This window comes from Brachyhypopomus gauderio, chromosome 18, assembly GCF_052324685.1.
Source record: "Brachyhypopomus gauderio isolate BG-103 chromosome 18, BGAUD_0.2, whole genome shotgun sequence".
NCBI classification, from domain to species: domain Eukaryota; kingdom Metazoa; phylum Chordata; class Actinopteri; order Gymnotiformes; family Hypopomidae; genus Brachyhypopomus; species Brachyhypopomus gauderio.
Genome location: NC_135228.1, coordinates 18,202,760 through 18,487,580, shown reverse-complemented (window position 1 = coordinate 18,487,580; position 284,821 = coordinate 18,202,760). Strand labels below are relative to the sequence as shown.

General features: G+C 41.4%; 24 protein-coding genes, 2 long non-coding RNA genes and 2 pseudogenes across 48 annotated transcripts in view; 17 read left to right on the top strand and 11 right to left on the bottom strand.

Annotated features, from left to right (window-relative positions):
* Positions 1–50,672, bottom strand: part of ank1b (ankyrin 1, erythrocytic b) — a 101,579-nt gene extending 50,907 nt beyond the window's left edge. The window contains exon 1 of the mRNA XM_076979572.1: positions 50,330–50,672. Within this exon, the coding sequence (XP_076835687.1) occupies positions 50,330–50,455 (126 nt within the window). The 5' untranslated portion in view covers positions 50,456–50,672. The remainder of the gene's footprint in view (positions 1–50,329) is intronic.
* LOC143481541 (uncharacterized) lies at positions 25,931–29,552 on the bottom strand. The gene is made up of 3 exons (XR_013122035.1): positions 28,391–29,552; positions 27,599–27,622; positions 25,931–27,435 (listed from the first exon to the last, which is right to left on the bottom strand). It is a non-coding gene; the product is annotated as an uncharacterized LOC143481541 (long non-coding RNA).
* Positions 50,673–57,074: 6,402 nt separating the features above from the next.
* On the bottom strand, positions 57,075–60,319 carry LOC143482016 (uncharacterized). Its single transcript, XM_076980262.1, has 8 exons — positions 60,192–60,319; positions 60,084–60,113; positions 59,450–59,761; positions 59,247–59,354; positions 59,086–59,113; positions 58,968–58,993; positions 58,712–58,752; positions 57,075–58,627 (listed from the first exon to the last, which is right to left on the bottom strand). The coding sequence occupies exons 1-8, from the start codon at positions 60,220–60,222 to the stop codon at positions 58,445–58,447; spliced, it is 759 nt and encodes a 252-aa protein (XP_076836377.1). The 5' UTR covers positions 60,223–60,319; the 3' UTR covers positions 57,075–58,444.
* Positions 60,320–61,145: 826 nt separating this feature from the next.
* On the bottom strand, positions 61,146–67,124 carry ftsj1 (FtsJ RNA 2'-O-methyltransferase 1). 5 transcript variants are annotated; one of them, XM_076980420.1, is made up of 12 exons: positions 67,107–67,124; positions 66,073–66,172; positions 63,932–64,059; positions 63,697–63,766; positions 63,394–63,493; positions 63,118–63,196; positions 62,736–62,788; positions 62,519–62,572; positions 62,268–62,370; positions 61,979–62,062; positions 61,677–61,780; positions 61,146–61,556 (listed from the first exon to the last, which is right to left on the bottom strand). In XM_076980420.1, exons 3-12 carry the CDS (start codon positions 64,050–64,052, stop codon positions 61,356–61,358), a joined length of 969 nt encoding a protein of 322 aa, XP_076836535.1. In that variant the 5' UTR covers positions 64,053–64,059; positions 66,073–66,172; positions 67,107–67,124; the 3' UTR covers positions 61,146–61,355. The 5 variants fall into 5 exon arrangements, with proteins under 5 accessions (XP_076836535.1, XP_076836534.1, XP_076836537.1 ...); XM_076980419.1 differs by lacking the exon at positions 67,107–67,124 and adding an exon at positions 66,308–66,496; XM_076980422.1 differs by lacking the exon at positions 67,107–67,124 and adding an exon at positions 66,308–66,496 and having other exon boundaries at positions 63,932–64,056.
* Positions 67,125–67,272: 148 nt separating this feature from the next.
* On the top strand, positions 67,273–91,523 carry rictorb (RPTOR independent companion of MTOR, complex 2b). 2 transcript variants are annotated; one of them, XM_076980675.1, is made up of 38 exons: positions 67,273–67,334; positions 67,465–67,512; positions 71,131–71,228; positions 72,120–72,184; positions 72,299–72,430; positions 73,265–73,328; positions 73,690–73,816; positions 73,954–74,123; positions 75,148–75,215; positions 75,384–75,451; positions 75,703–75,785; positions 77,740–77,827; positions 77,936–78,026; positions 78,146–78,212; positions 78,404–78,484; positions 78,606–78,706; positions 78,808–78,973; positions 79,115–79,216; positions 79,332–79,378; positions 79,496–79,631; positions 79,777–79,976; positions 80,253–80,379; positions 80,671–80,835; positions 81,049–81,125; positions 81,366–81,444; positions 81,882–81,991; positions 82,080–82,167; positions 82,298–82,390; positions 82,505–82,611; positions 82,831–83,105; positions 83,452–84,487; positions 86,052–86,229; positions 86,399–86,483; positions 86,577–86,780; positions 86,946–87,098; positions 87,293–87,416; positions 87,548–87,686; positions 87,792–91,523. In XM_076980675.1, the coding sequence occupies exons 1-38, from the start codon at positions 67,286–67,288 to the stop codon at positions 87,864–87,866; spliced, it is 5,166 nt and encodes a 1,721-aa protein (XP_076836790.1). In that variant the 5' UTR covers positions 67,273–67,285; the 3' UTR covers positions 87,867–91,523. The 2 variants fall into 2 exon arrangements, with proteins under 2 accessions (XP_076836790.1, XP_076836791.1); XM_076980676.1 differs by lacking the exons at positions 67,273–67,334; positions 67,465–67,512 and adding an exon at positions 69,489–69,630.
* A 146-nt stretch (positions 91,524–91,669) lies between these two features.
* lifrb (LIF receptor subunit alpha b) lies at positions 91,670–98,691 on the top strand. 3 transcript variants are annotated; one of them, XM_076980677.1, is made up of 18 exons: positions 91,670–92,140; positions 92,586–92,706; positions 92,870–93,051; positions 93,215–93,362; positions 93,690–93,938; positions 94,200–94,329; positions 94,458–94,606; positions 94,741–94,880; positions 95,063–95,216; positions 95,617–95,678; positions 95,754–95,964; positions 96,057–96,245; positions 96,455–96,553; positions 96,924–97,064; positions 97,238–97,375; positions 97,538–97,631; positions 97,832–97,895; positions 98,041–98,691. In XM_076980677.1, exons 2-18 carry the CDS (start codon positions 92,613–92,615, stop codon positions 98,497–98,499), a joined length of 2,703 nt encoding a protein of 900 aa, XP_076836792.1. In that variant the 5' UTR covers positions 91,670–92,140; positions 92,586–92,612; the 3' UTR covers positions 98,500–98,691. The 3 variants fall into 3 exon arrangements, with proteins under 3 accessions (XP_076836792.1, XP_076836793.1, XP_076836794.1); XM_076980678.1 differs by having other exon boundaries at positions 92,583–92,706; XM_076980679.1 differs by lacking the exon at positions 97,238–97,375.
* On the bottom strand, positions 96,054–101,344 carry LOC143482332 (uncharacterized). Its single transcript, XR_013122202.1, has 3 exons — positions 101,216–101,344; positions 97,300–97,360; positions 96,054–96,984 (listed from the first exon to the last, which is right to left on the bottom strand). It is a non-coding gene; the product is annotated as an uncharacterized LOC143482332 (long non-coding RNA).
* On the top strand, positions 98,869–106,257 carry ccdc61 (coiled-coil domain containing 61). Its single transcript, XM_076980680.1, has 13 exons — positions 98,869–99,311; positions 99,684–99,852; positions 99,940–100,022; positions 100,110–100,270; positions 100,364–100,516; positions 100,689–100,890; positions 101,042–101,124; positions 101,229–101,449; positions 104,281–104,359; positions 104,531–104,740; positions 104,983–105,016; positions 105,187–105,241; positions 105,330–106,257. Exons 2-13 carry the CDS (start codon positions 99,705–99,707, stop codon positions 105,422–105,424), a joined length of 1,524 nt encoding a protein of 507 aa, XP_076836795.1. The 5' UTR covers positions 98,869–99,311; positions 99,684–99,704; the 3' UTR covers positions 105,425–106,257.
* Positions 106,258–107,435: 1,178 nt separating this feature from the next.
* On the top strand, positions 107,436–112,666 carry itpkca (inositol-trisphosphate 3-kinase Ca). The gene is made up of 7 exons (XM_076980306.1): positions 107,436–108,138; positions 109,918–110,017; positions 110,247–110,460; positions 110,836–111,040; positions 111,235–111,336; positions 111,425–111,496; positions 111,602–112,666. The coding sequence occupies exons 1-7, from the start codon at positions 107,770–107,772 to the stop codon at positions 111,806–111,808; spliced, it is 1,269 nt and encodes a 422-aa protein (XP_076836421.1). The 5' UTR covers positions 107,436–107,769; the 3' UTR covers positions 111,809–112,666.
* Positions 112,667–116,795: 4,129 nt separating this feature from the next.
* Positions 116,796–121,022, top strand: LOC143482241 (signal-induced proliferation-associated 1-like protein 3). Of its 4 annotated transcripts, none has more exons than XM_076980551.1 (11): positions 116,796–116,911; positions 117,232–117,275; positions 117,419–117,501; positions 117,680–118,002; positions 118,411–118,566; positions 119,153–119,315; positions 119,473–119,629; positions 119,792–119,923; positions 120,010–120,112; positions 120,248–120,329; positions 120,453–121,022. In XM_076980551.1, the coding sequence occupies exons 2-11, from the start codon at positions 117,236–117,238 to the stop codon at positions 120,597–120,599; spliced, it is 1,386 nt and encodes a 461-aa protein (XP_076836666.1). In that variant the 5' UTR covers positions 116,796–116,911; positions 117,232–117,235; the 3' UTR covers positions 120,600–121,022. The 4 variants fall into 4 exon arrangements, with proteins under 4 accessions (XP_076836666.1, XP_076836667.1, XP_076836664.1 ...); XM_076980552.1 differs by having other exon boundaries at positions 118,408–118,566; positions 119,792–119,913; positions 120,015–120,112; XM_076980549.1 differs by having other exon boundaries at positions 118,408–118,566.
* meiosin (meiosis initiator) lies at positions 121,018–125,399 on the bottom strand. Of its 7 annotated transcripts, none has more exons than XM_076980547.1 (13): positions 125,224–125,399; positions 125,044–125,098; positions 124,826–124,925; positions 124,610–124,718; positions 124,350–124,469; positions 124,027–124,224; positions 123,409–123,529; positions 122,852–123,066; positions 122,660–122,742; positions 122,126–122,215; positions 121,845–121,971; positions 121,577–121,743; positions 121,018–121,486 (listed from the first exon to the last, which is right to left on the bottom strand). In XM_076980547.1, exons 2-13 carry the CDS (start codon positions 125,088–125,090, stop codon positions 121,436–121,438), a joined length of 1,428 nt encoding a protein of 475 aa, XP_076836662.1. In that variant the 5' UTR covers positions 125,091–125,098; positions 125,224–125,399; the 3' UTR covers positions 121,018–121,435. The 7 variants fall into 7 exon arrangements, with proteins under 7 accessions (XP_076836662.1, XP_076836657.1, XP_076836659.1 ...); XM_076980542.1 differs by having other exon boundaries at positions 121,577–121,666; positions 121,778–121,971; positions 125,224–125,396; XM_076980544.1 differs by having other exon boundaries at positions 121,577–121,666; positions 121,778–121,971; positions 125,229–125,396.
* A 658-nt stretch (positions 125,400–126,057) lies between these two features.
* On the top strand, positions 126,058–131,240 carry qpctlb (glutaminyl-peptide cyclotransferase-like b). 3 transcript variants are annotated; one of them, XM_076980375.1, is made up of 8 exons: positions 126,058–126,415; positions 126,811–127,048; positions 127,222–127,368; positions 127,551–127,838; positions 128,529–128,690; positions 128,844–128,943; positions 129,249–129,365; positions 129,509–131,240. In XM_076980375.1, exons 2-8 carry the CDS (start codon positions 126,845–126,847, stop codon positions 129,652–129,654), a joined length of 1,164 nt encoding a protein of 387 aa, XP_076836490.1. In that variant the 5' UTR covers positions 126,058–126,415; positions 126,811–126,844; the 3' UTR covers positions 129,655–131,240. The 3 variants fall into 3 exon arrangements, with proteins under 3 accessions (XP_076836490.1, XP_076836492.1, XP_076836491.1); XM_076980377.1 differs by lacking the exon at positions 126,811–127,048; XM_076980376.1 differs by lacking the exon at positions 126,058–126,415 and having other exon boundaries at positions 126,425–127,048.
* A 346-nt stretch (positions 131,241–131,586) lies between these two features.
* sdhaf1 (succinate dehydrogenase complex assembly factor 1) lies at positions 131,587–135,339 on the top strand. The gene is made up of 6 exons (XM_076980471.1): positions 131,587–131,750; positions 132,052–132,828; positions 134,067–134,191; positions 134,328–134,395; positions 134,641–134,772; positions 134,964–135,339. Exon 2 carries the CDS (start codon positions 132,068–132,070, stop codon positions 132,326–132,328), a length of 261 nt encoding a protein of 86 aa, XP_076836586.1. The 5' UTR covers positions 131,587–131,750; positions 132,052–132,067; the 3' UTR covers positions 132,329–132,828; positions 134,067–134,191; positions 134,328–134,395; positions 134,641–134,772; positions 134,964–135,339.
* A 1,335-nt stretch (positions 135,340–136,674) lies between these two features.
* kcnk12l (potassium channel, subfamily K, member 12 like) lies at positions 136,675–141,041 on the top strand. Its single transcript, XM_076980006.1, has 3 exons — positions 136,675–136,835; positions 137,244–138,099; positions 139,256–141,041. The coding sequence occupies exons 2-3, from the start codon at positions 137,754–137,756 to the stop codon at positions 140,263–140,265; spliced, it is 1,356 nt and encodes a 451-aa protein (XP_076836121.1). The 5' UTR covers positions 136,675–136,835; positions 137,244–137,753; the 3' UTR covers positions 140,266–141,041.
* Positions 141,042–142,526: 1,485 nt separating this feature from the next.
* On the bottom strand, positions 142,527–147,238 carry ppm1nb (protein phosphatase, Mg2+/Mn2+ dependent, 1Nb (putative)). Its single transcript, XM_076980007.1, has 6 exons — positions 146,827–147,238; positions 145,707–146,278; positions 144,383–144,500; positions 144,020–144,134; positions 143,496–143,559; positions 142,527–143,393 (listed from the first exon to the last, which is right to left on the bottom strand). The coding sequence occupies exons 1-6, from the start codon at positions 147,236–147,238 to the stop codon at positions 143,367–143,369; spliced, it is 1,308 nt and encodes a 435-aa protein (XP_076836122.1). The 3' UTR covers positions 142,527–143,366.
* Positions 147,239–147,566: 328 nt separating this feature from the next.
* On the top strand, positions 147,567–151,499 carry rtn2b (reticulon 2b). Of its 2 annotated transcripts, none has more exons than XM_076980008.1 (7): positions 147,567–148,758; positions 149,720–149,927; positions 150,109–150,247; positions 150,541–150,610; positions 150,738–150,784; positions 150,872–150,930; positions 151,088–151,499. In XM_076980008.1, exons 1-7 carry the CDS (start codon positions 148,746–148,748, stop codon positions 151,164–151,166), a joined length of 615 nt encoding a protein of 204 aa, XP_076836123.1. In that variant the 5' UTR covers positions 147,567–148,745; the 3' UTR covers positions 151,167–151,499. The 2 variants fall into 2 exon arrangements, with proteins under 2 accessions (XP_076836123.1, XP_076836124.1); XM_076980009.1 differs by lacking the exon at positions 147,567–148,758 and adding an exon at positions 148,762–148,853.
* An 8,127-nt stretch (positions 151,500–159,626) lies between these two features.
* nectin3b (nectin cell adhesion molecule 3b) lies at positions 159,627–200,090 on the bottom strand. 2 transcript variants are annotated; one of them, XM_076979742.1, is made up of 8 exons: positions 199,977–200,090; positions 184,149–184,496; positions 181,813–182,112; positions 180,811–180,928; positions 180,284–180,435; positions 167,639–167,783; positions 161,394–161,493; positions 159,627–160,771 (listed from the first exon to the last, which is right to left on the bottom strand). In XM_076979742.1, exons 1-8 carry the CDS (start codon positions 200,068–200,070, stop codon positions 160,601–160,603), a joined length of 1,428 nt encoding a protein of 475 aa, XP_076835857.1. In that variant the 5' UTR covers positions 200,071–200,090; the 3' UTR covers positions 159,627–160,600. The 2 variants fall into 2 exon arrangements, with proteins under 2 accessions (XP_076835857.1, XP_076835856.1); XM_076979741.1 differs by lacking the exons at positions 159,627–160,771; positions 161,394–161,493; positions 167,639–167,783 and adding an exon at positions 174,018–176,732.
* Positions 200,091–200,315: 225 nt separating this feature from the next.
* On the top strand, positions 200,316–211,598 carry LOC143482300 (odorant receptor 131-2-like; annotated as a pseudogene).
* Positions 206,254–208,183, bottom strand: diablob (diablo, IAP-binding mitochondrial protein b). The gene is made up of 6 exons (XM_076980368.1): positions 208,078–208,183; positions 207,632–207,758; positions 207,395–207,514; positions 207,094–207,204; positions 206,877–206,973; positions 206,254–206,663 (listed from the first exon to the last, which is right to left on the bottom strand). The coding sequence occupies exons 1-6, from the start codon at positions 208,113–208,115 to the stop codon at positions 206,461–206,463; spliced, it is 696 nt and encodes a 231-aa protein (XP_076836483.1). The 5' UTR covers positions 208,116–208,183; the 3' UTR covers positions 206,254–206,460.
* Positions 211,599–215,741: 4,143 nt separating the features above from the next.
* b9d2 (B9 domain containing 2) lies at positions 215,742–217,469 on the top strand. Its single transcript, XM_076979503.1, has 4 exons — positions 215,742–215,985; positions 216,344–216,446; positions 216,576–216,701; positions 216,788–217,469. Exons 2-4 carry the CDS (start codon positions 216,359–216,361, stop codon positions 217,099–217,101), a joined length of 528 nt encoding a protein of 175 aa, XP_076835618.1. The 5' UTR covers positions 215,742–215,985; positions 216,344–216,358; the 3' UTR covers positions 217,102–217,469.
* A 623-nt stretch (positions 217,470–218,092) lies between these two features.
* Positions 218,093–224,958, top strand: tgfb1b (transforming growth factor, beta 1b). 3 transcript variants are annotated; one of them, XR_013122031.1, is made up of 8 exons: positions 218,093–219,555; positions 222,164–222,424; positions 222,551–222,628; positions 222,736–222,883; positions 223,070–223,220; positions 223,343–223,453; positions 223,558–223,677; positions 224,553–224,958. XR_013122031.1 is itself a non-coding variant. In XM_076979501.1 (7 exons), the coding sequence occupies exons 1-7, from the start codon at positions 219,204–219,206 to the stop codon at positions 223,603–223,605; spliced, it is 1,149 nt and encodes a 382-aa protein (XP_076835616.1). In that variant the 5' UTR covers positions 218,095–219,203; the 3' UTR covers positions 223,606–224,493. The 3 variants fall into 3 exon arrangements, 1 of the variants encoding a protein (XP_076835616.1); XR_013122030.1 differs by having other exon boundaries at positions 218,095–219,555; positions 223,558–223,765; XM_076979501.1 differs by lacking the exon at positions 224,553–224,958 and having other exon boundaries at positions 218,095–219,555; positions 223,558–224,493.
* A 1,141-nt stretch (positions 224,959–226,099) lies between these two features.
* cbr1l (carbonyl reductase 1-like) lies at positions 226,100–227,852 on the bottom strand. The gene is made up of 4 exons (XM_076979502.1): positions 227,478–227,852; positions 226,961–227,141; positions 226,708–226,831; positions 226,100–226,607 (listed from the first exon to the last, which is right to left on the bottom strand). The coding sequence occupies exons 1-4, from the start codon at positions 227,764–227,766 to the stop codon at positions 226,368–226,370; spliced, it is 834 nt and encodes a 277-aa protein (XP_076835617.1). The 5' UTR covers positions 227,767–227,852; the 3' UTR covers positions 226,100–226,367.
* Positions 227,853–231,457: 3,605 nt separating this feature from the next.
* LOC143481532 (olfactory receptor 1E16-like) lies at positions 231,458–232,451 on the bottom strand. Its single transcript, XM_076979566.1, has one exon. It carries the CDS (start codon positions 232,427–232,429, stop codon positions 231,458–231,460), a length of 972 nt encoding a protein of 323 aa, XP_076835681.1. The 5' UTR covers positions 232,430–232,451.
* A 1,961-nt stretch (positions 232,452–234,412) lies between these two features.
* Positions 234,413–240,087, top strand: LOC143481530 (uncharacterized; annotated as a pseudogene).
* A 3,573-nt stretch (positions 240,088–243,660) lies between these two features.
* LOC143482105 (olfactory receptor 52E8-like) lies at positions 243,661–251,847 on the top strand. Its single transcript, XM_076980367.1, has 2 exons — positions 243,661–246,713; positions 249,655–251,847. The coding sequence occupies exon 2, from the start codon at positions 250,730–250,732 to the stop codon at positions 251,657–251,659; it is 930 nt and encodes a 309-aa protein (XP_076836482.1). The 5' UTR covers positions 243,661–246,713; positions 249,655–250,729; the 3' UTR covers positions 251,660–251,847.
* Positions 251,848–256,962: 5,115 nt separating this feature from the next.
* On the top strand, positions 256,963–257,865 carry LOC143481529 (olfactory receptor 52D1-like). Its single transcript, XM_076979565.1, has one exon. It carries the CDS (start codon positions 256,963–256,965, stop codon positions 257,863–257,865), a length of 903 nt encoding a protein of 300 aa, XP_076835680.1.
* A 3,461-nt stretch (positions 257,866–261,326) lies between these two features.
* On the top strand, positions 261,327–262,253 carry LOC143481528 (olfactory receptor 52D1-like). Its single transcript, XM_076979564.1, has one exon. It carries the CDS (start codon positions 261,327–261,329, stop codon positions 262,251–262,253), a length of 927 nt encoding a protein of 308 aa, XP_076835679.1.
* Positions 262,254–274,499: 12,246 nt separating this feature from the next.
* Positions 274,500–275,435, top strand: LOC143481527 (olfactory receptor 52H1-like). The gene has a single exon (XM_076979563.1). It carries the CDS (start codon positions 274,500–274,502, stop codon positions 275,433–275,435), a length of 936 nt encoding a protein of 311 aa, XP_076835678.1.
* Positions 275,436–284,821: the final 9,386 nt, after the last annotated feature.

Below are 284,821 nucleotides of genomic sequence, written 5' to 3'. Positions count from 1 at the left end.
GTAGTTACATCTGAGTGCTTGAGCAAGACCCTTACGTCTCTCAGCTCCAGGAGTGAAACACAACGTCTGACCCAGCCTCCAGAAGAAGCTGATATGCAGGAAAACAAAAAAAAAATCTCATTGTACTGTACATGCATGTATGTATATATGAAAAAGGCATTCATTCTGGCCTAGAACTTAAAAAAAATCACAGATCAGCTGTTTCTTATATTCTCAGAGCAGCACATCTATCCCGTGAAGTATTTTGCAGAGATCACTTCCTTGTGGCAGTTTGATTAACTGCACTGTGCAACTCCAAAAAGGTTGTGTTCTGTGTGATAGGCAGACCCAGCTGTAAGCTAGTACAATACCACAGCAAGTCACTTTTTGACAGTGATGGCTTTCCTACACCGTGAGCCTTTTCACACTATCTTTGTCTTAAAGCACTGCCAGAGGTACTCAAACGTACTTCAGTATCCTGAAGCTCTCAGCAAACTTTACCTCTATGTACCTCTATGTACCTCCATACCCACACATCTCTGTGTATCCCTCCACACCACATTCTCTCCCATACCCACACTTCTCTTTGAGTAGCAATTCCAACAACAGCTGCAAAAACAGCAAACACAAACCAACATTTTCATCTTCCCAACTTGACGCATAACCAATTAACCGTTTGCCATCCTACAGAGCAAAATGAGATACAGGCATACATGAGTTACTGCAATACAGCACATTTCCCGAAATGACCAGTTTCAGTTTCTTGATGCCTTTTAAATATTGCATTAAATTAATTGTTCTTTTCGGATTTCATTGGTCTTTCAATGAATTAATATTTTGGCTTTTGCTGTGATTCTCAATATGTGTGTTTGATCTGGCAAGGCCACCGTGGATAGAGGCTCTCCCTTACACATACTTGCACACTTACACATTCTTACATGCCTATACACTTACACATACTTGCATACTTACACTCCTACACTCTTACACATACTTGCACACTTACACACAGAAAGTTAAACATTCTCAATTACAATGAGACGAACAGCTTTTTTGTTTGAGAGAAGATGGAGAGAACTTTGAACTAAACCCTACTGTCACATACTGGATTGAATTTTCTCAGTATGCCACTCACACCTCCAACCATGTCAATCATGTCCCATTCAATTACAGAATACGTTTGTCAAATAAAAACAAGTGTGGACAGAAGCACGCTTAATCAAAATCTGTCCATAACAGCTCAAATGCTCAAAATGAATTCTAGTAGCTGAGCTAAACAGTTTCCTCTGTGTTTGGCCCTTGAGGACAGGAGTCTCATGTGCACTAAGCCTTTTATTCATTCATTCAAGATGCTCTCTTTTAAAGCTGCTTCTAAAAGGTTAACTGTAAAACACCATTTAACATAAATGGAAGTGTAAACCCAGGTCTTTTTAATATTGTCAAATCTCAGTTGGTCTCAGTTGTCTTATCTACTCAATCTGTATTGAGGAAAGGTGAATGAAGAGCAAGACACATGGGATGCTGCGAATATATTTACATTTAAAATGTTCAATTCTAAATAATTTGAAATGAAAATAAATGTATTCAAACCATCATCACATCATTTTCATAAAAACTGAATGCTAACAGCGTGTTTAGGAAACAAATAGATTAATACACTGACACTTTTACATAACACTACAGAGAGCATAAACTGCATATATGACAAGTTTCATCACAGAGTGTTGTGAGTAATGGTTTCAGAACTACTGCTAAAAATAAAACTGCATAAACTGAAATCTTGGACACCAGTATCTTTTACCTATTTTACACTTTCCCACAGAGAAACAGCATCTCACAACTTATACATGCTCATACAGCTTTAGACACTTTTTTCTTTTCTGTTGTTTTGTTATGTGGGTCTCTGAGGGATGTTGTAATGTGTTAGAAGGCTGACTAGTGAGGGAGCGTGTGTGAGTGAGTGAAGGATTAGTGTGTAGTGCGTCTGCTCGCCAGTGATGGACAGTAACGAAGTAAATGTAATTCGTTACTGTACTTAAGTAACATTTCCATGTATCTGTACTTTACTCAAGTACTTTTATTTGGTAAGACTTTATACTTTTACTTCACTACATTTCAAAGCGAAACTTTTTACTTTTCACTTCGTTACATTTACAGAAACATCTCGTTCCTTTTCTATTTTTAAATCAACGCTTAATAAAAGACTATAACCAATCAGCGCTCAGTAAGAGATTAAGATTTGTACGCTAATTGGCTGAGGATCTGACACGGCTGCAACAGATGGCTTTCCCCAACACCCCTGGACTTATTTAGCCGAATTGTTTTAATTCCTCGAAAAGAAAAATGATTCGTATTCCTTCAAGTGTCTCCTCTGCATTCCGAAGAACACATCACGGTCATCATTTATGAACTCGCCGTCAAACTTGAAAAAACACATCGAGGTAAGTTCGCCATTAGATGAGTACTACCAACAGGGTGGTTTATGGTTTATATACCCTGGTTAATTATATCACATTGAAATACACAACTTTTAACAGATGCTTTTATTCAAAGCAATGTGCTAGTACCCAAATTGCAATCTGTGGAGATGCTAAGCACCAGTTTAACACAGGAGACTCCCACATCAAACGTTAAAGCCGGGGACACATACACGCGAATTTGGCCAAGCGAAGCGAACTTCGCAATTCATTCCTATGAGGGAGGCGAAGGCAAGCAAATATGAGCGAAGCGAAGCAAAATTATTAAAATTATTATTATTATTATATTAATTATTTACGCAATAATACACTCGAGGTTCGTGCTATAACGTGTAATATTGGCGCTGCGGTCGTAGGCCGAGTGCCGTAGATCAGCACAGTGCCAATATTACCCGTTATAGCACGAACCTCGAGTGTATTATTGTGATTATACCACAGTTCAAGTATCGCTGTTTATTGAAAGATTTTGAGTTAAAGAGGACGAGAAAATACGACCCGTTTGGTTAAAAACACTCCGCCAGTTAAAATAGTTCCATTCAATGGCTTGCTGCTAAACTTATACAACACTGGAACAGCCTTACCCAATAAATATTATAGAGGTAAATATACACAAAAACAACTGTTGATTAAGTTGTATTTATTAAAAATAAAGTACAACAATTATTGTCCATCCACTGCTGATTGGAGGTTCGTTCAGGTATCTGTTCAGTCCAGCTCTTAAACCAACGAAGCTGCTGATGCTATATAAGTCTCCCTTCACGTTTCTGACGGATCCATAAAAACGTCGTAAAAGCTGATTCATTTCATTTTTGTTGATAATACTAAAATCGACTGCAATGTCGTTGCTCTTTAACCAGGATTTAAATACATTAAGAGCCCAGGACGTTTGTTTTACGGTATTAACTTCGTTTCTCTGCATTTCCAGCCCATCCAAATCATTGTTTGTAAGCGTGACAAACCTTGGCTCATTGGAGGAATGAGGCTGGTCATTTATAGCTTCATCCTCCAGTTTCAGATCGAAACAAATGCTTTCGAAGCCAATAGATTTAACGAACTCCCTGTAATTCATTTTGATAATGTTGCTGCTTGTTTGTAGTTGCGCTGTTTGGCCCGTAAACGCTGCTGCGTTGCTAGGTTACCTGTATGTGGCGGAGTAATACATGGAGAGCTTCGGTTACAGTGCTATAACGTGTAATATTGGCACTCCTAGATCGCCTCTCAGCCAATCACATTGTAGGGTCGGAACAAACTGTGGTATAATAATAATTATTAATTATTTGGCCAAGTTTAATATTATGAGTTCAGTTGGTTGGGCTGCACACAGTTCTAGTTCTATGTGCTAAGCTTCCCTATCCCGCCATGTGGTGGACAACGTATAACCTCTTCATATAGCCTACTGTATCGCCTCTTCAAAACTTAGGTAATGCTTCATCAAATGTAATGTTTATAGTGAATGATTTATCAGTTGTTTTTATTGATTTTCATCAGTTGTGATGGTGTTATTAGTTTTATGACAAGCGAAATGAATGAAAAATAAAATAATGAAATTTGAATGAATGCTTTTTGTGTTGTTGCTTCAAAAGCACTTGGTCTTACTTAAATATAATATACTTTGGGTATTTTGTGTTTGCTAGGCAAATGTAAGGCACTGTTTCGTTGTTCACTTGTTGATCGAGTAGGCCTAGGGGTTTTGATATGACGCTAAGAAAAAAAAGTTTTTACTTTTACTTTTAATACTTAAGTATTTTTGAAGGCAGATACTTTTGTACTTCTACTCAAGTAAAAAATTGAGGTGAATACTTTTACTTTTACTTGAGTAATATTCAATGCAAGGTAACTGTACTTTTACTCAAGTACATAATTGCTGTACTTCGTCCACCACTGCTGCTCGCCCACTCCTGCATCTCCAGCGCTACGGTGAGTCAAGCGTGGCAGAACCCTGGAGTATTGGGCAGACAGCACCGCCCCGAGATACACACGTCGCTGCAGGAAAACATGAGCCAGTGGGTTCAGTCATTCAGGCTCTACTATTGCTTCCAGTACTGCAGATTCAACACTCAGACTTACGGCTGAGTCACGTGAGGTAGCACTAGCTAAATCGGTCTCTATGGTCTCATTTGATCTCTATGTGATGCTTTATGCACCAGACTTTGTATCTACTTGCTGTATTTAGGTGTGCTGTATAGAAGGCATGAAATTAATCTCTTTTACTTTTTGAAAGGAAAAGATGTGCTGACCTCTGAGGACTGTAGTATTATTTTTTGGTATTTCCACATTGTAGTGTACATATTAACTGACCCGCTTTTAGAGCATACATGCATCCTGCAGTTAGCCTATAGCGTGAGCTGGGATACAGTCCGTTAAATCAGTAAAATATCTAGCTGTCCATCAAGGGGTTCTGCCAGACACTAGACGGGAAGCTGACAAACTGGACTGTCTGGCATAAAATGGGACTGTCCAGCCAAAATCAGACATATAGCCACCATGTCTATAATAATAGCAGCTGTACTAACCCTAAGGGTTACAATAAAATCAGGCATATTTCTGAATCCTCCATTGTTTTCATCCACCAGTCAGAGATACAGGGACTACAGAACATTTTCATGTTGTTATAGTTACTCACCTAACACTTGAACAAAACCCTAAACCTAAACCTAGACCTTAGCCCTAACGCTAACCCTTGTTACTGGAGTGTGATTACAGTCTTTCCACATAGTTATGGATACCTCAATGCCAAAACTTCAACCTAGACTCCAACCCTAACCATTTCTGTGTTCATGAAGCGTGGATGAAGCTTGTGTCTAAGACAAAATGATGTCACTGCATATGCCTAAAATTCAAACAGTGCAAATTAATACTTTAAGCTTTTAAAACCTGACACCTGTTTAGTTTATGAGTTCGTTTAGACTGACTTAATTTGCTCTAATGCATTGTTGCTAAAGCAATCTTGTCTCTCATTTTGTTTGAAGAGCTAGTGTTAGTTCTATTCTTTGAGAAGTAATTAACATCAATCCTAGGGTAGCACATAAACTGGCTAGTGCACACCTGTTCACGTCTACGACGGCCTTGATTACTCACCCAAGTGGATAAACCTCATAAGGTACATGACACAAACTACTGTTAGGCTAAAAGCAGAAACAAGGTTATAATTCATTTTTTAAATAATTATAAATAACACAATATTTAAGAAAGCTCAAAAAAATTATTCTGAAAAAGCAAAGAGTGACAAGATTCAGATTAACTTGTGTAAAACTGACAAAATTAGGTGCATGTTGAGAAAAAAAGATACTGACACAGCTCATGGTTGAGACCAGCCCCGTCGACAGGGGGGGACAACCGGGTCTGTTGTCCCGGGCCCCAGGGCCAGGGGGGCCCATCAAAGAGCCCAGCAATTTATTTTTTATTTAAAGTCTATAATTTTTAAATAATCTTGAAATCTTTCATTAATATAAAATTCTGTACTCAAAATAAATTCAATGGCTAAAATATATGTTTTTTAACCTATTTGCATATTTTCCATTAAGTGCATACACCCCCGCATCCCACTGGAAAATGGTTTGATCCAGCACCGACCGTAACTGGCTGGTACCCGCACAACAGCGGGAAATACAGTGGTGGATAGTTAAAGTAAATACAGAAATCTGGAGCGCAGAAAAGAAATGAAAACATTTACCTGACGAATTTTAATGTTGCATTGTGTTCCAGGTTTGAAAAGTGCTGGAATTTAGGCTAAAGTACTTGAAAATGCTTGAAAGTAACTACTTTGTTTCACAACAAATAGCCGTCTGACTGAACAGTTCTCGTGAAGACGTTAAGATTGGGCGTTTTGAAAATAAACAACCATTAAATAATGTGATAAAAAGCGAATTATTTCGAGTAAATGTGTAAATATTTAACTCAATTAAGTTTAACGTGTTGGAAAATATTGAAATTGACCTTTAAAGTGAAGTACAAGTGCTTTAATTCCACATTATAAAGGTGTATGAACCCTGCAAACATGACTTTGTTCATTGCGCTGAAGCGCGTCGCGCGCGAAGTTACAAAAGTCAAGAGGTGCACGACCTCGCATGGACAGCGCGCGAGGCCCTCGCACACGGTCGGTGCCACTGCGATTACTTCATTTTCGCGCGAACCCTCGCACCGCTCGCGACGCGTCAAGTATATAACCAGTCAGCTGTCAGAAACAGCTTTGATGTGTGGCTATATTGTCAAATGACGAAATTCAAATATGACGTGCGCCGGGGGGGGGGGGGGGGGGGGGGGGGGGGGGGGGGGGCACATTAGACTTTCTTGTCCCGGGCCCTAGCAAGACTGTCAACGGGCCTGGTTGAGACCATGCCATCTGTGCCATAGATGACATATATGGTAGGTGGGGCTAGCAGAGGAAAGAGCTCTCTTACCTCTGTTGATGATATAGCAGAATCTTAACTGCTCTGATCCAACCAAACGCTTCAAAACTCCAATGGATTGTGTTTTAACTAGCAGCAAGACAGGTTTGAAACTTTCTGTAAAGCTCTTGACCGGCCAAATGAACCCGTTCATGAATGAATTTAAGACCCAGTGTGAATATTTTCAACTTTTTATTGTCAGAATTTATTTATGATTATGCTCATTATGCTATTACTCAGGGTGTTTGAGACAAGCAGACTATAAGGCAACTGCATGATTCACTGCATACTAATGAAAAAATAATTAGATATAATAAATACAAGTTATAGATATAATTAGATACAGTATAATTGCTAATATAAGATTAAAACTCATGTTGCAATGCTAAATCAAGATGTACTGTACATCTTTATGTTTTATTTAGCTCAAATCACTAATACATTTACATTACATGCAACATTGTTCAATTCCAGCTTTTTGCTCAGATCGAATTTTGATGGTTCACATTCATAATTTCAAGTGACCCGTATGTGTCTGTAATGTGAATGCATATGTCCTCCAAAGCATACAGTCCCCAGAGCTACCAACATCAAAATAGCATCATGTTTGTGAGATGACTCATGGAATCAAAACTTCAGTTCGTCAGCTATATATGATCAGGGCAAGAAGGCAGGTGAAAAATTTATCTCAGCAACTGTGGTCACTGCTTCAGGTTGGTAACGGGAATGTATCCTACTGCATTCTTAGTTTAATATTAAGTAGTAAGTAAAAGATCATGAATTTTTCACAACATCCTGGTGAATATTACAGTGATGCTTAAAATTATTACCAGACTCAATTCAGGAACTGGATGTATAAAGCCTTCATGTAAACAGGCAAAAAATTATTTGTAAGCTTGGTCAAATATCATTGTTAGTATATTCTATTGCCTGTTTTCTTCACATTGTGCTGTACATGCTGACTACCCTGACAAATATTATTCATATTATCCATTATTCATACCCCTTCAAAGCCTATGGGATGCTTTCTGAACCTACGCATGCATGATACCGTGGATGTTTGTGCTGAGAAAAACTAAATATTTTGTAATATTTGACATTTTTTCATTCATGTTTGACTCTTCTTTTGTAAATATTGTCAAAGAAAATGCATAATGAACAAAAATGTCTTTCCAAAAAGGCCATACTGATTCCCTTGAACACAAAAAAAATGTTTCCTGGCATGATAAAGGCTACAGTTTCATTACCTGACCACTGCGCCGTCTTGAAAACAGCAAGAGCAATGTGAGCCAAAAGGATAAGCAACAAATCTCTATTAACAACCAAGTAGCAACCTCAGAGACAGCAACTACCTCTCATAAAAAGCAGGCAAGGTTCAATGCTAAGCACTGAGGAGTTTGTGAAAGGGGCAGGATATGAGCAACAGGAGTGTGTGGTTGATAATCAGTATTCGCTTGAAATTAAGCGTGAACACGATTGGATGGACTGGGGGGTGTGTGATTATTGGGATCTGTGATTGGATGGTGTGTAGGTGTGGTCTCTGCCTGGGATTGACTGTATGCCATTGCCAACTGAGATGTGACAACCAGCAAGCAAGCCTCTTTTAATGATGTATCTAATAAATATAATGTGTTCGAAATAGCCTAGTGTGTGCTGTATGCAATATACATTATGGAGTAGGTTATTCTGAACATTGCCCATATAGATTCCATAGAATATTTTCATGAATTTGAAATAAATAAATCAAATATAATTTAGAAATTTCTTTCACCGGTCTACAACAGTTACAAGTGAATGATGAATGCTCAGCAATGTTTACGTACATTTAGACAAATTTGAGCTCTCAGTTGAAGTTTACAAACTGGATTAGCAAGATGAATGAATAAATGGATGGATGGATGGATGGATGGATGGCAAAATGTCACCATTTCAACATAGTACATTGTTTGTAATACATGCTAGAGATCATTAACACTCTGGAAAATGTACTGCAATTGCTCACGTCATAAAGATCTTAGCATATTTTGATATGGAAATGACAGTGTCAGCACTAACACTTTAATGCCATCTAAGAGTTTCCGTAGCTCAGCACAAAACATCGTCATCAAATACATCACATCACCAGATTCTTTTCCTGTCTGAACTTAGTCATGCCAACTTAGCAACTTTATTGGAAGATGTAGCAACTTTTCAGTTCTTTCAAAAAGCATCTAACAACAAAATCAGCTAGTTTTCAATGTTATGTAGTATGCTGTAGCAACTATTAATATGTGACTCAAGCACTACTATGGATGAATTTTCCCTGTAAATGACACAATTTTGTCTGTCACAAACTCACAACACATGAACTGCCTGGTTCTATTTGTCATATATATATATATATATATATATATATATATATATATATATATATATATATATATATATATATATATATATATATATATATATATATATATATATGCGTGTGTGTGTGTGTGTGTGTGTGTGTGTGTGTAGCGAGAGATTCACAGCACAACCACAGGGTGTTTTTGCTTGCCATGCTCTGCGTTGTGCCAATGAGATACTTGTGATGACGTCAAAACATGCTACAGCAACCCTACAATGTACTCCACATCATCATGGATTGTGAAACATTGTTCAAAGCATTTCTCAGGTTGGTTCAGTTGGATGGGGGCGATGCCAGATCAATAGCAAACGCAATTTGTGAGCAGTATAACATTAAAAAGAGAATCTTTAGGGTACTTGCAATAATGCATCCATATTGACTGGAGTGTACAAGATGGTGCACAAGGTTTTAAAGGAATAGTACTTTGATCTATTTGGTACTTATGTGTGCAACAGTGTTCACTACTGGTTGTCATTTTTTGCATCAGAAACAAATATACCTAGGGTTTGCTCAATACATAATTAGGGAATTAGGAGGCATACAAAGCAATATTTGCAACCATTAATTGTGACCTGCAACATGTCACATGTTGGCAATAGATTGAGAAACCCATAGTGAGCCAAAAACTGACAATTGATGTTGAGTTGACCAAAACACCCTTTGACATGTGGAAGTGTTGAATTCCTTCTGCATGGATAACACCACCTATACTTAACCTGGAAATCAATCCTCTCTGACATACAAGTTGCAGTAAAATTATTTGAGGATGAGCTAGCAGATTTTTTCAAGCATTTAGATAATCTTGTACACCTGTGAATGTGCAACAAAATAGTCAAGCCCCAAATCTAACTCTAACCCTAGCCTTGCTCCGGTTAAAGATGGTGTATCAACTACATTGTTGCTTATAGCAACTTTTATGAACAAATCGACTGCCTGTAGCAACATCGACAGAAAATTAGTTGGCAACACTGTCTGAGCTGGACCTGTCTGGATTCCCTGACAAATGTTTCATAGGGAGCCCCACTGAAGATTAAACTGTCCAGCCTCCAGTAACGTTTTTTCGAGCGATTCTTCATTCTTGATCCCTTTCTCACTCCCCATGTGCACACGTGTGTATGACCATTAATTGGTTTGGTTCTGACATTCTATCCCATAGCTGATAGCTTTGTGTGATCATGGGGTTGATAAATGTTAACCTAACAGAATTAGGAAGCAGACCGGACCGCTCAACTCGTTTCCTCCGGCAGCTCCTTCACGCACATAAAAGCCCATCCAACAGACTTTCCCTGGACAGCTTGGCCTCTCGCAAACAAGGGACAGCAGCAAATGTATCGAGATACAAACACATCTCAGTCTAAGAGCTGCACAGGAGTGCAGCACCCAGGAGTTCCAGGAAGCCAGGACCAGCCACCAGCTGCATGACACACACCACTTTCCAGCTCAGCCAACATCAAACAGAGTCTAATATGGAGAGCTGACGGTTGGGGCAGGTGCAGACATGACACGTCTACTGAGGTACTGATTACACACACGCATGCACACACACTGCTATTTGCCTTGATCTCACAGAAATACTGCTATCTCCAACAGAGAATGAGGAGACCCAAAATCAGCAAGAATAATAGAGCCTACTGACAACCAAGTCGTCCTTTAAAGCAGCATCTGAATGCATAACCCATATCAACAGAAGAAGGATGGTCATGATATGCTGCCTGTGTTGCAGCCTCAGAGCTAAATGACATCAGCCCCATAGAGTTGAGCCCAAATATGGTAATTCTCACAAAATCATTCTCAAGATTTCTGATTAAGGTCTAAACGTAATCTGACCATTCATTTCAGTTCACTTTCAATTGTGGATTAAGTCCACAAAAATACATCATTACCACAACACAAAATTACAGCTAAGGGCTAAAGCATGTATTGAAAGCGGGTTATTATAACAGAAGTATATGAAACTCTGTTGAGAATACATTTTCATACAGCAATAAGGATGTTGTTGACTAAAATAAAACACAGTTAAGGACTGAAATTTCTTTTTTTTGTAGCTTACACACTATAACACACTATATCCCATTATGAGGACAATATAGGCAGCCTTTCACATTATCAAAGAAAATGTAACATGTCATGGTAATATAATAAGTAATAATATCAACACTATCAACAATAAACAATAACACAACTCAGATACAGAGAATGAGTGAAAGCCATCAAGCAAATTTCAAACACCTCTCAAAAACTCCACAAAATCAATATTATGTAATGGCATGAAGTAAATTTAAAGAAATAAATGTCCATTTACATATGTCTGCTCTGACCAATCAAACTATTACATATGTCTGCTCTGACCAATCAAACTTTTACATTCTTTGTCATTTATGTGTACATTTTTTGTATTTTCTCCATCCGTCAGGTAAAACGCAGAAGTGTCTAGATGGCGTGGATGTTCAGGACAAAGAACTGGCTTTCCCCTGGACAGCTCACAGTGCTCACTTCATATTTTCCATTGCCAGTCCGGTAAAAGAAATGGCATTCAGTTATAATTCTTCCTTGTACACCCTCTGTCCCCTACCCTCTCGCTCCAGAGTAACTGAGGTTTCTATAAATCTTCTCCCTGACCTTCGATAGTCCATCTTTTATTGCCACCTTTTTTCAACAGCTACTTCTTCGTAAAGTAATGCACATGACATCTTACAGTGAAATATAGCACTTCATTTAAACAAGATATAAAATAAACATTACTTTTTGTATCAAATCTATGGGTGTGGCGGATTATTCTAGGCATGTTTGATTCTGTGCACAGAGTTTTTATCAATGTACACTGTGTCTCTCCTTGGCAACATGCCATCAGTGAGGATGACTATGACCTTTAGGACAGGTCAACTTAGGATGGGTTCATATTTAGACCATCACATAAATTACTGTAACATTTTTAAAATGTCCAAAATTTCCTATATCTAATGAGCTCCACAAAGTCATGTGACAGGCAAACTTTTCACTTTAAACTGCAAAAATATGAAAAGAACTTAGCTGCTAATAGACTTGAGTGTCTGATTAAACCCTCCCTTCCTTCAAAAATGCCTTGAAAATGACCACGGAGTAAAAATCTGTCTCGGACAAATTGCTTTTCCTTACTTTTTTTAATTGAATTGATTTGGCGTTCACACACTAATGAACTAACTCACTGTAGTACGATATGGATATGGAAAACAATTTTGACAGAGTGCATTCATATGGTCACACTGTAGAAATGAAAACTTTACCCTTAAATGTGAAAAACCAACAAGGAATACATTTGTAGTGTGCACTTCAAAAGATGTGCAAGATACACCGTAGGGTGAACGTTATGCTTTTATCTTTATTATTTTGCTAACATTTACATTTCTAATGCCACTTCATTAGTCTGATTTCCCAAAAATAACCTATAGAGTGTGCTAGGCAGCTGGGTGATCCCCAAAGAGTCTAGTGGTTACCTACTTTGTAATCTCAGACACTACACCCCAATCTCCCAACTCCTGCCCTAGCTATGCTACAACATAATCCATCAGCTAATCTGTGCATGTCTGCTTGATGCAGTTAAGCACATATGTGGCAGTGTATAGATGTTTGTAACCTGCGTCGTGGTTTCCTGCACCAGGATTAAGGAAAGAAAGGGGCTCAAATGGGCTATTGAAAGAAGGAGTTGAGGGGAGGAGACAGAATCTTGACCCCTGACCTAAGCACTTACTTTGCGCCTGCGTTCCAACGCCCGTTTCTTCTTATTGAGAAGTGTCTGCTCCTTTTCTCTCTTCTCCCGATCTGCAGCCTCCGCTAGGTCCTTTTTCTTGCTGATATACTTGGCGGCTTGCGCCATGGTGCGGCTGCAGTGATGGGGGTGGCCCCCGCGAGTCCGTAGCTGTGCCTGACACTGTCCCGGTGCCTGTGCCGGCCCCTGTGGTTGCCAGCGTGCGCTACGCGCGCCTGGGTGGAGAGAGCACCCTGCTAACTGGCCAGTCTCTACAAAAGAGCTGCCACTGCTGCCTGCCTCTCATCCATGCAGGAGCCTTTCCCTCCCCCTCTCCCTCTCCCTCTCTCTCTCCCTCTCTCTCTCTCCCCTGGTGTCTTACACTCGCTTACTCAGCATACACCAGTCAGTCATAGAGTCGTAGGCAGAACACTGGGAATATTGCAGACGTTCCCTCTCCCTCTCCTCCTCCTCTTTTCTCTCACTCCTTCATTTCTCTCATCATCCTCCCTTCTCCCTTATTCCACTGCTTCTCACTTCCACTTGTCCATTAAGCTTCTCATGTCTGCACTGTGGAAATATTTACACAGAAGAAAGACCTGGACTACCGATCTGCCCATTTTACACAGTTTTACCATTTGATTTTAAACTCCCTCATTCATCTGTAAGAAATATCTGCTAGATATCTGCAATTATAAACAGTCTTTTCATAAACCTTTGAAGTCCAGACTCAAAGGTTCTTAACAGCTTACCAACTGAGTCCCCCCCAGGCTGAGATTCAGTTGTCTGACAGCCCCAGTGAAAGGGAGGCGTAGTGACCTCATGCATGTCACAAAAGCTGCCTAAGGTGACGTTACATGATACAGAGTGTGTGAGCGAGTGTTCAGGGGGGAGAGAGTAAGTGAGTAAGTCAGTGACACAACAATGTCACTTGTTATTTATCAAAACCAACAAGCAAACACAAAACGGTCTGCCAACCCCTAATTTTTACAAATATTTACAACCAATCCCAGCTGCCCACTGTGAGAAAAAGAATAATTGAGAAGCAGAGGTATCACTAGGGCTTTTGTATCCAGGTGTTTCCTCTACAGTGACCACAGCGGAGTGGAACAAGATTACAGTTTTATTGGCAGTAATGAAGTCTTTAAAATGATACTGTGGTGTAACTTTTAAAATAACAGCAGTGCTAAAATACACTGTTTTAGTAACCCTGACATGGCAAAAATCAATTGGAGCTGGCATCAAAACAAGGCTGTCAAAGGTATGCCCTAACAATAATAGTTTTGCTTCAATCCAATGTCATTAATTATAACATGTGTATTAATAATGTTGATTATAATATTGTGTATAGCATACAAAATCATATATGCTCCATAAAGAATATAAGGCCTATAAATGACCCCGTAGGTGTATAGGATTCTAACTCAATGGCAGCTACAAACCAAAATTGCCTTTCCAACTGAGAATGACCTGTGAGTCACATGACCTCAGATCTATCAGCCAGATTGAGTTATGCTTGTTATGGCCTTGAGCCATTGGTCATCTGCTGATTTCCCCTCTGTTAAAAACTAATTAGGTCTATGTTAAAATGTTGAAATATTACCTTAATTACTTGCATTCCAGTATGCCAAATATAAATGTAAAACTCAACGACCAGGGGTTCCAGGTAAAATTAATGAAGGGAAAAGCGAGACAATGTGTTAGAAGTCTATACAGTACACACTCACATCTGTGCACACTGTTGAATTTTTCAAATAAAATTTCTGATGGGTAGTTACTAAAATAAAATCCGTACTACTAGTACAATACTACTAAGTCAACACAAATGTTAACGGATTCAGGACCAGAATGCTAACAGTGCTGGGGGATGTGGCAGGAGTGACTGTTTTGATATTTCTTTATCTTCCTACTTGCTAAACCTTCATCTGTGGGTGCCCATGTAACCAGTAAAGTAGGCAGCAACAAAAAAAAAATACATGTTATCTTAAAGGAATTGTTCAATTTGCATCTCTAAGCCTACAAGTTTCTGGTTTTTCAAAAAAACAGAATATCGCCATCTAGTGTTTGATAGGCTATATAGCTTTTTGCGTGTTCCCCCTCCGTTTTGCGAACGTAACTCAAAGACTAAGAAATTAATTAAAATCCCTTGGATTCTTGAGTGAAAACTAAAACAAAGGTCTGTATGTTTTTTATATGTTTTCCAAATCTGAACTGATATAATCTCGTCATTTAAAATGTCATGCTGTGTTTGTGGTCTCATACTTTAGATGTAGCCATTACCCTTATGATCTGTAGAACACACACACAAATGCCCACAGTAAAATAGTCTAAAAGGGCAATCTGCTCTTTATTAAAATTACTTTAAATGAAATGATCTTTTTCAGCATTTCCAGTAATAAAGTATTGTGTGTGTGTGTCCTCTGCCCTCTCTGTTCTGAGCTAAGGTTAACTGCACCGTCACACCGTTAAATAAACACGTCCATTTTCAAGGGACTCGGCTGTCCGTGACTACGCTGAGACCTCCCAGGTCGTTCTGTCACTCATCCACGGACATAATTTTTTGGGGGGGGGACATGTCCGCCCCAATTTTTCAAAAGCCGGTTTTGGTCCCCCCCAGTTTTTACGGTTAAAACCAAATTATTTAAATAGCGACGAATCCATGTCCTCCCCACTTTTGAAATCAAAATTACGTCCATGCACTCATCAGTCAGTTGTTCATAGGTGATTCTTAAGATTGATCAATTAATCGGAGAAAAGGCTTTGTCTAAAACCATCCTTGTCATCTTGATTGGTCCTGTTCATGCCAACAGTGGATTTTGGTTAGTCTAGAGCGGGTCTCCTGTTGCCTTTCTTCACTCTCTTCTGTGCTGATATTACATGTTTGAGACGTGTTTCCATAGCTCACCAGAAAACAGGACTGCTCTCTGTATTTCTCTCATGTCCTGAAGCGCTTCAATCATCTTAATAGCATGTGCTAGGTCTAGTGACAGTGTTAGAAACATTGTCACATAGGAATTTGTGACCCCCCCCCCCCCCCCCCCCACCCCTCTACAACTTACGTTCGCCACCCCCCCCCCCCCCCGGCTCAACAACAATAAGTGTTCGCCACCCCCCCCCCATGCCCCCGCTCAACAATTAATGTTCGCCACCCCCCCAACAACTCTCACACTCTGACATGAATCCAAAACTTGAGAGCCCTGTATAATGTATGTAAATGTGTAAATGTGCCATATTTTGTCAATTGTGATTTTTTTTCACCGCCATCGAAATTTGTCCTCCACTTTTTACCCATCTGTGCAGTTAGAACACACACACACACGCTAGTAATTACTAGGGGGCTATGGAGCACACATGCCCAGACCAGTTTTTTTCATGTCCTTTATTTCACTGACTGGATCATTGAATGCCTCACTTTACTGCCCACTTGGATGATAATGTGCTGAACCATCTCTGCCAAACCTTCTAGGCTTTCTTTTTGTGTGGTATTGTCTATTTAGCATATCTACATATTGTTAGCATATTAGCATATTGTTTTCACTTCACTATCGGGTTTTATTTTGTTCTAATATGATCAGAAGCTCCCCCTATTCTCCAATACCTCTGACTCACCATGGCCTCTTTGGGATATGTTTTATGTAGCAGGAAGTAGGAGAATATCTGTCACAGTTTTTCTGTGATTCTGATCATCTTTCAACTCTTTTTTGGGATTCTGGCCATTGATTGCAACAAAGATGTGTTACTCTCAGCTTCCCTTGTGAGTTCAGTCCTTGCTAACGTGGCATTTACATTGCACTAATTTGTAATGTATTGCAAACCAAGAGCCCTTCAATTATCCTTATTTCCAGTTTACAAAATCTGAGAATGAAGTGGAGAGTGATTGTGGAGCATAAGGGTATGAAAAATGTCTGCACATAAAAAGTGGGCCATGTCCTGACTTTGTCATGTAGAATTAAATTCTCTCCTATGTTTTCCTCTGCAAGTAAGGCTACCCAGGTCCCATGGCTCTGGACTGTGAAATATCTAAAAATGTAAATAACCTTAAAGAGTCACTGACTTCATTAGTCCCTGTTTTCATGGTCAGCAGTGTTCATACTGGAATGGTCTAAAACACTAGAAGATGGCCTTTGTCAATTTGCCTTGAGGTCAAACAGGAATAGCAAAGTTTGGATGAAGATGGGACAGGGCTCTCTGCCAATGTCCCTCAGAAGCTTGACTACATCTGCTGTTAAGCCTGTGAGACTGGTCCTCTTTGTCCTCAGATGTATGGTGGGAGCTTTTATTACTGGAGATACCTGAAACTACCATGCTGATATGGTTACCTGGAAATTGATATGTCATGAACTGCTTGTGAATGTGAAAAGGAAGAAAATGCTTTTCTTTGACATTCACCTCTTGCTGCAGATAGTTGGCTGCTGGCTTTTACCAGGTCCACGGCTGCTATTTTAGTGACCCTGCATTGTGAAAGGTTGGCTCTCACCTACACTTGTTCGTTTGGCTCAGCCAGTGTCAGACTTGAGATGGAGGACTATCGCTACCATCAAGCGTGCTGTTCACAGCGCAAGGAATCCTGCTCTTGACACTGAAGAGCCTGTGACAATGAGGTAGGTGAGATCTTTCTTATCTATGCTGCACCAATGGCAACAGTCAATCTTCTGCACTGTGACATCAACACTGTGGGTTGTTCTTTCTGGAGGCTGCCCGTCCCTGATTGGTCAGCACCACTCTCGTTTCCTGCTGGCCCAGATTTGAAACATTGACTCGAGTGGTGTCCCCTCTTCCTCTGCTCCCAGTACAACAGTTATTCCACCAGCGATCCCCTGGGAGCCACTCGGTGCATTTTCTCCTACTCAACCTTTACCTTTACAACGAGTTCTGCCCTTTCTACCTCAGTGATAGTTGCTTGGAGGTTGGCCAGTACAGTGAGCCGCATGTGCTGTTTCAGCTGATCCTGTGCTAACTCCAGGGAGTGTCTTCTCAAATACTGGGTATGCCTGCCAAACCATTGTGTTCAGCTCCACTGCCAGCACTCTTAGCCACACTCCCCAGGGAGCATTCTACTGATGGACAACATGCCCCTGGGAGAAGTTGACTCACTGATAGCAGGAACAGTTCCAGTGTGGTGTCAGCAGAGAAGATGACCTAGGAAATGCCATCTTTTGCCATTATTTCTAATTAAACTTTTTTTTAAAATGAAGTGTAACCAAAAATAGAAAAGAAATGGAATTTATCGAATGGGGAAAAAACACCACAAAGATGGTAACTGCACGGTAATATAAAAAATAGATATTACAAAACATTGAAAACATGTACAAACCAACCACTATTCACAGAGAAAATTTAATCATGGCACACTTCTCTTAAAGACACCAACAGGCGTCACTCAGTCATGCTGCTGAAGGAGCATGAGAGGGTTCCTCTCAATACCTGTTATACAGACTTCACAAGTGTTTTGTCACAGATTACCAAACACTTGGTGCATGGCATGTGTGTGTCTTGGCTGTCTGTGCTGTGTTGTTGTGCTCTGCGCTGGTGTGCCAAAAGGCAGAAAAGACGAGAACAGCACTACAAGTCAGGGGCAAACACCATCAAAGCCCTGCTGCAAGAGGCCTGTGCATATATCATAACCCACAGCATAACACCATTTATGCCATACTGTAAACTACACACAAATACACACACCCATTCACAGTTACACAGTATGCACAGAAAAACAGAATAACTTTGTCGTGAACCACTAGATAAATGATTGTTAATAAATGGTGAAGTGAAAACATGCTCTGAGTGTTTAGCCTGCTAAAAATGCTGCAGAGAAACAAAAAGTGTGTGTGAGAGAGAGAGAGAGAGAGAGAGAGACTATAGGTAGAGTGTTAAAAGTAAAGCATACAACACTAGTATCTACTCTTCCGGTAAAGCTACAATTATGTACAAATCTCTTTCTTAGTCCCAACACTACTGCTGTATAAGTCCTGAGCTCTCGGGGTTAGGAGGGTTACTCTTAATATGCTACATAGCCAAAAGCACATTGACACTCTTCCTCATTACTGAGTTCTGATGTTTCAGCCTCCCCCTTGCTAAAATATATAAAATCAAGCAAATGGCTATGACAAAACATTGAACTGTGGCAGACATTGGCAGCAGAATGGGTCTTTCTGAAGAGCCCAGTGACTTTCAAGGTGGCACTGTCATAGGACGACACCTTTTCAACACGCTTTATCTGCTCCAGTCAAGGTGCTGTTATAGTGAAATGGAAGCAGACATTTCACAAAATTCATCTGGAACAATCACAGAGCTAGTTAGTTAAATCATCCAGAATACCATTATCAATAATTGTAACTCTCAATGCAATTCAAAAGTCCATCCAACCAACTACCCAAACAACCAACAGTAGGCCGTTTGTAGGGCTACAAAGGAAGTGTAGTGATGTTACTATATATACACACACACACACATTCAAGAGCCCTCTTAAGGGAAAGGGATTCGGGATTCATTGCCACTCCAATGCTCTTTGCTAGGCAGTATTTGTATAGTTTTCTTGGCATATACCAGAGCATGTAAATTGATGTTAACTGATGTTAATTGATGTTGACTTGGGTGATAACCATCAACGGAATTCTTCCAGTTACACAATAAAATGCTTATTAAATATTTTTTCCCTATTTTTATTATACTTTATTATAGGTCAATATAAAGATACAATTATTTTTGTGTTACACCGACACATTCAGCAGAATGGAACAAATTAAAAGTAGAAATATTGGCTTTTTTTTCAATTAATTATCCTGCTCTTGAGCCTTAATTTACAATACTACAAAACATATGATTGATTATATTTAGGTCTTGAGGCCAAACAAGCCTCACAAGCCTGAAATGCACATATTAGAGCCAACATTCACCATTCAAGATTACTTTTTGAAACTCAAGTCTCTAAATTTCTTTTAGTTTCACACTGATATTTTAATTTCCCATTCCCACACACATTTTCTACTGTAGGATTACATTCCACTTCCCAACTGCTAGATGGAGCCCTTCCTTAGTCATTAGTATAATTCTGCTCTAGAAGCAGGAAGTTGGCTGTTCAAACTGGTTATGACGCTGGAAGGTAAGATTCCACATTCTGCATCCAGATAAAATTCTAACTTTTAAAAACCATCCATGTTCAGATTATGTTCTGAAATGCTTTAGAATATATTTTGACATAAATTCAATGATTATTTTGTGTTTTTGTAAAATTAGAAGCATATTTATATATTATACAGTATATTATTATTTTTGATAAACTGTTTAAAATTTCTAAAGCATAGCACTGATAAGGCACTGAGTTTAAGTTGTTTGGCTGTATTTGTGTGGTGTTATTTGTAATGGTAATTCGCTTTTACCGATATGTAATAAGTTTCTTTTGTTTGTTATGCTGGGTTAGGGTTAGTTCTAACTGCTGCAAATGAAGCAAAGAAAATGAGAAGAAATAGGCTGCTTGCTGAATAAAATTCTTCTGTTTCTGGGCTGCGTTAGCAAACATGCTTGGCGTGCAGTCTTAATCCTTTCTCCCTACAAAACACATCTTACAGGAGAAGTGCTATAAAAGATTAACAGTGTGCTGACGAAAAAGCGCACATGACATTGTCCTACGTCTTTGGTGCCAGGACCTGCGTTGCAGCTAGCAGTAAACAGAAAATTCCTGGAGAAGAAAAGGAATATATTATATATCTAAACTAACAGACACATAATGAAAAAAGAATACAGTGACTGATAATCTGGTAGTGTTAGTTAATTATTGTTAGTGATAATTGGTACACTGAAATTGAACGTTGTTTTGTCCTGCTGTATTATTATTTTATTATTATTATTAGCAGCGTTGAATTTGTGCGGAGAGTACAAGCAACATGCTCCCAAAAATGATCCTGTTCAATTATAAAGATTATGCTGTTGTGCATAAAATAAGAACTGTGACATGCAAGACATGTGGAGTCAGGATAAGAGATGGAGATGCAACCACTTCAAACTTTGTTCGACATTTGAGGTTGCACAAACAAAAGTAAGTCTCTGCTATGTATATTTAACATAATGCTATAACGGTTAGATAGCTAGCTGGGATGTGATAACTCGGGGGTCGGAAATTAACTTTTACAAGGGTCCACATGAGCAACTTGATTTGTGTGAGCGGTCCGCACCAACGATAATTCGAAAGCGGGGACCGGGGGGACGAACGGGCAAATGAAAGTCGGGGGGGGGGTGGGGGGGGTATTTCGGTTCTCACTCAAGCGAACCGAAACACTCAAACACCCAGCGTTAGTCTGACTAACTTAATATACTACTAATCAATTGTGTTAAATATTGAAATTACATCTGGTGACTTGACTAAGACTTGAAGTTTAAGACTTGGGACTTGACTTGAGACTTGCTTGTATTGACTTGGGACTTGACTCGAGACTTGATTGTATTGACTTGGGACTTGACTCGAGACTTGATTGTGAAGACTTGAGACTTACTTGTTACTTGCAACTTAGTGACTTGTTCACATGTCTGACAATTCTGATGACAATAGACCTGCCAGCAGTTCATCATTGTAGGGGGCAACCATGGGTACTGTCCATGCCCACCTCAAAGATATATCCTCCAATGGTTGTTAATTCGCATTTACCAATATGTATTAAGTTACTGTTGTTTACTATGGATATAAATGTAACTCTTATGTGGATCACACATGACCATGACAATATGGCACATATACTGTGAGCTGTATTCTTGGGCACTCCAACATACATTTCGACAAAAGGTAAAGGGGGGTCAACTAGCACCTTGTATATTATCATTGATTTCTTGAAAAATCTTACATGAGGGAACCAGCTTTTGCTGTGTCTGTCTGCAGTTATTGAGCCTGTGTCCACTTCTGATTGGTACAAATGTGAACTGTGTTTTGCAAGAATGCCTAAAGAATCTATGTTCAACATGAAACGTTTCATCATGAATAGTACTGTAAATGTGCCATATTTTGTCAATTGTGATTTTTTACACCGCAATTGAAATTTGTCCTCTGCTTTTAACCCATCTGTGCAGTTAACACACACACACACCAGTGATTACTAGGGGGCTGTGGTGCACACATGCCCAGAGCAGTGGGCACTAGGGGGCTGTGGTGCACACATGCCCAGAGCAGTGGGCAGCCCTAGCCCAGGGAGCAGTTGGGGTTAGGTGCCTTGCTCAAGGGCACCTCAGTCATGACCTCAGGTCTGGGAATTGAACCCACGACCCTCCGGTCACAAGACCAGTTCCCTACCACTAGGCCATGACTGCCAACTCAACTACTGTTTGTGGTGCCTGTAAGATACACTATGCAAATGCTGTCCCTTCAGGACAAAAGGTCAGCATGAGTTGCATTCATTCGAGGTCTTGGGTCTAGTTGAGGGTCAGCCATCTCACATGCTTCACGAAGGTCTGATTGTTGCCAATGTGCTGACAATTATGAGATGAGGCTCTAGTCCTGTTTGTGTAGTGAATCTGTCAGGTTGAAGCTGTCTTGTAAAAAATGCATCAGAAAGTCATGATGAAGGTAACCTGAAGTTAAATAAGCCATCACCTGGGAGTTTCACCTCCCAGGCTGAACCTCCAGGCATGTTTAGCTCAAGACCAAACATACAATGAACCTGGTCAGGATGTTGAATCATTACTGGACCTCAGTAATGTTTGCTCTAAGATAAGGTCATCCTTTTTTAATCCTGCATCGGAGAAGTTTCAGTGTTATTGTAGCAAAGGGGATAATGCAATAGGTGTACATGGATTTTGAATATACATAGGATAAAAAATTCAATTGTATGGGGGGAAAATAAAACTCCCCAACATCAGGGGTGCATACAGGCAAGTGGGAGCCGTACATGCTGCTGAATCACATTGAGCTGCCTAGATAAAGTTCACGCAAAATGGAACCAACTTGTGATCTAATTTTTTAATTTTTGTGATGTGATTTTGGTGAAGTGCAGCAACTCGATGTGGCCTCGACTCCACAATTGAATCTGAATGCCAACTGAATGGACACCCACAGCTCCATGGTTTTTGTAGGTGCTGGATCTCCGGTATGAATTATCCACAGTACCATATTCTATAAATGCTCATTTGGGCTCATGTTGCATGAATGTGCACGCCACAGCATTTGTTTGACCTCTCCAGAATGCTCCTTGAACCACTTATGGACAACTTGGGCCTGAAGGCACGGTGCCGTAACCTGCTGGAATAAACCCGTCATTGTGGGAGTACTTGAAGCCCACAAAGGGCTGTAAATGCTCACCAAGCAGTGAAATGTAGTGTGCACTAGACAATGGCATGTTTAGACAGACCAGTAGACCCAACCCATGTCATGAGACAACAGCCTACACAAGTATGGACTCACCACCAACCTGCACAGTGACTTGTCAACTGGGGTCCAGGGCATTATATGATCTGCACCACACACAAACCCTACACTCAGCCCGAAACAACTGGTATCATGACACATCAGCAAGTCCTTTAGAGTCCAGTTTTCAACCACACGAGTCTAGATGAGACCCACTATCCATGCTGTATGCCATGCTGTTAACAGAGGCACCCTGGTGGGTGTTCTGCACTACCCTGCAGGATGTACATGTGTGGCCTCCTGCATTGGGTGTGAATGTGATTTCTGCCAGAGTTGCTTGTCTTTACATGAACAATTCTAGCCAGACACTGCCGGCCATGACCACCTGTGTGCTGCCACTACTGTGTTTACTGTGTGTTGTAATACCTTCTATTGTGTATTCCCAGTACACAATACTGGCAATCTGACACCCACTATCATGCCTTGCTTGAACTCCGATAATTCACATCACCTTTCCATGAGCATGCTGGCCAGTGTTCATCTTCACTCAGAAGATAACACCAGAGCTTATATAAGTGTGGACATTCCCCGAGGTAATGACACTTTTCACTATTCAATTTACAATACTGCATTCCCATGACCTTTGGCACAGTTCTCAAGCTGTGGGCAATTGGTATAGTTGTGTATTTGTTGTAATTTAATGAGACTGTTAGTGACTTACAAAGTGTTGCCAAATTCAAGCAGCTTGTTGAATTCCATTTTTTTCTGACCTACACAGCCCAGAAATAAAAACTGACTGGGTTATTTTATAGGTTGTGGGTTTGTAGGCACATCAGGTATTCAAAGGCATGTGCTCAAGCACTGGATTGTGTGAAATACTGTGAGTATTTCAAATATATACCCTTAAATGTTTGACATTGTGCTTGGTGTAGCATCAAACACTAGCATGCCAGAATTCTCCATGACTCATACAGACATATTTGTGAGCAGGCCAGCTTTTCCTGCAAATGCTTGGCAGGTAGCACTGAATAAATCTTTAATGGACCAATCAAATCTGAGACCCCTAGAAACCAAAGAGGGTCCTGAACATACAGAAGCCACTAACCAAAATCATATGATGAAACATGCTCTGAATAGCCATTCATATCACATTATAGTTGAGGACAAGATTAGTGAAGACATAATATGGAAACTAGAAAGGTAAGCACGAATATCACTTCATGTTCTTGAAACACAGGCACATACTCAAAACCAGAAAACTTGTAACAAGAGAAATACACAAAAAAATAATCATTATTATTTAGATGGCCATCTTCCAAGCTAGGAGTGGATGTATGAAGTTCCTCCTCCTGACTGCTAGATGGAGCCTTTCCTTAGTCATTGGTTCAAATTTTGCTCTAGAAGCAGGAAGTTGTTTGTTATGCTGTGCAAAGGTAAGATGTTAAGCATACAGCTAAAATGTACTTATATAAACCATCCATGTTTAGATTATGGCCTAAAATGCGTTAAATCTACTTTGACCTAAATGCAAGGGCTTTTTTATTGTTATATACCAGTGGATATGTATCTATATATATATATATATATTGGGGGGGGGTCTATGTTTCAATGATGTACTAAAGCATTGATTTTGAGTTGTATGGCAGATTTTGCGTGGTTTCATTTCCAGTGGTTGGTAATTTGCTTCTGTCAGTAAATTATCATTGTTTGCTACGCTGTGTGAAAATCTCCTGACTACTAACTTCTACCGGTAGCTGAAAAAAATAGTACTATAAAGCTTCTAAATGTTTGTAAGGCATTGATCAGAACATGTTTTGGTTTCATGTATGTTCCTCTCCTATTCCTTAAACATTAATAGAAATCAATTTACTGTACAGTTTTTCACTTCAGAGGAGTAGCATCTATGGACATTAAGGAAATACTTGTGTGCCATATTCAAGCTCATGCTAAAGTGCTGCTTGTTGGTTTCATGTACTTCGGATAGAATATATTTATTATACTGTATATATGTTATTAGATGTCATGCAAATATTGACTGTAGTCTAACTTAAAAACGTGTAAGGAATTTAGAATTGTAATATTTTAGAAAACAGTTAAGAGCATATATGCATATTCTAAGTGCACCCAGAAGGTGTTTTCCTACATCAGATATATATGGAGATCATTTACATTTATAATTTTGGCATTTAGCAGGTGCTCTTATCCACAGCAACTTACAAAAGTGCTTTGTCATCTACTGGGTTTACCTGAGTCACATTTATGTTTAATATCTGAACAACATTTCACACGCAATGCATCATAATTGCACTTACTTTTTCTTGCACTGACTCTTGCACTGACTTTCTTAGACATGTCATACAATATGGTGCAGAACAGATTCCAGAGTCTTTCTTAATAGGCAGAGGAGGCAGCAGAAAGCGAGATTGAAAATTCACTGCAAACCCATGTTCAGTTACCCAGAACATGGTCAGTGCCATCAGAATATAAACAACCTAGAAATCTCATTAGAATGCAATTTCAGTATAAATTTTCATAAAGAAGTTTGTGTAAACATATTGCAATTGCGCAGATGATGTTTGACCAAAATAAAACAAATATTAATGAGATCAGGAAAGAGGCAACACACTCTTTATTGGCAAATCTTTATTATTTATACAGAGAAGATTTATTTATAAGATTTATTAATAGTTAAGAGGCATTTCGGGCAAGCTGAGCAATACAGTTGTTTAGCAAACTGTCTTGGACAAATGTCAGTCATTCTGTTTGGACTTTGAAACAGATGAAAGAAAAATTAGGCAATCTGTAGTAACCACTATAAAACTACAAAAAAGTTGATTTTTGAATGCTGACTGGTTTGACAGACTACAGTCATATCTGAAATACAAACATCAATACAGCCTGCTCATGTGTTTGCATTTGGACAATATGTTATGACAAACAAATCAAAAGAAAATTATACCTACAGTGAAATCATGTATTCATAATGTATATTATGTATACACAGACAGGCCACAATTAGAATTCAAAAGAACAGATCATCAAACAGTTAAACTGTATTTTTTAAATCAGTTTAAGAACTAGAAAACCATGCAGTTTCTATACATTTTAATTTTTGATTTTGAATTCATGGGCTTAGATCATTTATGTATTATTCAGGATCAGTAAACTGATTCATATTTTTAAACATAAAAATATTTGTTTTTAAACTTAACCTCTGGTTGAAAAGAGAGAATGGAAATATAATATACAATAAGTAGAGTAAAATTATTAATTTACCTAATTAAATCTTATTTCATTATCCAAAAAGCCCAAAACAAATAAGCTATTTGCAAAACAAATAAGCTATTTCTCTATGCCCAAATCTGAGTGAAAGGATACTTTCCACATCTTTATAAATCACCAGGATCCTTTCATGTAGAGTTGTTCGTGTCTGTAATGGGTCTTAACTTTGTATTGGCAATGAGCTTAGGTGTGATTTATATTGGGGACTTGTCTCCACCATTTTCTGAAATGTCTTTATTTGTTCCCAAAACGTTTAATGTGTCTGGCCAAAAGATGTTTTTTCTTTTTTCAGTTTAGCAAAGTAAGTAAGTCTATCTTTACATAAATATTTTAACAAATGTCAGTTCAGATATGACACATTATGTAAATTATTTACAAAAATAATGGTCTTTTATAGATAAGTGGTTAAACACAGAATCTTTCGCAACAAAAGACTGGACCATCTACAAGTGAAACAGCCAATGTATCACTGAACTAAGGAAATTTATATTTTGTTGTACCATTATGCAATCAAAAATTGGTATGCTACATTGATTGTTGTGCTGTACTTGTTTAAATTTTTAATGATTTATAAAATTTTCATGTGGGTCGCAGAAGATTTTGTGATGGAAAATTGTGTTCTGTTTAAATTAACTATTTTCTATTGCATCTTTTGGATTTAAATCAATTGTAAATTTTTCTATGCAGCAACTTTCATCTGAAGAGTTTTTGAATTGCTACTGTGTATGAAAATTGCCACAGAAATCAACTTGCCTTCTGTTTGTAATGACATCAGAGTAGTGAAGGTCTTATGAGTGATCACTTGTGTCCTCGTTGCATTGCCTCTAGCAGGTGCATCTCATGTTTTTGAGTGAGTTTCTGAAGAATGGATTCTAAAGAATGATACAAAAAGAAGAAAGAGGGGCAACTGAACTGCAGTAAATGTAGGTTCATATGCACATACATACAACTCCAAATATGTTCATCTCAAATGTCAGACTTCATGCAGGTAATGAAATGTTTTAGTGATTGTCTTAATAATTAGAGGTATCCTACCATTTTTCTGGGAACCATTATCTTCTGTAAGATAAAAAAAAAACTGTCAAAATGATTTACTTACATTAAAGACTCCAGTGGCTATTAATATTATGAACACTTAACCTCTGAGATTAAAAACAATATTAACCACCTTTAGATCTACTTTTTGCCACCTCTATTCTATAGACTATATTAACATTTTAGAACACTATTACTATTTAACAGTCTCTGAGGCATAGGGTTAAAGATTCTAATAGCAGCTTTCAATGCTGGTTTCATGTCTGTAAGATACTACAAATAGTTAACAGTCTGCAGAATATACATTACATTACATTTAGGGCATTTAGCAGACGCTCTCATCTAGAGCAATGTACAAAGTGCTGAGCAAAGTGCTCACAGAATGCATCCTAGATAGTGTTGTAGATAGGTCAGAATTCAATAACTTGAACCATAATACTGCTAAACTACAGGAATAGATGCCAATGCCTAGAAGTACAAATAACATGGGCTTATATATAAAAGTAGTAAAACTAAGTTTTCTTCTCTTGTTTCTTTGTCATCAATCAGTAGGCATCTGTCATTTAACAGCCAAAGAGATCTCAAACATTAGCAAGGTAATTCGCTTCTACTTAAACTAGTCTAGCAGGATGTTAACCAGCTAGTTAGTCAATTTACCATATATTTATACAGCTTGAGGTTTATAGAACAAATTTATGCTTAAAGATATGATGTATATACAAAATGACAAATGTACAACTAAAATTTCAGTATCAAGATCAGTATTAGAAAATATTTGTCTGTGATGCTCACCTTCTGCAGTATGGATGGAAGATAAGAGAACTTCCACCTGCTGACTTTGTGTCTTGTAGGTTGATATGGTTTGTTGAATTGCTAAACCCGGTTGTGATTGGCTGTAGAATGCATGGGCAGGATGGCTGCCTTGAAGAAAGTGCAGCCTCGCAGTCCTTGTTGAGGGATAAAAACAATTTTGTGCTATGATACTTCGTGTTTTTCATTGTGAACTTGGAAAATTCTTGGGATAAAAGTGGAAATTGCCATACAGGTAGCATAGTTTGACAGCAAATGTCCATATAACAAATGCTGATAACTATAAGTTATAACTATAATTATAACAGTTTGACAAGATAATTAATCGAAAATGCTCCCAATGTTAGAACTATAGGTAGGACCATTTGAATTGGCATAAAATTGACATTGAAATGACACTCAATTTTTTTATTTGTCAATTTCTTTTTACAGATGTAGTTGTCAGCCTTTTCTTTATAATACCAAGCACAATTGAAATTTGCCCCTTGATCAGATGCACCTAAAAATAAAAACAAGCCTTAAATTAGTATTGCAAAATAATGCATGAATTATTGATGCATGTGAATAATTACCATTTCAATCTTTACAATTAGCACGACTGTACAATATAGATGAAATTATACAGTGATCTGTATTGCCTAGAAACAAATTAGAAACACATTTCTGATATGAAACGTGATTTTAGACTACGTGAATGGGTAATCTGTGCTTGAGGAGTTCACAGGACCCCCATAGCTGGAAAAGCTTATACGAGGATGAACAGGATGCTCTATGAGCAGTACAGGTTACTCAGGAAGCACTGAACAGTCCTCCTTTCTTATTATACCTCCTAAAACACCCGAGTTAAGTCATTACAAATACTGAATACCTGTTACAGGTGTGTTGAGCGCTAAGGCAAGGCTAAAATGTTTATATATTCAATATTGTCTTCCTACCTGCCCATCACAGCTGAATTTGGGAGTTGGTATAATGTATTGATGCAGCATGGGAATGGCATTTGTGTAACTCACCTTTGACATTCAAGCAGTGTACAAGCTTCATACATTCCTGCAGCGCACACAGCTACTTTTGTTTTCTGAATGTTGGAAATTAATTTAATGAAGTGGAGAAAAAATAATATACATATTTAAGACTTTCGTGTGTGTGTGTGTGTGTGTGTGTGTGTGTGTGTGTGTGTGTGTGTGTGTGTGTGTGTGTGTGTGTAAAATGTATACACAAACTATATAAATAATTGTATAAATCGCTAATAATGTTATGTACAAAAAAAAAATAATAAATTCTGTTGATATGCCAGTTGCTACGTTTCTCATCTCCACCCCTTGTTATTGGTGTGCAGATAAATTTCAATTTAACTTCGTTGGTTCTGTGGTCTCTGCTACTTTTCCCAAGCAGTATATTCCCAAGCTGTATATACATGTTATTTTTCTTATTTCTATGTGTCTGTAGGTGTGCTTTGCTAATCTGGTCTGTGGAAGCCATGTTTCCTACGTTTCCGTGTTTTCTACAGCCCAGTTTGTATGGTTTTATTTTTGGTAGTCTTGTTATTTTTTGTGTTTGGTTCATCATGTCTTCGTATGGGTAAACTGACCCTGAACTGCTTTAGTGACTCTAAGTTTGGATTAGTCGCAAATGAAACTTGCTCAATGTTACAGATTGATTCAGCAAGGGAGCTAGAATCTGGTCTGTTCCTTCGCTGGGATGAAGATCAGGCTGCGTCAGTGCCATCTGAGTCATCCGTGTATGAGACATCAGACCGGAGAGAGTAAACCCCCCTAGCACTGTGGGAGCAAGGAGTTCTTGGCGCAGGTCCAAAAAGTCTACCTGTCAAAGGGCTCCAGAGGCCATCTGTAGCCGTTCAGTGTGATCCAGAGGCCATCTGTAGCCGGTCAGTGTGATCCAGATGCCATCTCCACGGCCGGCCAATGTGATCCAGAGGCCATCTCTGCGGCCAATCTGTGTGTTACAGAGGCTGTCCCGAGTGCCTCGGAGGTCCCCTGACGGTCCTGTTCAGCCGGCCCCTGTGGCTGCACTCTGGCACATTTCTCCAGTGTCTCCAATGCTACTGCAGTTACCCTGTGCCTCCAGGAGCCACAACCCATAGTGGCTCTTCAAGAACTTTGGAGACTTTTAGAACTGCTTGTTCTTATGATGTCAATGCCTATACTCCCTGCCTCTATTACTGCTTATGTATTAGTCCCATTTAGTTTCCATGCTTGTTTCTGTATCTGTTCTGGTTCCCATTTCAGTTTCTGTTCCGTTCCAAGATGCTTTTGTCCCCAATTCTTTTTCCTACGGTTCAGTTCCTGTGTCTCCATTTGCCATGGTTAGTCTGAGTCCTGTCCGGCATTCTGGGTTGTCTTCCCGTCATCTTCAGTCCTATGTTCGGTGTTCTACTGTTGCCTGATTGCGTTCCTGTGCCCGATTCCGCATCTGTCTCTGTTCCAGTGTCTGGTTGTTTCCTCTGTTGTGTCTTCTGTTCATATCTCCATTCTTGGATCTGGTCCTTTGTTTGTTTCTGTTCTTAGTTCTTGTGGTGTTCCTGGTTCTGGTCCCTTGTGTTCTGTTCCTGGTTCCCTTTGTCCTCTCTCGGTTACTGGTCCTAGTCTCTGCATCCTGTTCATTTTTGGCCCAGTCTTCTGTATCTGTGCTACCTGTTCCTGTACCCACATTCGCTTATGTCCCTGTTCCTACCTTGAGCCTGTTTTGGGTAAGTATCCTCGAGTGTTTACAACCTAGCCATGTTTCCCAGTCTCCGTTTGTTTTCTAAAGCTCCAGTTTGTGTTTTTGTACATACTCAGTTTTGTTGCTTATATGTCTTGTAGTCTAGGGTAGGGTTAGGGTTAGCTGTGTTTTGTTCATCATGTCTTCTGGTGTTATTCATATTAATACACTGACACTGGACTGTTTTATGCTACTTGAATGCCCACCAATTGTGCGGCGTATTAGGTGTGATCAGCACGTTGGCTTTGTCATGTTAGTGGGTGTTTGTTCTGCAGCAATACACTGATCACATCAGGGATTGTGTGAGTAATGTTTAATGTAATGGAAATTGTTTGCCCGGCATGTTAATATGAGTGTTTGCATTTGACTTTTATAAAAGAGTTCACTGAATATGTTAATCAGTGGAATGTATTTCAGTGGAATGCAAGTTATAGTTGTAGTTGTGAGCTAGTTTGATGAAAAGGTTTGGTTGTAGATATGTTTGGTGTGAATGACAGAAAATGAAAGAAAGATGCACTTACCCATACGTTGAAATTTGGAAGCATATCTGTGAAGGGATTGCTTCGGTGTCTTACACTTGGTGTGATTCTTCAAACATGAAAAGTACCTTTACTGTCCCACTATGAAGAAAACTAATATAAAAGAATAAATAAAAGTACTGATCATTAAAATAGAACTGAAATACCATTTGATCATATATTTTAAAGCTATACAAATAACTAAAACTACTAGATAAGATGCTAGTGTCTTGTATCTTGTAGATTTAAAATTAGTCCATTATACCTTACAAAAAAATTGTTTTGCATAGAACTGGCTATGGATGCATTACAGATCTAATCTGCTTCATGAACACTAGTTAATAAAGTAGTGGCTTTATTATTTCAGTAATACATTGTCCATTGTACATTATCAACAGCGGAGTCAACAGTCGACCATGTTCTGGTGATTTTTATTTGCACACTTAGAGGAACACTAGAGGAAATGACTTCACTAAGCTCAGTTTATACACTCACCAGCCATTTCTGTTAGGTACACCTGTTCAACTGCTCATTAATACAATTATCGAATCAGCCAATCACATGCCAGGATGTGATTTTATTGGTACATATTAGACCTCTTAACATCAACTGAACATTATTTAAATGACACATCCAACCTGAGTATTTTTGCTTGGAGATTCGCATCATGGATGTACAGCCAACAAACCGGCAGCAACTGCATATGATGCTTTCATGTCAGTACGGACCAAAATGGAGGAATGTTTCCAGCACCTTGTTGACTCTGTCCCACAAAGAATTAAGGAAGTTCTGAAGGCAAAAGTGGATCCAACCTGGTTAGCAAGTTAGTAACTTGGTTTACAACTAGCACAATGTAGCTATTAACATGGCTGGTAGTGGTTATACACTGTACTTGAAATCTGAATTAATATTAAAACACAATAAAACATTACAAAATACAAGATAATATACTACATTGACGATGAAAAACAAGCAATACTAACCGTGTGGCAAAACATCCAAGTTGCTGCTTGGTGCTAATCACCAGAATCTTGACGTAATAGCGTTGTGCACAATAACTTTGGCTAGGTCAGCACAATGGGTTGGATGAAATGTTAGAATGTTTCAAGCGCCATTATGCCACTAAACATGCAGATCAGTAGCTAGGAACGAGGGGGAGGAAAGGGAGCAACGAGTGGCTTATCTTCGTACAAATCTGCCCCTGCAGCAGAACTGTTTTCACCAAGCAAACAGAGAAAATGATGCAGCATTTGAGGCAAAGCTATATGATGACAGCTCATCACGCAAGCAGAGAAGCTGTTTACAGAGGGACAGTTCCTAAAAGACTGCATGCTTTAAGCATCTTGTATCCTGTGCCCAGAAAAAGTTACTTTATTCACATGCCTGATGACTCAAAGTACTTTGAGTTGCATGTATGTATGAAAGGTGCTATACAAATAAAGATTATTATTATTATTATTATTATTATTTATAATTAGCCCTGCATTAAAGAACAAGAATACAGTGACTAGAGCAGGTGTGAACAACACTGTTCTAGAATTCTAAGGGCCAAATGTTTTGCTTTGTCACCCAACTTTATGGTACTGTTTTTCTGTTCCAAAGTCTATAAAATAGGTTATCTTTATATACTGTCTCATATATTTGTGATCCTTATACACTATTACATACCTGAACTCCTGTCCTCAGTTAAAGTGCCAGAAAATTGACCAAATCAGTGTTTTCCCGATATAAATTTCTCATACACATTCATTCTGCCTATTCTGGATATGTCGTAAAACGTTTGTAAGAACAGAAGCCTCTTCTCTATTGTAACATTATCTAATTCGTATGTTGGTTAAAGATGCTAGCAATGTAAGATGAGGTTTGCAGCACAATTAAATGCCTTCCCAGTTGCCGCATAATTCTAGCCTGCTAGCTACCACAGCTGTGTAAATCTAAAAAAAAATCTATTTCTGGACATTTAAATCCGGTTTGAATGGACAAACATAAGACTGAATGTCAAATGGGTCAAGAAATTGTTTTGCTTGATGTGGATTTCCAGTGTCCTCGGGCAATGTCAGAATTCTCTAGAATGCGCACCATGATTAAACAGTTGCTAATTAATTAAGAAATGCATGGAAACATTTTTAACCATGCAGTATGAACTCAGCCATTCCTCCATCCATCCAGTATACATACAGGATGAATCAATCTAATTTATCCAGAGAATTTGATTAGCTTCCGTCATTGACCAAAGATCAAAGTGTTGTTTTCCATGTCCAATCTTGGAACCCTTCATGTTACATTTATCCTGTCTGAAACAAGTGTGTACAGTGTAGGAACGACTCCATAACTAGAGGGGAGAAACCCTGAAGTAGTGGTTTCTGTGGTGCTATATGATTACCAGTTTTTGTTGCATCTTTAATGTGACTTACCTCAGCGCTGGATCAGAGAGTACAAAGATGGCCCAATATTTATGGCCAACTTATCATAACACAGGGTTAAAACAAGAAACAAGACAAAACGAAGTGCTGATTGTCTTAATAGAACAATAGGCATATACATAACAAAAAATTCATGAGTATTGTTGTCATAAGTACAATTTATGCTCAAAATATACTTATATAATTATACATAAGAAATGCATTTGATGAGTTGAGGAAGAGACCAGGCAGAAGGCAAATTCTAAGGTGTAGTTTGATCAAGAAACGGGCAAAGTGTCACGGTATGGCGGGCTCGCTACTGGTCGCCCCTGTATACAGTGGTAGTTGTCTTGTTGTTGCGTTGTGTTTGTCCCTCACCTGATGGATGTTTATTTGTCAATATATGTCTTGTCTTTGTACCAGTTGACTGCTGGTCATTGTATCCTTAATTTGGATCTCGTCAGGGGTTTATGGTTTGCGCGCTTTATTCATAAAAACCTCCCTTTTCCCTGAGACTTGGCGTAATCACTTCCATTTTATTTCGCACTCCCTGCCCGTCACACAAAGTCACTGCACTGGTGTTCTGGGAGGAAGACAGAGCTACATCCTTCATTGGACAAAGGATTTGTTATGCCACACTCATAAGCAGATACTTTGGCATATAGCCCTACAGATAAATATTACAACTTATTTGTTTAGAATGTGTTTATCATTTCCACATGCATATTATATAAATGTAAAAATCTATTTATTTTAGATTTTGGCAGCTGTGCTGATATAACATATTTTATCAATATATTTTATCAATTTTCCAATCCAGTATTTATGTATCACTAGAACGTCCACATTATTACTACCACCATAACAACCAATAACACTGAATCCTTGGTGTTTTGGGAGCTATGGCAGAGACAATGTAATGACAATATATGGGTGTTTGAGAACTTGATTAAGAAACTGGATTAAAAAAAAATCCAGGCAGAGTGAAATGAATGAGTCAGCGGCCAGGGCAGCATGTGTAATAGCCCTTCAAGACCAACATGAAGATTTCAACTCCCCTGGATTGGAGCATCACCTGGTGACAAACACTCTCATAGTCCTGCTGAAGAGTGGCCAAGACATGAAATGTGCGCTGCATTGAGAATACTTGATTCAAAACTAATACATAATTTCTACACTATTATTGCCAATTTAGTAAACTGAAATAATCAACAATTTTATTTGAATTGAGGATTCAGAGCCAATCCCAGAAACAAGGCAGAACCAAACCCTTGACATGGCTCCAGTATGTCACACACGAATAAGATGCCCCATCAATGATGGAGAAAAAAACTAGTGGCATTAATTGAGTAAATGCCTCGCATTTGACCATCATGTCAGTTATAGTGAACTAGCTTCCATGGATCCAGATACTTATAACACTGTCCCATGCTCTTTTGGGGGAAATCATTGCAGCATATGGTGATGTCTGAGCAGAGGAAGTGTCCTTAAAGGTTGTTTGAAAACCTACAGTCTGGATTTGACCAGGCATTTCCTTACTTCAGTACTCACAGTGATATTTTCCTGATATTTGCAGATCCCTTTTCCTTTAAAGAAGATAGTATTCCAATAATAATTCAGATAGAACCTGTAGTACTGTAGCGCAGCACTGACCTCAAAGCAAAATTTAGAGAGGCATGAGGGAAACTGGATATTATTGCAGTTTCTAAGAGAGCTTTTTCAAGCATGTCTTCTGTCTCTTTGGAAGTACATAAGTGTATGAGAAACTACTCCACTATTGGATTAAGCCTCTGATTTTCAGTGTGATTTTGAATCCAGTCCTGAATGGGCTGCTTATTTTGGTTTCCATTTGGATTCTGTGTGAATGGGTGTGACAGTGAATTGGTTATTTGGTCTTTTAATCATCAATTTTCACAATAACCACAATAACCTGCCTTCATTGAGATTTGATCTGTTCAACACTACAGAGAGCTAGTGCCACGATAAACGAGTGAGACAGAGAAGCTAGTCAACTATTCTATGTAGCTAGATTGAGGTGTAGGCCTATTGGTGGAATTATCAGTGTTATCATTGTTCTTCCGAACAATTTCTTGACCTTACCCGAGCAGAGCATGAGAACTGTGGGGTAATTAAGTTAAAATATTCCTAGATGTACTCATGGAATGGGAACAGACTAACATGTAAATAAAGGTTAAATTCTACTATATGATAGCTGATAATCTAACCAATTGAGAGGTGAATATGTCTAAAACAGTTTATTACTAATATCTCTTAAATACATACACACGCGCGCGCACACACAGACCAACACAGGCGCACTAAAAATACACAGACATCATGAACAGCTCAGCTCCAGTAGAGTAACTGATGAATTTCAGTAATGAATCCTCCTGGGTTTACTTTGAGACCTACATCTGCAGAAAAAGGAACTTAAATAGTTTCACAGAGCCTCACACACCCAAAGTCTGTATGCTCCTAACAAACACACCCACACATAAGCATCTGCATCTTTATTAAAACAATTGCTATTTGTGTGATTTTTTCCTGGGGCAGTTTGGTTTGCCCAATGTTCAGTAACCTATAGGAACAGACAACTGCAGAAGACAGAAACACAAAGCCTTCTCCACAAATTCAGACAAGGTCAGAGAGTTCTGCAGATTTATAAATAAAAGTTCTATAATTATCACCACTGTCATCAGCTTCCACCTCCATCACTGCAAACCGTAGCTGTTCTGTACATTCTTACCAAACATTTGTAAAGTTCCTGTAAAAACAGTACAATATAACATCACCATAACCATTCCACAATTAGAAAGACAATTAACTTGGTTTTGCTATGGAATATAATTCTACAGGGTGTAGACAAAATGTTTAGAAACACCATGTGAAACAGGAGTATAATGTAGAACAATGTAAAGTATGCTGTCAAATGGCAGTCTATATAAGGTATGAAAGAGACGTCATAACACTTACCAAACAGTCAATGCCCTAATTGCATATGCTGTCAAAAACCGGAGGAATATTTAATGTCATGTTGAACATTTTGAAAAATAGAAACGACTGTGTGTGCATAGTTTATTATGGATGTACCACACTGTAAAAACACACTGTAGTGTACTGCATGTAAGAATCTATATCTGATGTTTGTCAGATTTGTCTCCTCATTATTACCCATCACACTGACTCTGGGTTTATACAGAGTACATGCGAAAACATATTCTATATATATATATATGACATTCAACGTCTGCACAGAGGTCCTTAAAGATATTGAATAAATGAACGTTATATGATTTAATAAGAATACTCATAAATATAAGACTCTTCCTCTATGCCTTTTTCCCCTCCCATGCTAAGATGAAAATGTTGAAATATTGATGTTGTGTGTCCAGCCACTGGGACTGCAATCCATTAGAAACGAGGCACCATCTTACTTTTCCACTGCCTCTGTCTGTCTCCATGCTGCTGTACCCTGTTGAGAAGATTTAGACCTACTGATCAGGACCATTACTGGTCAGTCACTGGGGAGGTGGGAGGGTTATTTTAGTAGATCTCAAACTGGGATTTTTAAGAATGGTGCATTAACATTGCAAATAGCCACATAAATATCAAACCCTGTGTCCTCTGCATTAGCTTCTAGACCGAGCATCAGACGTGGTGTTAGATTGGCCTGGACAATGGTGACATGAAAAGAATCATTGGTCGTGTTAGTAGGTGCTTTAGAAACACTGAAAGGAACTACAAGAATTATAGCAGCATGAAGTTAGCGATTGGCATTGAATTGGGCTGGAGTTGAGAAATTCTGTGGCTGCTTACTAGATTCTAAGTTTACTGCGATCATGAACAACAATCCTTAGTGTCATGTGATGAGTGCCATGCACTGTGAGGAGCCACTGAGCACATTTTGCCCCCATTTGACTTTGATGTGCATGGGATCGGGATCAGCAAAACCAAGAATAGGAACACTAGTGAGAATTTATTTCAAAACATCAAATGACATACTGTGGTCAAACTCTCACTAAGCACCTGGTTTACCTTAAACATCTGATTTACAAAGTATCTGATATCACCCAAAGCTATGGAAATTATTGACCAAAAAGTTAACATGAGTTAACATCAGTTATATAAATTTGGGTTGGATATGTGTAAAACAATGAGTTTCAACAGTATTTGAACCCTAACCTACTGTACTGGTTAGGATGCAGTCTATGACAAAGCACTTTTGTAAGTCGCTCTGTATATGGGTGTCTGCTAAATGCAAAACATTTAAATGTAGGTTAAGACCATCTGCAAAATGTGTAGCTGGTCAGTGCAAACCAAGGCAATGCAAATCTTTTCCACCACATGAAAAGGTCTCAGCAGACACACCAAAAGTACACAAGAGTGCGTTCACGCTAGTCTGTTCACAGGTTTTAGAAACGCTTGCGTGGCTCCACAAAACGATTGGGTATTCTTTTGTGTCCATTACACCATATGGAGAGCAATCACATAGCAGCAAGGACATAACAAGTACAGATGTAGCATAACAACTGCTTTACAGTGTTTACATTTTGTACTTTTTACACAGATTTACACCTTTTAAAAATTTAAGAGATGTAGACTTGTTTTCTTCCTTTGGTTGCACTTCTACAGATTCTTCAGGTGATGCTGCCATGCTAAATTAATGGACCTAATGATGTCTCATCCCAATAGCAGCAGAATAGCAGAGTGGACTTATTTGCTGTCTTCTGGCATCAATGACACATTGCTTTGGTATTTAATCTAAATTGTCTGTAGCTTGCAATGACCATCATGGTCAATACTCACAAGGCAGATCTTTGAGCAAGATTTGTCTTTGAGGGCTTCACCACTGACAACCACTGTTTATCACTGACACACATGCTACATTTGATGTGGGCTTTCCCAGATATTTGATTGGCAAATCCATCTCTTCACTGACTGCTCATTGTTCTCAACTCTGTTAACAAAAGTCTCCCTCCAGGCTCAGTAGTGTTCAGGGAAGTCAGCAAACACCGCCCTGAAAAAAATCAGCTGGTTCTTTGCAACTAATTTGTCCGGGTCAGCAGTTAGAGCATTATGATTTGTGTTGACTGAGTGAGATGGCTCGTGCAACATATACGTTCTGCTGTAATCAATCTGTTTAAAGCTGCTTTTCCTCCTTTGTTGATACTTTAGTCCAGTGGTTCCCAAAGTGGGGGGCGCGCCCCCTAGGGGGGGCGCGGAGGTATTGCAGGGGGGGCGCGGAGGTTGTTGGAAGTAAAACATGCGCACGTCGGTGGTGTACTGTTTGAAATCGCTCCGAAATAGTCTCCAACAATAGTAGTTGACTTACAGATATCTTCTGGGTATTTACCATTCCTCTTCAGAGCAGCTGTTTGCAATCACCAGTAGGTGGTGCTAAGGAGCATACAAAAAAAACATCCAGTTGCTCTGACTGCATGTACTTTGACTTTGAGTATTTATCAGATCAGCACGGACTTGCTCCATGAGAGATGTTCTGAAACTTCACCTCACCTCATCAGTGACAACTCTTGACCAAACACTGTAGATCTAGGAAATAAGTCTTAATATATGCCCTTTATAGAGATTTATTACCTGCACAGGGACTATGAGTACTGGAGTCAGCCTGTGTGGGTATGACTAGAAGACCACTAGGACTAGGTGTATACTGTCACTTCAAAACCATGTGAGAATTCTTCTCAACATCTTTGGAAAACCAATTTTGTTGTGACTATGTCAACAGAGTCTGTACTCTGTACTGTTCCTGTTACTTGTACCTTTTGAAAAACACTTCTCCAATTTGAGTCACTTCTCCAATTTGAGTATCAAAGCATGCACTGGCTCCCTCCATCAGCTGATAACATTCTTGCCTATAATGGCAGGAACTGCAGTTTGTGAACCCTGTGGGTCCTTTACCACCGCGAACCCACAATCAGTTTTGAACATGTCGTTCTAGGCAGCCCAACCTATTCAAATGCAGCTCTGATCGTCACCATACAAGTGTTTATGAAAAACCCTTGAGTAAAAGTGCTCACATGAGTACCAGTGTCAAGCTGACATTGCAACAAGCTGACACTGCAATGATACTGCACCTCCGATCTGAATCTCAGTAGGACAGATACCTGCAGTTCATTCTGGAAATGGCTGATCCTGGAATTGACCACTTCTACCTGAATCAGTGCTTTGTCCTCTTATGACCGGGCTCATTGCATCTGTGGCTTCTTGTTTCCTCCGACTACTAGAAGCTGAGACATATAAAGCAGCATTCTGTTGCCTCTGTGGTCAATGGTAAGATGACCAGCCTTCTGACACTTTAGACAGATGGATTTACCATCCAATGTGGAATCCAAGCATACCGATCAGACATTTTATTCTAAGGTTTCACACGGTTTGACTTCATTCTTCTTAGGTGAACTTCCTCTCGTACGTCTAGTAGAGCTATCTGTTTGCTTCTAACATTCTTGCTAAATTCCAGCCATGAAGATCTTGAACAAACACTATGGACTGATTATGAACTGATCGTTCAATATCCCTTTCTCACTAACAACATCGTCTGGATCTTGCATGTGGCCAAGGGCATTTGAAAGGCCAAGTGAAAAATGATGGCTTCACCTTCTCAGGGAAACTATAGCAGTCATGACCTCTTCATTTTTCCTGCCTAGTTGACTAATTAGCACTTTAGTTCACTAGTTGCCACTAATTTTCTTTACTAAGCTGCATATAAATGCAGTTTACATGTTTTCTCTTAAGAATGAAGTCTAGCAAACACAACCACCCTGCCTTTATTCAAGCTCTTCTGTTCTTCCTCTTTTATCCCTACTGTTCTCTCACCTTCGTCTCCTCTCCCTCTCTCTCTCTATCTCCTACTCTCTCCATCTGATTCCCTTTCCAGGAGCAGCAATTCTTCTCAGACACACTGTGCCCTTCATTGCAGTAGACTTCTCTCCTCTCTCTTCAATGTTCATGAGGACTGCAGAGCGCCTTGCTGTGTGTGCTGGGTAGAAAGCTCCCGATTTTCTCAACTTCAACACGCTGTGCTGACGTCATGCTCCTTTGCTTCCCAGAATATTGTTCCCTCACATGTCAATGTTCATATACATCTTTAACAATGCACTCGTGTCCTGTGCACACATCATTTAGGCACAAGTTCAAGCGATTTGCACATTTCTAATCACATCTTTCTTCGTCTGTGCTTTACCATACAGACTATAACCCACCTTTGGAAATGCAGGTCTATTGTTATATGAATCATTTTGCTGTTGGATCCTGTAGTGGATATTTAACATTCCAGCCTGTGCATCCCTGCAGCTCAAGACAGGGACAGATATGCAGCAACTGAATATCAACCTGCCCTGTTCAGATTCAGGGCACATTGTCACATGAAGTCCCAGCCATCAGCCAACACTGGGCCGTCGTTGTTGGCCATAATTTTTGGTAGTGTTCATGATAATTATTATGTCACTTGTTAATCAAATGTCAACAGCCAATGGGTCATTGTGAGCCTCCACTTGTGACCTATTGATTTTCTATAATTTTCCTGTAATACACAGACTTATCAAATTATATCAAAACATATCAAATGTGCTAACATATATTTGTTTAAGATAGTAATGCACATAAGGTAACTATATATTACTTGTATGATATTTATATGCATTGGCTTAAAGTAGTCTGGTAATGGATAAACAACTCCAGAATAACACCAAATACCACTGCAATACTGCTGAATTATTTTATTTTAGATTATTATTATCATCATCAATAATCTTTAGACAGCATAAAGCATTTGAATCAATTAACAACTCATTGAGTATGAGTTGGTATTATGAGACAACCAATCTGCAGTACTAGAATGGAAGAAACGAAGATGGGATCATCCAACAGGCATGAAGCTAAGAGATCAACATCTCTACTGGATATGGAGGATAAACAAGTATCCTGGGAACTCTGTGATGGAGCAGACCTGCCCACGTCATCTCAGGCTGCTTTACAACAGTGAGCGGCCCATGGCTGATATTACGACACAGACCGGGAGGCCCGAGTCCCACCCACACCCATCGGTAGCACTGCAACATGGCCGAGGTGCTGAGTGAGCTCCAGCAGTGTGCATGCAGTGCCCACCCCTCCTCTTCCTTTTCTTACCACCACCCCCCGCTGCGAAGACGGTGACGCTGAGCTCCTACGCGTGTGCTAGTCTAGGGAGGAAGATGGGTAACTACAGCGATGTCCATATGGAAACCTTATGCGAATGATTTGATTTACGTAACAGATGTAATGTAACCTAATGTATGAGAGTCCGTGTTCCCTGAGTCTAATGGATATAACTCACCCGTTGACAATGAGCTGCAATCTCTCAGAGCTCTTTGCATTGGGAGAACACTGCAAACTCAGGGGAAAAATGGAACTCGCATAGCCTCAGATACAGAATAAGAATGGGGCTGAAATGGAGCCAACACGCATCCTTTTTTGAGTAGTTTAACAAAGGGATTGCACTGATTTTAATGATATTGTAATTTGGGTTTTTTATGATTTTTATGTTGTACAGCAATGGACCGAATGACACATCAGTCAGCCCCCTCCATTTCTGCACTAGCAGCTGTCATAGCATGCTGTCACTACTATATTTCACTCCGTAATTGATTCAGTATTCCCACATTCACTAGAGTGGCCCACCTCCTAACCCTTACTCCAGGATTTATTATTCCTCTCTATATTCATCAGTGGCTATCACCTAAGTGGAAGCCAGAATGCTCATATATACATTTTATCACAATGCCTCTAATGCATTAATTAATTTATTTATTAACCTCTTATCCAGCATAAAAGTAAATGGGTTTGTATCCAGAAGAAAAGTCACACTTTTTTCTTCTTTGGCACACTGGGTATTCATTTAGATCATTGTGAGTGTATGTGGGCAGCTAATACAGACACTTGCTGGCCCTGGTATATATGATTACCTAATTAATGACTTAAGTCAACAATTGTCATAGTTTATGCATGCTGTGTCAACAGCCATGGCCTGTCATCCCTGAAGACATGCACCTGAAGACATGGACCTTTGTCGGTCAAGAACAAGAAGCCTTTCAGCAGTCAGGTCCTCTGACATGAACGCACTATCAACATCATGCAGCAACTGCACATCCAGCCTGTCAGGACATAATGGGGAAGTGTATTTTGCATTTCCAGTGCCACAGACCCAGCAAGAAGGTCCTGCCTGTTATACTGCAAGCTCCCCTAAAGAACCTGCCTCAGGTCCATGATGCCTTGTAAACACTGGCAGAATATTCATTTTTATCATCTATAATGTTTTCTACTTTTGCTGGATGATTTGCTTTATCGTTGACTTAGCTTGACCAGTTACTCAAACCTACACGTGACATGAAGCTCCTACTACCATTCTAACAAAATAATAGGCTGAATTAAAACTGTTTGCTTTCGACACTACTCTTTTAACGTTTAAAAATTATAGCCAGCCAAAATGACAACATATTAGCATGTTATGGTAAACATAGTGTTGACCTTAAACAGTTTTGCTTGGCTAGTCCTCAGTTAATATTATGTGTGTGTGTCTTTAGAAACCAACTGCATAAGCATGCACATGGTTCTAACTACGCCGTGGTGCAAAACACGCCGGCAGTGGTGAGATGGTACCGTGAGGCCTTCAGGAGTGTGTCAGGTGAATGTGCAATGCTCACTGTGAACCACTGAGGTGGGCCATAGGTGTGACCCCTACTGAAGGGTGAATGGGTAAGGAGCATGCTCCCTGAAGGCAGTGTGACGCAGACATCAAGTCCTCTGAAGAAGAGGGAGTGTTGATGGACACCGTCACTCAGGACATTTGCTCTGGCAAGAATACTGTGGATAGTACCTCTCCCTTACACTCTCACACACATGCGCACACATCTGCAGTGTTAATATGAGACTGACAGATGGGCTTTTAGTTTCAAAGAGACTACAGAGAGCTTTGGCCCTACAGCAGACACGGAGAACAGGCCAGTGTCACCAAAATTTGTAATAGGTCTAAAGCTGAAAATAAAGAATTCAATTAGTGGAGCTAAACAGTGGCCTTTATGTTTTGGCTTGGAGGACAAGAGCCTCACGCACATCAACCCTTTTCTTCATTCACTCAGTAAGGGCTTTAATGCTCTCACTCCTCAAGCCTGCATCTGTCTTACTGGCTGTAAAAAGCTTTATAAGCCGTAGACACAAGCCATTTAACATAAATGGAACTGTAAACCCAGGCCTTTTTAAGACTGCTAAAACTCAGTTGGCCTCAGATGTGTCTACACAATCTGTATTCTGTACGTAAGGAGGAAATGTGGATGAAGAGTAAGATACAGGGGATACTATGAATAAATCTTTGTAATAAAATGCTCCCTTTTATCAGTAATTTGAAATGTAAATAAAACTATTCAAAATCCAAAGTTCATCATGACACAGCCACTCCCCATTCCAGTGGTTCCCTGCGTGCTCAGGTGGTGCTCAGGTGGTGTGTGTTCTATGTCATCACCCTCTCCACCTCCTGGGGGTTTCGCTTCATGACCGTTATCTGTTATATGACGTGTTTCGTTGGCTTCTTCTTGTAGTTGGTGTACCTTTTATGTTCAGGTTCATTTACAAACTTTCACTATAATTATTGTGGTTTTCAGGTTTCATAAATAAGATGGAAACAGCATGGTAAGGAAACAACTGGATTAATATGCTAACGTAAGCTTGAGGAAAGGCATGCTCTGACTTCACACTATGGAAAGTATACCAATAACTTTAATCACGTAGTGTTGAGTTTTAGAGCTATTGTTAAAAATTTGTGTGCTGAGACTTAAATCTGACCCCGAAACAATGTCTTTAACCTATTTTACACTTTCCAAGATAAAGACATTACTGCAGCATCTTAGAGGTTGTTCACACAGCTCTACAAGCACTCCATTTCAATCAGTTCACGTTTCTTGCTGTTGTTTTGTTATTTGGGTCTCAGAGGGATGTTGTAATGTGTTAGAAGGCTGACTAGTGAGGGAGTGTGTGTGAGTGAGTGAAGGATTAGTGTGTAGTGCGTCTGCTCGCCCACTCCTGCATCTCCAGCGCTACGGTGAGTCAAGCGTGGAAGAACCCTGGAGTATTGGGCAGACAGCACCGCCCCGAGATACACACGTCGCTGCAGGAAAACATGAGCCAGTGGGGTCAGTCATTCAGGCTCTACTAATGCTTCCAGTACTGCAGATTCAACCATTTGCTTGTTGGACATTATCCAAGGACAAGCAGTGATATGTGGTAATGGGAAAAGTCAGTACAGGTGATGGTGCAGAGAAAGATAAATACAGACATGCAACTGAGTCACCTGAGCACAATCTGCCTCAGACGCCATTTACACATTATATAATTAGAACAGTGTGAAGGTACTAGTCTCCCCCACAGTTTTGCACCTTAAATGTCAAACAGCAATAACTTGGCTAAAACAGACAAATACAAGGAAAGACTTTATACTGTAGCAGCTATGCTAACCGTAAGGGTTTTACAATGAATTAAATTACATTTTCATGCAGTTGTGGATACTCACCCTGAATTCAAACTTAAACATAACCCTATACTTAAACCTATCCCTTAGCCCCAATACTAACCCTTGCAACAGGAGTGTGATTATCCACAGTTATGGATACTAGCCTAAACCCTGAATCCTAAACTTCAACCTAGACTCTAACCCTAACCATTTCTGTGTTCATGAAGCATGGATAAAGCTTGTGCCTTTAAGACAAAATTATATTTCTCTAAAAGGCAAACAATGCAAATTAGTCATAACTTTTGGTTACTGCCCTAAATATATGTATTTGAAATACACACCACAATTTAAGCCACATCAGGTGACCCATATGGTCATGTCATAACATGGCCACGGAGGGTTCATTATGATGCACGTGGGTTAACCTCACTCCCTAACCCTTCACTGCAATATTTCATCAATTGCATTAACCTCCACCTACTGTGTACTACTTTCTCAAGCTGCTGCCTCTAGTGGCAGACATGTGCCATAAAAAACATCCACACAGAACACAAGTGAACGTTCCAGAATGCTGTGCTGTGCAGAAATGAACGCAGTCAGATCCAGAGTAAATTTAGCCTGTACTGAAGATAGTAGTTACAGATTAGCATGATCTCGCCTTCTTTTGGCTGCTCCTGTGACACACACACACACACACACACACAAAGACTCCTCTACAGAATTCTGGTTCATGTTTTTAATAGGCCATATGTGGAACATATAAAATAGTCACATATATTCACACAAAAAAACTTGACTTACTAGCTGGGATGAGAAAAACGTAAATAACCAATAAATTACTTTCACCTCCAAAAACAATATGAATTTTTTTTTTTTTAGAATTTTTGAAGAGCAACTCACAGATTAAAAGTCCAATTGCTTTACAGTCCACAAATGAACCCCTTCATGCTCCATAGAGCAGGTCCACCACCATGTAAGATTTTTAATGATAGATCTAAGTGTGCATTCAGACAGGGCCACCAGAAGCGCTATTCAGCTCTAGTCAGACAGCATTCAAAATCCAGGGCTGGCTGCACATATTGTTTTAAATCACAGGTTTCACCAGCTCACCACAGAAAATGCACCTTGAGATCCAACAATCCTCAGAAATTTGCATGCGGACATATTCACAAGTCTACATTTTCAATTTGATAAAGAGAAGAAATGAGAAGGTCAGCAAAAAATTTTGGAGCGTGTGTTGCAAAAGCAACAGGGGCCTTATTGTTGTGATAATGCAACGCACAATTCTACAGCCTCATTAGGATGTGTCCAAAATGTATTATTTTCATGCATACAGTCCTACGCACTATGCACAAAAGACTAGGTGACCTGGAGTGTACACCAGGGTGTGATGACTAATGAGAACCTTCACATTAAACCACATTACTTGTATTGAAGTCCAAACAGCACAATGGCTTCTGCATGAGGTACAAGCCCAACATTTGAGCAAATATTTGAAAGCTCAGTAATGTATTCCGTTACTCCATTAAACCACAACATATTAGCATGAGATAGACTATTCACCAGAACGCTCTTGACAAAATTGAGGGCTTGCAATGCAATAAGACAATGGAAATTGCTCATTTCATACAGCTCTAGACACACTACTATCTGAGGTTTGCACTTTGTATTATGCAAGACGAGATATGACTAAAACATACCTTTTGTGGTTCATGTCATAGCAGTGCACTAAAGACATAGATGGATGCTATTATACCTAAAGGCTGAACAAGTGTGATATGAACAATTATGCTGGTACTTAGGGTCTCTGAAATAATTGAAGTTAAAGGCACCTGTATGATTCACCGTGTATATCCCAGATATGATCACTAAGGCAGTGACAGTTCTAGGCGTGACACACATCACTTTTGTGAATGCCAATAAAGCGGCAGCAGTATTGGCAACTTAGCGATTTTGTTATGTCAATTAGCAACTTTCAGTCACGCCCTCCCCTAGGTTGAAGCTATTCAGCTATACTTTCTATTTAAACCAGGAAGTGACTCACATCGGTAGTCTGTGTGTATGAGGACACAATGAAAAACATTTTGGAATGGGGATGAGATTCACAGTAGCCAACTCTTGTGATATTGCAAGCTAATCAATAGCTAATAACACTGTTTTCCATGCATAGAAAAAAACTGCCTCTGAGCTCAATAAGAAACACATTAAGAAAAGTTAACTCTAATCTAATTAACTCTTTGTAGTTGAGGTTTGTATCAAGTGCAGAGAAAAATGTAGTTATTCCCTATTTTGATTATTTGCCTAGATTGCATAACTATAGCAAGAACTGTCCTTGTGTCTAAATAAAAACTATTGGTTTGCCACACATGGCAAGTGAAAAAAAAACCGCTGCAGTAATGTTATGCGGCTGGCATAAAATGTGATAGGAATAGGTTAGACTGACTGACAGTTCGTTTACATTGCAGCTAAAAGAGGCGGTTTTTAACTCTCATGCGCTCTTATGGAGAATGATGGGAATTTCCCGCCATTTCATCGTGCCACTTGAGGCCACAAACTGAAATCAGTGTGAAAAAAATGGAGAGATGATGTATTAGGTTGTACTTAGCTACCATTCTTTTTGATTTAGTAGAAAAACAGAAATATATAAAAAATAAAATGAAGCATGGATAAAAATGTCTGAATTAGTTGGTAGTGCTGGACCAATAAACCTGCTGGAGTTTTAATGACATACCCTAAAAGAGATTAGCAGGATCCAAAGCAACAGTTCGTTTTGTAGCAACGTAAATGGCTACATGTTAGCATAAAATGTACCACAAATAGTACTACAAAGACTGCTATGAATCAAGGAAACAGCTTTTCTGTAAATTTTGCCATGTCAAAGACCATGTCAAATCCAAAGCTACATCTCAACCCAACAGCTGAACGCAAGCTGCTAGCTAACTGCATTTTATACTGATGGATGTAATCTGTACATCACTTCTACCATTAGACTTCAATCCAATATCCTACAACTGCAATCAGGCTCTGTTAGAAGTCTTCGTTAATGTTCGATTTGCGATACAAATTATCTACACTTGATAATGATTAGCTATACTAATTGCCACATAACATAACATTGCCTTCATAGTTAAACAGGCTTTGGCAAGCCAACCCAAAGTGTGCTTGCAAATGATATTTTCTATTTGTAAAGGAAAAACTTTCAAATAAAAAGATTAATAAATAAAAAAATGAGAAAAGAGAAAATGGAAATCTGACAAAAATGACAATAAATGTCATTAGATTCCTAATAATTGTTTATATACTGAACAGACATTGTAGTCTCGTAGTCACTTAGTACAAGGCTGAAACAATATGGCTCTGTGAAGAAAAAGAAAACAAAATGTATATCTATTTATCTCAAACCAAAAATATTTATTTTGTCTGATATGCAGTAGTAAGTATGAATGATGAATGTCTCATATTTTCTCAGGAAATATTACAATACTGCTTTAAAATATTACCCATTTAATGAATGAATTAGAAAATGTCACCAGTCCAAAATACTAAGTGGTTTGAAATACATGCTACTGATCATTAACATTCTGGGGAATGTACTGCAAGTTCGTACGTCATAAAGATCTTGGCATATTTGATATGGAAAGTGATGACGTCAGCACTTTAATGCAGACGAAGTGATACTGTAGATCAGCAAAAAAATCTCATCAAATACATTCAATCACCAGGTTACGTTCTGTGCCCGACCCATCTTGTTCCAGTGAAAAATGTTTGATCAGGAATTCCACTGAAGATTAACTCCTCCGGCTCTCAGCAGCGTCGTTTCTAGTGATCCCTCATTCCTTTCTCACTCTCCATGTGCACATGTGTGTGCGTGATCATTCATTGGTTTGGTTTTGACATTCTATCCCCTCCTGATAACTCTGTGTAACCGTGTGAATTATGAATGTTAACCTGACAGAATTAGCAAGCAGACTACAGCAGACCTGACTGTTCATCTCGTTTCCTCAAGTCGCATGCAGCGACGCTCTGACGGGCAGCTCCTTCATGCACATAAAAGCCCATCCAACAGACTTTCCCTGGACAGCTTGGCCTCTCGCAGACAAGGGGCAGCAGCAAATGCGTCGAGTTGCACACACATCTCAAAAAGATGCAGTGGTGCTGCATGGCAGATGTTTTTGCCTAATGGTCTCTCTCCATCCTTGCAGCCGATCACATGCGCAGCATGAACGCACTGGTGGAAAAGCCCAACACAGCAGCGGCAGACACGGGGCTGCACTGGAGTGCAGAAGCCAGTCTCTGGAGGATCACCCACCAGCTGCACCACACACACACACACACACACACCACTTTGCAGCTCAGCCATCATCAAACAGAATCTAATATGAAGAACTGAAGGTTGGAGCAGGTGCAGACATGACATGTCTGCTGAGGTACTGATTACACAGACATGCACACACACTGCCATACGCATTGATCTCACACTAATGCTGCTATTTCCCATAGAGAGAGGATCCCAAAAAAAAAAAAAAACCTGCTAGAACAATAGAGCCCGCCGCAAACTGGCAACCAAGCAGAGCTCCAGAGCAGCAGCTGAATACATAAACCACATCAACAGAACGGAGGGGTGACCAGGATACGCTGCCGGTGTTGCAGCTTCAGAGCCAAATGACATTGGCTCTCTGCACCAGGATTGGAGACAGAAAGAAGGGGCTCAAATGCGCCAATGAACCGGGGCAGAAGGAGCAGAGGGGAGGAGACGGCGTCCTCACCCCCTCGCCCCGGCGCTTACCTTGCGTCTGTGGTCTTTCGAGCGGCTCCTCTTCTTCTGCTTGGTCTCCTCCTTCTCCCGCTGTTCCTGGGCTGCAGCCTCCGCTAGGTCCTTGTTCTTGCGGATGTGCTTGGCGGCTTGCGCCATGGTGCGGCGGCGGTGATGGGGGTGGCCCCCGCGTGTCCGTAGCTGTTGCCCGCCCGCCCGCCTGACACTGTCCCGGTGCCTGTGACGGCCCCTGCGGCTGCCAGCCTGTGAGAAACGGTGGCGCTACGCGCGCCTGGGTGGAGAGAGCACCCTGCTAGCTGCCCAGTCTCTACAAAAGAGCTGCCACTGCTGCCTGCCTCTCATCCATGCAGGAGCCTTTCCCTCCCCCTCTCCCTCTCTCTCTCTCTCTCTCTCTCTCTCTCTCTCTCTCTCTCTCTCTCTCTCTCTCTCTCTCTCTCTCTCTCTCTCTCTCTCTTCCCCTCCCCCTCCCCTTGCTCTCACTCTATCTGTCTTTCTCTCTTGGTCTCTCGCTCACTTGTTCAACACACACCAGTCACGCAGTCCTAGGCACAACACTGTGGGGATACTGCAGCAGCTCCCTCTCCTCCTCCTCCTCCTCCTCCTCCTCTTTTCTCTCACGCGCTCATTCCTCTCTCATCATCCCCCCCTTCTGCCTTATTCCACTGCTTCTCACTTCCACTCGTCCATTAAGCTTCTCATGTCTGCACTGTGGAATTATTTACACAGAAAGACCTGGACTACCGATCTGCCCATTTTACACAGTTTTACCATTTGATTTTAAACCCCTCATTCATTACTGTAAGAAATATCTGCTAGATCAGTTGCAATTAAAAGCAGAGTCTATTCTTAACAGCTTACCAACTGAGTCCCCCCAGGCTGAGATTCAGTTCTCTGACAGCCCCAGTGAAAGGGAGGCGTAGTGACCTCATGCATGTCACGAAAGCTGCCTAAGGTGACGTTACATGATACAGAGTGTGTGAGCGAGTGTTTGAGGTGAGGGGGGGGGGGGGGGGGGGGGGGGGGGGGTTATGTGATACAAGGATGTCACCTGTCACTAATGCTAGCTACATTCATTTTCAGACAGATTTACACTCAATTCCAATCAGTAACACATAAATTACAGTGGCAAAGATGAGAAGAAATATGTTTCACTTCAGTCCAATGTTGCTGTTTAATGTTCATAACACATGTATTATTAATACTGGTTATGGACTGGTGTCTAGGATTCTCCCTAAATTGCAGCTGCAAACCAAAATTGCCTTTCCAACTGAGAATGATCTGTGAATCAATTACCTCAAATCTATCAGCCAGATTGATTTATGGTTTTTATGGCCTGGAGCTGTTGGTCGTCTCAATTCTACTAGGTCAACTGTATATTTCTCCTACATTAAAAACTAAGTGAGCCTGTTACAATTGAAATATTGCCAACTTATTTCTACGTTCCAGATGACCCAATATACAGTATATTCTAAATTCAAAAATCACTTTGTCTTTCAATGTAGAAGTTCCAGTTAAGAAACATTAATAAAGTAAAAAGCTAGAAAAATGTGTAATAAGTCTGCCCAGCCTACTACTTTCAGAAAATCACATCTACACACACTGTTGACTTTTTCAAACTAGATAGCACAAGCCAAAAACAAATACTTCCTATTCTTGCTGCTCCACCATCTGTTGGTGTCCATGCAACCAGCCATGTTGCAATAAAGTAGATAGCAACATAGAGATTCACATCTCTATGCCTTCAATTCTCTCACATGCATATATGCAAACAGGTTTTGGATTAACAGAATATCGCCATCTAGTGGATGATAAGCATTATAGCTGTTGGCCTGTGTCTTAGTGATAAACTCATACCCACACGTACTCAGACAGGAACACATAGACACACACACACGCAAAAAGCATATACACCAATAGTCTAAAAACAATCATCTTTTCTTTCTTAAAATCACTTTTAGTGTAAGGTAATTTAAATAATGTGATCTTGCTAAACCTTTCCAGTAATACATCATACTAATATTACCTCTCAGTTGAAACAAGGATGATTCTAGGACTTTTAATGAGATGGCACAGGGTAGACAAAAAGCCACTTGGGGAGGCTCATGGGAAATTAGAACATTCTATCAGAAATAAACACTGCATTAAAAACTGGACTAGAAAAAAATTGGGCATAATTTTCGGGCTCTTGTGCAGTTCCCTGTGTCCTAATACAGGTATCACAGGAAACGTGTCACTGCACATGAGTCTGGAAATGTTGAATTGAGCAACAGTTTTGCATATATAGGACATCACAATGCTGTCCTACTAAATAAAAATAATCACATATGCATTAATTTTATTTTCCAAACAAATATTGCTGTATGTGTGTATTCTCTGCACTCATGTTCTGAGCTTGAAATCCATGACGGGGGTTAACTGCACTATCACACAAATAGGCTATGCTTCAAAAATGTTTCAAAACGACAGTACTCTGTTTTTTTGCACCAGGTAGCCTACTAAATAGTTGATTAAACCTGTCCATATCATGGGACTTCTCTAACACCTGACTCTTAACACCGTTTTGAAAGTCTCCAGAAACATTGAACTCCAGTACGCTAGTCATGTGTTGCATGTGTTACTCATAGATCTCTGCAAATGAAAGAAAAAATAACTTCTAAAAAGCTGTTTCTGTTGGGAATGAGGGCTTGAATGCTTCTAATGATGTTTCCACTGGGCTTGGAGGAGCATTTTGTAACTCCATAATTATACAATCAAGGATTGTTCTTTCTAAAACCATCCTTGTCCACTCCTGAGCTCACCAACAGTGGATATCACTACAGATCACTTTAGTCTAGAGCTGTTTTTCTGTTGCCTTTTTGACCCTTTCAATATTGATATTGCACTGAGATGCATCTCTACAACTCACAAAAATTCATCTTTGTATTTCTGTCCTGAAGTGAACCAAAAAGCTTAATATCTCATGCTAGGTCCAGTCACAGATATTGAAAAGTCAAATTGAAGCTTGGTGTCACCCAAGACTTCTGGGAATGTTGCTTGAAGGCTAGTGCAATGCAAGTCAATGTGAGCATTGTAGGGCCTGTGTTTCTACAGACCTGTTCTCACATCTCATCAGCAATATCTTCAAGGACATAGAGCACTGCAGGTGGCCTCTCAACCATATTATGGACAAGCAAAGTGCCTGCATGCCTATTTTATGTTGCTAAGCTTTTGAAGCTCTGTGGGCACCTCCATATATTTCTCATTGAACTTCTAGCCATCTGTTGTGAATGTATGAGCCCCGTAATAAAAAAATATGCTGCCTGAGGTACTGACTTGACAGTATCAACTAGGACTAAGACCAGGAAAAATACATTGCAGCATAACTATGTTTTACCACTGCTTTCACTCATGCAGATACACCTGCATGTTTTTTGCTCATTATGGTCGTTTTGTTTTAGCTCAGGCCTATAAGATTTTAAGGTTTAATGTTTTATACTCCAAACCATATCTCTCTAGACAAGTGATGATCTCTGTTATATGTCTGCAGTGTCTAAATAAGCAGCCTTTTGAAAATGTCAAAAAATGTATTAAATTATTTAAAAACCTACCCAATTATTGTTGTGTTCTAGGAAACATGATGTTAAGCTGCATGGAACCCACCGTTCTGTGTTGTTAAATATCTAAACTGAATACACAAAAAAAAATTGTCTATTATTTGAACATTAGTTGTGTTCATATTGCAATGGTCTGGAAGAAAAACATTGGAAGATAAAAACGTTGTTGATGTACCTTGAGGTCCAAAAGGATCAGCAAATTCTGATCCGGATGGGAACGGTCAATGTCACTCTCAGAATCTCAGCCACATCTGCCGTGAAGCATGCAGAGAGACTATTCTTCTTCTCTGTCAGCTTTGCCTGGAGCTTTAATTTCAGGGTGTATCCATAACGTTAATCAACTTCCTTGCTGAATATGTGCATGTGGGAAGTGAATGGATTGTGTGAAAAACATAACCAGCTTTAAACCAGCACATGCAGGTGTTGGAATAATTTTTGGTGAAATACAGCCACATTTTAGACCATTTAGCTTTTTAACTGTGTTTAATGTACTCGTCACTACCTAATGTTAGGGTCTTGATGTTAACTAGCGATAATCTGATATTCTGCAATGCTTCTGTTGCCTGGTTTGGAGCACTCTGGAGCAAATATATCAGACAGCTCTGGCATTTTGTTAAAGCGAACTTTAGTGAAATATGTCATTTGCATGATGTTCCATTTACCACAGGTGCAGTTAATGAACCATGACTGAATTTTACTTTTGTTTATAAAAAAAGCTGGTAACTGCTAATGTTGCTAACACACACTAGAAGTCAAAAGCAAACTATAGCCTCCGCAAATACATGGCCAGACTTCTCTCAATTAAATACACAGGTTAACAAGGATTAACTGTACGCAGGTAAAACTATTGATGAAGGGACAGGAATTGAATGAAGGTCTGACAGAGTGAAACAGACCAGCCACTACTATAACATTCAGCATACTGCCTGAAAAATAGGTATAAAATAACCCAATAAACATGAAACTGCCAGATGAATTTGTGCCAGTGTAGTGGCAACATAGTGCCAACTTTGCTTAGCTAGCTTACCTAAAAAGGTCCATCCTTGGTGTCAAAAGTGGATATAATGTGACATTTAATTAAATCATCCAAACCAGTCAGTTTTACACTTGCGTATGTCATTCCTGTGTTTTTTTACACCATGTAAATTATGAATTCACAGGTGGGTGTACTTGAAATTAGTGGGTTATTTTGTACTGGCAGGTGTTCATCATTATCATGAAGTTGGGAAAAATAACAAACGTATTCCCGGACAAACTCGAAGGTTCTACGAACAAATATTTGATCTAGCTAGTACTGCATGGGTTTTGCATATATCAATATATATCAATATATTGTTTGAAACATTCAACAACATTCAAACAGCACTCACCATAGACAAATACTGTAGAATGGATTAGAGACAAACATGGGTCTAAAAAAAGTTCATTTGTGCAGCATAACTTGTGTAGCCCCAGCTAAAGCACAGATTAAATGCCCAAAGTACTCAGGTAATATCGGTTGTAATAAATGAACACATGCCACATCTTTGGTATGGTAATCAAATTGTATATCCAGAGACCACTAATCTGAGATCAGATGTGCCTTTCTGCAGGCAGTATCAGGAAGAGCACGACCTGCCATTGGCTGAGTCATATTTTGCATGCCTCAAAGTTCAGTTCCCTGCAGATTATATGTGCTAGGGCTGGATTGGGGTAATGCACAAAACAATTCTTCTCTGGTTGCATGGAAGCTTGGGATCAGATTGTCTTCCACCCAAACAAGGGAGATCAGTTTCCGGCTTCTTGGCTTGAGACAGTTCATGCCAGACCTTGTCGCCAGGAAGCTATGTGATCTGTGTGACATTGACTGTTGGAGAGCCACTGAACTGAGACAAATGTGCGCTTTACACAGACAAACTTGCTCTTAAAGTTATTATCTCTAATGCTTTATATGAGCACCAGAGATTTGCATGCTGTTGCTATGCTCTTTAAAAGGCCCTGTTGGTTGAATTTAAGTCCAAGGTCAGCAAAGCAGTACAAGGACTATGCACAGGGTTTGTTTGTGTACGTTGTTGAGGATGATGGGAGGTTATACAGGGATAAGATCCGTATGTACAATGTGCACCTTAAGGTCCATCTCTAATGCTTATGCATATGGAGTCCAGTACTTTTCCCTTTGAAAATGAGTTGCACCAGGTGAAGAAATGAATTTGCTCAGGTAGGAGCCCTCTCTCATAAATTGTAAAGCAGTTTGTTGAAATGAGACAGCCCGAGACAGAAACCCAACGATGACAGAAACCCAACGATGCTTATTCTCAGAGTGATGTGCAATGCAGTGAGACTCTCTCTGTGCAGCAGGGGAGTGTGTTACTTTCTCATGGCGATGACAAACATTTAGTCCTGTTTCACGCATGTTTGTGACTCAAGGTTGATTCAGGGGATAACCTCTGGCCACACTTGTTAGTGTGATGGAAATTTGATGATTTCCATTTATGTCAGGCTTTCTTAGTATACATTAAACACATTAGATATAGGTGTTAAATATCTTTTTACATATACGTGTGTTAATCATGGCACTGAAGCCATTCTCGTGACTTCAGTAGGCCTCAGATGTGTGTGTGTGTGTGTTCTCTGGACGGCCTTCGCTGAGGCCTAATCTGATGTTCCTCTGGTGTTCCTAAACTGACCTCGCTGGAGATGCCTAATCTCCACTTGGAAAGGACTACGGCGACACTCAGTCTGTCACGCCATCACAAGGAAGATGAGCGTGGAGGGGGCATGCATCATATGCATCTGTCAAATCAGTGTTAATTTTTTCATGTATTGTCCAATCACATTTGGTTGATCACCTCATGTTCACCTCGTGGACACTGTGTGTATTGATGATTAAAAGTATAAAAGATGAGAGTTCGGAATGGGGAATTAGCTCTCTGCAACAGACACCTTGTGTGTGCGTAAATGAGATCTCAGGGGTTAATCCATGCTTTGTTAAAAAAATCATTGTACTTTATTATCCTAACCTAACTGCTTCTGACTTTTATTGTGCTCACCATTTAAGGGTTTCAGAATTTCTTGAACATCACCTGTAATTAAACAGCATCCATGATCTCCATCTAGAAAATGGAGACGTGTCCTTGGGAACAACTAAGATATTACACCAGACCATCAAGAAAATGTCTTATCGATTGAAGTGTTGATACAGTGTAGATTGCATTTTTATTATTACCAATTATGGTACAATTTACCATTTCAAAACTGTACACATTTACTTTTTCAATTAATCTCACTAGTGTTGTTTAGATAACATGTTTTGTAGGTGAATTGTTTTACATTTCTTTTAACTTGGAATCAAGTATCAAACTCAAGATTTTCAGGCAAACGTTACGCTTATGCTAAAAGAGTACAAACTTTATAGTGCAATGACAGCTTCAGCAAGAGAGTTAAAACATACAAGGGTAACCCATATTTGTGCACACTCATATTGATGTGTGTAGGAAGCAGATAACAATGAGATAATCTTACTTATTTTTAAGCAGGCAAAATAAAATGATATAATAAGCAAGTCTTCACACACAGCACACACAAGTCTTTCAGGTCCTTAAGCAGCATGACAGCCCCAGACTATCACACGACTAACACCATATTTTACTGTTGTTATGATGTTCCTTGTCTGAAATGCTATTTCAGTGTTATTATGTTACTATTTAAGACGTAATGGGACATACACCTTCCAAAAAGTTAAACTTTTGTCTCATCAGTCCACAGAATGTTTTCCCAAAGGTCATTGGGATCAAGATATTTTCCAGAAAAACTGAGATGAGCCTTTATGTTCTTTTTGCTCAGCCATGGTTTTTGTCTTGGATCTCTGCCATGCAAGCCATTTTTGCCAAGTCTCTTTCTGATGGTGGAGTCATGAACACTGACCTTAACTGAGCCAAGTGAGGCCTGCAGTTCTTTGGATGTTGTGAGGTTTTTTTGTGACCTCATGGATGAGTCATCGCTGTGCTCTTGGGTTCATTTGGGTCAGCCGGCCACTCCTGGGAAGGTTCCATGTTCTTGCCATTTATGGATACTGCCTCTCACTGTGGTATGCTGGAGTCCTAAACTTTAGAAATGCCTTTATAACCTTTTCCGAGACTGAGAGAAATACTTTGCCATTTGATCTTGAATTTCTCTGGATCGCAGCATGATGTCTAGCTTTTGAGGATATTTTGGTCTAGTTCACTTTGTCAGGCAGGTCCTGTTTAAGTGATTTCTTGATTGAAAACAGGTGTGGCAGTAATCGGTCCTGGTGTGGCTAGAGAAATTTAATTCAGATTTCTAAAGATGTGAAAAATCGCACAGGGTCATGTAGATTTGGATTTTTTCCCCATTGTTTACTTGAGTTATATTTGTCCAATGTTTACATTTGTTTGATTATCTGAAATATTTGTTACAAACATACAAAAAATAAGTGAAACACTTTTTCACACCAATGTATATACCATCTAATTTTATCTCTTGTTTTATATTTGATACTGGACACAATGGTCTATGGTGCCATTTAGAATAGAAATTATTCACAATCACCAACAGAATTATCAACATTATCCCTGTGATGGGACAGTAGTTCTTGCTCTCCATCTGCTGAATTTCTGACCACTGTGGCGTATTCCGTCCTTTGCTCATAATTGACCTTGTGAGTAACTCTTTCCGCAGGGTAAATCACTGTAGCATAGCATAAGTCTTCTTCAGTTGTCTAATAAGGAAAATGTGTGACTCGTTATGCTGAAATTACAACTATCATGTTGATTCTTGTGAGGGGAAAGTGAAGGAATCCTACCATTTTCACTTCATCTTTGTTCCGCTGCTCAGGAGCAGAATCTGTATAATAGTTTAAAAACAACAACAAAAAATAGTCATTTTACACAAAATATATTACAACAATACAAATGCTTAATGCCGTTCTTATATTAGCTCCAATACTGCACAATAATCAGGAGAAAGAACCGTTCCCATGACCTTGCTACAAGGCATTATTATGTATGAATTAAAAACATCAAACAACTTATTAGACTTATGAAGATGCTCATGCTCACCAGTGCTACGTTCTTCGGCTTTGTAGCTGCATAAATAAATATTGGAATATGGCAGGTAAAAACATTGCTCCCCCCAAAATATTATATTTAGATCAGGTTCAAATGTGACTCTACTGACCTTCTGGTATGCATAGCCACTCTGGTTCCTAAACAAAAATTAAAGATATCATTTCTTTAATTGTTTTTAACACAAACTGCATTGGAGGCTTGAGCTATTACATTTTTCATCTATAGCCTTTGGATTCTGTGTATTAGTAGTGGTGCTGAGAGCTGTCATACCCTTTGTAGTCAGATGGCTGACACATGCTAAGCAGTTTAATGCCAAAGAAAGGAGAACCACAAAGCCCACCACAGTGAGTCCAACGACAAAATATACAATTGGTATAGCTGGAAGGGACAAGACAGTAGTTACTATGGATATTGCATTGAAAATGTTCCCAACTCATTGCAACCAATATCAACACACGGAGGATTACTCTTACTTATGCTCCACACTCCAACTGTTGATTCCTCGCAGATGTGGAATTTAGGTTTGTGTTCAGTGCACATACAGCACACTCTCAACACATTCCTGACAGCGATCCGGTTTTTGTCTTCAGTCCCCAGAAGTTCTGCTCCGCTCACATTGAGTACACAAGGGCAGCTTTGGGGGACATTAATGTCAACGCTGTAAAAATAACACTGCAGATGGGGATATGGATCACGTTCACTCGTATTGTCTGGGTGGCACATCTCTTCCAGACTGACTTTGGCCACTTTGTGACAACTTGTAGAATTTACACCATTGCATCCTCCTTGAAGTCAAATAACAAAAAAGACAAAGTTACAACAGTGTTACCTTACAATAGCAAGATTAGTTTTAAATTACATAGTAATGCTTACTTTTTTGTCAATAAATTATCCTCAGTGTCATGAAGGCATTTACCACCATGCTAAAAATGTTGCTGCTCTTAAATTATAAATGTACTTCATAAGAGTAATAATATTGTAGAATAATATTGTAGGTAATAATATTGTATTTCCCAAAAGGGTTATGCAGATTTTGCCTCGTGCTGTTTAGGAAACCAAAAACACATTAAGAAACATAATATGTCAAATATGAAAAAATATCTGTACCTGCACTCATTAACACAACTGTAAGTCCCACTGAGAGAGAAAACAATCCACCAGTTAGTACAAATAGATAAAATAAATATGACCTTTAGTGCAATATATAATACTCACAAAATGCACGAATGCACATTAGATGGATCATGACTGTTTCAGATGTGACTGTGTGTGTGTACGCCGTTACTAGAGGAACTGATACAGGATGAATGGAAATATTCTGCCTCTCTATTTTAAATCTTGCACATTACGCATGCTGTATGCAAATGAGGCCATGTTAAATTAAATGTATTTTCCATTATGCAGAGAACAGTAATAGCATATTAATATACTGTAGTTCATTAATTAGTTACACATGACTAATATGGTAGATATTAGCTTGCTGATGTCATATGCTTCAATCATCAACAGAAGAAAGCAGGTCTAAGATTCACAGGTTTCATAGTCTGGTAAGAACATCAGTAGGAGTAGAAAAACAACCAGCTTCCTTTACATCTCCCTAGAGATTCCACTTTAAGTCATTTTTACATACTAAATGCCTACGCCTGCTTTAATGCATTTGTACTTTTTAGTATTTTCAATGATTTTCTTCATACTCAGGTATAGTTGTGAAGAAAGAAATGTCATGTTCAGCTGGTAATCATGCCTGTGCCATACCTTCTCACTAAGGTTCACAAAATGAAAATGGTGGTAAACTGCTATGGTATTTAGTAACCCATTACTAACATCTTTAGTCTTTCTTGTTGTTGCCATTTTTGATACAGTAGTTAAATATTGGGATACTTATTTTTCTTGATTATGGACTTAAGTCTATTCTACCAATCAATCAGAAGCACAATCATGCTTTGCAAAATATTTTATCCAAGTTAACACAATGCACGGGCCTCAAAAAACAGATATGTACATCCTGGTCACTCTTGTCACTATTTTTATTTTTCTGTAGTGTGGCTTTGCTTTAACATGGAAATGCTTCTGGTTCATCCACTGGTTAAAATAACCATGACACAAACCACAAAGTTCATATTTCACAGAACAACCGCTGAGTATTCATTCTATAATAACAGGAAGATATGAGCTGGAAGATAAATTGTTTATTAAATAGATAAAATGTCCAAATAAAACAGGTTTAAGATTCAACTGAATTCTTGGTCTGGTAGGAATACCAGTATGACAAGGGAAGCAACCAAGTAAAAAAAAAGGCAGATTAAATACATGTCGAACAATATTTCAGTTTTAATCAAATTTATGTTACAATAAAATGCCTGTGATGTTTTTGACTGATCAAGACGTTCCTGAAGTTGTCCTTTCCGGTTCCTCACTGGTGCCAAGGTTCATGGTAGAAAGGGCACCCTCTAGAAGTACAGAAGGTGAGTCTTCACTGGCCAGCAGATTATTTTTGCGGAGGTGACATGCTTGTTGATAGGGAGGTTGGATCGGAGGCTGGGTGGGTGGTAAATACTGATACTCCTTACTCGAGTCAAGCTGTGAATACAAATACAGTGAAACATTCAGCATCACAGACTGCACACTAGCAGGGTTTGAATAATACATCAACAATTTATTCATTATTGACTACATTTATAAGAAACAGCAGATGAGCACCTGAAGTGGGTATGTTCGGTCTGAGTCAAAAGCACTGAGATCACCACACGCAAGAAAAGGAACAATTATCCGATTAGGACCCTCTAGCTGGTTGAAATCTACATCTAGAAAAACAGGGACATATCAAAAGATTTTAAGCACCACTGTTAATGAACAACTTTTCAGTCATTTTGGGCCTAAGATGCCAGTAATATGATATAAAACATATTATTTGCAATCAATCATTTCCAAATGGAAGGGCCTTGTTTTATTTAGCATACCTATCTTTTGATTTAAAACGTTTGCATAGTCAACACATTTACCATATGAGTGATCCAGTAACGGGTTGGACATGTTGGGGACATATCCTTCAGGTGGAGAGTAATTCTGGCACACTACAAATGCCTCTTTAGTCACAGAATGCAGAAAGAAAAAACACACTTTAGCAATGAGTCATTTTCAGCTATGGATTTTTTGTGTCTGTTTTTTTTGGTCATGCAAATAGGGCTGGGTAATACTGCAAAATATTAATATTACTATTAAATATGTCACTTTCTCCCCCCCAAATTCGTGGATGATTCTTCACATTTTTGTCTATGAAGGTGCGTTCACCTATGCTGGAGTTGCGGCTGCTGCGTGGTTTGGCACAGGTCACCGAGGTGAAGAATATCTTGAGCTGAGAATAGAGCAGCGTCACATCCTTCCCTCTGAATATCTTCACGCAGGAGAAAACAGACAATGACCTTCAGTCACAGTTTGACAACTTTTATACTGTAAATTTCTTACATACATTTCTACTTAAGAAATGTCAGAACTGTCAACACTGACTATAAACATAAAACTATTAAGATGAGAGAGCTCACCTTTGCCACAAAGTTTCCGCCTGGTTTCAGGACATGTGTTGTGATATTAAGAGCCTTTAAATACAAGTGAAAATAGCACTTTTTAGACAATCCATCTTACAATCCAGTATATATTGAAAATACTGTGTATATTTTAACACAATGTTGTAATTATGAAAAAATTTATTTAAGGACATTACATTTGTAAATGTAATATACATGCCCTCTTGTTACATACCGCTAGTAGGAGCTGTGCCTGAATATACTCATCTACATCATGTAGTCCTGTAACTATTAACACACAAATCAAAACATTGACATTCTTTCCATTACAAACCCATCTTAAGAAAACCTTTCAAAAGTATTCATGAATTGTGCAATTCCAAAAATATATATTTTAGGTGCAGGATAACAAGGTTATAAAAATAAGATAACCTTTGTAAATAAACATTACTTTTAATAACAGCTACAACAAGTTTATTTTTGGTATGGCAACAAAGCAGTATGCCTAAAATTGTAACTGCCATGGACTAATATAAAATAGTACAGGTCACATCTCCATGAGACGGACCTGAACTGCTAGATATGCATAGAATATTAATAAAGACAAGTAGAATTACCATCAGGGGCTCCATCACATACCACCAGGTCTGCAGATTGTCCCTCAAAGTGCCTGATAATCTCCTGAGCTGTGGAAATCTACAACACAATGGAAATAATCAGTACAAAAGGTATGATTTGTGGGTGATACTCTTGAATCAAAATGTGCAATTGCCAAGAGGTTAATAAGTGGTGAGAAATATAACTACTCTACAATTCCTTTGTATGTGGCCTGAATTTGGTTATGAATTGGGTTTTTATTTCTTATCCCATGGTTAATACTGGTACTACCATACCTTAGTGATGTCTCCCTGGATCTGTGTGACGCCCGGCAGAGGTGCCATTGCCTGCAGATCCACTGCTACAATCTTCACATCTTCATTTGACCCTTTTCCTCTATAGCATCACATACAGTGTATAAAACGTGATGCTGTTTTTAGCAGTACTACCTAAAAACCTGTGCAGTCAACCTATCGACTCCAAGAAACCATCAAGAAGGTCCCTAGGTTCCAAATGATTTTAAAATATCACCAAAGAGGAGGAAGTTCAAATGACAACTGGCTATGCACATCCTAAATTTCATACATTAAGCTGCTCACCGGAGTTTGCGACTCAGAACTTGGCTCCAACTGCCAGGAGCAGCACACAAGTCCACAGCACGACTCACACCTACAGAGAACATAATTACCGTCTCATCACCATGGTGCTATTGTGTGTATTGGGATTACAATATTACAACTATTATAATCTTTCTGATTCCTCCAACATAAGACTTGATGTAAGCAAAGATCATGCACATAGCCAAGCTAATTCATTGAAGGCCAATTCATTTACCTTTAAAGAGATTGAACTCTTCGTCCAGCTGAAGAAGTTTGAAGGCACTCCGTGCTCTCCAGCCCTCCTCCTTAGCCAATCTGTAGTATATATCGCGCTTGTCTTTGGAAGAGCGACCCATATTTCTGCTGAAAGATAACATTATAAGGTGGTGGACTGGTTATTTTCCACCATAATAATTTTCAGAAAAGTAACAGTTATTGCCAAGTTATTTACAGATGCATACACCTAATCCTGAATTTCTGTTTTATTTTATAATTTCTTTGATTTTACTATGCAGATTCCTATAAGATGTCAGATCTTGACACATTCAGTAAAAAAAAAAAAGTCAAATGCAATGTACAAATTACATTACTTTGTTTTCTTGGTGTAGCGCAGAAAACCTCAATTGCATTGCTGTGTGTGGCAGAAGGAATTGTAATGCACCTTGAAAAGAAATCCACACAGCTGCAATGTTTGCTAGAGCTATCATTGCTGCAGTTTGAGTGAATTAGCAAGCTGCCCTTCTAGGCTATCTGCAAAGAGTGTATTATTCAGTCTGTAGCTACAGTTACTCTATTTCTAGATCGGTAGCTAACATAACTAGGACTATGTGCTGCTACTGGTGCCCTGAAGGTGTTTAACGCCTTCTTCTCACTCTTCAGACTAGTAAGAGCTTCCCTTAGCAACTCTGCTTACTGCAGTTTACAAAAAATAAAATAAAACAAATAAATCCTGGATTTACGTTAACTTTCCCCGGAATGCTCCCAGACTGACTACCAACACACTCCGAAGTTCAGCAGAGGTCTCTTTAATTGGATAGTCAGTGCAGTCAGTGTGGGATGATTTCTGCACTGGAAATAAAAGATAATGGATACTAAAAGAAAAGCTTTTAGCTTTTTAGATCTGATGCAATGAAAGCATCACAGAGTGACATACAATACAGCACACAGACTGTTTTTCAAGGCACACTGCATTAACTTCTGACACATTCAGCATTTATTATTGAAAAAACAATCCACTGCTGTTTTCCGCTGAAGATATTGAGTGACAAACTGTGATAAAGGCTTTGCTTCTTAGTGTGGGACATCACAATTTAAAGTACCGGTAATATTTATGTACTGCGCTTTGTGTTTTTCACAGTCATGACTGCTTTATTGCTTTAGTTGTGGCACCGAATTTGCTGCATATTTTACCAAAACATCTATTAACTTCTTAAGACCTATTCATTTTGTATACATTGCATTTATTTCTTCCGACCCATATACTTAAGGGAGATTTGATCTTCCATAAAGTATTATTGCCTTTTCCTAAAAATCTTCCACTCAAGTTAAACTATTTGATTTCACTTAGTTACTTTTTAAATATGTTTTGGAGAAGAATTCTTGCCAAATAGAAATGTAATCACAATGGTGCAAAGACATGAAATGCAACACACACTATCCACATCATTGGACAGACCCACTGCACATAGACTTAACAGAACATTGCCTGAGAATGTGTTTAATGAATTAAATACTCAATGTGTCTGCGCTTAATGAACTTAAATGCCTAAACATTACTGATCATTGGCTCTCTTATGAAATGTGAAAACAGTGGGTGTTGTCAGTTTGTCAGAATCCATCACTGCATTCAACTCTAAAAACAACCAGGTGCTTATTTATCAAATAAACAACCAGGTGTTTATTAATCTGGTGCCATGCGATTTTAAAGCTGCTTTGTGACAAAAAAAGTGAAAGAGTTTTGTTTCTCAGTAGAAAGCTCTCTTCTTGTGTTCAAACTTAAGTCGTTGTTAAAGCTTTTATAATATCTTACTGGTAGGGGACTTCACTAGTCTGAACACATGATAATCTAAAGGAGAAAATGTATGTCAGTAGGTTAGTTCTACTTTCTCATCTAAGAACAACTAGCTCTGAAATCTGTAATATTACTGAAACATTTCGGTTAACGTTCATTTTAGGATGTAACGTAAGCGTTTATGCAATATGCTGCACTCCGCCGTGGTTAGCTGATAACTGTACAAGGTAGCTATTTTTATAGCTAGTTATTTAGGCACATTAAGTTAGTTAACTAACGATGCAACCAAAATATGCAGTTACCCCAACAAAATAAACTTAACCTCATGGAAACGTGTTAACAAATTAACTAGTACACACACTCACTTCACAACGCCTCAGCTCCGGGAGACTTCCTGCTGTTTTTCTTCTTCTACTTCGTAACTTTTTGGGGATTGTGAACTATGTCGCCAACTACTGGACAATTCTGAAACCAAGACTCGGTTACATAAGTAGTGTTTATTTTAAACAAACGAATAAACAAGATATTACAATGTAAGCAGAATCATATTAGCAACAGTTCTAACCAAACAGGCCCCCAAACAAACATTCCTCAACTTACATTAATAAAACTTACATCATCTTAAACAGGCAGTCCACATTAGTACGAGCTCCACAGATTACTTATAGCAAGACCTATATTGTACATTCTGCCATTTTAAAGTAAATTTCCAACAAATAAAATATTCCCCAGTCTCTGAAGCCCTGCTGACCTCACACCGTCTGCATGGGACTGCTTGAGATTTGTCTGCATTGGGACTAATGGGATTCTATCCGAAGGTACATTGCTGCCACCTACTGAGTATAAATAACAAATTACCTAACTGCTTTGAGTTTACGGTCAGAATTTAAATAGATTATTTCTAAATAAACCCGTTTCTAAATAATCGTTAGTCACATCCTGAACTTGTGCCACACATCCTCTGCAGAATTTCCCAGCATATATACTGTACACCTGAGAATATGGTCATCCAGACCAACTCCAAGGTTGCATTTGCAATTATGCATCCCTGCATACTCCATACAAAGTCAATCCGCCAAAATCGACAAGAGGAAATGTGAGTCTTTTCAGGAGATTCGGAGATTTAACGCTACATTTAGTTTTAATATTCTAAAAATATCCGATTTAGCTGTAAAACTCTGACCTAAACAAGGTGTTTTATAATCTAATAGTTTGACATGAATTCACAGAGGGTGTAAATGTCAGTGGGATGCCCACTGCCATCTCACCGCCAGGAATGTTTGTTGAATGTTTCGTTTAATTTATGGTCAGCATCAGAGAATGGTAATCAAAGGGTTTCCTGAAAAACGAACAAAACAGCTGACTGAGCGCACAACATCTGCGATCTGCTTATACATACATGAAGGTGTCACATTCAAGGCGAGCCTTACTCAATAACACTCGTATTTACTTTAATTGCGCTGTTATTCCCATCAAACCACGTGACTTCGGGGGCGTTCGAGCGTCTAGCCTCGTTCTGATCCCCCGTTCTCGCGAGATTATCCGTTGTTTCCGGTGTTGTGAATCGTCTCTGGAAAGATGGCGGTTAGCATCCGAGCTCGTCCTATCCGAAGTGTACGGATGCGGGGTGAGACTGAACTACTTCAAGTTTTTACGTCGGCTTGTTTCTTCATGTTAAAAATACACTTTTTTAAAAAACGTCAGCGGTCTGTGGGGGCGGTGAATGTTGATTATAAGCCTGGCTTGTGCACCAACAGGTCGGAATGACAGTGGGGAGGAGAACGTACCGCTGGATCTGAGCAGAGGTAGGTGAAGTCAGTCAGACGGGGAGGCGGTCGCCTGGCTGGCCTGGCTGTTAGCTAGCCTAGCCTTAGCGGGGATGGTGTTACTCTCCTGGTGCTCGGAGATGATCTCATACGGTCTGGCACGTTTTTAATTAAAAAAAATGATCATCATTCATTGAAAGATCACACAGCTTCGCTGACATTTCAAGTTGAAGGAGCCAGCATGCAAAGGGCCAGAAATATATATATATATATATATATATATATATATATATATATATGTATGTATGTATGTGTGTATGTGTGTGTGTGTGTGTGTGTGTGTGTGTGTGTGTGGTTTTATTTGCTACATTTCTGCTTATATTTCTTGCTAACTAGCTGGCCGAGTGAATTGCCCTGACAGACAACTTGGAGGATGTTATTGAGCGGTTTGGTCTTGCAGCAGGACGTGCCTGACATTATGGGCATTGTTTATAGCCTTGCAGTCCAGCTGGTCAGAATGGGACTGACATGTTTGTTTTTGTTTGGGTTCATACGACGTGGTGTGGATTAGTTAGCCAAGGGAAGAATTATGAAAGCTGTCAAATAGTAAGTCGATCGTGAGCTTGGTATACCGGTGTTTTGGCCTCTGATCATCGTATGGTCCTTTTATATCAAATCCTGGGTTGAATCCTGGGTCACACGTTGGCATGTTTACTAATGTGAAGCTCCATTTTGTGTTCTCACAAATTTGTAACCTTTGTTGTGGTCTTCACACCTTACGGAGCTTTGTTGTGTGTTCACAACAAATTCCAGTAGCCTTTGCGTTTTTTGAGACGTTTAGGCATGTGGGCTTAATTTCCTTAAAATGTTTATGTTTACATTATGTATTTACATTGTGTTTTGCTTTAAATACTGATATGTACCCTCGTTATTAGGGCATCCATTGACTTGACTGACGGTGCATGCTTTTTACGTTCTGTTTACTGTATTTTTGGTGAGTCGGGAGTCTATAGATAATCACAAAAGCAGTGAGTTTGAGTCTGAATTTATCTGGATTAAGTAAATGAATTTTTTATTTAGAAACTACTCCTTAGTGTATGAACTGAGATTGCATTATGACAACAAGTTGTTATGGTGATGTGGCTATAGATCTTGTATTGCTGTTTCCAGTGGGAAATATAAATACCACACACTTCTAATTCCAAGCATTATTTGCTTAATTTCTTTGCCTTTATGCTTATAATTTGTATGCATTTATGCTTTTTGAATAGTTTTTTCCCCCAGTTTAGAAGCTTTTGAAATATGTAATAAGAGAAGTGTTATACTTCCTAAAGTGCAATACCAATACATCACTTGTTTCCAGTTAAATTAGCCTCATTTTGAAATTAGCCTTCCAAATGGGATGGGGCGTGGGAGGTGAACATATTTTAAAGACCTCTTGATATTTTAGCATGTGACAAAACCACTTAAATGTGACAAGGTACACTGACTACTTACAGTAGGCATTTTTTTCCTAGTCACTGTGAAACTCATGACATCTGGGATCAGAACTACAGTTTAAAGAGCTGGTACTGTTTGATGCTAATTGTATGCTATAAACACAGCGAAGGAAGTAGGCCTATATTAGCGGAAGCATTTGGGTTCCATTTGTCAAGTGTATAACCTTTGAATGTTTATTTTAAAAATGTGACATGTACAGATAAACTGAACCATGTACATGAACGCCTGCTTCAGTCTTAATCTGTCTATGATGCCAGTACAAACATTTGTGTCTTAGTGAAATAATGAAATGTGCTAATAGGTTATTGCTAATTGAGTACCACATGGATCCTTTATATCAAGATGCAGATCACATCCCCTCGTGCATTAGCCCATCAGCATGATGGCATATACAACAAACAATTGCCTCTGTTCAGATCTTTCACAAATGGCCATTGTGAATGAGTGTTGATGGTCATGAATCAGTGTGGAGCCCAGAGACAGACTATTTTATAGTGTGAATTTACACTACATGGGAGACCATGTGTTATATAGCTAATATCGTATCAGCTAGCAATCACATCTCTTAGGTGGTGGAGATTGGATGTTGGTGCATTTAAGTCATGTCCACATAACTTCATCGGAGTGTCGACGGTGCTAATACACTGATGTTTTCACGTAAGTAGAGCAGCAATATAAGATTTGAGAATCACTGCAATACACAAGAAAAAAATGGAGATATCTGTAGGTGATAGGAAACATCTGGCCTGCAGATTTCTAGGATTATCTTGTGAGATGTGATGACCTGGTAGAATAAAGTGTCAGACCATTCTTCAGACCATTGATCATTACTTTAATCATTTTATTAAGACCTGGTATTAGTGCCGTTACTAGGATTTAATGAGAATCTTACATCAGTATAATGATTATATTTTCAGTTTACTTTTTGGTTGAGTGGTAAAACAAGTATTTGGTGTTAATTTGTGTGAAGGTGAAGTGCCTGACACTAATGAAAATTAGAATCCATGTCTGTGAAAGTAGTTTGTGTTGATAGCTAATGCTTATCTTGAAAACAGAATTGTTTATTACCCCTAAAAATGCATCTGTTTCAAATTTGTTGCAGATTTGATACAGGCATACATGTTCCATAATGCATAAATGTTAAATAATTGCTAACTGTTTATATTTTAAATCACTACCTACCTTTCTGAGCAGTTCCAGACATAACCTCACTACATATATGCAAAATACATATACATAGCTCATATTTGTTGCAAATCAATTTTTTAAGTATTTATTTTGCTAATGAATATGCCTAGACACCTGTAATCTTAGTAGTTTGGAAAATAAATATTTAAAAGCTTCATAATGTTCTCTTTTGAGAATTGTTCTAGAAAATAACTGACTAAACATGAAGGACGTTGAAGGACGTGTTTGACAAGCTGCAATAGGGTCGGATTTGATTTGGACTCTGTTTTCTATGGCATCATATGTTTCTCTTAGTGGATTGTTCAGTGCAGATTTGGTGACATCTTTGGGTGGTGTTGATGGGTGTTTCTTATTCACAAATAATATTTGTCAACAAAATGGTCTTGCACTTGTACAAGACTCATCTTATTGTATCAGTTCCAAACATGAATGTACCATTTTTTTAAATTGCATGATTAGCATTGAATACTATTCATTCAAAGTTCATTCAATGTTGCTGTTTCACATTGCTGCTGTGTTAGCTGTAGACAAATCTCAATATCAACTGACCACCATTCTGTGTTATTTGCTTCCTTAAATACACTCTCTGAGAACACATTCTGGACACAATTGTACTGTAGAGTTTGGTAACCCTAATAGAGATGCCCACCTCCTCTGCTCTCAGTGATCTACTCGTTTACTAGAGTATCATGGCTGGCTGGTATTTAAACACACTTCCCTTCCCCAGAAATGAAGTCTGATTGCATGGAAACAGATCTCCTTCTCCAGACAATTATTGTTGCCTGGGAATTAAAGCTACATACACGGTTAATTGAATCACTGACCAAGCTAACTATACTCTTAATCTTGTTAAAAAAGAATAGATATCTTCGTAGTAATAATAATAAGACGTGATGTTACTGTGGGTCAGCAAAAAACCCTATCCCACTTTATGCCTGTATTGTCATCTGATTTTTATTCTTATTTCAGACCCTAAAGACAACCTGCGGGAGATCCTTCAAAATGTGGCCAAACAGCAGGGTGTCTCCAACATGCGTAAACTGGGACACCTGAATAACTTCATTAAGGTTTGTCTTTGGGTGACTAAGCCACTGGGATTTCTTCAGTCAGTGCTGTTGAGCCCTTTCCTTCTGGGTCTGGGACATAGTTGCTAACTTGCTGCATTAACTTTAGATATTTCAGTGGTCACTGTAAGCTTCTAGCTTTCCTTAATGAAAGCCTTTAGTTTAAGTTTAAAAGCCAGTAATGGATACATTTTGAAAATAGAACATACTCATAGACTTCCCATGGACTACATAGGTCCTACAATATATTTTGAAATTATTTTCATACCATAAGTTCTGTTGCTGTTTTACAGACACCAAAAAAAGCCAGCAGTGTGCAGTAAAGGGATTCAGACAATAAAACATTCATATTCATAAAAATATATTCTGCTTTTATCATTCATATATGACCATATTTTTGTCTGAAATGGGGGATGGGTCTCCAACAAACTTAAAAAAATATAATGATAATAATAATACTGTTTGTTGACGATTCCACAACGCATTCTTTGAGTTCCACATATTTTATTTCCTTTTGGTATACTGGTGTATATTTGTAATTGTTAAGCATTGGTCATACTGCTGGTTGTACTATTTATTGAAGCAATAGTTATACTGCAGAATTTTAGAGCAAAGTTTCTGACACTGCTAGAAGATCGTTGTCTTTTCTCACAGAGGCACTAAAATTGGTCAAATTACATGTTCATAGAGCACAGATTTTAACACTTGACCAAAGAATTGTTTCACAATAAATAATTCATGATAAAAGTCAAAATAATGGCAGTGTAAAGCTGACATATGGGAGCCCTGAACAGTTTTACTCTGTGACTTTGTTCAGCTTCCCTCTTTAAACTGTTACATTCTTCATGCTAATCATATAGAATGATCATTCATGCACATTTTCCATTCACACAGCTACTTTGCAATGTGGGCCACTCAGAAGAAAAGTTTGGCTTTACCTATGATGAAATCATCATCTGGTGAGTCTTTACTTCAACAGAAATGAATCTTTTAAACTTTGATCATTACCAATGATAGTACAACAAAGATGTTGTGAGAAACCTTAACGCTTTGATTTCCTGTCCCTCCTCCAGCCTTCGATTGGCTCTGCTTAACGAAGCCAAGGAAGTCCGGGCAGCAGGTCTACGAGCTCTCCGCTACCTAATCAGAGACAGCGCCGTCCTCCATAAAGTTCTCCGCTTTCAGGTGGACTACTTGATCGCCAGGTGTGTTAAGCACGCTCTGAGAGCAGCTCCCTATAGGTCAGGCACCCGCGATTCACAACGTAATCATCATAGCTGCTGTCTTCTCCTAGGCCGGCAAAAACAAGCACTAGTCCTCTTGACACTGATGCTTAGAGAAGAGTGGAGCAGCTAATGTCAGGGTCTGACTGCATCAGTTTTAAACCCCCCCCCCCCCCCCCCCCCCCCCCCCCCCCCCTCGGTTCTATTCAGAAGAGCAGAGTAAGCTAGAGGCCGTGTGAGGAGGTAGCCATCCCTAGTTAAGATCAGTATGAAGCAATAGGCTAGGAGACAGCAGGGAGGCTGTGTTCCTTTTGTGCCCGTGCTGTCTGTGGTCATCTCGTCCAGCAGCAGGGTCTCCTCTCTGAACTGGCTGTTCCAACCATACAGGCACACCTCAGGGAGTTCAAATGAAAGGGCACCGTCAGGACAGTCTCTCACACATTCCAGAAGAGAGAGTGTTTTAATAATCTCTCTAGTTCCGCAGTTACAGTTTACACATAGTGCACTGTGTACAGCTAAACAAGTACCTTGTATATTAATGCCAACTGCAGTTAGCTGCTGTCATGAAACGTAACGATTCTGGTAAGTTATTTTGTATCTATACACTAAGAAATGCTGTTGGTGCACTGGCCCTTTAGGTTATGACTGCTGTAACAGATTGCAGGTTTTGTACATGTTGATGAAGTATGTGTGTTCACTGAATGTAGTGCTGACTCTTATTTTGAAATAGCACAGGATTCCTAACTGATGAGACTTTTTCATTTGTAAGCGTGCTGTCCTGCTCCTGTGTCACATTGTCCTCTCCTCCCTGTTCAGATGTATCGACATCCAGCAGAGCAACGAGGTGGAGCGGACCCAGGCCCTGCGGCTGGTCAGAAAGGTGAGCAGAGGCCCTCCGGCTGCTTGGTGCCTTGAAGTGCTCACGACTCTAAATGTAACCACGTTCGCTGCCTTCCATGTGCATTTGTCAATATTGGTATCGAGCATTTAATGTTAAATGAACACAGCGTGTTCCAAGAGTGTGTGTTTCTTATTTAAACTTGATGTCTCTTCTTGTGTGTTTGCACAGAAACACACATGCAGGAGCTGATTAATGGCCTCAGGGTTAATGTTTCTCTCTCTCTCTCTCTCTCTCTCTCTCTCTCTCTCTCTCTCTCTCTCTCTCTCTTTCTCTCTCTCTCTCTCTCTCTCTCTCTCTCTCTCTCTCTCTCTCTCTCTCTCTCTCTCTCTCTCTCTCTCAGATCATCACTGTGAATGCCCAGCTCTTCCCCAGCTCCATCACCAACTCCCTTGTTGCCGTAGGCAACGATGGCCTTCAGGAGCGCGATCGCATGGTGCGCGCCTGCATTGCCATTATCTGTGAACTTGGTGGGTGGATGGACAGGCACACACACACACACACACACACACACACATACATACATATTTATGTCCTCTTTTTTCCCCCTTCCTCTATTTTTCACCTTGCCAATCTGAATGTGATGTGTATGGCGATGCTTTTGCAGCACTGAAAAACCCAGAGATTGTGGCTCGGCGGGGGGGTCTCAAGACCATCCTCAAAAATGTCATTGACTGTCAGCTGAGTCGCATCAATGAGGCTCTGATGACCACCATCCTGCACCTGCTCAATCACCCCCATACGCGGCAGTATGTGCGCTGTGATGTGGAGCTGGAGGTACGGACGTTCTCCTCTCACCCCCCCCGCATTCTCCTCTCACCCCCCCCACGTTCTCCTCTCACCCCCCACATTCTCCTCTCACCCCCCCCCACGTTCTCCTCTCACCCCCCCGACGTTCTCCTCTCACCCCCCCCACGTTCTCCTCTCACCCCCCACATTCTCCTCTCACCCCCCCACATTCTCCTCTCACCCCCCCCCACGTTCTCCTCTCACCCCCCCGACGGTCTCCTCTCACCCCCCCGACGTTCTCCTCTCACCCCCCACATTCTCCTCTCACCCCCCCCACATTCTCCTCTCACCCCCCCCACGTTCTCCTCTCACCCCCCCCACGTTCTCCTCTCACCCCCCACGTTCTCCTCTCCACCCCCCACATTCTCCTCTCACCCCCCACACGTTCTCCTCTCACCCCCCCCACGTTCTCCTCTCACCCCCCCCACGTTCTCCTCTCACCCCCCCCACGGTCTCCTCTCACCCCCCCGACGGTCTCCTCTCACCCCCCCGACGTTCTCCTCTCACCCCCCACATTCTCCTCTCACCCCCCCCACATTCTCCTCTCACCCCCCCCACGTTCTCCTCTCACCCCCCCCACGTTCTCCTCTCACCCCCTGATGTTCTCCTCTCACCCCCCCACGTTCTCCTCTCACCCCCCGACGTTCTCCTCTCACCCCCCCACGTTCTCCTCTCACCCCCCCGACGTTCTCCTCTCACCCCCCCGACGTTCTCCTCTCACCCCCCACATTCTCCTCTCACCCCCCCCCACGTTCTCCTCTCACCCCCCGACGTTCTCCTCTCACCCCCCCGACGTTCTCCTCTCACCCCCCACGTTCTCCTCTCACCCCCCCACGTTCTCCTCTCACCCCCCCACGTTCTCCTCTCACCCCCCCCACGTTCTCCTCTCACCCCCCGACGTTCTCCTCTCACCCCCCTCTGCTCTCACTCTTCACGTTTTTGTTCTTATTTAAAGCACTTGAGTTCCTTCTGTGTTGTGCTGTTCAAATGAACTGTGCTTCTTAATTTTCAGCAAATCCTGGCCCCTTATACCGACTTTCACTACAGACACAACCCGGACACGGCGGAGGGTCAGCTCAAGTGAGTCTGCTGCTTTCTCCTGCTTGTCTTCAACATGGAGCTTAGAGTTTGCCTCAACATAACACATGAAGTAGATAAAAACCGCCGTCATTTTTTCCATGTGGCATGTTGTATGTTGGGAAACGAGTCACTGTGATTTTGCTCATGTGAAACCCCCCCTCCGTCCAGGGAGGACCGGCAGGCTCGGTTTCTGGCCAGTAAGATGTCCATTGTTGCTTCCTTCCGTTCGTGGTCTGGTATGTAATCCGGTTTCTTCTAAACTTGTAAAATCCTTTACTCTTGCATGTATTTTTGAATTGTAAAAACATACACGTTTGCCATGATTAATGTTATTTGAGACAGAATATTGACCATTAGCACAAGGACTAACTTGTCATTAACTTCCAAGTGCTATGTTATGTTATAATCTGAGTTAGGTTATGAACTGCTTATGAACTAGTTGAAAATCAGTGGCATCAATCAGTGCCTTTTTCCTTATGACATCCAGGCATCATTAACCTCTGCAAGTCGGGAAGTTCTGGCATCCAGTCCCTCATAGGCCTGCTCTGTATCCCCAATATGGAAGTAAGGGTATGTAGAAACCATCTGAGATAAACAAGGCCAAGGAAACTGGCATAATCCTAACCCTACAGGTACCAGTGTGATGGAATGGTTTTCTTTATGTGCTCACCATACCCATATAGAAATATTAACATCAGTTATGTGTTGGCCAGTGTTAATTTCGTTGACGAATAATTTTCGTCATAGTTTTCGTCAACGAACCTTTTTTCATGACGAAAACGAGACGATAACTAAATTAAAACTATACGAAGGGATAAAAACGATGACGAAATTAAAGGACATTTTCGTCAACGAATAAAAACGAGACGAAAATATTGTCCAGCGACGACATTCAATCAGACCTGATTTAGTTTAGTGAAAGGTAGGGATAAGTTAAGAAGAGATCCAACCGTAACTACTTTAGCGTACACGGAGAGGCGGGACAAACCGGGTAACCATCCAATCAGAACTAACGTCTTCACATCGCGCAGAACCCGTTAGGACAAAACCAGCGCGTGAACTGTGGTCACTCATGAAATTAAACTCGAAGTTAACTCGACAATGTCAGCAGGGAGAAAGATGAGCGGCGATATATGGACACATTTCTCCTTTGACTTTGAGAAAAACAAGATGCTGTGTAAACCATGAGGAATGATGATGTCGGGACAAATACGACAAATGAAACGACATCTGCGGGCTATGGCATTGTTTTACGGCGCCCAGTTTTATATAGAATGTAATATGCATTGTTCATAAACTCCATATGTTTTCAGGTAGAGCGGACCTACTGGTCATCAATGTTTTGTTATTGTTATGCTCAGTAACTATAAGTTCAGGTCAATAGAGTTGTTTGGAAATTTGTTTTTGTATATATTGCACATACAAAAAATAATATTCTGTAACTGGTTAATAAATGTTTCATTTTGTGCAAGTGTATATAATGACTACTACACCATTTATATTTTAGTCAACTAAATTATTTTGATATTATTCGACTAAATTCTAATGATAATTAGTCGACTAAAACTAGACTAAGACTAAAAACAAATCAATGACTAAATTATGACTAAAACTAAATTACATTTTAGTCAAAAGACTAAGACTAAAACTAAATCAAAAATTGCTGTCAAAATTAACACTGGTGTTGGCATAGCTGAGTTAAGCATTTAAGCAATTTGCATTCATGTTTTTATTATTTGGGAGGGAGACCAATACAAATGGTCAATCAATTTGGGAAAATGTAAAGGCCTGAATCAGAGTTTTGGCATCGCTAAGATGAACAGAGTACCTTCAAAGCAATCAAACTTCATGCCATGGTTTTTAACAGCAGTTGTAGGCCTCACTGATAAAGTGCCTGAATAAATAATGTAATTAGCCATTTCATCAAATAGTCTCCTGAGCTATCAGTACCTTAGTGTTTCTTTTTTAAAAATATTTATTTAATTTAGGAAAATCTTAGCAGTGATATAATGACCATATATAATTATTTCTCACTCTCTTTCTTTGAATATAAACGGAAAATACAAGAAATTTGTATGCAAAATAAAAAAAAGACTATAAGGTACAGTGGCAAGTATTTAGTGTGACCTCCTGTAACACTTGAGCCATAGCTGGAAACCAGCTCTCTTAAACCTGAACGGAACAGAACCTGAACAGAATGGTACCAGATAATCAGGTACAGGGGGGAATCTGCATTTACCAGTAGTAATGCTGTCCTTGATATGCTAATGGAGGAACAATGAGAGAGTAGTAAATTATCTTTTGTGTGGAATGCTGCAGTTGGATCAAGAAGAAATATATTAATGTAACCATTATCAGCAGCAATCATTTGCCGTAAGCGATCGGCAAGGTCCTTCACAGCTCTTAAAAGTGCAGATTCAGAACTATGCTGAGTAGCTGATTGAAAAGGCTTGGTGATGATAATGTTACACTAATGGTAAGTGCTAAACTAGCTGCTGATGTCGGTGTGTTGTTGTGTCTGCAGAAGGGCCTCCTGGAAGTGTTGTACGACATATTCCGTCTCCCCGTGCCTGTAGTAACACAAGACTTCATTGAAGCTCTTCTTAGTGTCGGTGAGTGTTGACGTGTGTGATTCGCTGCCCCGAGTATTATTAAATAATTTTACCATCGGATGGTTGCTGCATGGAGAGACTCACGTGCTGTTACACTTCACTCTGCAGACCCAAGTAGGTTTCAGGACAGTTGGAGGCTCTCGGATGGCTTTGTGGCTTCAGAAGCGAAAATGATCCTCCCTCATCGGGCACGGTCAAGGTAGGAGTTGATTATAGGAGGGATGACGGAAAAAGATATTCGTGCAGAAACTTTGCAGAAGACTTCTAAAAAGTGATTTAAAAGTTGAGGTGACCCCCCCTCCCTTTTTGCCTCTTTAGACCTGACTTGATGGATAACTACCTTGCACTTGTGCTCTCTGCCTTCATCAACAGTGGACTTTTAGAGGTATCGTTTCTTTTTGTTGTTCTTTTGTCTTATTGTTGTTTTCTCCACAAGGTAAATGAATACATGAGTGCAAAAATGCAATGCTGTAAGAATACTCTCTGGAGAGCTGGACTCCAGAAACGATTGCACAATGGATACAGAGTCTTAAATATGACGTGCGTGCTTGTTTAAACTTGCTTCCATGTCTTCAGGGGCTGGTGGAAGTCGTCACTAGCAGTGATGACAACATTTCAGTACGCGCTACCATACTCCTCGGAGAACTATTGCACATGGTATCTCTCCTCTGCATTTTCACTGAGTCTTCTTATCTAGAGGGACGAGATCTGTCCTCAGTGTGTAAAACGTCTTGGGGTGTCTCTCTGAATCGGTGGGATGTCTTTTCTTTTGCTGCAGGCCAACACCATCCTCCCCCACTCCCACAGCCACCACCTGCACTGTCTGCCCACGCTCATGAACATGGCGGCCTCCTTCGACATTGCACAAGAGAAGCGTTTGTAAGGGCTCGGTTCTGCGAGAGCTTTTGTACACGTGTGTAATGTCTCCACGCACACCGACGTTTTTTTGATGGCGTGGTCTCCCTTACCCATGATTCTAGGCGAGCCAGTGCGGCGGTGAACTACCTGAAACGCTTCCATGAGAAGAAGAAGCGAGGCCCCAAGCCCAACAGCCTCTACCTGGACCACATCGTACGCAAGTCGGCCGCCGCCCACTACTGCCGGGAGCAGCACCTGCGGCCGCAGAAGGACATCTACGCCATCAAGGTGTGGGGGGCGTGTCCGTATGCAGGAAGTCGACCCTCTTAATGAAGACGTGTGTCGGATATCTAGTGCATGTATATCCCAACAAGGGGTTCTGTTGCTTAACTCCGAATGTCTTTATCTTTGTGCATGTGCTGCTTTTAGGACACTGAGGAGGCGTTGCTGATGAACTTGAGAGACAGCCAGATTCTTAATCACAAACAGAACTTGGACTGGAACTGGATCCTTATCGGTACAATACTAAAGGTTAGTAAGGTAGTGGAGAATCACTGCAATGTTGCGATGAGTCCATGTAAGTAAAGTTGTACACATGATTAAAAAAAAGGCACCTTTTAATTTACAAAACGTTTGTACGTTGTAGTGGCCAAATGTCAATCTACGCAGCAACAAAGATGAACAAATGCACAAGTAAGAATATGTCTGATTGGATTCTTCAGTCTTCATCATACCATAACCACCGTACTCCATCATGCCGTAACATTCTGCTGATGTTGTGTGGTGAATTCTTCTAACGCTGGTCCTTAGGTTTGTACGGAGGCTTTTGTTCTTCTACAAACCCAGCAGTAAGCTGTATGCCAGCCTGGAGCTGGACCATAGCAAGGCCAAACCGCTGACTGTGGTTGGCTGCCAGTTCATCGAGTTCCTGCTGGAGTCAGATGAGGTGAGGAGGGAGGGAAAAAAAGAAATAATTGCTATAAAATATATAATATAATCAGATAAAATGTTTAATACATGTCCCCCCCTTTTATTTGTCTCTCTGGACGGTTTCATATTTTGTCATTCTCGTGTGTGTCCTTTCTCCTCAGGATGGACAGGCATACCTGGAGGACCTGGTGAAGGACATTGTCCAGTGGCTGTCCTCATCCTCGGGACTCAAACCCGACCGCAGCCTACAGAGCAATGGCCTCCTCAACACCCTCAGCCAGCACTACTTCCTCTTCCTGGGCACACTCTCCGCCCACCCTAATGGGGTTAAGTTACTGGAGAAATGCGCCGTCTTCCAGTGGTGAGTTCGAAGAAATGTTTCTGGTGACCAGTTGCACTCTGGACGGCGCTGAAGTCGGAGGCCGTGGGGCCAGAACCTGAAGCGGTTTATGGGAAAGGTCGTATAGTGAAGCCGGTTATTTAGACACTCTCAACCAAGCTAAGCCGTTACTCGCCAACCAGCTGCACAGGTGTTTTAGGTGTTTTGGGTGTTTTCATCTTGACTACATGTGATACACGTGGAGTAGATGGTACACTGACGCACTTCTCCTGGGCTGTGACCTTTGCTTTATTACAGCTTGCTAAACCTGTGCTCCCTGAAGAATCAGGACCACCTTCTGAAGCTAACCGTGTCCACGCTGGACTACAGTCGGGACGGCCTAGCCCGGGTCATCCTCTCAAAGATCCTCACTGCTGGCACTGATGTAAGAGACACAGCTGCCTGCCTTGGAACATCGGAGGGGCTTATATTTTATATTCCATTCAAACATGCTGAGATTATTCAGTAACCTCTACAAACAAGCCACATGCACGCAACCTACACTACGGTTAGCCAGATTCAGATTATCTCGGCAGATGTTAACACCAAGGTGGTCACCTGATTTTTAAACAATCATTTTGTAATGGCAAACGTTGAATAACCCTTGCTCTGTGTCTGTGTCTGTATGTCTGTATGTCTGTATGTGTGTGTGTGTGTGTGTGTGTGTGTGTCACAGAACTGCAGGCTGTATGCGACCAAGCACCTGCGTGTGCTTCTTCGTGCCAACGTGGAGTTCTTCAGTAACTGGGGTATCGAGCTGCTGGTCACTCAGCTCCATGACCGGAACAAAGGCGTCTCCATGGAGGCGCTGGACATCCTGGACGAAGCGTGCGAGGACAAGGTCAGGCAGAGGGAGTTTATGTTTATGCCCTACTTTGTGTCCGTGCTTATGGGATCTCAAAGACGAGATGTATGCACCAGGGACAAATGAGGATGTAGTCTTTCTAGGATGCAGTCCAAAGTCCAAAATATATTTTCAATACTTTACTTGTCTACTTGCCTTTTGGCAGGTTTTGCCTGTTTTTGATGGTGTTCTTTTGCTTGTGTTCGTAAGGCAAACCTCCATGCGCTCATCCAGCTAAAGCCTGCACTGACTCACCTCGGGGACAAGGGTGTGCTCCTGCTTTTACGGTACGTAGCAAATATCTCAGTGAACTACAATAGGCAGCTGTGTCTGAGTTGATAGTGCTCATTTATGTCAACACAAGTATGGATGACACAAAATATCATCACAGCTGTCTGATTTTAAGATGATTTGACTGTTGGTGCAGTATGGAGGATCCGGGTCTTTGCAGATTGGCAGTAACAGCAGCGATGTTGAACGTAACATCTCGCACAGCCGCGTTCCTTTACCCTCGTTCTTCTCTCCAGGTTCTTGTCCATTCCGAAGGGTTTCTCCTACCTCAACGAGAGGGGCTATGTCACCAAACAGCTGGAGAAGTGGCAGAAGGTGCTGTCTCTGCTTCACCATGAGAAGAACTGCTTGGTTTTAGCGCAGTTACATTATGTATATAGCATGGAGTTTCATTACAAGACTAGCAAGCGCCTGAAACATTTTACACCTATTTTACTCTGCGCAGAAGTTACCTTGTGTATTCTATTAAGGTATCGTATTTAAACAGTTGATAATAGCAATAGAATTAAAATCAAATATAGTAAATATAAAGATTTATAGTAAATTAAGATTAATACTAAACTAATTGTGCCAATTTTAGCCGATTGTGACTGAGGGTGTTTTTGCAGTTTGTAATGCTGGTATTCAAACAAGCTGCTTCGTCTTGGTGAATCGTTACTAAGACAAACACGGCCCTCATCCTTCAGCAGGTTCTTTTTACTGTCGAGGTAGAATTTTGCTGACCATTCACTGCACATCTCCGTTTTATGAAGGAATATAACCTAAAGTATGTGGACCTAATAGAAGAGCAGTTAAACGAAGCCCTCACAACGTATCGCAAACCAGTGGACGGGGACAACTACGTACGGCGGAGCAACCAAAGGTGCACAGAGGGTCTCTCCACATGCTTTTTGTCCTGGCTGTTATTTACATTGCTAACTTCATTTTGTCCCCTCTGTCGTCCCGGTCAGGCTGCAGAGGCCGAACGTATATCTTCCCGTGCATTTGTACGGTCAGCTCGTGCATGATAAGACAGGCTGCCATCTTCTGGAGGCTCAGGTAAGCGGCAGTGCTAGATTTTTTATTATGACCTTTTATTTGCTTCTTTATTTACTTGTTTATTTGAATGGACAATGGTTTTGAATCCTAATGCCCCTCTCTCTCCTCCCTCGCCGCCCCTCTCTGACAGAATGTTGTACCAGATTTGAGTTATACTGTGCGTTCCCCAGTGCTGGACACATGGGAAGGCATCAAACATCTTAAAGCTGCTCTCTGGGCCTTGGTTAGTACACACATGCATGCCTGCGCTACACAATACAGCTGTAGACATACAACTTAATCGAGTGTGTGAGACCAGTTCTTGAAGCTGTGTGTTCTTGATCCGCCTGTCCCCCAGGGTAATATTGGTACATCGAATTGGGGTCTGAACCTGCTGCAGGAAGAGAATGTAATTCCAGATATTGTGGCTATGGCCCACCACTGTGAGGTTCTTTCAATTAGGGGGTAAGTCACCAGCAGGCCGCTGGGTAGAGAAACCGCCCTCGTGGTTTCCTTCTTACTTAACATATTTTATGGGCAGCTGTGCTTTAGCAACTACATTTCTTCAACATGTATCCCTACATCGAGTCACTTTTCACCCTTTTATGTCATCATAACCTTCTTATTCTCTCTCTCTGACACTGACACACACACACACACACACACACACACACCCACATTCAGGACGTGTCTCTACGTGCTGGGTCTAATCTCGAAGACCAAGCAGGGCTGTGAGATGCTGAAGTCGCAGGGCTGGGACGCCGTTCGCCACAGCCGCAGGCAGCAGTGGCCCGTGGTGCCGGACGAGGTGGAGCAACAGCAACAGCTCCATCAGCAGCAGCAGCAGCAGCTCCCCCCTCCGCCCCCCACCCTCCTCTCCTCCGTCCCCAGCACTCTCAGCCTCAACTCTGAGTCCACCAGCTCCAGACACAACAGTGAAAGCGACTCCACCCAGCCCAGTGAGAGCTGCTCCCCCACACCCCCGATGGCCATTACCTGCTTCCTCCAGCCAGCTTTGAGCTGTGTGCTGTATTACGTGCCAGACACTTTATACTGAGTGTATATATAAATGATATTTAATATTAAGTTATAAAAGGGTGAAAGACAAATGTCGTGGGGAAAAAAGATCTTTAGAATTTTTACCTGTTTTTTTGAAAATCCGGTTGTGTCCAACCTCTTCAAAATTATTTTAATCTATAAAAAGGCATCGTCATATACTGAGTTCAATATATATTAGCTCTCTGTACGGGATTAAATAATTTAGTGTTTGTAGTACTGAGGTTTTAAACCACCTGTGTTTTGCAGGCATGTACATTCTAGACGATGAGAAGTTGGAGGGCTCTGAGCTGTCTGAGGAGCAACCACTCTACTTCAGGTCCAAGCTGCTGAAAGACCGCAGTCCCTTCACCATCCTCGCCTCCAGCCGCTTCGTCCGCAACCGCTTCCTGGTCTCTCTGTCGGGCAAGAAGCTGCGCAGTACCAGTGACCCCAAAGGAGGTGGGAGCAGCAGCAAACTGCACGGCGAGCCAAAACTCGGGGGCCTCCGGCGGAACCGCACCGTCACCGAGCCCTCCGTCTACTCCCCTGGCCAAGGCGACGTGTTCAGCCCCGTCTTCGCCGACGGCCACCTGCCCAAGAGCCCCTCGGTCAGTCTGGAGACCTCCTTTGTGGACAGCAGGGTGACGGAGCTCCAGGGCAGCACGCCCAGCATCGGGGAGGGCGAGGTACGTCTGCCGCGGGTTCCCGAGCGGGCCTCGGGGGTCACGGACGGCCCACGGGAACAGAGCAGCCGGGAACGGTTAGCGGGAGACGGCTCCTCATCCTCCGGCGGCGGGCAGTTTAAAAGCCGCAGCCAGAGCTTTAACACGGACACCACAACCAGCGGCATCAGCTCCATGAGCTCCAGCCCGTCCAGGGAGACGGCGGGCTGCGTGGACTCGTCCACCGTCGACACGGACTGCGTCAGTCTCAACACGGTCGTCAGCGCCCAGACGATCAAAACCCTCCACTCGCTCACGCCCCAGTCCAACCACCTGCCTCTGGCCAAGTCCAACTCCGTCCTGCTGGTACCCCCGGGTTCCTCGCACACGCTGCCCCGCCGCGCACAGTCCCTCAAATCCCCCTCGGTGACCACCATCACCAGCCTGACGGACTGCAGCTTCATGTACACCAGCCCCAGGGACGCGCTGGGCTACGCCACCCTCAAACGGTTGCAGCAACAACGCATCCACCCCTCCCTCTCCCACAGCGAGGCTCTGGCCTCCCCCGCCAAGGACGTCCTCTTCACCGACGCCATCACGATGAAAACAGGCAGTTTGGACTCCAGGCTCACACCTAGAAGGTAGGTGTGGTCATGTATGAAATTTCCTTGCCATTTATGAATTATCCTTTTGTTTTTCTGCATTTGTTTGTATGTTTAGACGGGGCATTTGGATTTTTGTTTCTTATCCTGCAACTCTGCAGCAGCTCTATAGTTTTATACCCCAAATGTTTGTCCTTTATACTTGTGCAAACTATTGGCCACTGTCAGTGGTTTGAGTAATTCAGGGAAATAATTCTATTAAGTTCTGATAATGTCAGGCTGATTTGCTCATAGATAATGCAGTAGGTCAGACAATATTCTGCATGGTCATCCCTAATACTGTTCTGCTGAAATGGGTAGAATGGCAGAAAAAGACAGAAAAAAAGGACTACTTTTTAACGTCAGACCTTTCAGAATCACTGTTGTTTGGACTGTTTGGACTCATGTTTCTGTTCTTGCATAGTAAACAAGGAGATCTGTAAATTAGCTTTTGCTAGTAGATTTTCTATTAGAGTCTAATGCTCACCTAGATATTGTGTTTTAGTATGTTCTGTTTTAGTATGCTTTAGTGCATAAGAAAATGATGACTACACTAAAGGCAATGAAAACCATAGTAATTGTGGCATGAGTTAAATGAGTCATGATTAAATTAATTGCAGTGTTTCATGATTAATATTTTCATGATTAGCACTTTGTGACGTTTCTCCTCTGTCTTTGTTTTGCACGTCGTATTATTTGATATTCCTTTCTTTGGTGTCTACACCCCACACACCCATTACTGCCATTATTGTTTTGCTTTTCTGTCTGATTCTTTATTGAATTCCTTATACATTTCTGGCAGAAACACGGGTGTTGTGTTGACGGGCGTTCGGGGTCAACACAGATGATTCGTTATCCCTGAGTCTGAACACAGTTTGAACAGTTTGAAACTCAAAACATGTTCTTGTGCTTTTTTTGCACATATATAGCCATTGCATAGAATGTATTTAACAGTTATTCTCCTCGGTTTAATTTAGTAGTCATTACATCCAATTAGATACCTAATGTCTTCACTGTAATTAAAGCAGTCTACAGAGAATGGTTTGAGCATTCACAAGTAGAAAAAAAAACATTTATTTGTGTTTTCTAAACGATTAAAAGAACAATTTTTCAAAAGGTACTATCAAACCTAACACCATCGCGCATTTATGAACTGTAATGCAATTAGGCAACATCATTGTGTATATTGTAAAAGTGACTAGTGATCTTGTGTGAAAAAAAAAGTGCAGTACACAACCAGAATTAAAAGAGCCTTTTCTACAACACGACAGACCAGGGAATAAACAGACGTGTTGAGGAAGGTAGAATCAGCAAACCTACTCTACTCTTCCTCTCTTCACTCGTTTCCCTTCCCTGTGCAGCAGACTTGAAGGGCTTTACTGGCTGGGGGGTGGGACTTCCTGCTGGCTATAGCCAATGTCTGTCATGCATCCTCTGACATGGACGAGAGGACATTTGTACTGCCTTCATTTTCACTTTCATTTAGGCCTTATTAGTCAAAAAACTATTGATGAACTCGCGGGGCGTGCATTGCTGATGGGTCTGGAACTGGTTCTCCCTGTAGGTTTCTGAAGGCTCTGAGCTTTGCATCTCTGGATAAGGAGGACCTTCTGAGCCCCATCAGCCAGACCACACTACAGCGCTCCTCCTCCGTCCGCTCCATGGTGTCTAGTGCCACCTATGGCAGTTCAGATGATTACATTGGCCTTGCTCTTCCTGTGGACATCAACAATATGTTCCAGGTAGTTGGCTGCCTCTCCTGTTTATATATATTTAAAAACACATGTATACATATAATTTTTAATTTTTTTTGTAGCTGTGGAACTTATGGGAGAAAATGTTTGCTTGTTTGTTTTTAAATGCTGATAGGAGAAGAGTAATCCAAATGGCATTTTAATTTTGTGCTAACAGATAAAGGATACTCCATACTTCCAAAAAAGGACCAGCCCACCATCAGAGGACAGATCTGCGAAGTTCTTCTCTGGAGATTCTGATGGTAAAAACGCATCCAAATGTGGTCTTAGTCCACACAAAATGTCACACGGAGATCCACTTTCCTTAGGACCCGGGCCTTGTGCTTCTCTCGCAGGTCTCAGCGAGGGCTCCCGGCACTCTGTCCTGAAGTCTCAGCTCAGCATCACCGAGCTGATGGCGGCGAGTCGAGCTGACCAACAGCAGCTGTTGGGCTCAGAGGAGACCGGCCTGCAGGAGCACACCGACGAGAACTGCCTCTACTGTGTGGGCTGCAGAGCGCTGGGTTGCAACACGCACCCCACAACGCAGAGTCGCTCGGGTGAGCCCCAAGATCCACTCGACTCCCGATCTTAGTAGAACTCGGCTGTGATGGCTGCTCTGTTCTGATGCTGTCGCACAAGCGCTGTTTCAGTGAAAACTGTTTTTTAGGATTTGGGGGGGGGTTTTTGTTTGTTTTTTGACCCTCTCCTCCTCTCGCTGCCAGACTATGACGCACCGTACTCGGAGTGGTGCAGCCAGCCCGTACACAACCATCTCGAGGTCATGCCCCAGTCAAAGTTCTCAGGGGTGTCTGGCTGCAGCGATGCCGTTTCCCAGGGCTCTGTTGGGAGCACACGCAGCACTGAACTGGTTCTTGGTAAGAATCTAAAATGGCATTTAGGTTTTTTTTTTTTTTTCCCTTTCCTAAATCATACCGTCTTACTAGATTTAAGATATTTAAGCTTTATTGAAGTTCATAATCACTGAAGAAGTCCTACGTTTGTGCCGAGACAGTGAGAATGAGCAATGCAGGTAGATGGCAAACACTGGTTTGGGTCGTCTTTCTTGCAGGAGTTAAGACCATTCCAGAGGACGCTCCAGCATGCAGAGTTCTACTGAGGAAGGAGGTTCTTCGGCTCGTCATCAACCTCAGCTCGTCAGTAGGAACAAAAAGCCATGAGACAGGACTGCTAACGTAAGGAGACAACATAACTGCACTTAACTGGCTTTGCGAATTGATTTTAATGTCTTGAGTTTAGTTTTAATGAAACGTAATCCCTTTATTTTAATTTAAATTGATCATGAGTTTAATTTTCTAATCTCTAGGATCAAGGAAAAGTTCCCATATGCATTTGATGACATCTGCCTGTACTCTGAAGTTTCCCATTTGCTGGCGCATTGCATGTTCAGACTGGCTTCTCGACGCTTTATACAGGAACTGTTCCAAGATGTTCAGTTTATTCCGGTAATGTTCCTTAGAGTTTTGTTCTTTTGAAGTTCCAATACCTGTTAATTTGCCTGAAGTATTTTCGTTGGCTAAATTTCATTGTAGTGCTTTCATTTTTCACAGCTTTATGAAGAGGCAGAGAGCATCCTGTCAATGCCACCAAAGTCTACCACTGTAGATCCTCCACCAGAGTCCTGATCTTCTAAACCACTCCAGCCTGAAATTGCTGTTCTTCACCTCTTCTGCGTCTGAACTCTTCATTCGTTCCTCACCAAGAAGATGGAGGCAATAAAAGGTAACACAGGGAGGCGAAACGTGCACATGTGGAAAAGACTGGAAGGAGAGCTGGTCCATGGAGGTCGTTGCTGAAAGTGTGTATAGAAAAAAAACGGTACGGCATATTAAAAGTACAGTATCGACAAACTTCCTGCCTGAACAAAATGTCTGAACTCAAGATGGAATTCTCTTTAAAATCCTGCAGTGGGAATTGTAACCAAAATATAGCTTTTGACTGACCTTTATGAAGATAGAAGAACTGACAATACATGTATAAAAAAACTTTAAAAATGAACTATAAAAAAAAAAAAATTACCCAAATGGCATCTTGAAAGAAAACAAAATCGACAGAAAGCTGTAAAAGATACTGATTTCATTTCCTGTATTGATTCTCTACAGTGGCAAAAACAGTTAAAGAGTGAAACAACAAAAGCATGACTTCTAACTCTTCCCTAAATGGATACTTCAGTTTTGGTTTTAACACTACAAGAGTCTGGTGGTTTGTACAACATAACTTTGTCACTGACTTCCTCTGTGTATATACAGAAATAATAAACGGTTAGCCTGTAACTGAATTATTCATCAAAACTAAGCATCAGATCTAACCTCATCCCCATTAAGACAATCATTAATTAGTAATCCAACTTTCTGGCTGGCAGTATTTCATCTCAGACCTCAATGTTCTCAACAGTGTCCTTTTGTGTAATAAAGTTTTTTCAGACAAAAAGAATAAGTACACTATTTCAACATGGACCTAAATATGCGGTCTTTAAAACCAAATCAGGATGTTTCTGACTACACAAGAACTGTTGAAATTGATGTACGATACATGTAAACAGGCCATCAACAGAGATTCTTCCTTAGATCATTCTGATTGAAGCTTTAACACCACCAAGCCCACAATCCCCCAGTGTGTGAGTGTCTATCTTCTCTATCTATGGGTGTCTATGTAGGGAGAAGGAGAGAGGTAGTAAACACTAGTGTAGGACACAGGTTTTCAGAGGAAAGCAGACATATAGGACACCTTCATCTGCTGTGCAAGCAAAGTGCTAGAGAAATAGCCCGTTTCCCTGGAAACCTTGTGCATCACACATCAGTTTTTACTACACCTACAGTGCAGTGCACTTATTCCTTGGAGTTGTATGCATGAGAAATTAGATAGAAAGATATAACACTTTTTTCCAGCTTCTCGTTTTAGGTTCAGTTGTGTCTACATTCGCATCCCATCAGTGGTAAAGACTCGCGCAGCTGAAACAGAGTAACATTAGCAGCAGGGTGTGTTTGCAGGCAAATCATACAGCATTTTAATTTGTAATGAGTCTCCACACAAAACTGAAGTGCACATTGTTGGCTCTTTGCAAAGGCTTTGCAGTAGTATCTGACATGAAGTTTTGTTGTAGGAAAGTGATTAATTTGATAAACTTAATTGCTGTTCACTTCAACATTGTGAGCATAGTCTTTGTCAGCAAATTGCTTAACACTGACCATGTCATGGAATTTATTTAGCTTAGAAAAAGTTATTTAAATTGTAAATGAGCTTTAAACTGGTGAATTCCCTTTCACAATCATCCCTTAGTGTTTTATCTTGATTATATGTTTTACAGTTAAAGGCGGCATTGAGCTATAAGGGTACCCTTTTGCGTGTCTGACAAATAACATTTAAACATTGACTAAGCATAAATTGGCCATCTTCAGCAGAGCTTTTCAAATGCATGAGTCTCTCTGACCAGGAGCCCCAGCACTGTCTGCTGGAGAGAAACTTCACTGCCCTGTTGCAGACTCAGAATTCAGGAAACGTGAACTCTGTTAAGTAAGCCATGTCATGTTCCCATTGTAGCATATGTACAAAGACCAGGAACCTAAACCGGTTCAGAACATGTACTAGTAGTGGTGTGGGGACATCGGTGCCTTTTGCTTCATGTTGCTACATTTTTCCACCAAACACACACACCAGAAGGCCAACACTCAAAAGAGTGATTGTTTAATTATTAAAATTGTAGTCAAGCCATCATGATTTTAATAAGACTTTTTTTTTCTTCAAACAGTAAGCCTGTCCAACCTATTATGATGTAAAATTAGGAATTACTTAAATTATGCTACATGTATAGCTGTGTTTGAAGCACTGATCTGAATGATCTTGTGCTCACTTGCAGTGGTTTATGTTCACATCAAAAGTTTTATGCTACATCTTTAATGCTCTGTGGTTTGTTTTTCACAAAAGTTGCCAAATTTTGTAACCAAGTGGTCATTGTGTAACCAATTTTACAGTAAACAATTTCTTGAGTGCTGCATTCAGCCTTCCTAGTTGCCATGACAATGCCTTTATCAGCTTGGTTTCTCAACCCATTGACATAAGTTCCTCAGATCAAGGCTGATCATTAATATGCGCAGACCTCACTCTCTTGGTTTGAGGTCAGTACCTGAATAATTTTATTCGACGTGCCTGTTGATTCCAAATAAATTATTTTGGTATTGTAATTGGTTATATTGAAATCGAATGATGGATTTGTTTGCTTGTTTGTTGGCTGGGCCAGTCATGCTATTTAGGCAGCTTTAATTGTTTTGCCTTATTTTTGTGTTAGCTTTAATCCTGTTAGACCTAATGAAATTGTCAAAGCTTTTTTATTTATTGTAGATTTTAATAAATAATTTCTTTGTCTGCCTTGGCTTTTCCCTGAAACATCAGGATTTTATCTTTTTTTATGTCTATGAGATGCATTAAGTTATGGCAATAATACCAGCTCTTCTTTGTGTAGTTTTTTGAAGAGCATCAGAGATGAGTGATTTTGGAACATGTTTTTGTTTTGGATTGTATGTCTGCCCCATCAACTGTCTAACGAGATTTAAATGCACCCGGGGTCTTTTCCAGGACAGATAAAGCATGAAGATATGGTTGTTATGTTTCCCTTCAGTTAAAAATCAGGAACTCCATGTAGACTGTTAACATTCTGGAAAGAGTTCCCTCAATTAAATGTTCAAAGCATTCTGAGTCAGTCTAAAATATGGAACACCTAAAAATACTAAAGTTCTATTTTTCATTCCAATATTATTCCCCTTTATTATCATTGTAGACAAGTAAACCAGTGATTCTGGAACTTATTGCATGAGTCATTTTAAGCATGTTTTGCGCTGGTGGTTTAAGTGCCAGAGAATACAAAATATAAATTATAGCAAATATTTAGACTTTTACTTCTGGGACGGAAATCTGAATGTTTTGAGAAGGGTGTCCTCATCTTGCTGAAGTGGTGAAGGAATTGTTTGAACTGTACATTTGTGTCATGTAAAACACAAGATGCAACTTCATTCTTTTTCTGGAGTGTACCCATGATTTTGCAGAGCACTGTATTACATTTATTAAGCACCATTTAATATTGCATTGGCAGAAATGGATGCAAGAAGTGTTATTTATATTTTTCCTTGAGGAAAACATCTCTGAGAAAGCTGTACATAGTTGTAATGTTTTCTTTTCCCTTATTGTGCTCCCCTGTAAAGTTGAGTGTTTTGGGCATTAGAAATGAGCCTTGAGAAACAATCTTAGGAAAGGGATGCATTGTTAATAATAAAAAGAAAACACCTTGATTTTTTTGTTGCTGTTGATTTCGGCTCATGGTGACTTAGTGTTTGCATTACTTATTTAAAAAAACAGTATTATTTAGCACTCGTTGCTCCTTATTCACATGTTGGAAATTGTTTTATTCTTTTTAGATTAAATCATGACTAGGAAACATTGTTTTTAAGCTTTCGCTAGACTGACATGCGACTGATTCACTTACTGCTCAGATGTTGTTGGCCAATGTTGCGGTTTTGGTTTCTGTTTTCCACGGAAAAACGTCTCTTCCAGTATGGACCTCCTCCTACCGGGGTGACTCCCATATCTCACGTACATTATCCTTCATTGTCACAGACGAATTTAGGCTTTTCTTTTTAAAAGATACTTACTCTGCTGTCCGAGAGAAGAGGGACATTTTGGCCTTATATTAGTTTAAAGACCTTTTTTGTTATTGTTTATTTGAATTCGCGCGTGTCTGTCGTTTGATTTGGTTGTAGAACAGGATATGGTCTTGTAGTCTTATCACCTTTGACAGTCTTTAAATAGTGATATGTGCTATACGTTTACGGAGTTGTCTGACAAATTTATAGGCAATTTCAGCTGTTTTGAGGAAAATCACTGCAACAGGGAATAACTGGATTACCAGGTAGATCGTTCTTGTGCTTTCTAATAGAAGTTTTGTCGATTACGGAACATGTCTAGAATATATTAATACTACAACTATATATTAACTATACTATACTCACGTTCAATTGTTTAGTTGACTTTTTAATTGATGTTTTTGCCTCGACAATATATTCTGATAACCTCCGTGTATCCGTGTGCGTTTTAACTGCCCTTTGGTGAGCCCACCTCAAAGTGAAATGTTACTTACATATGAAGAAAGTGCCTTTATGAACTAATTGGCATTTCGTTAAAACTTGGAAGAACAGTTTCCGTGAACTATTTCTGTACACCAGTATGATAGTAATTCATTCTTGCCTGAGGCCAATTTGACTGCGTTTGACCCAAGCCAACATTGCGCATCTATACGTGTGGTATTTGGCAGTTTATCTGCGTCTTCATTACAGCACATTGTGTTTCTCCAGCAGATGTTTGATACGGTCAGACTTGTGTAAATGATTAGGTTCCCACGTCTCATCATGGCCTCTGTGCATTTCTGCCTTCTGTGTACATTGCTGTCGTTGCCGATAGCTCAAGGAAACCAGGACGGTGAGTTTAACTAAGAGCTGGTGCCAAAAATCATCTTTAATGTACAATATATTAAAAGTACTTCAGTGTTCTTTGAAAGCATTTTAAAAACTGAATCACACAATTTCTACTTTTGTCTTTGCTGCCTTCTATGTTGAAATTGTTTGTGTATTACTCTTGACAGGTCACCCATTAGCTGTCCCAGAGGTAGTGAGAATATATAAAGGAGAAAGTGACCCAGATAACTTTGGTGTTTGGAAGATGAACATTGAATGGAGAGCGAATTTCACCAACAGCTACAAACCAGAGAAAGTTGCCTATGACGTGGAAATCTTCCATACTGAGCGAATGACACTTGTCCATGATGTACGTAGCTGTTAATCTAATTCGTTTTTTTTTTTTTTTTTTTTTTTAATCTCATTGCAATGAAGTGTTACTACTTGCCAACCAGCTGCCTAGTGCAAATTAAAGGAAACCCAGATTTCTCTTTCCTGAAAAGCAAATTTTCACCATGCTCTGCTTGTATTAGGAGACAATAGAAGTGAATAATCCATCCACCACTTATCAGTGGAGCTGGACCTCACCCATACCACTTCAGTGTACTTCACATTCAGTCAGACTGCGATTCAGAGACCACACCCGCACCAGTGATTGGACACCATTATACACTTTACATGGTGAATATTAACTTCTGACCTTAGACCTGAGAAACAAAAATATAAATACTTAAATTGTTATCCTCAGTCATACCAGTATATTGAAAAGCACAATACTCTTTAAATAGTGAATATCTTTTGTGACCTTGGAGCAGAATTTTAAAAAATATGTAAAAAAACCTAAGATGATTGAAACTACTTTCAGACAAAACTACAATACAGTATATAACTATCTGACAGTGGCCATGTAGGTTTGTAGTCTAGACATAATCATTGTAAAATGAACTGCTGCTGTTGCTTGCGTGGCTTTGAATAATCTGCAATGACTAGGCTTTCTTCCCCCCACAGGAGAAGATGCACACGTCATGAGTACCAACATGATTTATCCTCAAAACCCCGTTGTTCTGGTTAATGACAGCATTGTATTCTGCTGCATCTTGACACCAGAGAATGTCAGAAACTTCACATCCTCCAGTTTCACATTACGGATCAGCAACCACACATATGTTACAAGGCCTATACAGTACTCCTCCATCTCACCGTCGTCTGGTTTTGATATAACATGTAACGGTTCAGGCTCAACAGCTTTTACTGGCCGTAAGTGTAAACGTTTTAAGGTTGCACTTGTTTTCTTTCTTTTTTTTAAAAATTTATTTATTTATATCGTTTTTACAATGTTTGAGGTATTAAATGCTTTCAGCGGGCACAATTATGTACAGAATCCACACAGTAAAATCAAGTGATTGCTTGCCAGTTTAGATTATTTGCATTCTGTAATTATCAGATTATTAGATTGGCAAAATGAGAAATATTTTGTGGGTGATGTTCCTAAATTCTCAATGTGACTGGCTGCTGCAGACGCACCTGATGTCAGGAACTTTATGTGTGAGACACGAGATCTCACTTCTGTGGAGTGTCACTGGAGTCTTGGCCGATCAACTGGTCTTGCATACAATATCAAATACATAGAGTATTCAGTCAATGGAAGGTACAAATTCCAATTTCTGCTAAAATTATTTGTGTTTAAGAGTTCGGAAGGATCTCTTTAAATTATATTTGAAATCATGCAGAGTACTTTAACTGACTTATTATCCAATTTTTATGTGCCTCACACAGAAATTGTTCAGGAACGAATATATGTTCAGACATTTGTACATGTGTTCTGGCTGATGGCATAGACAAGGGTGTGGTTAATTGGACACTGACAGCCAAAAATGCCCTTGGCAAGAAGATAATCAGTGATGTAGCTGATCCAAAACACAGGGGTAAAGTACAACATTTAGATTGTGCTCATATATACTAAAATATTCGTAATTCCATGATCACATACATCAGCCATGATGGCAGTCAGAGCTGTTCTTTATGTATTTTAACCAAAAAACTGTATATTCCTTTGTAGTACGACTAAAAGCGCCTGTGCTTGAAGACCCCATTTTTGTTTATAAAAGGTCAGCCACTCTTCAGTGGAAATGGAATGCAATGAAATCCAGATCCTTTCCCTTGATCTGTGAAGTGGAAGTCAATGGACAAACTGTTGAGGTAGGTATCATTAAGTGCCTTTAATGACCGTTATTCATTATACTTTTCACATCTTTAAAATGACATGATGTTGTGGTTGCTAAATGAACAGACCACTAGTCATGTTTATTATCACAATTGTTGGAATGCAGCTTTAGGTATTTTAAATATAGAAAACATTCTGATTCTGATTTCACATAAAGGGAACATTTAGTGGAACCAGCCTTGAGTCATTGGTTTTACCAGACCTGCAGCCCTTCACTAATTACACAGCCCGTGTGCGATGTGGCTCTCTAGAGCATTTTTATGAATGGGGTGATTGGAGTAACCCCACTACATTCATCACCAAAGAAGACAGTAAGTATAAGACCATTTAGAAAGCATTATTGTAAACATATTATTACATAATCATACAATGCAATCATAACAATTACATTCAGGATTTTATTGACATTTATTCCTATTATAATACATTTAGAGCATTTGAAATGCATTTAAAATGGCATTTTTTCTTCTTTACTGACACCATAAAATTTTATATATTTAACTTGTAAATAGGTTTACAGTAACAAAATTTCCATATTTGACAACAGAGAAACGTTTTTGAAAGCAACAACAATTACATTATGATATACTTTGTATGATGTCTGAAATTAATGACTAAAAATTAGAGAACATGCAATCAAACTCAACATAAAATCTCCCTCAATCTAAATAATTTATTTATGCTAAAATCTGTGACTGTCCCCCCCCCCAGTTCCACAACCCATAGATGTGTGGGTGCAAGTTCTTGGAGAACAGACCTGCGTCATTTGGAAAGTAAGCGTACTTGATGTTTTTCATAATTTGCCTTGGCAAAGCTGAACAATCATTGAGTCTCTTTTGTTACCGCAGAATCCTACCGTGAGTCAGAGTCATGGGATTATTACAGGATATGAGCTGCTTTTAGGCAGTTCCAAGACCAAGAGTGAAGCCATCAGCAAGTCTGCCACTGAGCACTTCCACAAATTCAGCTCAGGAGTTGTGGATTTTATTTCCGTTTCTGCTAAAAACTCTGCAGGTTATTCCCCTCCCTCCAGTGTCATCATTCCCAGCCTGTTTTCAGGTGAGACGACAGGCTAAACAATATTACAAAGGCCTCTGCAGACTTGCTTTGACTATAATGAATCAACTACATAAATCTTGTACTTTTCACAGATAGTGATATTAAGACCAGTGCCATCAATGAGACCCACCATCATGATGGTTTTTATATGTTTTGGGAGCCAAGTCCTATTGCCACCTGTGGCTATGTGGTGGACTGGGTTCCAACGTTCAGAACAGAACTGTGTGCTGTTAAATGGAAGAAGATGCCTCCTGGTGTGTTAAATGCCAGCATTTCCTCAGGTAAACTGAGAGCTAGCTCTCTCTCTCTCTCTCTCTCTCTGTATATATATATTGACATATTATTGTATATATCATAATGACAGTCATTAAAATGTAATAATACCTATACTGTAATTAAATATTAACATCACTAGTGTATCCTCCTGTAGTCAATTAGTTCATGTCACCTAAAGCCATACTTTTAACTCATACCTATGTTATGAATGCAGACTTTGAAGAGGGAAGGAGATACACTCTATCAGTCTATGCCTGCACTTCAGGAGCTGCACATCTGCTACAGAGGAGAGAAGGCTATGTGAAGGAACTGTGTAAGCAGCCCTAGATCCATTCCTTTAAGTGTTGAAGAACGACTGTATTAAGCCTTTTGGAGTAAAAACAGTGTGGACTCGAGAGGAAGCAGGATTATTTAAAATTGCATACTTGAATCTATTACTAATCTTTAGTAATGCAACATGGGTCCTGAATACACAAAACATTTAAGCAGTGAAATTGCAGTTATTCTTATATTCTTATATCAATACTGAGTACAAAGATTGTTTTTGCGCAAACTGATAGTAAGAGATGTAAATACAGTGACTCCATATCTTGGTAGCATGTCGCTGTATTCTGTACTGCTTTTCCTGTTTCGTGCAGACTTTCCCATTGTGTTCCCTTGTGTGTCCTGGACCTTCTTTTTAGCTCCATCGGGGCAAGTTCAGAATCTAACAGCTGTGCAGCACGGTCCAGACGTCGTGCTTTCCTGGGAAGAAGTGCCCAATGACAAGCAAAGAGGCTTCATACAAGGATATACTATATCCTACAAGCCTTTCAAAGAACAAAGTTAGTTTTTTTCCCTTAGATCCACTTGTTTAAACCTTGACTGGCTCGACAGAACATGGTGACAACAGATCATACTGAGGCCGTTCCTCACCTTTTTCCTCAACATTGCAATTGTCACAATACGTGCACACAACAGATATTGTAAAACTTGTATCATATTTTATTCCACCCAGAGGACGTCAATCAAAACACCAGTGTCAAAACACATAGGCTTAATCTCCCTCCTGGTACATACTTGTTCAAAGTGGTGGCCTTCACATCTGCAGGAAAGGGCGATCCATCTGACATCACTCTGACTGTGGAAATACAGAGTATGTGTGCTGAAATGTTCATTTTAATATCTAGTACATTGATAAGCACAGTTACCACGTAGACTACATTTTTTTCATTAGAGCTGTTGTATAATGCACACATGAGGGATGATGGTAACATGATGAAGACCATGTGAAAAGCAACTTCTCTTGTTTCTGCAGTTGACCAGATTATTATCAGCATTACCACAGCTTTGGTTATATTGACCTGTGCTTTTATCGCCATCACAATCCTTTGTTACCGAAAAAGAGAATGGTATGAAACCATAACAACTTCAAAAAAATGTTGGCTGTTTAATGAAATCTATCTTTCCATTGTGACTAAAGATTTATTTTAACTTTACCACAATCTTCATTAATTATGAACACATTAAACACATGCTATATACATTTAAATGAATGATAACCTAATGATTACTATTAACCTAATCTAAATACCATTAATAAATCCAACAGGTTAAAGTCAGCACTGTATCCAGAGATCCCTAAGCCAAGGCTTTCAGAAACTTGGTTTACAGAGGTGAGTCCTCAGTGACTGTCCACAGCTCACAAAGCAAATACTGTATGTTTATGGTTTGTCATCCTGTTAAATTTATAGTGAATTATCAAATCCATTTGACTTACTCCTATTCATTACTTAATGCATTTTAATATTTTATTTGTAGGTTCAACAGTGCCCTGTGTTTGATAAGATGTTGACGGCAGAAAGTGAGGCACTTATGATTACAAAACCAGAACTTTATCCCCAAGTTGTGCAAGAGGTTACAAAGGACCAAGAACTCACTGCTCTGAAATCCAAAGATCCACCACAAACCGAGAGCTGTAAGAACACTTGGGAGACTCAAACCATCCCTTCACTCATCACCAACCTCTCCTACATAAAGGCCCCATGTCCAGTAATTGAAAACCCTACATATAACCTGACTATGGCCCTTCCATCTGATGCTAATCAGGTATCGAATTACAGACCTCAAATTCAGAGTCCCAGTGACGAGATACAACCCTGCCAGGTCAGATCTGTTCATATGGACTCAATGGACTATCAGCCCCAGCCACTAGAACCTTTGACCGACTTACAGATTAATTCTGTGGAATTTGAATATCTGCTTCATAGTAAAATATAGCTAGTCCTTAGAGCTACAACTAGCCTACGTCATTCCAAAATTACTTTGAAAAAGGCTGCTTTAGTGATAAATAGTTTATTTTTTAAAATACTGTTTAAGTTTAAGAATGTGAACTCTGTTTTAATGTGTGGTATGTTAGTTTGTACTTTTTGTTACAAAATGATTTATTGAATGTAAATAAATCTTTTTTTTTAAGGATGGGATGTTCGAACATTACGATTGTTTTACTACACGTGGTTTGATTAAACTTGGGTCAGAACCCAAGTCGGTATATGCTATTCATACATAAATATCTTAGATATCTCAGATGATATGGCCCTCATCTCAAAGAAAAACCTTTTGAGGGCGGTCGTAGGCGTTACCAAGAGGAATGTGTATTTGATTGACAAGTCGAGTGGTGAATCATAGCCCCGCATCTTGAATCTTTGACCAGTCGTTTATCGAGGGGCGGACGTTTTAAATTCCCGGTTGCTGAACCGCTGCTTTCAATTGTTTCAGCTTTCTGCTGATGATGAAGTTTTAAATAGCTAAATTAGAGGTACTTGTGTGACATTATCTTTGGTTTTGTTCCGAGTCTCACCTTTATTATTTTGTGTTTGTTTTAACCACGACACCCAAATGTAGCTAGCGTTTTGTTTCCTGACAGACGCCTCATCTTTGTCGGTTATGTGCCAGCTCGTCAGTTAGCTAACGCTACGTCAGCTAGCACGCGACGTTGTCCTGGACTACAGCGAGCTGGAGCGCTCTGCTTAGCCAGCTAGCGTCCACCGGCTATTGTCCACCTGACTGCACCGCCTTCATCACATCGCGAGGTGGGTACCTGTTGAGTAGCTAACCAAACCACACATGTGTAATTCAAGTCCTCAACTCAGAAAACGCTTATTCGTGCTGCTGAGAGAAAAGACCGCTGTCCGGTTCAGACAGCTAGCCAGCTAACTGCTTGTGACCAGTAGCTAACAAAGTGCAATCTTTTCGCTTCTTAAGTTAATCACGTAATTTCGTAATTTGCGAACAACTTTGCTGTCCTAGCTAAATTTGCTTGCCCTAAATTGTCCTTGCTGTGCTATCCAGATAAGTTACACAAGCAGTTGGTGTTTCAAACCTTGTCTCCCAACTTTCTACATGTGTGATTACTGTCTGTTAATTTAAAAGCACTATTGTGTTTAAACTGTGATGTTTCCTAGGTTAGTATAATTACTCACGCCATGGAAGTTGGCACGTTTATACAAGAAGAAATGATGTTTCGCGGAGCTGAATTTGCTGTGAAGGTGGACGTACAAGATCGATTGCTTACAGTAGAGATTAATGATATCATGACGGCGGACCAGTGGAAAGGAGAGTTTGATCCTGCCTGTGAGTGTGTATAAAATTACTCTTCATCCAAAATAATTTAAGATCTCTTTCACCTACACTCACATATGCACTATTGTCGTTCTTTAGACATTGAGGATCTTACCCGTAAAACTGGAAATTTCAAACAGTTCCCTATATTCTGCAGCATGCTTGAGTCTGCAGTCAGTAAGGTAGGCTTCAATCTGACATTCTCCTTTCCATGGGGTAGAACAGTTGTGCATATGTTGGTACTAACTGAAGTTCTTTAAAACGCCTAGTCTAGTGAATCTGTGACTCTGGACCTGCTAACCTACTCGGACCTGGAACTCCTGCGAAACAAGAAGGCAGGTGTAGCGGGCAGATCTCGTGTCCAGAAACAGGCTCCTTCTCTCACTTCTAAACGCTACCTCATCCTCATCTACACAGTAGAGTTTGATAGGTCAGTAATGTTTTATGCCCTTTTGATTTACGGATGTCATTTCTTGTTCTTTGCCTTTTGACATCCTTTCTCTTGCTGCACATACTATGCCAGAATACACTACCCTCTTCCACTGCCCTATCTTGGTAAGCCTGATCCAGCAGTCCTCCAGAGGGAGATCAGGGCTCTACGGGCTGAACTTAATGCCTTGGGGATGCGAGGAGGCCACACAGCATCAGATCAAGAAACCCGCAGACTCCGTGCAGAGTGAGTCCTCTCTTTAACTGTTTAGCATAGACCTATTTTTCAAGTTCTTCCACATACTTGTCAGTATTACACTCAAAGGCACAAAGTACACTCGGGCATATATTGTAGACACAATCAGAATGTCCGATTTGACGATCAGTTATCTAAGCAGCCATTTATGATCTTGCATCAGGTTGACTGTGGTCAGGGAGGAGAAGGATGCTCTGGCCAAGGCTTTGGAGAGGCTGCAGCTGACCGGGCCTAGCTCCCCCCCTGGGGCTCATGGACTCAGAGAAGCAGTGCGAAGCCTGGAAGAGCAGCTGCTGAGGGAGAGAGCAAAAAGCCAGCGTTCAGCCAGCAAGAGGGGGCAGGAACAGCGCCACCTTATGGAGCAGGTGAGTGCCAACAGATATGGTCTGTTTCTCAACAGTTGTTGTTTCATGAGAAATTGACATTTTTATGGCTGAGAAACGTTTTTTGGTTCCTAATGTTTTATGATGGTTTCTCGCATGCATGTATGTGTATATTAATATAAACTCTCCTTAGTTAGAAGAACTTAGGGCCTCAGAAAGGGCTCTTCGGATACGTGTAAAGAGTCTGACTACTGAGGTAGCAGTACTGCGCCGGGGGTAAGTAGATTGTCTGCTCTTTTCAAACTGCCCTGTGAAGGTAAATATGTGGCTCATTCTTTAGAAAATGGCTGTATTGGAAGTTTCCTACTTCGTGTTTGCAGAAGGATGACCCCAGTTCTGTCAGGCCGGAGTGGGTCCAGGGGTGAAGAATTTCAGCAGTCATCCTCCAGAGAGCACAGTTTGACCCGAGTGGGAATGAGAGCTCGTTCAGGGTCCAGAGAGAGGGTTGAAAACAAAAGTAGGCGGTCAGAAGAGAGAGGGAGAAGGGCAGGTTCTTCAGGAACACAGAACTACATCTCAAGATCTTCACCATCACCTCTAGGTATGCTCTACATGATTCATTAGTAATTTGCATTCATGTTTCTTCTTCCTCATCTTTCTTTGCATATATTAATGTAATATTAAAATATCGAATATTAAATAAATTAATAATAATTTTGTAAAAATATGTAAACTGTATATGGAAAATATGATGTATGATGGTATTAAAACCATATGCTTTAAACCAGGCGTACTCAACTAAATTTGTCCGCGGTCCAATTTTGGCAGATACCTGTGACCTGAGGTCCGGTGCGGCGGGGGTGGCGAACGTAAGTTGTTGAGCGGGGTGGCGAACGTAACACTCGTGACGGAGTGTTTTTTCAATAGCCCTGAAATATATGCTACGGTTTTGTTTTGGTCCGTATCCAGTTAATCAGGAATGAGATTGGGTCCGGACAGGACTGCGTTCGGGTCCGGATCCGGACCGCGGTCCGCCAGTTGAGTACCCCTGCTTTAAACTATTAGTTAAACATATTGATCAGGCATGAAAATCTGTCACCTTTCGGCGAAATTCGCCGTTTTGAAGTTGAAAAGGGTGACCTACGTGAATCGTGTAGATCCGATGAGTTTTTTGTTGGGGGGTCGGGAGATTATATTTTAATTATCATATTGACTTAATTAGCAAACAGAGCACTTCCGAAATTGGCTATTTCAATGACAGTGGCCAGCAGTTTCCGCCCAGAACCTTCAAAGAGGCCAAATAGCGTTTCAATCATACGAACGTTCTTCATTCATGTTATTCATTTACTGCTAAGCGGGACGAGAAGCAGGACCTAGTGCTACACCGCGGACAAGTCAGAAGAGCGTACATTTACCACTACATTTACCAGATCGTACATTTACCACTACATTTACCAGATCGTACATTTACCACTACATTTACCAGAGCGTACATTTACCACTACATTTACCAGATCGTACATTTACCACTACATTTACCAGATCGTACATTTACCACTACATTTACCAGATCGTACATTTACCACTACATTTACCAGATCATACATTTTTAATTGGGTGGATTTAATTGGGTCATTAATGGTTTCAATCGTTTTCATATTTTGCGGTAAAACAAAGTTACTGCCGTTCGCTACAGCGTTGAACACTGTCAGATCTAACCACAAGCTCTTGTGATAATAGGCCCATCTATCTACCTATTTAAGTTCGCGTCAATCCCGTGTAGTTAACGGTGACATAAAATAAGAAACAAGATTTTTTTCTAGTGTGTCTGTAGTTGTAACTGGTGAATCCAGGGACGTGTGAGGATCACATTCGCACCAGGGCTGAATAGGTTGAAGATGAAGTTGTAAACTCTTGTCGTTTGAGTCTACCCTGTGCTTTAGCTCATGTTAGAAAATAAAAACACGTAAACCTGGTATTTTTACAATAATTTTCGCCGCTGATGTATGTATTCATTAAGACGTAATGGTTTTGACTGAGCCGTCCGGAATGGCGAAAGCGGCTTCTTGCGTTTACGGATTGCGTTTGAATCCATTGACATGACAGTCAAAAAAAAATTTTTTTATGGATTTTACTATATTTTACGGAGCCCGTAAGGTGACATCATGTAAAAAATAAATAAATAACGCGTGGCCACGACTTATTAACGCGTGGGAACGAGATACTAACGTCGCCTTTCACACGCGGCAACAAAGTTTATTTTTTCACAGCAAAGCAAGCAGATCCCAGGGATGTTCGCGAACTGACTGCCCAAGGAAGGTATTATATTTTTTACATGACGTCACCTTACGAGCTCCGTAATATTTGGCATCACCTGTCGCTGTATCCCCGTACACCAGCAGCCACCCCCCCCCCCCCCCGTCGCAGTATACCCATGACGTCACATGTCAACGCCCCGTCGCCGTATACCCATGACGTCACATGCCCCGCCCCCCGGTTTCTCACCTTTTTAACCCCTGACCCATTTTCATGCCTGATTGATAGTTGCATGTTGATAGTCACAGCATTCATAAATTCAACATTTTCTTGGAATGAAGACGTGTGTTGGGGGGTGAGGTTTGCTTAATGTGATGATTATGGGTGGCAAGCTCCAGGATGTCATTACAATGTGAAAGAAAGAACTGAAAATATAATTTGAGATTCGGTTACATAAGCTCCCCTGCTCTTACTAGAACACAGCAGTGTGTGTGAGCAGAGAGGAACTGTAGGAGCTTTGGTGTTTTCCTTCTCTCCAAGACTGCTCCAGTACCGTGACAGTGGCCCATAATGAAGTTTGCACCATACCTTTTACAGGCTTGGAGTTGGAGGTATTGTCTAGGTATTGGGTCCCTATTTAAAATCCCTAATGGTGAACATTGATATGGTGAGGCTCTCACCACCACAAAGAATTTGTTGTGGAATATAAAGACGTATCTAGAATACATGACCTCGGGCTTCCATCTACAGGGATGTGTCCCTGCAAGATGTACAGTAGGCTAAACTACTGCAGTATTAGGTTTTGGTTAAAATAAGTTCAACATTCAAGTTCGCACATTAAAAAGAATCATTTTTCTGTAATGGGGAGCAAGGAGTGGAAAGAGGACCTAGAGGAGTAGAGATGGAGTTGGGGGACTGCAGAGTGAGGAGCATGAATGACAAAAGTTGAGTGGAGTGATCAGAGAGCATGAGTTTTCCACTCTCACACTCTGGAACAGACACAAGTACTTCAAATAGATAGAACTGCAAAAATTGAAAAAAAAAAAATTAATGATCTTTAGAGTTAGTTTTAAGTTTCTTGTGATTATGTGAAAACTGAAAAAAGGTGAACTATAAAATCATAAGAAGGACCAGTTGTCTCAGATTTTAACCTTTGCATGTGTCTTATTCCTTTAGGTTCACGGGGACCACGGTTTGACCCAACAGCATATATTCAAGAGAAACACCGGCGCCAAAAAGAGGCAGATCTTAAAAAGTAACTTGAACTTTCCTTGAGTACTCTCTGTAACTACAGCATGGATTATTTGTTCCTTTCTGTGTGCTTTATGTACATATGTTTTAGAAATGTTTGTGTGTTTTTTATACATTGCCTGACTTCTAAATTATGCTTGGTGTTTATAAAATTATTTTATCATTCCTTCATTAGCCAACGGAAAGTCAGGAGGGACATGCTGGCATCACCAGTTCTGAATGAAAGAGGGCGGTCACGATCCAGAGAGCCGCTGTGTCATCTTACTAGAGCTGGGAGTGCAGGCCGGGGTAGGAGTGTATCTGTGGAGAGCAGGAGGAGTGGCCGCCGCTCTTCTGAAAGCTCCATGACTGAGTTTGAAGAGCTTGCTAAGCCCCTGAACAGCAGGTGAGTCACTATACTCAGGGCAGTGTAATGGTGACTGTGAACTGGTGTATAACTCAAAATGATTTCACACAGATAGACATCGTTATCTATGTTGGCCTTTTTCTCCATTGGACCAGCACAGGGGTGTACAATCTTTGCAATGGGGGCCAAGTAAGGTGAAAATGTGTGGGGGCTGACCAGCCTGGCGTGGCATTCTTCAGCCATGTTTATTTATTTACTTTTGTATGTATTTGTTTTTACAGAAGTCGAAGAATAGTTCATAATGGTCCAAACATGGTGAGTTACCGTGCTATTGAAGGACTTCCTTTGATTCCAATATAAAATACTGATCAAGGCCAAAAGTACTTTTAATATTCATACACATAGTAAAATTAATTTCTAAAAGCTTGCAAATTGTTTTTTAAATTCTTGTACTTCAGAGAATACCAATTTTTTTTTCTCCATAGACCAGAGGGAGACAAAAAAAGCCAATGTGTAGCACTCCAGCACAAAGAATGAGAGGTAGGTAGACTAAAAATAGTCTGTCCAGAGAGTACCTGATCCTGCTGTGTTGAATTGAAGCTTTTTTTTGGTCTTTCCCTTGTGCCAGAGAGTTACATGGACACTGGAGCAGATCTGTCCGAGATTGACGCTCGCCTGCAGGCCCTGCAGGAGTACATGAGGGATCTGGATACGGGCCATTGATGTGGCCATGTCAACATCATTAATATTAATGATGATCATGCATACACTTGTATTGACACTCATCAGTACAATCATATTTCCCCACCAATGCTTGCTGCTCATGCATGATGAAGCCTACTCAAACTTGTGGTTTTGTGCTATAAATGTGAGGCCCTTCCTGATTTGCGGCCTTTGCAATGTGACGGACATCATTTCTGAACATGCTACAATTGAGACCTGAGAGACTGTGATGTTTATATTCTTTGTGTATGTGGATAGTTTTAAACATCAGTTTGTATATATTGTAACTTGGTTTTAATCACTTCTACAAATGGATTGTGTGTTGAAAATTATTTTTATATGAATTTTTTCCATTTTTTTTATGTGTCTTCTGTTTATTTAACCATTTTCCTACAATGATATATTATGGTGCCATCAGTACTGGTTGCTTTAGGACTCACTAAGGAACATGACTTGAAACATTACATTACTTATTGGTTTCCTTACTTTGGATTTTATGGGTATATTTTGAGCTACATTATGATGATCCAGCCTTAGCCAAGCTCAGATAATGTTATGGCTCAGGGATTTCCAGGTATTGTGTTTTGCAGTAGGAAGCCACAGCTGGCTTAAATCTCTTAATGAACAGCATTGTGAGGTTTTTGTGACCTATCCATCTGGGAGAACATCTGCTATCTCCTCCCATCATGCACCCAATAAACAGACACTACATTAAAGCCAGACTGAATAACGGCTGCAAAATAGGTTTATTATGTGTGTGTACAGGACATTTGAATTCAAAGAAAGAAACCTAATTTTATAGTTATTGCACATAAAGTGACATTTCAAGCCTTTTTTGTTTGTTTTGCTTTTGATCACTGGCAATATAGGTCATGAATATCAGAAATCTAGTATCTTTATTTGAGTAGTTTTACATTATTATTCAAGCAGCAAAGATTGTGGTTCAGCACATGTGAAAACAATCATGGGGATTAGATTGCTGACTTTACAGTTGTTCAGATCATTGACAGTGACACCTTTCACAAAGGGTAAACCACAGAAAGTCGTCGTAAATGCTATATCAATATGCGTGTTCATATGAGTGCTATATCAAAGCATTGTCATAGAAAGTTGACCAGAAGGTAAATATGTGAGGGGAGAAGATTCCCAAGTAAACTCAATTCAAGAACTTAGTAGAGCTTCAGAAGGAGTGGACTGAGGCTAGGGTCAGTACACCAAGAGCCACCATGCGCAGATCTCTAAGGTGCTACAACTACCACGTTCCTAATATAAAGCCATTCATGAACCAGAGACACAAGAAGCATCTTACCTGGGCTAAGAAGAAAACTGGGCTATTGATCAGTGACCTTCAGTCCTGATGTCATATGAAAGTAAATTTTGCATTTCATTTGGAAATCAAGGCTCTAATGTCTGGAAAAGAAAAAATGTGTCAAAGATGTCTGGAACCCAATGTGATATTTCAAGTGGAATTTAGTGATGCTCCGGGCTGATATGTCATCTGTTAGTGTGGGTACACTTTAATAAAACACAAAGTCAACACAGCCATCTTACTAGTAGTTCTTGGAGCATTTAATGCTTCCATCTGCTGACAGGTTTTATAGAGATGCCGATTTACTTTCCCAGCAAGACTTATCACCTGCACATAGAGCTAAAACTACTACCAAACGGTTTCCTGACCTCATGATGAGACCTTATTACTGTACTTGATTGACCATCCATCTCTGGACCTGGACGGCCTGATCGTGTTTTTTTTTATCATCAGCCAATCATGATATACTACACCCTATAGTGATATATTTACTACAAATAGTATATTTGAGTTGCCTTTGTATTAGCTCAAACTAGTCTTGTGGGTAGGGGACTGGGGACTACATAATTCTGAAGATAATATGTATTTAGGATTCTGGTTCCCTAAACAGCATATTCTGTGATCAGTAAAATAGCTAAATAAGTAAATTAAGAGGGCGGTGCAAAATACAAAACATCGACCAACCAGATCAGTGGAGGTAACTGCGCTTCCTACCACCACAAAATCACTGCAGGCGTGCGAGCTCTCCCTGTAGGTCTGGTGGAGCTGCAGATCCCTGGAGAGGAATTATGTGTCTGGGAGTAATACACAACGCGTGTGTAGCTCAAGCTTTCTAAAACCGTCCACACGTTTCGTGCATAAATCGGAGAACTGAACAACGTGTCGCACGTCGGCCGTTTGGCTAGTGAAACACGACGGAGGCCGAGGCGGCGGCAGCTACGCGTGTTGGCCCAGCGAGCGGCGTGTTCGTCCGGCCACTTTTACACTGAACCCGCGACACTGCGGCGCTCTCGGTGAGTTTAAACAATCGGATGCGATGACCAAAACGCCCGGCCTGGACGTGGGAGACCCGCTGCACGACTTGTATCGGCCCGGGCAGCGGGAGGGAGCGGCGAGGCACGTCCCTGAGCTGGTGGTAACATCTGCCCCACCGGGCACCCAGGATGGGCACAAGGACGCTCTCGTCTCTGGCTCCAACCCCGACGAAGAGTCGGTGTGTTCCGACAGCGGGGTCGGGAGCTCCCCGGCGTCGTCTCTGGTGTTACGGAAGCTGTCCAGTTCGTCCTCGGCCGGCCTGTCTCCGACCTCCTCCTTTGAGGAGTATGAGGAGGAGTGTGGTGGGAACGGCGAGGGGAAACACACGGGGACGCGGGGCTGCAGCTTCTCCTCAGGCGCCCTACACACTGTGAGTATCAAACGGTGTCAGAAATGTATTTTACTTGGTTTTACCTTCACTGTGAACGTCTTTACATTCAGCTACCAGCAGTCTAGCACAGTGGGTTTTAGCACTGTAAGATTTCTTTAATAATAATAATAATAATAAAATTAATAATAATATCACTTGGATGATAAAGAAATGTGAACATCTGGCAGTGAGTGTATAAACAGCAGGGTTTTATTTAAGATACATCTAAGAGTGATACAATGTGCTGTGATATTTGCTGACAGTAACAGAGAATTAGTAACACATGATTGGATACAGTTTCAGGTCCAGTTTTTCATATACGTTTTTAACTCATTTAACTCAAAACCTTTACTGATATTTCGAGTAGAGATTTGGATTTTGAGATTCAGTTTTGCATTGAGCGAACTAAAACTTTGGAAGACAGAGTTAGCTTTAGCCATAGCTCAATAAATATTTGACTGTTCAGAGTTCAGTATATAGATTTCGATAAGTGAACTTGCTGTTTAAGAAAGCTTATTGCGGCATCATTGTTTTAGCCTGTGTGCCCTTTCTGATTTTAGTTAGCAACAAGGACAAACAATGAAACAAGGTGCAATCAGATACCAAAGGTGATAGTTGATAATGAGGGGAAGTTCCCTGAGAGCAATAACAAAAAGCAGTTACTTATATCACTACATTCCAGGCAAAGTGGTTCAGCTATAAGTCTGAATTTAAAGAGTTGTGTGTATCAGTGAGGTCTTCAAATACTGAAGTCAGTTCAACATGTAAATTGTCAGCAATGTATGCACTGAAATGAGGGCAGTGCTGAAACTGTGCTTATAAGGTCAACAGAGCTAGCTGTGTATGATGGGCTTCTCTCTGTCGGATCCTTCTTTGCTCAGGAGAATGTCATTCTAGTCTGACTAGTTTTCTACTACCCAAGAGAGTATGTTTGGTTTAGAAGGGATAAGAAAATGTCAAACTTTTGAAATATGATAGTAGCTGGCTTTTTTGTGAGTTGCATGTGTTGCAATGAGAACACAGGAGCAGCCCTTAGTGAAGGCAGTAGATGACCTAAATATTATTTTTGTTGCATTTCATAGTGGTATCTACACACCTGACTGTAAAGATGGGCAACTGTTGATAAAAAAAACAACCCAGTGTTCTGTCCATTTTAAAGATCAAATATTAAGGGCTTGCTATGTTCTCATGAATTCCAGGATATTAATATATCATGAAAGTGCATGTGAAGAAGAAAAGATTACGCTTGTGTAGTTGTTACGTTTTTTACCACTTCAGATTGCTGGCCATGGTGGTAGCAAAACAAGTCTTGTCTGTAAATGTTTCATGAGTTATTGTGCAACATTAGTGAGAAATCACTGCCTCTCTATATTGCTTGATAAGTTTAGCTAGTTCAGCATTGTTGTCAATGATTGGCTATATGGGAAAGCCATATGGTTAAAATAGCAGAAGTAATCTGCTGTGTGAGTCTAAAGTTAAAGGCAGGGGTACGAGAGTGCAACATTTAGGAGGAGACGTTTACAGTTTTACTATTTTTTTCACCACATGACTGCAGGCATAGTTTTAAAAGATGTTGTGTGCAATAGTTTCATGCTTGTTACTACATAAGGAGAAGGCAACTACAGTTTGAATTGTTGAAGCATGGTATTGCAGAAGATTGCAGCAGTTTTGGAGTGGGATGTGATGGTGTAGTTGGGTTTGAGTGTGGGAAGTGATACCGGGTTCTTATTGATTGTTTGTTTTGTCACTGATTTTATTGTCTTTTTTTCCTACTAAAAGAGTGATTTGTGGAAGAAGAATAAAAACATGGTGAACTGGTCACCTGTTGCGGTGCCTTTGAAAAATCAATCTCCATGGGTTCAAGTCGTTGGCCATGCAGGTTTGTATGTTTCCGAGATGCTTTATATTTACATAATATTTCGTACTAAGTTTCTAGTTAGACCTGTGAATGTGTTGGCCGTATGCAGCTTGCGGTTCTAATTGCATGTCAGAAAAATTGTGCTTTATGCACGGTTATTATTTTGCTAGTGTCCTCGACATGAACGGCTAGATTACTGTTGGTTTTCCTTCATTATTGTTTTTTGCTCTATGCATTTTTGGCCCTGTAGGTAACTTTCAAACAGGCAGTGATGGTAAATTGCTGAAGAAGTACTGTGCCTGTGAGCAGCAGTGTCTGCAGCAGCTTATGGAGGACGCACTGCGGCCCTTTGTACCAGGCTATCATGGAGTGACGCGGGAAGATGAGCAGGACTACAACCTCATGGACAACCTGCTCATGTACTTTGAGTCCCCTTGCATTATGGACTGCAAAATGGGAAGCCGGTGAGACTTTGCTTGGTTTATCATACTGCAATAAGACATTAATCATATCGGTTAATAAAGAGTTTGTTTGTTTTATATGTCCAAGCCTAACATCAATGGCCTTTGACACAGTGATTCAAAAGTGTGACTTGAAAATATTTATTTCAAGTAAGCACTAACTTTTTGGTCCAGAGTTATCCTTTATTATTTTACTTTATATATTATTCTGTGTGTTTTTGATGTTATATATTCTATTGCAAATTATTATGGCATTACAAATGCACATTAGATCTCAGAGGTATAACACGCTGAAGCCTAGTTCTAACAAAAGCCAGATCAAAGTGTGCATATCAAACATTTACCTTGGTAATAATGTTGAGTGACCCATCCTATCAGGACATACTTGGAGGAAGAACTGAAGAAAGCTCGCAAGCATCCTCAGCCACGTGAAGACATGTATGACAAAATGGTGGCAGTGGACCCAGAGGCCCCGACAGCAGAGGAAAGAGCCCAGCAAGCAGTACTTAAAACCAGATACATGCAGTGGAGAGAGACCCTTAGCTCCACAGCTACTCTGGGTTTTCGTATAGAGGGCATCAAAGTAAGATACACTGATTAATGTTGTCGGATTGTAACTTGTAAGTGCTCAGAAGGCACTTACCAGGCATGTAATGTTTTGTACACTGAACTTGATGTGTGGTAAAAGATTGCTACCTCTGTTTGTTTTAAATAATGTGCTGTTTAATGTGATGTCTGATATTCAGTGATGTGCCACTCCTTTGTGTCTGTGTTCAGAAATCAGACGGCTCCTGCAACACCAACTTTAAAAAGACTAAACATAAGCGTGAGGTAATGCAAGCACTGGAAGACTTTGTGGACAGCAATTTTTCAGTACTGGTATGTGAGATGATGGCCCTGTTGCATTGACGAAATTCACAATGAAATCAAGTTGAATATATAATGCATTTGCTGTGTCTCTTTGCAGAGAAGTTACCAACAAAGGTTAAAGGAACTAAGATGCGTGCTTGAGAAATCAGACTTCTTTAAAACTCATGAGGTAAGAAGCATCATGACCTATTTTGACTGGATGTTCAAGAATCCTGGTTATGATTTCATTTTCACGGTGCAGCACTTGCTAAGCAGTGTATTGTCTTTGCTGAAGGTGGTAGGAAGCTCCTTGCTGTTCATACATGACCACAAGGGCAGAGCTGGGGTATGGATGATTGACTTTGGGAAGACTGCTCCCATGGCATCACCTCTTACTCTGGACCATCGCAGCCAATGGGTGGAGGGCAACAGAGAAGATGGCTACCTTTGGGGCCTGGACAATTTTATTGACATTTTGACATGTATGCTGTCTGGTCACTGAGATATCTCACTTTTACCCATTTTATTGAATGGCTGTACATTTGCTCTGTTTCACACTGTAAATATATTTTTATTTGATTTACTGGATTAGTGTGGATGTTTTTTAGTAGGGTGGCAAGTAAGCTAGTTTTTTTCTGAACCACTAACACTGTATGTGAAAACCATGTTTTGTTTGCCAGATAAAAATTGTACTGTAGTTTCAGATACTTATTTAAATGAATATCAGTCAAAATCTGGACCAACATTCTAGACTTGGTGGAAATGGCTAGAATTCTTTGTCCCTGCATTTTATTTTAATTATGTGACCAAATTTAATTAATGTTGTGGTGATTGGAGGAAAAAAAAGATTGTTGCTATATATGTACTGTTTCATCACTAATCACTTTAATGAACTTCATTTAAGCTAATTCAGATTGGTTTATGGGGTTTTATGAAAGCAGGTCATACCACTTTTCTTGGTAATACTATCCAGATTGACCTAAAATGTTTTTATTTAAAGTGCAGTTTGTTAAGCCTGATTGTTGTATGCAGTTTGTACTGTGTATCACATTCCTAAGATGTTTGATTTCTGCATGCAGTCAGGGTGCACATGCATCAGGGTGGACCAGAGAACTTGGCTTCTGATGAACCCTCCCCTGCAATGTTCTATCGTATGTGGAACCACCTTCACACCGAGATGCTAATATTGACTGTATTGCTCAGAAATTATATCAACCCTTTTTTTCCCCTGTAGCTGGTGGTCATGAACAGGGTGTTTTGGCCATTTTTGGTTACTGTTGCTAGACTACTGAGATTCAGTCCTGTGCTGTGTGATTTTATGGTGTTGATCAACAACACAATAAATGTAATCTGGCTTTAACATGATGTCACTTGTCAGTATTTAGAGGGATTTAAATACTATTTAAAGATTTGGATGAATTTGAATGAAAGGTCCTGTCTAGTCTAATTACCAATCCTTCCACTGTCTCAGATGGCTAATAATTTTGAGACGGTGCACAAAATAAAACAAAAAAACAGCTCAAAATAAGTATAAATATTAAATGAATTTTGTAACTCTGTGGCCTAGAATGTGACCTGCATTAACACCGTTTTGAGTGTAGACAAGCTAAACAATGTGTCAATCACAATCAGTTGGAGTATAACTTTCAACCTGCTGTATTTGCTTTAGCCTGTGGGATGTGGTGTATTGAAAAGCTGGGATAAAGGATGTTTATTCTGAAACTGAGAGGTTGGCCTGTCTCACTTTAGTTTTAGCAGAAAATGTTTTGCATCAGACTCTGTGAGGGTCTGCTTTGAATGGATTTAGGAAGGAGCTCTATTTTCAGATTTGCCCTTGAATGGAGTAATTGGAGCTGGTTTACAGCAGTAGTCGCAGGATGGCAAGGCGAAGCTGCTTCAGTCCTACAGGGTATTATGTAGATGTCAGTGGATCTGCTAATCTCCCCTCCACAGTATTTTTTTTCCCCACAGTAACACTTATGGTCTGTATTTGATGGGGCTTGTTTGTACAGTTTTTGCATGGAGGGCAACTATGGAGGACGACAGGGGCAAAAAAAAAAAGTACATTCATAAATAAAAACAAAAATAGTAAAAAGAAAAAAAGATAAATGTCATTTGTTAAAAACATTTATGTATTTCTACCTTTGTTAATGCATTTATTTATTTATACATTTATTTGTGGTTTACTTTCTCGATTTTAATGAAATAGAATAAATGAACATACCATTGGGTAATAGTAGAGAAAGCAGTGTGTCCGATTACACTTGTCTTGTTTGTGAATCACCTTAAATTCATCATCAGAAAGTGGTGGTAAGTTTGGCAAATTGGTGCTGCTGCGTCTCCTGCATTTAGCACCAGACGTGACATGGCGGGAATCCTTCAGCAAATATTCCCACGGTGACATTAGGACGTGTTATGATCTTAACCTACTGATGTGGTAAAGATGATGCCTCTTAATTTAATGAGGGGAGAATTTAAACATTTAATTTTTAAAAATGATGCTTACTGCGTTTTACACGCATGATGTAATCTAATTCATTTCATGCTCTGAGGAGTTTTTTTTAGACCTTTGTCGATATTTGTATTAATGCTGCTGAGTAAATTGTAGCGACAGCTTTTTTCCTGATTTGAGTAAGCAGACTTTATGTGTACTGTTTCCATGTAGAAACTATTGGTTATGCCCATTGCCCAAAACAGGTTTTTGCTTGCCGTAAAAATTACTGCTGCGTTTCTGCGCGCGGCGCATCCGGTGGAAAAATAATACTTTCACATAATACGAATTACTACAGCAAGCAGAAATGATAATAGTACCACGTAGGCGTGTGTGCATAGCTAGCTATTTCTGTGGTGCCTGAGGCTCGAAAGACGGGTACATGGAGGACAATCATGTCTTATTTCAGATTGAGGGATTCATTTTAGATTTTGGAGAACTGAGCTGATATATAGATTTGGATAGATCCCCATTTTGCTGTTAACGTTCATTCTATAGACCTTGTTTAGCTGCGTGTGGTCTGACCTGCAGCTCACCCAGTGCTTTACCCTCCACCAACAGCTCCATAGAACTGTACAACTGTCGCCCACCTTATTAAAATGGATTGGGGGAGTCTGAGAGCTGAATTGAAAATGATACATTCAACGGTACAACCAAAGTGTTACTTGCAGTAAAAAGTGAACATGCAACCAGAGTCGTGGCTTGCAAATGTTCACAATGTTTGACAAAATACACCTGAACCTGAACCTGAACCTGAGGTCAGAGATTAAAACTCAGCATATTTATCACTGCAACTTGCCTATCAGAGATTTTGTCACACAAAGCAAATATTTTTTTCTGCCATGCTAGTGCAGGTCAGGAGCATTTATAATAAAATCACTGTAATCCAGCAGTTCAGTTTTTTCAGGTGCAGCTCTGCTTCCAGATGGGCCCAGGACCATTTGTATGTTTTTTTTACAAAAATATTAATGAGTGTATTTCACACTTCCTTTTAGCACTCTGCAAACAGGCCTAGCAAAACCATAGAAAGCAACATTGAAATACAAAGTCAATATGATATAAAATAATAATAAATAAATTCAAAAATATATATAATATTAAATATTATAAATTAATAAATACCAACATTACAGAACGAAAAGCAAAGCCTCTCATTTTCATCTCTTTTTTCCTATTTACTAAAATAATAAATGAGGCTTTGCATTTAAAATTAAGACACTGAATTTGTTTCAGAATTGAATAAACCAAATGTAAAATGTAATCAAGGCACAAATATATTGCTTCTCATTTCAAAATATATACATTGTTGAATATGCAATCACTGTTTCATCTGTTTACACACAAAAAAAAATGAATCCAGCACAAACACCTGCATTGCTGTTTGTACAGTGTTCAAAAACACACTGTACTACAGGATACTTCACAACATGAAATGTGCTCAAACCAGAATAAAGTGCTTTTCCAAATGGAGAGAATTATTACAGTCAAAGGAAATGTGGATGTGGAATGTTGAAAATCTTATATTTCTGAGTTTAAACAGCCGGGGAACTGACAATAAGTTCTCTAGTCATTATCAGATTTCATTTCATTTCATTTTTCATTTCCTGTTTACATTTATACCGCAGCGAGACCGAAGATTTTTGATGATAAAGTTTTTCAAGCTTTTCGAGATAAACTCTCTTTTCAGCTGTGTGATATGAACATGAAAGCTCGGAGTCTCATCAATGAAAGACAAAAGGCCAAGAGAGTAAAAGCAGTTCATCACTAACTGGGGAAAGTCAGTCAGTAGTGATGCACAGAGAAGGGGGAGTTGAAACTGAGGGTACTCTTGTTGGCAAGCGTGAAGCTTTTTTGGCCTACATTCACATTTTCAACATTTAGCAGACTATCCAGAGTGACTTACAAAAGTGCTTTGTTGTCTACTCGTACAATGTATCCTTGCCGGTCAGTAGGTTATCATTGAACTGGAACATTACTGAAGTACAGGAACCAATGCTGATATCTAGAAGAAGTCAAAATAATATAAGCTATAAGCATAAGCTATATTGAGTATAAGCTCTATATCAGACGATAAAACAAAAAATACCAAGCAATAAGTGCTAGAGTGCTTTTCAGTTACTCAACAGTAGTTTGAAATTTCATAGGTCTAGTATCAATTGTCATTTAAATGTTCCAAAACCAGATAAGTCTTCAGTCTGTGTTTGAAGACTTCAAGAGACTCTGCTGTCCGGACAGCCAGTGGAAGTTTGTTCCACCGTATGGGAGCCAAGACAGAGACTAGTCTTAAAGGGCTTTGACCATTGTTATCATGTAAGTATAGAGCAGATCCATTTTTGGCTTTGTAGTTGAGTGAACTAAATCTAATTGAGGCAGCCACTGGAAGCCAGTGAAGGGAACACAGGATTGAGGTGTAAACTTTGGAAGATTGAAGTTTAGTTTTACACCAAGGCAAATGGAGCTAGTCTGTTGTTATGTCAACTACAAGTGTCAACTAAGGTTCGCAGTTGCATTGTTGTTTCAGGACCAGGCTAAGATTCAGCTGAGGTTTTGCTGAATAAAAGGAATATGATACACAGTAAAATATCTATGTTTGGGTTTCATTAAATAAGACAACATTGTTAAACAAAAGCCTTAACCCACAGACCCACAGACCTCTTTGTCTAGAGCATATTGTCAGGATCTCTTTGTTTCTGTTTCATAATAAATGCCATTTGTGACATTAGCTACAACCGTATACAAACAAACAGATAAGAATTAGAATGTGTGAATTACATTAAAAATATACTTAAGGTAGAAATTATGCAAGGTGGCATTAACTCAGGTATTAAATGTACAGATGTTCCAGTGACTATATAGGATATTCTAGAACAACATTGTAATATTGCCTTGTGCAGAGAAACCCACTATTAATGATAACCCACTGGACCACTGGACCAGAACAATCCATCCTTCTGTTCCAAGCCTTCACTTGTGATCTCACACAGCTCTTCCTTTTGTGTGGACTTGTTCGCCTGGCTCAGTTGGATTGGAGCACTCTGTACCACCAGCTTTCTCCTGATCATTCTCTGAAATATCAAGAAAGCTCTTCAATGAAACCTCTAAGGAGAAATATGTGTAAGTGTAAAATATGTTACATTTTTTTGGGGTTAGCTTGGGCTTGTGGATCTCTTCATGAATGTCTCTATGCTTTTTAAACAATTGTTTGTGTACTAATATGAGGTAGTGAATTAGGATGAGTGTATAAGCGTATCTGTAGGATTTTGAGAGGATGTGTTCTGGAATCAGAATGATCAAAAGGTCTCTAACTCCCTCACACAAGCCAGCACCCCACTGTTGGCCAAGCCAGAAACCTAATCACAATTTAAATATTCAAATTGAATGAGTTAAGAACTTCGGATTGTATTCCTAAACTTTCTCTTTGTGTGAAACTGTAGGGAAATGCTAAGACTAAACACCTTGAGTGAAAATGATAACAAAGGTACACTGTGATGTTATTTATTGCATTTTTACTGGATTTTGAAAGCCCTGTATCTTAAAACATTAATACAGAGGCAGGGCTTTGCTGTTATTTGATTTCTCTGTGTCAGTGCTCAGTGTAACTAATGTGGCATATTGTGATAGCCCCTCGTGCAGTGCTGAATTATGGCAAAGAGGTGGAAACAGAGAATCAGCACAATCAGCCTGAGTGCTACAGCCATCCAAGAGTGAGTCTGCATTTTTAGTTTTATGCAATGTCCATGATTCACTCTTTGGTGCCTAATTACAGAATCTGAATCAGAGACTCTAATTCAAACTGACTGACGTGTTTGTCCAGATGCATGTGCTCCATAGTAATAGAACCGCGTGAACATTTAATTGCATATACATTTAATTGTCTTCCAGGCACATTTTCTGCACCCTTGCTATTTTGACACTGCAGCAGAATCAAGTACATTCTCTCCTCATACCCAATACCACAAGTTCAGGGACAGAGGCCTGCTGGTACAGTGTTCTGGACACAGTGGAAACTATGGCTTTATTACTCAGTCATCCAGGCCACACCCACTGGCACAGCCAGGCTTCTACAGTCCCAAGATCCCGCGGTCCAAACGCTGTGAGCCCTCTTTGTTCTCAGCCAAGCCTGTGAAAGTGTGTTCTGAAACCAATGACTTCTATACTCACACGCTGCCTCTGTCCCACTCTGAGATAGCTGTTCTGAAACAAAGGTGAGATATGACAGAGTTTTCAATAGATAAGAGTTTCATGTTTGATTGTAATCTGATTCATGTGGAACATGCTTCTGTGGTACAAATATCCCTTGGGTGGAGAATGGGTCAATTATGGCAAGTTGGGACAATAACGTTTATTGATTGCTCTCACTGCCAGGTTCAGGATTCAAACAAAGGGCATAGCACTCATTTTATTGTGCTATTATTGTAGAGAAGGCTGTTGCTGTACAAGGAAACAAGGATATATAAGTTGAATTATATTAGAATAATTAGAATTAAGTAAATTTAAATACTGAACATGAATCATTTTGTCTGCTTGTGATGTGTGTGCCTCTACATTGTGCATTTCTGCTGTATTCATGTTCTTGTACATATTAATACTTTATGTCTCCATTTTGGTAGCAGACTGTGCTGTGACTACCCTCAATCCAGCCAATCACATGGCGGCTTCACTCAGGGAAATGAAAAACTGAAGGACCCGGACAAGAAGATGAATCAATCGAAAGTCAGAAGAAACTCCAGTGATGTTAGAAACAGTTTTGCCAGCAACAATAAGGAGAGGTGTGTGCATTTATAAAAATAGCAAGTAAGATAAAACTGTATACATGATATCATTTGTTTATTTATTTTTACCTACCACAATAACCTCTTCAGAGGACTATTAAGACTTTATTTGTAATTATGTATGATTCATGATGGAGAATACGTAACATAAGCAAACCAACATACAGGCTACAGAAAACAAACAACAGAAAAGAAAAAAAACATCTTAAAAATAAATTACTAATAATACCAGCAATGTGTGCATTAGATGTTAATTAACATTGCTACAGTTCAACATTATATAATGTGTGTACATAATTTACACACACGACGTGCTTATGGTGACTGCCTCAGAGGAGTGGGGTTTCTGTTGTTGAGTGTTTTTGTATGTGAGTACATATATGGCAAGTGTTTTTGCCCATATTTTAATACATTTGACTCATCAAGGACTTTACAAATTGAGAGGTTTTCAGACCAGAAAAAAGTACATTAAAACTGCTGAGATTGAGCATGAGTAAATTATAATTCACTACAAAATAATAATCAGAGTTATTTTAACTTATATCTTAAGGTTTATTTTTGTGTTAACTTTCTTTTTCTGTAGTCGGATGGACACCAACTCAGTGAATGTGTTCGGTCAGCCCAGAGTGATCGCTTCACTACGGTCAACTAGTTCACCACACCGTGTTCGTAGGAGCACAATAGTGGAAGACCTGAAAAAACTCATAGTCATGGATGATATAACCGACAGCTCTCCGGCTGACCCTGTGAGTAGTTTCGCTTCCACAAACGTGAGGGTCAAAGGAATTAGGGCAGCTGAGGACAATGATTGTCCAAATAGACAAATGGTTCAAATACTTAAAATAGTATTTTGTTTTGGTGGTAATGCTTGTATTATGCTGCAAAATATATGTTTTCCACAAGACTTCTCTTCAGCAAACAAAAGCACATGGCAGTTCCAGTGAGAACCAGTTGAGCTATGATTCAGCTTCCCCAAGCCCTTTAATGTCAGTCATCCATGACCTCTGTGGACAACCTCTGTGCAGACCCAGCAACCTGTCTCTGCAGTCTGGCCCCATAGGTAAGAGTTATGAACTCAGAAATACATTGAGCCTTCCAGTACCCTTGTCACACCACGCCCTTGATTCAATAACCACTCATATGTCATATGACTGAAAACAGTAAAAGAGACTTGTGTTTTAATGTTTTGTCACTGAAAATTTTATTGATTAATATTTTTTAGTGTGCCAGTCAAGGTCAGGGCTCGCTGAATCTGAGGCACGGTACATGGATCTTCAGTTTGATCACGGACTCCGGTCTCTATCAAATACAACCTACGACCTTGATAGGATAAAGGGTGCTGAGGTCCATGAGAGTAAGAATGGAGAAAATCTGTTTTTCCAGCTGTAGTTATTAATGTTATTAATTATTAATTCTACATGGCATATTTTTCATTCACAGTACAGAGGGAGGTGTGTTCAGGTAAAAGCCCTGTACAAGGCAGCCCAGCTTATAGCTGCCTGAGCTTTGCAGAGGATAGCCTGCCTGTCAGTGGAGACACAGAGTGAGTATTTTCTTCTGAAAAGTCAATTGATAAATTGTTCCATCAAATTGGCCAGATCTTAAGGCTAAACATTAAGATGTCTAAATCAGTTTTCTTTTAGGATGTGTTGAAGTCTTACATGAGTTTTGTTTTTAGCAATGTCGATTTTGGTGAGATTTCCGATCCCCTCTCTCACCTGGAAAGGACACTGAGGAGGTTGAGCTGTGATCTTGTGAAGGTAAGCTTGTTTTGCAGTTATGCATGTCCAATAGCACCTGAGTGCAGGTGTTCTGTGTGTCCTCTGCTTCTGGACAGACATGGACGTCTCTTCAACATGTTCTTCCTTTATCCTCTGACTCAGGAAAAGAAGAACAAAGTGGCTTTGCTGGCAGAGGTGCTGAAACTTCGCGTGAGCAACCAGTACCTGAAAGAGGAATCCCTGTCTACCAAAGCACAGCTACAGAACATCTACCAAATGTTCAACATTAGCCCTGGATGCACGGACTAAATGACAGAAAACAGGACAATGTGTGAAAAGAACATCAAAATCTGAACTGTTTGAACTTTAATCAAGAGTAAAAAGGTAACAACCTAATGTGCAAAGTTTCAAGTTCACAAAAAGGTATAACTGAACAGTCAAATTACTCTGCTGGGAGGGACATTAAAGCTTTGTCATGACCTTCAACCATAGAGTGAGTTTGTAGCATAAGTAACATACAATATAAATATAAGCAAAGCTACTGTATATAAATAGGCAATAAACAAACGTGTACATGTTTCTATTATTAGCAAATATTGACCTTTTTTTAGTAAAATGATTGTTACAAAACAAAGCCAAACACAAATAACTGACACAAAATCAATTGTTAATAAAGTACAGTATTTAAAACCATTGATCTTACCACTTTATGCAATAAAAGTGCAGACCCTTTCATACCTCCTCATCTTTTGAAACCTTTCAATCATTTGAAAGCAGACTCTACTCAGTCCATAAATAATATATACATTTTTTTGGAAAACAACTACAGTTAGTTTTTCACTCCTATGGTAATTAGTGCTGGTGCATTTCACTATCAGCAATGTCGTTAAGGGTTTTTAAGACTCAGCAGTATGACACTGCTTTTGAACGACTAGACGTTGGCGTATACCGCGCTCAGAAGACTCAATAAACTTCCCTCCTGAGATTACACTATACACTTATAAGGCGAAAGTGTGTGGTACAGATCCAGGTATGGAGCGTTTGCTCAGGGCTTTCCCCCGGAGGCAAACAACATATCCCTCTGTGCCAGTAATGTGTGCAGGGGGCTGGGAACACACTCCACTTCTCCTTCTGCCTCCTGGCCTTCACTGCGTACGTTGCGGTTTTGCTGACGACTGAAGTGACGGGCCTTTACGCTGAAACGAACAAAGGACGGTTCGGATGAGATGGAGTCGGTGAACTCGTTTCAAACTATAACGCTAAAGAGTAGAATTTTGCAGGCCTACCAATACAAACGTCGCTCTTGCTTTGGCATGATGTGCCACAGCTTGGCCAGTTCTTTGGTGACCACGGTAGACGGAGTGCCGGGATGGGTTCTGATCAGATGCAAGAGATGCGTTTGCGTTTCTAGCCATAAAACTCTCCTCAAACATCCAAGACTCACTAAAGGTGACTGAAAATAGGTTGTAAAGAAGGTTTACACTTGCCTAAGATACAATCTCCTGTTCATGCGACAAAACATGATAAAACCGTTCACACATTTCTTCTTGGTACCAGGGTTTGTGACAGTACGGTTCTTTCTGGAGATCCTCTTGCGGTGAACTTTCCTCATCTTCTTCACAGAGATATGCGTCTTTGGGGTCCAAGTTACATCATCTGAACCTCTATCCTCTTCTTCACTCTGAGAAAAGACACCATCAAGTGCCACGCTGATAGTGCAGGCATACTGTAGATCACCCAAAACTTGTTAAGACCAAACAGTTATTTCTATCATTCTCCAGCACTAAATGAATAGCCTGCTGTTGTAGTTTCCCAAGTCATGGTAGCATTCCTACACTTTTACGGTCATCAAGAAATCCAGATTCTATGAATATGTTCATTGGAAACATCCTTCCTCCATCTGTCCACCCACTTTCCCTGGTAAACTTGTGTAAGACAGAAGACAATATTTTGTAGGGGTAAGAGGTAACAGGGAGAAACAGGACTACATATCCGTCCCTTTAACAATGGCTACTGGCAGATGTGTCAGAATGGCAAGTTATGAATTTAAATGTTTTTTATGTATGCATATAATAATCGCTAATGATAAAAGTCACTTGTCTGTCTATTCATGCTTCGGATATCCACTCATTTGCATACTGTATCATTAGGCTATTATATTTTAGGAGACAGTAACACGTGCCATTCAGATTAAGGTTTCTCAGTTTGCCATTCTTAAATGAATGCAGCAAACCCAACGTTTTCACACATTGAGCAGACAGTGCCCGAAATAACTGAGTCATAAATAATATGTATTATAAAGTTTAAGGTAACATTAAGGAAGTCTGTACACTGCCCAACAAGAGTTTCATATAAAAAAATGTCCTTACCCAGTCACCTGAAGAATGGCATAGCAAGCCGTGTTCTTTCGAAACCACAGGTTTAGGAGTGACCCATACATCTTCAAATAATGCTGAAAAAGGGAAAGGGAGCCACTTAGCAGAATACTCAAGCATTATTCACGACTATTCCTCTAACTCGGTGGACATTCATTTTCTGCTAATTGTACATGCGTATCTCACTCTGCAGCTCCTCTTGTCCCTCAGGTAACAGCAGGTGATGGAGGCCATGAGCTGGCGATGTGAGCAGGGAGGGACTGAGACGCAGGCCCTCCTCAGCACCCAGCAGTGGGAAAAAAGGCAGTAAGGGTGTCTGTGGGAGCGTAGGACTAGCAGGCAACCTCGTTTTTGCCAAAGGTGAAACAACTCCAAGCATATGGTCTTTAAGGAGAAAGGACCTGGAGACATAAAGACAAAAGACACACGCCCATCCACACAGTGAGGTTGCTTCAGTGATGCTACGTAAATTTGGCTAGCAGGCTCTAAATATTGCTCTACCACCAACAGCAACGGGGAAGTGTAATGCTGTGCTGTTGCCTCTCTGAAGAAAAAAAAAAAAAAAAAAAACGGCTGTGTGGTCACCTCTAACCATCTGCTCAGATTTCTAAGGTACCGGAGGAAAGATTGCACATTTATTGCACATTTTTTTCCTTACATTGCGAATGCTCTGCTTTTAAATTTTAAATCTAAATTTATTTTCGTATAAACTTTAATTTATTCACATTAAAATAGGTACGGACCCTGAAGGTGGAGTGTCGAGATCTTTTCTTCCTGGACTTCCATCCTCACTTCCTGTTCTATCATCACAAACAGAGCAGTGGCTTCCAAGACAAGGTGATTCTTGATCCAAAATGCTTCCTGCTTACAGGCATAGAGGCCGTATGTTACCTCTTAATCTAATGAATAAAGGCACTTCACTATGTACTTGACTATGTACAGTTCAGAAAATGTCAGAATAGTGCTAAGCAGTTTTGATTAAAATCAATATAGTTTCAAAATCTATTTGTGAATATTTGTTTGATTAATAGAATTAATGAGTCTATACGTACTGAACACAGATAAGTCTATACTACTAGAATGTAGGAAATAGAAATATTTTTTTTTGTGATGGATGTTGACAAAAATAAAATCTGAAATCTTTCTACATCTTAATGCTGCCTATTACAAGCACAATGCAGATTTGGTGCAGGAAAGTACATCTTAATCTTAGCTGTCAGGGTTAAAAAAACATTAAGTTTTCTTTAGCCAGCAAAATGAAGCCATGGATCTAAACACAATGTACAGTACATACATGACACCATTTAACACACTAGAGCCCCACATAACCAAATCAAGACAAAACATATAAACTCCTTTACCTGTTCCAGAAGAGCACATGGTTGGCAGTAGTGCATTGAGGCTGTAGTTAGAATCAGAAGAACTTGGCAATGAGGTGTCAGCCTCAAAGTGCCACATGCTTTGGTCAGAACCCCATATAAGTGGATACTCCGTCTTTGTGTTGCCATGTGTATAGGGATCTTTTTCATGAAGGACCACATTTATGTCATCAAATGATTCTGTAAAAGAAATGACATTAAAAACTTTATTTTTTTAAACATGTGCATCTCTCCTATTCTACTGTATGCCACAGTTCACTGTAGTGTTGTCTGTACAAGATGTCTGTTCAGTTGCAGGGTTTAACCTGGATTCAGTGTGGTTTTCTTGCGCGGACGGCCACACTTATATTTGCGCTTTGCTTTCAGTACGTGTGGGGGTGTGGTGGGCTTTGACTCCTGCGTGTCTTCGCTCTCTGTCTCAGATTCTTCTCTCATTCAAACAGACAAAAAACTGCATCAATACATGCATTAGCGCGCATATCTACCGATCTCTACGTATATTCGCTTTCAAAATCGAAAAGGATGAGTTTTACATGAGTGTTCACACCACAGGAATGAACTGCACCTCTTTCATTGACTCGTGGGAGGCAGTGAGAAGGGAGGATACTCTGTAAACTCTGTATATGACTCTGAAGAAAATCAAAGTATTGCAGCATGTGGATAAGCGTCTCTTTCTGTTAGGAAACAAATATAGACACAATTTACACCTGAATACTACATAGTCGTGGAGATAACAGAGGTCAACCGAGTGTTTGCGTAAAGCGCTGATGAACTAGGTCACCTTGCTAAGGCCTCGGCCACTGGGCGTCTCTGAAATGGGGAGCAAACAGCCGATCTCCTTCAGGCTGTTGTTCCAGGTTGTGTTCCACTCATAGCGATTTCTAAAATGTTTCAAAACCTTCATCGGTCATAAGATATAATACGTTATGTCACATATCCCCGACGACTTACTAAATTCGTCCGAGAACATATTTAATGATCTGGCTGCCATTTGGTCACCTTCTCTTCCGAGTCTTGTCTCTCATTTTCACAGTAGCTGGGGCCATTTCTTCACCTGCAGTGAAAACAAAAATGTTAGCCAGACATCATAAGTATGAGTGAATTATCTAGTCTCCACAAGCTGAACTGGACATTTAAACATCTAACATCTATGCAGTTATCTCGCCTGGGTTAGCTGACCTTACTGTGTGGACTGAAGACAGCTAACCGAGCTAGCTAAATAAACTGCTCCTCACGTTTGGTTACGTAGCGAAGAACTTCGCTCGTGTTTCAAGTACGTCTCACACTCATTTTATCACTTCTTAGTATAATAATGTACGTGGCTGTCCTTTATTATATTAGAAATTTTATTTATTATGAAGGCGTTTGTTTGACAATCAAGGCAGTAACAGCTCAGCATTGCATGCCTGCCATTGGCTGCTTGGAGAAATTTAGAACGTACAGTAGCCAATCATTTTCGTCCGTGAAGCTCATTGGCTAACGAAAATCCCCGCGTGGAATTTCCACACATTTTAGTTCCAAGTGGATCCAGCTAATGTGATATTGGTGTACCTGCACCCAACGTCCCCTGACAGAATATATAGTGATGTTCACAAGAATAACTTTATTTATTACACTGTTTTTATAAAGTATTTATAAAGATTGAATGTACTTTAAAACCACTGATAACAAAAATATCTGTTTTCTTTCTAATTAGGTTTTATTAAGTAGGTGCTGGAGAAGGTTCTCTGGGCCAACAGCTACTGACCTGAACAACCTCGTGAGAGAGAGAGAGAGAGAGAGAGAGAGAGAGAGAGAGAGAGAGAGAGAGAGAGGGCGAGGAGAGAGAGAGAGGGGAGAGGAGAGAGAGAGAAGGAGAGAGAGAGGGGGGGGAGGAGAGAGAGAGAGAGAGAGAGGGGGAGAGGAGAGAGAGAGAAGGAGAGAGAGAGGGGGGAGAGGAGAGAGAGAGAGAGAGGGGGGAGAGGAGAGAGAGAGAGAGAGAGAGAGAGAGAGAGAGAGAGAGAGAGAGCGGGACATTAATATCGTTTATATAAAAAATTGTAGTTAAGTACACAGAGTTTCAGAGAAACAGGACATTTGAGACATTAGGTCCTTCACCAGTCCTGGGTCTTTAAGCCGTGAGGACCTTCAGTCAGCGCGTCCCGGTTAGATGTGGTGCACCAGACGACGTTGTCATTAGGGAGAAGACACGTCGAGACGTCGGACAGGACTAATAAAACGCAGTTCAGTGAACATGCAGAATGACCGTGACGGTTGTGTCGTGTCTGTTATGATTTCCTTTCACCGGACGACCGCAACAAGATCCAGCACTGTTCACTGTTCGTTAGCGCAAGCTGGCTGAGCTTTGCGTGGGGCTTGATGGAACATGCAGGTAACTGCAGCTTGTGTTAATATATCTTATTGATTTATTATTTATTTTATAGCTATGCTTTTTCAGGAACGAATGCATCCATGCGCATTTACTGCTATATTTATTAATGCCTAGTATCTCCGTCAAAATACACGTTAATAAAGTTAATTCTAAGGCTCCTATGCTAAACGGAACAGAATTGAAGAATATTATTTATTACACCAGTTTTTCCCCATAATGTTTCTCATGTAATCCCAAAACTCAGAGGCGAGCAGAGAGATTAATTTCACGAATGAATGTATACTGCTAGGCTTTAAAGTTTATGTCGTGGAGTTTAGACCTGGCAGTGTAAATCGTGCACCACATATATAAGTTATTTTTACATGACTGTTTATCTCTTTCCCTAATGCTCGCAGATTCCACTACTTGCTGTACCCCTTGCGGTTTGAGATGAGTAGCATAAGGTATAAGACCGCCACGGTTAAACGGTTAAGCTGCTGTCACCAGCGGCGAATGTGCAGAGTGCGAATATTTCTGCTGTGCTTGGCCATGCTGCTGGGAATGGCCCTGCTTCTGGGCTTAGTCTTATCTGCCAATGAAACAAATAGACAAGAAAATATTTCAGTCAGGGTTCCTGATCTTATCAACGACAAGGTGGGTGTTCACGCACATGTCTGTCCTTGTTTGTTGTATTGAATGGTAGATGATAGGATAATGAAGGTAATACATCAACACACGTCGCATTGTATGATACCAAATTGCTACCTATTGTTTATATGCGCCTAAAAGCTCTGATCGTTCCCTGTACAATTTAACCATTTCCCCAGCTGACTCACAGGCCAAGTAAGCCTACTGCAGCCCACGTGAAACGACTGGTCTCTCAGGTGAACTGGGGTAGGCTTTGGTATGCCCATCTCAAGCCAATACTTATAGAGCGATATCCAGGGTCCCGTGGTAGCTATGCTGTTCAAAGGGTAAAGTATCAAAGGGATTAGATAACTTTAACATTTTAATCAAGCAAATTATTTTTGCATAACATTATTCAAAAATAATTTACTTTTAATTTAATATGAGCTTTTAAAAGGGTTTTCTTTTTGTTACACTTTCTGAATTGTTCCTGTATGTTTTTTCTCTTCTTGCCTGCATTACAATACAGCATATTTCCTCACTCTTGGACTCTCTCTCTGCGGGATGGTCAGTGGAAATCGATTCCTTCAACTCTGAAACCCCTCGTGGTCCAATCAACTTCTCCAACATCTTGGCAGTTTTAGATCCTATGGCTCCACGCCGACTGCTCCTGGCTTGTCACTATGACTCAAAGATGGCGGGTTCACATGACCCCAAGCAGGTGTTTTTGGGGGCTACTGACTCAGCTGTGTCATGTGCCATGATACTGGAGCTCGTCACTGCACTAGACATACACCTGAAAAAGCTTAAACTGCAGGTGAGTTACTACACAGCAAAATCCCCAGTGCTGAAATCACTTTGTGGTGTATATTCGTATTCTCCTTGGCACAATGAACAATGCAGATGTTAATTAAACACAGTAGGTGTTAATTCAGGACTAGGGAGTTTTCTGTGTAGAGGTGTGAATATATAGACATTGTACATTGTTTCATCTGCAATAGCTGCTGCATACCTGAAATTACTAAAAAAATATATATCACATTAGAACCCAAGTCAGAAAATCTACATTCTGCATATAAAATCCTTATCAGTAATTCACAGGTCGTTTTTCTAAGGTAAACAGGAACATCTGATGCTTAAAAGAAAGTCTCTGTCAGAACTATGAATAGCCAGCTAGCTGCACTGCTCTAGAGTTACTGTTACTGGTACTGTCACCTAATATGTAATAGAGACTAGAACTCCAGCATTGTACCAATGTCATTGTTTTGCAAATCCACAGTTTCAGCCAATGCCCATTAGTTACATAAAACTTTGAGCATTTATCATTATACCAGCTATGATTTTACGTTATAAGGTGATAATGATCTGATTACCCCCCCCCCCCCCCCCCATTAGAGGATTACACTTTACTGATTAGATAGATAGGACAAAAGATAGTGCTTGTATTTAGTGTATACATTTTAAAAGAAAAAGTCACAGCTTTTGTCTGTTTCTCTTGTCTATAAAGAGTACTCCATTAACACTGCAGTTAGTCTTCCTTGATGGTGAAGAGGCGTTTGTGGAGAAGACCGCCACTGACTCCTTGTATGGTTCCCGTCATCTTGCTGAGCACATGTCCCATGTTGCACATCCTCCAGGCGCTGAAGACACCACCCTGCTGCATGCCATTGTAAGAGCTTTTTTGCAAGAGTGCTTGTGTGTGTGTGTGTGTGTGTGTGTGTGTGTGTGTGTGGTGACAGTACCAGAACGAACTGCCTTTGTCTTGTAGTTCTTATCATCTTCATGTAATAATGTATTGTTATCATGTTATTGGGATTGCCAGGATCTCTTTGTTCTATTGGACCTGATTGGTGCCCCAAGTCCTACGTTTGTTAACTATTTTGAGAATACAGCCCGTTGGTTTGAGCGTCTTATATCTGCAGGTAATGGATCAATCTAAATCTAACTGAGAACATTTAAATTGATTACCTTGCTAATTTATTCATAATGCTTTCATTTTTGCCATTCAGAAACAGCAATGGTATTACCATTCTATGAATGGTGTAAAGCTGTCTTTGATCCGTAATAAATCTCTTTGTAAAGAGGGGCCATATTTAAGCATTTTGACTAGCATTTTGACTAGGTAGTAGTAATACTACATTCAGTCATTTACAAAGATTTATTTACTAAACTTAATGATCAATTAGCATTTTATTCTGAGGAGGCCGTGTTCCTATCTGTCTTCAAGAAAAGAGACTCCATAAGCTGGGCCTCCTCTCTTCTCACTCCACTGAGCAGACCTACTTCAAGAAGGACATCATCATGGCTCCAGTAGAAGATGCTCATACTCCATTCCTTCAGAGAGGTAAGGAATTAATAAAACAGTTTATACAGCTTAATTTATGGCCATTAAACCTTTGGCCCGAGAAGTTTTAGACTTATTTTCCCAAAGGGCTGAATATTTCCTTTAGTCTCACATTCTCTTTGGCTGTTTACTGCTAAATGCAGGAGTTCCAGCGCTACACATCATTGCTACACCCTTCCCGTCTTATTGGCACACCGTGGACGACACTGCGGACAAGGTCCACAGTGATACTGTGGAGGATCTCACCAAAGTTCTGGTGGTCTTTCTAGTGGAATATCTTGGACTGTAGAATACCATTACATCCCTCATTACGACCGTTCCACTGCTATCATGGCACCCACCACAAGCAAAGGTTCAATGAGAAATGTGAATATGGGCGGACCTTTTTGTGACTGCATCTTAGGTTTGTTTTTGATGGGTTTGTGGCATTATATATGCAGTCATGTGGTATGGACAACAGAAGATGAACAGTTGTAATGTATAGTGCGTCCCACCAAATATCACAAGGGGTCAGATCCAATTCCCTTCGTGTTTTAAATGGATGATACTAATTCAGAATAAGCAATGGTCCAAGCCATGAATGATGCTATTGGTCAAGAGTTGTCTTAATACGTGTTTCCAGCCATCACTGATGTGTGAGCTGCTTTTCCAGGTTGAAAGCACTCAACAACTAATCAGCCAGTCATATCCCAAATATATTCCATAATTAATCATCTGGATTTCAGTCCATGCGCATCTGCTAGTGCCCTTGAATAATGACTAATAATGTTGGTGATATAGTGGCATACTTCAAAAATGCCACTCTACTATTTATTCCAGTACTTCTAGAATTTTTTGATCCAGCTTTCCAGCTTATGGGCTCCCATTTCTTTGATGTCCTTGAAATGCGGTTCACCAGTGCTTCAAGTTGTAAAACAGCACATTACAAAATCAATGCTGAAGATCAGAAAACCTATTTGGCATGTTAGCCATAAATTGACCTCTGACACTTATTGTCATGTTTATTTGGCATGTACCAAACACATGGCTTTTGTATTTCTATGCATTAAATTCTTGCATTAGATTATTTAGACACACTGATTTGATAAGCAGGAGATGGGTGTTAGTGTCACTGGATATAGTGAAGTAGGAAAGATAAGTTTCAAGCCTTCTGTACACTATGCCAGATTTAAATACTGCAAGTAGGTGCCATGTTTGGTATGTAAACAGTAATTTATACTACAGATTTCTAGATCAAATTGATCAGCTCTGTTAGCTAGATAAATAGGTTATGGATTTAATTTTGTGTGTCACAGTGGCATATTCCTGTCCCCTGAATGTTTTTGGGGGTGTGATGTCCTTCTCTTAGAGATTATTATAAGTGGCCACCATATATATAAGGTGCCTTTATTAATGGCTTCTGAAGTGAACAGGGTATTGTGTTAAGTGATGAAATCATGTTAAAAAGTAATGTTGTTAAACCAATGTGCCAAGACAGATGTTGGGCCCATGATAGGTCAACATCAAAGTAAGATGTGGAGAGTGGTAATGGTAAAAAATTTATTCCAATATCCCAGTGCTCTTGCAGGGCACTGAATGCACACGATACAATGCACTTAAATACTACACTATAATAACCTGCCTAAATGTGTAAGAATGTCTGCATAAAATATTTGCTGCCTTTCAGGAAACGTAATTTCCATTACCCTTCTGTCTTGAAACAGTATATCAGTATATGCTCTATCAGAGAAATCATAGCACCTGCACTGTGCTGCACTGTCACTTTCCTGCAGGCCTCTGTCCGCTGTCTAAATAATAGGCTATGCAATGTATAGACTACATTTTGCATTGAATGCTTTAAATGTATTTTTCAAGTAAAAGAAAACGTTTTAGTTTTGTCTTTGTCTTCTCTAATATTTCAGATGTATGGTAGATAAATGAGCTTTGTATGTGTTCTTGTCACAGACATGATCTACTGATTAGGCTATGCTCAAAATAATTAGGTTTTTTAAAGGAAAACACATAGGCCATGGACATGGCCTGCACAGATTCAGGTTTTTCCCTGGTATAACAAACCTGATATAACTCATGAAATGTTTGATAAAATGGGGAAGCTCTGCTAGAAGAGGCAAAACCTAAAAATGTCTAGGGCTGGAGGGATCCAGTACTGGTGAAAACCCCTTACACGATAATAAGAATGCATGTATACAGTCAGGACACTAGAGGGCGGTAAACAGCAGGGAAAGCGGTAGGTCATGCCGAAGAAAACAAGGTCAAGTAGAAAACTGGTAGCTTAGCTGGCTAGCTAACTATCTAGAGTTCGGATTGCTTATTAAGTCATGTAGCTATATATTAAAACTTGCACTATCGATAGTCAAGACGAATACCAACATCTCAGTCTCAACGGTAAAGTATATAGGTTACTCATTTACGTGGGTTTTGCAAGCTAAATATGCCGTAGCATGTAATTTCATAAGTACCTAGTATACTAACTAGCTACATGCACATTAATTAGTATCTAGTGGGCTCTTTGATAAGTAATGACTATCCATTAGCTGTTAAAATGTCGGGACGTCATAGAATTAAATCATATTTTCCAACGCTACATCTAGATAAACCTTTTGAATGAACAAACACGGACAAGTCAGAGAGCCTCTGGTCCTTTTCCACCGCACCCTGTCACTCAAGCTGACCCTCCTGTTTGTAGGTTGTCCTTACCGCGCATGCGCCTCGCCATGGCGCGTCACAGCAAACTGCAGAAGCAGGTGTTATCACTGTACCGCCAGTTCCTGCGCGCTGGACGAGACAAGCCGAGCTTTATACCGAGGATACGTGAGGAATTCCGCGCAAATTCCACTTTAAAAAAGTCGGATGTCATGCATATAGAATATATTTATCGGCGTGCCCAAAGACAACTGGAACAGCTTAAGGATGTAAACACGAAACAACTGGGATTCTTTTGCAAGCATACGGAGGACAGCTGATTGTTGCTTCTTTTGCAAGCATACACAGGACAGAGGATTGTTGCCCATTTGGGAAGTAAACGGACAGACATTTATGTGATGCGGGGAGGGATATGTATCAGTAAATCCGTTTAAAATAAAATAAATGTGTGTACTTGTCTGTAGACTTTTTTTTTTTTTAACCACTGGCTTATTCTACTGCCAGAAATGGTGCACTTACTCACACACAAAACCTATACAAAGGAAAATTATGACTCCCAAGGATTAGTCAATTGTTTGTTGTTTATTGGCTTTTTTTGTTACATGCAATGTTTGACAAGAAATCTAAAGACGAGTATCATAAAACATGGATGGATGGAACATACAGGAATCTGTAACTAAGTATCATAAAACAATGTTATTAAATAGAGAGATTGGACTTTGCATTGAAAACTGCAATAGAGCTTTGAGGTTCCTCAGTGAGCAAATACAATTCTGACAGACCCATCACACCAAGGACTGCAATAATAATAAAGATCTAAGTAAGTAAGTAAAATTTTATTTATAGAGCACCTCTCAAGATAAAAATCACAAGGTGCTTTACAGGATAAAAGAGAAAAAACAATAGTAAAACAATATCTATATGTATATAAAAAATATAAGAAAAAACTAAACAAATGCAAGCCTAAAAAGATACGTTTTTAACATTTTTTTAAAAGACATCACCGAATCTGCAGTTCTTATAGGCAAAGGAATAGAGTTCCAGAGACGGGGAGATGCTGTTGCAAACGCTCTATCACCTTTAGTTTTCAATCTTGTGTGTGGTATGGCCAGTAAAAATGTATCACCTGATCTCATAGACCTAGGGGGAGTATACTCATGCAATAGTTCACTGATGTAACTTGGGGCTTGACCATGTAAACTTTTGTATGTCAGGACCAGAATCTTGTATTGTATTCTTAATTTAATGGGGAGCCAGTGCAGTTGTGCGAGTAAAGGTGTAACATGACAGTATTTTGATGATTTAGTTAGAAGCCTCTAATATTGTGTGCTTGTGGGTCAGTAAATCAAAATATATTTGTATAGCGCTTTTCACAAGTACAGTACAGTACTTTTTTCACAGTACAGTGAGTCTGGTGTACCAAGTGTCCTCAGATGTTCTAGACTGGATTGAGATTGGGTGAGCTGGCAGGCCAGGAGAGTACACTCATTATGTACTCATGATCTGCTGGGGTTGCCAAGTACCGTTTGGCATGCAGCTGTATAAATGGTCCAAGAACATGCCATGATAACATCCCCCAGACACGCACACGGTCACCACCACCCTGTCTTTGACTCTTAGAGGTGGTTCTCGTGCATTTAGCAGCACAAACCGGGGTTCCTTCGAGAAGGCAGAGCTCCATTTGCGGTACTCCCAATGTTGATGATGATGAACCTTGGTGCTTTAACCACAAGTCTGCTTCACAGACTTAACAGTGATTGCTCAGCGATGACTGACCCTTTCCTCGTTGTTCCAGTGTTCATTCCAGACGTTAACTGGAAAACTGTGGCACATTGATTGTTCTATACCACTCACCATAGTGGTCATTCCCCTCTGGCATTAGTGGCCCATATGGAACACTGAACAATATACAATGTTAAGTGAAGATTGAAGGGATCACGTCTGACACCTGTCTGATAACTGATACCTCATTTGTTTTGGACATTTTTTTTATGTGTCAATAGTTTTTGTACCAACCTGTTTTGTATCAGTCTTTCTTTTTTTTCTTTTTTTTCACAGGTCAAAGGTGAAATAAAACGTATTTTTTTGAAGCACTGACTTGGCATAACCACAAGGGGGCACTAATGTTTAAACTATACAAGACGAAAGCAGCCGACGTAAACAGGAAGTTAAAGGGTGATTGGGTAAGTGAACGGTTATGGCGATTTAGCGTTATGGCTGTATGTAGAAAAACAATGGTTTTAATTATTTTGCTCTCACTGTCAGATGAGGCAGTATGACTATGTAATGTCTGCTTTAGTAATTTATTATTTCAAACAGAAAATATGGCGGATCCGAGAAGGGAGAACTCGAACAATGCGATGTCAGATGCTCAGTTAGTGCAGCAGGTTGGTCAACTAACAGCTTGATGCAAACCTACATAGCTCATTACCTTCCTCATAACGTCGTTCAACCTACTAATAACAATAAAATACAGCTTCCTAGGCCTACTAAACTATTATACATGTTCCTAACTGAATATTCTCAACGTAAACACAAACACTACCACATGATGTTTCTATGCGTTACATAAGTGGGTGTGATTGTTGGTCTTTAACTGTGTAGCTATATATATATTTTTTGTGAATTGCAGTTAGCTCTACTTGGCTGGCTCAAGACTGACAGTGTAGAGTGTAAAGAATTCCTGACTGCTGTTACTGGCATGCAAGTGGCACGGGAAGTACTCAATAGACTATCTGGCCAAGGAAAAGTGGATGCTTATAGGGTAAGGCATTATTGAATTTTACTCTAATTTAGATTAATTATGTTGATTCTAATAATAAGTAATACATTCAGAAGATCAGAAACTGTAGAGAGAATTACTTTAGTAGTATATGTATAACTTCTCTGTGCATAAGAGCACACTATTACAGTCCTGAAGATAAAGATCACTTTTTTGTATGTATGCATTTACAGAAAGAATGTATTCAAAATGTGGCTGAGTTTGTGAGGAGGAATCCCAGAGCCTCTCAACAGCAGTTGAACGAAGCAGTTGAGAAGAATGTGCTTCTGTTTGCTTCAAGAGTGCAGGCCTTAGACCGTACCCCTCTCCTCTGAATGTTCGGCCGTCAAGTACGACCTTGAATTCTGACCTGTGTCTAATTTTACCACCCATCTTCTCATTATTTTACTTGTTGTTTTTTAACACCTCCTTTAATAATATCCTTTAATAATAATGTAATTTTCATTGTTTTTGACATTTATACTTAAATTACCATCACCTCTTTTTAAATTACACTTGGTATATTGATGATGTAGTGGATTAATTAAATAAACAGTTGAGTGGAATAAGTGGAAGGTCTTTGTGTCTTTTAATTTTGTTTGCACTTGAAAGTTTCCATGTATTTATTGGCCCTACAAAATGGCTTAATTTTGATTAAGCTTATTCTTCACAAAGAATGATTCAGTTTTGTATGTCCAGAATTTGTGCACACAAGTCTTAAAAGGAGAGAAAGGCACAGGAAGAGTAGGAAGAGAAGGAGGGAGAATAAACTGTGGGAGATTATAATAAGCTTCGGGTCCATCATTGTGTTCATCAAACAACACCTGCAATGAATCCCATTATGGAGATTCACATTCACAAGACCCCTTGATGACTTTAAAGGCAGTGTTGCGTGTTCTGTCCAAGCCGTTGATTAGTAACTGTGCTTTTGAAGTAATTAGAAATGCATCTGCTGCTTGGCAATTGTACTAAGGGATTATATATAACTCTGAGAAACAGGAATAAATATGCTCATATAGGATATGATGCTCTGTTGATATAGCATCTCAGCTGCACCTGGGCACTTGTATGTGATAGACAGTAGTCTAATGGTGGGGGGTGGGGGGGTCACTGTCTTGTGAGCTGCCCCCAAAGATGAAAGGCAATAGGTGACTGGTCAGAGAGAACAAAGCAATGCAGTCTCAGCTAGTCTACCATCTGAACACAATAGAGGAAGAACAGCACTCTATATTTGGGTGTATTTCAGCCTGGAAGCATCAAACAAAGCAATGTCTTTATGTCAGGAAAGTAAGAGAGAGAACAAAGCCTGATCTTGCACCCTCCTTCCTAAGTATACAGTTGCAATTAATATAAAATCATGGAACACATTGGCTTTTGGTAGAGAATGCTATGAACAAATTTTTTCAATGGAAATAGCCTACATCAGAAGTGATCTCCTTACGGAGATGATTTTCAAGTCCCTCCTTCCACGACACAATTTCAATTTAGACAAAAAATACAATTAACGGCTAGTGCTTATGCAACATTTATTAATTTCATTGCATTTCTGAGGTTTGACTTGTGAGTCAGTATCAATTTCATACCAATCAACCTGATTGAAAATAATAGAAAAAAAAGAAAAAAAAATTCTATATGTAAATAACGTTTATGTTGCTCAAGTACAATATCCATTGATGGAACTGAATTCATTCATTTTCCTCGTTTCTAAAACAAACAAAATACTGTTTTTATTGTCTGTGAAGATAGAAAAATGATTACACGTTAGAAGACAGGATGCAGTCTTTAAATCTTTGCAAATTGCAGCAATCATGCCACAGTTACCACCCATCCCTCCGTGTGACTGCCTCTCCCTGTGGCTTCACTTGTGCTGTCCTCCACTTCAGTAGATTACTGTGAAGACACAGAGCTATCACCATTCAAGAAGGCCGGTGTCGGACTGGAAAGATAGCTTCTTTAAAAAAAAAACTGCCGGATCAAACCCAGTGATAGCACAGAGGATAATCAGTAGGTCGCCGTTTCCTGCGATCCGTCTAATCGATACGTGGACGTTAACTCAGGTCGTGTAGGTAGGTTGCGTTTTATCTCCATAAACGTATCGTGGAAAGTTTCCTCAGGTTCCGTCAAAAGTACCTGTGACTGTTTGCATGTACAACTAAAAGTTATTTCCTTCTAATACATTTTATGCTCCTGATAATCTATAACTGTTCAAACTAATATTAACATTTTTATAATCGAATAACTATATAGTACGTTATTACGCTAATTACTAGAATAGTCAAATATTTATTTAAGAAGCATCATCAAAAAGCATCTATATCATCGACCTATAGCAAGCAGCCTATGTCTTTATTATTCACGCGAACTCACGCAAGCGTGTGATAATTATTCGATAATGATGATTCGACATACAAATGTTTTTAATAGATATTACAGGATGTGCTGTCCCATTCAATACTTTTATTACTTAATTTTAGGGATGTGTGAGCAAGAGCCGGATTGTTCATCAAGACCGTATTACCATAACCGACTCCTTATGTGTAACGGAGACTTGGACACTACTATGGGGAAAGATAGCAGTCTGGAGTTGGCCTGCATACTGTACCATGCTTCGCAGAACGGCGTATCCTAAAGCTGTAGTCTCTCCACATTATTTTTTTGCATCCCTATTGTTTTTTTATATATATATATATATCATCCTCTCGTCCTTACATTAAAAGGAAGTAATGTGCTTTAGAATTCATTAAAATGCAGAATGCATTTGTGGACCGACTTTCTGATTCATGTATTATTTGGCAAAGTAGCCCTGTCCAGTGTCTCTTAAGTCATCTATAAGTCCATGCATGTAAGCTTTTTGCTTGAAGGCAAGCTTTCTGTGGTGTTGGATGTGTGTGTGTGTGTGTGTGTGTGTGTGTGTCTATATGTGTGTGCTCTTTATGGCTGTATGAATTTGCTTGTCCATGTGACTTCCCGCTGGTGTGTAAGCCATGCCTCGTAGACCAGACGTCAGCGGCAGCTGTTGCTTCCCGCTGCACCTGAATGAGGACAATGCTCGCTTTGGCCTGCTGGCGGCGCTCATCCTGCTCTACCTGCTATGCGGGGCGCTGGTGTTCTCCGCCCTGGAGCGCCCGTCTGAGCTGCGGGCACACCGCCGCTGGGAAGAACGACTGGCCAACTTCACCCGGCACCATGGGCTGAGTGTGGAGAGTCTGGAGGCTCTGTTGAGGCACTATGAGGAGGCCGTTGTCACTGGCGTTCGTGTAGACACGCTGAGGCCCCGCTGGGACTTCTCTGGTGCTTTCTACTTTGTTGGAACGGTTGTTTCCACAATAGGTGAGTCTTGCAGCAAGGACATTTAGTTTTAGAATTACGTTCTACGGAAAGGTTCTGGTTTGGTTTTTAAGTTATTCATTCATTTAGTGTCTTCTTTTAAATTCCCTTTATGTCTAATGTGTTCTAAGGTAGATAATTACACTCCATCCATCCATTTTCTATGCAAAGAGGCCCAGGTTTCCCTCTCCCCAGCTCTTCTGGGATGATACAGAGACGTTCCCAGGACAGCTGAGAGATATAATCTCTTCAGCGTGTCCTGGGTCTTGCCCGGGGTCTCGTCCCAGTTGGCCATGCCCGGAGCACCTCAGCAGGGAGGCGCACAGGTGGCATCTGGACCAGATGCCCGAACCACCTCACCTGGCGTCTCTACTCCGAGCATCTCCTGGATGACTGTACTCTTATCTCTAAGGCAGAGCCCAGACACCCTGCAGAGCAAACTCATTTCAGCCACTTGTATCTCATTCTTTCGGTTCTCCACATGAATTCACAGGCCACTTTATTATGAGTTAAAGAATGAATGACGTTACACACATATAGTGCCTTTACACTCAACACACAGCTTTTGCATCCAGTCAACAGATTGGTGACCTACCGGTCTTATAAAAGTACAATTTTAGACTTTAGCACCTCTATTACCATGCAAAATATTAGCTACCTTCCACCCCATTTATCACTTGTAATTTTCAGACTGGATATTTCTATTGAGATATTTCTATTTCTATTGAGCCTAACTCCCAAAGTGACATTTACACTTGACATGACACTTTGTGTTGTGCTGGGTATCAGGCACAAGAGTGCTGTGGCGTTTATGAATAAGTGTCAGTGTGACTGCTGTGTTGAGAGTTGCTGTTATGATTCAGACAACCGCTGTCCTGTGGTCAGTAATCATCCAAAGTGATCATCACTATCATGGCTATCACAAACCATGTTTGGAAACTTTAGATTCTCTAAATGTACACATACAGTGTGTTCCTAATAAATGAACAGATTTTAATGGGTGGTTAGTGTAGTTTCAGATTAGGTCGTAGTTGTCAAACTTTTTTAGTGTCTGTCCTTTGCTATCTTGCACAACCCCTGCCTTTAATATTACTTCTCAAATAAATACGCTTTTGAATATCCGAAAACACCAGCGTTTCTATCCATCACTTCTCTATAGGCTTTGGCATGACCACACCTGCCACAGTCGGTGGCAAAGTCTTTTTGATCTTCTACGGCCTCATCGGCTGTGCCGCCACGATCCTCTTCTTCAACCTCTTCCTGGAGCGCATCATCACCATGCTGGCGTACATCATGCGCTGGTGCCACGAGCGGCAGGTGCGGCGGGCGGGCGGTACCGGCGAGGACGCGCGCGGTGGCGACGACAGCCTGGAGGGCTGGAAGCCGTCGGTCTATTACGTGATGCTGATCCTGGGCGTGGCCGCGCTTCTGATCGCCTGCTGCGCCTCGGCTCTCTACTCCGCCATGGAGGACTGGGACTACTTCGACTCCCTCTACTTCTGCTTCGTGGCCTTCAGCACCATCGGCTTCGGGGATCTGGTGAGCAGCCAGCGTGCGCGTTACGAGGCCATGGAGGCCTATCGCCTGGGCAACTGCCTCTTCATCCTCATGGGCGTGTGCTGCATATATTCGCTCTTCAACGTCATCTCCATCATCATCAAGCAGACGCTGAACTGGATCCTGGCCAGGCTGGACTGCGACCAGGCAAAGTGTCCCTGCCGCGGACGCGTCTACAGGAGACAGAGCCCCACCTGCTGCTGCTGCCCCTGTCTGCCTGGCCGGAGGCCTGGCCTACTGCCCCCGGCTGGACGGCCTCGCCAGAGGGCGCCGAAGCGCAACGCCGTGCACCCGGCCACGACGGCCGCTGAGGGGGCGAGGAAGCAGCGCTTCACAAATGCGTCAGTGGAAACAGTGTGTGACAGTGAGACCGAGGCTGGCCCGGGCCCAGATGGAGGTTATCTGACAGGGCGCAGACTGTCTGGGGAGATGATCTCTGTCAATGACTTTATGGCCAACAAGGTTTCTCTAGCGATTCTTCAGAAGCAGCTCTCTGAGACTGCTCATGGAAACCCAAGACAGAGCCACGTTCGACAGAATGGCTTCTCTGGAGGAGTGGGAGCCTTTGCGATCATGAATAACCGCCTTCAAGAGACCAGTGTTGACAGGTAGTTTATTATCTAGAAAGAAAACTAAGATGATTGTGTCCAGTATTGGCCAAAATAGTTTTGGGATCAGAATTTCTTACTACATATAAATGCCAACTGAATGGGCAGCAGAAAGGAAAGAAATCTCTATTTAATGATCATTCAATGTACAAATTTTGGGATTTGTAATCAAGAATAGATCTAAAGAACATAATAATTTGGACTACATGTCCTAAACATTGCCAAAGTGCAGTAGTTAATTCATAGAATCAGATAGAGGCAGGCGGTGTTAAACGAGCACGGTGCTAAGTTATGCATGAATGGCTATCCTCTGTAGGGGAGACCAGAGTCCAAGTTTCACATCTGCTCTGAGAGGAAATGTAACAGACTGAGCCATTTCAATTGTGTCAGCTCATCTAAGAGTCACTCTGAAAAGCTGAAGTGATTGGCTTATGTGGTGAGCAATCAAGACTGGGCTTCAGGAGAGCTCCTTCAGGGACTCTTCAGGAAAACAGACTGATTTGTAAGAGCTGGCTAGCCGCTGCCCTGGCACTCTCGGTAGAAGCACCACACACGGAAAAGACGACAAGTATCGAGTCATTTAATGACTCTTTATACGGCATCATTTAACGGAAGCTGTCAGTGATAGTAGCATAAGTGTTCCCCTAAAAACAATTTAACTGAAGTGAATACAAATATTTTTGGATGTAGCTTTTAACAGCAGTGAATTGCTAACCACAATGACTGGGGCTGACAGTGAATTACTCATATTCCTATTATTCTGATGGAAACGCTTTTTGGACCAAGCACCTCTATATTCACATGTTACTTCTATTAAAATATAAATAAAAATCTGTATGTACTGCATCAGTAGACAGATTGTATAAACATGAATCTATTGTAGATATGTTGTTCTGTAAATAAGTAGCTGCCTTACACTTGTGCTGAATCCTTGTTTTGACTTGTGTTATTTAACGGCTAATCATACCATTTACTAGGAATGACTCTGTGAAAGCCACACACACAAAAAATGCAACTATCAGCCATTTGCTTTAGTACATCTGAAAATTTTTAACATTAGACTGTGTACGCCCACAGTTTCCATTTATTTATTTATCCACCGTCTCACCATGAGGAGTGACGTACAAGAGCCGGTGAAGAGGCACGCGCCACCCCTCTGACGTCATCCTGAGAATGACCGTTGAGACTGTTGAGGTAGCGCACCCCCCCCCCAAAAAAAATACTTATATATTTTTCTTTAGTAGTTTTTCATTATTTATTTTATTAGAATCCCAGCTGGCTTCTGATCTTGGAGGGAGTTCACTGAATTCACACCCACAGACACGTCCTGTTCTCGATAGATAACTAGGTCAGATAGCTGCTGCTAATATTTGTTTCCAAGCTAATACAAGCTAAAGCTAACGGAGAACCTGTTGACAGGAAGCGCCTACCTAGCTTTACCTGTTGACTTTATATACCAGAGTGGCAACAGCAATAACATACTACTGAATTCGATAATATATGATTTCCGTTTAATAAATAAAACAGCAACACCATGTCGAGATAAAATCTCTCAGTAATGTTCACAAAATACCTTTCCGTTTAGGGACTACTTTTCCGTCCCTGTTCATCTTTCCAGATTACTTCCAATGTGGCTCATGAATTTGACAACTGCGTGAAGATATGCAAATGAATCACCTGTGCTATTTCGACCAATGGAACATTCCATCGGGGTTTAGGGTGACAGTTTTTTTTACCACCTGGCCAGGATCTTCGTTTAATTTTGGGGAACAGAAATATACGTCACCCTAGTAGGAAAGAAAACGTACCCGCACTATTATTTCTACAAGAAACGCTAGTAATGCTAGTATAGGACACTAGCATGTCTGCTACTGACTGATTGGTGAACTGAAGCTGGAGTAAAATAAATGCTATCGTCCTACTCTCTAAAACCCATTTGCTGCAAAAAAAGGAACACATTAAAAGAAAAACCTGGCTAAATTGTGAGAAACTATTTTACATTTTCATTTTAGCAGTTTCGCTCCATTCATTCACAGAGTGGCACTTCTCCTCTGTATAAATGATCTGGTTATAGATTAATAGTGCTATTAATCTGCCATTGACCAGTAACGGGATGTTGTTTCAAGCACGTTGTTCGCGCTCCTATAATCTGAGGAGTTACACTCTGCTGCCCTCTAGAGGCCAACTGTTCATAAAGCACACTGCATGTTCAGTTCTAATTCATTGATTCGCTTGTATAAATACACATAAACAATTGATTAATTGAAATTTAGTTTTTATGGCTGTTACAATTTTCACATTTGACTTAAATATTTTACATTTGTCTCAGTTGTTGCGCACACGTATGTAAGTTTATTAATTTATTACTGAAGCTTTAACCTTTAAATAAACACAAATATCAGTAAATAGGATGTGTAAAATATGCACAAAGTTCATTTCACATAACATTATACAATAATGAATTAATTCATTGAATAGACATCCGTTGTAAATTTTTTACAATGTTAATCTAATTTTAAAGAAGTCAGTAAGGCAGCACAATACAGATCATGCAAACATCAGATTACAGAAAAGGACAGTTGAAGAGCTCGAACAATCCTAGTGTTTGTCCATGTTGTAGGTCTGCATGTTCAGAAACCTCAAAGTGCTTTCTTAAAGAAATGGAAAAGATCAGAAAACTTCATTTTGGCTCTCTCATTTAGTCTGGCTTGGGAAATTCATTGGAAATTCGTTAGAAAATTATATGTGCAGTATGTCTTTAAAACTCAGAGGTTCTAAAGACTTGTTAAACTCACGTTTTTATACATTACCTGAGTATCGCTGTGTTCATTTCAAATAAATTTAGAAAATTGAGCAAATATTTCAGAACCTAATGAGTTGGAGAAAACGTAGCTAGTCAATATACAGTGTTCATGATCTTAAGAAGTTGCACAGCATTGCTTCTCTAAGTATTCATAAAGGAAAATGTGAGTGTGTTGGCGATTGACCACACATTCTTTTACTCATGCTGGTATGTTGATGTTAATAGAAATATATCTCTCCACCTGGAAATGACACAACATGTTAATGTGAATCTCTTATTAATAATAGTTTAGAAGATGAATCCTATGTAGAATCTGGAGAACCAAGTTCCTGAAAAATAATAATAATGTTATAATTGATTTATTTGACTGGAGATGTCCAGTGTCAAATAATGCACAAATATTGAAATTTGAAAGCCAGAGAGAAGGTTACCTGGGATAATCTAGCTCTGCGCGCTTCCTTTTGCTGATAGTAAGCAGAAATGATGCGGTTCCGTCTGCAAAATGCAAGGTGCTACAGTTAGGGGTGCGTACAAAATTTTCATGTATGATTTTTTGTTGCATCCTGGGTGATACTCGCTCCAGAGTCTTTAGAATGATCAATGCATAAGCAGTGATGTTTAAAAAGATGAAGCAAATTAATTTTTTGTTGCACACTGTGATGTTGGGGCTGTGTTTGGGAGCATGCTGATTTGCTAAGCAGAGGGACTCAGTCAAACAGCTGCAGTATCCGTGGGGGACTTGGACATCTCTCAGAAGTGTGCATGCTTGATGTTTGCTTACCTATTCCTCAAACTGTATTTGGAATCTCCCTCTTTCTCATTTTGTTCCTTTGTTTGTTTGTTTCTTTCTTTCTTTCTTTCTTTCTTTCTTTCTTTCTTTCTTTCTCTGTATCTCTGCTTTATTTTATGCATCCTTGGTGTAGGCACAATCCAGAGGGGTGGGAAACTGACTTACTTGCTTTGAAGGCCGCCCCCTGGTGGTAGTCCAGGTATCATTGTTGAAGCCAGCACAGTAAGGACTGACAGGAGATCAGGCTCGTCTCCTCTCCCACTCAGTTCCTCAAATATTTCTGTCCAGGAAGCATTCATGCAGGAAGAGTCACGTTTCAGGAATGAAGCAGAATTACATTTCACAATTACACCATTTGTTTAACTGTCAGAAACATTCTCATTAGAAATCAAATAACAAATACAGAATTATTTTAGCTCATTATTTCATGCTGACACCAGATATACAGGTAAAAAAGAGCCAAAATTAGGGATTATAGTTTTAGCAAAGAAAGTGTCTGAATATGAATATAGGTACTTTATTACACACCAGCAACTTTAGATTCCAGCAAGTCCTCTAATTCTGCCTCATGGTGCAGTGCCTCAGGTGACAGCTGGGGGGCGCCAGGGAAGCACACCAGAATGATGCTGATATTGTCAAGGCTTCCCTGGGAAAAAACAAAGGAGGCGGAATAGCGTCATGCAGTGAGAGAAGTTCAAGACACCCCCCCCCCCCTTCCAAAGGGTGTGCCTGTTCTTCAGTCTGATTTGACTTGTGAAGGAAGTGGTGTTGTTCATTTTGCTGTTCACATGTCATGATGTCATCATTCCTAATACACGTACATTTGACAAGAACCTTGGACACAGACTGACTCCAGTGTTGTTTGATGTTTGATTTATAATGCAATGCATGGATGAAAAAGCCAAGGAATGTGTTTTGGGGAGTTAGTATATGCCAACGAGACAACCCATTGCAAGGTTTGTCATCCTATGGGCAACAGCTTAGTGTTTGACATTACAGTTACGTCATAAGCAGTGTTATTTTAGCAGTGTGGTAATAGTATTATCCTGTCACTTGGCAAGAAGCATGTCCGTAGGTTACCACCTCTGAAATGTTTAATGAGGTAGTGACTCACATGCAGGTGTTTTGAGAGTTGGTGAGATGCTAAGTTAAATGTTCTAATCCTCTCACCCTGAGGCTAAAATTAGATCCTCCATTTGCAGCTTAGAGGTTGAACGCTGTGTTGCTATAAACTGGTGGCACTGTCACGACAAAATGAGACTCAGAAATAAGGGAAGGCAGTGATATTTTCAGGTCAGTGCACATCTCTCTCCTATATCCTCTCACAGGCAGGCTGTTAGCCTCCTCTTGCATAACAGTTCAGCTGAAACCAGCATAAGACATCATAGACGAAGTCTGGTGCCCAGGAGTTGAGAAGAAGCATGTGTGAAAGTGTGTGTGTGTGTTTGTGTGTGTATGTGTGTGTGTGTGTGTGTGTGTGTGTGTGTGTGTGTGTGTGTGTGTGTGTGTGTGTGTGTGTGTGTGTGTGTGCGTGCATGTGTGTGTGCGTGCGCGTGCGTGCATGAGTGTTCAGACACCTGTCGTGTTCTAAATACAGTCTTGCCAACAAACAATGAACCATGGTGTTGCTTGTGGATCTTGAGGTTTCTAAATGCATCTATTAGCAATATCCCACAAGAGCCAGCTAGTGCCAGTGCTTGAGTGTGAAACAGAAGCCTTGTGGGAGTCATCCATTATTTACAGAGAGGCTTCATTAACCAATCTTTAATACAGATTTAAATGGCTAGGAGTTTTTTGAGTAACAGCCTTTCAGTAGTCTACGATGCACCACTCATATCAGCTGTGGTCTTACCTTATAGAGGCAGAGTTCGATGACCTGGGAGCACACCTCCCGCAGGTCCGTGCACACTTGCAGTCGGTTTCGTACGAACGCACACAACTCGTCATTGCTGACCGTGTCCCACACGCCATCGCAGGCCAGCACGATGAACTCGTCGGCAGGGGAGCGTTCCACGGCCGAGATCTCCGGCTCGGGTGAGACCATCTGCTCGGAGGGGGGGCGCCATTCTGCCGCCTTGTAGCTGAAGTCACCCAGGGCCCGGGAGACGGCCAGGGAGCCGTTGACTCGCTGAAGGGTCACCGAGCCGCCAGCGCCTTCGATGCGCTCCCTCTCCCCGGGGCTGAAGGGCTTGTGGTCCTCGGTGGAGAAGGCCACGCCGCCCGCCCGGCAGAGGACGGCCCGAGAGTCGCCGCAGTTGGCAAAGTAGAAGTGTCGTGGGGTGATGAGCGTGGAGACCACGGTGGTACCACCTCGCTCCCAGCCCTCACGGCAGGCCATGGCATGCAGGTGTTTGTCCATGAGGAAGAAGCCCTCACGTATGCCCTCAGACACCTGCTCCATGTCCTCCTCCGCCCGGACCTTGCCTAGAAGAGACCACTCACATGAAGCATCATAACTGGTGTCCTATGTATGCCCCACAGGACTGTATCAAACTGTCTCTTCTTAAACCAAAATAACCCTTACATTATTTTCTCAGACTGCAGATAATAAATACATGTTAATATATTAATAATTACTGATAGATGCAGGAAATGTATTAGAAATCACTGCAGTACAGCAAATTATTTAGATTAGGAAAATAATTGGAATGAGTAGATCATTAAAGTTATAGTGCTGGTATGCCATTCATTCTTGTGATTTCTTACTACAGACCTAATCTTCGCAGATTAACAGATGCAGGAACTTTGCCCTCCCAGGTATTTACACTCTAGTGTAACTGTATTTTATGTTCTTTAGTGTAAGAATTGTAATAGTCTTCTAATATTTCAGGTCAGAGGTCTTTCTCATGAAGATCAATAGGCGTACAGTATCTTATCTCACGTCTCAACACTGCATCTGGATCAAGCTGAGCTGAAGGGCCTGCAGATGGAACAAGACGTTCTGCACGGGCATGAGAGAGTTCCTGACCCACCTGTGCCCAGTATGTGGTCCAGAAGGTTCCGAGAGCAGTGCTGGGCCACTGTGCTTCCGGCGTGGCCGTCGTACACGGCAAAAAATCCCCAGTGGGCCAGCTCTCCACCCAGCTGTGGAAAGCAGTTGTGGAAGTCCTCCATGTGGGCCCTCCAGCCCTGCATGCTGGCCAGGGCGTAGGCGAGGCCCCAGGAGGCGCTGCCCTCCTCCATGTACTTGTCCAGCACGGGGCGCTCCAGGTACGGGCTGGGGATGACTCCCTCCTCCTCGCCCACATCCTCCCCCTCGGCTAGTTCCCCCGCGCCTCCCCCGCGCCCGCCTTTGAAAAAGGAGGTGACCCGCTTCTCGGTCTCTTTCACCAGCTGCCGAACAAAAGCAGGCACCTCCACGCTCCCTTTCCTCGAGGTGCGCATGCCGTCTTTTGTCTCCGCTCCCACGTCTGAAGCCCCGGTGTCCCGCCTGTCTGGCCCGCTCTCAGCCCTTGCTCTAAATGCCGCTGCCTGCCTGGCTTTTTCCTTGGCTGTGTTCAGCCTTGCTGTCGAGGGCCTTCAGAGCATGATGGCCACAGGGGCTGGTCTTAGTCCTCTGAGCATCAGCAAAGAATGAAATCCAGGAGAGCCAACGTTACCCTTACTTAATCTACCCATCGCTGGGTGGCTTTTTGGATGTCTAAGCGATCTGCATTTTTCCCTGTGGTGTGCAAATGGCTGTAGTGCTGATTTCTTCCTGCTCTGTGTCTCAGTGCTGCTCCCTCTCTTCCAGCTGTCTCTCTGAACCTGTTATTTTCCTGTCATCCTTCTGATTGGCCGAGCTATTTCTGTGCTCCAATCCCCTCTCAGTGTACTCCTTCCTCCTTCTTGTTTTATACACGCATGCACAATCCTTCACACTGGCTCATTCTCTCTCTCTCTCTTTCTTTCTCACCCTCTTTCTCTCTCACACCATCTCTCTCTCTCTCTCTCTCTCTCTCTCTCTCTTTCATTCTCTCATATCCTCTGTCTCATGTTGCACCTCCTTTTGAACTCTCTCCATTATTGTGAACATCGATGACTTCGGATTACCAAGAATCCGCCATTACAGACACTGACATGTCACAATTTTGTAAAAGAGATAAATGTAGACAAAAAGCATGTTACTGTGATTCATGTGGAGTGTCATTTAGACAGATTATACCATTAGATAAATAAATACATTTATTAATAAACTCTGAATTACACAAAAAGCTGTTATTATGATTTACAGCATAAAGGATGTACTCTCATGGTAAATATTAGCCCTCTACAAGATGCTTTAAATCACACACTCATTCTTTCTTACAGAGCGATACAGAGCAGAGTCGAACACATTACTGCCATGAAGCAGAGAATTTGATAATTTCCCTAGAAGCTACTGATGGTTTGAATTACTTATACTTTAAATAAGATCCCCCTCTCTTAGTTTCACACTGAGGAAATGTCTAATGCTTTAATTCCATATTCATCTGCAAGGATATAGATGAATATGAATCAGTTGAGGAAGTTCAAGATGAAAAATAACTAGATGCATTTTAATGTTCCTGAAGTATTAATAGCTGACATTTTGACTTTTGCCAGCTTTGTCAAAACCTTATTTCTAGTCCTATTGATTAGGAAATAGTACTGCAATATAAGACAGGCTCTATAGAGACTCAGCACCTGTCTTGTCACTGACAAATGCTGATATCTCACTCTGAGCGACTGGGAAGGAGAGAGAGGTGTGGGCAAGGCAGGCTGTGTTTGTGCGTCTGTGTGTGTCTGTGAAGATGGGGTGTCCAAGTGGTTGGAGATATATAAATAGGTCAGACTGGCCCTTTCCTGCTGACGGCGCTGAGGTGGCCAAAAAAAGCCCATCGGGCTGGAGGAGTGCTGGGAGGAGAGGGGGTCTGGCGTGGACGCAGAAAACATGGCCAGCAAAGGTGAGGCACACAACCCCAGCCACGCTGAACGCGAGCTCTCTTTTAACCGCTTGGCTAGGCGGAGAACCGGGCGAGGAGCAGGGCTGAGAATAATGGTAGGAGCACGTGAACAGGCTTCTGCTAGCGTTCATGTAGTGTGTAGTGGACCCGCCGCTATACTGCTGACTGGTCAGATCATGACACCGGGCTTCCTTACCAGCTGAATGGATCTAATGGATGGATTACCTCTAGTACTGGACCTGTGCAGGACTCTAAGATACACCGGGCTGCTTTTTGAGGGTGATGTGTGAGTAGATGAGGTGAAACTGTTGCTCTGACTTGGGAGATTTCTGGGAGTGATTCCATCTGAACCGGCCATGTTAGGTTGAACTAAATGGCGTATCAGAGAGACCAGGGGTCTTGCTTCAGATTGCTCTGTTATACATAAGAGTTTCTGAAGGGTTGAGGTTTATCAGCTCTCCTCACCTCTGCACCTCTGTTCACCAAATTATTAGAAAATAGCAGCAGTTTCTGAGGATTCTACATGAAGGAAGGAGCTTCTCTATTATGTGTGTTTATCTAAGCTAATGAATTATAAGGACACCAGTCATTTGTAATAAAACTGTTCTATGTGACATAAGTCTTATTTAAGTAACTGCTACATAGTGTGCATAGTATTTTCATGGTTTTAATGGTGGCTCGTTCATTTGAATATTTCATGATAATGAATATTCCAAATGCAAATATGTTAACAAAAAACTTGCTATATACTGGAAACAAAGCGAAGAAAGAGAAAACTGTGTTAGAAATGTGATCTTCTTTCTCAAAAGATGCAGATTACAACAAACTGCTCATAGTCAGATACTAAAAGGTTTTGTGCTCCTTGCATCCCGGGCCAGTGGGCCGTGGGGTTTGGGCAGAGGCCTCTGTTCCCTCCCTTACCACACCCGGCACTTGGTCTCCCCCTCTCCTCTCTCCGCAGTGGTGGACCTGTTGTACTGGCGAGAAGTGCGGAAAACAGGCCTGGTGTTTACGGGGATGGTGGTGGGCTTGGCCTGCCTCTTCCAGGTCAGCGTAATCTCATTGCTGTCCAACCTGGCTCTAGGCCTCATGACCTTCACACTCACCTTGCGTCTCTTCTACAAAGCCATGGAGCTGGTACGCTTCTGTGACAGAGAGCATCCCTTCCAGTAAGTCGTTTAAGGATTTCAGCCACGTTCCTTCAGATTAATTTCAACTTAAACCTAAGATCTATTGTGTTTTTTCATGAACAAAGAACAGCAAGTCAAGGATTTTAGCTTGTTGGGGAAATGAAACAGACATCCTGGTGAGGACACACCGTATATTCCTATATATTGTATTATGTAAAAGGTCGTATTTGGACGAGGACAGCACTCTGACTGATGAAGACACAATCCGTGTGGTGGAGAAGATTGTTCTCCTGATCGCGACTCTCATCACTGAGCTAAAGAGACTCTTCTTCATTGACAGTATTATGGACTCCCTGAAGGTGTGAGCATGAGTTCATGGATTTAAAAAACATTGTTTACTTGCAGCAGGTGAACCTCTTGTAAAATACAGAGGAGAAAACTTGTAAATGTACACAATTTACAATTCTATCATCTTCCTTAATTGCCAAAGGCAATATTGTAACATCACCACATTTGGTAGAATTTGTATATTCTCATGAAACAGAAAGAATATAATACACATTTGTCAGACTGTATATATCAGATGGCATGTACCAAACACATCGAGAGGGATATTTAAGTGCATAAAGCAAAGCATTGTTTGTTTTTATAGTTTATTGGGCTGCTGTACCTGTTGACCTATGTGGGAGTCCAAACCAATGGTCTGACACTTATGATTTCTGGTAAGAGCCATTAATTATATATCCATTTACCAACCATTTTATAGACCTGCCTCTCATGCAGGGCCAGCTTTTCACTCATCTGTCTTAAACCATGGGAAACACTTCACTTTCTTTCTACTTATAACAGGTGTAATTTGTGTTTTTTCTCTGCCTCTGGCATACAAACTTCAACAGGTAAGACATAAAGTTTCAAGGTAATTAGATTATTAATAATTTGTGGATTCACACTGTTCCTGACCTACCAATCTTTCTTTATAACAGGAGCGGATCGACAAGCTCATCAATGCTGTCAAGTTGCTGGTGGATAAAAGCAAAGAGTTGTAAGCCCTTGATATTTTCATGTTCCAAAAATGAGCAAATGATCTAAATTCCATATTTTGTTCTTGAATGAACAGTGTAACCCATTTATTCTCACAAGTTATCTACTGTCAGATTGAAAGTCCTATAGTAGACTTCTAAATTATCTTTGCCCTCCAGAATTGAGATTGTGGCAACTCTGGCCAAACCTGCACCGCCTCCAGCCCCTGCACCAAAGCCAAAACTCAAATCTAAGTGAGGAGGACGAAGGAGCAAGGTGTGGGAAAAAAGAAGAAGAGAGATACAGTCTTATTGCGTCCATATTGTTACTGTGCATTTGGGGCTCAGGTGGGTGTAGGATGGGAGATGGGGGATCGTTTGAGGTGCTGGGCTGTTTGTTTCTTAAATGTCTTATGGTGCTAGGAACGTATTCCCCTTTATTCCTAGATTTCAGCAGCTGGTCTCTAGAACTGAATCAGTTTCTGGCAAACAAACAAAAAAAAAACATCAAATGTTTGGGTGCATTCTCCATTTCACCCAAGATTTAAATTTGATTTACTGAATATCTAATTAAATCATATTTTTCACCTGGTGTTACTGTGACATGTTACTGTGTTATATTAGATACAATAATGTTATACTCTACACCAGGGGTACTCAACTGGCGGACCGCGGTCCGGATCCGGACCCGAACGCAGTCCTGTCCGGACCCAATCTCATTCCTGATTTACTGGATACGGACCAAAACAAAACCGTAGCATTTATTTCACGAGTGTTACGTTCGCCACCACCGCTCAACAACTTACGTTCGCCGCCAACATCACCACCCCCCCCCCCCCCCCGCTCAACAACTTACGTTCGCCACCCCCGCCCGCACCGGACCTCGGGTCACAGGTATCTGCCAAAATTGGACCGCGGACAATTTTAGTTGAGTACGCCTGCTCTACACTTACTGGCCACTTTATTAGCTACACATGTGCAGCTGCTCGTTAATGCAAATATCCAATCAGCCAATCACATAGTGGCAATTCAGTGCATTTAGGCATGTAGACATTGCCAAGAATGGGGAGGAAAATTATTTGAGTGACTTTGAATATGGTATGGTTGTTGGGGAGAGATGGGGTGGTCTGAGCATTTCAAAAACTGCTGATCTATTGAGTTTGTTTCACATACAATCGTTTCTAGGCTTTACAGAGAATGGACCTGAAAAGAGAAAAGATTATATAAAGGCAAAAGTAGTTCAACCAACTGTTACAAACAAGGTGTGCAGAAGAGCATGTCTGAACAAACACACTGAACCTTGAAGTAGAAGACCACACTGTGTGTCGCTTCCGTCAGCTAAAAATAGGCAAATGAAACTACAATTCACTCAGGCTCACTAAAATTGGGACAATAGAAGACTAATGGATCTAAAGATTACCTGGTCTAATGTACCAGTCTCTGCGGAAACATTCGGATGGTGGGGCCAGAATTGTATCAACATTTCAGGCTGGTGGAGGTATAATTTTTTTTGGCACATTTCGAGCCACTTAATACCAACTGACCATCATTTAAAGGCCACAGCCTAGAGTATTGTTGCTGACCATGTCCGTCTGGATATGTCCATAGTGATACGGGATAATATCCTCAGGATAAAATGGCATGACACAAAGCTCAAATCACCTCAAAATGATTTCTTGAACATTTTTTTGTACAGTTCACTGTACTCAAATGGCCACTACAGACACCAGATCTCAATCCAAAAGATGACCTTTGGGATGGTTCATACCATGGACGTGTAACCAACAAATCTGCAGCACCTGTAGTGAAGACAAGATGTCAATATAGACCAAAATCTCAGAGGAATGTTTCCAGTACCTTGTTGCATTTATGCAAACGAAGAATTAAGGAAGGTCTGAAGGAAGTCCAACTCTGTACTATTATGGTGCTATACCCAATAAAGTGACCGGTGAATATGTGTGTTAAACACAAAAGCCAATTGACATATGTAGGTCTACTTTGACCATCACCAGCACTTGACATTAAAGTTCCCTTGTGAATTTTGTACTCATGAGTGTTATTAGAATATTTCTCTCTTTAGCAAAATGCATATAGTTAAATCAAAGTCAAACCAATACCATTTCCGTGAACAATTTTGTTTAATCAGATATGATGAACCTCCACAGTCCCTATCGGTTTTGTCCACTAGAGGGGGCACACATACAATTTTTGTTACGATTACCTTCTGACAATTTGGAGTTAAAAAGTAATCCATGGGTTTTTTTTCTTTATACAGGATGAATGCGTTTGCATTCCCATGATCAACAGGGTCATCACATAAAGGGAAGGAAAGACAACATAAAAGTCCTTTTCATAATTCCAAACATTGCCTCCACATATGGTTTGAAAAAGGACAACAGCACAAAGGCATCCAAGAATGACAGATTAGAAATAAAATATGAAAATATGTGGATGATTCAATCACTTCTGCAAAACCAATTCAAGACATATTTTTACATGATGTCACAAAGCTGTATTTCTCTTTCTGCTTACTGGCCTGACCTCAGCTAAATCTAATTGTGTTGTGTGGATTTCATTTGCGTGCCATTAGCATCCATGTTTTGTGGTAAACGGACAGTTGTTAAGGATACTTCATCGTTTAATAGAAACATTCAGCACTCAGAGTCAGCATTTCAAAAAGACAACTTTGCAAAATTAGTTCCAGTTTAAATAAAATTAGTACCTTGGATTAAGTCTATTTTCCATATATATGTACTTGTGTCTGACTGTCATCATGTCATACTGGTTGGCATCAAAGACTGCACAAAGAACCGTTATATCATTACTGTGTGGCACCAGTGTGGCAAAGGGACAGGTGTTTTTTCTACCTCCTAGTTCATTAACTAATTCCACTGCCACAAACAATAATGTTTCAAAGAACATTGTATATGGATTGCTTTGTCTGAATATATGTCTGAATATGTTCAAATATGTGCAAACTCTCAACATGTTTTGACAAAAATTTCTAACTGCCCTTGATTATCCCTCAGACTAAACTTTTTCATTGCAACTTTGAGTGACTTTTAATTTCCATTGATTTAATGGGTGAAAAGGTGAGAAGGCTGATGCAAGATTCTGGTCAGGCACTGTCTGACTGGACGGTGTCCAGGCTAAATTACCCCGGCTCCGGCTGAACAGATCCACAGTGAGCTAAATTGCCCTTGTCCAGGGTAGACTGGCCTCTCAGGACCAAATTTATGACAAGATTCCTGGCACACTATCACAAAAAAGACAAAAAAAAGATGAGAAAGGATGTACTCAGAAGACATTTTTATAGAAATTGTTCCCAGACAAAATGTAAAGATGCCATTTTTAGGAAGTGTTCCCAGACTAAATGTAAAGATGCCATTTTTAGAAAGTGTTCCCAGACTAAATGTAAAGATGCCATTTTTAGAAAGTGTTCCCAGACTAAATGTAAAAATGTCATTTTTAGAAAGTGTTCCCAGACTAAATGTAAAGACGGCATCTTTGGGAAATCTTCCCAGACTAAATGTAAAGACGGCATCTTTGGGAAGTCTTCCCAGATTAAATGTAAAAGGTAAGCTTTCATACACACTTTGTATGTATAATTCATTCATCACATCCATTCCATACATCAGTTTCTTGTAAACAACACAATGATTTTCATGCAACCATCAAAGAATAAGAATAACCATCCTCCATAAAAATAACCTTTCTGAAAGGGCAAGTAAAATCATATGTGTCATTTTAACAATGTGAACATCCCCTCAGATCATCATGCCAGCACTTCTGGGGGTTGTGGTTGGTTAGCAGAGCCAAAGGGTGAAATACTATGGGGAGTAGGTCAGCAGGAATGAGATCCACATCTAGTCCTTGAGCAGAAACATCCGTAGTGGGCTGAAGTAATGAGAAACAAACAAAATGGTGTTTACTCTATAAATGCTGGCATACATTCTTACACTAATGAGAATGTGTGTGTGTGTGTGTGTGTGTTTGTGCTCACATGCACACATGCGATTATCTCATCAGTTATAGTTCACAGTTATAGTTCATCACACAAGAATAATACAAAAAAACACCTCCTGGTGTATCTGTATGCACATGCAGTATGGAGATAAACAGGTGTTAATTTATATCTATAAACGCAGATAGAAATTAACACACACACACACACACACAAAGCAGCGTATTCTGTGTACAGATATAAATGAAGTTACACACAAATACACATACACAAAGCCAGTTGTGCCAGTTGCAGTTTAGCAAATCAATGCCTTGTAATATACATTAATTGAACAAGGTCAGTTGTAAAATTAACACAGGAGCACAATGAAGGCAATCTCAGCAGCATCACACTGTTGTTGGTGTGTGGTATTTTTACACACTGGCAGTGTGGTTTGCTAGATAAACTCTAACTGAGTTTTAGAAAAAGTGCTTCCACAGCATAAATACATAATACCATGGCCACTGCAAGGTGACCCCCCCCCACCACTCCCCTTTGATCAAAATCCACATAATAAAGATTCCCTGTGATGTAATGTGAGCACATTGTCAAATTTAATTAGTATGAATTTGACATCAAAGCAGTCGTTTCTCATTATTGATTGTGTAATGTATGCTTGTATTGCTACACATGTCTAATGATCCTGCAGTTCAATGATGCAGATTCAATGTATCCAAATTTAAGGTACTGAAGTGAGAACAATCTGATCATTCTGGGTTTAACAGTGGTTACTGTCTTCTACACAATGACTTAATTGCTCAGGACAATCAGTGAGTGTTTCTTTCACCCTAAGGTTCTGAATAGAAAATCCTTTATGCATAGGGCAATACAGATTTTATAAATCATTGTACAATAAAATTATTTTATGTACAATATGTGTGCATATGTGTGTGTGGGGTGAGAACATTTGAGAGTTGGATTTCCCTGGTTAGGGTTCTCTCCAAGGGTTATCTGACTGCATCAGCTTTATCCATTTGAGAATGTAGTTGATTAGCAAAGAGATATTGTTGAAAACTGGCAGTTTGAAGGTCACCTGCATATTCTGTTGTGCCTTAAGCATAAATGTTAAATGTTCTTTTGTGTTTTTGTCCTTTTTCCTTCATTTATTAGGTGGCTGTTGGTATTGCTGCTTTTGTTCTATGTCCTTCTTATCAAAGACCTCATTCCATATATATTATTACAAAAAAGCACTATAGGTCCTCTAAATAGGAATGTGGTGGTGGGCAATGAAAATAAATGAATAAATAAAAATAACAAGGAGAATCTGATTGAACTAGATTTGTGGGCTGGCCGGGTGATTTCATACAGAAAGTTATTAATGTTCCATGGCCATGAACAGGGTCAGTCTCAGAGCTATCTTAACACATGCAAACACATGCATAAACACACACAGACACACATAGATATTATGCCCCATGCCCAATAACATCAGGATACCTTGATTCTCTGGCTTTAGTAAACCATGGCTTTCTTTCTCCCTCTCTTTCTCTCTCCGCCACCCCCCCCCATCTCTCCCATACACCCACCCACATGCACCATAACTCAAACCATACCAGATGCATCTTTAACAGTTTGTATTTTAGAGGCTGAGTTGTCTAGACATCCACTAACAAAGAATAATGCATGCTATTTTTGTGCTCCTGAAAAAAAATCTCTCATCATCCACAATGGAATAAAGGAGAATTGTGTTTAGAATCAAAACATGGATGAAACAGACGAGTACACGGGGTACGACTGCTCTGTGCTTAACCGTGTTTTGAAGAACATACATTTGCTCAATTGATAAAAGCGGACATTCACTCATGTGTCCTCCGACATGGTATTTAAGGCACTTCATTCATTCTTGTACACCTGTGTCTGCATGTAGAAGCAGGCACAGTACTGCTGATTCTTACACCTACTGACTCAATTCATATGGCCAAATTGCAGTCTGATTGTTTATTAGAGCTGTAACTGCAATCACATGTGTTTTTGCTGACAGGCCTTTGCTATTTTGCATTTTTGCTGACAAACTTATGCTATTTTCATAGGTGATTCTTCATCAGGATAGCAAGAGTATTATAGGAAGGTCTGGAGTTCTCAGTATCCTCTGGTATGCGCTATGGTGCATTGTCTCACATAGCCTACTGTATCTTGTCATGAATCAATACCTAAATGAATAACTAAAGTCTGCATCTATGTAATATTTCAGTAGAAATCAAGGAATGTTGTTCATCATGCTGGGACATCCACTTTATCTCAGTAGAATAAGGACCTCAGTGTAACTGAATATACCTGAATCTCTATTATGTTGAATTTATCCACTCAGTTGATTTGGGAATAGAAATTCTGATCCCTGAACATATATCTTCTATATGCTGACTGCTATATCTAATAGTATCTTAGTTCCACAGTATTTGGACACTAACCTGTTTTTGCTGGCATTCACACGGTAGATGACAAATCACTTTTGTAAGTCGCTCTGGATAAAAACATCTGTTAAATGCCATGAATGTAAAATATATACCCCATTAATGATCACACCTTAGCATCTGTAAGGTTCAGCAGACACTGTTGACCATGTGACTGGATGACATCAGCCGATACTAACACAGAGTGAATGACTTGCTAAACCGAAACATCCCTCACCCTACAAGTCCCAGCTTTTGTTATGCTCCACTCGGCAACCGCCTCTTTCTACAGGCGGACCATGGAGGGAATTACCTCACCTCTCCTTCACAGGGGAGGAGAGGGGTGGAGAACAGGGGTGGAGAAGAGGACAAGACTGTCACTGTGCCCTCCTCATCACAGCAGTAAATTCACACTGCTGGCCCGTGCTGATTGTTCGACCCATCGCAACCCTTCGCATCCTCCCCCCCCCCGGCCCCTCCGCTACCCCCGAACACCCGGCCCTGTCGGGGCTGTAAATCTGCCCCGGCTGCTTGTTTGGGACAATCCCAATAAACAGCTTAATGGGAGCAGAGGATGGCAGGTGTCCAAAATGGCTGCCTCCAAGTGGCTCCCCAGTGAGGCTCACATGGAGGAGAGAGAGAGAGAGAGAGAGAGAGAGAGAGAGAGAGAGAGAGAGAGAGAGAGGGGAGAAATCTTTAGAGGTATGGAGGAGGTTAAGAGCCAGATATCATTCCATTTCTAATAAAATTAAGCAACCTCTAGAATAATTGCCAAGGGGTGAGATATTTGGATATTCTTTGCCATACAGTACAACTCTACACTATTGACTCAGCAGATTACATTAGTTGGTGGTAGCAAATTACTTTTTTTACAATTCCCTAAAATAATTTCCAACAATTTCTGATTGGTCCTTATGAGATGGTCAGGCTTAATAAGAGAAAGTAGGACTTTTCTCATTGCCTGAAAGAGCTCTGCTTGATTGAGGGTGAAATAATCTTTTTTGGTGACCAAAACAGACATTTCAGGCCTATAGGAGAATTGTGAGTTGTGTGTCTACTTCATCACATAATGCTCTCATAGGCGTTATTCTCCAAAGATATTTCTGCAAAAATATTTATGAAATCCACATTGTGTCTGGACTCTTGCAAACAGAAAGCCTTGCTGAAACTCCTGAGCCTTCATTCATCCAAAATAAATACATGACCTCTCGCATGACAAATATGGTGAAATGAGCACCTTGGTCCCCTGCGATGGCTTTTTAATGTGGTGAAATATCAAATCTACGATGGGTCCAATTCGAATATAGAAAGCCATGAGACACCATGAGAGGGAATCCCAGCCTCACAAAATGCTCTGAAATATATGAGCCCTGTCAGTGGCCTAACTACACTCGGGCTGCACCACGGTTCCAGCTAAGGTTTGAGTAAAGTGATGAGGTGGCTATAATAACATAACTTGAACACAACTCAACACTTTAGTAAGAGATTCAGGGTGAGCACGCACATGTTTATGGGTCCTGGAAGGCCAAACTTGGAAGAGCTGAGCTTGATATTTTATAGTGGGATTGACACATTTTTATATATCAGTACTGAATGCATTCCAGAGAAGTGACTCACCAATGGCCAAGTGAAACAAACAATGTCCTCATTGAGTGTTAGGGGTGTAGTAGCTGATTTTCCCCATTAACAGTGGGGTCGGCATAGTGCAGAGCAGTCTCTGCTGTCTGGCACCTCATTACCATCCTGCTGTTTCACAGTTCAGCCATCTAGAGGCCCAGCAGGTACCTTGTTGCCTTCAATTTAAGAATACATCTTTTCCAGAGAGGGGTCTCCTCTAAATGAGCGTCGTCGTAAACCGAGTAGGCATGCTCTCCCTGATTAACTCTGGCCTTCGCATCGTTTCCACACGCCGTTCTGAGGGTTGAGATCTTCGCAAAGAGGAACTCCACCAACCAACTATTGTGATCGCCACTGAGTAGCGTAAGGCTGCTCCTGCATTGGATGTACCAAGGTGGTTAAAGCCTGAATGTGTGGGCATTGAAGTCCCAAACCCTTTGTTCATTAGAGCCTGGTCTGGGCTATAGCGATTAGTTCTCATATGTAAACACACTCTGGAGATCATTTCTACCACACGGGGGAAAAAAAAATCAGGCCTCAAATACAGACACAGACACAATAATGTAGCAAAGCCACACGGAACCCTGTGGCCTTAGACACAGAACTTGCATGGTTTGTTTATTTTTAAGTTGTAATGCAATATTGCTTTGGTTATAGGATTTTTACTATAGCTTTAAAAAGTACAACGGTAAAAGAAACAGACCATTTCATAAGTAAAAATCTAGTTAAAAAAAGAATGAATTTAACCAGGCACTCAAAACCCAACAAAAAGTATTTACAGAATACTGAGAATTTGAAGGAAAAGAGCAGAAATTAAAAGAAAAATCAAATACTTCAATATTTACATGGAATAACAGTAATAGCTACACAAATTAACAATGGAAGTACACAAATATCTGAATATGTTTTTGCCTTCATCTACTGTCCAACTACTGTATAGTGTAGTGGACAACAACGCTGCCTCTACTGTGGGTGACAGGGCTTCAATCCCTCTGTGGGCAAGTGTGACACACTATGCCAGCAATACTAGGCCAGAGTTCTTGGGCAAGATGCTTAACACTACACTTGTGTACATCTGTAACATGACTGAGCCATGTAAGCCACTCTGGATAAGAGGGTCTGCTAAATGTTTAAAATGTAAGTCAGATGCTGAACTCTCAGCAACCTGCAGGATGGGATTCCTGCAAATCATAGAATTAAAAAGCACCGAACTCAAGATGTTGCAAGTACACTTCTGGTCTCCCAGAATAATGAATGCAGCTCTAGTTGGTAGTACAGGTTAAATGCATCAAAATGACATTGTGCTGAGACAGTGTCTAATTAAATCTACACCTGAAGTTCTTTAGTGTGCGACTGGCAGATCTGGGTTATGATTCGGTGCTTTATAATTATATTTCTGAGCTGAGTGCTTTGAAATTTCAAAAAAGAGTCTCACTAATTACTTCTTTTTCTGGTCATTGAATCTGGACAATTGGAGAATGTGAAAAATGGACCATAAGCCGCAGTCCTGTCCTGTCTGGTCTGTCTAGGACAGTGTGACGCTGGACTCATTTACATTCTCTATTGTACCTTGTAGTCATTGTCGTGCCAGGGTTGTCTATAGGGTATCTGTTCATACCGTGATACACGGGCAGACCAGTGGCCTGCTCTGCCTTTGGGGATCACTGTGAAGACAGTGGGAAGTCAGACGTAATGCTCTCTGTGGTTGACGTAAACGCGCTCTGCCCCGTTTTGATGGCAGATCCACTCCTGATAGGATAGAGGCTGGTGGGTGTGGCCGTGGAGCTCCCTGTGGCTCAGCCTGCTAATCCTATTGCCCTCTACTGGCCCAAAGCACCTCTCCGTCCTGCGGACCTGCAGCACAGAAACAAGATGTGACGAAGGATGAAGCAGGACACGCAGCATCTGTACGTACCAGATCATCCCGGGGGTTGTTCCGCCGTCTCAAGACGACCATCCTCTTTAAAGCACCGCAAAGGTATCGCCAACCAGTCATTTAACAAAAAACATAATGCAACCTCTCAAAATAAACTTCAAACAATAGAAGAAAGACAAGGATGAGTCATTTGTCAAATTCTGTCAGTGCAGAGAACTATAGTCCATAGTTCTTCGAATTTGAAAACACTATGAAAATATATGATGTACAGTCAGAAATTGCTTCTGTCTGTCTACAAAGGCGTGTGAGAGAGGGAAGCCAAGAACAAAGCTGCCATCCCTAATAAACACTGAACTGTGCTGTTTAATATAGAGTGATAATGTAAGAGTCCTGGAGGAAGGAGGGAAAATGAAAAGGATGGATAAGGAATAAAATAATCCACAAAGAGAAGAACATAAAGGAAAGAACAGTTAAAGGCAGAGAACAGTTAAAGGGGATAAGAAAGAGATCGTCATTATGTACAAACAGATCTGTCGTCTGTCATCATGAAATGCTGGGATGCAGACTGGAATGCAACAGCAGAGAGGAGCTCCCACTCACCTGTGAGGACGGGCCTACAGGTGGAGTCTGGGAGGCCAGAGGGTTGGAGGGGGGCAGATCGCTGATGGCAGGAGGCTTATGTGATGGGGGCAGATCAATCCTGTAGAGGAGAAACACAATCACATGTAGCAGGTCTGTGTGATGATGTGGTTTGTGGAAATTCCCCACGACACAGATTGAGACTCTTGGGCTGTTTTCACTAGACAATGAAAACATGTATCCAAAGCAGCGATGTGCTCCTTGATTGGCTGGAGGGAAATGGAGGACACGCCCTGTTTCAGTTCTCACTGGAGAGCTGAAAGAGTTCCACGTTTCTATCAGCTCTGGCGATCATACAATTCAAACAAAATCATATTTTTCAGGCAAAGATTTTCCCGCCACCTCATTCTGCCACCACTCATACTGGTCCAGTGGTATTAGCCCTCTTCCCAGTTCTCATGCTGACACAGGCAGGGAGGAGGGTGGCGTTCCCACTGGACGCTCTCACATGGTCCCACTTTAACTTGGTGACAGCTTTTTCACAAAGCCCTCAGGTTGCGTCTCGAAACCCCACTGCCACCCTGAAACATATTTTCTCACGCTCCTTGGACATCTAACCAAAACAGCAGAACTATGGAGAAAAATATGGAAAATATTGGGGGGGTTTGACCGGGGACTGGGGTATTTTGCATCCAAATTACTTTTTCAACCCACCTAACTAAGTTAGCAGTTAGCAGACCACACACACACACACACACACACACACACACACACACACACACACACACTATATATATATATATATATATATATATATATATATATATATATATATATATATATATATATATATATATATATATACCCCCAAATACCCATTTTCTTGCTGAGAGAAGCACTGTTCAGGACAAAGTTTCTGATGACGTCACTAGAGACCTGAAACTGAAGAAATTAGTTATAAACTGATGCTGACCATAATTACTTCTACATAATAGCTTGATTAACAGAGTGACCTGCTCTTGATTAAGCTTAGAGCACAGAGTACTTATGAGTGGAGCTTTTTTATGCTTAGCCTCTTTCTGAACCTAATCCCCAGACTCCAAATGCCAATGACCTATACTGACCCTACAGCACTCACTCTCTTTCTCTCTCTCTCACACACACACCCACATCCACACATAAGTGCACATCTCCTATTATTGATTTATCAGTTCTGTCACCCTACTGAATGTGTGCAGTTGTCTCAAACCAAATCATAAATTTTCTTTACATGCATTTGTGTTCAAGACACCAATTCAGTTCACTGCACCACACCGCATCTCATCACCCTGAGATCGTTCCAGACTCGCAGGAAATTTTGCCATTTCAGTCAGTTCTCAGTGCTTCTCTCTGTCATCCCTCCCACACAGTACTTCTACATGTCAATCTCTCATCCTCTTTCTGTCTCTCACTACCTCTTCACTTCCTATTTCTGTCTCATGTTCTCCAATGCTGTGCAGAATTGGTCTGGCATGAACAGGGCCTGGCCCATGAATTCCGTCGAGGTTGATGATGCTGTGAGAGCCTCTAAGGAATCAAGCTCTGCTGGTCTACGCTCCCCTCGGGCTTTGTTCAGGAGATTCAGTCCTTTAGACGTTTCTATGGGGTCATGCTGTCATGACCTTGGATACTTAGGATCCTTAAAGGGGGGAGATGCCCCTGCCTGACCCCTTTCTCAGTTGAGATCCTGAGGAGTTTGTGCAATGGTTCTGTTTTTAGAGTGCCCTAAAGAGGTGCTCACTGAATGACTTAAAGACAGCCCGGGCGTGGCTGGACAAATGAAGAATTACCTCAGTGACAGATCTATAAGCTCCACATGCTGGAGAGACAAAGAGAGAGAGAGAGAGAGAGAGAGAGAGAGAGAGAGAGAGAGAGAGAGAGAGAGAGAGAGAGAGAGAGAGAGAGAGAGAGAGAGAGAGAGAGAGAGAAGCAGCTAAAAGGTAAAGCTATTTCTCGTGTTGTTTTCAGGATAGAGTCTGAGCTTTACTCTGTGCTCAGTGACTTCTTGATGGACTTCCATCCAACCCATTGCTGTTTTCACTTGGGATGTTCTATGTGTGTCATATTTTTCCCTGTCCAATGGACACTAAATCAATCCTCTACAACTTCCCTCTTTGACTATAATTGATTTTTAATGGGCTATTATCTTTGTCTAATGTGTCCCCTGAACTCTTTATATGAGAACTAAATAAAGGCGAGATGGAACATCGAAGGGGCTCTTTACAATTCATTAAAACTGGATGGACTCATGTGAATTCCTTATGAAAAGCAATGAAACAGAGTCCTGACAGTAATAGACCTGATCCATGGTGTTCAGAAAGGAGATAAATGGTGAGTGTGTGTGTTGAGTGAACAGGAAGAGGAGCAGACAGGCCTGCATCTTCTCCACGGATAAACCTGGATGTCCACAGACACAGAGAGCAATGGGCAAGCTTTTGAGTCGCCATCAAAGAAACAGAGGAAGCGCACTCCCTCACTCCCTCACTCCCTCTCTCACTCCCTCACTCCCTCCCTCACTCCCTCACTCCCTCCCTCCCTCACTCCCTCCCTCACTCCCTCACTCCCTCACTCCCTCCCTCCCTCCCTCACTCCCTCCCTCCCTCACTCCCTCCCTCCCTCCCTCCCTCACTCTCTCACTCCCTCCCTCCCTCCCTCCCTCCCTCCCTCACTCCCTCACTCCCTCCCTCACTCCCTCACTCCCTCCCTCCCTCACTCCCTCCCTCACTCCCTCACTCTCTCACTCCCTCACTCCCTCCCTCCCTCCCTCACTCCCTCCCTCACTCCCTCACTCTCTCACTCCCTCACTCCTTCCCTCACTCCTTCCCTCACTCCCTCACTCCTTCCCTCACTCCCTCCCTCACTCCCTCACTCCCTCCCTCACTCCCTCACTCTCTCACTCCCTCACTCCCTCCCTCACTCCCTCACTCCTTCCCTCACTCCCTCCCTCCCTCACTCCCTCCCTCACTCCCTCACTCTCTCACTCCCTCACTCCCTCCCTCACTCCTTCCCTCACTCCCTCACTCCCTCCCTCACTCCCTCACTCCCTCCCTCACTCTCTCACTCTCTCACTCCCTCCCTCACTCCCTCACTCCTTCCCTCACTCCCTCACTCCCTCCCTCCCTCTCTCACTCCCTCCCTCACTCCCTCCCTCACTCCCTCACTCCCTCACTCCCTCCCTCCCTTCCTGTGTCATGGACTATGCACATTCACATATGTCCTCACATAGTTGAAGGTCAGTTTAAAATGTTCTTCAGCCAGGCTGGAATGCTGCCTGCTTTTGCAATTGTCGGTCGATGTTCAAGGAGCCACTGATTCCTTGAGAGACAGTGTGTTGACTTTTCCAGAGTGAATAAAGTCGTCTTGGTCAATGGGAGATATAAATCACTTGAACGCTGATATTGACTCAATGTTGCTGTTAAGAAGTGATATTATGTGGAATCCAAAAGCTGTTGCTGATAACTGAGGAGCAAATGTGTTTAAGATTAGTTTCTGGTTTAATTAGATCTCCAAGCAGACTGATTCTTTCTTTCATTTATCTTACCTGGAGAGGCCACTTAGCTTTTTGGGATACTTTTCAGGGAGTGCTGCTGAGTACTGGAAATTTTTCTCATACTTCCTGGGACACACAGATTGTGCCATAACCACTGAGAGATGTCTTGAGCGTTTTCCTGTCCCAGGTGAACTCCAGCCCAGTACGTCAGGATCCTGCCGGGGCTTATCTCTCAGCTGGACTCCCTGCTGTCTACCCCGCAGCGGCAGGCTCATCCATCAGTCCAGCGCCAGCCATCCCAACACACTGATCTGCATGCAGCTTATACCCGCTGCAAGTCTAAGTCCTAGCAGGTTGAGGCTGAACTAGGATCAGCGCAAAGCCAGTGGAGATAAGATCACCCCAGGCAGTCAAACACAGAGAACTGGGGAGAAGAAGCATCGGAGGAAACTTTTTGGAAATGCTTGTTTGCTTATATGGTAAAACGTTGCACAAGGTCTCTGCTATTCAGGACTCTTTGTTTTTGTTTTTTTTTTTTTGCAGATTTCAGAGCAGGTTTCGATGTTTTTTTTTTAATGTAGTGCTGAGGCTATTTCAGGAGTTCAGCTAAGAGATGCAAAAAGTAACATTCTACAGCCTCTTATTTGTACTGAGGGAGAAAATGGGATGTGCTTGAGAAAAAGGTCACAGCTTGCACACTATGGCTACATTCTGCATCCCACGAGTGAACCCCGCATGCTCAGAATAGAACCAAAATCCCCTGTAGTATTTCCAGTCATTCTTATTTCTGAGAGAACCGTAACGTCAAGCTACTCTGCGACTCCATCCTCATGAGAACTGCATCAGTCGTCACCCCGCAGAAGAACTGTCGTCAGCCATGTTTGATTTACTATTCATTATCTGCACATTTACGCTCGGCGTAGGGATAAGAGCTGTTTAGTGTTCTTTCTGCACAGCAGACACTGCAGGGCAATGGACAGAATTGAAGTAAGAAGTTGTACGCAGGTGCACATTCATGTTGAAACAGTGAAAGTGTCTCTCTGCTCCAAGGTGCAGGAGAGGACCAAGTAGAGGAACAGAGATGTTCTGGTGTGGCTGGACGGGGCATGTGGGAACAGGGCGGCCCCAGTCTGAGCTAAATGACACACACATGTGGACTAAAGGTTTGAGACACTGTGACAAGAAAAAGGGACAACTGTGCATGTTAGAGACCTGTGAAAACAAATGAAAAACCTTCAAGGTCCCCTGCAAGACAAGCAAAAAATCTTGACCTTGCAAAGTGTTGCAATTGCAACTGTCAGCTTCTGCTCGTAAAAAGAAAGGAAATGGTTCTTTGCAGTGACATAGAGTTACCTTTGCAGATGCACGAATATGGAGAAGAGAAAAACAGAGAAACTGGCTTATATAAGAAAAACGCAGGTGACCTTATGCAGGCTTGACTGGCTTTCTAGTCTCATTGGTTACTGACTAAATAAAATCTAGTGTAGCTAATCAAAGATTAAGCCACAGAGAGGTGCTGTAGCGTGAAGAGCCTCGTTCTGACAGGCCAAGAGGTGAAGCAGGTGGAGCTGAAGCGAAGCGTAATGCCCTTAATGATACCCTGATGGACCGAGCCTAGTGCAGACGGTCACCTGATCTACCCCCGCACGGAGCCATTACCCCGGCACTGTCAGTAGCGAGCCCTTACCTGTAAGGAACGAGGACATCTTTTTCAGGTCTTCTGAGCTCATAATGAATATATCGTCTCCAGTTGCACTGTGGCATTTTTAAAATAGCCTTTATTCATTTTACTCCATCAAGCCTTTGGCGTTGTCTCTGTTGCGCTCTAATGGCTAATGCCTTTTCCCATAGTAAATGTTGAATACCTCAGCATTAGATCCAGGATTTGAACTCTGTAATGTTTGTCTCAGTATTAAATTCAGATTAAACTATTGCTTTTTGCTCCCAGCATCATGTGTTACTCTTTTAATCATTGCCCATGTCTCATTTAACTTGATTGATTGATTGATAGATACTTTATTAATCCCCAATGGGGAAATTCAATTGTCCAACAGCACACATAAATACAATACGAACACACAGATATACAGAACATACCATACCCAATTAAAGTGCTTAGTAAGTGCTTGATTAATAAGTACACCTATCGTCTGTTGCTGTTTAGCAGCCTAACTCCCGCAGGAATGAAACTTAAAGATCTGATTTGCACATATATGAAATGGAGATGATATTAAAGCAGTTTTTTGACTTTGACTAAAGTACAAGTGCCTCAGGTATAAGTGCTGTCAGTCATACCCAGCCACAGAACACACTGTCTCTGGTCAAACGCTATATATCCACCCTACTGACAGTCCAGCTGGTAATAGCAGTAATAGTCAACCTGTAGTGCCCATATAACATATGTGATGATCTGCACCAAACTGCATTGCTGAGAGCACAGAGCCAGATGATTCATGCCAATGGCCTAACACACACACACACACACACACACACACACACACACACACACACACACACACACACAATAACATAGCCATACAAATATAGCAACATCACAGCACATACAACAAGGAGCTGCTCTTCAAATTACAGATTTGGAGACACTGAAATTCTTCACCTGTATTTCTCTCTGTATAAAGGAGAGAAATATCTGGACCACAGCCACCACAGCACATGAAGCAGCCTGTACTGTGAGACAACGGCACTGATGGATTGATAGATGCAAATGGACGCTTACATTTTGTCTGTGTATGCAGAAGGTGGAGGCTTGCGGGCAGTGAGGAGGACGAGGATGAAGATGGTTATGAGGAAAAGTGCCAGCACAGCCCCCATAATGGCGCCGACCACAGTCATGGAAGACGTCATCTGCTTCTGTGACATCTCTGTGGGGCATAAAAACAACAGATACACAACACAAACCTGAACATAATATGGAACTTGCCATTTACAGACGAGCACTTCAAACACAGCAGAAATTAAGATCATAACATGACTCCATTATACGTGCACACACACACACACACACACACACACACACACACACACACACACACACACACACTCACACTCACACTCACACAAACACCAGTAGATTCAAAATGTCCAGGAGATATTAGCAAAGCCATCGATCAGCTGCACAATACATAGAAGAAGCAGGTCAGTGTGGAGTGTCAACTAACATTACCGAAAGAACATTTGCCAGTGCTGAGCAGTATTGCCACCGTCATGTAAATAATCGAAACAAATGTCATATTACAGTATCTACTACATTACTGCATATGAAACATGTTCGGTGCCGGTGACTGCGTCTTCGTCAAACAGCCAGGAAGCTACTGGAGTGTGTGAGCGTGGTGGTGCGGGCCATCAGGTGGAGGAGTGTGTGAGCGTGCTAGTGCGGGCCATCAGGTGGAGGAGTGTGTGAGCGTGCTGGTGCGGGCCATCAGATGGAGGAGTGTGTGAGCGTGCTGGTGCGGGCCATCAGGTGGAGGAGTGTGTGAGCGTGCTAGTGCGGGCCATCAGGTGGAGGAGTGTGTGAGCGTGCTGGTGCGGGCCATCAGGTGGTGGAGTGTGTGAGCGTGCTGGTGCGGGCCATCAGGTGGAGGAGTGTGTGAGCGTGCTGGTGCGGGCCATCAGATGGAGGAGTGTGTGAGCGTGGTGGTGCGGGCCATCAGGTGGAGGAGTGTGTGAGCGTGCTGGTGCGGGCCATCAGATGGAGGAGTGTGTGAGCGTGCTGGTGCGGGCCATCAGGTGGAGGAGTGTGTGAGCGTGCTGGTGCGGGCCATCAGGTGGAGGAGTGTGTGAGCGTGCTGGTGGGGGCCATCAGGTGGAGGAGTGTGTGAGCGTGCTAGTGCGGGCCATCAGGTGGAGGAGTGTGTGAGCGTGCTGGTGCGGGCCATCAGGTGGAGAAGTGTGTGAGCGTGGTGGTGCGGGCCATCAGGTGGAGGAGTGTGTGAGCGTGCTGGTGCGGGCCATCAGGTGGAGGAGTGTGTGAGCGTGCTGGTGCGGGCCATCGGGTGGAGGAGTGTGTGAGCGTGCTGGTGGGGGCCATCAGGTGGAGGAGTGTGTGAGCGTGCTAGTGCGGGCCATCAGGTGGAGGAGTGTGTGAGCGTGCTAGTGCGGGCCATCAGGTGGAGGAGTGTGTGAGCGTGCTGGTGCGGGCCATCAGGTGGAGGAGTGTGCTATGCTGTGCTTTGGCAGGAGCAGGTTGTGTGGGTAATTAGGGCCCCATGCTGCTGCCTTTAAAGCCTGCTGTTCTGTCCCCTCTTCTGCTCTACCGCACACTTCCCTCGGGCTCCCGTCTCCTCCCTCTCTCCCTCTCTCCCGTCTCCTCCCTCTCTCCCTCTCTCCCTCTGGCACTTTTGCATTCTTATGCAATGTGATGGAGCAGGTTAGCCAGAAACCATGGGGTCCGTTAGATCACAGGCTCGTTATCCCCACAACGGGGTTCTCTGAGATGGGATTAGCATCCCTTAATTAAGATTCATTAAACTCAAAGAGTACTGGCCTTTGGCTGATCAACAGTTTCCCTGGCCAAGAGGGTGGTACAGTTGAACTGCATTACACAACATTAAACAGTATAAACACTCAGCATCTGATCCCCAGGAATGGATCAGGGTTGCCTGGAAACTTACATGTGGTTATTGACGCCACAGAGAAGGTACTGAATACACCAATGCTATCCACAAAGCTTTCTACTGAAACCTTATATTTCAAAGCTTTGCATCGAACTATTCATGACAAAATCGCATCTAAACTTTTACATGAAAAATGTAAGGAGGTGGAGGAAGAGAGCATGTAAGTAAGATGTAAGAAGAGTGAGCAGACCAGAGTAGTCGAGTCTGAGAGACGGATGGACTTTGGGAAGGAGGCGAGATGAGTACACTGGAGCTAAAGCTAAAGGTCTAACACAGGGCCTGGACTTGTGGGATCCAAAACGTGGATGTAGATGGAGGGCTCTGCAATGGATCAGCAGAGCCTGGCAAGGACAGAGCGCACATAAAGGATCGCTTTTGCATATGCAGATTAGGCCTGGGCCAGGCATTTATTGTTCTGGTAGCGGTGACCCCCCGACAGAAAAGGCTGCTTAACGCAAAGCTAAACCTGCATCCCCAAAAGACTTATATGATTAGAAATGGATTTGTAGAGGTTTATTAAAGTTTTAAAACCAATTTCAGGCATTACAGATTAAAAATAAGTAAGTGAATAAACACTCATCCATTTTTGACAAATGTCATTGTGTGCAAGAGAGAAAAATGACAATGAGGAAGTGCATTGATTTAGTTTAAATGGTGTTAAAATCTAAAGATTTAAAAAGAAAAACTCAGTTATATGTATAACACACACATGCAGCAGAAGGTACAGAGGAGGTAGAATGTAATCAGTTAAATCTGTGTATCAAAAAAGAGGTCATGGTGCAGTTCTTCCTCTTTGTCCTATATAAACAAGACACACATATTTTCATATTCAGCATGAAACACATTCAACATAGAACACTGATGAATGTGCCATAAAACATATTTACCCTCTATAACTTTCCTTTCTTTCAAACTACCAGAAGCTGTTCAAGGTCTGAACGTTCTCATCTGTCTCCATCCTGCAGATGGTCTGATATAGGTTTAACTTCGGGATCTCACATGCTTTGGTGTGAAGGGACAACAGGACAGGCTTGTTCCAGGACATGAAGGGGGCAGGGGGGAGACCGGCACTCTTCCGGCTGGCTGCCTTCTACCACAGATGGCCTAACCGTAGTGAGACACCAGATCTCTTTACAGTTCAGTTCATACAAGATGGCAATGGTCAGCACACAGCAGCAATACGCCGCTTTTGTCAAATACACAGAGGAATTACGTGGAGTGTTCACTGTATAATTATGCTCATACTTCTGGAGGCAAATCTTTCCTATTTGTTCATGTGCTAAACTATTGTAATTTTCTTGTAAATGCTGCGTGAAATACTGCAGGTCATCATCTTTATATAGCACTTTTAATTTGGAGTTGAACATTTTAAGGTGCTTCACACTGAAGTGATTAAGCAAAAGTTATGACACGTTCTTAAATTAAATACCATTACTTCAATTATGAAACATTCTAATTAGAACATAAAACTAAAGACACAAGTGCTGTATAACACAAGCTAATTTTAATGCACATATAGTGTTCCTAATATTCTCTGGAACACTGCTGCAACATTTAGGAGCTGTATAAGAAATACATGTTCTACGAACAGTTGCAAGTGATGCTTAGTTGAGCAGAGTTCTCAGTAGACACTAAAAGGTCAGTCACAAAACAGCACCCACCACATCAAAATAGCTTTTGGATTTTGTACATTTTGAACATTGATATCCTTGGAGTCAAGGACATTGCTATGAACCAAAAAAACAACAGAATGTTGTCTAATGCCTTCTTTTGCCAAATCCATCTCCAGAGAGTCAGTTGCATAAATATATTGTGATTGACTCCTTCCCTAAGAAGGGAAGAAAATAATTTGTGGATGTTTCTCTACTCAATGGATTTTTGGCTAAAACAGATTATTGACCAGATCTCAGGGACACCTAGAGACTCCATTACAGTGGCAGGTCTTAAAGCTAAAGTTTGAACCCAGAAGTGAACTCCATTCTTTGAAGAAGCAGCATACAGCACTAAGAGATGTTTACCAATCAGACTTAACATCAGCAGAGAATGCCAATGTGAAGACAGGTGAGTTTAGAAAAACAGTGGATTAGGCAAGTTCACCCTTCAGTAGTGACATAAGAAAAGGTCTGAGATCAGCAAGCCTTTTCAGGTGTGATTACAGGGATTAGGTGTCACTTTTTTATGACCTGATCTGGGGCTCAAAGTGTTCCCCAACAGACATTGAACACACACCCATGGAACCCTTTTAAACTCTGCAGGTATGAAAATCACTATCAGATTACAGAGTTGGTGGCAGGAACAAGGGAATAATGCTTTCTGGTAAATGTTACATGGAGCTGGCTGCAATTTGATAGCCATATTGGAGTGAATGCAGGGGTTCTCACTCTTGGACCAGATTGGGTTCCTGTTTTTTCACTACTCACGACTGACTCTTAATTACTGTGAAACTCGTGTATAGCTCTCAGAACAGTTTTCCTTTATGGGACAAAGGAAATTGTTGGGACTGAGACAAAACCAAGCCTAAAATTATTAAGTATAACTCAGTTATCTAAAACAGATCATCAGACCTGTGAGAGAGAAACTAATGTTTGTTGGTGGAATTAAGATTTTTGTCACAATTAGTAGTAAATGATTAGTAAAAAAATGTTAGAGAAGCAGTACAATTGGTTCTAGATGTAGTCTGGATGTAATGTTCACACTTCTTTCACACAAGACTCTTAACAATTAGCAGTACAGACAAAACAGCCCACACTAGCCACAGCTTGGTACAATATATGCAGAATGTGAGAAATATTAACACACTTGTTTCAGGCAGAGATTTGGGATAATTGCTGACATTAGTGACTCATCACCAAGCCAGTGCAAGACCAAACTGTTTAGTTCTGATAATATCATGCAGATTTGCTATAAAATGGAGAATAATTGGGCCATTTGGGTAATTCAAGACTTATTTTTGGTGCCACTCAGCCTACTTAATTATTTTAAATAAAGTATCTTCAAGAAACCTACTAAGCAGTGAACAATGCAATCTTTTGCTCACTCAGTTGATCTACCTGGCAAACTCACTGGGCCATTTGAGAGTCATATACTAAACTACAATATTACCCTATAAAGAACCATAAAACACTTAGTTACGAGTCACTGTAGTAACATACAAATGAACAAGCAAAATGTCTCACAAACACATTTTATTGTCACTTTTATGCTTGCCAGAACACAAACAAATTTCTCCTATGGGTTGACAAGCACTGGGCCACAAGAACATCCAGACAAATTATTTTCCTTCTCCAGAGCTCAAAGTGCAAAGCAAGGCATATTGGAGTGTTTAACCTGGGTGCTCCTATTTATAATAAGAATGTTCTCTAGAGGCTAGATGGTAGAACACATTTAACCTCTTCTCTTGAGATATGGCCGATACTAGTCATCTACAAATACTGCTATATTAGTGAACACCCCGTCACACATCCAAGTTCAGTGGGACAGCCTTCAGTAGCAAAAAAAAAAAAAAAAAAGTCTGTCAAACATTTTAAACAATGGTTGCTCACCCTACTGTAAAGTGGCCATCTTTTCTAAGGACTAAGGTCCTTTCCACCTCCACAAACTCATACTTCCATTTTATTGCCCCCACCCCCCGAAACAGCCCTTGCCCTCCGTGTCACCACCCTCCCCCCAGTCTCCTGCTCTCAGGGCTTCTCTTTCACCCTGAATTGCCCCCATTCTCTCCAATGCCTCTCTTTTATTTCCCCCGGTTGTTCTTCTCTGATGGGAGAGAGAGAGCAGGTATTCCTCAAGGGATGCAGCACTCGATCAGAAGCCACAGTAGAGTCTGTTGCTATGGGGACAGTGTCAATGGCCCAGAGGGGGGTGGAGCTGGGAGGGGTTTTTAGATGGCTCTTCAGAGCTGAACACACCCATTCTACACAAGCCAATGTCCTCCAATCAGAGTGAGGGGGAGGGTAGAGAGAGAAGATAGGCAACTTTGACAAAAGGAAATTCCATTCATATGTAGAGGTCCATCACCATCTGCCCTACTGTTGTATGGGAATGCCGACAAGCAGGTTAAGAAAAAAAAACGGTTATCTGAAGAGAAACTCAAGAACACCACCATCAGAGCAATGAACCACCAATGACTCCGGATGATTGACTCTGTGGTTGTTCAGACCCACCACTGAGATTTTCCCTGTACCTGATCTCCCCTACCTTGAACCTCCACACATCTCCAGAGAAACCGATCAAGTGAATTGCAGGGCTAACATAGCTTCAAGCATGTCCACAACATCCCTGGGCTTTAGTGCCCTGGTAGGCGATGAGGAGTTGTTGTTTAGCCTCAGGCTAGCACCTTTTCGCAGGCTTTAGCACAAAAGATACGAGATGGGCAAAAAAATGCCTGGGAAGTGGTTGAGAGGGGAACCAGGTTAAATATTCCAGTGAAAGGATCCTCTCACAGAAGATCTTATACTCAAGTCAATTAAAAACACGGAGACGTCACAGAAAAAAAGGTGCTTTATTTGAAAACAAAACCTATCCCAAAAGTTGATCTTTACAAAATAACGCTGTTCCTTTCCTACAGCTCATTTCAGTACCTTTTTCTTGCACATGGACTTTTTTTTTTAATTTATTTATTTTTTATTACAGTAGCTCCTCTGTACAAAAAAAAAAAAAAAAACAGAACAGAACAATGAACAAGACTCTGTGGAGGAGTGAGTGTGAGAAAGCTGAACAGGTCTGAAACACCTCATTACAAACAGTGAAGCACTAGCTGTGCTCCATTGGCAGTTTTCAGTTTTGATACAGGAGAAAACAAAATAGACAAAAACGCCCTTCCAAACCGCAACATATATACAGAATAGCCTCATCCTTCAGCTTTTACTCTCGTTTATGTTCACTTGTGCAACTCCCGTCAACTACACTCATGCTTACATCATAGATATTTTCACCCATCCACCGAAAATTTATTTTTTCTTGTGCATTGCAACTCAAGTGTCACAAATGTCATATTCTGTGAGCAAAATATGCTATTGTCGGACTATTCATTAAAAAAAAACTCGTACGAGAAATGGCACTAAAAGGACCAACACCCTCTAAAGTGGCGAAGGGTTTCGAACAGGAAGAACAAGAGAACAGTACAGGATGCGTCCCAGTGCACCCAACTGTTGTTTTTATATATTCACCATCCAATTAGTCTCACGCATTTCTTCCAAAAATGATGTTAATGGATGAAGCGTCATGATGAACAAAATATGCACCTTCACAATAAGGCACTGCTATCATCTCCCTGACCTAGATACAGTCATAGTACAACTAATAATTATTACTCTTCTTTTGACACCGTCAGCAAAGCACAAATGAAGCAAACACACAAAATAATGTGATTCTACTAGTCCGTAATCACCCACTGCACATGAGTGTGAAAATGTGTGAAATCTGAATCCAGGCCTGAAGGCAGAGATTTCGAACACTATTGCACTGCTGAATGAACAGCTGATCCATCAAATATACTGTGGAGGTTAACACCAACTGACTGGATTTACTTGCACACACGCGTGCACACATTTATGCACACTCGTTCACTCACACACACGCACGCACGCACGCGCACAAAGGCACCAAACTTGATTTCACAAGAACTAATGCATACTTAACCGTTACATCAACAGCTGTTAGTTGATTATGAACAATCGAAGCATTAACACTGAGCAGAATGACACTGACAGCAATGGCAGTAATTTATACCATTCATATACATCAAAACACTCAAGAGACGGAGCACACATGCATACACCTGAATAAATCTGCCCCAGTGCTGCAGTCATTCTCCGGTTCTGTATCTCTGTGCTTCAGTGCTCAGCACTCCCGCCCCCCCCTCCCCGCCTAGCCCCGCCCCTTCATCTCGCTATGCCGAATGCCTGGGGAAGAGAATTAAACGTTGCCGTGGAAACCGCCAGGCTGTTGACAGGAGCTAATTTTTGTTTCCATTAGAATGATGAGATTACTGAAAGTTGAAGTGGCTGATGGGAACTCATCCATCACACTGGTGCCATTTGAAACATTCATCTGTCCAAATACTATTTGTTTTTTTCTCCTTTGAAAACTAAGAATTACTGATTGATCACTATTTGATATTTAGCTACCAGAAATTTTAAGTTAAATCCTTATCGACACGAGTCAAATGGTATGACTACAGACACAGAAACGGCCCTCTTTATGTAGACTGTATTCTTCACAACTGATTCAAAAGGTAAATTCTTGTACACTTGGTCCCCGAATATCCTGTACATCAACCAACGAAGCAACAGGCCTTGCCAAAAGATAACTCAAATAACAGAGGGTGTCGACTACAGGAGAAAAGGTGCAGCAGTATTTCTCTAAGTATTTCTCTAAGTATTTTCTTCACCTAGCCTACTTCTACCCTTGTGTTCTTTTGCAGTTTCTCTTCTACTAGTGTAAGCAGTCTCTTCCTGCTGTCTCGGCCCGTTTACACATACCACTCCCTGCGGGAGATCATGGAGCCATCTGTGTGAGACACATAGTCATTGTCATAGCAGTCCTCCGGAAGGTAGGGGGAGCCATTGCCCACCACCTGAGGAGCTGGGTACCTGCATGGCTCTGGCTGGAGTGAGCTCCTGTGGTCGTGCGGTGCTGGGTGGAAGCTCTGTGGGTGGACAGGGTGAGAGTTAGGGTGGTATCTCTGGTGGTGATCGTGATGGTTTTGTTGGCCGTGATGGATGTTGCCCTCTCGCAGCGCTCTACTACGGCCGTTGGGGGATCTCTCGCGATCGAAGTCGCCCCACTCCTCCCGATCTTTGTCGGGGTAGACGGCGCCGTTGCCGTCGTGGCTGGATTTGAGCTTGGTGTCGGGGCTTGCCCTGCCCGCGTTGGTGTAGACCTGCTGCAGCTCGTGGGGCTGCGGAGTTTTCTGCATGTCCGACGGCCCCAGGTACTGCTTGGTGTAGTAGTCCCCGCGGAACGTCCGACGCTGTCGCTGGTAGTAAACTCCGCCCAGTACCAGCAGCAGCAACAGGAAGAGAGCTCCGCCCACCGCCCCTCCCACGATGGTGCCTAGGTTACCCTCATGTAGCGGTGCCAGGGTTGGAGAGGTGAAGAGAGCCCTCTGCTTATTACCAGGTGCAGTGACAGAGATGCCGGTGTTTAGAAGGAGCACAGGGGTTGTGGGAGGCATAGTGGTGGTGGAAGGAGGATCTAATGGAAGAACGGGGAGCGGGGGAGGGAGGGAGGGAGGGAGGGAGGGAGGGATGGACAGACAAAGAAAAGCAGAGAATGTCAATGCCAGCTACATCCAGATGTTACCATTTTATCACAAAGAATTATTTCTATCATCAAGCTATTATCTACTGGAATGAAACTATATGAAAGTAAGGCTACAAAATTTCTACAGTCATGAACCAAACAGTTGCAGGTTTTGCCATGAAGGAGAAGGAAAGACTTCAGGGAAGTTACGTTACGTTAACTGTACAAGAGAATGCACAATTCTTCTGACGCCTCAGCTAAACAGTAAAAGCAGCAAAACCTCAAACTGTTGTCCAGAGCGAAGGGCGGTGACAACAACATAAAACATGGGGGGTGAGGGGAGGGGTTAAGCAGATGCCCCTCCTCCTGGAGGTTGGCTTTAGGACCAGGGCAACCATGAGGCTCTCCACACTCTCTTCTCCCAGCAAACTCCACACATTCCAGCATTAACATGGGCAACAACGCAGCGTAAAACCTTGTGTGGAGCACTGGGAGACGAGAGAGGAAGAACAGATGAGTAAACGGCAAACGAAGATGAACCAAGAGGGTGTGGGGGGAAGGAACTGAGCGATGGGGAGAATGTGGACCACCGAGGGCAGGTAGATTGTACCAGGCAGGGTGATTACTGAATCGCAGGCTAGCTGAGCCTGAGGACGCTCAAACACCATAATCATGCACTGGCCACTTTGCTGGGTTGGGGGGGCGGGTGGCAGCGTTTCAGAGCATTCTGGGACATGCATCTCCACTATGCAAACCACAGCCCCGCTAGTGGAGGGTTGGAGGCTTGGGTCTCATTACACAGCATGTTGCTTCTATATTAATGAGAGCTATTTGCGTGCTGTTTGTGCATTTGTGTATGTGTGCGAGCCCGTGTGTACACAAACGGCAGTGTGTGTATCTTTTGGCAGCAGGGAACTGATTTTATACCATTATTAGGAATGGGCAAGATCAGAAGGCTGTTAAATGTGCTTGTCGTGTTCTCCGTCCTGAGGTGAAATGTAACACATTTCATGCATTTCTTTACACTGTATTCAAAAGGCAAGGACAAAACTCACAACAGGAGGAAGGAGACAGTGTTTCTGCATGCGTGAATGGAGCTGAAGACAGACTACAGGACTGGATGAAAACGATATACGCCCACTTAAATTCCGAAGCATTTGGCTTTCCAAAATTTGGTCAATAGAGCACAATTTTGTTCTTCAAGGACATGTATATCCTCGTTATTAATGCCATTAAACTGCCAGTAAAAATGCAGATTATCTGCATAAAGCACAAGGACACAGATAATGACAATTTATTTTAATGTATTCAGTTAAGGTCTGTGAACTTAGAAAATGATTTGTCCCGATCAATACACAGTAGAGCCATCCAGCCTCGGCATGTCGGAGTGAGAGGCTGAAAAAATGGTGAAGGTCAGAATACATCTCTCTCAATTTGTCCATCTCACACACACTTGTACGCCAACACACACACACACACACGTGCGGACACATGCACGTAGTTTATCCCGAGTGTCCATGAGATACGAGATGCTCCGTGTGCATGTCTGCCCCCTCCCCCTCTACAGAGCGCAAGGAATGACCTGACTAAGGTGTAATTTGTTTGTGGGTGGGCGAGAGAGAGAGAGAGAGAGAGAGAGAGAGAGAGAGAGAGAGAGAGAGAGAGAGAGAGAGAGAGAGAGAGAGAGAGAGAGAAAGAGAGAGAGAGAGAAAGAGAGAGCGAGAGAGAGAGCGAGAGAGAGAGCGTGCGAGAGAGCTTGCGAGAGAGCTTGCGAGAGAGCTTGCGAGAGAGCTTGCGAGAGAGCTTGCGAGAGAGCGTGTGAGATGATGAGGGATAGTGACCTGTCAGGCGTTGGTGGGATAGCTTTAACATGCAGGGCAGGTCCTGACCTCATTTACTTATGCATAAGCACCAAACTGCGGACAGAGCAGTGAAACTCGCATGCGATCACATCCGTGCAGCAACACACGTGTGCACACACACTTGCGCATACACACATGCGCACAGATGCTGTGAGACCAAAGAACGAACACAGCAGTGACAATTAAACAGACCGAGCCAAAACAGATGCATACATGGATATTTACATTGGCAGACGCTCTTATTCAGAGCAACTTACATATATATAAGAATGACAGTATGTCTGGAAACCCAGGTGTTGCTAGCACCTTGTACTACACGCTCTACCAGGTGAGCTATAGGAGCACAGACACAGACAGACAAAGATGGACAGAGACAGACAGCTAGTTCCACCTCAAAACCAAACACACACACACACAGCAGAGTTCTGGTTCTCATGATTCAGACCAGTGACGACACGCTACGTTAGAAGCCATCAGCAGCTTTACAGCATGCGCAGGTCTGACATCAAACGCATACATGAATGTGCACTGCCATACACACGCAGTGGCAGACCCTCACATCTCTCTCACGCGTCAACATCACATCTCTCTCAAGAGGAGTGCACAAACAGAGAAATAAATAATGAAGAACAGTTGAAATGAGCTGGTGAATGTTTCATGAATCTAGGACATCATTTCTCAGCCAACGTTAGTCTGTCCCCCCCCCACCCCACCCCCCACTCCCTCCATTCATCTAGCGGACCAGTCAGAGGATACAGCATGAGAGAGAGACAGAGAGAGAGACAGCTGGTCTGTCACAGAGCCTAATTTCACAGTTCTCACTGCTATCAGCGTTGAGCAGTGGGGCTGAATGTAGGAGGGGTCATCCCGGACGATGATGGTGGGGTCATTCAACCGTTGATAAAAATCAGCCTCCTCTATCTAAAGAGATTTTTAACTGAGCTTAGATGAAGATGATCCACGTGACACTATTAAGAGACCCACTGCAGTCATGTGGCTATGGCTCAGTGTACACATGTAGATATGAAAGATCTCAGTGGCGGCACGCCGGTCTCTGCCCATTCTGTTTTGAGTCATGACTGCTATATGACTCAATGGAAGAGAATATGAAACGAGCATTAAAAACAACCTCTCGCCAGGGGTGTAGTGAATCCAGTGATGACACATGGCATCTAGGTAATGCCAACCTGAAATAACTGCCTCTCATCATACAGTAACCTCAGACCCAGTGGGGCGCTCGGAGTCCCGACGGGCTCAGCAAGGCATTATGGGGGTAATGAGGGTGTGTGAGCTGCAGGACAGTCTGGAGAGAACATTCCCCTCTCATGAACATCTGGAAGCCGAATGGTATCAAACGAGCATGTCGATCATTCACACCCCTGCATCAGGGGTCCCAGGTTCAGCTGGAATTCAAAGAGGCACACCCAACATGCAGCAGCTCTGTGAATATAGTGTGTGTGTGTGTGTGTGTGTGTGTGTGTGTGCGCATGCTCGCTCAAGTGCTTTTGCATACATATAAAAGTATGTGTATGCGTTTATGTTCACATGGCAACAGACAACCGTTTGCATGTGCATGCGTTCTGATCCAAACGTAGTGCACCATGGGACACGGAGAGCAGCCGGCCTTCAGCGCGGACTCACCTTGAACACGGATGGTCATGTCACGACTGCGCCGGCCGATGTCGTTGCCCACCTCACACCTGTAGACCCCCGAGTCATTCCGTCGGAGCGGCCTCAGGAAGACCAGGGAGTTATTCACAACCTCCACTCCCTCTGGCATGTCACCGTCCAGCCTGACACACACACACACACACAGACACACAGAAACACGGTCACATCCATACTGTCTGCTCACTGGGAAATGTAACAGGATGGCTGCCTATAAACTAGTTAGCCTTTTAAATAAACATCACACTAGGATTCAAATACTGTTCTAATATATAATTAACGGTCAGAATTTCGGGGACCTTCTTAGTGATACAAATGCTAAAGACTGTGGAGAGACCTGTGGGACAAGAAGTAAAGCTGTATGTCATGCAGATAGGACTGTCAATCAGCCAGACATATGGAGATTGAGCCCGTGATCTAGCCGGAGCTCCTCCACTGCACCTCTTCAAGAATCCTGGCAGGGTGAGCCGATAGTGTGTCAGCGGGCCGGGCGTACACACCTGATCCATCTGAAGTGGTGGGCTGGAGGGTTGGACTTGGCACCGCACCTTAGCTGGACATTCTCACGTCCCACATGCCAGTCCCCATCAGAGCCCAGCACTAGAATGTCTGGGGCAACTGTGGACACACACACACACACACACACACACACACACACACACACACACACACACACACACACACACACACACACACAGAGGAATGAACATGCGTGCAGGCAGACAGACAAGCAGCCACACACAAAAGGATCATTGAGTGCAGGTACAGGAAGACAAGATGGCCCCGTGTAAAGAGCCGTGAAAGTGTGAGTGTTGGGATGGGAGGGAGGAGGAGTTGGTGGTGCTGCAGAAACATTTGTAGTGCAAGAGGAAGAGCCCAGCTGTCCTTCTGGGTTAGAAGGGAAGATTAAGAGCAAAAAAGTAACAGGAAAAGAGAAAAAAAGGAGATGGGAAAGGGGGGGGGGGGGGGGGGGGAGTTTCTGGCTGAAGCCTGCTTTGAGAATAGGAGTGTCTCCTGACCACGCTGACTTGACCCTCCCATGACTGACGCTACCCGTCTCCGGTGCCTCTTCTGGCATCTCTATTCCAGATTTGCACCACCCTCAAAACACACAACCACTCTGATCCTCAAAAGAGGTCTTGACGCAAATGGGGGGGGGGGGGGGGGGGGGGTGAGTTGGATGATTCCTATCAATATTTTCACAAGCGTTTTCGTTGCTTTACGTATCAAAAATGTTCTAGAAAACTGGAGAGAAGTTTTCAGGGAGCTAGCAGGCTTTACGCTGGTGTTCTATACCACGCACTGATAAGCAGCACAGGCACAAGGCACAATGTCATATGGACAGTCACTGTTCTGTAGTAATGCGAAAAACACATGTGCTGGATGTCTGAACAAAACTACCATAAAAGGGGAGATTTTTTTTGTTAGAGGGAAAGAAAAGTTTTGTGTAACTAAACAAACCAGATCACCCCCCCCACACACACACACACACTGACACTCACACTGCACGTTGATGGTATAAGGAATCCTGAAGTCTCTCTGCAGGGCCGGGTGCTTCACCACACAGGTGAGCGTTCGGCCTTGGGCGTGGCGGCTGGGCTGCCAGGTGTAGTGCACCTGTGTGGTGGTGGTACCGTTGGCCTCGTCCACCATGTGGGCCTCAGACGAGCCGTACAGGTCCGTCTCCCAGAACACCTCGGCAGGAGGGCGGGCCCGCTCAGCGATGCACGTGGCGACCGTGGTGTCGTTCCCCCCGTCGATGAGAGCCGCAGAACCAGCGGAAACAAAGACTTTGGGCTCCACTGGAGGAGACAGAGGAAATAAAGGAACTTCAAGGTCTCTAAAGCAGATCCAAGATGACAGAGAAATACACTACACACCTAAATGGTGCAGTCGCACGGAAACTGGGAGAAGTAAGATCAGAGAGAACGGAGGTAAGTCACTGAACAAGAGATGTCGTCCTCATAACAGAGTCAAGTCCAAATAAAGAAAGCATACCACGGCGCTACAAAACCCTCCGTCACTGTCAGCAACCAACTGATAAGCCAGAGTAGAAGACTAAAGGTTCTCCGAGAGACAAATGGGGGAAGGGGCTTAAATAAACAAACAAACCCAGAAACACAGGAGAGCGGTTATCAGACAGGAAAAACGGCTGCGGTCACCGCCGGCTTCAGGCAGCCTCTGTTTTCCCATCAGGCCTCCTGAGCACTTTAGCAGAGCAGTGGAAACGAGCTGCATGCACAGCGTGTCCAGTGGACCGGCCCGACGGAGGAGGGAGAGGGCACCAGCCGCGTCCGGGCCGGGCCAAGCGGCAGGAACGTGGAGCTCGCACCCAACCTCCACAGTATCTACAATCCACCTTTTACTACAATCCACCATTTACTGAGGGGAATTAATTTCTCTTTTTCCACCTGCACCCCCCCCTCCTCCTCCCCGCTGTGGAATCTTTCCATTCCTGTATGACCTTCATGAGAGCAGAAGTAGCAGCTGTGTGTGTGTGTGTGTGTGTGTGTGTGTGTGTGTGTGTGTGTGTGTGTGTGTGTGTGTCAGTGTGTGTGTGTGTGTGTGTGTGTGTGTGTGTGTATATATGTGAAATGTCATACATGTGTGTGACTGTGTTCTGTAATGTACACAGAAGCCATGCATAAGTATGTGCATGCCTGCTTTTCCGTGTGGCATATCCACTCTATTACTTGAACAACTCTACACGACCACAGCGCCAACACCCTTGAACTCAACTCGCAGAGTAACCCTAAAAATAGAGGGGCATCTCTCCCTCGCTTACGCCCACGTACCCCTGCACACACACACACCTGCTCTAATTATAGCTCGTGAGTGGTCCCCCCCCCCCCACACACACTCACACTCAGTTCACCACCAGTTCCATTCTCACATCCTTTCTCTCTCTCTAGTCTAATTCTATTCTATTCTGAATTCTATTCTTTTGTCTACACCAGCCCACCTCCATCATGGACTCTTTCACTCAGGATCAATTTGGGAGCCTTAGTTGTGATGATGTCTTCATCATCTTTCTTGCTCACGCACTCTTTTGTAGCTCTCGCACACACCTCCACAACATTAGAATGCATTATTAATCAAGTTAACTCAAGGCTTCCTCTCTCTCCCTCCCTCTCCCTCTCTCTCTCCCTCCCTTCCTCTCCTGCAAACACACAGTCCCTCCATACAGCTGCGCTGTGCACGCTTCACGAGAGGAGATGCGCTGCAGGAGAGGGGATGACATCATCGTGTTCTCTGGAAGCTCTCGCTCGTCTCCCCAAACACCACTCCCAAGATCTCGCTCGTCTCCACGACACTTGCATGCGCACACGTGCGCAAGAACCCGTGTGTGCGCTCACACACACACGCAGAAAAGCTCCATAGGCAAGATGCGATCTGAACACACACTCCACACTTCCCGTTCTCTGTCTGCTGGGGATACGTGTGTGAATACCAGTGCTCACACACTCCAGTTCTCTCTCTCTCTCACACTCACACACACACACACACACACACACACACACACACACACACACACGTCACACACACACACACGTCACACACACACACGTCACACACACACACACGTCACACACACACACACGTCACACACACACACACGTCACACACACACACACGTCACACACACACACACGTCACACACACACACGTCACACACACACACGTCACACACACACACGTCACACACACACACGTCACACACACACACGTCACACACACACGTCACACACACACGTCACACACACACGTCACACACCTGGGTCAGTGAACCAAGGGGGGGGGGTGGAAAGGTTGGCGGCAGACAGCAGCACACACTCACCCAGCACGCTGACGACGGTGGAGGCCTGCGTGTTGCCCAGCGGGAACCTGGCCACCTTGCAGGTGTAGGTGCCGGCGTCGGCGAAGCCCACATCCCTCAGGATGATGGTGGCGTTGTGGGCAGACGGAGAGAGGAAGGAAAGGCGGCGTTCGTACTCTGGTGCGATGGAGATGCCGAACATGGGGTTGTAGACAGCCAGTGTGACCCAGCCGGACGCCAGGAGCCTCTCCCACGAGCTCTGAGTCAGGCTCAAGTTCGAGTCCACCTGAATCCGGCAACTTAGGGTCACATTTCTGCCCAGCACTGCGCTGACCTTCGGAGGGACTTCCACCTGGCTGCCACACACACCTGAGAGAGAGCGTGAGAGAGAGAGGGATGGGGTGGAGGGTGTGTGTTATGAATCCAGACAGCTCGTCATGAGGTCACATCTCTCAAAGGCGACTTATAGTGACTCCCAAACAACCAGTTACTCTGCTCCAACACTCTGAGCTGTAAGCAATTGGATGTCAGGTCTGTCAGCACTGGCCTCACTGGAAAACACACCGTGCCGAGCCTACGTACATCACACAAAAAAAAATAACACATATATAAAAATTGCTGCGTCCCCTGCGACTTCATGGAAAGCTCTCCAACCATCACTTATGATTTGTTGAGAAGTAAAAGCAAAAAAATAAAACCAGTGCCACATGGGCCTCCTAAAGAGTCCGGAAAGGGTCTAAAATTAGTCCTCACCTAAAGCTGAAAAGCTTTCACGCGCAGGCTTTTCTAAAATAGCAGAAGATGGGGCAGGAACAGTAAAGTAACAGTGGACAAAAGTGCCAAAGAATGGGAAGAGGACAAAAAAGGCGAGGGCTGCACGCCAGGCGCACACGCAGGCCCGGGGAGACAGCGCCGTCTCACAGTGGAAGTGCAGCCAGAGAGAAAATATTAACACGGGAATTTACCACAGAGCTCTCCCTGTTCTCCCCATCCCTCCTTTCCTCTCTCCTCGTTTCCCTCTCCTCCTCTAATCACTCGTTTCCTCCCCATCTGTTACCTTCCACCACCGGTTCCCTCTCCATCACTTTTTCCTCTTTCCATTTACCGAACAAAAGTTTAATTATGCCTGCGAGAGGGTCTGCGTGAGAGGACAAGAAGAAGAGACACGACAGCTCAGGACAGGAAGACGAGTGCAGAGAGACAGGACGCTTGGAGAGACGGACGGACGAAGGCTGCAACATACCAAGAAGACAACAAAGGCCACATGAGGACAACCTGTGTGTCCCATTACACTCAAACAGCTGTGCTTGCGCCAGACGAAACCTCCACACGTGCACACACACACACGTGCACACACAAACACTCCATCTCTCACACATACACCCTCACTCTCCCTCACGCACAGTCATTCCCTTCATGTGGTGGCGAGGGGGGGGGTGAATATGCTCTGTGGGGAGATGGATGGAATTTGGAGCGGTGTTTAAGTCTGCTATGCATTCCCACATCTTTTATTTATCAGTCATTTGCAGGAGGTTCCAGTCAAACACAAACACACACGCACATAGCAACCTCTGTCTGAACATTTGTGTACTAGTCAACGTGGACCATTGTTACAGTTGGTCTTTATTAGAAATACAAGACCTGCTGCCACACTGTTTATTGGATCCATTGTTGGCGTGACTTATTTGCATAGGTCACACGTCTATAATCTTCAGAAGCCATTCTGGTATGCCTGGAGCTCGGTGTAACTGGGTTTGGCCTAAACTTATAGCTTAAGCGCCTGTGTGCACTTTAGTTAAAGAAGGTTATTGTAAATAGGTGGCCTATGGCTGACCTGAATTGGGGAATTAGAACCAGCCCTGTTGTGGATCCACTGTGTTGTGGTCTAGTCAGTGTAGCACTTTAAAGTTTCTGGATTCAATCTCACTTTTTCCCTCATCTACTGTAAGACTATCCACGTCATGCTCTGATCAGCACTTCCCCCAAGCAGCGGAGGAACGGAGAAGGAGTGGAGACCGATGAGAACAGAATGAGAAAGAAGACATAAATTTAACAGAGCTGTGTGAAAATCAGAAAAGGAAATGTACTAGCGAACCCCTTAAGTACAATGGACTAGCTGGAACAAAGCAAGACAAATAAACAGTGATAAAAAGCAGGACGCGATGCACCCCCCCCCCAAACGACACAACTAATTGCAACAAGCTGCCGGTCGGAAGACGTAATTGTAAATTAGAACCCGACGCATTGCCTGGCAACAACCTCCAAACATTCCATCGGCTTGCTCGTGCCTCCGCCGACCCTCACCGTCCCCGAGAGGAGAGGAGGCAGGACACGATGCCAAAGAGGAACGTTATGAAAGGCACGGCAGGAGCAAAAACGTAGAGGATGTCCTCGTTTGGAGCGCGAGCTGAGAATTGCACGAGGATGACATCACAGAAGTCGCAGTGGAGGGGAAAGAGGCCTCGCAGCAAAGGAAGAACAGATAAACATGGACACGGACACGCCCCCAACCCCCAGGGTTCCTAGCGTGCTGTAAGGGTATACACCAAAAGCCCAATTCCATGTCCATGGCTGTGTTCGAAATAGCCTACTACATACTACTGGCGTACTGATCGAGCCCCAAATCAGTATGCCGTATGCAGTATGTGACCAAAATGAAATTTTCCAGTACGCGAAACATACCCGGATGACCTACTACTTCCGCAAAATATTCCAGTACGCGAACAGAGCTATCTTCGTGGTGTACTGCATCCCATCATGCAACGCTACGTTCATGTGACCCCGTAGTATGCTTTGCTTTTGTTGCATACTGGAAACTGTACTGCATACTACTACGAGGACCAGTATGCAGTATCCAGTATATACTGAGTCCAGTATGCAGTATCCAGTATGTAGTAGTCTATTTCGAACACAGCCCATGTCTTTTGAGGCATGCGTCTTAGATTTACATGGTGGTTGAAGTTTTCCACTACGAAACAGAACAAATGCCATGTAGTTCCTCAGTCTTTATCTCTCGCGTGGGCTGTAGACCTTTTGTCGTTGTCTGTGGTTGCTGTTCACAAGTTCATGCATCAATTGGTCAGCACATAAAAAAGAACAGGCTATTGTCGCAGCACCTGCAGTGCTAATGTTCAGTAACCTCGCTGCACAACACTGCAATAATGATGTAACATTAGCTGGCTACGACACTGAAATAACCCATTTGTGCTAGTTATGAGGAAAAGCATCATAATACATTAAAACAACATTAAACCAAGAGAACAGTTTTCAGATTTTTAAATATATCGTTATCGTTATTAAAATACTTAGGATTTGTGAGATTCGTCATTAGTTTGCACAACCATCTTGCTAGTGATTTTCAAGATTTTGAGGCACACTGTGCAGGGTGCCACTGGAGGGTCCATGCTGCCCCTCACTGGCTCCCTACTTCAACAAGAGTCAGGACACTCTACCCCTAGATGGTAGGGGCAAGGGCAAAAATGGGACAGGGCCAGAGACTCGCCCCCAACTGCCACGGCTGGTTGCACGGAGTGGGAGGAGAGTCCACCTCATCCTGAACACATCCTGGTCCGTACAACAACAACCAAGACTTCCCACGCAACCTGTCGCTGAAATGTCCATGTTGGGCCTCCCCCTCCCCACCCAAGCACAGCGTTCATCTGATCCCCCTCCAAACCACATCGCTGCCTCTCACCAAGAGACGTGTAGTCCTCAGAGATGAAGCAGGCAACGTGGTACTGTATAGGTTAATAGCACCGAAAGTGGGAAGATGGCAAACTGCATTCAAGAGGCTTTTCCAGACTACAGAAGCAACCAGAGAGGAACGAAGCATTTTGGAGGAGGGTGGTCTTGGAGTTGCTACACTGTTATAATGATACACAACACCCTGGAGAACGCGTTCATCCTTTGCGTTTAATTTTGGGAGGATGCGGCTAAAAATAAATCATGATGAGGATCAGTTTTCTACATTCTGTTATTCACTGTACGTTCTCTAATCCAAACCAATCTCAAAAAAAATATGTCAATTACATGCATGAACCACATGAATTACAATTAAAACACTGGCTATGCATCCAGAACGAGCCTATATAATTGTCATGAGGTCTTTACAATTAAATGTGTAGACACTACTCCACAACCAAATAGAATGCCTTTACAATACAACCTTTAATATACAACTCTGTGCATATACAACAACCAGAAGACAACCACACAACCTTGAATACGGTCCTATACATGCATGCGTGTGCACGTGCGCACTGACACACACACACACACACACACACACACACACACACACACACACACACACACACACACACACACACACACACACACACACCCATAAAGAAGGGGTAGAGCACAAGGAGTCAGCTCTCCTGGCAGCAAGGACACAAGCTTCCCAGCGGAGACCACCGACTCTTCATTCTGGCCTCCTCAGATGTCCTTCCACACGCTCACCTCACTCAGCGTGTGCCACGAAGGCCCACGTGACTGTGAACGGGGGTTAAACACACAGCGGACCAGCCCTTCACGGAGGGAGAAGGCAGAGTCATTATCTCCACTGTGATTCAGCAGCTCCCGTGTTAGCTTTGCCACCGTTCCACACTGATCAGCGTGCGAATGCGAGAGGGTAAGGGAGGACAGCGAGATGGACAGAAGCATGAGGATAAAAGGGCCATGATGTCATTGTTTGGGAACTATACCCCGATGTCTTCACTAACGCGGACAAGAGTCGCCTCGGATTTGGCGGTTTCCAAACATGGGCGCACACATGCACACAAGGAATGTCCATCCCAGTCAGGGCAGGATAAACACTCAATGACAAATATGTGGCCTGTTGTCAGATGCTCTTGGATAATCCATAGGTACACGAGCTGTTACTCTGCACGACTGTCAGTAACTTTCCACTTAATTTGAAGAAGAAAAAATATAAATAAATCAAACAAAATCAAACAGACAAAAATAAATAACCAAACCAAAACAGCTCAGTCTAATTTTAAAACCAGGACACAAGGGCTGTTTAAAAATACGGCACTGGCCTGTGTGTAATGACTAGCCGCTGTTAAAGTAGCAGCAGACAAGAGGACTTCAGGAGAGTAGGCTGGGGGGGTGGCTGAGCGGGCAGACAGGTGTTCTGGACAAGGCCAGGAGAAAGAGCAGGCCATAACCCAGCTCCATCTGCGGCCGTCAAACACACACCCACAGGAGCCGTGAGGGAGGCTGAGCGGTGCCTGTGTGTGCGCAGCGCAGACAGGGTGGGTGAGATGGAGGAGAGGTGGAGAGTGGGTGAAGAACTTGGGCCCATCCACAAGTCTGTGAAGGTGGTGGTGGGGTGTTGGGTCAAAAGGTTAATTGATGACTGGGTCGTTCAGGTTGGAGATGCGTGGGAATACGAGAAGTGGAAGATTTGTAGCACGCTGAACAACTGTGGGAGCGGACGCATCAGCAATATCGGGTGTGTTTGTATATAAAAAGAGTTCAAGCTCAGAGGTGGGAGGTTATAACATTAGTGTGTGTTACAGCAGCCACACTGGCCTCAGGTTTCACATATATGAACCGGGTCTCCTTCAGCTGCCAAAGCCTCAGCGCAGGAATGTACAGTGGACCTTAAAAGTATCCCCATCCCACACCTTCCCAACCTCTCCCCACGGGCCTTGCCTGGGCCCAACAACCAAACGCAGAGGAGGCTGAAACCACGTTAGAGGCAGATGACAAATGGAGTGGATGTGTTTATTTTATGAGCCAGTGTTTGTCAGAAGCAGACAAAACAAACGACTCGTGGGCACTGTAAACCCTGTAAAGCCTGCCGACGTCAGCCCGCTGAACTCGGTCCTAAACACATAGCAGGAGATGCTTCTCCATTTGATGCAGCAAATGAAAAATGGTGGTCTGATTTTTTTTTTTTTTTTTATTCGTGTGTTCTGATCATTTCAGTGTGGTGCACAATAAATAACAGCTGTTAGGTCAAGTAAAAGTTGAGTAGTTAAAACACTCAGGACTAACACCTGATGACCAGGAAAAAAAGACCAAGAACAACAGTAATGCAGGGCAGAGTTTGGTGAGTGAGCCTGAGGAGAAGGTGAGTAAGCTACATGCACCCCTGCATGTGTGTGTGTGTGTTGCGACAGCGCTGCTGTGGTCCGAGCGGTGCCCTCAGGGCACCAGCAGAGCAAACGCTCTCACACAGAGATGGTGGTTGGGGAGAGTGACTCATGGGGCTCCATGAGAGAGCTACTTGCTAGCTTGAGTCTAGACCACAGCACAGGCAGCAGGCTGCCAGATCCTACCCATGGCTCGCTCGCACACACACACACACACACACACACACACACACACACACACACACACACACACACACGGGGGAGGGGGGGGGGCGTTGTGATCATGCACACACGTGTGTGTTTTGGGAGGGGGACCTCTCGCGCAGCTACACAAGCACGTGTAAGGAACCCCTTTTATAGCAGCTGAGCCATTTATAGCACGGAGAGCCCATGTGGATAGAAATCGTCTTTAATGTGCACTCTTTAATGTAAAAGCCAGGGGAGCATATGCCAGAACACAGATTATAGCAGTTAAACCCTTAATAAGTGTGACGTCACAGAACAATACTGCAGAGTGCTACCGTGACCTCTGACAGAACATGGTCTCTTAGAACAGCCTCACCAGATCTTTTCTGAAAATCTGCACCGATATTTGACCAATGAACACTGTGGAAAATATCTTTGACAAACCTCAAATTGGGAGGGGGGGGGGGGGGGGGGGGGTGATTGTGACACTTTCTTTTTCTACCATTTCTAATGACAAGTTTGTGATGAAACAATAAACTGAACAAAGACTCTAGAGAATAGCCCCTGGTAGACAAAGGAGAAGAAGGAGCTCACTGGCCATTACTCAGCTGCTGAGAGCGATTACCACTCCCTGAAAACAACCCCTTCTCAGCCACCCCCCGCCCCCTCCACCATAACATTATAGCACACAGAAAGCACTTCCTCTCCATTTCAAACCTCTGTTAATAACACCATCACCCACCCCAATTTGAAGCTGCGCCCTGTGCTTGGCCCACATTCTTCAGCCAGCAACAACTACAGTGTGATTTATGAAACACAACCTCAGTGTCTGCTTCCATCAAGAGAACACGCTGCCTTTCTTATGGGAAAGTCCCGACTGCTTCCCAAAGTCCAGACAACCCCTTCTCACTTCACCAACTTCCACTAGAATTGTACAGCAAGAAAAGGTGAACAAAGATTTCATTTGGTGTTGTGGAATTAGCAATCAGGGGATGAGAGTGACTGCCAAACTCTTCCTCCTGCATCTGCACCTGGGGCGGCAAAGGTCAAGGACGCATTTTAGGTCCGTGCGCGACCCGCGGTGTCATTTTTAGGCTGAAGCATAACAGATTGTAACGGAATCACAACGGATACATTTTTGCTCCCAATATCCAATCCAGCTATAATTTTTTATGACATCCCACACAATTCTGACACGTAGTATCGGGTCAGTGCCACCTCTAATTATAGACGAAGGAAGATCAGGACTACGGCTACATGATATGGACAAAATATCATATTGGGATTATATTGCTACATATTGTGGTTTTGATATGACTTGACATACTATAATAAACTATGGCACACTCAAGAGCCCTAGATGAGTCATAGGTAAAAGGCTAACCTGTATTATTTATGTCTTTTGGATCTTGTCAAAGCAATCATTCATCAAGACACCCACAATCATCTGCTAAGTCTGAAATTAGTCATAGCACACCATTAAAATCTGTGATATATTTTATATTACTGGTATATTGAGTAGGCCCAGGCTTTACTGGACCTCGTGTAACAAATGGTTAAAGTTACTTATGGCCAACTTAAAAGGTTCTATGCAGACCTACTGATGATATTTTGGAACTACTGGTCCCAATATCCGCCCATTAATAAACGCCCTGAAACAGAAGCGGGACATTATGGCACGTCGAGTGTCTGGTTGAGTGTGGGAGATGGTTGAAGACTTCCCCACTGTGGTAGGTGCAGCGTAGCTCTCCCATAAGCCTCCCTGTGAAAACAGACACCTGAACCTATGGGAGTAAATCTGCCTCGCATATCTTCCCAAAATCCCCTTTAAAGTTTACATCCCACATACGAAGACATGGATGGGTGGATACAGACATACAAACGGCTCTGTCATGTTCTGTATTGCTCTGGCTGTGCTGAGCAGTGGAAATTTGCCTTTTTAAAACAGTGTAGAGAAGCTTCAAAGTCTGACCACACAAGAATATCTCCCAGCAGACCGAGAGAGAGGCTGAGCTAAGTCTGATGATCTCAAACGTGAAGCAATAAGAAGCGGGGTGGGCTGAGAAGAGAGTATATCCATTACAGCAGTGCCTCCGTCTCAACCCATGAAGACCTTCTCCAAACGGTTATGGTCAAAAGATCAACTTGGTTCTTCATTTATGATTACAAAGACAAGAGCAGTGGCATTAACAAAAGACCCTGCAGACAATGCTGTTTATACACACACACTGAAAATTAAAATAAGCAAGTGGGTAGTGTAGTCTTGTCATTGTATAATGGTGAGAGGCAGAGCTCAGACAGCATGTAAACACATACTTGTAGCAATGCCAAAAAGACCTGCTTTTACCAGCCCCACTCTAGTGGCTCTAGGGGGACTGACTAATTAAAGAGTGAAAGGAAGCAGCCACGCTGTGTGGGTTATGGGACTAAGTGTGCTCACAATTTTCCTCAGAGACAAAGGGAGCAAAAGAGGAAAAGAATGGCTGATGCTTCTTATCAGTGGTTCCCAATTTGCAATGTGAGGGCCATACAGGGGTAGTGAACTGCAGCTAAAAATGAATCCACATAATATCCTTCATGTAACTCATTCTAGCCAATAAAAGAACCGACAGAGCAAGCAGTGATGGAAGGTCTTGGAGGAAATCTTTTGACAACTCATTTTCTGCTTTAAAATAAAGCAACATCTTTTACTAAGAATTAACATAACGTAGCTTTTGCAATACCAAGCTACATTACACTCTCAAAAAACTAACCAAGTAAACAAAACATCCAACATCTAGCAGATTATGCTGACGTTATGGGAACTGAATCATTTCTTTTCCACCATTATGTCAGTAAATGCTCAATGAACCATACCAGGTCAGGCTACTCAATTCTACTTCACAATCTTAACTGTGTTTTCTAATCATCTTAAATGTATGTGAAACAACAAAATAATAAAATAGCACGTGCACGCACACACACACACACACACACACACACACACACACACACACACACACACACACACACACACACACACACACACACACACACACACCTATATATTTGGGCTGCATGCTAACTTCCATCCAGAAAGTTGATATATTTTTCAACCATCAGCCACACAAGTAGGCTCGTAGAGCAGAGTAGAGTACCATGTACGACTTGACCAAGAAGAATGAATTAATAGTTCACTCCAAGGAGGAGACATTGACCCTGGCCACAGATGGCACATAGCCCAACTCGGGGTGAAGCCATGTCGCGTGGCAGAGCCCTTCACGTCCTCATTCATTGATAAACTGTAAATCTAATTTTCCCCATTTGTCTGCAGCATTACAACACGAGGCACTTCTGCCATCCTGCACAGAGGCTGTCTAAAATGGAGACTGGCACAGACATCTGCCTCCAACGGCATGCCATGCTCCATAATAACAGCCGCTGAAAAATGTTCCACAGCATCTGAATGAAAAGGACACCAATAAAGCCCCTGCTCCTTTAGCGTGAAGCCAGAACCCCATTTCTGAGTATTTGCATACTGGAAAGATATAGTGAGAAAACGGCAAGTGTTCCATCATGGGACCACAGTAAAACGAGCAGCCAGTGTACACATACTTAGTGCAGCTATATGCATTCCAGCGAGGACAAGAGGGGACCATGAATCCCGGCATACTTCGCATTTTTATTTTAACAAATGATCAAGCATATGTGGACTACAAAGGAATTTCAGGTGAATCGTCTAAAGCACAGAGATGACTGCTGACTAGACTTCCAAAACAAATTCATTTTGCAAAAATTGATGTGAGGACGAATACACTTAGCCCATTCAGAGGCCAGCAGGGAAATGGGTTAGGTCCTCAGATAAAATACAGGGCCTCAGGCTACTCCATAAAGAGTAGCAGGCGACACACCTCACACTTAAGACATTTCCTGTGTGTGAGGGAACATTCCAGGGCTTGGCAGAGCCAGGTGCTGGTGTGTTAGCACATCAACAGACCGGCAAGGCCTAGTGGTCAGCACAGACACACAAATTCTGAAATCTCCAGTAAGAGTTAGTGGCGAAGCAAAAGAGTGAAGAGAAGACGTAGCCACAGCAGCGCGCTGAAGGGGTCATCAGTCAAACATCCCTGATTAACCATGGCCTTAAATAATTAACATTATCCCCTGCATGGGGAAGCAGCAGTCCTCTCTGCTAAGATAAAGCTACAGTAAGAGCCCAGTTAGGCAATTAAAGGTTTCTAGCAAAATCCTTTACATCAATTTATCCATCACATTTCAGGAATGTTAAGATTAGCTTATTGGGCATTGCAACTCCCAAAACATGTAGTCATCATTGTTCATTTTCTACAATGGTAACCATTTTATATTATAAAGCTAGCCTGCAAAGTGGCAAATCAAAAGTAGCTCGATTAAACACACAGACCACACAATAACGCGCACAATTACCGAAGAAGTTGAAAATGTTAACTTTCGGTTGGTGTAGGACACATCACACACACAAAAAGTAAACACCTCATTAAAAACTTTCACAGCTGTAGGCAGGCACAAAGTGAAAGTGGAAATTGACAACATGCCACAAACAAACAGCTCTCCGTGAGCACTGCAACCTTTTGGATGGAGCACAGGGACTTTTCAGCTGTCCCGGAGCGGCCTCTGAAACAGCCACACAGTGCAGCAAAAACTCGGAGAACTGGGACAGTGTGCATCATACTAAAATAAGCACGACAAAGGTGTATGGAAAGGGACACTAGAGTGACAGAGTCCTATGCAATCACGCAGAAGAGAAAGGTAATTGGGACAGAATGCTGTTGAATATAACAAGGCCGGGCACTGAATGGACCTTGCCAAATAGCGGTAGGACACCATGGCAACAAATAGTACCTAGCTAAGAAAACAGACACAGTTTAGTATGCAGCACTATGAGAGTATTAGATCCATACATGATTCCGTCTTGCCTTCAGTGGCATTACATCATGCAAAGACAACTCGGCCTCGCAACCACATCACCCTCTCAGTCTCTCAACCTCACTCGTTTCTTCAGCTTTGCAGGCACTCTTGAGCCTTTCATTAAGACCATGCAGAGGAACTTCTGAGAACACACAGAAATATGTCGTCAACAGAAAAATAAAGCATCAGACACTGGACGAAAACACCAACACCCACAGTTCACTGGGAGGGGAGATCAGGACCAATGCAAAACGTAGACACATCATCATCAAGAAATCCTGAGAGGCCACATGACCCATCTCTGACCTACAGAACGACAGCTGTCTCGTGGCGAGATGCTGTGCTGGTGCTTTTGGTAACTAAGACTATTTGCTCAGCATTTTGTTTTTAAGGTTATTAATGGGAACAAAACAGTGATCACTGTTCTTCTTTTGTATGGCTCATTTGGTTATTTTGCAAGTACACAAAACCCTCATTACACACTCCAAATATAAGTCTACACAATATGGACAAATACAATATACTGAAGTTATATTGTTGTGTATTGCATTTGCGATGTGTTTTGGAATGACATGGTTCCAAGTTAACTTGCATTATTTTAACCTAAAGTATTAACATTTACTGAATCAAAACAAACAAAAAAACCCTACTCTGATTTAGCTTATTTACCTGCTGCAGCCAATATTGTAACAAAAAGGCAACAGACACATTTGCAGATCTAACTCCCATGCACAAACAGATACAATAACACTAAGCTGGTCCTTCCATTACTACTCACAGTAAAAAAACACATTTAAAAGAAATGTTGTCAAACCAGCTCAACAGATGAGAGAATGCAACCCAAAGCTCTGAAGAACAAACCTCCATGCCTGACCAGGCACACTCTTGGTCCTGCAAGTGTATTTTCAATTAACCCATGTTACAATGTCGAACTCTCTTTTGATCCAGGCAAACATTCAGTTCAGAGAAACATGTCTGTTATTCACGAAGGGGGTATGTGTGCAGAGTTTAACAATTGTTGTGGAAGGAGCTTCAACACAGCAGGCATATTCCTTTTCAACTCTGTGGTAGTGGACAGCCAAAGTTGAAATGTTCATTTGTCTGGAGTCAAGAGATTTTTGTTCCCACAGCACCTAAGGCAATTCTGAGAGACAATAACAGACTGAAGGCCATTGTGTTCACCGTCTGTTTACAGTGTAACATTTCTAAATAGAAAACTGAAGCTAAGTTGTTTTTGTCCCTGTAGAGGTTGGGGAGAAAGGGGCGTGCCAGAGAAAGCTTTTTGTTGTTGCCGTTGCTGTTTCTTAGAAGACCAAGAAAGTTTTAAACCAAAACGCAAGTGGGGGGGGGGGGGGGGGGGGGGGGGTTGGGGGCGGTCTGCAGAAAAGCTAATGAAGGATTTGAATACAGCCAAAATCATCAGTCATGGCTCAGGCAGCTTACAGCTTGACCAAGGTACAGTGACTTTTCCCACAACTCTAAGAATCCATAACACAAAGTTAAATTAGATATTACTTTTTGACTGTGCATGAATCCAGCCCCGATATCCATTTGGCTTCCTCGTTAGCAGCAGGCTGAAGCCAACAGTGGGATATACTCAGCAGCAAGATGCAATATGACTAGGACATAAGTGGCAAAACGGTGATTGAGTCAGTGTGGATACAAAAGGTGAACTTTCAGCCTGCTAAAGAGCACCCCCACCTCATGTAAGCTCTCACCACCGCAGATGAAAGGGTCTATATAAAGAGGTCATTCATTATTCAATCCCTCTCCAAGAGGCATGCCCCTGTGCTACGGAGTGGAAACATTTATGAACCAAAAAATGATGAACACAACATCCACAAAACGTTCCTCGTGCAGCCACCTACATTTTCTCCCAACATGCAAAGCTCAGGCTCCTTCACCCATAAATAGTGGAATATCGTTTCTCTTCCATTCTAGCATCTATTTAGTAAATGCCTGAATGGGTATTCAATTGTTGGCAGATACTGTGATAGCCATCCAATAAGTATTCGTTTGTACCAAGTAAGATCTAATGCATATTAAATCCATATTGCCTTCTAAAACAAGACCATGCAGTTCACTAATGATACCATCACTAACATACTGGAATTCCTTGAAAGTGCTGGGGTGGTACTGAAGGCCAGTGATTTAAGCCCTGGAGAAGCAAAGGGAGTGCTGAAAGGATTGCGTTAGCCAACACCACTAATGTCTCAGTTCCTATCTAACCTTTTAGTGCTTTGATCGATCCAAGAAGGAAAGCAGACAGAAGAGACATAAGAATGAGTGAAAGAAGGAACTCAAGACTGTGAAATAGGAAAATAAGAAGACAGTGCTGCAAATAATCACTTGTCAGTTAGGACATGACTTTTAAGGTTACATAAGTTTTACAAGTGCATACCAAAAACATACAATATGCATTTTCCTAATGTCAACTGGACAAGCCTATTTTAGCCTAATTGTTTTCATGTCACACGACTATCACATGACAGAAGGACAGTCAAGGTCAGTCATAAGGAAAATGTTCATGACCATATTGTGCTTGGTAAATAACTAACTAAATAGAAGAAATTCTGAGAAAATCTTCCAAGGAGAGAATTAACAAGTGAATCTATTCAAATGTAAAAAATTTTAATTAAATAAATTGAGTAAAATTAACACACAGAATACCTGAATTCATCAGAGTTTAATGTGATTTAGCAAAAAGCAAGGAGGACAGGGTGTGTGTGTGAGTGAGAGAGAGAGAGAGAGAGAGAGAGAGAGAGAGAGAGAGAGAGAGAGAGAGAGAGAGAGAGAGAGAGAGAGAGAGAGAGAGAGAGAGAGAGAGAGAGAGAGAGAGAGAGAGAGAAAGAAGGCTGGAGGAGTGGACAGAATGGAATACCAGTACTAATCCCCAGCTCCTATGTGGTATTAACTGTTGTGTGCGTGTCCCCCCCCCCCCCTCCAAGGACTCATTCCCTTGCTGCCATCAGTCACAGCAAAGCAACTAATCACCATGCATGCATGCATGAAGTACCTGCAGGGGGGAGCCCCAGAGGCCAACCCCACTGGGCACCGGGTCACCCCAACAGGGACTTGCATTGTGTGACTGTACTGACCTTTAAACACCACCACACATTTACCAATATAAAAAGAAGAGGTGCACGTGCTCAAAAGCTGGGAAAACAAAAAATAGGTTTAAATGCCAGTTAAACTGAAGAATGTGGATTACAGCTCCAGCACAAAAACTATGGCAGCACCAACAAATACTTGTCAGCCAAAATTCCATCAATGGCCAAATGTTTACTTGGACGTTTAACAGCATGTTGACAGCATGGCGTACTAGTGCCTAGTGCATGCAGTCCTGCGAGTTAAAGGCTGGTCCCGTGTTTACACGAACCCCTGCAGCCGAGCCCGACACACGGTCCAGTTGAGGCTGTGTCCCCGAGCAAAGCAGCTGGAGTCGTGACAGGTGGGGGACCCAACTGCGCATTAAACCCCCCTAGGCGATGAAACAGGTCGAACTTTTGGGTATTATTTCAGGACACGGCCACATACCAGCATCCTCAACACGAAGATACATCAGCACACTAAAATAAACCAGAATCAACGAGGTCGCGTGTGTGTGTATGTGTGTGTGTTGGGAAAGAGAGAGGCACAACGGAAAGGTTGAATCATTAAACAGTAATGACAAACTATCGCCTCCTTTTAAGCTAGCTAGGAGAGTAAAACAGACCTCGGAGACTACGAGAGGGCGAGTAACCGAACTTTGCTCGGTCCATTCGGTGCTTAATCACATTTAGTGGCTCAGCGGACAAAACTCAGTGTGTTAGCCGGTTAGCATCCCGGCGCGAGACCAAGCTAAAGTCGAAATGTTCTCGGTGTTGAAAATCACCTTTGCTAACATTTTTGGCAATTATTTTTTAAGTGCAGTACAGCCGTGAATGTAACGGAAAACGACGACTACTTCTAAACTTGGCACGTTTCCCAACATCTAAAATTCATCTTAAGGTTTGTGTGTGATTAAGCAGCTTGCGTTACTAGTCCCTGGTTACTCCGGCACGTTGCCATGGCAGCGGCGGACCACACAACCAGGCGGGATTCCGCCGCTTGACTCGTAACACACACGTCCGCGTGCACACGCAGCACTTAAGAGGACACACACTCCGCCTTCAGTCCAGGACACAGTTAGACGGTGCTGTTGGACCATGCAAAAAAATTATATTAATATTATATTAATAATAATATTGTATTATATTAATTTTGAAAAGTTTTTTTTTTCTATTATGCTATATATTAAGGAGCTTGGCCAGCATCCCTCAATGTTTCACAAATCCAGTGAAAAATGGACCAAAGGGGGAAACTACTGCACTGTCACACACTTTTGCATTATCCAGTCTAACACACCTGATCTAACTTAGCCATCCGGAGGTGAATCAGGTGTGTTGGAGCAGAGGTGAACACAATCTGACCAAATCCAGTTCATCCTGGACGGAGTTACGAGCACAAGGTTGTCTAGCCATCTAACAATTAATTGCTGCACTCATCTCAAGTTATCCTCGCTACTTTGCCATGCAGTTTGTCGGACAACTCTTCAGTTGTCACACCACCTAATAAGGAAAAACATAAATAGACAAAACAAAAAAAAACCTACCGGTGGCGACGCACAAAAGAAAGAGAAGTGTAACATTTAGCTGCGGCTGAAGGGAGTTATTCCTGAGATAATGGGCAGTCATTCTTAGCGCCATATCGCCGCCCGCCTTCTTCTCTCGTCCTCTCCGAAACTCTGAAACCTCCTCAGCAACAACTCCATAGGGACGAGGCAGACCGGACCGTACCACGGTCCACCCTCAAACGGGGGTGCGCGGATCATCCCATCTCCCTCCCGCCCGCTCTACGTCCACAGTGCATAACACACGTAGCTGCGTGTCTGGTCTGTTAACTTTTATTACTCCAGTGATATGCTTTATAGACTGGATGACATTAAGAATAGCCTTTGTCACGCACATGCAGGTCCATAACATCTAGCAGCCCCAGTTGGGTGAATTGACCCTTTATGAGTTGAATGAGGAGTTTTCTGCCTGTGTGCCAGGGACAAATGTAAGTAAATTTATTAATGATCTGGTCTGGTATATTGCTTCATAAAATGCGATTTGTTAAGTCCAGTGTTAGTGTTAGTTTGTTAAGTCCACTGGGTGGCAGTGTATTCAATGTCATCCAGTCAATCCAATAAACTATAGTATAAAAGTGTATTATTTGAATTATAAGTATAGATTATATTATATTATAATATAATATAAGATTATATTATAAGTGTATACGTCTTTGGACCTCGATGGACAGGGCCATTAAGAAGAGTCACTTAACAGTGTTTTCACAGAGACGGAGAGAGAACGACCTATTTTTCCTTCTTCTGTATGATTAAAGTTGGAATAGTATTACAAAATACAAATGGAGTTCCAATTAAATTTTGTACAAATAAGCAAAATATTGCAAAATAACAATAACTGCCCAGATTGTCAAGTTTCATTTTTTTGTACATTGCTTTTTGCACAATTGCATGGACTGTGCTATCATTGGTTCAGAGCCAGTTCCAAGAATGGCTGTTAATTTTGAGTGAAAATAAGACATAATTCCCCATACCCTTACACTAATTCTCCCAGAGTTCCCACTTCATGAATCCACCCGCTGTTCAATCTGTGCCTCACTCATACCAAAAACACTTCACCCTACCCCCACCCCTTAGCACAAGTCTGATTGGGGTGTGCACAAATTAGTCTAATCCTGGCAAAGGCTGAAGATGGAAAAAAGCCCCTCCCTTAAAAAATCACATCAGCATTTTCTTTTGTGTCCATTAATTCATTGTAAAATTGACCAGGAACCAGCCTCTTTCTGACTTGTTTATCTGCATTTCAAGGTCAAAATGAGAGAAATCACCTCCCCACAGATCTGTGCTTTTCCATGATTTATTGTTGGGTAATGCTGGTGTTATACACTGTATTGAAAAATGTGATGGTATGAGTGCAGTGTGGAAATTCACATTGCAGACAGCTCTGACAATATCACAGTTAACATATTCATGAGTTCAGAAAACCAAACGAGTTAGCCACCAAGTTCTTAGGAACAAAGAGTCCGTGCACAAGATTGTCCTTGATTACCTAGGCCAGATCATTTCATAGACCTGCAACACCAGCACACTCATGTCACTCACTGAAGGATCCTCTACCAAAATAGCTCTTTTAAAACAATACGAGATCCCCCACAACATGGTGCACACTGATCCTCTTTCAGTGAGGATCTGTTTCTTTCACCAGCTTAAATGGACCAATCAAATCCTCTTTAACAGGCATGAGATAGATCCATTCAGCAGGGTCTCTTACCCATTTCTGCTCCCAGGTCCATCCTTGCAAAAATAATAATAAAACATAGCTTTAAATAGATGCTTGTCATCTATTTATTTTTTCACTCACATCTTTTCCCCTGAATTTGTATTCAAAGTTTCATCTTCCTCCATCTAGTACCTAGAATTACAAACCCAGAGGGAAATGTATAGCTAGTGTTGGATATATCCAGAGAAAAAACTAGGCACTTATCTGGATAATATAGTTACAAGGTCACATGTTTACCACACCAATAAAATATTTTAAAAGCACTGTCTCACTGGAATGCCTGGCAATTATATGGTGAGATAGAACTTTAATTTGCATCAACAGAAATGTTATTTATTTTGGGGGGACTGTATTTAAATGGATAACTGTAAGTTCTTGTATGGGTTTGACTCCTTATTAGCAACATGGCACTTTCTGGACTGACTCAACTCTAAAGTGCTTGACAGTAATGTCACATATGTCTAAAATTCAAAGTATAAATGTTACACCATTCATCAATTCCACATCAATCTCCACAAACACTTTTAAGAACCAAGTAAATGGCCACAATCTTGACCACATGAAGTGCAGTTGCTCAAAAATCACAGTCACAAAAGCGCTTTCCTTTTAGTCAGAATTTCTCTCCTATAATCTTCAGCATTCATAGAGCTAAATATTTTACATCGCGCTTATTTTCCTCATTTTGTTCTTTTTCTCTTTTTCCATCAAGAAAATCACTGAGGGTGTAACCTGCTACAGGAATGTTGCATGAGTCCTTGCAGACTGTTAAAATAGGAAGTTCATAGTGTCAGTTCTCTGTGTCTTAACCTCATCAACGCGTAGCAGGATCAATTAAAATAAATGGCTGCTATGAAATATGTTATATGAATATGTTGTATTACACTGATAACACAGAAACATATAAAAGGTCACAGTAGCAAATGCTCTATGCTATTGCATGCATGAAAAAGGCAGGTGTAGAGAAGAGAATGTGATCTAGTCAGTTCTTTATATTGTATGTTTTTACGTCAGTGTGTTTGTTTTGACCTTGTAAAAACATTGTGTTCAAAGATATTGCATACGTTGATCATAGTTTTTTTTTATTTAGTTTTAAATAAAATACAGTCAAACATTTCATTTAAACTAATCCTAGATTTATTATATTTTTCTTGGTTTGTAAGTAAGCTCAATGGATCTAGGTTTTTCCCCATACAGTTGCTAGTATGTGCATGTTAGTTTAATTTTGATATCGCTTTAATTGTGCTCGACATTGCATGGTCACTAATGGTGACAACTAAAGAACCCATTTGGAGAGCATCAGTTTCACAAGACATGTAATAATGCTATGAGCAATGAGCACATAAACTGTGATAACGTGTTATGATCCATTCAGCAAGCCAATGTGTTTAGAATTAGACTTAGAAGAGAAGCACTGTTAACTGGAACCAATGTATTTACACTTTTAGTTATTAAAACTCCAGGCCTGACCTCAAAGTGTGATATCAGTTCATTGCCTTGGTGCGTTCACATATCTCCAAATGCACTTATTAAATGTTCATTCAATTAATACATTTTATGTTGCTTTGCTTTTAAGCATTTTCATATCACTTATTTTTCTTTTCTTCTTTTTCAACTTCTATTTACATATTAGCTTCAGTGTTTTCTTCAGACGTAAACAACCCAAACTGATGCAAAAATATGATATTTGCTATTTAATGTGGAAACAGCATGACATACCAGTTCCATACCTTTTGTTTTAGTCAAAAGGTAAATTATTTTAGTCAATTAATGAAGAAATAGTAACTTATGCTTACACTGCATTTCTCAGCTATACTAAGACTCTGTTTTACTGGAAACATGGTAGAAATTGTGTTAACATTTATCCTATTGCACCACCTTGTGGTTCATCCTTTATTTATCCCATAAAGGATAAAAATATGGGAAAATACTGTATATTTAATTAAACTAAATGTTGCACAAACAGTTCATTATTTCCATGAAAATTCTATATTAGGAAACAAATAAAACCCCGGAATACAAATAAATGACCTTTATTTTCACACAAAAGTATTAAGAAAGGTCAGACAACCCCAGTCATAGCCAGCCCATTGTGCTACTTCTCCCACTGGTGCAGAGCATTTGGGTAACAAACTGCCATTAATACGTGCTACACGCATCAGAGCTGAGACCTATTGAAGGTCAGTGGTGCATGAATGTGTCCTTTAGTTACTGCATGCTCAGTTCATTTTTATGCCAAGCATGCAGGAATAATTGCTTTACTTTTATTACTGCTATTGGTGTATTTCATTGGGTTGTTGTACTTTGAATTCCTATTCTACTACTACTACATTAGCCAAGGAGTCTTGTTGCAGGGTATGGCTGGAATACACTGGGAAATGTGTGAAAAAAAGTGAAATCGCAGGCAAATGAGCAAGGGGCAAAGAGGGACCATGAGCAGAGGGACCTCTCTTCTGAGATGACGAACAGGCTGATAACATGAAGACACTGAAACGTTGATGAAAAGGAGAAGAAAATGAGGAATAGCATGTGAACAGCTCAATGTGTACATTGTGACAAGAAAAAATAAAGAATGGGTTGGTCTGAAACAAAACTCCAAATTACCTTTGTTGGCTGCATATCCATGATGCGAATCTCCCGTTCCATCACATCTCAAAGGTGCTCTATTGGATTGAGATCTGGTGACTGTGGAGGCCATTCAAGTACAGTGAACTCATTGTCGTGTTCAAGAAAGCAGTCTGAGATCCATTCATCAATCCATTATCATTACTGCTTAATCCTGCTAGTCGGGGTCACGGGGGGCTGGAGCCAATCCCAGCATCAGGGCAGGGTACGCCATGGGCAAGTCTCCAGTCCACCACATACACACACACGCACACACACACTAATGGACAATTTAGAGTGACCAATTAACCTAACATGCATGTGTTTGGACTGTGGGAGGAAACCGGAGTACCCGGAGAAAACCCACGCAGGCACAGGGAGAACGTGCAAACTCCACACAGAACGGACCGGACAGAGAATCAAACCCAGACCACTTTTCTGTGAGGTGACAGTGCTAACAACCACACCACCATGCCGCCCCACCACTCTGAGATGATTCACACTTTATGACATGGCACGTTCTCCTGCTGGAAGATGGGTACACAGTGGGACAAAGGCATGGACATGGTCAGCAACAATACTCGGGTAGGCTGTGGCATTGACACAATGTACAATTGGTGCAAATGGGCCCAAAGTGTGCCAGGAAATTATCCCCCACACCATTGCACCACCACCACCTGCCAGAACCGTTGATACAAGGCAGGATGGATCCATGCTTTCACATTGTTGATGCCAAATTCTGACCCTACCATCCAAATGTCGCAGCAGAAATCAAAATGTACAAAAAATTTCATTTTAATGATGAAAGCAAGTTAAATTTATTCAGGTCTGATGGGAAACATTGTCAACAAACTGTGGAAAGACTGAACCCAAAGTGTGTAAATAAGTCCCTTGTGTTCACTCTATCAGCCAGCAGTTTTCATGCAGGACAATGCACCCTGCCACACAGCAAAATGGGTAAAGCAATTCCTTGAAACTGAGAACATTGAAACAATGAAATGGCCAGTCCAGAGTGCTGATCTAAACCCAATAGAAAACCTCTGGAAAATCCTTGGTGACAGTTATGACTTCACACAACTGTGGAAGAGACTGGAAGAGTGGACCCAAATCACACCAGAGCAGTGTGAGAGACTGGAGATGCCCTGTGGTTGCAGATATGCTGAAGTCATTCAAAGACCTGTAGACGTCCTACTGATTACTGACTTTTGTAACCTTCAGAAAACTGTAATCTTACTCTGTGCTACAATCATTGCTGTTCTGTAATTATGATGTTTTTTTGCAAAATAAAGGTTTTATGGTGATAGACTTTGTTTATTATAAAACACTGTTCTAGTGGCATGTACCCCTTACAAAAAAATCCCTCAAATGTTGATCAATGTAGATTACATTATTTCTGAAAAAAAGCAAGTGTTTATTGTTCTCTAATTTTGATCTCCAGTGTATTCCTATAAATGCAACTGAACATGTACAGTTTTTGTATGCAACCAGTGTAAGGAAGTTTTAATAACAGATGTTTTCTGTGTTCACAATTGCACTTCTTGTGAGAACACTACTTTGTATTTATTATCCAAGTCCCATGAAGCTTCAGAGTAAGCATGTAGCTCCCCCTTTAGGTCAACATTAGAAGCTCAAGCAAATCTTTTTTTTTCTTTCAAAGCTATAATCAGTACATTTTTGCTAATTATTTTAAATTAAAAAATGTCAGTCATATACATATATGCCTACAGTACCATATTGTAGTTTTAGGTTTATATAACACTATTTTCCTTCTTTCATGCACAATCACAATTTATCCACAGGGTCTACATATTTCAGACATATGTGTTCCTGTAAATAGGAGTTTGGACTGTCAAGGGTTAGGATCAATTAAGGGATCCTGACAACCAGACAATATTACCAAAATTACTTTAAAAATAATTCAAGCACCCTTACCCTCTAAAATGTGTATAAAAGTCTTAACAATGCATTTATTTTGTGCATAATGCTTCCAAATATTCTTCCATTTTTTGTCTCACTGTAAATAGATCACATTAAAATTCTGTGGAAAAATATACATATTTGTTTTTCCCCAACCACAGAAGCAGCCATTAGTACTGAAGTGGTGGAGATATAGCGTTGCATGTGTCTTCATGAACTCTTGATCATGAACTAGTCCTCTCTCAGATATGCTTCTGGAACTTCCTCCTCTTCTCCCATCATTGTAGAGACACCTTTCTGCAGCCTCTTGCTGTCTTCTGCTTTGCAGTCTTTCAGCTCATTCTCTGCCTCAAGGGAGTGTAGCTGAGCCTGTTTTACATGGGATTGTGCCATCTGCAGGTTACTCTGGGTCGTTGCTGAAGCGTGGTCTGCTCCTAAAATAAATGCAGGCCAACATACTGTCACATGGAAAATCCAAACTTTATATGACGATGAAGCACCTATGTGCAACTTTTTGAACGAGTCTCCCTGCATCACAGATTAGACCAATAGTTTGAATGTGTTCAGCATGTTGAGCCTGTCATCATATCAGAAATATATTTTAGAAGCCAGAAACCTAAACATCTACTGTATAATAAACATTGTACCTGCATTAAAAGCTGCTTCGGCAGCCACCTGTGAGAGGTTGGTTGCAATCATCCAGTTTGTTTCAAATTGTTTGCAGTTTTCCCTTCGGTCAATGAGCTAGTCAAATCAGAAATATTAATTGAGATTAAATGGAAGCATCAGACATAGTTATCATTTAAAAATACTATTAGGCACCACTTGTGCAGTCTTGAAATGCTAAATATTGTGAGTTGTTACCTCCTTGCGCTGGTGAACTATAACCTGCCATATTGCTTCTTCTTCAGCAGGGTTTAACTTGTTGATATTCTCCACATAGTCTCTGTGAACATTTATGAGTGTGTGTATTGCCTGAAGAGAGAAGGTACAAAGAAAGTTAAATCATGACATAACAAAGCTAAACAATATTACCCTAAAAAAGGCATTACCTTTAGGTCACACAAACATAAGAGAAAAAAAAAACAAGTAACTCATTCAAAATAATTGTTTTTATTATAATTCATAGTAATGAGCGTATGGCACAGGCGTAATGCATACCCACCTTGGTATACTGAGTGAGAGAATCCACTAGCGCTAAAGTGGTTTGAGACAGGAAAGTGTTGGCACTGTCAGTCACCAGAGACGATGCTCTACGGATTAAAGCTTCATGGGACACTTTGTCCTGTTTGTGATAGATAAGAGAAATCGTAAGAGATATGCCTTCTTTAAGATAAATACAAACAGCAGCAAAACATATTGTAATGGTTATCAAGGCTGAAACTCATTTTACTCATCTAACCTGGACGACAGGAACTGCACACAGACCACCATAGATGCTTAAGGAAACCCAGTTCTTCTTGATTAATGACGGCAGCCTTACAAGTTTGTAGGGCATTCTGGTGGCGTTCACCAAGCTTGCTGCGCAGCTGTCAACGGAATAACGTTACAGTGTTCAGATTTTGCGACTTTTAGATAAAATGAATAGGTTCACAGCTTCAGATGACTTGGTTTAATCCAAAAAACACTTATTTGGACTAAATTACGCCAATTATTACTGAACGGACAACAGCCAGTGAAAGAAAGGTGAAACATTGTTTACAGGCGTAACAGATGCAGATTTAAAGTTAGTATGTCACGTTTCTGAGGCTTGTAATGTTCGTAATTGTTTTATATTCATGAATTTTACCAAATATAATGTTTACAACACATTAACATCCGACTTTTTCAAATGAATAAGATACATACCGAGCAAAAGCCACTGCCTTTCTCCTGTACAGCGCCATATTGGTTTACCAAACCCAACCCGGAAGTACGCGTTCACCCCATCTCCATAAATGATAAAAAATAACCAATGACGAAAAGCTAATTGTAGGCAGAATATTCAGCTTTAGAGCGTGTTACTAAAGAAAACATTATTAAACGTTACGTTAAGTTTCGTTACACACGGAACAAAATGAAATTAATTCATTAATTAAAGAAATACTTTTAAATACTCTGCTATGTAATTTAACCATGTAATTAGTGTCTGAAACAAAAGGTCCAAATGTTTAAAGTCTTTATTACACAACTTAGCAAGGCTGCGACATCCATAATACACCAATAAAAACAAATTAATACAATAATACAACTACTAATTTGCACTAATTTACATATATTCCATTACACAGCCAGTGCTATCTTGATAGTGTCATGTAATAGTGACAGAATATCTTTGAGAAGTGGGTGGGACCATTATGCAGTTTACTGTATATACTGAGGGCAGTATGCACTATATACAGTATGTAGTAATCTATGGCCACATACAACTTGCCTCATGATTTCATGCAAGTGCAGTGCTATGGGAAGCAGGGAATAGGGGAACTGGATTCACCAAAACACCTGTAACTCATCATATAGTGCACAGGGACAAACGAGGTCTACACCGCCCTCAAGAGCCTGCAACCGACACGGCCACCTCAACTGCAGCCACTTGAGCAAGGTAGACTGCAAAGGGAGGAAAGGTTTAAAGGGACGGATCCAGTATATATGGGCGTGCATCTGTTACAGTTTCTGTAGTTTCAGCAACCCTTAAGAAACGGTGAAATCTACTGCAAAAAGCTTTTGAGATGAAGTATCTACTTCAATCTGTGGAATCTCCTGAAAATAGAAATTATTATAATGTGTGAATTATAATGTGTTTGACATTTTTGTAAATGTAAATTACATTAATTAAATGACTGTAAAAGTACTGTATTTACATTAAAAATACATGAAAATAGGATAGAAAATAGAAATAAGATATACACAATCCTTTATCGTGAAATGTACTGTTCTATGATTGGAATATTACCTCATTAAACAAGATTAAAACAACAAAGACAATAACAATAGCAAAAACAAAAACTAACAGGCAAGCCTGAATAATTAATGCGATTGGTGATTTCAAGAAATGAGGGGACAATTCCTGTGGGTTTGCTTTGTAATTCTACCTTAGGGATTATGGGTCACAAAAGAAATCTTTGTTAAACAACAGAAAACAAAGTTAATGAAACAGGCTGAAAAATATTCCCTCATGTATTTCATCATACAGTATGTGAAAGTCTACATACTCTTGTTCAACTCACTGTATCCACATTGATTAGGCAGTTCAAAAACAGTTACTGTATGACCTGAATGAAATTAAGACCATCACATACTTTCACAGTCATATTATTTGGGTCAGATTGGACAGGAAATTGAACAGTAACATGAAATCATTAAAAATACATTAAGGTTTTGAAGTTTTAAAATACCTTTTTGTTTTCTTGTTGTACTTGTTGTCTTAGCTTGTTTTAGCTTTTTAGAAATGGTTCTCTGAGTTTTTTTCTACATATCTTATGATCTCAGTTAAGTAACAGTTAATAAATTCATTTTTGTCTTCATCCTTACTGTATCTCTCAACACTTTCAAACTCTCAGTACAAATTGTTTTGTAATTTAGTGTGGGTATGACTGCATCAAGTACTTAGAATAAACTGAGGAATAATTAAGAGAGCAACACATTTAGTAGTTAAAAAGTATATTTCCATGATTACATTAATTTCCAGAATCTAGAATGTCCAATTCTACATTCTGGAAATGAATCAATCAATTCTAATTTAAATTATATATAAATATATATAAATTATTATATTTATATTTAAATTCTATATTAAATAGTTTCCACTACCACATCATAACCAAACTAAATTTGAAGTTGTTAGAAGATCAACATTAAAGAGTCAAGGGACATTTTTGATTGACATGTTCATTTATAGCTGTTAAAGTCTCAAGACGCAAGTGACTTGAGGGGGCAATGCGGTATTAAAAATGAGGCTTTTAACGACCAGATACAGATCTGGGCTTAAAATCTTTCAAGTCTAATGCATGATGTACACTTAGTTATCTCCAAATTTTAATATACTATAAGGTAATGACTCATAGACAACTTAATACTTAAAGAGTAACTTTAAATGCATAATCGGTATTTTAAAATGTTTAATTCTATATTTACATTTGTGTTTAATCCATACTGTACATTGCTGTCATGTACAACGTGCTGTATAATTTGAGGATATTTTACTTTACACAACATTAATTTGATTTGTAATTCACTTTCTGGAACGTTTAATTCTGTTTCTAAATTAATTACAAGGAATTTTATCTCTCTGTTGTTCTCATTATCCAGGAATTGTAATGGACAATATATCTGGACCTTTGACTATAGTGCAGATGCAAGCCATCAAACCGGTCATCACAGAGGATAGAATCTTTAAGATGATCCTGGTGCTGTCCATCCATGCTATCTTCATCTACATCAACATGATGATGCTATTCACACTCAGGACCAAGTCCACCTTCCGTGAGACGGCCCGCTACATTCTCTTTGCTCATATGCTTCTCAACGACACCATTCACCTGCTCATTGGCATGGTCCTCTATTTGCTCGGTATCTTCTACCTGTTGGTAGTGAGGGCAGCCTGTGCCTTCATTGTACTGCTGTCTGCCACCACCTTCGTCAACGCGCCACTCAACCTGGCCGTCATGTCCCTGGAGAGGTACACGGCCATCTGCTTCCCGCTGCGGCACGGCGAGCTGGCTACGGCCCAGCGCACCCGCGCGGCTGTGGCGACGGTATGGGTGCTGGGTGTGGTCAGTGTGTTAACCGATGTGCTTGCTCTCTTCCTCCTCGCAGAGCCGTCCTTCTATTTGTCTCCTACAGTCTGCACCATCGAGCAGCTCCTGGTGGCGCCCTGGCAGCAGGGCAAAAGCCAGGCCCTCAACGTGCTGCTCTTTGTGGCGGTGGCAGCGGTGTTGCTCTCCACCTACGTGGCCATCCTGCGGCAGGCGCGGGCCGCCTCCGCTGACCGCTCGGTGGCCCGGAAGGCTCTGCGCACCGTGCTGCTACACGCGCTCCAGCTGGGCCTCTCGCTCATGTCGTTCCTCTACGTGCAGCTGCAGTCCTCTACACGCAGCTGCGCTTCCTCATCTTCGTGGTGGTGCTCGTCCTGCCACGCTGCCTCAGCTCGCTCGTCTACGGCCTGCGGGACGAGAGCTTCAGGCCCGTGTTCTGCCAGTACTTTCTGCACTGCGGTGGGAGGAAACTTTGACCTCGGTTGACATTCCGGGTGCGATGACGCAGACACAACGATGTGGTGTTGGGTTTAGCAATTTTGAGAGAGCTGTGCTATGGATCAATATGTAAATGTGTTGATAGAGAGGCGTATGCAAAGGAAGTGGTATACTAAGACAAATCTGCTTGCAAGTTGTTTGTGCATGGTGAAAGGGTTGTGTTATTGCATTGTTATGGAAGAAATGCATGTTGTATGTTGTGCAGGGTTTTAGGATAGTGTTAAATGTTTTATCTTTTATATCATTGCTTTAAATTATGTAACAATAACCCTGTGTAAAGAGTAAATGTTTCCTTTACTAATAAAAAAGAGACAACTTAAAAATTTACCAAAGATGTGCTTGAAATGAAAATGTTCACTGTTATTTACATATCAACAGTGTTCCACAATCAGGTATAGTTCTGGCCAGACTGCATGACTCTGAAGTAGCATTTGATATTGTATGTGATACATACACACACACAAAATGTGTACTAACTCTGCACTTGCTGTTGTTCTTAAATTGTATGTCTGTCTATGGTTATTTGTGCTTCTTGGCAAACGTTTAACTTGCAAAACACTAGGTAATGACATTGACTCCTGTAGTTTAGTAGTAGTCTGATTCAATGGTATCTTGAATTCTGGCCTATCCGTACTATTACCTAGGATGAATTCTGTGATCAGATGCAAAGCACTGTTGTAAGTCACTCTGGATAAGAGCGTCTGCTAAATGCCGTAAATGTAAAACGTATTCATACCTGCTTGCAGTCCAGAAGAATTTGAATTTGATTAAAAAAAAATAATAGGTCTTAAAGCAGATAAGACTTAAATTTTTTCAATTTTAAAATAGGTTTTTGGTGGGTCACCAGAGTAAGTGTCAAAAGTAATGTTGTCTACAGCATTGGCAATTTTCACATCCACTCAGCCACAAGATAACAATACTGAAAGGTGCATCAGAAGCTTTGGTTCCATTCTTGGAGCATGTCTTTATTTAATTTTCTTTTGTTTAATTTGTATTTTTAGAAGAATTTTTAAAGATTAACATGGTCTAATGACTATTTAGTCTCAAGTTATTTATATAAAGGGCCATGAAAGCCAGTCATTATAAAATAGAATATTGCACCCCGACCATTGGTGCAGAGAAGGAGAATGGGAAACCATGATATACCCAACATAAATGCTTAAAAAATATAACATCTAATGTAAAAAACTGTTGGTTGAGTTCAAAACTGTGTTTTGAGTTGTTGTTTCATTCTAGATGACTGACACTTCTGTAGGAGTTCAAGTCTAGAGGGCTTAAACAAGTATCCCACATGGCCAGCTCCCTTATCTGTTCATTAGATATCACATTAAATATTCAGAATTGTTTTCATAGCTCTCATTCTGTTATTAGAAAAGCATTATTAAAGGCAAAGCTTTGGCTGGAGGAGCACGTAGCATGGGAAGGACAGTGGTGCTATAGTGGTAAAGGTCCTGTAACAGGGTGACAGAAGCAGCAGACAGAGAGGTGCCGTGTTCTCTTTACTGTCCATTTCTATGATAGACACAGAACAGCTCAGTCAACGTAGAATAAAGAAGAACGAGGAGGCATGCCGCATGCTCACAAAGCCACACTCGTCTCTCAAAGTCACTTCAACTTGGCCTAGTCAACAGTAGCACAGCAGAAGACATCCAGCAGGTCCAGACGGCACAAGGAACGCACAGACATGACTGCATGGACATGTGGGCTTAAAAAGGGAGTGTGTGGAATGAGGATCAGGTGTGGATGATTAGTATCTTGGTGTTTGTGACAAAAATATATTATCAGCATGTAGATCTCTGCATTTCCCTGCATAGTTTTAAGAGCAGTCTCAAAACATTCCTGTTTATATCCGCTTTTAGTTAAGAAACTCTATCTTAATAGTTTTATCTTATTTACTTTACTTTTTTACTTTTTATGTTATTTTAATGTTTTTATCTTTAATTTCTTTTAATATTTTCTTTTTGTCTTTTTGTCTTTTGTCTCCTTTTAATGTATCTTTTTATTTATACTGTAAAGCACTTTGAGTTACATGTATGTATGAAAGGTGCTATACAAATAAAGATTATTATTATTATTATTATTATTGTTATTATTATTATTATTATTACCCTAAATAAAAATTATTTATTTTATGATAATGACTGGCTTACTTACTAATTAATTCTAATGGTCCCTTACAATAACAAAATAAAAAATTTAATATATTCCAGGTGAGCAAATGCAGTGGATGTAGCTGCACACTGTAGTAAAAGATGACGTAGAGATAGATGGACAATGGAGATAGTCAGGGTGTTTCCGAACAAGGTCCTTTATCAACTGTATAAGAAAAGTCCTTCTAGGAGGTGTATCCAGTTTATAGTTGAAAAAGTATAGTGGAAAATGTTTAAATCAGAACATCCTTTCCAGAAGTTTGTACAGTTTCACGAGAGTAGATCAACTATTTTATCCTAACTTCACTGCTGCCACAGCAACAACTCACAACACAAAAAGATGTCATTCATGCAGCGTCAATTAGCATGAAAATGCTTCGCCATGGTAAATGTCAAACCCTTCAATTTAATCATCCGATCTGATCAGAAAACATTCTTTTGGTTTTTGCATTACGTTTCTGCATTCTAGCATGTTGGTATCCTTACAATCAGGCTTAGTATACTAGCACAAGGAATTGTTCCAGGGAGACTAATTGTTGTAAGTCATTTTAGAGAAGAATGTCTGCTAATTTTGTAAATGTAAATGTCGCATGAGCATCCTGTCTTTCTTCAGGGTCAATATTGTTCCCACTAGTGATGTCAAATTCGAAACGCGGAATCGAACTGAATCGATTCATTTGAATCACGGTCTTCCGAAACACTGTTTCGAAGTCTGTATCAAAACGGGAAAGTCACGTGACTGTTCCAAAAACGGGTTTCGTTACGTCACGAAGTTTCGAAACGTTTCGAATCTTTTAGCGCGTTTTAGTCTGCACTTAAGTTCACAGGGTTGCCAACTGTCACGCATTGAGCGTGAGACACACGCATTCGACCGTTTTCACACGCTCTCACGCCACACTTCCGATATCTCATGCCGAAAAGATCTATATCTATCAACCACCGGCGATCGATCGATCGCGATATAATACTTAATTTGTGTCCATTTTACACCGCCCCAGTAACGTTCGCCACCCCACCCCCCCCCCCCCCCCCCCCGCTCAACAATTTACACTCGCCTCGCCACCCACTCCAGGTTCAAATCTCACTCCAAGCGATCTTGAAAAGTTGGCAACCCTGAGTTCAAGCAGCTGGTCTGAGATCAGAATGTTTACTTTACATGTTTAATAACTAATTTGTTCTTCATGCCAGTGGACTGTACAATTCCTCTTTGCAGGGGAGGAGGGGTCACAGGAAAACGGACTGATCACAACAAAAACACTAACCGGACTATGCGCAATAACTTAAAGGCTCATTATAACATAGCCAGTGCAATAACATTTTAAACAGATAACAAAAATTATGTGCAATACCTCTTCGGCTCTTTATATCCTATTGTTTTTTAGTATTTATTATTATTAGTACTAGCTTAATCTCTTTAATCTTTATCTTCTATTACTGTCATGATGCTGCTGGAATCTTAATTTCCCTGAGGGAAACCTCCCAAAGGGATCAATAAAGATCTATCTATCTATCTATCTATCTATCTATCTATCTATCTATCTATCTATCTATCTATCTATCTATCTATCTATCTATCTATCTATCTATACTTGTAATCAGTTGTGATTACAACTGATTACTTGTAATGTTTAATAAATAAAGCATTACACAAGCATTTCCCTACCTTGCAATGTAAAATGAATAATGTCAGCTATATCAATCCACTGACTAACAGTGTATCATAATGACAAATACATCTTAATTATTAAAACAACCCTGTTCTCTGCAAAATGTTTTCAAGACTACAATTTATTTATGGACACAATATGGTATGGGGGAATATTTCATGTCATATTTCATTAAAAACACATTACTCTGTTTCTGTGGTGTGGATTTATACCCTGGTTGCCCACTAGATGTCACTGTGGCGTGTGATGATTCGAACGTTTCACAAGATTGAATCATTTTCCGAATCAATTGGTTCATTTGATTCGATCTCCCAAAAGCCCCACTTTTGCCATCACTAGTTCCCACACCGTTTACAATTTAACATAAACTTTCTTTTTAAAGACGTATGGCCTTTGTCAGCTACCTTTTAGAGTAGAGATAAACCTTGAACTAAGTCACGTTGTCATAAATCAGGGGCAAGCTGGTGTTGATCGGTGAACACTAGGTGGCACCGCCGAGCTAGCTGATCACAACACAAGCATCAGCGCCATAGAGCGAGAAACGCGTCGCTAAGGAAATGACCGACCAAAGGCGTAAACAAGCATAGCTTATAAGTATAGTTACTGCGGGAATATTATAATACTCGTAAACCACAAATATAGACACCTGATTTGAAACAAATCACATTGGTCACCATTAACACACCTCTGCTTAATGACCAGGCTGCGGTATGTGTGCATTGTCATATTCATACAGTGGTTCTGTGTTAGCCAGACGCTTAAATAACGGCTTAGCTGCCTTAGCTGAAGAGTAGCTAACCCAGCTAGCTGTGGAGCTGACTATACCGTTTAAATAGCCGTATGTGTTAAGGCTTCCACTGGATTTCTTTAGACGTAATGCTTGCCATATGTACAAGAACAGGCATGTATCACTCATGACTGAACACTGGTACTCACTTTCATGGCTTTAAGGTTTAAATGTCAAATGCAACAGTTGCATGATGGGAATAAAAAGCTACATACCCATTTTCTCAGGTGCAGTGTAAAGTTGGAAAGTTCTAATTCTTCACCTTTGTTAATTTTTCAGACCAAAACACATCTTATGGCAGAGGTGCATATAATTGGGCAGATCATTGGGGCCAGTGGTTTCCCCCAGAACAGCCTGTTCTGCAAGTGGGGCATTCACGCAGGTGGTTAATCTCATGTCACGTTCATTAGTCCTCTTCATCCTGATGTGAAAGATTTTTGCTGTTTTGTACTATTCTCACGGCTGAGTTTTATTTGCTCTATGGACAATCATTACATTCCTTTGATATCAGGAGGAGCATGGAAGCTCCTGTCTGGTCTCAGGGAAGGACAGACACAGGTGGACATGCCCCAGATTGGTGACATGGCATACTGGAGTCATCCAATTGACTTGCATTACACCACTAAAGGTCTTCAAGGTATAGCTGCAATATCCTGAATTTATACATTTGAGCATTACATTGAAAGGAAGCATTTGTGTCATCTACCTGGATTTCTCTTCTAGGTTGGCCAAAGCTTCACCTCCAGGTTTGGCATCAAGACTCTTATGGGAGATGTCAGCTATATGGTTATGGGCACTGCCATGTACCCTCCAGCCCTGGGCAACACCGTCTGCAGTGTGTCACGTGGAGGCCACTGGGAACATGGCAGGAACAGCTAGCCCAGATTTTTGTTGGGGGAGGCCCTCAACTTCGTTCTCCTGACCTCATTTACAGTGGAGCGGACAGATACAGACTGCACACTGTTGCCATGGGCACAGTAGAACTGGACCTCTGCATCATTCTGCGGCATTTCGACAGATATGGCGTAGAGAGCTGAGTGTAAAGTGTTGCTAATAAGCACTTGTAAAATAGTGGAATGGTGGAATAGTTAGTGATATTTGATTGGAACAATATTTTTATTAGAATGATAGGGTTACTTATGCAGTGGATTTGTGGTTTCTCCAAATATAGGGCAGCTCTAGGTTTGAAAGTCAGCCAAACCACAGTTCTGTGGGGACAGTTAGAAAAATAAAAAAGTCTTAGTCGGAATTTGTTGCAAGGGGGGGCAGTGATAAGTTTTGCATCACCCACCCCCCCTATGTTTTGTTTAATATGACTCAATCTTTTCATCATTTTGTACTCATTTTACACAATTTTATCATTATTTTGCTTTCTGTTCTCACATTATTAAATATTATGATTGTTTTTGTTGTGATTGTCTTTTATTGTACTTTTTTGCCTACTCTTTTTCCACAAAAGATAAACTAAATAACCATACAAAATTTGCTATTCACATCAATTGACTTATATGTACAGTATTTTTACAATATGGAAATGTTTTTAACACTAAATCAGCAAAATTGATTTTGATTAACTGGAGCTGTTTTCTTGTTTACTTTGCATGGTTAATTCGCCATGTTTTCATGATGATGAGAGAAAAGTTATGGTAATGCGCTTATTTCCTGTGTGGAAAATCTCTCACTGTTACAACAGGAAAAAAGAAAGTTGAAAAAACAGTTGTGGTTTCTGAGTTGTCCTGTGGAACATTATACTCTTATGAATCCTTTATCTTTAAGGCGAGCAAGTGAGAGACAACGAGGAGACAGCATCTGATTGAAGGTAGGTGTTAGGCTATAGATGTTTCTAGTTGACCACTCTTCTCAGAATAGAATGCAGAGGACATTGCTTCACCACTGTTACCATTTCCATATAATCATGTTTTTAAAATGGAAGCAATATTCTGAAACTATTGTTTGACTTACAATTTTAGATGGTTAGAAATATATCATGGAGGATTGTTATCATATCCTGTTTACATCTAATTTCCTCTCCATTTTTGAACCAATGGCTGATGAGAGAAAAAAAAGCACCAGAAGGGAAGGAGGGAGCAAGAGAGATCGTCTGTGCAGAGGACGTATGTCGGCCAGTGTCTAGCTGCAGTTGTGCTGCTGTCTTCACTAATTCAATGTGGAAAAACCCGTTTTCTTGTGAGAGTAAACCGTTATCTTCTGTAAACCACCGTTTTTTTGGAAGCCATATTTACAGATAAGTTAATATTAATGTTTTCATTGTAATTAAAAAGACTACAATAACTTTCTGCTGTAGTATTATGTATATATCAGATAAGGCAATGTTTTGTTCTTATATAATTTGAACTCTATAATGATTTTATTATAAACCTTTTCACTTTAGTTCTGAATGTTGCCCATTCTGTAACCAGTTAACAGAAATAATCCTGATTCAGTGTGTTTTCTTTGCACAAGATTTTGATACTTTGTTCAGCAAACCGAACCACTTTATTAAGACTTGTCTTGCACAAGGGGTTAATTTTAATGGGGAAATTGCTTTGCCGTAAAGGAAGTGTTGTCATTTTGCTAAGCTGTGCTGCTTCCTTTTCCTCTTTTACACCTAAAAGTTGAGCATTAATGATGCTTATGAAGTAAGGAGGCAGCACGTAAAAGAAGAGTTTCAATTAGTGATAATATGGAATAATGGCCTTGTTTTTTTGTAATCATACGAAGCACAGTATCATTAAAGTGTGCTCTATGTACTCTAAATAATGTGTGGTAAGCGGGAGGTATATTCTGAGGTTGTCTCTAGTTTGCTGTGTGGTAGTATGCTGGATCTCTGAGACTTCATTTGAAAGTTCTTCACTGTTTATTTGAGACAACAAAGCTGTCTGCAAGTAAGACGGATATGGGCAGCATTTTCTTGCTGGTGTAGTGACTTTGATTTTCACCCTGGAGTTTGCAGTTCAAGGAAAGGCACCTCTGGTCAATGGAATTATTATTGTTTTTTTGGAATACTGAAGTGGAACCAGTGTTAAACGTGCATATGTTTTAAAGGCTACTGTGGAGCATTTTCACTCTTGACGTTTCTCAAACTTCAAAGAGCTTTCTTCAGGGTTTATCACGTACTTCTGCATCACCGGTGTGGGCCATGAGGGCAGAGCATTTGTTGCTGGCACTGCTGTGCCTTATGGGATGTGCATGCTACAGCCGTGCCCTGTCGACCTGCAAACCACTGAACCTAGAGCTGGTGAAACGAAAGCGCATCGAGGCCATCCGCGGACAGATCCTCAGTAAGCTGCAGCTGGCCAAGGAGCCCGAGGAGGAAGAGGATGGTGAAGGGGACGACGTGCCGGACGACGTGCTGTCCGTCTACAACAGCACCGTGGAGCTGAGCGTGAAGCCGAGGGAGAACGATGACGACGTGGATTCTTTGGAGGCAGAGGAGGAGGCGTACTTTGCCAAAGAGGTTCACAAGTTCATCATGACCCAGAGGAACCAGAGTGAGTACATCCCAACTGTAGGGCTACATCACCATATCCACATAATGCATTACCACAATGTATAATATATAAGTCTGTTCCAACAAGGGAACATATTTTCAACCTTAATAATTCTCTAAAAATCTTAGCAAGATATGCACACTTGTTTGACAAATAAGTGAATGGATGCTATGAACAATAGAAAATGCCTAAGGCTTGATGAGTGTGCTGTTTAGCAGACCACAAACAGGAAGGAAAGAAGGCTTAGAGGGTGTTGGCATGTGACTCAGATCCTGCATTAAGAGTCTTCTGGGCAACTGAACCTCCTTATCTCATAGCACACATCTGTCACATCTTTATTCAACTACTTCTGCTTTTTGATGCTGTTTTTGACCAGAAGAATTTTGGAAGGGAATGGCCAGAAGGACAAAATTAGAATTATTGGAACAGTTCAGTGTTAATTTACTTATTTGTGTGGGTCATTAACACAGATATGTGTGTTTCATGTGTGTTATAGCTGGTCTGAGGATCAACAGTTAAACATTGCTACTAAACTATATATATATATATATATATATATATATATATATATATATAGAAGTTTAAATATATATATATATATATATATATATATATATATATATATATATATATATATATATATATATATATATATATATATATATATATTTAAACGTCTTATTAAACTAAACTTTTATTTTGTCTGATTTTGTTTTTAAATAACTTGCCCTTTAAGAATAAAATACTTTTACTTTTAACAGAGTGTGACAGCACAAATACATTTTTCAGTACCTTTTACCTTCACTACTTTAAAACTGTCCAAATACTACTGTTGTGACAATGACAAGTACTCATAAATCAAGTTAATTTAGAGCCCTGACCTAAGACTTAGTGGGGAAGGTTGTTTTAGGCTGTATGTAATTTAGACTGTTAGACTTGGATTGGCGTGCATAGGGTTATTTTGGTGTTGGTTTTCTGAATTGACAACTCTGGGGAAACCACTGACAGTGTCCACCATCGACGGAGTTCGCTTGCATACTTCCCTCCACCTCTTCCTTTAACAGCCCCTGCTTTCATGTCCTCTTTTGCCTCTCCTGTCATTACACACTATCTTTACAGAAAGCTTCTCAAAATTTGTGCCCTTGCATTAACACACAGCAATATGGTAGAGTCACGGAAACCCTGCTATTTGAAGAGGGTGAATTAATGCGTTGCTCTGTGGTGGTACAGTGTGGTATAATCTGGATCATTTTCTCAGAGGGCTGGCTAATGTGCAATTACTGTCAGATACAGGGATAATTTGGGCTCACACTGGCAAAGACGGTGAACACTAGGCATACTGCCAAGCCTTAAACCCCACATATCACCTTTGGCCTATTTCTAGTCTGTAGCATCTCCTAAGAGAATATCCTTCTTGATGATATATCCTAATATTTGGCAAATGTACATCACGGCTGGGATTAAATATCTCATTTATTTTTAGTACTTAAACCAAGAGAACATGGCATCATCCTTAGAATGAAAAGACCAGCTCTTTCCATCTATGGCTTCCATATTTCTTTTCTCCCTATACACTGTCTTTTGCTCCTGTCTCTTATTACTATGGCAACAACACATCATCTTTAAGGTAGAACTAACCCATCTCGCAATGGTCTAAAACCAGCTCACATCCTGTTAGTAGCTGAACAGTCCGACGCTTGATGACTTGTGCTTCACAATGATAGGAAGTGCCAACACTCGAGAATCAAAACACCCCTCACTGCTATGAATGCTTTTGTGTCTTTTTCTCTAGCCAACCCAGCAGTGAGTTTGCACCGTAATTACATAAAACAAACGTAAATTATATCTCCCTAGTAGGTTTGTCTCTCTTCTCTTTGGCTACATATGCTGAAATCCTCCCTCATATGTTGCTTCTCTTCTTTAATACACTGCTTTTGAAATTAAAGAAAGCTTAATGAAAGAGTGTTTAGTTCACGCAAGCATATACAGCAAGCATATAAATAAAAATATTAAAGTTGACCCCAGAAAAAAAACTATTATCAGACCATGTCACGATGAATGTACAAGACAGTAACATATTACCATGCCATGTTTGAGACTGAAACGCTATGGTTCATTCACCTGAGGTTGAATTAATTGCTTGTTTTCTCTATACGTTTAGCTATTATGTTACATAAACAAGGAGTTCTGATTGAGATTGGGTGGATGGTGATATTCCTAAACACTGATAAAGGAAGGTCTATTTAGTTTTTACTTTGGTAGGCTCTACATCTTGCTTAAAAAAAAAAAAAACAATTGTACAGTCCGTATAGTTTTCGTTGGCCATGATTAATATTTATTTTCCTTCCCTTCAACTTACTTGTGCTTGCTGGCAGTTTAATCACATAAAATAAATATGAATGACAAAATGGTTGAAAAGACTACAGTTTTCTTGATCTCAGAAACAGCACTAAGTGAAGTGAAGTTTGGAAGTGAAGATCATATGATCCACTGATACTAAAAGATTTTGGATTGAAAGACTACCATATTACTAAAAATCCTTTTCATAAGCAATGACTGAGATTGTTGCCCTGCAGTATGTGATTAGAAGCTGCTCTGTCTTTTTCAGCTGACAATAACCTAGTGATGTTGTTCAACATCACTGAAATGAAGGACGTCTTGGGCCAAGACCTCCTCTCTCAAGCTGAGCTCCAACTGCTCATCAGGGACAATAAAATAGCTCCTGACAGAGATCAAAGGTTAGAGCTGTATCACGGCGTTGGGGACAAGGCTCGCTACTTGAATTCACATGTCATCACCCCTGACCTAAAAAACAAGTGGATATCATTTGATGTAATGCACACTCTGAAAGAGTGGCTGCAGAAACCTGGTAAGTTGATTTAACGCAATAGTATCATCAAATTTATACGGTTAAAATTTTAGGCTACAATGAGATGATCCTAATAAATTGTAAATCATGCTATATTAGATTAGTAAGTTGGTGTTTTTGTCACAGATAAGGAGCAAGCATTCCAGGTGAAGCTGCACTGTGGTTGTGGGGAGGCTAGCAAACCATTTCAGTTTGTAATATCAGGTTTGTAATATATATAAATATATATATTAAAAAATGCCATTAAGTCTCATATGTATATACTTATATTTATAATACTATTCCACTAACCAGTGCTAACTGACATGCAGGTCTGCCCACTCAAAGAGGAGATATAGCAGCCCTACAGGAGGGAATGAAAAAGCCACACATTCTAGTGATGTCACTTCCTGTGGAGCGTCACAGTCAGCTCAGTTCACGAAGAAAGCGGCAAGCTGTAACGGATGAAATTTGTTCTGAGTTGAGGCCATTTGTTTTCCATTCCATATGAAAATATCACCAAAGAATTACAATCAAATGCATATTTCTTAAATGCTTTATGCCAGATAAGGCTCTTCTGCCAAATATTGCTTTTTGTAAAATGTGTTCTTTGAATTTTAGAGGACTCATTGTCTCTCACAAGTAACACTGTTTTGTTTTATCCAGGCAGTCAGAAAATTGTTGTGTGAGAAGACTTTATATAGACTTCCGCAAGGACTTGGGCTGGAAATGGATCCATGAACCTTCAGGCTATTACGCAAACTACTGCATTGGCTCTTGCTCCTATGTCTGGAATTCAGAAAATAAGTACTCGCAGGTAATACAACCCATAGACAAATAAATAAAAGTGAAAACAACATTATTGGGCTAACCTCGTTCACTACCATGCAAGGCTTGTTTGATGTCATTTGTAAGGAGTTGTTTATATAATTCCAATAGGTACTGGCGCTGTATAAACATCACAACCCTGGCGCCTCAGCCCAGCCTTGCTGTGTGCCCCAGGTCCTGGATCCGTTACCCATCCTCTACTATGTTGGGAGGCAACATAAGGCTAGTATCAAAACACTATGCTACACTGCTATGTATTTAGACTAATGAATAAGTTAATGTGACCAGGCATCATTTTGACTGAAACACAAACTGCATTTCCACAGGTGGAACAACTCTCAAATATGATTGTGAAAACCTGCAAATGTAGCTGAGCAGACTGCTTGGTCTTCCACCTCTAAGTGCTGCGTGGAGAAGGAAGGACACAGCACCATAGAAAACTATAGGTACAGGAGATGTGCATGGATGGATGTAGAGCATAATTTAATGAGTTCAGAAGAATCATTTTTGGAGCACTACGCTTTTTGATTTTAGGTTTGTGGAAGTTTAACTTCCTTCTTATTGTCACAGGTAAATTGTGGCCATGTGGACCATTCATTGATAAACCTGTAGACTTATGTAGAATCTAATATATTTAATCCATGGAAATTTCTCTGAATGTTGGACTTCCTGCATTTGCGAAATAATCGGGATCATTTATATGGACAATTTATGATCATGGACCTGGTAACAGACAGTAATAGTAGCCTATTGAAATGTTGTTTTATGTTCTCAAAGCTGTGATTAAAAAGTGTTTAAGTCATAAAATGTTCACCGCAAAATTTGCAAAAACCAAAGCATTCCTTAGTACTTATATGTATGGTAACCCATGAGACTGAATAGAGAAGATATTGAAAATACAGAGAAGAGTTTCCATACATGTTTGGTCTGAGGATTATTACCCTGACAGCTCTATATTTATAGAGCACTTCTTTACAGCACTTCTTACTTTGCCTGCATGTGGGCATTACGTTTTTCCAAAGAGCATTGTAATGCATTTTGTATATCAAATCACAATACATAGACAGATAGGTGACTGCAAGAATGATTTTGCTACACATACATACAGTTCTGAATGAAGAAAAATCCTAAAACAACACATACTACTGTGGATTATTTTCTTCATATTTAATTAAATGTACTGTCCTCCACTTCATCCAGACTTGTTTTTTTTTAGTGTTTTACAAAATGTATGCAAATTAAATGTAAATAGTGTGCTATTATCCTTATTCTCTCATAGAAATGTGCACATTGACATTGTTATATTCATCATCTGTCGCAGGTGTTCAGGAAACAAAATATCCTGTCAACATGTTTTGTGATGATTATGGACTCATGGGGTGCTGTTGACTGATATGACCAGAACAAAAAAAAATGGAAATGACTTTTCTTAATTATACCTCATCCTTCTGCAGAACCAGGTCCTACATCCTAAATGTCATATTTAAAATGAGTCTAATGAAACTAGAATATTGTTTTTCTTTATATCATATTACAATAAGACATTGGACCTGATGACACAAAACATGTAGTAATGCTACTAATGCTAGTTCCAAGGCAGATGTGTATTGAATTACTTCACATTATTAAGGTACATACAAATACAAAACTATAGAATATAAAATGTAGGGTTTAAAAATCTTATTCTACATTAAAAACTACATGCAGTGTAATAAAGTGAAAATGAAAACAGAGTCTGCAGATTGTTTTCTTTTAACAAACAAACAATAACCTTAAACAGGACAACTGCAAAATGTTAACTAGTTTGTTGTAAAACCTGAACAACTAAGGCGATGCTTAGAATCACTTAGGACCAAACAACCTCATGTTCTGCCAAGTCTTGATTCCATCAAGCAACTAAATTTAAATATTTGTTTTATTAATGAATTCCTTTTTCTGTAAAGGAAAAAAAATTCATGTAGTATCATAAGTCCTGTTTTACTGTTGGGACACGGGAAAGGAGAAGAGAGGGGAGAGAGAATCTTTATTCTCCATAACTTGAGTATACTTGAAAATAAGCTAATGCAGCAACAATGCAGGTATTGGTGACAGCTCTGTGCCGCAGGACGGCTGGTATTTGTGGGCTTAAATAACAGGAGAAACAAAGGAGGACAAACAAGGAACAGGTGTGTGCGTGTGTGTGATTAATAAGTAGGTGTTTGAGAACAGAGCAGGTGTTGTGTGTGTGTGAGTGAGAGGGTGTGTCCCTCCTGCTGAGTGGCCAGCACACAGTGACAACTGTATTACAATTTTAACCTGTAATACTCTCACAGAGCTATCCTGATACTTTATCTCTGTGATACTTTGAGACTCCAGTTATACTTGGGAATGCTGTGTGTCTTTTCAGGATTATATCAATATGTTCTACTTATAATAAAAGGTATACATGCACCCAATAAGCAACGTTTCTGAAACAACCTCAGCAGTAGATGACACATGGTAATAGTAATGTAGTCTGCGATGCATTTGAGCCAAATGTTATAAAATTATAAATGTGTTTGTCTTTGAGCCATTTGACAACCAAAACCAGTCCAAGCACATCACAACACACTGGAAAGTGTAACCATCTAGGATTCACCAAAATACCAGAATGGAGAAGTTGGTGCTTCCCTTTAAGGAAATGAAAAACACCATGCAAAACTATGGTTACTGAAAGCAGCTTTCAATTATGCAGAGTGCAAAAAAACCCAAATAACAACATTAGCATGCAACAGTCTTTTTAAAATCTGAAGTTAAGTATTTATATTTGACGAGATGAATCTGTAAGCTGGCTCTGCATTTAGTCATTTGTCACATATCAGAAAGTTGACAAACTGGCAACACAAGTGATACCATTCCATATGAACACTTTATTATTAAACATTTCATTATTAAGTCAAAATGAGGGTATGAGATTAATCGTCAAATTCTGTAGTCACTATTTATGCTCTGACCTTTCATAATTTCATTCTGAACTGTATCAGAAAAGCTTTCATCATCATTGTCACCTCATAAAAATTACAAATTTGTATTTTTCTCCCAGGCAAGTTTATGATTCCTTTAAATTAAAATTTCTGGTTGGAACAGAAGAGATTGTAAATTGTTGTTGCGTTTCTGACTACCATTCCTGCACAATTTTATCCCAAACCAACTGTCCATGAGGCTCTTTGGCTCCCTCTGGCAACAGAGCCAAATAAACGGGGGTCTCAGCTCCTTCCTCTGGGCTCTTGGTGGCATTTGGGCCAGCCAGGTCTGTTCTGACCCAGCCTGGACAGCAGGCATTGAGGAGGATGCCATCTCCAGCTCTGGTTTCATTAAGAACACGTGCCTGGATTCTTGACAGCACTGTCACACCAATCTAAATAAATCATGGCAATAGTTTAGGCACCGTTTACACTGTTCTGTTGTACAGTTGTATCTGATCATTAGACAGTTGTAGTGATGTCATGTTGTCATACCTTGCTGGCTCCATAAGCAGTGTTTGGCCAGCCCTGGATCTCATGATCACCATTCTGTGCGGCAGAAACAAACTCTGCCATCAACGCGCACAGGTCCTCTTCTGACAGCTCTGTGCTACGGAACCTGACACACACACACACACACACTACAGATGAAACACAATCACCACATCTGACCATAAAATCACTCACGGTCACTTGTGGAAGGCAGCAATAAGTGTTTTTATGTGTAAAATTTCTACTTAAGGCATACTTTGTTTGTAGTTCAGGACTGCATTTATCAAGGGATCGCTTGCTGACGAAGCTGGATACATTGACTACTCGTGCACCGGGCCGCAGCAGGGGAAAGAGGGCATGACACACCCACAGCGTTCCCCAAAAATTTGTTCGCATGGTAACTTCAGCCTGTTCACCAAATGGCTCTGTTGCATTCACTAAAAGAGATATAAAATAAGGTTTACTGCTGGAAAATCTGCATGAGAAATTATTAACATAGGCCTATAGCTTAAAGTAGTGGTTTAAATTTTATTTCAACTTTTGGGAATTGAACACCACTGACACCACCCAACCTAAAACGTTATATAAGAAGTGTGAGAAGGATTTATCTCTTCACCTTCTACCTCTATACAAGAGTAATAGCCTATTTGCCCTCTTTGGCCAAGCTGCCCTCTGGAGGAAATAATGCATAAATGCATTAATAAAATACTTTAATTTACATGGCGTTATGTACATAGGAAGATGCAGTAATGTATCCTTAAATCGACATTAACCTTTAAAGGCGATTCCCGCGTTGTTGACGAGAACGTCCAGGCCTCCGTAGTTTGTCTCCAAAAACTTCCGTAGCTCCAAACAACTGGTTTGGTCACATATATTGAGTAGATGAAAAACTACATTTCCAAAGCCCTCGGCTTTCAGGAGTTCTACGGTTTCCTTTCCCAGTTTTTCATTCCTGGCAGTGACAAGAACATCTCCGCCGAACCCTGCCTTACACAGGCCTTTAACGATGGCAAGTCCAATGCCTTTATTAGACCCGGTGACTACAGCAACCTTTTTCGACATGTTTGCCCTGTGCGATAATCCTCAAGTCCAATGTCTGCAGATTTTCCACGCCGCAGGAACCTGTTAGTCACGTGTGCTGAGACCAAGCAGACGAGCCAATCGCTTTACGAATACAAATAACCGGGTTTGAATTCAACGGACACGCCTGCATGAAGAACAATGTAGCAAAAGACTATGGAAGTTGAAAGTTGAAGTATCACGGAATGCAAAAGCATATTAATCGAATAGCATTTAAATTACAGTTTTGATACAACCTTAGCATGATCACATGAACTTGATCATTCAAATCTGGAAATACATTTTCATTTCAATAAAGGCACAAATAAAGCATGAAAATGTATGTGTATATGAAATATGAATAGACGTCTACCACATTGCAAATGTAAATGGAACTATTGCATTTGAATTTGAATTTTGAGCTCAAAGTTGCTTGTATGAGTGAAACATGTCAATGCAAATTTACATTTCAATTTTAATATTGAAACAGAATAACTCCTATTAAAGACAAAGCCAGCGCTTTTCTATTATAATTATTTTTTATTATGAGTGCTACTATCTTGAACTATAAACTGGTCGAGCTAGTGTAAATCTGATTTAGCTGGATTGGTAGAAGATATGATCAACTGTAGAATTTGCGAAATCCATAAACTATTTTATTCGTACACTGTAATCATCATTTGGAATAGACTTGAAGTTGGAATAAAATGATAAGTTGTTTAAAGGTAGAACACTTAAGTGCTACTACAGAAAGTTCACTTTTTGAATCTTTTAGTCACCTCAAGGAAGAAACTGACTGGTGCGCCTGTCTTGAGTGAGGTGGTGGTGAAGTAGGTGTGGCCTGACCTAACATGCTGAGGCCTGTTGGTCAGAAAGTCCTTAATCCTCAAGTGAGAGGTGTTCATGCCCAGATTTACACGTTTTGTGACAAACTTGGCAAGGATTATGGTGTTGAATGCTGAGCTGAAATGAACAACACTGAAGTGAGTGTGAATGCTACAGGATAGGCGTCATTCAGGTGTGTCAGGCTGGAGTGTCGGCACTGCTATGGTGGGTGTGGATTTGAAGCATGTTTGCACTGCTGCCTGAGCAGGTTGAAAATGTATTTGGAAGAACAGAACACTGGAAGAATGACTTTGTTTTCCAGCTAATGTTACCATGGCTATTATAATTATTGTGTTACGCACTGCACAATCATACAACATCACAATCAATGTGTCTTTGCTGCCACCTGATGCTGAGAGAGAGAGAGAGAGAGAGAGAGAGAGAGAGAGAGAGAGAGAGAGGTGAATGCGAGTTCAGCGATTGTGCGGGGTTAGGACAGCAGATGGCACTAAGAACATACTAATGATCTGTTCACACGTTATATCAAATACAGAACATACTATACTACTTTAGTTACTTTTATGTGATCTAAATCAAAATATTATTTTGACTGACATATCAAATTCCTTTAACAGTGTCAAAGCAGAAAATTACTTATTAATGTGCTAGTGACATGTTTTTCATGGCAACTACTTTTAACAATTACAGTTGGATAAGGCTGATGAGATGGATAAAGTTGAAGTCAATATCATTAAATAAAGGTTTGGTCATGGTTATTGCCATGGTAATAGGAAAACTCAATTACTCAGGTATTCAGTCCCCAAAATGTAATAGCTCATGAGCCTGAGGGAAACTACTCAGGCCATATTCAACAAATTTGTTTGTGGAATGTAGGCTAAAATCCAAACTATTTTGTACAACCTTATAGATGATACAGACAATTCATATGGGGGTCTGTTTCAGAAACCGACACAAATGGTAGGATACAGTGCATACACCTGATCGAAATGTTTATAGGTGTAGCACTTTACTGGATTAGAAAATAGGGAAAGTACAGAGGAAGCGGGGCTAGTGCACAGTGCTGTGTTCAATACTCAGTGTAATTAAATAGGAAACCATCACAATCGAGTCTTCGCTTTCTCGTTTTATGTTTCAGCAATATGTATGTTGCTTTTTAGCATTTCAGAAATAAGCTCTTTTCAGGGGAAAGCTCTTATAAGTCCACTCATCCAATGGCACACCTAACAGTGAGCCAAACTCATCTGAAGGACTTAAGGTCAACCCTCCAGTTCTGCATATGTCACTGGCAATCATTACTAAAGATTATGATGTTATCTAGGTGTGCAGCTGCATATGTACACAGGCTGGAGGATTCTGTTCATGAGTGGCTAGAATGTAGCCTAAATGAAATTGTGATCCACAGGTGCAGGCCATGGCCTTAGAGACCACAACATCAACCCTCCATGTCAGCTGAAAAACACAGCTGAACTGTGTCATGGAAATTTTCTGGAAATGGATGAGGACTCAGATGTGGTTAAATGATTAATTTATTACAAAAATATAAATATATATAAATAGGACAAAGACAGACACAGACATGAGAGTCTCATTCAAGCATGACAACTCTGAAGGCAGGGGGGCAGTCCCCCTGCTTATATACAATTTTAAACGCCTATGTTCCAAAACATGCTACATGCAGGCTACTTTGTCTCAAATATGTGTATCTCCTAATATGGACTTCCCTAGAGTTAGCAGAAGCAACTGATGTATCAGTTGAACACAGAGAAAGCTAAATGACCCAAGACTAGTAGCCTAGTGACTACCAGTTAACAGAGTGCTCTTACCCTCAGCACTCTCCCTGACCTGGGTCACAGTATAGCACACATGCACAATATGAACTAAACATGGTTACACTGAATCACACTACTTCATTATTGTAGTCCTTCTGCTTAGTCAGAATGGACATGTCCTTAGTCATAAAGTTCATAATGATCTCTTATAATAACTAAACATGATATAATCAATAATTTCTGTCACAACTGATAAATCATTCAATCGTGTACATTGATTGATCTGAACAAGCACGCTAAACTGTATTATTAATGTAGAGAGAAAGGTCAGCACAATGTTGTCTCTGCAAGCTCATTTGGTCTCATTGGGGTGGAACAATATTATTTCCAGACAGACATTGAAGTACATGCAGTCATCTTGGCATTTAAGCATTTTAATCTGTGTCCACGTGGCTTACACTTTATGGTCATTACTGAATATAAGTCATTTCAATTAATTTTCAATAAAGTCAAAGCCATAACATACAGTTTCATTCTCAGGTGCATTGATGGCAATGTTATTGTGGACCACACAGTGCACACAGCCATGAGATTAGAGCAAAACCAGACTTGCACCAAGCAGGATATTAACAGGATTAAATCACCAGAATAATCAGTAAACTGTTCTATATCCCTTTATTGTAGGACCCTCACCCTGAGTCATGAAAAAGCTACAGTTAACTGGAATATCTAACTTCCAATAATAGCATCTATATTAACTATTTTCAAGAGGACTATTCTGGTGATTTTTATCTCAAAACCTTGATCATTTAACCATTTGTTTAATAAAATGCTGTGTATGTCAAATAAGAATATCTTTATTAAACCTACAGAAATAATTAAACTTGTGTATGTAAATTGTTGGTTAAAGCCATAACTTATAGCTGCAGGTCTAAACAGTGTTTCACAAGTAATGAGATATTAATTTCCATTGTGCATAATGTATGTAGTTAATAGAAAAACAAACCAGCAAAATCCTGGACAAAAATATGACTAGAAAGACAGAAAATAATAAACACAAATCTGATATTACATAATTGTCAGGCATGGGTAGAGTGCAAGATTACTTGAAAATCACCTGAAATCACCTTCCTATGGAAGAAAACTCGCCAAATGTGCTTCCTGATGACCTGACAACACATACCATAAATAACTGGGTTCAACAAAGGAGGAAATATCATAAAATACAGAGACATGAAAGTTCGGAAATCAAAAGGCGAATAGTTCATATTTAGACGACTTTGTATAATCTCAAAGAAAATCCCTATGCAATAATTCAAGACTGTTAAAAGATGAGGTGTACAAGTTTGAATTGCTTTTGTTTTACATTCTTTGGTAGAATATAGGCACACTCTCAAAATCTGTGCATATGAAAGCAAAATCATTAAGATCTGTGGAAACATAAAAATAAACATAGTTATGAACCCAATCATGCTATGGATTGTGGTGTCTCTGCAAGAAAGTTTAATGAGTTCAAAATTTGCACAGTATGTCTTACTTATATTTCCATGGCAAAAGGTTAAGCATATTGTCAGTGACTCATACAGGAGAAACAAAGTGAAAGGGTGCATCCATATGAAAACTACAAAAATCTGTAGTTTTCTTGATGTCATCATAATGGAATAGCGAAGTGGGTGACAAATAGCAATGTATCTGTCATAGCCCATAAATGCCAGTATATTTAACTCGATTATGTTGAAAGTGTGCAAAAAGTATATTTGTATCAGACAACCTGCCAAAGAAATCTTGTGTATCTGAGTAGTGAGATTAAATAACAGATGAGGGATCAAACTTGAGCTTAAAAAAATGCCATTAAATGACAGATTGCTCACAAAGATGTACATGGGAGCATGCAGGCTTCTTTCAGTATAGATGACTGTAAGCAGAAGAATGTTCAAGAGAAAAACTGCGGCATAGACAAATAGGAAAATTACAAAGTACAAATGTTTGTTCTGGTCCATTTCAACAAAGCCATCCAGAGTAAATGTTGTAAACGTTGATGTATTTTCCATAGTACTTGGGAGCTTTTCTACAAACAAGGAAAGAAATGATAATGCAAATACATGAACCTTAATGTATCCACATACCGAATCTTTTCAATTAAAAAAAATTATATCATGTAAAAAAAATTGGCATTGATATGGTAAACCAAACTATTTTATGCAATGTAAGGTCAGAACAGCCTTAACAGAGGTTAAGGAAAACATACAAAAAGTAAAAAGACCAATTTTGTCAGAAGTAATGCTAGATATTCTGATTATTAATCATGAACCTCCATTGAACACTTTTATTATAGTTATCACTGACTGTAGCATTCAACATATATTCATTGCAAGATGATTTTTACAATTCTTTCCAGTATGTGGTGCAAATTTCCATTATCTTGAACATATTAAAGGTCATGTAAGACTTTTCAATCTCTAAAAAATATTTGTATTAGTGATCATAGTTGAATTGATATTAAAATGACACCATTGTTAATACAGTAACTGATTTAATTTAAAAAAATGCTAAAAAAATGACTTTATATAGCAGAGAGAAGCAGTGTATTACACAAAAAGTAGGAACTTCTGAATTTATGAATTTCTCAGTTGTCAATCTTACTTTTAAGGCTCAGGAAAAAGGGAGGCTTTTCAGTGTCATCACTCAGTCCCTTGTGCTCTGCTATTCAGCCATTAGTCTGTTGTTATGCCAAATGTACACATAAAGTTGATACTGCTTTTGTCGCGATACAGCGGGCCCCCTACTGTCTTTTCGTGTTTGTTTTGTCCTTGTGTGTTGCATGATTTGTTGTGTGTAATTCCCCAGAGGGACCGCCCCCTAAAAAAATTTTTTTGGGGGGGCTATGGGGTCCCCTAGCTTAGCTTTGTTAGGAGGCCTTGACCAGTTGGAGGGATTCCTGAGCCAGTACGTGCCCCTGAGCCCTATTAATTAGGCAAGGTATGCCTGGGGCGTTGTGTAGGGTAGGGTGTCACCTCCTGCTGAGAAGGTCTCCCCCTTGAGCTTGGGGTGACTGGGGTGTTCCTGTGACGGATTTCCCAGACCTGATGGGGGCCCAGGGCACTAGTCTCTGGCGCTCCTGGGTTGGGTGGAGGAGTCCACCTTGCGATGAGCGGCCCCGGGAGGGGTTGACTCCCCAGGAGCCTGGGGTGGTAACCGCTTCCAGCTACCTTACTAGGTAGCCGGAAGCGGTTAGTGGGTGGAGTAGCCGTGCCCCAGGGAGGCACTATGCGCACACAGTCACCACGGACGAGTGGGGAGCCATCGCTCTCCATCCGCACACCATGGGGGGCTCAGCGGTCAGATGCCTGCTAGGGTGCGATGGCCCTGTGACCGACTGGGGCGTGGTTGTCATCTTATTGAAGGCCCAGTGAGGGGGAGCTAACCTATGTGTATGTTTTTGTTGCAGCTCCAGGACCGCAGGGAGCAGGTCCCTACTTCCTCCTGCCCCTTTGTTTTGTGTGCTGCCACTGTGTGCCGCACACCCGGTGGAGGGGAGTGCGGCTTGGTGGGGGGGACTGTCACGGTACGGCAGGCCCCCTACTGGTCGCCTCCGTCATGTTAACTTTGTTTCATTTCTGGTGTCTGGAACAAGTGGGCAATATCGACTCTGTAGATCAGAAGAGCAGATTTAAACTGTCCTTGATGCAAGATAGCTGAATCAAGCCAAACTTACTAACAGAAAATTCAATACAGAAATGCCATCTGTGTACACAAGGTTTCCAGAGAAATGTCATTCTCAAATGGAAGTCTTCCTGGATCTGGTGACACAGACAAACAGAAAAAGTCAATGATGAAAGGCCTTGGTCAGACAAATAACCCATAGAAGCTCAACGAAGTTCCTTTGTGGTGATAGGCGAACTTAACAACTCCCCTCACAATCCACAAACTTAATTCCATCCAAACCATAATAAAAATTTATGTCTTATATTTCTACTGTATAAATAAAATTGTAATTTACCCAGACATACTGTATAGTATGGTACTATATGAGGATGTCAGGCGTGGCTGAAAGGTATGTGAGGGTGGTACAGGACATGTATGAGGATAGTGAGACAGTGGTGAGGTGTGCAGTTGGAGTGACAAATGGTTTCAAGGTGAAGGTAGGGTGACATCAGGGATCAGCTCTGAGCCCCTTCTTATGTGCAATGGTGATGGACAGGTTGACAGATGAGGTCAGGCAGGAGGCTCCGTGGACCATGATGTTCACAGATGACATTATAATCTGTGGTGAGAGTATAGAGCAGGTGGAAGAGAACATGGAGTGATGGAGGTTTGCACTGGACAGGAATGAAGGTCAGCAGAGACAAGACGGAATACATGTGTGTGAATGAGAGGGAGGCAGGTGGAAAGGTGAGGATGCAAGGAGTAGAGGTCGTAAAGGTGGATGACTTCAAATATCTTGGGCTATGCAGCGATAACGAGGCAGACGCATTCACTGAGTAGAGTGAAATTTATTAAGGGCAAATTCATGTGAAGATTCATTAGTACTGTTCTGGGTAATAACACGAGAACAATCAGAGACAGAGACAAAAATAACATGAAGAGCATACCACAGCGAAGACTAAGTTAAACAGATTGAATACAAATGAACGATTAGCATAACACAGAGGCTGTAAAACAAACAATAACCAGTGAGGACAAGCTGAAAACAGGGTATATATACACTGGCTAAAAAGGGGAATAAACCAGACACACATGACTAGGGGCGGAGTTACAAACAATAAGGCATGACAACTAAAATGAAAACATGGAACACGTGGATATCGAAAACAAGAGCAGATGGATAAAGTAAACATAGACATGATTGACATGGGAGGCTGGGCGTGTGCAGTTGGAGAGTCTTTATTCATCATTCCAGCAACTAAGCACAGTGGTGAAAGAGCAGAAAAGAACACAAACAAAACAGTCTCTCTTCATAGAGGTGAAGAAGCAATGAGTCACAAAGCATAGAAACCACAATAATTCTCATGACAAGTCGTAGCAGTAACTGCCATGACCATAGCAGGGAGCAATTCCCTACACTGAAAGAGCGAACCTGCAGGCTGAGTTCATATTAGTAATTGTGATCGGAAGCAGGGCAGGTGTGGTGTGCCCTTCCTTTCGGGTGCCGAGGACATTGCTACAGAACCCTTCCTGTTGGAGCCTGTTGGCCTCCAAATGCAGAGGTTCCCCAGTTGGCGAGGAGCTGGTTTGGACAAATGTTTGTCGTGGGTGGAGGCCACCAATCAGAATCCAGTATTTGGGACTCCAGGATCCACCTCCATTCTTCTGGACCAAACCGTTCTTAATCCACCAAGCACTGCTGCTGCCTTCTCCTCTGCAAGTTCAGCAGGCACTCACCTTATATGTGAGACCCCTTCAAATTCCATTGGTGGTGGTGGTGGTCCAGCAGTGGCATTGCTGTCACAAGGCTTCAGAGCATACACATGAAAGATGAAAGGCAGAAGATGATGATGGTGTAGGAACCAGTGCCTTTCCTGTTGACCCCACCCGAACATCTTTTGTAGTTACCCACACTTTGTTTCTGGGCTTATAGTGAGGTGTCTCCATGTCTCTGGTCTGCGTGCAGTCTCTGGTGTCTCTCCTCCCAGACAGGTTTCATGTGCTGGCACCATGACTGGACAGGGAACTGGTCCAATGGCGATCTCAGGGGTACAGCGGAGGTTGGTACACCAGAATGTACCAGAATGTGCATCTGGAGAGACTTTTGGGCATAATCTGCCCAGGGCAGGTAGGCACAGGCACAGAAAAGGTAGCACAAGAGGCGAGTCTTGATTCTCCAATCCAACAGCTAAGCACAGTAGTGAGTGAAAAAAGGAAACAAACAAAACAGCAGTATCTCTTCACAAAGGCAGCACTGACTCTCAAGCTCGCAACAGGGTTTAATTTTCAAAACCAGAAAGTCTTCAAGCTTGAACAGAGGGGAAAACAAATTACTCATAGGTGCACAGGATTAGGAATCAGGTGACTGGGAGCAGGACAGGTGCAGTGTGTGTGTGTGTGTGTGTGTAACATTCAGACTTCAGAACATTCAGAATTCTACAATGGCAGACATGTGAATACAGGATATTTAAAGATGAAAACATTTTAAACACCAAGTAATTTATGCCAAAAAGCCAAAGAAATGCAATGGTAGATGCTGTTCTTTTTTATAAAATTACTGAAGCATGTATACAAAGAAAAAAGTCATTAGGGAAAGGTATTTAGGGATATACATCCCCAATCAGGTAATAAATATGTCACTTTGGACGAATTTTCATCAGTTTTCAACACACTGGCTGATATTATAATGCAACATATATAGCCTAAATATTTTAATATTTTAATTAATAGCGAAAAAAAGGGGAGGTCAATGAGAACAAGAGGCCAAGGCTTCGTATTTTCTTCTGTAAGCCTCACATTGAGAAAATTATTTTCAGACAGAAACAACATTCAGGAGCCTGATGGCCTGCTGGAACACGTAGTCTTTAAGCCAGCTGATCCTATATATTAATGGGAGCAGACAGAAGAGATGAATGTCCTCACATAACTGTCCACACACACACACACACACACACTTGACCTTATTGTGCTAAAAGCCACTGGTAGCATGCTTGCAAATATACATGTGGACCAAGTATAGCGAAACCTTTAGAGACAGAGAGAAGGATTCTGTGTAATACTAAGAAAGTGAAATCAAATAATTGAAAATTAAATGGCATAACACACACAAAACAAAATTATTTTTCATGAGAACTACTTTAGTGTCCATTAGACTGGACATTTTTATAATGACATTATCAAGAGGACTCGCACTTATAGTAACAAATTGAACATCAAAGAAGTTATATAATGTATATATTTTCAGAGTTCACTGGAAAAATAATATTCATTTTCCTAAAAGATGATAACAGATGTGATTGTATATACACACCATTCTAAGACTGTTGCTTTATCAGGGATTCTTGAGGGAGGTCATTATGGTGAATCTGAAGTCATCCTCTTTCCTCATGCCACTGTCCACTGAGGGCTCAATTTGTGTGCATTGTACTCAAGGGTCATCAATGGTGACTTTAAATTGCTTCCTTGGGAATGAGAATGTTGGGCAAAGTAATGACCCTTAATAAACATGTTTGTTAGACTCTTTCCTCTCTTCGGCACTGCACAAGTGTGACTATTCATATGGCCTTACCAGAATTTCATGGATGTTTACCAGACGTTACATCATCTACATTTTAACAAAGAGTTACCCTTTCCCCCATTTCAATGTCTCCACAAACACTTGTTTTAAAGTGGGTTGGTCAGATGCTTTTAAGAGAACAGTTGTCTTATTCAACACAATTTACATATTTCATATTTCTCATGTACACACAAGCATAGACTAGATGTCTGTGCATTAACATAATATATCCCAAACATGATCGGTTTTCTGATGCCTACCTACAAATGTAATTTGCCACTTATTTAGTTAACCCATATCTTGCTATCACAGTAGTAACTGAATAATCATGTAGTATGCATTGAGTTTAAGAGGATAAAAAGCAAGTAGACTAATATTTTTCACATTTTTCAAAAGGCTCCCAAGGGAGATCATTATTGTCTCTTTAATAGTAGTCCTAATGACCTATGACTTCAAGAGAGGCTATTGCCTCTTTGCAATTTTCTGTCTAGTCATTAGGTCCCTTGTAAGCTGGATCTAATTATCTAATGATCTAAGAAAATATTTTTCTCTCTAATCCCCTTACTCCCTTTGTAAGTTCTACATATTGTAATTTGTGTATATATTAATAACATATATACATTAGCATGTTTATGGCCAAGGCAAAGAGAATCACTGAAATGGTACATCCGGTGATGATCCCTTATTAATATATTATTAATGTTAATAATAACAACATATAATAATAATATAACAATAATATAATATAATATAATATTATTAACATTAATAATATATTAATAAGGGATCATCACCGGATGTACCATTTCAGTGATTCTCTTTGCCTTGGCCATGAACATGCTGGTCAAGTCGGCTGAGCCGGAATGCAGAGAGCTCACAACCAAGTCCGGGATCCGTCAGTCTCCCATCAGAGCATACATGGACGATCTGACAGTAACAACAACTTCAGTACCAAGATGCAGATGGATCCTTCAGGGCTTGGAGAGGCTTACCACCTGGGCCCGTATGCGATTCAAGCCGGAGAAATCCAGGTCTCTGGTCCTAAAGGGAGGGAAGGTAACCGACCAGTTCAGCTTCTTCCTAAGAGGTTCTAAGATCCCATCAGTCACAGAGAAGCCTGTGAAAAGCCTGGAGAAGATCTTTGACTGTTCCCTGAAAGATACAGCTTCCATCAGGGCTACCACTATACAACTGGATGGCTGGCTAACTTCAGTGGACAAATCTGGTCTCCCGGGGAAGTTCAAGGCATGGGTGTACCAGCATGGCATCCTGCCCAGGATACTATGGTCACTGCTGATCTACGAATTTCCCATGTCTACCGTGGAAGCAGAGGGTCAGCAGCCACCTCCAACGCTGGCTGGGGCTCCCTTGGAGTCTCAGCAGCATTGCCCTCTACGGCAACAACAACAAGCTGACCCTACCAATCAAAGGCCTCACAGAGGAGTTCATGGTTACCAGAGCAAGGGAGGTTCTCCAGTACAGGGAATCGAAGGACCCAAAGGTCGCTCAAGCTGATATTGGGGTTGAGGACAGGCAGAAATTGGAGGGTGCAAGAGGCGGTGGACCAGGCAGAAGCGCGGCTGTTCCACAAAGAGTTTATGGGACTTGTGGGACTGGGATCCGTATCAACAACCCACCTTGGCAGGCTTAGGGGCAAGGGAAGGCGGGACCGGGTCCAACTTGAGGTGCGGGTTGGAGTAGAAGATCAGCGTGCAAGCCAGTGGATGAGGCTAAGGCAGTAGGGTGCATGGACTAGATGGGAGGAAGCCATGGACAGGAAAATCTCATGGCCGGAGTTGTGGAAGGCTGAACCGCTCCGCATAAAATTCCTCATACAGTCAGTTTACGATGTCCTACCAAGCCCGTCAAACCTCTTCCTGTGGGGCAAGGTGGAAGCTCCATCATGTACAATGTGCCAGGGTAGGGGAACATTGGAGCACATCCTCAGTAGCTGTCGGAAGGCTCTTGGAGAGGGTCGCTATCGCTGGCGCCATGAACCAGGTGCTGAAGGCAGTGGCTGAGTCCATCCACTGTGCCATTGACTGCAGCAAGCAATTGCAACCATGGAGGCACAGAATACCATTTGTGAAGGCTGGGGAAAAACCTCCTCCCCAACCAAAGGCCCAAACAGGACTCCTGGGAACAGCAAAAGACTGGCAGCTCAGGGTGCCAGAGTCCTCCAAGCAGGTCATCATGATGGAGCTGACAGTGCCCTGGGAGGAGAGGATGGAGGAAGCCAATATGAAGAAGAGGGAGAAATACGCTGAGCTTGTGGAGGACTGCCGCAACAGGGGGTGGAGTGCAAGATGCCTACCCATTGAGGTTGGGGGAAGGGGCTTTGCAGGGAAGTCACTCTACAGGGCCTACAGTCTCCTAGGCATCACAGGGGCACGGAGGAGGAGAGCCATCTGTTCAGCAACAGAGGCCACTGAGAAAGCGTCTCGATGGCTGTGGATCCAGATGGACAAGGCGTGGAAGAGTGCTTCTTGGACACAGGCCGGGAACTGATCACTCCCGGTCGGGTCGCCTGGGTGAGGGGGTCTGAAGTTGAAAGACCTGAAACCCCCTGTGACCCCAGGTACTATCACTGATGATGTGTCCAAGAGTCTGCATCAGAAGATGTATTAAACAACCATAACCATATTACCTGTTTGTATCAGATACAACCTTTCATGTTTAAGTTGGTCCAAGAACTTCGTGTAGAGAAAGATGGAATGTATAAATCTTTTTACTCAGTAGTGTTTCTTCATAGCTCATTATTCCTTTAATTGTTTAAATTTTATTTGTTCTGCTCATCCAATAATTTTTTTTACTGTAATGTATGTCAAATGTGGCACGTGTTCAAATTTCCACCAGTCCGTAGTAGGCTTGTCACGATACTAAGAATTACAACTTTAAAAAATATTGAAATTCAATACCATTTTCGATACCAAAGTCAGATACTGTGCTCATTTCCGTTTTAAAGCCTTTTAATTTTTTTTTTATAAACAAACAAATGAATATTGTATTTTGTTTCACAAATGTCAAATAAATAAAAGGTGTAGTCCCTACCACATTAAAACAGAAAAATAAATTGCACGTTAATATAAATGAACATAAATAATAGTTCAAATGGAATTCACATTTAGAAGTAAAAAAAGGCTAGTGCAAAAAGTGTATTTTAAGTATACTTTAAACAACTTTAAGTCTTTAAGTAACTAAAACTTCAGTATTAGAGTAGAGTTCAGTATTCATAGATGATTGATTCGTTGTAGTACGATCACTCTTTTTTTCTCCCTGTATGCTGTCGCACTTAAACCAAGAATATAACAAACATTTACTAGGATACCATAATCGGACACATAATATTGTATGCTGTAGTAATACTAGAAATGGGAATAATCACCAACCTCTTGGAATTCTTTGTATAAATCTGCATGCCGGTCCTTCAGGTGTTTGGCCAGATTCGTTGTGTTAAGCTAGGCTTATACTTTCGCGAGTGACCGTAGCGCGCGAGTCCGCACACCTCGCGCGACCCTGCGCAAACCGCTTGTCCAAAACAATATGTGGTAATATAAAGAAACACCCCTCAAAAACAGGGGAAGGAACATTTATCTGACAAATTTTTATGTTGCTTTGTGTTTCAGGTTCGCGACCCTGGGCGAACCACTTGTCCGAAACAATATGTGGTAATATAAAGAAACACCCCTCAAAAACAGGGGAAGGAACATTTATCTGACGAATTTTAATGTTGCTTTGTGTTTCAGGTTTGAAAAGTGCTGGAATTTAGGCTGAAGTATTTGAAAATGCTTCCATTTGTATCTTCATTTCACAACCAATATCTATCTGACTGAACAGTTCTCTTGTATTACGTTAACAAATACGAGCTTCTTGTAATTCCAGGACGAAACATGAGAGAACGTGAAGACGTTAAGATTGGGCATTTTGAAAATAAACCACCATTAAATAATGTGATAAAAAGCTAATTATTTCGATTTCTGTATAAATATTTAACTTAATTAAGTTTAACGTGCTGGGAAATATTGAAATGGACCTTGAAAGTGATGTACAAGTGCTTGAATTCCACCTTGTAAAGGTGTATGAACCCTGCAAACATGTTCATTGCGCTGCGGCACCTCATGAATCGACAGCGCGCAAGGCCACCGCGATTACATCATTTTCGCTGCGCGGACCCTCCGTCAAGTATAAACCAGGCCTTAGCGCACTTCGTTGAAATGTTCCGAAAGCACCGCTTGCAAACTGGCTTGTTTGTGTCCTTCGGTTTTCCATGTATTTCCATACAGCACTTCTGCTGCTTTCCTTGTTCATTAAGACGAGCTGCGAACACACTGTGTTTGCTTTAGCTGCCATTTTAGCATTACAAACTGTTCTGTGCATTACAGCAGCTTGGGTGGGTCAAACGAAAGCGCATTTTATGTAAAAAGAATCGATACTTGGAGAAACGAGTATTGTACCGTTTCAGAATGTTTAGTATCGATACGTATCGATATATCGATTATTTTGACAACACTAGTCCATAGCCTCTGCCATAAAATCAATAATATGCCCACTATTTTATATTTCACCAGAAGATGACAGTAGACCTGTCACCATCTGTCACCGTTTTTTTTCTGTGCATCATACTCCAGCTGTGATGCTGTGGACAGCTCCTGAGCCATGAACTGGGTTTCTCCTGAGATCACTGGGAAACAGACGCACTTCCCAGATCTCCTGTGCTAGCCATCAGCAGCTGCCATGTACTCCACCTCCTGTGGTGTCAACTTTGTGAGATGGATCAGGACCACAGCTGGTTTGTAAGCAGGCTGCAGCAGACTTAGGGCAGTCATGGCCCTGGTCTTGTGACTGGAGGGTCGTGGGTTCGATTCCCAGACAGGCCATGACTGAGGTGCCCTTGAGCAAGGCACCTAACCCCAACTGCTCCCCGGGCGCTGGGCTAGGGCTGCCCACCGCTCTGGGCACGTGTGATCCACAGCCCCCTAGTAATCACTAGTGTGTGTGTGTGTGTTCTGACTGCACAGATGGGTTAAAAGCGGAGGACAAATTTCGATTGGGGTGTAAAAATCACAATTGACAAAATATGGCTCATTTCATTTCACTCTCTAGGGTCTGGCACTGGTTGGCTTGCCCCTGTGCAATGGCCTCAAAGTGGCCTTGATAATCCTGCTCAAAGAAGACTCAGTGGCAGCAGACATGCATATCTCGGTGGCATATCTTTGCTCCCATGTTTCATCATCATCAGTTTAGTTTTCCTACATTCTTTAATTCAGTGCTTTTCAGCAGTGTAACTGGCCTTTGTGTCCATGGAACTATGTGGGCGGGGGAGATGTCTCTCAGAATCCAGTAGCTCATTGAAAGACAAGTCAGTGTTTAAATAGGCTACCGTCAATGAGACACAAGTGCAAGTACTTTTATTTACCTGCTGGTGCACCTTGACTGTCCCATTACCCCACAGAAATGCCTCTGCTGACATAAACATTCAGAATACAGACAGTAGAAGACATGGATTTTGGTACCCTCCTACAACTTGATTCAAATGATAGACAAAATAACAAATAGAGGGTATGGATAGGCCTTATTTAGATGTACTTTGGGCTTTTCCATCGATTAAGGCTGGAAATAAATCTGTGTCATCATTGATCAGTGTTACAGCCCAGTCTAGGTTTAGCCAGTAACAGTGATAGTGTGGTATTAAAGAATGTTTCCGGGTAGGAGTCCACGGTGCATCAGGGTACAAAGTGGAACAAATGTCATCAGACAAAAATAAGAGATCATGGAAGAGTATGAGGTTCACACACAAGACACGAGATTTACAGAGATTAACTGATTAACTCTAGTCCATTTCTCACAGTACAGTAATAGATGGTCATTTTTAACTAAGCAACATTGCCCCAAAGCACCCCACACCTGCTGAATTGTTTTTGTAGCCTCTCAGAAGTGAGGGTTGTGTTTCTGCTGTTTCTTTTTCAGTTTTTTCCATTCCTGTTTACAGCAAATAATCAGGCTCTAGAATAGTAGTCCCTTCTGACCAGTCACATAAATATGCTACTAATTCTAGCTGTACTATTACTATTGTGAAGGAAATATTGATTATATTCATGTGTGATTCATGTTAATCATGTCCATGCAGACACTATAGCACGGTCTGTGTGAAAAGTACTGCTTAGTAGTATACTGTAACCATATTGAAGATGTTTTTCTGTAAGACTGAAGTTTTCTGTGCAGCAGCAGAGTTAGTGATAATATTGCTTATCTGTTTCTAAGCACCCAAGGTTGAATCCTAGGGAAACTGATAACTGCTCCTGGGAAGCAGGCATCCTTAGTTTTTTCTACACACACACTTTGACTATAAGAATCTGGACTGAGAGAGACAGTTCAGAGTTACTGCATGAAGCGTAAGCTTCACATCATACTTTTATACTTTTATATTTTGTAACTCTCTTGCTATCAAATAAATACTGCTTAATATATTATAAGACCTTGAATTCTGTGCCATCAATTCCACCACAGAATTTGGCGTAGTCGGCAGGATGAGCGAGGATCGTGGCGGAGGAATGAACTGAAGCTCACCGAGGACGCTCCTCAGTCTGGGACTGAGCTGGACAACGGGAACCCCACAAGCTAAAGGGAAAGTACCGCCAGGGTGTAGCTGAAAGTTCTGACCTCACTGACGACTCCCGCCTCATCCAACGAACAAAAAGAACGTGGTGGTGGCACACAATCGTAAGTGAATAAAAAAACTTGTTTGTAGTTTTCCACGGAATAGGCGTCCCTGCCTGCATTGAAATAGGAAAGGAATATTACTCTGGGAGTAATAAAGAGCCTATTAAGAGAATAGGCCTATTTAGACGCCTAACTAGAGAAAAGGCCGTTCTTGTAGACGTACATTAACGTATAAGGACCCGGGTCGATTCAGTGCGAGGCTATAGGAGGGACCTATTCACGGCCATTGTTGGAACTAAATTGAGATCTAATATATGTTAAGCAGTAAATAAGTGTTTTTGATAGCAATTTGTATTTTTAATAGCAATTTGTATTTTGATCATTTAAAGGATGGGTTTAAGTAACAGTAAAAAATATGCCTTTGATGTCAGCCAACATCCCAATAGCATTTTTGAACAGATGAATAGACTTTATGGTACTGACTGCTGCAAACATATCCCATACTGGATAGAAAATTGTGGGTTCACGCCAAGTGGTTCACTGAGTGTGGTGTATTTGGGAAAGTTGATACAGAGGGTTCAAGAGAGACCTAAAAAGGATAATAAGAAAGCATGCTGTCATGCGTATTTTGATGACAATAAGGAAGATATGTTGCAAGTGTTGGTTAGAGGAGGCTCAAAAGAGAGCTAATATGCAAAAGAAGGTTAGGCAGGTAGGGCTTGGAGAAAATACTAATAAGGTGTCCCAGTGTGTCTCCTTAGCTGATCCTGACCTCGATGCCGCCCCAACGAGATGTTGCCCACCACCTGGAGCACCCGGGGGAGAGGGAGCTGCTGCAGCTGCACCACTCCCACACCCGCCTCACAACACACACCCACCCCCATATGCTGACGCCAGAGCTGCCTTAGAAAATGCACAACAACTTGAACTGTCAGAAGACTCGGGCCCCATACTCTCCCCTGTCAGTAAGCACACCAGGCTTCAAACCGCGGTGAAGGGAGGAGGCCTTATGACAGCACCAGGCCCTCACACTGGATCATGGTATGAGATGGTGCCCGTTGCCAATCAGGCAGCCCACCAGATGATGATAACCAATCAATCAATCAATCAAAGTTTATTTGTATAGCGCTTTTCACAACACATGTTGTCACAAAGCGCCTTACAGGATTTAAAAGGTTAACAATACTACGGGTCCAGAACCCTAATGAGCAAGCCAAGGGCGACAGTGGCGAGGAAAAACTCCCTAAGATAGTGGGGAATAGGAAGAAACCTCGGGAGAACCAAGACTCAAAAGGGAACCCATCCTCCATTGGGCGGCCCGTTAACACACAGATTACACAAAATACAGACAAATACACAAGTCACACACAAATCACACAATCAGACTAAGTAAAGGTAAAAATGAAAGTTCTGGGTTATGATATTGTCACTGTAAATGTCTGTTGATGAACGCCAGGCCAGTGTGATCACCACGCCCGAACCAGTGATCACACAGTTCCCGATGGTAGAAGTCTCCGGCCCGGACGGAGTTATCATGGTGCACAGACACTGGACTTCTGATGACATCATGAAAGCAGCCGAGGGTATGGGCAAACCATCTGACATAGGAGGACGGCGCTTTGGAGAATAACTTGTGGCTTTTGTTCGGTCCTGTAGACCGACCCAATCAGAACTGAAACGTTTACTGGTGGTCAAACTCGGACCTCAGTTCAACAAGATCGAACGTGACTGGAATCCAGGTGATGTCCGTCTCCACCTACCTGAGTGGGACGCCCCTGGTGGAGGGGGAGCTGATCTGAACAGACCGTACAGAGACATGATAAGACGTTTGGTGGAAAGAGTGGAAGCTGCCTATCCAGTCTCCGTCAACACAGACAAGATAGCAGTTTGCAAACAAGAAGATGGAGAGTCTATCAGTGACTTCCTCGTTCGACAGACCAGAGTCCATACAGACCACTGCGGAATCGAAGCACCAGCACAACATGCCAACGGCCCGGCAGACGTCGGCTCGTGGGAAGCCCATCTGAGAAACACTTTACTGGTGAACATGAGAAACAGACATCAGCGACCTCATCAGAGCCAACTGCATTGGGTACAACAGAACCCCTCTGTCGGTGATAGAAGATCACGCTAAACACCACGAGGCACAGCTCATAAATAAGGAGAAGAAGAAAACTCAGAAACAGAGCGACATACCGCAGCAGGCCATGCTGACTATGGTCCAGACCAGCCAAGATTACATCAGTAGCAGAGGAAGAGGCCGAGGCAGAGGCGGAGAAGATGGAGGACGTGGTGGACAGAGAAACAAAGACAAAGACACATGCTACAATTGCGGCAAACAAGGACATTTTGCTAGAGACTGTCCAGAGTCCAAAGATGGCCATCTGACCACTGAGGAAAGAGGCCAGGACTGACGGGCGGCAGGGAGGCAGGACAGCGACGGGCCACTGAGGGAAGAAGACAGCAAAAGGAAGGTACCAAATTTAGATTATTCTTTTGTCCAGCTAATTAGTAAAAACCCAGCAGCACTCCCACAGGTAGAAATAATGGTTGAAAAATGAAAACTTAAATTTTTGGTAGACAGTGGAGCAACACACACCGTTATAATGGCTGACCAGATAAATTGTGAAATGAAGCATGATAAAACTGTCAGAGTAATGGGTGTGGGAGGGCTAACTATCTTAGAGAGAGTGTCTGTGTTTATACAGTGTAATGTAGATAATAATGATTTGAACATAGCTTCCTGATCTCCGCTACGTGCCCAGCTAATGTAATGTTTTGAGATTTGATGTGTAAATTGCAATACACACTCCAAAGTGGCCAGGATGGGCTATTTTTGTTTTGGGGAGAGCCCCAATTAATTCAATTGGCATCAGGATAACCAGGTTATGCCTATAAATGGCAGTACAGGGGCACCGAAGGGGGAATCAGAAAGCATTTCATGACAGAGGTGACTTATGTGTTACCAGCAGATTTTTTACATTAAACCAAGTGACACATTTCATTGCACATACATATCTGACGGACCAGATACAGAGTATGAGACCAGGTTCTATGCAGAGCTGCATGACTTAATGACCATGACTGACTTGATCTGGAACCACACATGGGCAGCAGGCCTAGTGAGATTGAGTGAAGGACAAATGAATCTCTATTGTGTTCCATGGGCCACGCCCCACATATCACTACCTAACACACTGGAATTATTTGACCAAAATGACAACACACAAACAAAGGCCATACGTATGACCCTCCTCCCAGCGGAAGAATTAGAATTGGCGAAAGTTCCGCAAGCTCTGTTGGTTAAGGGAAAGAACGATGTGGGCCTCATTAAAAGATGTGTGCATCGTTCCCAAATCTGATTACAGACCCAAACAACACCAATACACATTGAAACCTGAAGCCATGAAAGGCATCAGGTCCGTTTTCCAATTACTACGAGAGGCTGGCGTGATAGTGCCATGCAAAACCTCACCAGTAAGAACTCCCAGTTTTCCCAGTTAAGAAGCCAGGGCGAGAGGAATGGAGGTTTGTTCAGGATTTGCAAGCTGTCAAGTGGCAGCACACCCTAGATCCCCAGAAGTCCCAAATCCTTACACCATTCTCTCTCAGGTTCCCCCAGACAGCCAGTGGTTCAGTGTAGTGGATCTTGCCAATGCATTTTTCCTTTTTTTAGCATTCCAGTTCATCCAGATAGCCAATTTGGTTTGCCTTTTCAAAAAAAAAAATAATAATAAAAATACACATTCACTAGATTATGTCAAGGTTACTGTGAATCACCCACCATTTACAATGCTGCACTACGTGTGAGATTAGAAACATTTAAACTTCGAGAGGGAACAGCTTTAGTTCAAAATACGAATGATCTCTTAGTTTGTGCTCCAAACAGAGACCTTTGCAGACAGGCCAAAGTGGCACTGCTAAATTATTTAGCAGAGGAAGGCCACAAGGCATCCAAATCAAAGTTGCAATACTGCAGAGAGAAAGTAAACTTCTTAGGACACGTTATCTCACAACAAACCATACTGAAGCTTCCCAAACTGCGAACTAAGAAACAACTGTTATCATTTCTTGGCATGTGTTCATATTGTTGCACCTTTATTCTCTCCTATGCAGAGAACGAGGGGCCCCTCAGATAACTGATTCCCACCAAAGGATCCAGCACTTCAACATTTGAGTTGACTCCCGAGGGGGAGGCAGCTATTCAGCTCAGGCAGCTGAGCTAGTAGCCCTCACCAAGGCCAAATTGGCCAAAGGGAAAACAGTGAATATCTGGACAGACTCCAGATATGATTGGGGAGTAGTGCACGATTTTGGCGCCATATAGAAAGACCGAGATTTCCTAACTAGTTCTGGCAGCAAAATTAAGAACCTATTAGATGCTGTCCAGCTACCAGCGCAAGTAGCAATCATTAAATGCGCAGCGCACACCTCATCCCAAGATGAGGCAGCGAGAGGTGATGCTTTTACAGATGCCACTGCAAAAGCCACAGCGCATGCGATGCCTAACTTACAAGCCACCCAACAAGAACATGCATCCACCCCAATAACTACAATTGATATCCAACAAATGGCCTCCTTAGAGGAGAAGGCCCAGTGGAAACGGGCGGGCTGTGTTAAAACAGAAGGCGTATGGGTACACCCTGATACTACTAGACCTTGCCTACCGAAGGCTTACATGCGAGGCCTAGTTAAGATTGCTCATGGGAGGAGTCACATGAGCAAAGGGGGAATAGACCAGGTATCACTACTTATACTCAAAATTTTTGTTCAAAATATTTGATCTGTGCATAGAACTCCACTAGAAGAGACACCAACACAATACCAGCCCCATCAGGACACCTGCCAGCAACAGAACCATTTCAAAATTGGCAAATAGACTTTGTGGAACTAACACCATCTGAAGGAAAGAAGTTCCTTCTAGTATGTGTATGCATGTTCAGTAAGTGGGTGGAAGCTTTTCCAACAGGGAAACAGGACAGTGATGCGGTTTCTAAGATGTTCCTGAAAGATCATTCCCCAGTGGGGTCTGCCACAGAGAATTTCCAGTGATAACGGGACACCCTTTGTCCACGCAGGACTTCAAAATCAGACTAAATATGTAGGTATAGACATGCGCAAGCATTACAGCTACCACCCTGCAGGCGCAGTGCAAAGAGCAAACGGCACAATAAAAGCAGGTCTTGTCAAGACCAGCCAGGAAACAGGGATGTCCTGGACAAAATGTTTGCCATTAGTGTTGTGGCAGTGTAGGACCAGACCACAAGCTAAGACAGAGCTGTCAGCATTTGAAATTGTCTTTGGCAGGCCTCCCAACACAGGTCTCGGACCCGCAGAGCTGGAGATGCATCTATTGAATGAACAACTAATTCAAAAGTTTGTCTTTGTACAAGTCTATGTACTGTGTCTAAGCAGGTGAAAGCAGTGTTGCTAGAACCAGCAGACCATCTGCTCCACACCTTCATTCCTGGCGACTGGGTTGCAGAACCAGATGATTCCTAAAGCTTTCTGAAAGAATGACTACTGTTGCATGAAGATTATGTTGAATGATTAAGAGAATCAAAGGGGGAGAATGTGAAGGAAATATTGATTATATTCATGTGTGATTCATGTTAATCATGTCCATGCAGACACTATAGCACGGTCTGTGTGAAAAGTACTGCTTAGTAGTATACTGTAACCATATTGAAGATGTTTTTCTGTAAGACTGAAGTTTTCTGTGCAGCAGCAGAGTTAGTGATATGCTTATCTGTTTCTAAGCACCCAAGGTTGAATCCTAGGGAAACTGATAACTGCTCCTGGGAAGCAGGCATCCTTAGTTTTTTCTACACACACACTTTGACTATAAGAATCTGGACTGAGAGAGACAGTTCAGAGTTACTGCATGAAGCGTAAGCTTCACATCATACTTTTATACTTTTATATTTTGTAACTCTCTTGCTATCAAATAAATACTGCTTAATATATTATAAGACCTTGAATTCTGTGCCATCAATTCCACCACACTATTACTATATGAATAGGCTGATTAAGTGGGTGGTTAGTTTAAACACTGTCGTGTTGGATATGGCTTCTGCTCTGTCTCACTGGTCAGCACCTTGAACTGGGGGTTTTAGCCTAGATCTGGGCATCTAGACTAGAACTGGGGGTTGTGGGTAAATATTCAAATTAACCTGGGAGCTCGGCCAATTGAAAAACAGTGCCAGCATGCCAGCACATATATATTGATGCTCATGACTCTGCAATATATAATCACAGAAAAAGGAGATTTCTTTATGCAGGAACAGGAATTCAGTTGAGCACTGATTGCTGAAAATGAACATTTCTCAATATTTATACTGTACATTCTAGTGTCACATGTATGTAGCCTGTGATGGAATAAATGGTTATGGAATGGAATGAATGTGTTACTTGGAAAGAACATTTTAAGAACCTTTGAGTTTACAGCTTTGAATATTTAACAGGATTTTATTATTTTGTACAACTTAAGATGAATAATTGGTCCTATTCTGTAGTCTACACCCTCATGGAACCAAAAGAATTATTAACATATAGATTTACATATTTCACAGGTGTTCTGTTACTCTATTTATTAATTATGTTTCTTAATAGTTCATTGTGCACTGTGATTGTGATGGTGAAAACCCTTCATAAACCAATGTATATCTTTGTTTTTAATTTGTGTGCAAATGGAATATTTGGAGCTATAGGATTCTATCCTAAATTCATGCATGATTTATATTTTGACTCTTATGTGATTTCATCTTATATGTGTGCTCTGCAATCTTTTGTAATTTATAGTGCATTAATGTGTGAGTATACAACTCTAACAGTAATAGCTTATGACAGATATATAGCTATTTGCAGACCACTGGATTACCATTCCATTTTGACCAAATATACATGTGGTAAACTAATTCTGTTTTCTTGGATGTTACCTACTATAACTATGATCATTGCACTAATTTTATCAAATCAACAACCAGTTTGTGGATCTCACATTGAAAAACTATACTGTGACAACTGGTCAATTGTAAAGCTCTCGTGTCAATCAAATGTCCCCAACAACATATTTGGATTTATTGCTATTTTACTTCATTTATGTCTTGTCATCTTTGTCATTGTTTCTTATGTGAAATTGATTGGTGCATGCAGAGCATCATTAGAGAGTAGAAAGAAATTTTGGCAAACATGTGTGCCACATATGCTATCACTAATTAATTCAATGGTTGCTTCACTTTTTGATACAATGTACAGTAGATATGGAGCCAATGATGTGCCTGAGAGTCTGCGCATATTCTTTTCATTGGAAATGATTGTTGTTCCACCTCTTTTCAACCCTTTTATATATGGATTAAAACTAACAGAGATTCGTCAAAGGCTGTTGCAGTGTTTTGTGAAAGCTAAACCAAGCAAGTAAAAAAAAAAACAAATGCAACAAAGCTGTTCTTGTTGTATTAATAATAATAAAAAACATTCAAACAAGAAAGTCATCTGAGAAACATAAAGAAAACCCACAATGTTTTTTGTGCAAAAGTGCACTATGTGTTCATCCTGCTAGAGCTTCAAGAAAGAAAAATTTCATTTTTGTTTAACATGCAGGTCATTTAAAATTACTTATACCACCAACATGCAGAATTCATTACTATATGTTTTGCAATTGCCATTTGCAATTTTTAATGTAAAATAAAAATAGATGTTGTCTCCTAATCTATTTGATGTAATGTTTATTTCTAATATGTAGAAATTGTTTAATGTACTAATGTTAGCATAAAATGTCTGGCACTCAATTATTATGTGGCTTATTATGTACGCTAATAACAGCTGCAGGAGTTGCCTGTGTGTGTGTGTAGGCCTGTTTTAATCTCTGCCCATTCTCATCTCTCCTTCAATATATATATTTGCATTTCCTGTCTGTGAGCACAGAAAAGATTTGTGTTTTACAGAACGAGAGGGACATATCAAAGTCTGAATTCATAATGAGATGTTTTATACTTTACACTGGACATATGCCTAAAACAGTATGACATATGTAGTCAGCATTAATTTCTCCAGTATTTCAATGATACCTGTACCACGTATTTAATACATGGCCAGAGGTGTCTTTATGGTGTACTGAATGTTATTTTCCAACAATAACAAAAAGCTACTAACTGACAGCAGACACGTTTAATATCATTATGTTGAATGATATGATATTAGTAACTGCATAGTACTTAATTGCTGGTTTGAATATTGCTAGGTCAGTTATAGCCAACAAATGAATTTTAAAAATGCTTAGGAAATTCAGTGGTAGGCTATGTCAATTGTAATACAAATGGTGTGGATGTATATAAAACCAAGATAATCCATATATAAATTAAGAAACTGCTGTGGGGAAGAAACTCTGTTGCACCGATGCACCTAAGGCAAGGCAAGGCAATATATATTTATTTATATAACACCTTTCATACACACTGGCAAGTCAAAGTACTTCACACAAGAAAAGAAGAAGCTTATTACGATCCGAGGTGTATCATCTTGGTAAGGTCATTGTTCACAAAATATAATACTATCTATCCATCCATTGTCATCCGCTTTATTTGGGTTCGGGTCGCGCGGGCCTTAGCTTAAGAAAGAGGCCCAGGTTTCCCTCTCCCCAGTCACCTCTTCTAGCTCCTCTGGGCATTCCCAGGACAGCCAAGAGTTATAATTTCTCCTCAGGGTCTCCTCCCAGTTGGACATGCCTGGAGCGCCTTCCTAGAGATGCGCTCAGGTGGCATCCAGACCAGATGCCCGAACCACCTCAGCTGGCTCCTCTCTACGTGGAGGAGCAGCGACTCTACTCCGAGCCTCTCCCGGGTGACCGTGCTCCGTACCTTATCTCTAAGGGAGAGCCTGGACACCCTGCGGAGAAAACTCATTTTGGCCGCTTGTATTCGTGATCTCATTCTCACTGCCCAGAGCTTGTGACTATAGGTAGGAGTCAAAACATAGATTGACCAGTAAATTTGCCTTTTGGCTCAGCTCTCTCTTCACCACAACAGTACGGTACAGCGTCCGCAATACTGCAGCTGCACCACCGATCTCTTGTTCCAGCCTTCCCTCACTCGTGAACAAGATACTTGAACTCCTCCACTTGAGGCAAGGACTCATTCCCAACCCAGAGTGGGCACTTCCTTATCCGACTGAGTACAATGGTCTCAGTTTTAGAGGTGCTGATTCTCATCCCAGCCGCCTCGCACTCGGCTGCAAACCAGTGAGAGCTGTAGGTCCTGGCCCGATGATGCCAACAGGACCACATCATCTGCAAAAAGGAGACGCGGAATCCTGAGGCCACCAAACAGAACCCCCTCCACCACTTGGCTACGTCAAGAAATTCTGTCCATAAAAATTATGAACATAATCTGTGACAAAGCGCAGCCCTGGGGGAGTCCAACTCCCATCGGGAACCAGTCGGACTTACTGCTAGCCATGTGAACCAAGCTCCTGTTCCATTTGTACAGGGACTGGATAGCCCGTAGCAGCGGGCCCCATCCCCTATACTCCCGGAGCACTCCCCAGAGGAATCCCAGAGGGACACAATCGACTGCCTTCTCCAAATTCACAAAACACATGTGGACTGGTTGTGCAAACTCCCATGCATCCTCTAGGACCCTTGCAAGGGTGAAAAGCTGGTCCAGTGTTCCATGACCAGGACGGAACCCACTTTGTTCCTCGTGTACCTGAGATTCAACTATCAACCGGACTCTCTTCTTACAGTACCCCTGCATAGACCTTACCGGGGAGGCTGAGGAGTGTGATCCCCCAATAATTGGAGCACACCCTCCAGTCCCCCTTCTTAAAAAGGGGAACCACCACCCTGGTTTGCCAGTCCAGAGGCATTGCCCCCAATGCACAAGCAATGTTGCAAAGAGGTGTCAGCCAGGACAGTCCCACAATATCCAAAGCCTTAAGGAACTCAGGGCAGATCTCATCCACCCCCGGAGCCTTGCCGCCAAGGAGTTTCACAACTACCCTGGTTGGTGCTGTAACGTCCAGCTCCAACCTCCTCCCTTGTCTCGCCTAGTTTTCCCATTTCCTTGGTTTCCCTTCTGTCTGCTATACCCTGTCCTCAGTGTTCCCACCTGTGTCTCGTTTACTTCCCTGGGTTTTGTGTATTTAGTTTCCCCTGCCCTGTCTACCCTCGTCGGTCATTGTGTTGTGCGCCCTTCGATGACGTCAGTCCGGCGATGCCGCCCCCGATAATGTCTGCTCTGCTGCCTCGGCCTCTAATGACGGCTGTACGGCTGCCTCGGCCTCTGATGACGTCCGCCCAGCTGCCTCGGCCCCTGATGACGTCCGCCCGGCTGCCTGGGCCCCCAATGACGTCTCCTCGGCTGCCTCGGCCCCCCATGACATCCCCTCGGCGGCCTCTCTCCTCAGGGCCCCCTCGACGCCCAAGCTCCTCAGGGCCTCCTTGTTGCCCAAACTCCCCAAAGTCCTGTCAACGGCCCGGCTCCATAGAACCGCCCTTATCCCTCATGTTCCCGCGACCCAAAAGGGGTCACCTCCACCTCCTGTTCCCGCTCACCCTGCCGGTCCCTGCGACCCATTGGCCGGTCCCACCAGTCCCTACGGCTTGTCGGTACGTCCTGCCAGCCCTTTTGGCTCATCAGCTGATCCAACCTGCTCCCTCGGCATGTCAGCCGATTTTCCTGATACCTTGGACGGTCTCACATGTCCCTGTGCCTAATCAACCAACCCTGCCAGTTTCAGCGGACCCCCCACCTATTTGTTTCCTATTTTTGTTGGTGATGTTCGCCATGCCAGTCCTGTTTTGCATCTGCCTGTACTCCCTTTGTTGCCCTGTCCCGTTCCTGGTTTCCTGTTGGTCCCTGTTACCGCCCGGTCTAGGTCAGGCAGTTAACAAGAAAAATAAACTAAAGAATGAAAGAAAATTGCCTTGATGAGCGAATTAATAATGAGAAACCAACAACAACTTAGCAGTTTCAAAATATATATTTAAATGAATGTATTAAATGCAAGATGTTATAAGCAGAAGCATAGCACCGGCTGAACTTCAGGTAGGCCCACGCTGAAAAAAAGGAAGCGGATGAACTTGATCCGGCCCGCGGCCCATCTCCCCACGTTCGCCACTCTCTATTCCTCTCTTTTAGCTCCTCTATCGTCTGTGTCTTTGTTTCATCTGCTGTTTAATGCATTCTTGCTTAGTTTGTAAGTGCTTTCGGTTTTGTCATTTATTTCGTATTCCCTGTCTGCTGCTTGATGCGTTCTTGTTTAGTTTATGTAGTAGTTTCTGCGTTTATAATCCTGAGCATTTGTATGCATTATATTTGTTTAGTTCCCCGGTAGATTCTAAGCTCTGTCGAATGAATGTTGTTCATATTAGTAGTGTGTAGTCTTCCTGGTTGGTTCATGATTAGTTCTGTCACGTTTTAGTTCTGTTTGCTGTATTGTCATTTGTATGCTTTCTATTATGTGTACTCTCGTGTGCTTTGTTGTTTTCTTTGGTTTAGTTCGATTCTTGCTTCATTTAATAAATAACACAAAAATTTGCATCACAACCACCCCCTTTAATCATTACAGGTGCTTGTGTTTTGTATCCTAGTGCCCTTTTTTCTCCATGTTTAACTCCATTCTGTCACGTTGAGGACCCCAGCCCCTCCCTTTTGGGCGTGTGTTTACGTTGTCCATGTGCATCGTCTACGTCTGTGGAACTACATGGTTATGGTTATGTCTTGTGATAATTCGTCTCACCTGTGACTCGTCTCGTAATCACGTGGGGCTAATGTGGTTTGTCTATTTAATGTGCGCTCGCGCAGTGTCCTGTGCTCGTCGTTGTCTAAGTCTACACGTAGTGTGTGTGCTTGCTTTATGTTACTCGTGCGCTATTGCGCAATATATGTGGAAATTAAAAGTGACGTCAGTCAAAAATAAGAATTCTGTGTCTCATCCTTCACCTCGAGCCGTGCGTCACACATTCCTCGGCATAAAGGTAGCTTGTGTTGCAGTGAACATTATAAGAAGAGCCAAAATAGTTAAAATTTATCACACCTGAACGTGTTTTATTTGGAATATGGAATAAAATGGTTTGCCACTTTTTTTTCTGGCAACTTTTTAAATGAATATTTAAACACTACAAAATGCAGTATTTTAATGATTATTGTGGTATTTACAGCTTCCTGAATTATAATGGTACCATTTGCAGCATAAACATATTTTGCAGTGTGTTTTGCCATTTTACAAATAAAACATGTTTAGTTTACAGAAATAAGTATTTATTATCTTCTCTACAAATATTTGGCAACATTTTACATTGATATGAGGTGTCTAGTTGTAAAAAAATTAAGTGCAGTTCTTAAACTCTTCATATGGTTCATAAACTCTTTAGATGGTTTCTTCATATGTTAATTATATATTCATATGTTAATAATTTAATTAATTGATGACCAATGGGCACATAGTATATGAGCAAGGAGTGTCACTGCACCGAGAAGATAAAAAGGTTATGCTAGAACATTTATTCTAAGGTCCAAAGTATGTTACAGGGCAGCAAACATTCCTTGTACTGCTATAAGTAATTTGCAATTTAGTATAGTAACATGTTTAGGTTTTTAAAGTCATGTTAAATATTTTTTTGAACGTAAAATATAATGAATGTAATAGGATAGCATTTTTAATAGTTTTATGTTTTGTAGAGTTTCGGCTATGACTTCTGTTTATAACACATCTTATAATGGCATGTTTATTTTGGCTGGATTAATAGATTTGGAGCCAAAATATGTTTTTGTTTTCTTAGCTTTATCTGTTTATCTCTTAATAATTTTTTTAAATCTCTCACTGATTATGGTGATTATTTTAGAAAAATCTTTGCATGAGCCTATGTATCTCTTTCTGTGTAACCTGTGTTTAAATGAACTATATGGAACATCAGGGTTTTATCCTAAATTTATTTATGACTTGTTTTCATCATCATATATGATTTCATATAGTGGGTGTATGATTCAGGCAGTTATTATTTACTCATCTTTTATGTGTGAGTTTACAACTTTAGTTATAATGGCTTATGATAGATATGTTGCAATATGTAAGCCATTAGAATATAACAGCGCTGTCAGTACCAAAACAGTGACTAAAGCTATTTTATACACATGGTCTTTCCCTTTTATTGTAGGTTTACCTAATGTTATACTTGCAAGCCAACTGCCATTATGTGGAGTACATATTGATAGACTTTATTGTGATAACTGGTCTTTCGCAAAACTGTCTTGTATTCCTTCTAATAATATCAATGTATATGGCTTTACATTGCTTGGCATCTTCATGGCACATGCTTTGGTTATCATGTTTTCATATCAAAGGTTACTTGCTGCTTGTAAAAATTCTGCGGAAAACAAAAAGAAGTTCATAGGCACTTGTGGGCCACATTTGTTGTCACTGTTAAACTTCACTATAGCTGAACTTTTTGATTTATTGTTCAGTCGCTATGGATCCAAAGACTTCCCTGGTCATCTACGGAATGCTTTTCAAGTGGAGATTCTTCTCATCCCACCTCTTCTTAACCCACTTATATATGGTCTTAGGCTTTCAGAGATACGCAAGAGACTTTTTCAAAACTACAGAAAATGTATGGTTCAGAATTAACCTTTTTATATTATAGGGTATGTTGAAGATGATCTTTTATTTTGTTATATTTTATTGTATTAAATAACTTAAATATGTATTCTAACATATATTTATATAACCTATGCCTATTTCATTGTAGTCCAATAATTAATTAATTAATTAATTGATGAATTAATAATTTATTAATAATTAATTCTCTTACTATAAACCAAAATATATAGAAAATAAAGAAGGATACTGTGCAGAATACTGCACTGGAGTGAAGAGTTCTGTGTATTTTGCAAATGTATAAACACAAAAACAAGAAATAGCCACAAAGTCAGGCTTCAATACTTTGTTTTTCAGCAATAGAGCTGGGCATGTGCAGAATGTATCTGTCTATGGTTCCAGCTCACATGCTGAAAGGAAAACCCACATAGAATTATGCTACTGCACACCAGATACAGGTACACCAAATTGTAATCACCATTCGATTCAACAGACAACACTCAAGCACACCCAGCTGCACAATATCCCCACAGCCTGATTCAGACCATGGACCCATGCAAAGCAAAGTATATTGCATTGTTGACCACAAATAATATAAAGCAGTACAACCTTGTACTCCATTTGGTTGAAATTAGCAACATTAGACATTCAACAACCTATTGTTTTATTTTGCCCTACTATGGGATTATTAAATATGGAAATGCTTTTCCCTATGGAAACCAGCTATTAGATCATTAAACAACTATACAATTTCTTGGTAATACAAGAAAAAATGTGGGTGTAAAATGACAATGATATGATATATGATATCATATGATAATGCAAATTGTTGACCCAGTACATCCTTTTATGACCTTTATCTTGTGTTTTTTTTTGTTCTGTTGTTACTGGTAATTTTTATACAGTTATTTGTTGCATGTTTATCCAGGGGTAGGGTTGGCTGCTGTCTGTGTTGTGTTTTGTGACTGTTATGACTAGACAAGGAGGTAGGGAAGCCTGAAGTCTGTCTGATGTACTCACTATTAATGTCTCATTTCAAATATAATACATATATATCCATTTTACACTAGTTTCTGTGCAGTTTGTGGGTTCTTTCTCATTATTATAACACTATACCTGATCATCAGTGGCGGACTTATAAGTTAGCTAGTCAGGGGGCCCCTACAGTGGGCTGCAGTGGGAGGGGCCCAAGGCAGTGGTCTAGCAATGCCTCTATGCAAAGACCGCCTCTGCTGGTCATCATACCACACTATCGCTGTTACTGACTCAACTTACACTTGGCCGTAACAAGCCCTTCATGGGAATACTATGCATAATAGCAGAGGCCTCTTTCACTAGGATCATAATCCCCGTCACTCTCCAGAAATTATCCAGGTTTGAGGGACCTGACAAAGTGCTCAATACTCAATATCCAATACAACTACAGCTTCTGTGGGATGTGCTAGAAAAGTCTGTGTGTTATGATCAGTGTGTCCTGAAGCTGGTTCTGTAAGAGAAAAGAGGATAGCCCGTTCAAGGATCTTAGAGAGGAATGAGAGGAGAGATACCGGTCTGTAGTTGCTGATGTTGGTGGTGTCAAGGTTGGGTTTCTTTAGGATTGGCACCACCATGATTGGCGAGCGAAAGTTGTCGACAGGGACTGGGGGGGGGGGGGGGGGGGGGGGGGGGGTTGGCGAGTGTGTAAAATGGAGACAAAATAAGTATTATATCACGATCGATTCTTAGCGTTGACTCCCGCGGAAAACCGCGAACCTGGCAACTATGGTCGGCTTGGACGCCACCAGAGGGCACGCACATGCACTCCTTCCCTCACACGCAAGCCCACAACTGCACAGAACACACCCTCTCATTCCCGGACACTCCTTCCATCCCAATCACCAGAGTACTGACACCTGTCACATAATCAGGTTAGGGGTGTATTTATTCCCACAGGTCGCACTGTCCAGTGCTGCGCATTCAGCCTGCACCCTCGCCTTACATATGGAGAGAAGCCTGCTCTGTTGCTGGACATCTGTGCCCTGTTGGTTGTGTAGTTAATGCTCTTCATTTTCGTTTCTGTGTTGTGGTTATTCTACCTTGAAGCCTGAGTTTTTGAGTTCTTTATTATGGATAATAAAGCCAGTCGCTCTCAGCCCCTGCTTAACCTAGCCACTCGGGTCCACACACCAGTGTATTTTAGTGCCGGTCCCAAGCACGGATAAATAGGGAGGGTTGTGTCAGGAAGGGCATCCGTTGTAAAAACTGCGCCAAATCAAATGATGCGGATCAAAAACAGAAATTCCATACCGGATCGGTCAAGGCCCGGGTTAAGAACGACCGCCACTGGTGCTGTTGTCCAACGAACGTAAGTTGTTGATCGGGGGGGGGGGGGGGGGGGGGGGGGGGGGGGGCGTAACACTCGTGACGGAGTGTTTTTTCAATAGCTCTGAAATAAATGCTCCGGTTTAAAATTTATTCTCCCGTCAAAATTAAAAAATATTTTTAACAATTTATTCTGGGTCCGGATGGGATGGCATTTGGGTCCGTTGGTTGCAAACCACGGAAATAGAAATTTGCAGAGTTAATCAGGAATGAGACCGCGGTCTGCCTGTTAGTGACCTCTGCCCTATACATACTGGTAGAATCCACCAATCAGACCTCACCACAGATCTACACCAAAATAAAAGTCTCCTTCATGTCTGTGCGTTGGAACACCACATTGACAAAACAAAGATGAGCGACGAGCACATTAAATTACACTCACATTAACAAGACACAAGTGCACCACATAACACAAACGAGATAAGAGACAGGTGAGACAAATAAAACAAATGAACACCCACACCCACAAACACAACCACGAACGCACACAGACATAGGAACCTCAGGGAGGATCAGGGGGTTTTCATGAAAGGGTGTATCAGCTAATTTCAGCTAAATGGAGTACATTGTACTGCTTTATATTAGTTGTGGTGGACAATGCAAATAATGCTTTGCTCACTGCATGGTTCCATGGTCAGCCACAATCTCGCATGTTAGGCCACTTGTTGAAATCCCCAGGTTCCCGAAGTGGGGGGGACACACAACGGCCTTGGGCGCTGATGGAGAGCATGCGTCACTCCTAGGGTAGTAGGGTCCTTGGGTAGTGCTGAGAAATACATGCTGCTCCTAGGTGCCACTGGAGGGCGCTGGTTCCACTTGGGCACTCTTGGCCGAGCTGCTAGCCGAGACAGGTGAGACAAATGACATGAATGAATACACATACACACACACCCATACCCACATTCACTCATGCATACAAGCACAGAGGAACCCAAAGGAGCAGTCAGGGCACTTCCTTGACAGTATATAAAGGGTGTATCAAGGAAAGATGATCAGATATACAAACATCATGAACATTCACTATGCATTACAACTCTGGGTCTGAACACTCAACTGAAAGAATTAAACTTTGAGCCAGGTTTTGTATACAGAGGATTTTGCTCATTTTGGGATTTCAAAATTTAGCAATGATGTCAGTGTATAACACAACGTTGCCTAATGTTATTTTTACTATGGATAGAGTGAAGGACTTGATGGCAAAATATGTTATTTTTTCTCTATCTCTATCTGTTTATATTTTAATCATTGTAGTAAATCTCACTTTGATTATTACAATTATTTTAGAGAAGTCTTTGCATGAGCCTATGTATCTTTTTGTATGTAATCTCTGTTTAAATGAACTGTATGGGACAACAGGATTTTATCCTAAGTTTATGTATGACATATTTTCAACCTCTAATGTAATATCATATTTTGGTTGTTCTATACAGTCATTTGTAATATACACATCTTTTATGTGTGAATACACAACTTTAGTTATAATGGCTTATGATAGATATGTAGCAATATGCAAACCATTAGAGTATCACTTAATTATAGAAACACAAACAGTGGTAAAAGCTATTGTATACTCATGGGCATTTCCTTTTATAGCAGGGCTTCCAAACATAATACTTACAAGCCAAATGCCATTATGTGGATCACATATAGATAAACTTTATTGTGACAACTGGTCTATTGTAAAATTGTCTTGCATTCCAAATACAGTCAGCAATGCATATGGCTTGGCAGTGCTCTTTATATTTATGGCTCATGCTTTAATAGTCTTGGTGTCATATCAGAAACTGATTGTTGCTTATAGAATTTCTAGTGACAACAAAAAGAAATTCATGCGCACTTGTGGGCCACATTTGCTGTCACTCTTGAACTTTACTATAGCTGTACTTTTTGATTTACTGTTCAGTCGCTATGGATCAAAAGAATTTCCAGAACATTTGCGTAATTTTTTTCAAGTTGAAATTCTTGTCATTCCACCACTTCTTAATCCACTCATGTATGGGCTTAATCTTTCGAAGGTCCGTATGAGACTTTTTAAAAGATTAAAAGATGCAATTTAAAAGCGTTTGAAGAACACAAATCTTGTTTTACATTATTCTACTTTGTTGTATAAACATTGTCATTTTCCTCTTTCATATCAGATTACTTGTCATAGCCATTAATTAAGAGTCTGTCTTGCTGTTGTTATATATGTTTTGTGTGAAAACAATGAGACTCTGAATAGCCAAGGATCACTTCATTATTACCTGCACCTTTAGTTTATAGAAGTTCAAGCATTCCCATTAGCCTACAACTCACAACATACCCATAAACTCAGTAGCATTAACATGTATTGCATCTATGCGTGGTGATTCTTGGTCGTGCCCTTTGTGATAGCCTGCTTGTTGAACTGTATATTCACCTGAACAATTTTTTTGAGTAATCATTTTTTACAAATTCGAAAAACGTTTCCCAGACATTCTGTACTGACTGACATCATTCTTCATTTTAACTTCATTAAATACCCATGCAAATATTAGACCATTTAATGACATTTTCATGGATCCTCACCATGAATTTTGTTCCATCATGCATCAGAATATAGTAGTTGTAAGGTGTCAGGTAGAGTTGTCATGTGTAATCTGTAAGGTGGATGCTGGTCAGGCATTTGGTGTCAGGGAGAGAGTACACAGGTTTGTGGATTTTCCACCAAATTAGGTTAGTTTGAAAATTCATAAAAAAATAAAATATTAAATATTAAGGATTAATGTAGTAGCTAAACTAACTAATTAACTAAAAAATAATGGAGCCATTGAAAAGATTGCTTAATGATGAGGGTGCTACCTACTTGGCTACAGACTATAGCTGAGAAGGAGAGGAGAGAAAAAATATTGATGTTATTGGTTGTCATCTCTCATCAATATCCTGACTGGTAATGCTATGTAATTCATTTGTTTTATTATATTTTTAAGAAAACAATAAATATTTTCTGTGGTTGAAAATAGGAGCAGTGCCCCCTAGTGGCCAATTACTATGAAACTTCATGATGTCTTATAGAGTGTGCCTGACCATACCATTCAAATTGTGTGGCCAATTGAGAGCCTACTTTAAGCCGACAGTATATTGTGCAGGTAAAAAATATCTGGTTAATACTGGCAACAGCCAATATTTACCTCAGTATAACTAATATTAATTAGGTTAAAGACAACAGCTAAATTAGTGTTCTATCTGATTTGGCAATGTTACTACTGTGCTCCGTGTTCTTGCTGTCTGTATGTTTGTTGTGTCTGCCTGTCTGTTGTTCCTCCATGTTCCTAGGTGGTGCTGTCCATGATCCTAGAGGTTGCTGGTGGATCCCATCCAGGAAATCCCCAAAAGGCATGGCAAGAAGCCAGAAAGAGAGAGAGAGAGGAAGAGGGAGTGAGTTTTTTGAGAATTGTTTGCCAGTTGTGTGTAGAGTGTGTAACTTTTGTAACCTGAGTATTCTGTGTGTGTGGCTCAGGGTTGAACTGTGTGTCTTAATTTACTGTATAATGCCAGAAGGGGGTAAGTGCAATTTTCTTTGGGGTAAATGTCTTGTTTCTCCTGTTTTTGTGTGACTTGTTATTTTGGCCTGGCTTACCCCATAGAGAGATGGCTTGCTGTACATATTATATTTGTAAATACACTATAGATTAAGAAAACCCTTGTGTTGGTTCGTGTACACTTTTAAAAACTATTCTGTTGCCTTTAGAGGAGGAACAGGAGAAGGAACATTTACCTGACGAATTTTAATGTTGCGTTGTGTTCCAGGTTTGAAAAGTGCTGGAATTTAGGCTAATGTAGCCTACTTAAAAATGCTTGAAATTGTAATGGTATTTCATTTCACAACAAATAGCTGTCTGCCTGAATAGTTCACGTGTATTACTTTACAAATATATTTACAAATAATACCGCACAGCAACACAAATGTAATGTCAGAAGATACATTATTTAGATGCCGGGAGATACATTGTTACTGTTAAAAATGCACTTCCAATAAAGTGAGTATTGGAAAAACTCATGGAAAAACTCATTTTGCTGCTGAATGTAACTGCTAAAGTAACTTGTAATCTAATGTAGTTACTTTTAAAATCTAGTAATATTTAATGTAACTAAGTTACTTTTTAAAGGAGTAATCAGTAATCGGATAACTTTTTCAAGGTAACTAAGCCATCACTGATTGTCAGTGGCTGAGTTTTACAATGTTTCTGTGGCACGTTCTGCCAGAAAGGCAGAGATTAGAGAGACTATACTTGTGAAGCTGGGTGAATACTGGAGGTTGCCTGTGACCCCTGGTACAGGGATTCTTGCTGTGTTCTTGCTGTGGCCCAGGCTGCAATGTTGCATGGGTTGGAGAGGGCTAGTGTTGCTGTAGGGGGTGGTGGTTTATTGTTCACTGCGGAGGCAACAGGGCATTCACCAGGCACTTCCCCAGGCACAGATATAGCCAATTCTCCACCAGCAGCTGGTCCTCTCAGTGACATTGATTTGGCCATGGCTATAAGGCTGAAGAAGTTGGACCTTGTTATTAAGCAGGAGGAACAGGAGACACAGTTGTTGCGTGCCCTGGCTCTTGGGTTGGAGGCCAGCAGGAGTGCTTCTTCCAGACAACTTATCTTGGTGCCTGAGGCTTATAGGCAACGTTTTCGGTCTCACCAGAGATCTGCAGACCAAACATTTGACTTTGTTTGTGAGAAAACAGTTTTATTTGAGAAGTAGTGTTCTGCCTCAAAAACTAGCTTTCAACAGTTAAAAGAACTTTTCTTGCTAGAAGATTTTAAACATTCTGTGCCTGAGGTGATAGTAGTCCATATGAATGAACAAAAGGTAGTCACCCTTTCTGAGGCGGCAGTGTTGACGGATGAATGTTCTTGACAGATGAGTCTTGCCTCATTGGACAGTATTTCCTGTGAAAGCTTCATAGTTGCCTACAGGCATCATAAGAGGTGAAAGGGACAAAATAAGTCAAGGTGGTTATACACGTGCTGCTTGCATCTTTGAGAGGTCTCCTAAAAGAGAAAAATCTTTAGCTGAGACTACCCCACGCCCTCCTGATACAGTATTTGTTTTTACTGTCAGCACCCAAGTCACTTAATTGCAGACTGTACTAGGTGGATCAAAAGGAAGGATAAACCCAAGTCTGTAGCTTGCATGGCTGCTTCTACTTGGTGCCAAGTCAAGATCCTTGTGTGGTTGCATTACGTCCATTTATTTTGGATGGTTTTGTTGCTTTGTCTGATGAACAGTGTCAAAAGCCAGTTAGCATCCTGCGATATACAGTAGTGGCACATTCTTTTATCTCAAGTAAGGTGCTTGCTTTCACAGAAGACACTTTTTGTGGATCATATGTGGTTGTGTGTGGGACTGAACTTGCTCCTATTAGTGTACCCTTACACCACGTTTACTTGCAGTCAGAGTTGATCAGTGGAATGGTGCGGGTAGATTTCATTCTTGGTAATGACCTAGTTGGTGGCAAGGTTTCCCCCAGTCTTGAGGTGGTACCTGAACCTTTACCACTTGATGAGGAAGGTCCATTTTGTTTGGACCTTGTTTGGACCTTTGTTTGTTGTTTGTTAGGGGTACAGACAGAAAAGATCCTGAAGAATGCCATGGTGGGTTGTTGAAGCAGGCCCCTTCTTTCTGTCATGAACTAATTCTCCCAGTAAGTCGTGCTGAGCTAGTGTCTGCTCAAGAGAATGATCAGTCACTTGCCCACTGTAGGTCGGCTGTGATGGACCAGGAGAAGATTCATGAAGTTCATGTGGCCTTTTATCATATTAATGATCTTAATGAGAAAGTGGGAACCTTCAGCAGCTTCAAATGAACGGGACAGTGTGTTTCAAATTGTGGTACCTGAGAAGTACAGGTCTTATGTCTTAAGTCTAGCCCATGATCATGTCATGGCTGGTCATTTAGGTATCAACAAAACAATTGTTAAAAGACCAAATGCTGCATGAGCAGTGTTCTGTGAAAGGTGACTTGTTGAGCTATGTGAACAGGTTTTGTGAAAGATTTCACAATGCTTGTAATGCTGCTAAAGTGTCTCTGTCCTCTGCCCAGTCAGCCATGGAGGCAGCCTTTGACAAAAAGACAGTGCCTTGTGAATTCAGACCCTTTGACAAAGTTGTGTTGTTGCCCATGTCTGGCTCTGACTTCCATTCGAAATTCTCAGGTCCATATGAAGTGTACAAGAAATTGAGTGATGTCAATCATGTAATCTCTACTCCAGACCGTAGGCGTAAGTATCACGTGTGCTACATAAATATGCTGAAGCTGTATTTGTCCTGTAGAGATCGAGTGCCCTGAACCTCGTCCAACTTGCAAACCTGCTGTAGTTACTGTCGTGCCGAATTGTGATAGTGTCAAAGATGATGACAATGATGGACTAATGCCTCATTCTGAATCTGTTTGGTCTGCCCGTTTGCAGAACTCAGCTGGACACCATCTTGCAACATCTACCAGATGATGTCCGGGCTGATCTGATGTCCTTGTGTAAAGAGTACGCAAGTCGTTTTACAGATGTGCCCCAACAAACCAATGTATTAAAATATGACTGATGTTGGTACTAGTAGTCCCATTAAACAAAACTACTATTGCATCAGTCTGGTTAAACGTGTCCATATCCGTACTGAGAGACTACCTAGTTAAACATGGCTTAGCTCCAGCTCCTGGAGTTCCCCATGCCTTTTGGTCCCCAATCCAGACAGAGCTTTCCGGTTCTGTACTGACTACAGGAAAGTGAATGCCGTTACTGTCCCTGATTCCTATCCCTTGCCCAGAATCGAGGACTGTGTGGATGGCGTGGGTTCTTCCAAATATGTGACTAAATTGGATTTACTTTAAGGGTACTGGCAAGTACCTTTGACGGAATGTCCCTTTGAGATATCTGCTTTTGTGACACCTGATGCCTTCCTGCAATACTCTTACTTTATGACATTTGGTATGCGAAATGCCCTGGCAACATTTCAAAGACTTATCAGTTGTGTACTTCAGTCTGTGCACTGTCTATTTAGATTATGTGGTACTTTCTATGTCCACGTGGGCAGAGCACATGCACACTTTGCGGGAACTTTTTGTTCATTTCGAGCAGGCTTCCCTGACCCTTAACCTGGCCAAGTGTGACTTTGGTCAAGCTACCATACTTTACCAGGGTAGGGAGGTTGGACAAGGTAGTCCAACCTGTCTGACAAGGTCCAAGGTCCAACCAGTCTGAGAAGGTCCAAGCTATCCTTTAGTACCCTGTTCCGAGTCCAGACGAGAACTATGCAGATTCATGGGAATGGTGGGGTACTACTGGAGCTTTTGTAATAACTTTTCTGTGGTGGATATTCCATTGACCAATCTGCTGAAGGCTCAGGTAGAGTACAAGTGGACTAGTGACTGCCAGAGGGCTTTTGAAAGCCTTTAAGGTCTCTTGTGTAGCTTGCCAGTTTTAGCTGCTCCTGATTTTAAACTGGAGGTGGATGCTTGCGATTCTGGGGCTAATCCAGGAGAATTATGAAGGTGTTAATCATCCTGTGTGTTTTTATTCAAAGAAATTCAACAGCTACCAGCAGAGATACAGCACGATTGATATACACTCTTGCTTTACTCCTAGCTCTACAGCATTTCAAAGTGTATCTCAGTTCTCATTATTTGCCCACTATGGTGTATACTAGGGGTGCCCACAAGTTTTCAGCTTGCGAGCTACTTATAAGATGACCAAGTCGGAAAGATCTACCTATTTATTTTTTAGCAGCGTGTGTCGATCGTTGACGGGGGGTTGTCGTGTATTTGCTTGATAATGAGGAGACAGACAAGAGTGAGGTAACGGTGTGTTTACTCAAGATTGAACTTGTCGGAATACAGGGAAAACCACCCCAAGGCATAGTGGGGCTACGGTGGCCTCAATTGGCCAAACATGAGGACAGTAACTTTGCTCCCTACCTAACATTTCCTCCCCCCATATTCTATAAGACTAACCCAAGAGTTCCCAGAGAATAACATATAGTGAGACATAATAACTCCAATAGAATTCAAAAGGATATGGCATTTCTTCAGCAAGAATTAAGTTACAAGTCCAGACGGTCAGGAGGCCGCCGCTCACGTGTGGGGTACCGGTGGGGATGGTGATTCATCGGAGACGGCAGCGGCGCTGGTTCTGTTGTTGATCGGGGCTGAGAGACCTGGTCTGCAGTGTTGTCTTCCTGAAGTGTGGCCGGCAGGGTGTCGGGGGCAGCCAGGTCCTCCACCATGTCAGCCTGGTCTGTCCAGTCCGGTGCTGGAGAGTCCATCGGCTCCAAGGCGGGGCCCTTGTTGGCCAACAGTTGGTCAATATGACGACGCCATACTGCATCTTTGCTGGTGCGTACTTGGTATGACAGCGGACCCGTGATGGCAACTATCTCAGCTGGCACCCACTTGGGACCCCTTAGGTAATTGCGAGCTAGGACAAGGTCTCCTATATGAAAAGACCGCGGCGTGCCTGACCTACGTCGGCTCTGTTCTAGCTGACTGCTTTTTACCACTTGGCTCCTTGACGGTGGGCGTATGCAGTCCAGTTGGGTGCGCAGCGCTCTTTTCAGGAGGAGCTCAGCGGGCGACGCCTTAGTGGTGCTGTGTGGCGTGTTTCGGTAAGTCAGCAGGAAACTGTGCAGTCTATGATGAAGGGAGCCTTGGTTCACTGACGCCTTTAGACTGTGCTTTAAGGTTTGTACAAATCTCTCCGCCAGTCCATTGGTGGACGGGTGGTAAGGTGCTGACTTAATGTGTTGAATTCCATTCATTTTGAGGAAAGCCTCCATCTCTTCAGCGACAAACTGGGGCCCATTGTCACTCACCAGCTGTTCCGGTATTCCATACCGGCTGAACATTTCCTCCAGTTGCTCAATGGTTTTCCCGGTAGTTGTAGACCTCATTATGGCCACGTCCGGCCATTTGCTGTGCGCATCTACCACCACCAGAAACATTCTGTCCTCAAATGGTCCAGCAAAGTCGATGTGTATGCACCGCCACGGCTCCGCGGGCCATTCCCATGGGTGGACTGCTGCTGGTTGTGGTGCGTTTCGCACAGTCTGGCAGGTGGTGCAACGGCCTGCCTTTTCCTCAATGTGCTTGTCTAACCCCGGCCACCAAAAGTAGCTCCGGGCCAGCTCCTTCATGCGCACTATACCGCAGTGCCCGACGTGAAGTTGTTTCAGCATGGAGCTTTGCAGAGAAGGGGGTATGATTACCCTTCTGCCCCACAGCAGACATCCTGACTGGACAGACAGTTCTTGCTGTCTGGCCAAGTAAGGTTTGGTGTCCGGTGAGTTGGAGATTCTCCTGCCTGTGATGATGGCATCCATCACGATAGATAATGCTGGATCGTTCCGTGTGGCATGTCTCACTTGTTTTGCTGTGACAGGGGTGTCGGTCACTTGCTGGAAGTAGAAAATGTCAGTTTGTCGGGTCACTGGCCTCGCCACTGGGAGTGGTAGGCGGGAGAGACCATCTGCATTACCGTGTAGTTCAGATCGGCGGTACTTGATGTCGTAGTTATGGCCCGACAGCAGCAGGACCCATCTCTGCATTCTGCTTGCGGCCAACGGTGGAATGCCTGCGTGTGGTCCCAGTAAGGCCGTTAGCGGTTTATGGTCGGTCAGAAGCGTGAATCTCCTCCCAAACAGATACTGGTGGAATTTTCTAATTCCGAACACGATGCTCAGGGCCTCCCGCTCGATCTGCGCGTAGTTACCTTCAGCTTTGTTGAGGGTCTTAGAGGTGAAAGCGATGGGTTTGTCCGTGCCGTCCGGCATAATGTGTGAGACAACCGCGCCAACCCCGTAGGGGGAAGCATCACAGGCTAACTGAAGTGGCAGTGCCGGGTCGAAGTGGGTCAGCACGTCAGAGTTCAGAAGGGCTTCCTTGGAGCTGGAAAAAGCCATTTGGCAAGTCTCTGACCACTCCCATTTCTTCCCCTGCCTCAGCAGTTCGTGGAGGGGTTTCAATAAGGTGGAGAGATTGGAAATGAATCGGCCATAATAGTTTAGGAGCCCCAAGTATGAGCGTAACTGGTTGACATTTTGTGGTGCTGGGGCTTCCAAGATGGCCTTGGTCTTGGAGGGGGCCTTGTGTAGACCCTTGCCGTCGATCACATGGCCCAGGTATTCGATGGAGGATTGGAAAAATTCGCATTTTCCCTTGCGAACTTTCAGTCCATATTCCCTCAGCCTCTGTAGTGTCATGTCCAGGTTATGGAGGTGGTCGGCATTGTCCCTCCCCGTTATAAGTATATCGTCCAAGTAGCACTGTACCCCCAGTAGTCCTGCCAGAATCTGATCCATGGCCTTTTGGAAAAGTGCGGGGCCCGATGTGATTCCAAAAGCCAAACGGCAGTACCGAAAAAGGCCCTTATGAGTGCTGACTGTCAGTAACTCTTTGGACTCGGGGTACACTGGCATCTGCAGGTAGGCCTGGTTCAGGTCGATTTTACTAAATTGTTTGCCGTTTGCTAGACCCGCGAACAGGTCGTCGATGAGGGGTAGCGGGTAGTGTTCATTTTGCAAGACTGGATTAACAGTCACTTTGAAATAGCCGCAAATTCGTAGGCTACCATTTTTCTTAAGGACCGGCACGATTGGGGTAGCCCAGTCACTGACAGACACTGGTTCAAGCACCCCACTGTTCACCAGATTGTCCAGCTCTTTTTCTACTTTTGGTCGCAGTGCGTATGGGACCTGTCTTGCCTTAATGAATCGGGGGTTGCTGCCTGGTTTCAGGGTCAGCCTTGCAGTGATACCCTTCATGTGCCCTAGTCCTTCAGTGAAGAGTTCGTCATGTTTCTTTAATACCGCTTCTAGAGCAGACTCTCCTGGACTCAGCATGTTGATGGTAGGCCAGTCGATCCGCACCTTATCCATCCATGAGCGGCCTAGTAGAGACGGGTAATTTCCTCGGACAACATATAAGGGCAGCTTTACGCATTGTCCGTTAAACTCCACATTGACCTTGACCAAGCCCTTGACAGCTACTGTCTCCCCTGTGTAGGTCTTCAGCGCCACCCGTGCTGGTTGGATTGGTAAGTGGTGTAAGTGTTCTTGATACACTGTCTCTGAAACCAGTGACACTGCTGCCCCCGTGTCGATTTCCATCCGCACTGGTTTACCCTCCAGCAAGGGTGTCGTCCAGTAGCTGTCAGATCCTCCCGTCAGCGACAGAATGTGAAGGGGCAACTCGTCGTCTGTGGATTCACTGGCACTATTTTCTTTTTCCACCACATGCACTGTTTTCTTATGTGCAGCCACTCTCTTTTGTTTGTTAGTGTTTTTCTGCATTGACTGAGTTCCCTTTTTCTTGCCACGACAGGCCTTTTCAATGTGACCCTTTTTCCCACAGGCATGGCACTCCAATTCCTTAGACCAGCACTCTGCTGCTGGATGGCCCTGTTGGCCACATCGATAACATGGCCTCGTTGACGAGCTGCCCTCAGTACTAGCTATCTTCAGCACCTTAGCCGTGGCTATGCTCAGCTGCTGTGCCTCTTTTGCAGCCATTTCCATTGACACACTGATTTCAATTGCTCTGGTCAGAGTTAATTTGTCCTCAGTTAGCAGTTTTCTCTGAGCGGCCTCATTACGCAGTCCGCAGACCAGCCGGTCACGAATTGCATCATTAAGCGTGTTCTCTGTAAATTCACAGTGCTCAGCTAACTTCCTGAGCGCAGCAACAAACATAGTCACCGTCTCCCCCTCCTCCTGATTACGTTTATAAAATCGGAACCGTTCAGCAATCATCAATGGTTTAGGAGAGAAATGTTCACTTAGAGTTTTAACAATATCGTCAAATGTGAAATCTCCTGGCTTCCTGGGCTGTGCCAGCGCTCGGAACAGATTAAAAGTCTTTGCGCCCATTACTGTTAATAAGGTAGCTACCTTTTTCTCCGCGCTGATTCCGTTGGCCAAGACGAAGAATTCAAACCGCTCTGTATATGCGCTCCATTGCTCCACCATGTCATCAAATGGGCCAATGTTCCCCAGTACGCCCGCCATTGTAAAAGCAGTTTCCCCACGCTGTTCTTCGTTCGTTTGCCTGTTGACGGTCGCTTGATATGAACTTTGCTGTTCGGTGTTGTTTCCCGGTGGCGCTGGCAGTGCTAGCTCTCGTTACTTTCTTCCGCGCGTTCGTCGGCTGAGGTATCGCTCATTCCAACAAAAATATATACATATATAATAATCAACTACGCGAGTAACTTGAGGAAACGAAACATCTATTTACAAAAACGAACACTCCAAACTTCCACATGTGAGATCAGACACATCCTCGTCGCCAATTTGTCGTGTATTTGCTTGATAATGAGGAGACAGACAAGAGTGAGGTAACGGTGTGTTTACTCTAGATTGAACTTGTAGGAATACAGGGAAAACCACCCCAAGGCATAGTGGGGCTACGGTGGCCTCAATTGGCCAAACATGAGGACAGTAACTTTGCTCCCTACCTAACAGGGGTGGTGGCGATGTGTGTCGATTGTTGATGGGGGGGGGGGGTTGCGTGTGTCAAACCCTAGACGTCAGATTGTCTAGAGCCCATTTCTGGCCCGCAAGCAGTTTTGAAAAGTGTTTTTTTTTTTTAGAAATCTTTTTTTTCAATCGCGCTTTCCGCTCTTATTTTGAAATCGCGCACCGCGATCTCAAGACGCTGCCGGGGATTGCCTTTATGGCAACAACAAACACGTAGCAAATGCCCAAATGCGTTCGCCACCCCCCCCGGCCAAGGTTTACGTTCACAGCCACCCCCCCCCCCCCCACCCCCATCATAACCGGCCCCTTCAATGATTGAAAAAATAAAATGTGGCCCGCCATCATTTCTATTTGAGTACCCCTGGTCTAGAATATGTCAATCAAAATACAACCACCAGTGCATATGGACGATAGCTATGGATGGACGACAGATCATTCATCCACTACTTTTTAACGTCATGCGATCTGCCCACACTTCCTTCGTGATTTATCGACGTAATGGGCACCCCTGGTGTATACTGACCATAACCCATTGGTTTTCTTATACCAGATGTGCAAGAAGAACCAGGTTGATGTGGTTGATACAGCCATTCCACTATATTTCATTATGTTATTAAACATAAAAGAGGCTCAGACAATTTGGTGGCTGATGCGTGGGACATGCCAGGGGGCGCAGATGTGTGCAGATACAAGAAGGCTTTCAAGAGGATGGCAATCAGACAAAATGAGAGGTCAAACGCAGAGAGCAGATAATCTAGAAAAACGTAATCCAAAGACAAAGTTTGTGAAAAAACAGTCCGGTGTCAAAATGCAACCGTGCCAACCAAAATCAAAGGGCAAATCCAAAGAGAGATAATAAACAGGCAGGGACAGAAATACCATTACACAATGAGTAAAGATAATACAAAACCGCTCAGTATGCTTACTAAGATTTGGCAATACTTCGCCAAAGTCCCAAGGAAGGATCAAGGTTTATTTCAGGGCCTTCCTTCATGAGCTTACTGCTGTGGTTATTTATCTTCCTGGAGTCCTCCAATTGGCCAAATAAGTTGGCAGGTGGGTAAAGTTCTCTTGGCATTCAACAAACTCTGACTCATCCATCACACTGACAGATAGAGGAGTATGATTTGACGCTCCATAAAATACGTTTCCACTACTCCAGCATGCAGTGTCAGTGTGCTTTACACCACTCCATCCAACTCTTGGCATTGTGCTTGGTGCTCATTTTTAACTCCAAGCATTCCTCTGCATAACGGTAGCTTGTGTTGCAATGAACATAAAAAATTAATCACACCTGAACGTATTTTATTTGGAATATGGCAAAAAAAATGGTAGTGTAAAAAAGTGCAGTTTTTGGCACCTTTTTTATTGAATATTTAAACACTACAAAATGCAGTATCATACATTGTGGTATGTTACAGCATTGGTAAAATCATGCCTTGATATGACTAAGGTGTCCAGTTATTTAAAAAATGAAGTGCAGTTAAAAAAAATGGTTCATAAACTCTTTAAATGTTTGCTTCATGTTAACTACATATTTATATGTTAATTAATTAATTAATTAATTGATGACCAATGGGCACATAGTACATGAACAAGGAGTGTCAGTGCGCTGACAAGATAAAAAGGTTATGTTAAAACTTTTACTGATTCTAAGGTCCAAAGTATGTTACAGGGCTGCTAACATTTCTTGCACTGCTAATATCAATTTACCATAATAACATGTTTATGTTTTTCAGTCATGTTAAATATTTTTTTGAACTTAAAATATAATGAATGTAATAGGATAGCATATTTATATATAATTTTATGTTTTATAGAGTTTCAGCTATGACTTCTGTTTATAACACATCGTATAATGGCATGTTCATTTTGGCTGGAGTAATAGATTTGGAACCAAAATATGTTTTTCTTTTTTTAACTTTGTCTGTTTATATCTTAATCATTTTTTTAAATCTCTCATTGATTATGGTGATTATTTTAGAAAAATCTTTGCATGAACCTATGTATCTCTTTCTGTGCAATCTGTGTTTAAATGAACTGTATGGAACATCAGGGTTTTATCCTAAATTTATTTATGACTTGTTTTCATCATCATATATGATTTCATATAGTGGGTGTATGATTCAGGCAGTTATTATTTACACATCTTTTATGTGTGAGTTTACAACTTTAGTTATAATGGCTTATGATAGATATGTTGCAATATGTAAGCCATTAGAATATAACAGCGCTGTCAGTACCAAAACAGTGACTAAAGCTATTTTATACACATGGTCTTTCCCTTTTATTGTAGGTTTACCTAATGTTATACTTGCAAGCCAACTGCCATTATGTGGAGTACATATTGATAGACTTTATTGTGATAACTGGTCTTTTGCAAAACTGTCTTGTATTCCTTCTAATAATATCAATGTATATGGCTTTACATTGCTTGGCATCTTCATGGCACATGCTTTGGTTATCATGTTTTCATATGAAAGGTTACTTGCTGCTTGTAAAAATTCTGCAGAAAACAAAAAGAAGTTCATAGGCACTTGTGGGCCACATTTGTTGTCATTGTTAAACTTCACTATAGCTGGACTTTTTGATTTATTGTTCAGTCGCTATGGATCCAAAGACTTCCCTGGTCATCTACGGAATGCTTTTCAAGTGGAGATTCTTGTCATCCCACCTCTCCTTAATCCACTTATATATGGTCTTAGGCTTTCAGAGATACGCAAGAGACTTTTTCAAAACTACAGAAAATGTATGGTTCAGAATTAACCTTTTTATATTATAGGGTCCGGGTACTCCGGTTTCCTCCCACGGTCCAAAGACATGCGGGTTAGGTTGATTGATCACTCTAAATTGCCCGTAGGTGTGCGTGCGTGCGTGTGTGTTGGCCATGCGGTGGACTGGCGACCTGCCCATGGTGTACCCTGCCTTCGCTTGGAATTGCTGGGATTGGCTCCAGCCCCCCCGTGACCCCGACTAGCGGGATTAAGCGGTTCGGATAATGAATGAATGAATGAATGAATGAATGAAGGATATTATAGGGGATGTTGAAGGTGGTCTTTTATTTTGTAATATTTTATTGTATTAAATATAACATATATGTATTCTAATGTATATATTTATATAACCTAAGCCTATTTCATTGTAGTTTAAAATTAATACATTTTCTTACTATAAACCAAAATATATAGAAAATAAAGAAGGATACTGTGCAGAATATGTAAGAGAGGACTGGATTGAAGAGTTCTGTGTATTTTGCAAATGTATAAACACAAAAACAAGAAATAGCCACAAAGTCAGGCTTCAATAGTTAGTTTGTTTTTCAGCAATAGAGCTGGGCATGTGCAGAAAGCATCTCTCTATGGTTCCATCTTACGTACTGAAAAGAAAATCTACATAGAAGTAGGCTACTGCACACCAGATACAGGCACACCAAATTGTAATCACCATTCGATTCAACAGACAATGCTCAAGCTTAACCAGCTGCACAATATCCCCACAGCCTGATTCAGACCATGGACCCATGCAAAGCAAAGCATGTTGCATTGTTGACCACAACTAATATAAAGCAGTACTGTACTCTCTTTGGTTGAAATTAGGAATTAGACATTCGACAACCTGTTGTTTTTTTTGCCCTGCTATGGGATTATTATGAGTTGTATGGAAATGCTGTCCCCTGTGGAAACCAGCTATTAGATCGTTAAACAACTATACAATTTGTTGGTAATAAAAGAAAAAATGTGGGTGTAATATGACAATGATATGATATATGATATTATCATATGATCGGGCAAATTGTTGACCCAGTACATCCTCTTATGACCTTCATCTTGTGTGTGTTTTTTGTACTGTTGTTACTGTTAATATTTGTACAGTTATTTGTTCCGTGTTTATAAAGTGCATCAGGGTAGGATTGGCTGCTGTTTGTGTTGTGTTTTGTGACTGTTATGACTAGGCAGGGAGGTAGGGAAGTCTGAAGTCTGTCTGGTGTACTCACTATTAATGTCTCATTTCAAATATTTCACTCTTACAATACATATCTATCCATTTTACACTAGTTTCTGTGCAGCTTATGGGTTCTTTCTCATTATTATAACACTACACCTGATTATCATACCACACTATCACTGTTACTGACTCAACCTAGACTTTGCCATAACCCTTCATGGGAATACTACGTATAACAGCAGTTGCCTCTTTTACTAGGACCATAAACTACGACCCTGTCACGCTGCAAAAATTGTTCATGTTTGAGGGACCTGACAAAGTGCTCAATACTCTGTATTCAGTACAACAGCTTCTGTGGGATGTGCTAGAAAAGTCTGACCCATCTCACAGCTTTCAGTACTTAAATGATCTGCTCCTAAATCAACTTTTCTTTTTTTATCTGTACTTAGTTTTGAAAAAGACATGCTATCTCTGGAAAAATGTGGATGAATCTGTTTTTATTTGATATGGTTTGGTTTTATGGTGACTTAGTTTTAATATTTACATTTTTACCAATTATTGGCAAGACAACCAAGAGAAAACAATGGGTGGGACAATAATTAACAACAGTGGGTAGACTTAGAGAATACATCAGACCTAAAGGGACAACTGGAAGATATAATTCAAGTGTAACGCAGGGCGTGGAGTGATGAACACACTGAGTAGAGACTTATGAAGGGTAAATCCATAAGAATTTAAACGGTCCAGGGTCGTAACACAAGGTATGTCGGAGACAGAGAAATGATACATACATCATGGATGAAATAGATCAAACACAAAGAAATAAACAATTCAAGAGGCCAGGAAACAAATAAAGCCCAGTGATAAACTGAAAACTCAGGGTATATACACTCACTTGCCACTTTATTAGGTACACCAACTGCTCATTAACACAAATGTCAAATCATCCAATCACATGGCAGCAACTCAATGCATTTAGGCCTGTAGTCATGGTCAAGACGACCTGCTGCAGTTCAAACAGAGCATCAGAATGGGGAAGAAAGTGATTTAAGTGACTTTGAACGTGCCAGGGTTGTTGGTGCCAGACGGGCTAGTGTGATAATTTCAGAAACTGCTGATCTACTGTGACTTTCACACACAACCATATCTAGGGTTTACAGAGAATGGTCCGACAAAGAGAAAATATCCAGTGAGTGGCAGTTCTGTGAGCGCAAATGCCTTGTTGATGCCAGAAGTCAGAGGAGAATGGCCAGACTGGTTCAAGCTGATAGAACGGCAACACTAACTCAAATAACCAGTTGTTACAACCAAGGCATGCAGAAGAGCATCTCTGAATGCACAACACGTCAAACCTTGAGGCGGATGGGCTACAGCAGCAGAAGACCACCCCGGGTGCCACTCCTGTCAGCTAAGAACAGGAAACTGAGGCTACAATTCACACAGGCTCACCAAAGTTGGACAATAGAATATTGGAAAAAAGTTGCCTGGTCTGACGAGTCTCAATTTCTGCTGCGACATTTGGATGGTAGGGTCAGACCAGGCATGACAGTCAAATGGGCCAACTAAAGGGGTGAGGAGCAACAACAAAAGATGACAAGTGATGAGATCTTGTAACCAGTGACGCCATTGCTTGAGGACGAGCTTGATGGCCAGGAGTTCTCGGTTACCAACGTCGTAATTCAACTCTGCGGGTGTAATTTTGGTGGGTTTCCCTGCCTCTGAGAGAAAACAGCACCCACTCCTACCTCTGAGGCATCGACTTCCACTATAAACTGGAGCTGGAGGTCGGGAAGATGCAGTATGAGAGCTGACGTGAAAGCCTTCTTAAGGAACAAGAACGCTCGTTCCTCCTCAGTGGCCCAGGTGAAGTTCCAATTCTTCCCCCATTTTAGAAGATTGGTGAGAGGGGCTGCTAACTCACCGAATCCTCGGATAAAACGGCGACAGAAGTTAGCAAAACCCAGGAATCACTGTAGTTCTTTCGTAGTACGGGGGGTCGGCCAGTTCGTAACAGCCTCCACCTTTTCAGTATCCATGGAGATCTGAGCAGGAGAAAGCGTAAATCCCAGAAATGTCACAGAGAAATTGACATTTCTCCGCCTTCACATAAAGATTATTTTCCCGTAGGCATTGTAACACCACAAAGATGTGTTTGATATGTTCCGAGATAGAAGGGGAGTAAATATGAATGAATGAATGAATGAATGTGTGACGGGCAGGGTGAGCAACTAAAAAGGAACGACGACTCTCAGGTGAGACGGATCACGGGTTCCGCCCACCTGAGGGATGAACATCACGTGACCAAAAACAGGACCGCTGCCGCTGTAACCGGGGGCGACCGGCAGGGGGCCCCCCCACAACGTGACAGAATCTTTCAATTTATATAGGAACAATATTTGTTTATATATATATAACAAGCACATCAGAAAGTCATCAATATAAACAAACACAAAGTCATCAATCATGTCACAGAAGATTTCATCCATGAACGTTTGGAACACGGAGGGACTATTTGTCAGTCCATATGGCATTACAAGGTACTCTGCGCCCTCTGGCAGTAACAAAGGCAGTTTTCCACTCATCTCCCTCTCTTATACGGATCAAGTTGTAACCACTCCATAAGTCTAGCTTGGTAAATATATTCACCCCCATCAGGCGTTCTAGTAAGGTGGTGATAAAGGGGAGAGGTATTTAAATGTGACTGCATTAAGGGCATGATAATCAATGCAAGGGCGCAATCCCCCTCCTTTCTTTTCAATGAAGAAGAAGCCAGCCGCAACTGGAGGGGTGGATGGTCGAATAAACCCCTTCTGCAGAGCCTCGGTAATGTAGGACTCCATTGCCAAATCTTCAGGACATGATAGAGGGTAAGGTTTCATTTTACAAGGTAAGGGGGCTCCAGGCAGGATGTCAATTGCACAATCACTGGGCACTGTACTGAATTGACGATACTGCACAGGGATGACGTCAGATAGAGGAGTGTCGGGACTTTCTACCAAGGAGGACCGGAGTGGTAGGTGAATACATTTACTGAGGCAACTGGTTCTCCACCGTATGAGCTCTCGTCTCTTCCAGGAGATCTGTGTAGGTGTAGGTGGTAGGCTAGGTCCCGGTCTATGAAATCGCCTGCTGTTCCTAAATCCACCAAAGCTGACAGGTTCATATCTATACCTCCCCAGGATACTTGTACAAGTAAGCTAATTATTCTTCCGGATAACCAGTAAGGGTTGGCAAGTGAGCGGGGACCTGTCCAGCCGCTTGGATTCATCGGTTCCATGAAGACTCTCATCACACATACGGGGAGGTGGTGCACAGGACGTAGTGATGAGAATGTCATCTATATCAGAACGGTAAGTTATCAACACCTTGTCAACGTGTACTGCAGCTTGAATAAACTCCGTTAATGTGAGGGGTTCATTCCGGCTGGCGAGTTCGACCTGTACGTCTGTCCTTAGACCGCGGCAGAATACCGCCAAATCACTCCAACCGCCTCCTGTAGCCAGCGTACGGAACTCCCTCGTATAGTCAGCTGCACTTCATTGTCTTTGGTGGATCTCGTCAAGTCGGTCTCCCATGTCACAACCGTCAGCGGGATGATCGAACACAGCTCTGAACAACGCTGTGAACTGACTCTCAGACTGGAGGGCTGGGTTATCATTGTCCCACAACGCTGTGCCCCAGGTACCCGTTATTCCAGTGAGGAACGATAAGATAAAGTGGTCCTTCTGCAGCTCAGCCTGGCATCGGACTGGATGATACGTGAAATATATTGAACACTGCATGAGAAAATTATGGAAGCATTCAGGAGATCCATCGTAACGCTCAGGTTCTGCCACGGGGACGCTCACAGGTGTAGAAGCTGTATTTATTATGTATACTGAATTATGTATACTTAACAGTTAATTTACTGCTCTCTATACACAGACACATGTGGGGGTACTTTTGCGAAAAAAAATAGAAAACTCTTGTGGGACAGATATGTCCTGATAGGGTGACTGGACTGATAGTATACAGTATGTAATGATTACGAGGGTGAGGCAGACATTGAGGTGATAGCCGTTCAAATTATATGGTTTATTACCGTATTTTCTGGACTATAGAGCACACCTCAATATAAGACGCACCAACGTTTTTTAAAATTTTTTTAATTTTTTATATGCCGCACCGGGCTATAAGCCATATATATCTACTGAACTGAATACAGTGAGTCCCTGCTTAAAGACGGGTCTGGTTAACGATGGACTGGAGTTACAACCGACTTTTTTATTGGCATAATTTATTGGCATTTTTTTATTTTTATGGTTAAAAACAAATATTTAAATAGTGACGAATCAAGCGCTAGGACCATGTAGAAAACGACCGCTCTGAGTTCTCACGCTGAACCCCCTTTCAGCCAACCTTTGACACCCCCCCCGCACCCCAGTTCTCAAGCCATTTGTGTGTCCCCCACCTATGAAATCAAAATTTCGTCCATGATGACGAAAACTGCTTTACGACGGACTTTTCAGTCTCTAACCCCATCGTTAAGTGGGGACTCACTGTACATTTAACTGAACTGATTTCAATTTCTGAATGGTGCCTGTAGCATTTCATGTGCGACAGTTTTGGCTTTCAGCCGCTGTTGTGTCGAATTCCGACTCCCCTTGTTTATCCACGCATAAAGACGCTACAGATGATATAGTCAATTTATGTTTCTATGCATAAATAAGAGCTAGACTTTAATTATCCATCACAGCAAATGAAACGGCATTATCTATGTCCTAAGCCACACTGGCTCAAGGGTGTTAATTATTATAAATAAAATACACACTGGCTATACCTAAGTTCAACTCTGACCACGACTTCGCCGTAGGCTATTACAGCAGTATTATGTCTGAATATCTAGTTAGGACAAAACTAGAGTGCTCAATGAAGTTATAAGCACTGTAACTCCCGAATATCATCTGTAACGTCTTTATGCGTGTGCAAACGAGGTCACTCGGAATTTGGCACAACACATGGTTTGAAAAAAAATCTCCGTCGAGCCTGCTGCTTGCATGTGCTAAATGAATATGAGCACTTTCTTCTTTGATTTACAACTTTGACCTACCACCTGATTCACTGATACAAAAAAGTAGCGGCTTATAGTCCGGAAAATACGGTATATTTATGTAGTGCATTTAGTGCTTAGTGATTAGCATACATGTAAAGACTGACTAACATGTCATTTACTCACCACTATCTGACCTTTCTGTGTTCATTAAATGATCAATATTTCTGCAGTAAAGCAAATTTATTTTCGTAAATTAAATCTCATTTGGGAGGGTTTCAGCTTTCACATGAGTCATTTCTAAAACCAATCGATGAATTTAAAGTCAGGTTATAAGCTTTTGTTTCCACAACATGGATAAGCGACAGAACTTATGTCAGGGACTGTATGTCAGGGACTGTATGTAAATCTACTAATCTAACCAGAGGTATAATAGTAAACAACAAAGAATAGGAAATTAAACAACAACATGTGAATGATAAACAACTATGGAGGTCATTGGATTTAAACGGATTATATGGCTACACTAAGGAAACTAACTAGCTTAGAACCCAGGGATGGACACGAGGTCTATAAAAAGAAAACAAAAAAGGAGAAAGAGAAAGTTTGGGCAGGCTAATGGTAACAGTAAGTTAAATCGGATTCTGGGAGAGATAGAAGTTGTGAGGTACAAGTTGGCAACCCCAAAGCAGCATATAAACTCTGAGGGTCTTACTTTGAAGAGGAGGTGTTGTGAAGCGGACCGACTGGTGGACGTTCACGGTTCGTTTCCTTCTGCAGTGTCTAAAGTCGGCGGAGCAGGTCTCGTGAGACTGCTCAAATCAGGAAGACTTAGCAGTGACGTCACAGTCGCAGCTGGAGGGCGCAGACAAACCTGTGCAGTTGACTGGAGGAGATAACTTAACTAAGAAAGAAAATGAGCTTGACTTGAAAGACTGGACAAAATGAAAGTAAGTTTGACGATGACATGTAAAATAGAAAATAAAATATAATATACAAGAATCTTCTGTTGTACTCCATGAGAGCTTTAGTTCCGGTCTTTTGGCATCGCTACAGTGGACTCTGCCGTGTTCAGCATGAGTCCAGCAAACTGTTGGTCGCGATGGTTTGGCATGTTTCCAACGAGTTTGAATGTCTGAGCCTCGGCAAGTCTGGCGAAAATTTTCAAGTCCTTCCAAGTCTGCCAGCCCGATTGTCTCTCCTTGAGCAAGGGTTTTTAACCAAATTTTAGGGGCACTTTCTTGGTCATCCTGTCATTGACCATTGGGCCTTGATTACTGAATATTCATTACCTCTGCCCGGACAGGGGAGAGAGGGGGGGGGGGGGGCATCTTTCTAGGTCTAGTTAATGACTTAACAGAAGAAGGCAGATTAGCACAATTTGAAGACAAAGGGAATTCCCTATTCCTAAATAAATAGGGAACTTACAAACTCTGCCTAAATAAGTATTAGTTTGATTCTATTAGTCTACACATTGTGCCATTCTTAATTTCCACTTTTGGACAATAAATGACACATAATGCACAGACAGGCATGAATGTAAGGTCACATAAGCACACATGAAAATGATTACATTTGATGAATAACAACATACAAACTAATACATAGGTATGCATATGCCTAATATAGCACATTACATGTTGATACTTGGTTATATATAAATTTAAATTAATAATACACCGGAATACAAGTGTACTGATATGTCTAAAATAATGCAGCACGTGAATATGGAAATACACAGGTCTCTATGACTCTAACACACAGAATTAATGAGCATGCATGTCTAAACAGCAGAACACACAGGAATATATACATGCATGCATTCACCATACAGTTCAAGACTAGGCCTGTGTTGAAAAAATCGATTTTCCGATTCAGAATCGATTCGCATATGATGATCTGATAATCGATTCGTACGTCCAAAGATCGATTTTTTAGTGAACTTTTACCCCCGCCTCGTCACTGAATTCACGCTGGCGTGCTCGGTCTAACGTAAAACAACGTGGCGTCGGACAGTGACGGTAACGATGATAGTCAAATCGGCAATCTAAAAACAGAAGCACAGTTTATCCAGTGTCAGTGACTATTTACAGTTAGTCCATGTCACTGACAGTTTACCCAGTGTTTTTACAGTTTAAAAAAGTTTAAAATGTTCTTGTAACGTTGGGCGCAAGGCGATGGACGAGACAGAATCCTTTGCACTTTCCAAAACATTACGTTTAATACATTTACCGAAGCGCAGACAGCGCACATAAAACACGTTTATAGAACATGTGTGAGTCAAACAACGACGAGCACAGGACGCTGCGCGAACGCACATTAAATGGACAAACCACATAAACCCCACGTGATGACGAGACGAGCCACAGGTGAGGATTATCACAAGACGCACCCGCACCCGCGGAGATACGCAGACGAGTAGACGCAGACAACGTTAACACACGCCCAACAGGGAGGGGTCGGGGACCGTAACGTGACAGTTCTGTTATTATATTCTCACTTTAAAGAAAAATACACGTTTACATTTTATACTTTCAGTTTATTAAGTGTGAGCACTTTTAAAATAAAAATGCATTTGGTAGCAACAGCTTTTGGGTGACTTCTTAATTATTTCAATCATAATAATAATGCACTGGTTAGTGTCCCAGTAGGAGTCCACTGTTGCAGATATAGACACCTCAAAGATGTCCTCTGTTTATTGTCCTGGATTACCTTTCTTGAAGGTAGATTTATGATTACCCTTTTCACCAGTCTTCCAGCCATCAGTAACTACCAACTACCAGTAACTATTTGCTGATTAATATTGATATAATACTAGTTTTAACATGTTGCTTCTGTACATAGTCAGGAAACTGCTCAAATAAATACATTTTTAATAACACTAAACCCCGAATTGGATCGAATCGCATCGAATCGATTAAATCGGATTAAATCGAAATAAATCGATTCTTAATCTTCAGAATCGGAATCGGATCGATTCTTGGAATTTGAATCGATACCCAGCCCTATTCAAGACTATAAGAATGGGTAGATCTAACTACTAAAACACAGTGATAAATGGATATGCATCAATGTGGGGTGACTATACAATAATAGGTATTCTGATAAGATCATTTAATACTCATGTACATGAAAGATCATAAGTTGTGTCTTTATATCAATCACATATCACAGTGCT

Bases quoted from the DNA above. Each gene is read 5' to 3' on its own strand.
- LOC143482016 (XM_076980262.1), bottom strand. From the start codon at position 60,222: ATGATCCATCTAATGTGCATTCGTGCATTTT. The intron at 59,762-60,083 runs GTACAGATATTT...TTTGACTTCAAG, and splicing joins AGTTGTGTTAATGAGTGCAG to GAGGATGCAATGGTGTAAAT. The intron at 58,994-59,085 runs GTCAGTAGAGTC...TTATTTATGCAG, and splicing joins GTGGCTATGCATACCAGAAG to CTACAAAGCCGAAGAACGTA.
- ftsj1 (XM_076980420.1), bottom strand. From the start codon at position 64,052: ATGGGTCGCTCTTCCAAAGACAAGCGCGATATATACTACAGATTGGCT. The intron at 63,197-63,393 runs GTATGGTAGTAC...ATTGTGTTGTAG, and splicing joins TCCAGGGAGACATCACTAAG to ATTTCCACAGCTCAGGAGAT. The intron at 61,781-61,978 runs GTAAATGTGTTG...CTGTTTTTCTAG, and splicing joins GTTACTGGATCACTCATATG to ATGTAGATTTCAACCAGCTA.
- rictorb (XM_076980675.1), top strand. From the start codon at position 67,286: ATGGCGGTTAGCATCCGAGCTCGTCCTATCCGAAGTGTACGGATGCGG. The intron at 67,335-67,464 runs GTGAGACTGAAC...GTGCACCAACAG, and splicing joins CCGAAGTGTACGGATGCGGG to GTCGGAATGACAGTGGGGAG. The intron at 80,836-81,048 runs GTCAGGCAGAGG...TGTGTTCGTAAG, and splicing joins ACGAAGCGTGCGAGGACAAG to GCAAACCTCCATGCGCTCAT.
- lifrb (XM_076980677.1), top strand. From the start codon at position 92,613: ATGATTAGGTTCCCACGTCTCATCATGGCCTCTGTGCATTTCTGCCTT. The intron at 92,707-92,869 runs GTGAGTTTAACT...TACTCTTGACAG, and splicing joins AGCTCAAGGAAACCAGGACG to GTCACCCATTAGCTGTCCCA. The intron at 96,246-96,454 runs GTAAACTGAGAG...TTATGAATGCAG, and splicing joins AAATGCCAGCATTTCCTCAG to ACTTTGAAGAGGGAAGGAGA.
- ccdc61 (XM_076980680.1), top strand. From the start codon at position 99,705: ATGGAAGTTGGCACGTTTATACAAGAAGAAATGATGTTTCGCGGAGCT. The intron at 101,450-104,280 runs GTATGCTCTACA...TTATTCCTTTAG, and splicing joins ATCTTCACCATCACCTCTAG to GTTCACGGGGACCACGGTTT. The intron at 105,242-105,329 runs GTAGGTAGACTA...CCCTTGTGCCAG, and splicing joins TCCAGCACAAAGAATGAGAG to AGAGTTACATGGACACTGGA.
- itpkca (XM_076980306.1), top strand. From the start codon at position 107,770: ATGACCAAAACGCCCGGCCTGGACGTGGGAGACCCGCTGCACGACTTG. The intron at 108,139-109,917 runs GTGAGTATCAAA...TCCTACTAAAAG, and splicing joins CCTCAGGCGCCCTACACACT to AGTGATTTGTGGAAGAAGAA. The intron at 110,461-110,835 runs GTGAGACTTTGC...CCATCCTATCAG, and splicing joins GACTGCAAAATGGGAAGCCG to GACATACTTGGAGGAAGAAC.
- LOC143482241 (XM_076980549.1), top strand. From the start codon at position 117,236: ATGCTAAGACTAAACACCTTGAGTGAAAATGATAACAAAG. The intron at 118,003-118,407 runs GTGAGATATGAC...CCATTTTGGTAG, and splicing joins ATAGCTGTTCTGAAACAAAG to CAGACTGTGCTGTGACTACC. The intron at 119,316-119,472 runs GTGAGTAGTTTC...GTTTTCCACAAG, and splicing joins ACAGCTCTCCGGCTGACCCT to ACTTCTCTTCAGCAAACAAA.
- meiosin (XM_076980542.1), bottom strand. From the start codon at position 125,090: ATGGCCCCAGCTACTGTGAAAATGAGAGACAAGACTCGGAAGAGAAG. The intron at 123,530-124,026 runs GTAAAGGAGTTT...TATGCCTGTAAG, and splicing joins CATGTGCTCTTCTGGAACAG to CAGGAAGCATTTTGGATCAA. The intron at 121,487-121,576 runs GTAGGCCTGCAA...TGTTCGTTTCAG, and splicing joins CAAGAGCGACGTTTGTATTG to CGTAAAGGCCCGTCACTTCA.
- qpctlb (XM_076980375.1), top strand. From the start codon at position 126,845: ATGAGTAGCATAAGGTATAAGACCGCCACGGTTAAACGGTTAAGCTGC. The intron at 127,049-127,221 runs GTGGGTGTTCAC...CCATTTCCCCAG, and splicing joins CTGATCTTATCAACGACAAG to CTGACTCACAGGCCAAGTAA. The intron at 127,369-127,550 runs GTAAAGTATCAA...ATTACAATACAG, and splicing joins GTAGCTATGCTGTTCAAAGG to CATATTTCCTCACTCTTGGA.
- sdhaf1 (XM_076980471.1), top strand. From the start codon at position 132,068: ATGCGCCTCGCCATGGCGCGTCACAGCAAACTGCAGAAGCAGGTGTTA.
- kcnk12l (XM_076980006.1), top strand. From the start codon at position 137,754: ATGCCTCGTAGACCAGACGTCAGCGGCAGCTGTTGCTTCCCGCTGCAC. The intron at 138,100-139,255 runs GTGAGTCTTGCA...ACTTCTCTATAG, and splicing joins AACGGTTGTTTCCACAATAG to GCTTTGGCATGACCACACCT.
- ppm1nb (XM_076980007.1), bottom strand. From the start codon at position 147,238: ATGCGCACCTCGAGGAAAGGGAGCGTGGAGGTGCCTGCTTTTGTTCGG. The intron at 144,135-144,382 runs GTGTGTAATAAA...CTTCCTGGACAG, and splicing joins GCTGGAATCTAAAGTTGCTG to AAATATTTGAGGAACTGAGT. The intron at 143,394-143,495 runs GTAACCTTCTCT...ATTATTTTTCAG, and splicing joins GCAGAGCTAGATTATCCCAG to GAACTTGGTTCTCCAGATTC.
- rtn2b (XM_076980008.1), top strand. The intron at 149,928-150,108 runs GTAAGTCGTTTA...ATTATGTAAAAG, and splicing joins GACAGAGAGCATCCCTTCCA to GTCGTATTTGGACGAGGACA. The intron at 150,248-150,540 runs GTGTGAGCATGA...TTGTTTTTATAG, and splicing joins GTATTATGGACTCCCTGAAG to TTTATTGGGCTGCTGTACCT.
- nectin3b (XM_076979741.1), bottom strand. From the start codon at position 200,070: ATGGCGCTAAGAATGACTGCCCATTATCTCAGGAATAACTCCCTTCAG. The intron at 184,497-199,976 runs GTAGGTTTTTTT...GCTCTCTCTCAG, and splicing joins TCTTTTGTGCGTCGCCACCG to GTGTGTGTGGCAGCCAGGTG. The intron at 180,929-181,812 runs GTGAGTGTCAGT...GTGTGTCCACAG, and splicing joins TTATACCATCAACGTGCAGT to TTGCCCCAGACATTCTAGTG.
- diablob (XM_076980368.1), bottom strand. From the start codon at position 208,115: ATGGCGCTGTACAGGAGAAAGGCAGTGGCTTTTGCTCG. The intron at 207,515-207,631 runs GTTAGATGAGTA...TATCACAAACAG, and splicing joins GTGCAGTTCCTGTCGTCCAG to GACAAAGTGTCCCATGAAGC. The intron at 206,974-207,093 runs GTAACAACTCAC...TGATTTGACTAG, and splicing joins TAGTTCACCAGCGCAAGGAG to CTCATTGACCGAAGGGAAAA.
- b9d2 (XM_076979503.1), top strand. From the start codon at position 216,359: ATGGCAGAGGTGCATATAATTGGGCAGATCATTGGGGCCAGTGGTTTC. The intron at 216,447-216,575 runs GTGGTTAATCTC...CTTTGATATCAG, and splicing joins CAAGTGGGGCATTCACGCAG to GAGGAGCATGGAAGCTCCTG. The intron at 216,702-216,787 runs GTATAGCTGCAA...TTTCTCTTCTAG, and splicing joins CACCACTAAAGGTCTTCAAG to GTTGGCCAAAGCTTCACCTC.
- tgfb1b (XM_076979501.1), top strand. From the start codon at position 219,204: ATGAGGGCAGAGCATTTGTTGCTGGCACTGCTGTGCCTTATGGGATGT. The intron at 222,425-222,550 runs GTAAGTTGATTT...TTTTTGTCACAG, and splicing joins AGAGTGGCTGCAGAAACCTG to ATAAGGAGCAAGCATTCCAG. The intron at 223,454-223,557 runs GCTAGTATCAAA...GCATTTCCACAG, and splicing joins ATGTTGGGAGGCAACATAAG to GTGGAACAACTCTCAAATAT.
- cbr1l (XM_076979502.1), bottom strand. From the start codon at position 227,766: ATGTCGAAAAAGGTTGCTGTAGTCACCGGGTCTAATAAAGGCATTGGA. The intron at 226,832-226,960 runs GTATGCCTTAAG...TGTGTGTGTCAG, and splicing joins AGTCCTGAACTACAAACAAA to GTTCCGTAGCACAGAGCTGT. The intron at 226,608-226,707 runs GTATGACAACAT...TGATTTATTTAG, and splicing joins CTGCTTATGGAGCCAGCAAG to ATTGGTGTGACAGTGCTGTC.
- LOC143481532 (XM_076979566.1), bottom strand. From the start codon at position 232,429: ATGGAAAATACATCAACGTTTACAACATTTACTCTGGATGGCTTTGTT.
- LOC143482105 (XM_076980367.1), top strand. From the start codon at position 250,730: ATGAATAATTGGTCCTATTCTGTAGTCTACACCCTCATGGAACCAAAA.
- LOC143481529 (XM_076979565.1), top strand. From the start codon at position 256,963: ATGTTTATTTTGGCTGGATTAATAGATTTGGAGCCAAAATATGTTTTT.
- LOC143481528 (XM_076979564.1), top strand. From the start codon at position 261,327: ATGTCAGTGTATAACACAACGTTGCCTAATGTTATTTTTACTATGGAT.
- LOC143481527 (XM_076979563.1), top strand. From the start codon at position 274,500: ATGACTTCTGTTTATAACACATCGTATAATGGCATGTTCATTTTGGCT.